The 288,358-nt window shown below is 38.1% G+C and overlaps 3 protein-coding genes across 14 annotated transcripts; 1 reads left to right on the top strand and 2 right to left on the bottom strand.

The window, feature by feature from the left end:
• Positions 1–97,772: 97,772 nt before the first annotated feature.
• LOC104912184 (uncharacterized) lies at positions 97,773–236,661 on the bottom strand. Of its 5 annotated transcripts, XR_014885041.1 has the most exons (12): positions 235,367–236,661; positions 218,784–218,829; positions 215,271–215,334; positions 213,613–213,660; positions 209,400–209,464; positions 208,214–208,337; positions 199,241–199,367; positions 176,315–178,796; positions 119,054–119,141; positions 116,296–116,444; positions 115,911–115,972; positions 97,773–112,171 (listed from the first exon to the last, which is right to left on the bottom strand). XR_014885041.1 is itself a non-coding variant. In XM_085230848.1 (11 exons), the coding sequence occupies exons 6-10, from the start codon at positions 208,234–208,236 to the stop codon at positions 115,931–115,933; spliced, it is 429 nt and encodes a 142-aa protein (XP_085086974.1). In that variant the 5' UTR covers positions 208,237–208,337; positions 209,400–209,464; positions 213,613–213,660; positions 215,271–215,334; positions 218,784–218,829; positions 232,796–233,166; the 3' UTR covers positions 97,773–112,171; positions 115,911–115,930. The 5 variants fall into 5 exon arrangements, 4 of the variants coding, with proteins under 4 accessions (XP_085086974.1, XP_085086975.1, XP_085086977.1 ...); XM_085230848.1 differs by lacking the exons at positions 176,315–178,796; positions 235,367–236,661 and adding an exon at positions 232,796–233,166; XM_085230849.1 differs by lacking the exons at positions 176,315–178,796; positions 235,367–236,661 and adding an exon at positions 232,796–233,166 and having other exon boundaries at positions 208,214–208,332.
• On the top strand, positions 233,279–240,050 carry LOC100541463 (tumor necrosis factor ligand superfamily member 10-like). Of its 2 annotated transcripts, XM_010715269.2 has the most exons (5): positions 233,281–233,600; positions 236,657–236,803; positions 237,103–237,139; positions 237,614–237,721; positions 238,009–240,050. In XM_010715269.2, the coding sequence occupies exons 1-5, from the start codon at positions 233,376–233,378 to the stop codon at positions 238,449–238,451; spliced, it is 960 nt and encodes a 319-aa protein (XP_010713571.2). In that variant the 5' UTR covers positions 233,281–233,375; the 3' UTR covers positions 238,452–240,050. The 2 variants fall into 2 exon arrangements, with proteins under 2 accessions (XP_085086973.1, XP_010713571.2); XM_085230847.1 differs by lacking the exon at positions 237,103–237,139 and having other exon boundaries at positions 233,279–233,600.
• A 6,644-nt stretch (positions 240,051–246,694) lies between these two features.
• On the bottom strand, positions 246,695–287,396 carry LOC100541308 (H(+)/Cl(-) exchange transporter 5). 7 transcript variants are annotated; one of them, XM_085230843.1, is made up of 15 exons: positions 287,314–287,396; positions 286,321–286,567; positions 285,238–285,617; positions 271,299–271,448; positions 260,543–260,694; positions 258,476–258,575; positions 256,935–257,119; positions 256,256–256,378; positions 255,501–255,707; positions 254,168–254,248; positions 252,733–253,275; positions 251,769–251,955; positions 250,600–250,998; positions 248,932–249,148; positions 246,695–247,973 (listed from the first exon to the last, which is right to left on the bottom strand). In XM_085230843.1, the coding sequence occupies exons 4-15, from the start codon at positions 271,429–271,431 to the stop codon at positions 247,883–247,885; spliced, it is 2,418 nt and encodes an 805-aa protein (XP_085086969.1). In that variant the 5' UTR covers positions 271,432–271,448; positions 285,238–285,617; positions 286,321–286,567; positions 287,314–287,396; the 3' UTR covers positions 246,695–247,882. The 7 variants fall into 7 exon arrangements, with proteins under 7 accessions (XP_085086969.1, XP_085086968.1, XP_019473749.1 ...); XM_085230842.1 differs by lacking the exon at positions 287,314–287,396 and adding an exon at positions 287,030–287,307; XM_019618204.3 differs by lacking the exon at positions 286,321–286,567 and having other exon boundaries at positions 287,314–287,345.
• Between the last annotated feature and the right edge of the window lie 962 nt (positions 287,397–288,358).

The following is a 288,358-nucleotide window of genomic DNA, read 5'->3' as shown; positions in this document are numbered from 1 at the left end:
TCCTTTGAATAAATCACCATCAGTAATAGATCCGCTTCCTTTAGCAAAATGACTTTTAGACTGTGTAGTAAAATAAAAGATAGAATGATATTGGGGTGTAACTTACCCTAACTCTCATTTAAGTAAAGTCAATATCTTGAATATCATCTTATACAAGCACTGCTACAAGTTTTTAATCACTTCCTTGCTTGATAGAAAAAAAGCAGAATCTCTGTACAGAGAGCTACTGTCAGAAATAGTAGCTGGAAGGCTGCATTAATAGAAATCACTGTTCCTTGATGACCATCTATTCTTCACTTCCCTCAGGATTTTGGAAAAGGTATTTTAGATTCATAGATGTGGCAGCTAAAAGGAGCAATTACCGTCATGTAGTCCAACTTGATGCCTCCCACAGGCCAAAGAACATCATCCAGGTGTTCCTACTTTGTACTCGTAATTGTCAAGCTATAATGTCTTTTACAACACTATCTACTTTTGTAAAGAGTTCAGATTATGGTGAGCTATCCAAAGAAACTAGATTAAAATTTGGACTTTATAATAGCCATTAATACGTATTTTTTATTCAATCCATTTGTGGGCAAGAGTCCTATTAGCTTGAGGTTCAAGGGTGGCCAGTTGTATTACTGAGAGAGGATTTATTTTTAAAGACATTACTCAAAGCATTTGATAAATTCGTAAGAAGTCATTATAAGGAATGCCCTGTAGTTTTACATGAGCACATCTATTTAAATCACAAAACAATTTTTGTTATGGAAATCCAAACGCTATTTTTCAGAAAATTGAAGAATTTTAAAGATTTTGCTTACATGTTTTAACTGTGGACATGAACTATAATGATACTTCCCTGTTCCTATTAGAAAATACAAAATCCCCTAGAAAATTTTCAGATAGCTTTGAAGACCCTGTCTCTAACTTCTCCCAAATATATATCATTAATACGTGCCTCAGTTTTGCTGTCTTCTGAAGAGGTATCACAAGATTTACCATACAGAGATAAGAAGGTATTCTTTTTCAGTGACTGGTAAATAACCAGCTATTTTAATTAAAGATATATTAAGAGTGTGGCAACATAATAAGAGTACTGCACATTTTCAGTATGGAAGCTTCATTTCCATTTATTTTCATCAATATATTCTCTACTAAAAAAATAATGCTCATTATGAAGTTGAACTCCCATTAGATAACAAGATATAATAGTGTTGAGTGAAACCGTAACTGTCTAAACTTTGAAAAAATCTAGGCATGACTTCCTATTGAAACACTGCAAAACACAGAAGGATTTGTTAATCTAGAAAAGAATGGTATTGTCATTTTGACAAAAATCACTGATAAAGTACGATTTTTTGAAAAAGCACCTTGACTAGTAACAACACACACACACACACACACACACACACACACACACACACACAGCTAAAATACTGATTCAAATGACCAGAAAGTCATTTTCTAACGTTTCAAATAAGAATAGGCTGTACTGTAAGGAATAGACAGTCTATGATTACTTTTTATTAAAATAAAACCTGTTTTTAATTCTTTTCAATATACACCATTGTAGGCACTGTGTTTATTTAAGTCATTTTTGAACTTTATCTTGTCTTCCTTTTCTGTAACTATATCTCAAGTGTCAACGTATTTGTGATTCTGGTACTGAGAAAATTCAAGATCAGCCTCAACAAGTGCTGCATAGTATAGGCATAAATGCATGCTTAAACACTTGCTATACAAATGCAAGATACATCAGAATCTTTTTTCGCATACAATTCTACCAGTTCAGTAACTGTCAAATAAAAATGAATAAACATTATAGCAAGTACAATGAGTTCAAGATGCAGGAATTAAAGACTCATATATATTTGAAATTAAACACAATCCAAAGTGTTTGCTTCAAAAGACTCTCTAAGGGAAAAAAAAATAAAACAAAGTAGGAATATTAATATCTTTAGGTCCTGATCTGAAGTCCATTGATGGAAAAACTCGTGCTAACTTCTTTCAAAGGCATTGGAATAGGCCCACATTTTTTTATCTTGAAGTCTCCAAGTAATATGTTTAAGTAGATCTGTGAGGCTGCAAATTTTCAGTGACAATCCAACAATCCAAAGAATAAAAATAGTGATGCTTTCAGAAGTGACAGTCAAGTAAACTGAACCATTCTGGATGTTCTTGAGAGAGACTTCTTAGATTTTTACTCGCAGTAAACCTCTCATCTGGTTTCACATGTAGCATCAGTATTCTGATTCCTGTCATCTGGTTTCACATGTAGCATCAGTATTCTGATTCCTGTCAAAGAAAATTCATAGGCTAAAGACCCATGAGATCTTGGCCTCAGAAGTCATGGGGAACTGTAGAATAGAATTTTTTCTCTTGCATAAATTTCTCAGCCACTGCTATTTCAAGGGTCAACTTGAGTATTCCCTGGCCAAAGTTCAGCAATATCTGTGTTACATGTTGTGGGTGGTCCTAGCTCGTAATGTTATCTCCTTCAATCTCATGACAGCTCAAGTAAGAAAAATGCTCCAAGCTTCTAGGCATTAACCATGTGTTTCACCTGCTGTGGGTCACCCACTGTAACCTTGAATGTAAAGATGTACTTCAAATGTTAGACTACTGATTCCCTTCCCTCCTTCTGAGATACATTCTCAGTTCACTGATATTCATAAATAATGAAAGAACCTCAGATGGTATAGTTAAAAGTGAATACTTAAGACATGGAAGTGTAAAGATAAAACATTAAGGAAAAAAAATGATATATGTTTAAATATTTGTGATATGCTTTATTTTGTAAGCTTATAAGGTTAAAAAAAAAATATATATGACTTGCATTTATAGCTATCCTTAGAACTTCTCCTGCAGGATTAGGCAGTGTGCATGCATTCCAACAGACACAAGCTTAGATAAGATGTTGTGAGATAAAAAAAAAAATAACATTCAGACACTGTTACCTGGTAAAAATTCAATAATTGGTTTGCATTTTTTAAACCAAGGAATCAATTTACACAAAAACTCTGTGGAATGAATCAAACAACTTCGTACAAATCTGATCGTGCCAATTTATGGTAAAATCCCATTTATACTGAAGCAATTTTTTTTTTTTTTCAGAGGGAACACTAATCAGCCTTCTACGCAGTTTTCATATTCTTTTCTTGAGTGAGACAAGACGAAAGTACACACAACCACATAAGAACTGCATGATTAACAGAATCATTAATTGTTTTACTAACGGGGAAACTTTGGCATCAAAGCATCTCAGAAAGTGAATATAGTCACTTCCTTTTCCAGTTTTCTCTGAAGTGACTTAGAATTTCTTTATAGAGTCATTGAATCATAGAATATTCTGAGTTGGAAAGGAATTCAGAAGAATCACAGAGTCCAACCACTTTCACACAAGACCACTCAAGTCCAAATCCCATAGCCCATCAACCCAAGGCTGCTCCATCCTACCTATTGCTGAAAACAATTGTGCCTTGTGGCATTTACAAATCAATAGATTCTGTAACTTCCTGCAGCATCAAGATGCAATGAAGAAAAAGCAGTACAAAGCAGCGTACTAAAAAGTGACAAAAAAAAATACAGTATGGGCCAAATTCTGCTTCCATGCATGGGTGCTGATTTCTAGCAAAGTTAATTTTTTGCACTTACTGAAGGAAAGTAAACCCAATAGTTCTGAGGAGTCTGCTTTTTCTTCTCACTTATGTTAAAAGCCAGCATCAGCTGAGAGAAGGACAAACCAATTTTATATTCAGTTAGAGTATCCTCCAATTTATGAGCTCTCAATGGTGAGGCTACATTTTTTTCCTTCAGTCATTCTCTTTCTTTTTATGCTCCTAATGCTCTATGAATTACAAGTATATTTACTTGTACACAGTATTAATTTTGCAGCAAACAACTGAGATATGCCATGCATTGAGTATAAAGTTCTGCCCTCTTTTTAGAACAAATTTCACTTCAGAGAAACTAAATAAATGGGAACACACAATTTAGACTTTGACTTAGATGATCTCATTTCACATAACAGACTGAAAAGCCTTACCGCTGTGCTAGCATATGTTCATTGCAATGAAGAGTCATATTCTAACCAGTAAATTAATGGAGTAAATCTCAAAAGCCAATTTGATTTTGTCAGTTCTCAGTTCTTCCATTCCCTAATTTTAACATATTTTTCTTTCAGTTACAGGGAAATGAATAAGGCATAATTTAAGCAAAATTTGAGTAAAGTTCTTACTTCAAAAAGTTTGTGTACCAGCTCAGTTCCATTCTGTACAACAGTGATTATCCTAATTTGTCCCACTGTGAAAGCTAGAATCAGGCCCTTTGTTTAAAAGCTTTGCTTTGTAATTAAGCAGTCACACACATGTAGCTAAAAGCAAGATCAGAATATTCTATGCTGAAACATATAATTGAAGCTCTGACTGGGTCATGTATTCAAAAGCCACCTTTTGTCTTTTATACATGTATTTTTAGATTTTTTTAGTATGCAAATATACAGATGTGCCCACATCATTGCACTCTGCTGAATGAGTTATGTCAGATTTAAGAACTACATCTTTGTTAATTACAATACTTAAAAGAAAATTGTAAAGCATGTTGCCATACAGTTAATATGTAGGTTTAAAGCTCATATTTGTACTAATGGAAGGAACTGGCTAAGTTACCAAGACCCATGTTTTCCCGTGAGGCAGCAAGACTGCTGCAAAGCCTGAATTGACCTTATATGTTGCTGGCATTTATGAGAGCAACAGAACAACATAAGTCAAATGATTTATTCCAGACACCTGGGTTCCATCCTTCCATGCAAGAATGAAAAACTAAACTACCAAGAACACTTTGTTGGAAAGGGCTCACTCTTATCATGACTATACAAATATTTGCTTAATAACATACGCACTGAGATTTTTACTCAACATTATCTACATATAGAAAAGCTTCTAGAAAATCATTTTGAACTGACAGAATATGGAAGATAAATGAATACAAATCAATGAAAGGCTTATTTAAATGAGCTTACCTTTTGGCTTTTGTATGTTTCCTTTATAGCATCAATAAAATTTTTAGATGTTTTGTTTCTTTTTTCTTCATAAATAAATGAGTAGATTACTGCAGCCTCAATTTCATTAGTATAAATTCAAACTAGTTCTACTTGCTTCATACAAACTTCAGATCAATTTATTAGATTTTGTAAACATAGAATTCTATGAGTTTCTGTGGAAATTATGCGTGAGAAGAAGTGAACAGATTATAATTTGTTGTCAGCCTATTTGAAGATGTTTTGTAAGAGCGGTTCTTTAAAGAGAAAACCTCAGAAAAATACTGACCTCCTTTACATTTTATCCTTTTTTTTTTCTTTTCCCACAAATTCTCTACAGTGTTTCTCTTACTTCCCCCACTGCTAAGTTCTGCCTGTATCCTCCCTTTTATTCCATGTTTTCAGCACCATTTTGTCAGCATTGCCACACAAGATTTCTTACTGCCGGTAGTTCACTCCTCAGCTTGCTGTGCTATCTGAAAGTGGCTTCCCTCTTTCTTTCCACCTCATTGACTCTGTAACTCATTTCTGAACATGCCCTTGCCTTATTTTTTTGCCTACAGATCTTACTTTCTCTTTTTCCCTCTAATATTCTCTTTTTAATTTGGCCAATATATTATTTACAACCACTCTGCATAGCACTCCAGGATGCAGCTACACAAAAATAAATAATATAATAAATATAGGTATGACTTTCACTGCTTGGAGGTGAAATATTTTGAAGTTAGCTGGAATTGTCCCTGAATGGCAGTTTCAAGTCCAAATGGAAAAAGCCCTCCTGCTTTTACTTAGTTTCAATGGGACATTATCTATTAAACTTAAGATTCCCTTTCTGTGAGCAGTCTGCCACATTTAGAATCCATCGCTGGAAATGAATGTGTACAAGGCATTAACTAATTTTAGTAAATTACTTTTCTTATTGACTATCATATCATCCTCCAGCTTCCTTAATGTGAATTTTTGAATCCAGCTCTTCCATTTTTAATTAAAATTAGATATTTGGACATAATATTCTTTCAGGGAAATATGCTGCTGTATTAAAGTTTGATAACTTTAAGCTGGGAAGGAGTGGAATGCGTTGACTGGAGTTTCAGTAAGCACTGGAATGTGATAACTAGCAAGAAAATCTCATGACGTTTTCTAGATGTGGTCATAAAGAATGCCAATTAGAATTGTTCTGGAGCTATAGGAATCAGAGGGAAAAGATTATGAAACTGCATGAACTCCGTCCTCTATTCTAACATAATTCCTTGAAGTCAAAGACATTAAGAGTTTACGTAGGCGTATTGGGCTTCAAAAGATCTCTTTATGTCACTGGAAAGATTGCCAACTGTTCTGTTATGCTGAAAAAGGAGACACTGTGGCACCTCTTCAAAATAAAATGTGCTTAGATTGATCTGGGCCACTGAGCATGTTCTGATCTTCCCAGGGTGCGAGACTTAACATTGAAACATACACACAGCAGAAGAGCTGCTAGTTTATGGAAGCTGCGATCTGTTTAGTATTCTGCTGCAAATATTAAATAGTTTTGATTTAGACTACTACACTCAAATCATGTATCGATCTCATTGACTAGCATATACACTTTACACATCTAAAGCAAAAGAAATAGAAAGGGTGACAAAGCAACTACTGAAAAAACTCTTTATAGAGACATAGAATTTATGTATTTACAGTTACTACCAACTCCTTTCCTTAGAGGAGAAGGATTAGGGATTGAGAAAAGTCTTTTATGAAACCAGTGAAAAATAATTGTCTAAATAAATATCTAAATATCTAAATCCTGCTTCTCTGTGAGGGGTGCCCTGAAATGAATGCCTCCTATTTTATTACGCTGGCCCACAGTGTCAGAGGTGGATGTTGGTCGTGTGCCAGTAGAGGCTGAACCTTCCCACCAATATCCCATTACATGTTGTTGCTGTGTGACAGATGGCAGTACAGGGCAGTCTGACAGAATGGTGTCTGACATGGAAGGGCATATGAAGCAAAGGGGTGGAATTTAATTCCTCTATGTGGAAAAAATAGCACCCACTGACCTTCATTGAATGTTGAATGTTTATGGAGGTCAAAGAGTGGAAGTAACACAAGTGAGGCAGTGGGTGATATGTTTCAGCAGTTTTGTCAGTGACAGTGGTCACCTCTGCTGGTGTAGATACAAGCTCTTGTTCATCACTGCTGAAATTGCACAACTAATGATGATGATGGTGAAAAATCATGCTTTGTATCTGAGAGTTTGCTCTATCAAATAGTGTTGTTGTGCTCTTTGTATCTGTCGTAGTTTCCATAGAAATAAATAGAAGGCATTATTTTAGAATGAGCTATATATTTTAGGGGATCAGAGCAGCAGACTGTAAATGGCACTAAATTTCATCTTCAAGTAGTTGAATATTAATGAAATAGATGCTGAGGAAGGAAGATTTCTATTTAGATGAAACACCCCTAGTTTCTTTTTACTAAATCAATTGGTACTATTAATAACACAGCTAAGGGACATTATATAAGAGTCTTTTTTAAAAATTACTTGTCATGGGAACTCACATTACACACAGACTTATTTTGCTTTCACTGAACGAGGTTGTTTTGTCAGCTAAGAAACATCTGCTTATAGCAGCAGCGATAAACACTGCCATCTCGTGCTGCCCACCTAGACAGTCAAAAATCAACTTCACAAAGGACAACAAAAGAGGAACTAACTTACATATTTCACCAAGAAAAGAGGAGCAAGAAAGGAGATATAGCTGAATCATAATTTATTTTCTGTACTGCTGTGGAGACAGTTCAGCTATTAGCATATTGTAGTGCAATGCTATGATGTCTGTCTCCAGTCAGCAAGCATGCTGCCTGCTCCCCATGAGGTACTACTGCCTTGCAGTGCAGTTTAAATAAAAGGCAGTATTGTCAAAACGTTATTATAAGCTTGTTGGTTTAATCGGCATAAATTGAGTTTCCTTTAGTGCTTTTAAAGAGTTGGTCAATTAAATTGTAAATCTAAGTTTTATTTAAGTAAGGGGTAGCAAACAACAGTGGCTGAATCAAGTGCCCTGCAGAATCCACAAACACATCAAGCCACCACGATGCTCTCTTTCTGCTCTTATCATACATATAAAATGTGATAATTTATAAGAAAAGCCGTATTATGGTTTAAAAGCCCAGAACAGAATTTAGCTTACAAGAAATTAAGTAATTAAGTCTGTAATTTTGGGGTGACCAAAAGCTTTCTAGAAAGACTAAGAGTAAGAATAAAGATATCCCAAAGAAGCTCCTGGGGGAGACTAACCATCTCCTCTTTCTCTCCTTGCGAGCTTTAAATGTCAACAGTAGCCTTTACTTTGATGGAAATTACAGTTATGTTATTCAAGGCAAACTTCAAAGTATTACAAGCATTTTAGTGATTGAGATCCACTCATTATTTTTAGAGAGATTGAGTATCCTAAAACAACAACATGTTGAAAGAAGGTGCAGGAAGGTCTGCCATATATTTCTTCTATTTCCTCCTAGTTGTTCTCCTCACAATTACATCATCAAAGATCAAATTTGACAATTGCAGATGTATTTCAAGAGTTAAGGCAAAGAAAAACAGGAGTCAGCCCAACTACTACTTTTTTTTTCTTTAGGAAGACAGACTATCCTTTGCCAGCATGCTACCGCTACTCCCCTGGAAAGTGGATGTCTTCATTTTCCAGTTTTTGTTTATCTGAATAGGAACAGTAAGGACACAATACTGAAGGGAACGCTAAGAAACATGAGAAGAGCAGGAAAAGGCCTGAAAACATGTATTAGGATGTGCCTTGACTTATCTTTTAGTTGCAATTATTAATTGAATAAATTAGAAAGATGTAAGAAAAACGATATCTATTCTGTCAGGAAATTTTACTCAGCTTGTTACCAAGAAATTAATCTCTTTTCTATTGTTGTTCTGACTCATATTAGACGGAGAGAATAGGTAAATTTTTATTTAATCCTACAACTTCTTTATCTATAGAGGAACAGTCTACAGCTGCTTTTCGAATCCACTGCTGTCTCGGTTTCTCGGGAGGTAACTCATGCCTATACAATGTCCATAGTGCCCACAGAAGTTCTTTTCCTCATATTTTTAAATCTACAGCACTTACTAAAGTGCTTTTCTGCATTCTTCCAGTTATCACTATTTAAAACCAAATCACTGTTGCTAATATTGTGGCAGTAATATAATAGAAGGAGACGTGGATATTTTCTCAGACAGTGCCCACATCTGCCAATTAATTTTCTTATATATCCCAGCCCATTAAGCTCTTAAAACAAATAGGGGAAGTGGAATTTTCAAAACAGCATATAAGGTGCTGAGCTCCTTTAAATCCCATAAACTGAAGATCTTAAGAAGACACACACAGAAAGGACTACATTTTATCAGCACAACTGAGCTGTAAGTCCCAGAAGGAATTCTTTTCCTCCTTTATTTTGTCTTCACTGAGCATTTTAAGGAAGTTTCTAAATTTTAATTCTTCCTATTTTTCCTTCAGAGTCCTCATTCAGAAATAGATGATACTTAGAAATACTTGTGGTTACTCTTCTGATTTGGAAGGGTGCTCTGTTACAAGCAAGTAATTCAAACCAATTTTAATAGCTGCTTTCTTTCTATCTGTTTACAATACATTCATCTGATACAGAGACATAAGTCACAAATATGTTGAGCATATAGTGGAATAGTTAGATGAAGAACACATGGAGGAATAGAAGAATGAGTGCTTACAGTCTCTTCTTAATCCTTTCTATTGCACCCAGGAGATCTGCATGTGCTGCTATTCCATATACAGGCACAGGACTGGGTACGCAGACAAGCCTTCCTTCAAAGAGACTTAGAAGCTGTCAGAAGGGAAAGCAGACAGGCAAAAGAGAAAATGTGGTAATTATGTTTACTGTCTGAAATTCAGAAGAAGCATCTATTAGCAACATAATATATGGAGCAGTCAAGAAAGGAGAAAAAGATGTCAGCATTTCTGTGTTTCTGCTAAAAAATCTGAGACATTTCATTCTGCAACAGTTATGGAATAAGATAAATGCCTGTAATGTTTAGGATCCATATGGAGCAGCAGTCACTAGCAGATGACCAAATGCATCTGACATAAACCTGTTTGCAGGTGCTACACAGCAATTTCTGAACCTCCCAGAACTGGGTGACCCAGACACATCCTCAAGTGCTCAGCTGAATTAACAGCATAAGGATCTGTTTTAAAGAAGAGTTCTCCCAAGCCGGTACTTCTTTTCTTGGTACATCTATCTTTATTGCAATGCTTCATACTATACAGTAGAGCAGCATTATGTCAGAACAGTGCAGTGAGATCACCCACAGAGACACAGATCAGGCAGGACTAGAGAAGGGTACAATGTTGTGGAGGCCAGAGTTGTGATCACTTGTGATTCTTAATCATCCAGGTATTTAAAAAAAAAAAACACCCTCTGTTTTGACACCAAGTAACTGAACAGTTCTTCAAAGAGGTGTGAGCTTAGAATGTTCCTGACAATGCCTCTGAAGAATAGTAATAACCTTTTCTTGGATCCAGTTCAATTCCTATAAGAAAAGTGATGACTTGGAGTTGCCATATAAAACAGTGTCACCATTTATAGCATCACTGAGATATGGGAGGATAAACATGATAACAGAAGAGAGCTAGTAAAATCAGAAGCATTTAAAAATGTTATGCTCTACAGCAGAATGGGCATTTTATAGCTTAGCTGTGATCTTAAAAAATGGTATGTTGTGTCCTTCGCACAATAGTTTTAGATATCACTTTGAAAGAATGTAAAAGAGGGGCATAGAAAGACAAACTGAAATTCCATCAAATCATCATAAGGTTCCACAATCTGCCATTGCAAAATCAGTAATTGTGCAAGAAAGAATTGTAAAGGAGCCAGACTGCATCTTCATAACATTTGTAGCAGTTTGTGTCAGTTCTCATTTAGGAAACCTTTTATATATACATGTAGAAAAACTACGAAACACTAATATTTCTTATTAAAATTATCTGCTACTGCTGGTCTGTTATAACCTTTTCCTTCAGCTAATTTGCTTGCTTTTAAATACCAGAAGAGACAAATGATCACAAACGACACTCAGAAAGTGAAGTCTCCTTTATATCAGAACATTGCAGTGAGCATCAGACATCAACTACTGTATGTTAGGCCATTCCTTGTTTAAAAAAAAAAAAAAAAAAAAAAAAAGAAAGGACAAACTTAACACTGTTGAAGAGGCATTTAATACAATAAAAAGTATCAGAAAGCAGCATTTGGACACTATAGGTAAATTTAACTCATTATCTGTAAATTATATACTTAATTCATAAGTTACAGAGTAGTATTATTAAAATGTCCACTTGGGACACAGATGTTTCATCTATAAAAGACTAAGTAGGTTATAGAAATAAAAGTCTTGTTAGAGGGCTAAGGTCTTAGTTTCTTTACTCAGGGTACAGAAAGAAGTGCACAAGTGATATTTCTAGAATTGTGAATGAAAAATTGTTTCACCTGAGTAGGTATTTCTGAATCTGCCATTAACTGATTGTTGGAATACCATCAGTTGATAAACCATTCAGCACTGAATGACTGCAGCTCAGAGAGAATCTGAGATCAGTGGGCATATCTGAACATTCCTTATGTCTCCAGCAGTAGGTTGAAAGATGCTAGATAAGTGCCAGCTGATCTGCATTGATTGTTTGGACTCTGGTATTTCATCATGAGTGAATGACCCTTTCCATTTCGAAACAGAAAGATTCCATGAGACTTTCCATTAAGTTCTGCTCAACATTAGTAAAAGAGGTGTACTTTTTATTTACACATGAATTTCTTTCATATACGTACATACGCTTGCATTTAGCAGGATATGGGAGACCATACTTGAACTCTTATAAATTAAACAGTAATTTTTTGCACAAGTTTAGTCAACATAGTCTAACTGCAGAACAAAATATAGCTCTATTAATGCAGTAAAGGTGAACAGCGTATCAGAGCTTCTGCCTTTTCAGCCTGCTTTCTTAAAAAGTAATTTTCTTGATAATACAGAATGGCAGTTATAATGTGGTACCACTTATTCATTGATTCAGGTGTGCCAGAGATTAAGCATGTATTCAAACAAGCCAGAGGCCACACAGTCAGATCCTCAGGCTCCCAAAGTGAAAAAAAGCTGCAAGTTCTACAGTAGGCATTTGCAGGGAAAATAAATAGAGAGATAAAGTGGCCTGCAGTTATAGGATGTTCTAACCCTAACATAATTTTTAGTATTTGGAAGTTTATAAGAATCTTCTCACTGTGTCTGTGTCACTGAGTAAGTTTTGGTTGAAGTGTCTTTGCATAGCCAGACAGTCAAGGAGGAGTCAATTTCTGGAGACACTATTTACCAATAGCTCCTTCTTCAGATATTCAGACTCTTATTTCCTTTAGCCCCAAACAATTTGCTTATGGCTTGCAAGTTAAAAGTCATTCTGCTAAAAACAAATGATTTTTATGTATATTTCCAAATGATCTTCAAAACATCAAGCACTGTCATGGATGCCTGAAGACAGAATGGTATCTTCATAAAAATGTAAATTATTCCAATTATAATAGCAATCAGAGTCACAGAGAGCTAGGGATTTCTCAATTATAGCTCTTGTGTGGCACTTAACACTCCCACAGAGGCACAGCAGAGAAAAACACAACAATTTAAATAATACGGATGTTCATTCCCTTTATAATTCCTAATGGCATGAATATTATTTAAAGACATTGAAACAAGTACCCTTCATTCTAAAGGAGTGTAAGTTGTAACTGAAGCTTTTGACTGGAGCTCATTTAAATACATTGCCATATATTTCTCAGAAGAATGTTACAAGTCAGACACAGATGTTGAAAATTTTTCCAATGTGACAGCAAGGTCCCAACCTCAATTACTCATTCAACAGCAGGAAAAATCACAATTATTTTTTTAAAGACAAAAACATTAGGCAAGATACCACTCAATTTCTATTTTTGAACAAACAATCCAGAGCTGCTAATTAAAGCTAGCATTGATCAGTAATAATGTTCGAGTTGAAAAATGATAGGCATTAAAAATTTCTGGATGCTGTTAACAAAAATTCTATTGCTCAGTGCTAAGTTTAGTTCCAACTATTTTTTGTTCTCTTATAGATTTTAAAAAAAAATTAATAGTGGAGTAAAATGAAGTAATGTTTATGTTAGCATGGTCTCCTCTGTCTCATACTTTGACATGCATAAATTGCAGTCATTCAAGTCAATGTTGCCTGAAGTTACCTATCAACTCCAAAAGTTCAGCTATGACTACAGGCAGTGGACTTTTCAAAAGCACTGCACATCTGAGAGAGATTTCTCTCTGTGTTTTGAAGATAAGCGCTTATATCCAAATACAACCATGCTGGTTTGGCCACGTTGCAGAATTAATAATAGTGCCACAGCAGCAGGAAATACTGACTACATATTTAAAAGATTAAAAATAGCAGCAATAGCTGCTTACATTTCTACTACATTATTCAGAGATTCTCTTTCTTAAGTTGGAGATTGCAGCCTCCCCCAGGGATGCTTCACTGTGGTCTCTGTAGTTAAAGACCATCTACGCCATAAAACCCCATGGGTTGCCATGAAACAAGGCACTGCACATGGTGTCAGAGCAGACACATGCCAATCCTGAGCAGAGTTAGCATTTCCTGGAAAACAGCCAGCAAAACACTGAAGCAACAGCTTTCCCTCTCGTCCCTACTTATGTTACTCTCCTTTTTTTAAGTGCTCTAAGGTATTATGAAATAGCAAGACGTAGCCTGACAGAGGCCTAGGTTGTATTAGGTCAGATCAGTACTGACAGAGATCAGGAATTTGGTGTTACTGGCACTTTGTTCCAAGTAGCTGATCTCATGTTGAGTATTGCCCTCTCAGTTCAGTGACCAGTCTGGTGGGCTGTCTGCTTTGTACGTGAAGACCACACTGCGTACATTTAGGTTTTGTGTGTTATAAACACTGCAATGCTTTTTTAAGGAAACTAAGAAGTTGATCTACTAGAAGGAAAATGGCATTCCTACAAAGTATACTTCTAGTTCAGCCTACTGGAATAACAGCTGATTGTTTTTAAAGTTGTGGTAAACTGTCAGACTATGATTTCAATGCAGCTTGCACCCAATTTAGGTGAATTGCTATATGTTTTTTTAATTAAATTATGAAGTCTGTGCTTCTCACATCTACCTGTACCCCACATTTACAGGGCAGCAAGAAGAGCAAAAACCATACTAGCAAAGGAGAAAGGGAAAGAGAGGACAGTTAAAGCTGTTATTAGAGCAAGGTTTATCTCTGCCTTTCAGACACAACCTTTATATTTAAAAAGTCTTGAATCTATTTTGGAAGACATATGGAGACAGGGAAAAGGAAAGAATATACTGCAAATTTCCCAGAATATTTATTACTTTTTATTATTATTACTATTATTTCTATAGTGCATTTCAGAGTCTTGGCAGAAAGTAAAGGTATTTGTGTTGTAATTAACAATGTTTTGTGGCTGCATCTTTCTCATACTTATTTATCCCCTTGGTTTCAATTCTTGCACTCTTTTCTACAATTCTCTGTAATAAATATTTCTGTTGGTCCTCTTATCAGAATTCTTCCAATCTTTTAGAACTGCAGTCTTTCCTATTCAGAAAGATGTTTAACAGTGAGGGATTGAAAAAAAACAAGGTTTCTTTATATCCCCAGTAACAGTGGGATATAATGGATATGACTTTTCCATTGCTTCTTTCTTCTACAGGATGTTATGCATTGTGTTGATCATTATGAATTATTGATCTCTTAGAGACAGGACAGTTAGCATTGGTAACATTTGTCTTTTTTGGTTTGCATTATTTTCTTTCCATTCTCTATTCTAGCTTGATCATTAAATAACTAATGCAATTGGAAACTATGGAAAAAGTTATAATGCAGAAGACATTGAACTGGAAAAGGTAAAGTAAGGACATCTCCTCTTGAAATTAAAAAAAAAAACATCTAGGAAAATCAGCTGATAATTTCAAGTTTGTTTTGTTTTTTTAAAATTATTTTCAAATAAACAGAATTGTAGGAGAATTTATTTTTAATGAATATTTCCCCAATTACACAATGTTTCCTTCTAAAAAGGAAGCTCCACTCTTCTGGAATGATAATTGAGGAGGAAGTACACAAAGATTAATGTGTGATAAAAAGGAAAAGAATAACTTGCACCTATAACTAGACCCAACATTCACAGATATGTTGTACCTGGAAGTGAATTACACTAATCATAACATTTGTGTGATTTATAAGCATCTATATGAATATATTTGAGGCTATATTTTAAAAATATAACTAAATAAAAACATTTTTCCCTTTCCTCCAGGAGAAATTTCAGTGAAGTACATCCTGTTATAGCTGAATGAGCTTTATCTTTCTTTTCATGTGCAGTGCACAGCTTTAAAAATGAGTAAAGATCCTGCATATTTTTTGGCAGAATTTGTCATACACAATTCTCTGATCAGTTCTCATACAGTTGGAAACATAAGCTCATTTCCAGAAGCCTGAACTATCATTTTTTCTACATTTTCTTTTGCCAGCATGGCTGTAAGCCTGATCTCTGTTCATCATTCCTTAGCCTGAAATCTTCATTAAAACATACAAACAAAAAAGGCAAAACTGAAAGAACATGGCAGTCTTTGAAAGGTATAATAAGCTGAGTTCAGAAAATGCTGTAAGGTACTCAATCCTCTGGCTGCAGTTTGAGACTCATATCCATTTTCCCCTCCCACAGGTATGTGCATCTTACCCCCTGGGGGTTGCATACATGGAATGAGATTCACAATCTGCTTCCAAGAAATGCAGTCTGTTCAATACTACATACAGAAGGCACTAAAATCCTATCCAGATTTCCTCCCTATCTAATGCTCATCCTCCCTCTTTATGATGGCATACCTTTTCCACCCTAACATCCATTTTACTTGATTAGCTATGAAATTTCTTTTATGAAGGCTGAATACAGCATCTGAGACAGTCATTCACACTGTGTGTACAAGACGCATGGATAGGCCATGAAACCTAGGACATTTTGTCCTTTATGTGTATTAGAACATACATCAGACATTTATGCACATGTGCTGAACCTATTCTGTCTATAACAAAAAAATCCCTAAGGCTAAGGATGGAAGAAATGCAAGGTATTGAACAAAATCCAGAAACAGAAATAGAGAAGAACATGAGAAAGAACATTTTGATGGTAATCCTTTGAGAATAAAACGGTCCCTTGGGATATAAGGAAAAGCATGTAAGTGATGGATATTTATTATATAAAAGTATTTAAAACCTTGGCTAGCAAGAAAAAAAAAGTCATATCTATGATCAGACTAATTTCTTAGATTTGTAGTGAAGAAAAATTGAGAAAGACCCCTGAAACCAACATACGTAATCCATTTGAGTATTGCTAATTATAATGAAACAATTTTAGTAGTAAGGTACTCTAATGAGAGATGACACGTTTCTTCGCCCTTTTCTGACCTCTACATCAGCAAAGATCCTCTTCAAGGTTTGCACTAGATTTGCTTTACAGATCATGGTTTCTAATGGCAGACAATTCCAGAAATGTATCATAGACAAGTCTACTGAAGACTATACCAGGGTCAACATTATGGACCCCGGTAGCTCAACATCTATCCAGTGATGCAGAGGAAACTTTCACTACAAGAAAGATTGCTGTTGCCATCAGCACTGCAGTTCTACTGCCTCTGTAAACTGAGATCCACAAGCACCTTTAAAATCATCCATTTAAAGGTTTTTGATGTAACTGTAGTTTATGGATCCAATTACCTTAGTCCAAAGCCTTCTCAAATAATTTGAGAAATGATTATCAGCCAGCTGTAAATGGCCAAAATTCCCAATTCAGGAAAAAACACTACAAAGATCCCTCTTAACCATAAAACTTCATATATAGGGATGTCATTACCCAGTCACAAAGTTAGGAGTGCCACAGCTATAAAATCCTGGTCATTCCCTTCACAGGTTGTTATGCTTTAAACTCTACTAACATCCGCAGAGACTTATTCTTATTAGGAAAAAGTAGCCCTGAGATGCAGTTGCAGTATTAAGTTTCAAGTACGCTTTATAACATTATTTTATAACGTTAAGTAACTTGCATATTTTCAGCCACACACTGCTGTGGTTTTGTCCTCAGGGTCGTTATCTTGAAATAATGGAACATTTCTTGCCTTAAAACCTGGAAAGTCCTGTATGACAAAAGTCTTACCCAGAGGAAGTGAACATTTCAGTATCAAATTTCTGCAATGTGCTTCAAGCAGCTTAAAGGTTGGTTGAAACCTTTTGAAAAAAAAAAAAAATAAATCAATGTATTAAAAAAGTTTACTATACAAAATAAGCAAAGTAAGCATGTCAAGTATTCAATACCAGTGGTTGTTTTTATTTTTTATTTTTTTTTTAGATTTTGAGGAAAACCATATGAGGTCTACTTGCTTTTGCACTATGCTTTAGGAAGGTTCAATTATCATATATATTCACTGCTTGATTACCTATCAGTGTAATGTGTCATCACAATATCTTGCTGTATAACATGGCAGTTAGATTCAAGAATGCCAAAGCATTTTCTTTCATGTTAAAATGCAGCTGTTTTGCTTTTTGAATGATCCAACCAGGTGGAATCTTCATATTATCTTCTTTATTTAAAATGAAGATAATAGAATATATGTTATAAAAAAGCATCAGCATTTCCAATGGTACCTGTTTATTTCAACAGTGCATTTTAGGAAGTGCTTTGGGTGTGGAGCAGGAAGGAATTTGAAAAAAATAAAATAAAATTGTACTGGATCTGATGAAAGTTAAACACTGTAAACTCAGAGATTAGAGTATACAAAATTGCTGGTTTCACAGCTACTAGGAGTCCTACAGGATTGCCCTAGCTCCCTGGAAGGAAGAAACATAAGGCAGCTATCCAAGTCATTTTGGAAGCTCAAAGCTTCCAGAAATGTCCTAGGATTCTGTTGAGCCTGGTAAAGCTGATAATCTCTATTTACAACAGATTTTACTAGCACATGATCTTCCTTTGTTAAGAAAAACCTAATGAAATGTTATGATTACACCCTAAGGTAAGTATGGAGGAAATAACTGTTCTGTCACAAGGACTGAGATACTTAGTGGTAGGTGCAGAGAAACAACTTAGTTGCCATGTACTGAAAATTTCAGGCTATTAGTGGTGAACATTACACTCTCAACAGGTGAAAAATTAGTTGACTCAAATTATTTATGAATAATCTGTGAGAGAGTAGCTACATCCTTCATTGCACTCCTTTAATCTTTAGAACTCAATTTCATTCAGTGCTGTGTTTATGCAGTTATCTTTTATATATTTTATATATATATATATATAATATGTTTACAGACTATATATATATATATATATATATATATATATATATATATATATAATGTTTACAGACTAGGATGACACATTAGATCATCCTGCCCTTCTTCCCATGTTCAAACATTCTGATGCAGTAGTTATACTCAAAACCTATTTCATTGTAATACTCCATGTTACTAAGGCATTAAAATGCATTCGACAGTATATATTTCAAAGACAGTTATTTTTGTCATAATATGTGTTAACACTTCTTGATATCGGAATTCATTTAATGACAGGATGTAACAGCTACCTCAATTCTTTCAAATTGATAGGACCCATAGATATGGGGTATTTCTCTCAATGGAGAGAAATACATTTAAAGCATCTTACTTATGCCTAAACAAAGCATTAAGTGTAATACAAACTTTTTGTTTGGTAGAAACTCCATCTATATCCATCAGCTACTGTGGGGATAGCCCCAAACCAAGTTGTATCAGCTGACTGCCAGCACTGCACATTGACAGGCCAATACTAATAGGTGTGACGTTCTTCAAGTCTTACGGAAATAATTGCCCTTAACATTTTACTCCATCACAAATACTGTTTAATCTAATCAATAAATGCAAGAGTAACTGTAGGAAAAGTAGGAAATGGAAAATGAAAACTAAGATTTCTGTCTCACTTCTCTGCACCTCACAGTCATGAATGAAAGACGGATTAAATAGACAAATATGCTTCTAACAGAATACAGAGTTGTGTATAAAACCTTTATTTCAATAGGCTTTGAATCAGACTCATATTTATGATGTAATATGCATTATTCCGGAGTCATTTAGGCAAAGATATACCCAGTTTTACAGAACACTCATTCCTTAAAAATGAGCACTTTACCTGCATTTTACCACCGTTTGAGAAAAATGCAAAGTGGGAAACCAGACACTCTACATCTATTAATAATGCTACAGGATTATTTATTTCTAACGCAAGTGCTGCATTTCTATAGCAAATTCAACTTACTGTGCTTAAAATATTTTTCTGAGTTTGTAATGCACACATAAAAATATAGATACAAACAGCTGTTTTGGAGTATCAAATGATACTTACAATATAAAATTAAATATGTTCATTAGCTCGGTAAGAACTGGTAGGAAAGGTACCCTGTAAAAGAGTGCACAGGACATAGGTCTAATCATCATTATTTCCAGAATATATTTCATTAAATTTTGCTTGACAGAGTGAGCATTTTGCTACGGATCACGTTATGATCATTTGTGTGTCTGTGGTCCAACACAACTCAGAAATTAAACACTTCATTAAGTTACAGGGCAAGATTCTCTCAGGATCAAATACTGAGGGTACATAACGTTGAATCATTTAGGTCAATTAGGTATCTGAGTGCTTGGCACCTAACTTCAGATTAAGGACTTAAAATGCCACAAATCAAACACCTTCAGATACTAAGCTAATTCCAAGTACTCCAGCAAACCTTGAAAACTTTGAAGATCATTAAAACTAGCAATAAATCAGAATTCATAAAAACAAATCCCACAGTTCTGATTTTTTTTTCACCTAAAAACCACCTCATCGTTTCTTTTCTCTAACATATACCTGTCTACCTGGCACTCAGATCCTGTTGAACTCCAGATTTGCTTTTCAAAAGAAGTCATGACCCTCAACTCTTTCAATTTGACTGGTTTTTGAAAAGGATATTTCAGTGGTGAAACTGAAACTTTTTCCCAAGTGGTTTCAAAACTAGTCTTTAGACTACTGTGAGAAGAGAACTTAGCATGAGCTGCCTAAAGAGTCACTATGAAATAAGTTGCTGGAAGAGTAAGTCAAATATTCACTTGAGATTATTAGGATTATGACACCATGAAAGGACATCTCCAAGATTATGAAACCTTTTGCACCATGATAAGAGTTTTCTTTTTGTGAGCCAGGATGATGATCAAAGTATTTCAACACGGTTTAAAAGACTTGATCAGGAAGCTGTAGCTAAAACTACCATAAAAGATAGTTTAACAAGGCTTAATCCTATATATTAATAAATTTAACTTGTGTCTATTGATGCCAACTCACATAGTAGTACATAAGGCTGGAACTAGACCTAGCTGAGTAGTAATTTTAACTTAAAATTGACTTTTCAAGAAGCCTTCACACTATGACACAGGATAAAAGCAGAACCTTGTGACGATATCTGTAAAAAGTCAAGAGATAGAATATTCCATTTAGTCAACAGGTTGAAGTAACAATGTCTGAAAGGCAAGAATGATACAGCAGTGATGTAAACTCAAGTATCCCATAGGACGTGGGCAACTCTAAGATCATGGCCCCAGTCAGCTCTCTCAAAATCCCACCCTGAATATCAAAATCCTTTCCAAGATGAACAGGGCATCTGCAAATACTTTTGAGGCTACCGTATTTAAGAGAAAGGTCACGAGGAGGGTAGGCCCAAATTAAAGAGAAATTCAAAGCAATCCAGTTGGATTTGCAAAGGGAACATGTCAAGAATAGCTTATGAGAGTATCCTTTTTCCATATCTAGAATGCTTTTACCCAAGGCCTGGTGAAAAAAATGGATATTTATAAAAAGAAAACTAGCTGTCAAAAATTGCTGCCAATTCCAGCTGAGAAGTCTCTGGGATACATAGACGTTTGTTCTGTGAAAATCATAAAATATCACAAGGGCTGCATATTTTGTGATGTGTGATAAGACCCTTTACAACTTATTTTGCAAGTTGAAGTAATTTATTTTTGTTATTAGATAATGTAAAAGTTTGTGATGCTGACTGAATTGTTTGTCATGAGAAAGGAATGGAACAGTTTTAATACAACTTGTAGCCAAGCTGACGCTCTGAACATGCACAATAGTTGCCAAGACAAAGCTCCACACCTTCATGATGAAGATTTTGACCCTTCATGACATGGGTTTTTTGAGTGTCTCTCTAATGACAGAGCAGTCAAAAAAGGACTTACTGAAAGATTCTGTATTTCACCCCTTCTGTATTTCATGACTGCCAATCCCAACTCTGACCTCAGATATAGCTGCAAAGCTATCCACAGCAGGTACTGAACTGAAGGCTACTGAACCAATGCCACAACTGCAGCTGGTATTTGGCATGCATTAAATGACAGATGGCTTTGATTACAAGCAACTACACAGAGCACTTTGAAAGAGAGACATATGCCAGTTTACTCTGCTTTGAATCTTGTTAAACACAAAAACTCTGGGGTTCAGGCATCCTACCCAGAACATACATTTAAATCAAACCCTTTACAAGTAAGAATTGTGAAAACTCAAAAGACCCTGTAGGACAAAAATAAAATTGCATCCCAGATCAAAGCAGTGCAGCAAGCCAAACATCTGAGATTATAAAATAAAAAGGATTAGACCAGATACCTTTTTTTTTTTCCTTCCTACAGCAGAAGACTTTGAGTAAAAATGTAATAGCAGATGTTGGTAGACAAATGAGTTTTATTTAATTTTTAACATACCAAAGCACATTAGCCATTTCATTTCTTGACTAACTATATTCCGCAATGCTACTTTTCCCAGAAAATCCTCACGTATCCTTTCCACATTTAAACAAATTCTTGGGAAAAAAAAACACTACTTCTAAACAAGGAATGCCCTACATTTATTTCATAATAAAGCACTCTTAGGCAGAAGACCTGAAGTATTTTTAAGCCATAGGGCTTGGAGGACTGGTCTTATATAAACTCCAAGAGGAAAAACACCAAAGACCATTACCTACTTGCTTTCTGCATTCAAAAATTATTTTACAGTCTGCCCTACATTTATGTAGTTAACAATTAGAATGTTACTCAAAAAAAAAAAAAAGGATTTTAGACATGCTCACAACTTTCAGAGCAGTGTTCTGAGCTTCAGACAGAAGATCAAAGAGTAAATTCAGAGTGGGCAACAATGGTCTGTACAATTTAAAATCAGTCACCATCCCATAGAGGATGGAACATAGGTGAGGAAGCATAAAAGGATTTATTGATGTTTATTTGCAGCAACCTATAAAACTGCTAGTGCATGGGAATCCTTTCTGAAGCACAATAGTAACATACCTCAACAGGAATATTTTACTATATATTAAATTTGCGAGAGATGATTGTTGTGTATAAATAGTAAACAAATTCTTCATTAGCACACAACATAATGTATACCCTTTACAATGTCATAATTCTAAGTATTCAAATATCAGAAGAAGATGGTGAAGTAAGTGGGTTAGTTACTCATTCCAGTGTGAGAACAGACTCCCAAACAGTGAACTTTCAATCATTTGCATGAGTAACTTAACTTTTAAGAACAGTCACAAGGAAGATGGTGAAACCACTGTGCATACTCCTACCCACGAGGTATGCAAGTATTTCCAGGCCCAAAGCTATGCTTATTATAGTGCTAAAGTGAAATATAGGTCACAAGAAGAGGAAGCATTTCTGTCAGCACTGGCGTTATGGGGACTCCCCTCACACTGAATTATTATATTACATATGGGATATGATCTCTTCTCCCAGGAAAATGCCAGACTTAATTCTACTGAAAATGAAGAATCTAGAAAATATTTTGAACAGATCAGAGAAGACCCTTTTCCTTTCTGTTTAATTATTCAAGCTGAAGGAATGCTAAAACCTTTTCTGTCTCCCTCTGATCCTTCCCAGGAGGAAATGTCACTCTATCTTTTTTGACAATGAATAACTGAAATCTCTTTATTTCCCTACAGTATTTTTTTTCTCTGTTTCTGTTCATTATAGGCAGGTTGTTAAGGTTGTTTAAGTTGTTACCAAGACAATTAGTGCAAAACACTTTCCTTCCTATCCATATGGTTCCTAACCCAATGATTCAGGCTGAAAATGAAGTATTTAGTATGTCACTGTCAGCAGCCTTTATGTGGTGCGATACTGCTAGCAGACAGTGTTGCTATGTTCTACAATTACTTATGCTATGCTTTAAGTATGTTGTCGCAGCCCAGAGTTGGACAAATTTCAAAGAGGAAAACTTTAAAACACAACAGCAGAGATATCCTTGGACAACTCACTTTCAACAATCATCTTTCTTTAGTTTGTCTGCATTTGGCAAAAATGTCTGCTCTACAATTACTTCGTAAACTTTCTCCTTTTCTACCTGCTGACACTTCCTGGAGAATATCTTCAGGTGTCCCTAATTAGCAGACTGCAATTTGTTGCTATAAAAACATGCCCTGTATTATCACTCTGCTCTTTCCCAATAGATTTTTGTCTCAGCCAGAACTGGCATAGATGCGTAGCTCTGTTTCTACATGCAGCTGTGAAAATCTAGCCTACTGTAATTTATTTTATTACCAGTGTATGGTCTTCTTAGAAGCAATCCTCTGCTTGCTCTATGTCAGCATGACTTAGACTATCAGAGTACAAAATTCTGGGTACACAGCCCAACTCCTTTCCTTTTCAGAGGTCAGATTATAGTCCTTATAGGGTCGACAGCTTTACTTAATGCTGTAGATATTCATGCTTTTAAATGCAGAGGTCTCAGGCTCCATAAACTCTTTGAGGGTTTTCAGGGTTACCCTCATCCAAAGCTTCCCTTGCAGATGCTCCACTTGGAAAAATTCTTCTGCAAAGTCTCATTGCAAATTCTCCCACTAGCACTGCATTCCAGAGTCTCCTTCTGAGATGCAGAAATGCCACCAAAAGGTTACACAAACATTATAGAATGAAATTACTCTGTTTAGAGATTCCACTGGTATCATGTCTTACTGTTTTCAATGCGACCATTCTGCACGGAAGGTGCAGATAGCATCCCCATGATCAGCAGATCTGCCTTTGATGATACAGGAGCCTCCATTGGTTATTTTTCAACACACAAAATGGTGTCCCTCCAGGGAAACATAAGAGATTTAATCTAGTCTTCTTTCTTTAGCATGAAATTGTGATTTTCTTTTCAGGAAGATTAAGCAGTATGGAATCTGTTGAAAATCTTTAATGCATGATGCTTGACAACCTGATGTGTTGTACTTATAGTTTACTTGATACGGCAATTTCATTGCAGCCTTTGCTACAAATTGACACGATCAGGATCACACTGGGAAAAACTATAAGACAACTGTGAAAGGGTATTTTTTTCCCCGCTAGACTTCACTTGAATTTACATTTACACTTTCAAACTGATAGTTAATCAGTGAAAATGAAAGTCTTATGAATCATCTTGAAAACATTTTCATGAAAAATAAAATAATAGAGTCAGAATTGTGCCAGGTAGTGAGCTAAGTTGCCAAAGCAACGAAACCAAGTGGGCAAAAGAAATGATCACTTACAGTGAAATTGGCAAATAGGAAGTTCTTTTCTCACTTCAGTATTTTAGTTGATATAGACTGTTGTTTGACGTGCAAAAATGTGAATATTTCATTTTCTGCATGTTAATTTGTAAATTTTTAATTAAATCTTTGCTATGCTAAACAATTTATTTTTATTTGAGTTTCTCTCATCTGAAAGTCTTTAAGAATATGTACTAAACAATTACAGCTGAAAATTTAAATGTCAGCATGAATAGCCATAGCTAAAGGTGCTTAAATACTGACCATCCTACCTGACCAGGCAGTTAAAATAACACAGGTCAGTTCAGCAGCGAACACTGGTGGACTACAGAGTTTATGGATACTAGGTTACTTTGTAAAATACAAATGGAAACATCGTTCAGTTGAGAGAAGGTTAAATGCTTGAGAACCATACTAAATGTATTGAACAAATTTTGTTTTTTCTCCCTGCTTTAGAGACTTGCAGTTACTTTGCTGTGAAGTAGGGTCACCAGGTGTGATCAAGATGCTAGGAAATTATCATGGCGCTTTCTGCCAGCTTACAATAAGCCACCAAATTAAATATAAAGTTTAAATGAAAAGGTCACAACTCCCAACTTCTTTTCATATAAGAAATGAAAACAAGCTATCTAACAAATGTAACCTCTAACGTGACATCAGACAAAAGGAAGGGAGTCAGATGGAGAGTGATTTAATTTTAGGACTTAATAGGGATCTATCATCAGTGACAACCTTCAAGAGATAAGAGAAACAGCTACTCATATTTTAATTTCAGCCCTAGCTCATTTATTTTACCAGTGCTACTTTGCCACTTCCATAATTTAAACCTCCTAATGCCCTCCTTCTGTTCTCCTGTATGACCCAAGAAAATTCAGCATACCCTCTTCCAACAGGAAATGGAACAACATGGCTTCAAGATAATCACAATAACTGACAAGAAGTTAGATATATTTCTATGTATAGGTATGGGCAGGTGAAGGGCTGCAAAGATGATTAAAGGTCTGAAGCAACTCCTTTATGAGGAAAGACTGAGAGATCTAGGGCTGTTCATGCTAAACAAAAAAGAGGTGTTTGGCCTAGCCCTCCACTGATAGATCGCCTTTAATACTCCACAACAGATTTCTCAATGTTCAGACCTACCACATTCATATATGCTTTTCTGGCTGACACTCTCCATCACCCTGTATCAGTTCAAGACCTGTCACCTGTAATGCTTGTGCTGAAATTTCACGTTTCATGTTTTAGCCAGTGTAGCCAGGACCCAAGCTCCTGTTCTTTCACTCACAGCTCACACATGGCTAGAATTCCATCCCTATATTAAAAAAAAAAGTTCCCAATGGAAATTCTTAGAAGTTTTTTGTTTTGAGAAGTTGGTCTCCTCACTGAAAAAACCTTAGGAAGATTGTTTGATATTTGTATTTGGTAGATTTTTCTTTTTTCTTTTTTTTTTTTTTTTTTCTTTCCAATCTGTGCCAAATATTAAGTCTGAGTTTAAGGAGATGTTATTTTTATTTCCTGTTGATAAAGTACTGTCAAGTGGGGTTTATGTCCAGCTTGATTTCTTGCTCAAAAGCAAAATGGGTCCCCAGATAGAATAATACCCACATACATAAATATTGTAATGAAATTAATAGCCTGTTGTGAATATGTGGATATAATTTATAATTAACAAAGTATATGAGGATGCTTCTTGCTTTTGAAGATCAAAGTCCCATGAATATGAGAAGAAAAAGTAAAATTAGAAGATGAAAAAAAATACAAAAAAAAAAAAAAAGCAAAGATGAGAAACACTTTGGGATGCAATCAATATGCAGTTTATCCCAACCTTCAGTTTACAAGAGGAATTCAGAAAGTGAGGTGACTTTCTGTGGAGATAGATCAAATACCCTTGAGATACACAGGTCAGAGGAAAAGGTTATAGCCTACTTCCTTATAAATAACTGATTCGGCAAACAACCAAGAATAGGGTTGCAGCAGATAAATGAGGCCATTATTTAACTTGCTAGTATAGAACATATGTTGATAAGAACAAAGCTCAGCGCAGCTTGTCTTTTAAGGCAGTTTGTGAGCCACTGAGGTCTTATATATTAAAAAAAAATCTGCATACACTTTCAAGGAGTTGTGCATGTTGTGCAGTAGAATGTAGCTACTGATCATCTGACAACAGTAATAGCAAGAATAAGGCACTGCTGAGAACACAGAGATCAGGTTGTCCATTGATCGAATCATAACACTCTGTCCATTCCTTAATCAAAAATGCTATGATAAACAAAGAAACAAACATAAACAAGCAGAAACAAAATACCTCTCAAATCACCCTGGGCCTTTAAACAGCTTAGCGTGTGTAGTAACTGTCCTTCTTTTGCCTTTACTTTCTTCTTATTTATTTATCTGAGGAAAGCTTGCCATAAAGATTAAGTACAGAGGAAGCAACATGCATTTTTAAACTGATCAATGTCAATGTTATTTCTCTCAGACACAATACAGCAGGATATTAATCACATAGATTAGGGTAAACCTACTTTATGGAGGGAATATGGTTATGAATTAAAAATATCTCCTGCTTGTCTCTACCAAAGTTCTGCAAGGCGCTGGACATTTCTGGAATTTGAATTATTGACAGAAATGATCGTGGATACACACACATACACACACACACACACACACAGATGCAGTGGATTTAGAAGTTTTTCTTTACCTTAGTTGCATTGAAAATGTAAAAATTACTGCATTTCACATAAGTTGATAACATTACATCAAAATTGCTAGTACAGAATAAATAGATCTAATCCTAGAACTAGTAACTATTCAATAAGTTACATGTCAAGGTTTTATGTTTTTTTGGTTTTCAATATTCCACATCATAACATCATGTAGTGCTCCAGGAGTTAAAGTGTTAATGCCCCAATTCCAACTACCTATTCCCCTATACGTTTACAGAAGTCACGGGATCTGGCCCTTCCAGGTGGGGCAGTCTCTCTTACTGCCTTGCAGTGGGTGCTGGAAGATGTTTTCCTGGCCATTCCAAGCTTTTCAGGTTTGACTTGGTCTCGGGAACTCTCTCTCTCCTATCCTATTTGATTTATTAGTCCCAATTTCAATTAGATTCTATTATATTGTGTTATCTTGCATTCCGATATCATAGTTAGTAAAATAAGTTTTCCTCCATAGATTGTTGCCACTTTTTGTTTGTTTGTTTGTTTGTTTGTTTGTTTTCCTTCCTTGAGCACTGCTCCCATCTCCCTATCCCTTTTCCTTTTCCCTTTCCTCTCCCATTTTGTGGGGCTGAGATGGGGGGCCCAGGGGCCTACTGCCCCCCCCCCCCCCCCATCACAGGCATAGATTGATCTAATTAACTCCATGATATTACATTATTCCTTGATCCTGGAATTCTCATCCAGCTTTCTCATCAAATCATCTATAAATTCAGTATCTCAAATTGCACAAAGCTGCTAGATACTGCTACATCCTTTTCAATTACTGATGCTGCATAAATCAGGCTCACTAAAAATCCATGAAGCAAGTAAGCAGTTTGAATGTGAATTCCCACAATAGCCAAGCAGTGTTTACTTGTAACTCATCTGCTATTTCACAAACACTACAGAGAATGCATGCAGCAAATTAAAGAAAGCAATAGATAGGAATATATCCTTTTCTTACCCAAAATGATTGTTTCAATAGATAGTCTGATATGAAGAAAAATTAGTCTGATTATACAGCAGATGGGAACATTTATTAGTCAGAAGAGACAGGCAGAGGAGAACATACCCTCTCTGATAAATGAGAAGGGAGAACTGACTTCAGTGGACATGGATGAGTTTGAGGTACTCAGTGAATTCTTTGCCTCAGTCTTCACTGACAGTCAGGCTTCCCATACCTCTCATGTTCCTCAACATCTAGATGGGAGTTGGGGCAGCAAAATCTGAGCAAAGCAAGTCAAGAGACTGAATGTGTACAAGTACATGCATCCCATGGTTCTGAAGGAACAGACTGATGTGGCTGCCAAGCCACTCTACATCATATTTGAAAAGTTGTGGCTCTCAGATGAAGTCTCCAGTGTCTGGAAAGGAGAGGAAACATCACTCCCATTTTTAAGAAAGGGAGAAAGGAAGACTAAGGGAACTACAGGATAGTAAGCCTCATGTCTGTGTCTAGGAAGATCATGGAGCAGGTCCTTCTGCTAGCTATGTTTAAGGAGCACATGAGATGAAGAGGTGATTTGAGACAGTTAGTATGGCTTCACCCAGGCAGATCATGCCTAACCAATCTGGTAGCCTTCTACAATGGAGCAATGGCATCAGTGTACAAAGGAAGGGCAACTGCTGTTATGTGGAGTTTTGCAAGCCCTTTGACACGGTCCCACACCACATTCTTATCTCTAATTTGGATTTTGAATATGGGTTTAAAGGCTGGAATAGCTAGTGGGCAAAGAACTGACTGGATGGTTGCAGCCAGAGGGTCGTGGTCAATGGCTCTAAGTCCCTGCGGAGGCCAGTCACAAGTGGGGATCAGTGTTTTTTTGACATCTTCGGTAAAGATGACTTGGACAGTGGAATTGAGTACACTCTCAGAAATTTCACAGACAACACCCAGGTGAGCAGTGCAGTTGATTACGACAAAAGGACAGTATGCCACCCAGAGGAACTTGGACAAACTTGAGAAGTGAACACACATGAGCCTAATGAGATTTAACATGGCCAAGAGCAAGGTGTTGCACCTGGGTCAGGGAAATTCCAGATGTGTACAGACTGCTAGAAGAACTCCTTGAGATCAACCCTGCCAAGAAAGACCTGAGGGTCCTGGTAGATGAAAGAAGTAACATGAGCCAGCAGTGCACACTTGCAGCCCAGAAGGCCAACAGTACTCCGGGCATCAACAGAGGGGTGACAGCAAGGCAAGAGGAGTGACTGTCCCTCTCTACTCATGAGGACCCATCTCAAGTACTCTGTTTAGGCCTGGGGCCCCCAGTACAAGAACGGTGCGGAGCTGTTTCAGCATGTTCATAAATGTGTTATTCCACTCAGTTTTGTAGAACCCACCTGGTGATTATACTTCTAATACATTAAATGATTATGACCTCATATAAATATGCTTGTAGTATCTTGCACAGATTGATCCTAATTGAATTGAATTGTTAGTACCTTATTAAATACTCTTTCTACTAAGATTAAGAGAGAGACTGATCAGAATTTCTTGTCATGATTGAATCTTAGTTTTGCTCTCCAACCCACACTATCTTTATTTCTTTTTCAAGAGAAATTCAGGATTTTGCTTCACAGTGAAAATTTAAAAGGCAGAAAGCTGAGGGAGGGTGCTTGTAGGATCATTTAATTGTGAAGGGTTTCATTTTGTGTCTACTCAAGTTTCCAGCTGTGAAACAGCGCAATCCTTATATGCCAGCACCCACAGCAGTATTTTAAGTTTATTTAAAATTGTTAACTTCTGAAAAATTGCTAACTGCTCAAAGATTTGTAAGGCCAGTACTCACAAAATGAGAAGATTTACTTTAATTGGACTTCCTATTAGTCTTATTTCTAAACTTTTTGAAGTAGTGTGCACATGCTTAGAACTTCTCCTTGCCATAAAAATCTATGGAGTTTTAGATTTGTTTTAATGAAAATTTAGACTTTCTAGTAAGAAGGCCCTGGGAACAGAGTTTTTAGAAAAGCCACCCAACATAATGCACAGTTGTGAGGAAGATATATGAATATAGCAACAATTGAACAGATACATTTTTTCCTGTACTATACGATTAAGAGAGCAGGTGAGAAATCCAAGGGACAATTTATAAAAAGTCATAGTACTTCAGATCTCTTGTACGTTTACTATGAACATAAGCAATTCCAACAGTTTTCCTAATTGACACAGAGCTTAATATGACTGTGGATAAAATACCCATATTTAGCAGAATGATCTGACATCTGCAGTTTTAACACATACTTGAAGTCAAACAATTTCATAAACAGAACTAGGATATTTCAATTTTAAATATGAGTACCTGTCATCTCAATGCTCGTTACCATCTTTCAGAATCACTGTAGTTTGATTTCACTACATGAATGTAAATATGTTGCATCTCTCTACTACTTACAGCCTTTTTGATTGCAGTCTATGCAACAACAAACTCTTTGCTTCTAAAGAGATGACTAAAGGGGATAAGACAGAGGTCTCAGATCCATACCAAGCACAGAGAAGGGTGAGTGAGACTTATTCATTCCTTTCTGCAGTTATGTGTTGTCAAGCAAACCCAGTGTATAATCAACAAGCATACAGAGCAGTGTGCTTAGGCTAGTATCTATAGATCGTATAGCTAGAAAGATATCACAGTAGAAAGTAATAATCAAAAATAAATGAAAATGCTCACCTGTGTCCTAGGCTCACAGAAAACTCCAGAGGGAGCAACCTCCAAGAAGAGATCCCTCCTTAGAGGCAATCAGCCCTTAAATGGTGTCTAGGAGAGGTGCAGCCAGGCTCCACTCTTTCCAGTCACACAGCTGAATTGCCCTCTCCTGTGCTCCTGAGGCTGACTCTTTGCTTCAAGTGAGCAATCAGACGATCAGGCTGTGATTCAATAGTTCCAGTACACCCAGCAATACTGATGTTCAGAACAGACAGCAGCTGTTGCCCTTCTGTATTGACTGGCAGATAACGAATAAACAGAAACAATACTAGGCTCAAGCAGTTGTTGATTACAGAGTAGCTGGAAATATGAAAGTATTAGAAGGGAGTATATTCTAGACCTGTTCTGATACTTTTCTTCATCCATCAGACAGGACACTGAGAGACAAGGGTCTTTATTCTGACACCTTTTGAGCTCAAAACAAGCTCTCAGAGAACAAATTACATATTTTCTCATTTCTCATCCAAACTCCAAACAGCTCGGTAAAACAAGAAGCTTACTCAGATTGAGCTTTGTGCTCAGACATGGTGCCTGGGAGTATTTACCCCATGCAGCTCTAAGCACCAGGAATACATACTGATAGGACAGAAGCGTTGGTTCTTTGTGTGCTGAATCAGCTCTACCTGGAGGCCAACTCTGGCTTGCACTCTCTGGGAAGAGCTGAGCTTGATCCTGTCTCCACATTTCAAAATGACAGCATGTGTTAGCCACTAAAGTAAACAGATTTATTATTCTAACTGTAACAACAAAGCAAAGTGGGGTGGCAGACAGGGAAGCAGGAGGCTTTTTCTCCCTCTCTCCTACTCAAGTTACTGGTTGCAACATGTTCCAGGGAGATTATCTGTATAATGGAACAGGACTGGTTGTTCTGTGCTTGGTGTAAACGTTGAAAGTTGCAAGACAACACAATCAGAGCATCATCATTTCTAAACTAGAAAGAAATTTCTGTATTGAAATTGTTAATTAAATTGCCTTTTTGTTCATGTGCAGTGGGATCCAATTCCAATGAATACCTTCCTTCCGTGGCTGTAATATCAAAGAATTAAGGGATTCAATACTGTGACTTGGCTAGCACTAAGGTGCCTTTCTTTTCTTATTCTTGTTTATCATGACCCTGCTCACTTACAGGTTGTTCAAGCTCCTCCCTCTGCAGTACGATCATAATAGGACATTCCAGGTGATACATTTTCATAGTTTCATAGTCTCACTTTACCTTGAAGATATTATGTCTGGGGAAGAATAATATCTGGGGAAAAACAAAACCAAACTCTAAAGCTGGTTTGAGATTTGCACAAACATTTAATAATTTTGCAACTATTTTTCTATCTCCTTTTATGTTCAATTTAAGTAAAGCTAACGAGAAAATATTTTCTTACTCACACAACTGGTAGAAAGGAAATAAATTATAACTGGTGGCTATGTAATTACTACTTAAGATGTGACATTTGCCTGGATGAGTACTATGATGTTATGAACTTTCTCTTGGATTAGCTTTCATGTTTTTACTTATGTACAATGTAATTGCCTGTCTAAGTGGGTTTAGTGCAAGTTTATTAAAAAAAAAAAAAATGTAAAGAGGAGATATGTAATTTATTTCATTTTCTGTTAATGAGCTTTACACAACAAACATTTGCAGCTGCAAAAAGAATATTTGCAATCCCTTTTCTTGAATACAAAACTAAAAAACAAACTCATCCACAGCTTTCCCAGATAGTAAATTTTCTTTTCAGCAAAGACTATTACTAGTCATAAGTATTCAGAACAAGATGCTATGTACAAAGAGAATAAGGCTGTAGATTAAACATAAATCACTTCCTTCTAGAAGTCATAGAATACATTCCAACGAAGCTGAGGAAAAAACCTGTTATGAAAAGCATTGCTGGGGTCCCAGTCCAGCACAACATTAAAGCACATAACTGTCTTTTCCACTTCATCTCCTCTCCAAATGGGAATGGTCACACACTTAGTGAAAAGTATAGGTGCCAATGATTTACTGAATCCAAGGTTTATAGAAGCAGCTATCAATAAGAAATAACCAGGTGGAAGAACAGAATTTTTCATTATATGAGATAAAAAAATATGTAGCATCCACTTATTGCAGAAATAAATAAATAACATATTATTATATCTATTGTGAAATAATTTGAGTGTGAGTAGTTCTCTTGCATGTTGTGTTTTCAGGCTGTTTGTTCATTTGAGCTGAAGCTGAAGAGTTACTACTTAAAATGCATTTTACAAGTGTTTCTAAATATATGTTAATTCTGTAGAAATTTTAGGGAACCTGTAGAATGGTCTGTCCATTTTTGGAATATACATCAGAAAATTTCAAGAAGGGTCTTCAGGGATTTCAGACTATAATGATCAGAAGCAAGTGTTTACATTCCTGCAAAACAAACTGTCTAAAATATTCTATTTCTTTCCTTTGCCTTCCTTACAGACATTCTCAGCCCTGTTTTGAATGTTACAATACAATCCTTACACTTTGCTCCCTCCACACCTTTTCTTTTAAATCCCTTGATTTTATATCTCCCTTTTTGAACTTGAGATCCTTAGCACACTGCGTGGTCTGATGGACTCTGAAAAACATCTTAAAAATCTAATAACAAGGCTTTCAGAGCTCTAAACCTAATTCTTGGTAGCAATTAAACAGGATAAACCCAACCTCAGAGACGGTAACTTCCATTTATGTACAGATTGTCTTTTATTTTTATAATACTCCAGAAAAATGTCTGAGCCCTATTTTGCTTGGATAATTGATAGTTTTTTCCACTGATACTGAGCCCAACTGAAATCTCACCTGACTAAAGATAACATTAAAAAAAGTTTTTGTTTTGGTTGATTTTGAATCAATTCAAACATTTGTGAAGCACAGTGGAAGAGAACAGTACTGTATGACTATTTAGTATTTCATACTGAAAACTGGGGGCTTAGGTAAGATGGCAGATTTTTAAAATAATATTCAACTTAGACAAAATTTAGCAAGTTACTATAGCAGTTATTATTTTATGGAAATATTTCTCTTCACTCATTTAATGCTTGAATATCTTCAAAGCCTCTTTCCAGAACATGGCTTGATCATATTCACACAGGCAAATTGCATTGGAAAGGTTGAAGCTCATATAAGATGTGGATTTTTTGCATGGTCTGTATTTTTGCCCACTCTGCTTGGTGAAACTGCAAACCTTCATTTTCCACTTTGGCACTGAACTGACTGGACAGCATGTGCTAACTCCTTTATGCGGTGAGTTTGAGCCTATTCTGAAGAACAGCCATAAAATATCCAGACAGAATCTGTCAGTCTTAAACTTAATGCAGACTGCAGGATTACTACCTTCTCCATTGTTATTAATCACCAGCACCAGAGCTATATGAGACATTCAAGCTCATTACAAACATGTTGCCTTTTAGTACTATTCACTCACTCTAAACATGTTTACTCTTGCATCATCTATTCTAACTGTACCTGGGTTGTTTAAGAAAATCCGATCAGAGGTCAGAATATCCCCTGTTGGAAGGGACCCATAAGGATCATCAGTCTGACTGCAGTGTTTGTTCAGACTTCAGAATACTAATGGAGATGGAGGCCATGGCTCAACACCACTAAAATGAAAGCTTTTGCACAGTCCTCAAACTGATAAGATCTAAATATTAAAAACAAGTGGAGAATGGGATATTGCAGAACTGAACAAGTATCTATGATGGCAGTGTTTTTTCCACCTGTTTTCTCTGTACATTGAGGCATGAGTTATATATTTAAAAGTTTTCAAAGACTTCAGAGATAATTAATGCTTTTAAATATATGCCCTATGATAATTACAAGTGTAGAGAGAACAGCAGTGAGTCTCTTCAGTTAAACATTAACTGTTTTTATTTTTGTAAAAATAGAATTAAAAAGGCATCCCTGAATCAAACACTAAATCTCAGAGAAGAGATCAAATACAACACCAAAACATACTTTAAGATGTGCAAATACCTCCCTTAAATTGGTATAAATATGTATTGAGTAATGATAAGGAAGCATTCACACATCCATCCTTCAAAGTTCTGAAGACAAAATTTGAAGTTTCAGATTTCTAACTAATATTTGTCATCTTCATGGAAAGGGGAAGACAAGTTCCTGAAAAGGACTTACGGTAAGATGCGGCTGCCTCAGTTTCCTTTCTTCTACTCCAGAGATCCCACCTTCCATTCCTATAGCCAAGGAATCTAGCAAGAAAAATGTTTTGATGCCATACCACCTGCATCCTCCTCAGCCCCCCTTGTATCTGCCATGAAAGATGCACCTGATCTTCCTCAAAGGCAGAAGGTCACTCCCTGAAGCTGCTTCCTGGGCACATGGTGAGAGTTACCCCAGATCACCATCTGCTGCCCTCCAGTTCTGAGCAATAAAGTTCCCTTACTGGTCTCAGATGATTGTGCTTTCTATAGAAAGCATTCTAGCGTCTGTGACATGCAGCTGTGCTAGCATGAAGAGAAAGGCAGGAGCAAAGGTCAGCTCCCAAATCTCCACTAACAGTATCGCTTATACAGTAAAATAGTAGAATATGAAGCCTAAGGAAAAGATATTGAATGGTTTAATCAGTTGTTTCCTGCTACTCCAGGCAGAGCAGTTGCAGAGGTCAATACAGTCCTATTCCAGACTGTTTAAGAATCCAAATGGTGTATTGAAATCAGACAGGTCACCCCTTCTTGATTACTTTTCCTAGAAAAGATCTCTGGTGTGAGCAAAGATCATAAAAAGGAAAGCTCACCAGAAACTGGCTGAACTTTTACACACACTTTACATATTCATGTTGGAAACCTGACATTTCATAAAAGGGTATATAAATCACAACCAGATCAAGTCAACCATAATTTAGGCTATAATAATTTCTGTATTTTATGCTTAAATATTATAGATATTTTAGATATCACTGAAGGAAATACTGAAACATGTCTGGGAAAACACAAGGACCTGTTTACAAACAACATACTGGGGTTCATCTCCTGCATGTTTGCTGGCAGTTAGCCCTATGACTCTATTTAAGATTAATAAGAAAGTTAGATTTCAACATATTACATGGGAAATTATCCACATAGACCTTATTCAGACTAATGAGCATTACAATGATAAATCTTCAGGGATGCATAAAAACACAAATAGCATTAGCTAAAATCTGCAAGAGTAAAGGAAAGGCAAGTTAAATTTTAAATACATAGTTAATCTCCTTAATTGTGAGTAAAATTGTTTGCTACCTCTGTATAATTAAAGAAGAAAGAATTAGAAAATAGACCAATAAATATTTCAGAGCTATTGTGACTTTCATTCCCTACTAGGATTTGTGAGCTAATTCCAACACTGCAATAAATCACGATACTCATAACTTCTCTGTTGTCCAAAATGCTATCTTGGCCTGTCTCTCTAGTGCCTGATGTCCTGGCAAAAGATGAAGCTCGTCATGCAATCGTTTCCTGTAGCAGTGGCTGAAATTCAAACTCAAATGCTCAGATTGGAAAAGTGCAGTTTTCTGGAAGGGAAAATTTCATGGAAAAGTTGTTCTGTTTGTCTTCGCTTTCCGCGTCTTTGACAAAAAATCTACTTACAGCAGCTACTGAAATCAGTCTCTTGGCTTATTATTTCTGACACCAATACTTTAACATTTAGGAGCAGCTCCAGAGCAATTACAGGTCCCCCAAACACCTTACACCCCTTTTGATTTTCCTGTACTATCCATTTACTTCTATTCCTCTATTGCTCATTGCCATAAATGTTGATACTTTTCTGTGTCAGTCTTTGTACTGTCTGCATAGCATCGAGTCCATTAGCAGTGGCTGGGAGCAGACATGATAGTAGATTAAGGTAGGAAATAAAAGGATCTATCTCCATGTTCTACTTCTTTACTATGATAGTTGCACAGTTATTTCAAATGAAGAAGATTTCACAGTCCGAACCACAAATTCATAAGCCGAAGTGTGAATGAAAAGATGGAATACACCAGTTCCAAGGCACACATCATAACTACTACTTCAAAGTCTAAAAATGACATTTATTCCTCTGATGAACTGAGAAAAAAGGAAGAAAAAACAAAACAACACAATGTCAACCTAAAAGCTGCTGACTAGCAGGGCTGTGCTTTCAGACTGAAACCAATATTCGTCCACGGCAGTAGAGAGAACTCTTCAATGCAGGCAGATTGAAAGAAATGTTTGTAATTCAAAGAAAATACAGTAAAAGAGTGAAGTTCTATGGTTAAGAAAACAGGACATTCTAAGGACAAATGGATGTTTTCAGTGACACCTAGGCATAGTGTTACTCTGAGCAGACTGGTTGCTTCCAGTTGAGATGCTCTGTGCACATGGTATTTGATGGCAAGCTAAGCACTGTGTGGGTGATTACCCAGCTTAACTAATTACACCCCACAGAGCACTTCACTACCATGGCTACACTGGTGTTCTTCCAACAGAGCTTCCAACAGAGCTTCCTGTGGAATCACTTCACAGGGCAATGCTGAGCATCCCCAGGGAATTTGCACCAAAACTGAGAATTCCTGTGGGCAGCCTTCCTCTTCACAATTAATGATCTGGTTGCTATCTGTAAGACTTTTGTCTAAGAGACACAGCATTCTTAGGAATTTAGCATTAATTTGTCACCATCTCACAATGACTATCTTTCTCTTAGTTGGAATTGTCTAATAAAAACATGAGTTAGGCCTTTCGAAGTCTAAAACTGACATCAAGCTATGATGCTATTATTTATTCTCATGAAATACTGAAAGAAAAGATGCATTATAAGTGTTTGATTATTTTGCCATTAAGACAAGCTTTGTAGAGACTCTTTATTATAAAATATTTCTTCTTACAGATGTATGTTCTCTGAAAGGGAGGAACAAGATGTCCGCCCATGCATCAGCAAGCTCAGAATGCCTCCTGTAGCAGTTTGAGACAATGTAAACATGCATTTATGGAATGAGTCTGATAGATTTTGGACACCTCTCATTCCAGAATCCATTAAAGATTTCTTTCTGTGTTTTAAACGCTCTGTATATGACCTGAATTTTCTGTTCTGATCTATATATTTCAAAAAATTCATTTCTTTTATTCAACTTATTTTCTGACTTGCTGCTTGCTCTAATACTTCCCCTCCTAAAATTAGTTCTCGCCGCCTGCACATTTTTTTCCATTCCCTTTCTGTTGTCTGATCTTGCAAATAAGTCGGTAATTGCGTGGAACTCAGTATGTCCACTGAAGGAGTAACTCATTTTAGATTCAGCTCCATCTGAATGGGAATGTTGTACAACTGGTAATGCATTGCAATATTATTCTAGGAGGATGTTTCTAATACAAAGTAACAATCCCAGCAGCGAGAAGGTCACATTGACTCTAGTATCTAAAACAACCTGAATGTTTAAATAATTAACAGCTGTTGAATAATTTGTTGGACAGAAGAATGGACACTCTTATCTGAAGTCAATCTTTATGCCATGCAAAAAATACACTGATATCTGTGACTCAGTTTCCCTTGCTATAAAAAGGATATAATTTTCCTCATATTATGGAACTGTTGTGATAAATAAGTATAAATAGAACAGTATATAAATTTGCTTTCATAAAGTGACATATAAATCTCTAAGATAAGGGGAGTAGGGCCAATTTCTGTAGTAAGCAGCTATTCAGGAAAGTCTTGGTTTTAGCTGAGATACATTAAAGACCTCCTTATTTTGCTATGTGTCTCTTCAGAAGCAAGGCTGACACCCACCTCGCTTTCAGTGAAAGAACTCATTCTCTAAGCAGGTTCAAAGGCAGAAGACAACAGGAGGCCCAAGAACCACTAGAGCCCTACAGCAAATGGAAACAGTGGGCAAAGACATAACGCTGTGTCCTGCACAGAATAGGAGACATAGAAAAAATATTTAGCATTCTTCTCCTGAGGCTTTTTTATTATTACTATTTTTCTAATACCAGTGTCAGAGTTAAGAAATAAATATCAGCTAAATAGCAGTAAGCTCAAATCTGCATTACTGCAGTGGAAACATCATTCAGATTTCAACTGCACAGTGCCATAGCTGCTGGGGTCTCTTTTATACCATTTATCAAAATCCAGTTGTCAAATGCTAAAACACCAACATGATGTATTCTAGAATAATCCATCTTATGTTTTAAAAAGCAAAAACCAAAGGGGATAATATACACCTGTCATTTCAAAATATTAAATGAAACAATGCTACTACTTACAAAAGAAAAAATGAAAAAGGAATGCTTCATTGCACTACTTCCCAATTAATGGTAAGAAAGGCTTGTAACACTGTAGTGGTTGTAGACATGTAACACATTCATGAGGTATATTCTTGTTGCTTACAGAGAAGTTCAGCCTTATTTTCTAAACTAAAATAGTGACTGCAAACTTTTCGAAACTTTTCATCTGTTTCCTAAACACTGAAATGTAAATGTTCATTATAACTTTTTAATCCAGTGAGGTGGCTCTCTAAGAAATTCCCATTTGCCTTCATAAAAGAGTATATTTAGAGATGCTTGCAATCCTCCCCGGAATTTGGAGCAAACTCTCCTGAAAAATCAAGTAATGTTTAAATTAGACACATTCCAGACACCAATTTTCTCCCGTCTTTACATAAACCTACCAACTAATCCTTTACTTCAGCAGGCGCAAAGCTGTAGTTAAAAGGCAAATTTGGTATTTAATAAGTTCAGTGCAGATCCTCTGTTATAAATGCGTCCTGTATTGTTATGCAAATTTCTAACGTTTTCTGTAGTTCAAGCATCTCCATTTTTTTTAAGGACATTAAAACATCCTCACACTGTATTTTACAAATGTTCTTGAGCTTGTTTCAAACACCCCCACACACATCTTATAACTCCCATTTTATATAACTTTAGAAACAGACCAGCACACCACTGAACTCCTTTATAAATACTGTGTGACATGATGTTATCCTGACTCAAATAGCATTCTACTTACACAGTGGAACCCTGCTCATTATAGCTTTTTTGACTTAAAATAATATAGTTTTTTTCAGTGACTATCCTTTCTGAATTTCCATTTTTTCTATAGCTTTGTGATATCTTTTCTTTGATTTCCCTGAGCAAATCAGTTTGATACTGTGCATTAGATTCATTTTTTTACCCTTTTACTTTGAAGCACTCCCAAGACCTCATTACCTTCTTATCCATTTCTGTACCAAAATTTATGTTGTTCAATGAAAGAAGGCAACAACTCAGCCTAATGCTGGTTCCCAGGACATACAAGTCTAATAATGATTGAATTGCAGGGTCTAAATACTCAATTATGCTCTCAATTCTCTTCATAGAATCATAGAATTGTTTGAGCTGGAAGGGACCCTTGAAAGCCAACACTCCCACTCCCCTGTAATGAACAGGAGCACCCAGAGCTCCATCAGGTGCTCAGAGCCCTGTCCAACTTGACCTTGAGTGTTCAGGAAGGGTGCACCCACCACCTCTCTGGACAGCCTGTGCCAGTGCCTCACCACCCTGACTCTAAGAAAATTCTTCATGTCCAATCTAAATTTCCCCTTGTCCTGTCACAATAGACCCTGCTAAAGAGTCTTTCTACTTTTTTCTTATAGCCTCCATTTAGATATTGAAAGGGAACTTCTCTAAGAACAGTGATATCCAGCAGAAGACTCATTTATATGAAATCAATTAACTTATACTGGAACTCAGAGGCTAGCCAGAAATGTCAGGCTAAGGACCAGACCTATTCTAATTTGAATTTGGTCCCTCAATTAATAAGCGACTTTTCAGTACCTAATCCTGGTGTGAAGTTCAGACTCCTCAATGAGGATCTGCAATGACTATAGATTGATCAGCCCAAGATGTGGTTCAAAAGCTTTGGTGTTCTGACATAGTGAAAGCATAGTGAATGATTGCTGTGGAACCAGGACTGGGATCTCAGAACCTCGGTACTACTCCCAGCAGCAGTTTCCTGGGCCCCACCAGGTCTTGCTCAGCTGGTGCTAAACCAGAGATGAAAGGCTATTAGTCATGAGGACTCACAACTCCTTCAGGTGTCTTCTACCTTAACTCCTGGTTCATGACAGCTAATTTAGTCAGACTGTGTCCTCATCAAAGGTCTCTCAGTATGTGATAGACAACAGACATTATCTTCAGAGGTCAGCAGCTCTTCTAGAGCTCAGCTCAGCTCAATACAAGCAATGTCAGATCTGTGCTTGCTCTGTGCAAAGCTGCTTAGGAAAAGGAGTGCAAAATAGGGCATGCAGGGTTCTATTCTCACATTTCAAATCATGTATTATCTCTGTTGTGTCTAGGTGGATTTGCTTGTTTGTTTTCTAAGCACAATTTTCCCAAATAATCAGAGTTGATTTATGAATTTCAGAAGAAAATTGCATCCATGAACAAAACTGATCTCCTAAAGAGTGTGGGCTCTACATTTTTAAATTTCTTTTAAATAAAGATTCCTCAAGGTTTCTTTCTTTAAGCACTGTCAGTACCACTCTCCTTTAAGTATTAGACATTCATCTCAGAGATAGGCCAATATGTTTGGTGTATAGAACAGTCCCAGTTATGCAAGTGTACCCTTTGAAATAGCTTGAATGGAGTCAGTGCTGTGAATCACCACTGGAAACCCAATTAGCTCAGGAGGCTACCTGACAGAATAGACATATTTAGAAAGAGAATATCACTTTTTCAATTAGAGATGGTTAACATTTTCAGCAAAGATTTTCTGCCACATGTAGAAAGGCATTTTGCTTCCAACCATCAGAACAAGGATTTTTTCAGAGATTTTAGAAAGGCAGAAGCAGTCTTTGTTATTTACTAGTACTCACAGTCGGTTAAACTTTCCATAATTCCCCTATTTGTTACAAAAACTTCTGGTTTCACAATATCTCTGCTTTAAACATTAACAAACTGTCAAAAAACAGCAAATATCTTCACTGATGTGATATTAGTATAGATAAAACCATTGTGGCTGAGATCTAGGCATAGGATCTACAGTTGAGTAATGATTAACACTGCAGACAGTAACTCGGGAGTCAGCCAACATCAAGGTTTAGAACAGCTTTTCAAAATGTGGTCAAGCATTAAGGCCAGAGTAGAATACTTTGAATTATTCACATACAGTATGATGAAATTTAATACAATCAGACTGGACTTTTGGGGTTTTTATCTATATATTCTTCTATATGAGCCAGCAGGGAAAAAGTCTTAGAAATGTCTTGATGGAAAATAACGAACAGTTTTTTTCTTCTAGCTAATGACAGCTTCAATATTTATGATTAACATTTAAAAGATGTACTTTTAAAATACTGTTTCATATGGGGATTTCAGGCTGGGTGCAGAATGTCTAAAAGTTTTGGTCCTATGGAACAGTAAGGAAAAAATTTAGAAACAGATAAGGAATCTATATCCATAGATTCACACTGCCTCAGCTCCCATCACCTCTAACATAGGATACATGCCTAAGTAAATGAAACCAAACTCTGTATAAACAAAGCCTAAGGAAGAAAAGCAAAGAATTATCAGCATTAACTTTATAATGCCATTGATATAGGGTCAATCCTGATAAGAAAATCATCTATAATGACGTAGAACTTTGGGCGCTTCCAAGTCTGTATGCCTCATCAACAGAAAAAAAAGACAAATTCATAGAAATTAATTTATTACAAGCAAGCTCCTACTGAGGTCAGTGAAAACTGCATGCCCACGTATCTTTAAGATACTAGAACAGAAGCTTAAGCTTCTGAATCATTTCACGTTAACAATTTATTTCTTCATCTCTAACCTGTAGGCCATTTAAATATTTTTAGTAGTCATAAGCACATCGCTCTTTACTAATTAACTCCAACTTCTTCTCCAGATCTTGCATTAACAAGCACTAGCTTCTTCAAGTACTGATTAAAATATAATATTTTGACAAGAATAAGCATAGCTACATTTTTGTTTAATTTTTTGCTAAACATCTCATATATAAATAAGCTAAAAATCAAATAACTTAGAGACTGCAGTTTTGAGATACCTCTAAATAATATTTCTAATCAAGAACACTATTTGAGTAAACAAATAACATGACATATTTTATTTTAGTGTATGAACAAGACTTGTAACAAGTTCTTTACAGTGTCTGAGTGGCACGCAAAAGAAGTTAACTTAATTGCAACGTTTGAAATATAGCCTACCCAAGAAATGAGCTTTGTAGCTTTGAAAAATGCCAATTACTATCATTGCCAACAAAAAAAAAAAAAAGGCCCAGTATATTAATATCGCTCCCATTTTCCTTATTCTGTTCTATTCATTTTCAACATATTCACTCTTCACAACAGAGGAAGCTCTGTTACCTCCAGAAGCTAGATGTACTGACTCAAAGCAAAAAAAGATGCCTAAAATTCACAAAAGTAATCTTCAGAACAGTTGCTAGTATTTATAGGCGCTCTGATTTTCAGACACACATACAAAAATATCTTAAATTTTCAAGAACTCATGCAACCTTTAGTGTGGTTGGTGTGGCAGTGGTGAGACACCTTTGTGACCCCACTGGGCTCCAAGAGCACCAGGATCATAGGGCTTTTGTCTTTTCTGCATGAGTGCACTTCCTGTCTTTCTACAGCAATTTCCTGATCATCATTTAAGAGTGAATTCTCTTTTAAGTAATGGATTGAGAGAATCAATCAATCATCATAAGGTATCATCTGGAAGAAAGTGGGTCTGTATCTATTCTACATGCTACACAAACATTCTTTGAATGTAAATTACGTAACCTTTAACCTTACATTCTACTTAACTAACAAAATCTCTCAGATTCAGAATTATAGCACCAAAGTCCAAGATTTAAGTAACAGTAACAACACAGTGCCTGGATTTAAGTCCTGCGCACCAAATTCCTTAGGATGTCTGTAGTTTTGGACCTGCCATAAGAACACCAACCACACGTCACAGTTGATTCTTTAACAAATGGCAGGTAATACATCAGTGTTTGTAACTTAAAAAAACGAAAAATTCTCCAAAATCAGGTTTACCATCTGGTAAGCCTAACTTGACAGGTTAACTGGTCACAGTGTCTTTTTTTGTTAGGTTCTAGTTTTACTTCCACAGTCAGAAAGATGTTCATCTTTAGATTTTTAAGAAGAGTATGAATATAGATTCAGTTTTTACTTTATCTTTCTAGAGAATAAGGTTAAGATTAAAGACTCTCAACTGTGTTTGTTTTTTTCCTAGATATCAGGTAACAAATTACAAGATACTTAAAATTTCTATGTCTCAAAATGTACAATTTCTTGATCAAGTTATAGGAACTAGTTGGAAGAGGTATGTGTATGTTTTTTTCTTGAAGTATCTATATAAATGACTCCTGACTCATATAGAAAGTTCACAACGCAAGATCTGCTACTGACTCTCCTGCTAAGCAGAGCTCAATCAAGGAAATCAGTCTTCAGTGCTTTTGCACCACGTGAGTTAGACAGAAGCCTCATTGGTTGAGACTCCCAGAGATTTAAGTGGAGCCTGGATGTTATTTTAGTAATTTGTGTGTGAGGGATAAAGAGACAGATACTTTGGAATAGCAGCCAGATAGGAGAGTGAATGTAGCAAAAATCTTAATAATGTGGTATTTCTGCTGAGCAGAGATGTTCTTGAGTTCTTATTAACATGAAGATATTCTCTACACTTTATACAGCATCAAAAAGATATAAGGTTAACATCCACTTAAGTTATGATTAGAAGTAGACTTATGAGGACATGCAAGCATTGACACCGTGTCAATTTTCAGCTTCCTTTCCTTAATACAGAGTGTATACCTTGGCTTAATTTTTTAAAGTTTTTTTCCAGTTAATTTCTTAAATTAACACTTAAAATTACTTTTCATATTTCAGGACTACTGCTGAATTCTCTATGTGGAAAAGAACAAGAACAAGAATCAAAGCTGTTGGTTATCCCAGGAAAAAGTAAAAGCTTTTCTATCTGCAGCTCATCCCCCTTCAAAATGTTCTTTATAAACATGCACTACACTTAGAATTAGATCTAAAATTTTCAGACACCAAATTTTAGGATGAGATTCATATCACCTAACTTCAGACTTCTGTGATGTAACCATCCATGTCTGATCTAATTATAGTCTCCTTTTATAGGTAAGGGAAAGAAAAATCACTTCTAAGACACATTTTTGATGAACTATTTTGGTAATCTATCTTTAGATAAGACAAAGCATTTCTGGAATTGCCCACTTCTACCCTACGCTCCATGACAGGATCTGTGATGCTTGCCTTGGATGTAGATATATGAAATATGAATCATTAGAATAAAATCTTTCATCAAGGAAATGCCTGTAAATTTTAGGCTACATCACAACAGTAGCTAGTCACATATAAAACACCAGCAGCTGTAACATGGTGATAAGATTTGTACAATCACAGTACTGTCTGTATTTTTCATAGAAACATATATTGTACTCCTCAAATTTGAAAAAAAAAAGTTCAGAAAAGCATATGGAGCAAAAATGAATAAGCATTTTTAATTTCAGACTCAGAGTTCATTAAATTGTTTACACTTAAAACAATTGTGATGTGAAAGAAAAAAAGCCTTGGAAAGAGGAAGGCCATTAGGGAGTCTCTTCAGTACATGAGGAAGACAATGAGTTCTTCTTTGCATTATTTTGCTTGGGAATTAATTTTAAAATACATCTGAATATCACTATAGGTATATCACTCAATTATTTTTTGTTGGTTGAGCCTAAACAATTTACAAATTTTTCAATTAATTCATTTCCAGCGGTGCATCTCAGTACACTGTGTTCTCCAATGGAAAGACCTACTGTCACATTTGAAAAGCACTCAGCAAGAAGACAGAGGGTGTTTAGAGCTAAGAAAGCCTGCCACACAAATAAAGTATCTTCTTTTCAATTTATCAGTGAGCAAGAAACACAAAATTAAGCCTATTTAAAGCAAACACTACTATTTGAGGGCATTTCATTCAGTAGGATTTCACATAGAACCATCAACGATTTAGCACAACTCTGGTAAACACAAATAAACCAGAACTGCCATTTTTCTTCCTCTATTTTACAGTCTTTACAAATATGAATTAAATGAATGGGAGGGGAGTTTAACAAAAAACTTCTGTTTAATCTCTGATTACGTAAAACCAGAATATTCAGCTCTCTTTTTCTTGAAAGGTCAGATGAAAATGTGAGGAATAAGCAAGTTTCTTAAGGAAAAGTTTTGAATATTCAAAGTGTAATTTGTTTAGAAAATTCAAGCTCGTATCCCAAAGAAAATCCATTCTGTCCTACATTTGGTATTAGTTGAGCTCTTATTCTGAAAAATCATTAAAATATGGCTGTTATGACTTGAAGATTTCTCTTATCTCACAATAGGAGATAGAGGAGGATTCACAGACAGCCTCGTCCCTATTTCCGCTTTTTGCAAGACAAGGAGCCATTGTACTACCTTACAGACTGTGAAAGGCCAGCAAGGGTGAGGCAGGAGGAAGAGACAAGGTTTCCCCTATTCACCTCCACCTTTCTTTCTCAACAAGAGAAGAGGATCACTGCAGAGGATCTCGACAGACGCTGTAAGGTTCAGGAGACTGCAAGGACACTCTAATTCTCCAGTAGTACCTGCAAACTACTGACCTATTTGAGATCTGACCTGATTGCCGGGTTCAGGGATAATGCATTTTTCTCCAAGTTAAATTTACTCAGCAAATGTTTCTCCTTCAGTTTTGTGTGAGTCATACACAATATCAACTGCACAACTTTTTTTCTTTAGAACTATCAAGCACATATTTAGATTTTAGTGTATCACTTAATATATTAGTATGTAATATCCATTGGTTGGAGATTATCATATAAACTACAAATGGTAAAAAGTATTTAAACTGTTTCTTTTAATTAATGAAATCTTAAACAATAATCACTTAATCTATTTTGAGCTCTCTGAGACAGTAATCAGGTTTACTTAATCTATATAATTGTCATGATCTTAATCGACTAATGGTTAGTAGGGACTTCTAAAACATTACATCAATAGCATTAAACAAAAAGACAGATTTCTAATGAGACTCATTGATTTGGTGGCTGATTTTTAATGATTTCAAAAAAAGCAAGCAATGTCTTATAGAAAATAATTATAACATTCCAACAAAGGCTTATTGCCTTGTCTGAGAAGTGCTCTATGTCACTTTCAGTCAGAAATACTTATTCACAGAAGTACTTCACTATTTTAATTCCACTATTGACAAATAAGTATATAATTAACATAGATATGGTTAAAAAAAAAGGCCCTGAAAAATACCAGAGAGACTGTTTCTTTTGGTTAAAACATCAAACAAGTTCTAATTGGCTTCATTCTGCAGTCCTGAGCCCATGAACATCCACAATCTGATGATGACAATGATGACAATCATTATGGATTCCTCATTAAAAAAATTTCCTTCCAATCTCTGCAGAAAGGACTGTGCAGAGGACAGCTCAACCAAATGTTTATCACCAAAAAGGTCAAAGGCAAAAACAAACACAAAGTAAGCCTTCTTCACCATGCACAAAACAGCAGTTTCCATATTTCTGCACCAACTTGTGAAATGACTTTGGACTAGCAGCTACACAACTTCCATAGAACCATAGAATCACAGAATGGCCTGGGTTGAAAAGGACAACAATGATCATCTAGGTTCAACCCCCTGCTATCTGCAGGGTTGCCAACCCCCAGACCAGGCTGCCCAGAGCCACATCCAGCCCAGCCTTGAATGCCTCCAGGGATGGGGCATCCACAGCCTCCTTGGGCAACTTGTTCCAGTGCGTCACCGCCCTCTGAGTGAAAAACTTCCTCCTAATATCTAACCTAAACCTCCCCTGTCTCAGTTTAAAACCCCTTGTCCTGTTACTATCCACCCTTGTAAACAGCCATTCCCCCTCTTGTTTATATGCTCTGTTCAAGTACTAGAAGGCCACAATGAGGTCTCCCTGAAGCCTTCTTAATTCTCCATTTAATATTCATTCTCACAGTCAAACACTCAAAATATCTCAAGTTCAATTTGCCTGGCGACAATCATCTTGAAACTTCTCAAATTTTAATTCCATGTTGACTTCGCCATTCACCATACAGTTAAAAAGCAGTATTGCACACAGACACTCATATTTACTGCATTTAGCCTTCTGGTTTAAGGCAAACTTGCACAGTGCTTTAAATTAGATAATTTTTTATAGCTACATATGTTGAAATTCCTTTGTTCTGCTATGACAAATCACTTGATGAAATGTCTTGTTTATATGATAACTAAAAATGATTAAATCAGTTTTCTTATTTAGATGAATTTAATCATCCCATTAACAATATTGAAATGTATACATTTGTCATCAATGACCCAATTTACCTCCACCATTTTCCAAGCAAATTCTTTAATCAGGTCTCAAAAAATTTTCTGCAGATAAGGACTTGACAACTAGACAGCTAACATCTTTTATTTTTTTTAAAGGCTCATGTCTAAGCCTCATAACCATTGATACAAAGCCACAAGAAGCTTTCAAACTTCATTCAAGTTGTTCTCCCTGGTCCAGCTTCTCATATGACCTTGCAAGTAGATATGCTATTTTTCCTCTTCCAATATATAGGAAGAAGAGAAGAAAAATAAATTCAGAATGTTGACATTTGAGAAGTGTTGACCAAATTCAACTAAAAAATGCTTGACCTCAAAGCTATAACAGTCACCAGCATAAAAGCAGGGAGTGCTATTTTTGATAAGCTGTTCTTTTATTTGGGGTAAAACATCAAAGAATCAGAGCATCTGAGGTTACTAAATATGCAGTAAAAAGGCAAGGTTAAACTTGCTGTCAAATTATAGTACAAAATATTGCACTCTGAGTTTTTAAATTTCTCACTGTTATTTCAAGTAGCTATTGCACTCTTCAGTTCCCTTTCTGGAGTACTGCTGTACACTACCAAAGAATTACCACTTCAGTAACAGTACACTTGATGTGGATTGAAATGATCCCTACAGCTCACAGTGAAAGCCACTACCATGAAGATCTGTGAGTGATTTCTTAGTACCAATACAACTTGACCTGGGGCAAGTCTAAACTCTGGCTAATCTAGAATATCACTTTAGCAACTTGATAAAATACTTTGAAAGTCCTTTCAGGTCACACCGTAAGTTGTTACTGCAAAAAACATTTTTCATCTACACAGAACTCCTGAATTGAAAGAGAGCAAAAGTGATGACAAAAATAGAAGCAGCAAAAACTGGGAAATAAATACACTCCCTGGCAAATGGATCAGCTTTACCTGGCTAATTAAACCATCATCAGCTTCAGCATGAGCGTGATCACTGAGATCCTATTTGGGCAGGACTCTCAAAATGTCTGAAAAGATAGTTGTGTTCCATTCCATTGATGCTCACCTGTCTGACTTTTAACAAACCTTCCATCTCCCTGTTTTAAATATTTCATAATATGCATTTCTTTCCCTGGAAATTGTAGATAGGATGTGATAAGATTTATTTTTTAGAGCACAATAGTAACCAGTCATGAAATTATACTGTTGTTAAGATAATACATTTTTCTTTAAACTTAATTCTCTCATTTCTCTACTATGTCCTGTTATACCAAACAACAATTAGCATGTTTTACATTTATCTAATTTTATGATAAAAGAAGATATATTGTACAATTTTTCATAGCACATATCTTCAGTGGGACAAGATCTTACTTTGGAATGTTCACTTTTACTGAGATTAATTCCCACAATTAATCTCAGTGAATTATATGTTTAATTAGGTGCCCATTCATTTTTTATGCCTACACTGAATCATAGTGCTAATCTTCAGGAAACTAAAAATGCATTGAATTAAACTATATGGTCATTAAAGTTGATATTGTGCATAAAAGTCAGTAATGAACCAGATGTATGTTTTAGTACAGGCAATAATATTCCCTGAATATTAGCATTAGGCAATGTCCTTCCTGATGGCATTTGTCACTCCAAAACCATGTAAAATAGGTATTTACTGTTGGTTGTAGTTCTGGTCCTCCACAAGATTTTACGATTGAAAGAATGTTTCTCATTTTGTTGCAACTCTTTTCAATGGCCTCAGAGAAAAAGAGATTAGCAGAAACAAGTAAAACATTGTCTTTTACAGAGCAGTTGTATGAGATGTCTAAACCATGATTTGAAGGGTAGAGGATGAAACACAAATGTTGACTTTATTTTAGACAAAATTTCAGTCTCAAAGAACACTGGATTATAATTGCTGTCACTTAGTCCACTTTCCAGAAAATATTCCAGTTAATAGGCTAACTTTAATTCTCTACAGAAGAAAGCAAAAATTTAACCAGCACAGCATGAGCAGTTTAGGTTAGGGTTGTGAAGAATAGGAACAGGCTGCCCAGAAAAGTACCTGAGTTGTCATCCCTGGCGTGTATTTAAATGATGCATAGATATGGTGCTTGGGGACATGGTTTAGCGGTAAATTTTGCACGCTAGGTTGATGGTTGGACTTGATGATCTTAGAAGTCTTTTCCAATGTAAATCTTTCATTTAAACACTTTGAAATGGCTTTGTTTTCCTGGTGATCTCTTTCCTTTAATACATGCGTATACAAAACTACCTAAAAACTCCACAATTTTTGGTCTTTAATTTCACAAAAACCTTTGCAACAGAAAGTGTTTTGTCTTGCAACTTGTCTCATTTAAAAATAAAACTGAAGAAGAAACTGAAAAGGCACAAATTGTGAACCTGTGAAAAAATTCCATTCAATTTATCTGAAGTTTTTAAAAATAACCAATTCACAATAACAGTGTGGTTTTGTTGATGAATGGGTTTATAGAAAAAGAGAACACCTAAAAGTTATTGAAACCATACTGAACTCTAAATTTGTCAGTTCATATGGGAAGGGGAGCTGCCCTTTACAGTCACTTCTGAATCCCTTTGGGCTTGTTCTTCAGATGGGAATTCCACTCATGTTTCACAGTTTCTAAGGTGTTTTTCCTTAACTGGTGTAGCCTGGGCCTGGATATTTCCATAGTAAATAAAAAGAGGATTAGCTTACACATCTTGAAGAATGTGACAGCACTTCTAGCCAACAAAGAGCATTTGAAACCATCTCACAAAGTGAGCTAGAAATGACTAAATTCTTCAGAAACAGACCACTGCCTGTCTGCTTTGGGATGCATAAAGCAACTTGAAGAAAACAGCTGCTGCATATGTTTTTACTTCTTCCCTGCCTGCCTGTAGGAGATGGTCTTTCAAACACAATGAAAATGAGAGAAAAATGGGCTTATTGCTGTGCTACTAAAACAACTAATATTATCTGGGAGACTTTAGGCTGCAAGCAGTTTTGTACATCCTCTTTGCTCTAACACTAGGGGAATTATAATTTATTTATTCTACAGTCAATAACTTAACCTGTAAGTTAAGTACAGGTTAAAGTAAATGTAAGAGAGCTGTGGTGCCTGATTTAAAAATTTGGTATTTAGAAATAAAACAGTACACTGATAACCTTGTTTCAAGCTGAACACTTTGAATAATCAATATTCAAGACTCATTCACGAATGTGATTTTGTATAATTGACATATTTCAATTTAATCTACTGTCATTTTTCTAAAAGCAAGATTTATTTAGTTTTGCAAATCACGAATTTCACACTGGACTAAACACAAACATCAGGCATAACTTTTCATTTATTTATTTGTATTACACCAGAAGCACTGCTTATGGCAGTTCCAGGGGACGCTCAGCAGCAGGAGTTGGGCTGCTAACTGTTTGCACACTTAGATCTGGGGCATGCCAGTCCCCATAGCAAAAAGATTTTCATTGAAGGGGTTTGCTATTGTTCTGTCCAGGAAATAACAGAAACGACTCCAGGTGGAATACATTTTTCATAGTGAAACCCCTCATCTGCACAGATTAAAACCAAAATTTATAAACTTGTGCTTATATATGTTTCTCTCAGAAGTCAAGGGGCTTATAATGCTGAAGGTAAAACTGGACTAGGAAGAGGTCTGCCCTGCAAGTGCAGGGCTATAAGCAATTTAAAAAAAATGGGCCACCTGAGTAACCAAAAGATGCTTTACACAGCAACCACACCAAGTGGTTGGCTCAAGGGCAATATTCCTCATTCAGAGTATCATGACATGGCTGTGCTACCTTTCAAACTTGGGCTCTTCTAGCTCAGCCTGGCATAAATGTCTTGCCTCACAAAGAACTTCAGCTTTCTGAAGATAAATAAGATGTGGATTTGGAAACATTACAGATAGATGGAGAAATAATATCCAGTAATAAATAAATATATCCTATATAATATATTTAAATATATCCCATTCAATATATTCAAATAGTTCATAAGCATAAGACATAGAGCAGGAAATATGAAAGCAAATTTATGTATATGGATATATCCTGGTGTGAGAAAAAAGAAAACAAAATATGTTACTGTGCAGAAAAATCCATAGGATTTTTTTTAACTAATATTAAAAGGCAAAAGAGGTTGAAAGTAGGAGCTAACAAATTTTATGAGAACAATTAATTAGAATGAAAAATCATGCACACTAGCTTACCATCTGCCATCAAGGGAACAAATTTACCTGATATTAATTTTGAAGATAAACACAGAGCTGAAATATCAGATTGCACATGGCAAACTTTGTGAACAAAATTATTCACATGCAAAACGAAAGAATATGGCCTACAGCGTTTAATCTAGCATCTTTCACACAGCTCCACTGTCTGGAAATGAAAAACAGAGCGCAATTTGTTAGAAATAGGTGTTTCATCCACACAGTGTATAGCTGCCAAATATTGCAGCTCCTTCAAACCTTTCTTTCATCAGCACCTGGTACAGGTATAGTGTGTTGCTCCACACAACTACACAGATAAAGAGATGGGGAAATTTAAAATATTCTGGATTGATGGGCGAGGCAATATTTGGCTACTTTGACCATATCTCTATTACGAATGAAAAACTGCCAGAGATAGAATACTTTTACATAATGAAGTACAGATGGCAAAGATGATAGATGAGAAAGACTCCACAGGCTATATTAAAGAGAATAAAAAATCTCCCCAAAACTCTAAACATATTATTGTTACTAGTTACAAGATATCAAATGGACTGGCAAAAATAGCAAGTCCAACAGATAAAAATCTTTATCTCTATTTATATTGATCTAAAATTCAAGTCTGCATAAAAATTAACTTAAATTAGTTAATTGGATAACTGAAATTCAGGATACACCACAGACAGCAACTATCTGATATTTATATTCAGGCTCAATAATATCTGAAATCATTAATCGTTAATTATTTGTCAATATCTTAAAATCATGACATCAGACATACTGGCAAAAATGCATACTGCCATTGTATAGCATTGATAAGGACTTGTTTTCAACCAACTCCTTCATACCATCTCTTTAAGTGATCTCTTTAGAGTGACTCTTTAAAACAAACTAACAAAAATAATGATGAATCAACCCCATGCCAGTCTACGTTTGCATTTAGGATGATATTTAAAGGACACGTATGGCAGGAAGAGAAAAAAGTATCAGATTAGCTGAGAAGAGGCCACATGAAGCTGCTTCCATCAGGTGATGATGAGAAAGTGCAGGGAAGCCATAGGTATCTGGAAAGCTGTAAATCTAATTGCATTCTTGTACTACAGATTTTATGATATCCCTTTATTTGAAATAAGAAAGAGGCCTGATTCTTGGTCACATTTAAATTCAAAGGAGCACTAATAGAGCACAAGTGTATTTGTTAAAGCAGACACATATTTATTAGAACAGGATACTAGCTTTAACTTATGCAGCCAGAATAAAGTTTGTGCATTAATTTTGGTTCGAGAGTGTCTAGCTGTTTTTTTTTTGTTGTTGTTGTTTGTTTGTTTGTTTGTCTGTGTGTTTGTTTTGGCATTTCCTTTTTTTCCCCCTCATAATCTCTTGTTTTAGGTCACTGAAATCGAATAAATGACATTTTACTACTGACTTAACAGAACAATTTTGCAATTTGAGTAATCTCAAAGACCATTTCATATTCTATAGATACTTATTTAGTATACCTTTACATTCCTGGAGGCAACAATTTTACTACTTCAGAGAAATTATCTTATGTGCTTAGTTCTAAATGGATATGATGTGTACCCCTAGATGAAGCATACCAGTAAATACTAATTCCTATGCATTCAAATAACGAATATGACTTTTCTTGTTTACCTCAGTCAGAGTTACACAAGTAAAAGCATCATTTCTTAGTCTGAACAATATGCTATTAAGCATAATGAAATTTTCAGTAACAATAATGCATAAATTCAGGCTAAAATTCAGAGGCTGTGTTAATTTCAAAACGAATTATACTTCTACTGAGATGTTGCAATTTCTTTGTTTTTATATTCCTTTTATTATTCCACACTGTTTATTTTTCTTTCATGCCTCCTTCAGTAAAACACCTTAAAACTGTACAATAAGATGACAGGCTCAATCCTATACTGTAAAAGGCAAAATGTGTGAAAATAATTTTTCCTTTCAAACATTGCTGCAAACTCTGTTTCTTTACTTCTTCAACATTTAGTATTGTTGAATCAGTAGCAGAAAACAGAAAGATAATCCCATAAAATTAGTTGCAAACTAAAAAATTCAGCTAAGACACATGAAAATTTTGTTCGTGGTGGCAGAAAATGCTACAGCAGCAATCTATACAAGGAAAACAAGTAGAAACATGGGAAAAGGATTATTTCTGGAAAAGGTGGACATAGTAATGCTGTTCTATTTTGGCTACCACAGTAAGCTAGCTGAAAATGACTTTTTTCAGTACAACGGCAAAAGCTTTATTGCTTAGAAAACAGTACTATTTTGAGTCCTAATATTTTATGCACAATGTTTTGCATGGAGATGGCAAGCTATTTTACTGTGATCCTGAATCAGCAAAAATATCTTGCAGATTTCCCAGCGCTTCAATGACACAGATTCACTGTGTCATATTCTGTTCCCATTTATGACAATATGAATATAGAGTAACTCTGCTTTGCAAAAGGTGGTGACAGTTAATATGCTTCATTAAGGAAGGATCCCAGCAAATTACTCTAAGTAAGCTGCATTAGCAATATGTTTTTAATTTCTCTATTTACTTATATTAATAGACAGGAATTTCCTGAACAGGACACAGAACTGCCAGTTGGACTCAGACAACAGTGCCAAATTCTTGTATCAAGCAGCAGAACTTCTACTGTGAGACATTTCTATGCATTATGATTTTTGTTTTCTGACAACACTGCGCTGGCCCTGGACATACACAGAAAAAACACATTTCTTCAGCTCCTGTGTTTTGGTCTAAAGAAATTTAGACTTCAAAATGTATATAATTCCCATCCACTCACATGCATATATTTATATGTATATTAAACAAGGACTCATAAGAAGTTGTACTGTAGTCATAAATATGGCACAAGCTCCCACAAACTGACAGCTTGACTGCTTCTCTCAGTTACAAATCCTTCAATGACTTTTAGCATCAAAGAGCTGTTCTTTCTTGCTGGGAATTTCACTTTCGTTACATGAGAAGAAGAACAAGAAAATCTCCTTTGGAAAGCCAGGTGGGGCCTCTAATGGGCTAACTGAAAAAATACTTAGATTTGTTCCTCTTTCTTCATCTTATTTGTCACCCTTTTTCTCTCCATACCAGCAGTGAAGGTGAAACAGTTCATGCTCTTGACAGTTCAGTTAACTGAATTAAAGACAACACTAATTTACTTCTGTAGTATTCAACTATGTAGACCAAATTTAAATGCCATAAATAGCTTCTACCATAACATTCAGAGCTATGTTCATTTATGCTATCCTTATATTATCCTTTTAATTCTGGAGAAACCAAGCTCTTTCAGACCAATACTAAATAATACACTTGGTGACCAGTAACTTCAGACCACATCTTTCCATCTTCAACTCAAAGTCATCTTAATTAAAAACAAACAACAAAAAAAAACCACCAACAAAAAATTTTGAACCCGCAGAACACTGTGTTGGCTTTTATTTAGCAGTGCCCAAATTTATTATTAATATAAAAAATATTTAATCTAAAATATTCATAATTAAAATATTAGCACAGTCCATTGCAGTTTATAAATGAGCTGATGCATTCAGCACACTGGACTTATTGCGCAGACAGCCTTCTGTTGCCTTATAGTCCAGCAGTGGCCCAAAGACCATAGGCTGAATAACACTTCTGAAGAAACTATATGAACGTCAAGCACCAGATTGATCTCTCTTACACATGCAAACACCCACACACTATCTGTCTCTATTTTTTTCTTGAAAATTAACTGTCAGTAAGATTATTTTTAGTTATTACGTTTATGTGCTATTGGCAGAATGATGATGAGCTCTGTTTCCTATGAGTTATGCACAGCTTCAGTGGACATGAACTATGGGGCAGCAACCAGAATCTGACAACTTTTTTCATTCCTTGAATACCATTTCATTGAACAGCACCCTCATTTCCTTCAGTGGAGGTACTCATTGAATTTAGAGTATCAGAAACTAACTCCTCCTAGCCAGGTAAGACTCTGGTGAATTAAGATGCTGTGTCATAGATTTGTTTGATGACTTGTGAGAAGCTACCAACCTGAATTCAAACATAAGGTTGCTTATGTAAGGGTCATCCATACATAAACAACACCCTCTGCTATCCATGCCTCATTAGCCCAGTCACACTGAAAACAAGAAGAGAAATAGCAGTTCTTCAAAAAGTTCTCTAAGTGGAAGCTCCTACTTCTAAGCAGATAAAGGAGTTTTTTATGTTTTTATTTTTGGTTTTGTTTTCCCAGCTAAAATCTGTTGCTATTATAAACACAAAAATCTGTATTTTAAGATTCTAGTGGCAAGATCAAGTGCATCTGAAATTCAGTTATTACTTAAACGTATTACTTATTTTAAATAATTACCTATCCACAACTGCAGGACTTTGAGCACTGCTTTTGAATTCACTGTAACTTGGAAATTATTCTTAAGGGATTTGGCTTCGGGAAGCACAAAATAACCTCAACTCCTCACAGCTCCCAACATTACGATACTATCAATTCCATCATCCAGGACTTTAGAGCCCAAATATCACAAGAAAGACATTCTCTGTCTTCTAATTTTCAAGACAGAGGAACCAGCAATGTAGAACATTAAGGTTGAAAAAGACTACTAAGATCATCATGTCTTGCCATTTACCCCTCACCACCACATCCACTACACAGAAGTCCTCAGTCAGAAGATTCCAGGTTGCCGTTCAGATCATGTAATTCAGACATTTATCAGAGATAGGGCACCAAGAATATCTGATTTCTGCATGGAAGTGTGCTGACTATCAATAGAAAAGCTTAGTGTTTGAGTATATCCAATTTCTACCAGGTGTAGGTGAGCAAAGTATTCTAGACAAACCTAGCACAAAGATTAATTTTTTGTCATTGTGAGACTGTGACAGAGTAGATGTTCCTCTGTTCCTTATATTAATTTTTAGTTTAACCTTCTTAACTGAGATGAGATTCATTGCATCAGCAACAGCTGAACTATTTAAAGTAAAGAGAGTTCCCTACAGACATCTAGCCAATGTATATCTCATGTCTAATCTACATCATCACGCACAGCTCTCCAATTTTTGGATCTTGTAAGTGAGCTTCCCAGAAGAATATATGCTCTAGAAAAATAATATACTTCAAAGCACATTAGACAAAAGATATTAATCCTGTAATACTTCCATTTTAAAAGTGTGACATTTGAACAAAGTATCTCAGGCTGCCTAATTATGTTTTCCTCCTCCTTCATGATATTTTCTAGATTACAGCTAATTGAAAAAAGTGATCTAATCATTTCTAAGCTATGCTGCTCAAAGTCATATTGATTATCAATATTATTAAGCTTCATTTATTATAATATTATTTCTAGCAAGGGTACCAAAATTGGAAGACATTGTTAATCTTGTGTAGACCTCAGCTGTTGAAAACAAGATGAGTTTGTTACTTACAATAAATGAAAATAAAGTTTTCTATTTCTCCTCTTTTTCAGAATTTCTTTCTTAGAAAAAATCCTTTATCTACTTAAACATTAAATTCCATCTCAAAATGTTCATCTGTCAGCCAGATACTTATTTATTTCATAAAACCATACAATAAAACAGTTCAATGCTATGCTAAACTGCCTGAGTTAGCTTAACTGGAACCACACAGTTAATGTGCCTGTTTTACAATGCAAGACTGATCATTTCAAGCACAAAGGGTAAATTTCTATGGCACTGTTCTGTGCACCCTGGACTATAAAGAAATGTGATGGTATCTTAGATTGCCTGACCTTAAAAGTAAATGACCTCAGATGATATTATTTTGGTAAATCTTTTTTTGGATGTCTGCTTTGCACATGTAGTCAGATATCATTGGATGCACCTTGCAAGACATCACAAAAGCTATCTTCTTTAATTGTTCATTATTTCCTATTCAAAAATTCGGTCAGAAACAAACAGGAAAGGTTTATTTAATGTCTGAATGTTGTATATTAGCTTAGAAGGAGAAAAGACTGTGAACATGCATAAGTGCAGTCATGTGGAGTGTAGGGAAACTGACAGCCACTGAAAAATAAAGAGCACTGATGGCCAGATAAACCTGATCACTCACAAATCAGGGCATTTCTTTTGGTCCGTCATCTCCCAAAAATCACAGCCTTCCTTCCCATTCAGTTTTAAAGAATTGTTTTTTTTCCTCCGGAAAGATAACTATGCCTCTATCTCTAACATGCTATTTCTCTTGGAATCTTCAGTATGCTGTAACCAATGAGCTACTCACTGCCTCCTGTTGAGGAATGAAACAGACTATGACCCTTATCAATTGCAATTTTCTTTTCAGTGACTGAAGAGACAAGGCAGGACAGCATGGCAAAGCCTTTATCCCTGCTACTTACTATCACCAGTCACTTCTTGATCTTTAGAAAATACTGTATTAAAGTTGCTTTACACTGGGTAACCTATGATACCTACTGTAGAGTTATACAAAAAAAGAAACATTTCTACATTTGAACTGAAGTACACAATCTCACAGTCTGATATTTCTGAAATATTGATTCTCCAGGAACAGCAATTTTAGAGATGGGACTTGAATAACTGATATTTATTTAACATTTATCTAATAAATAAGAATATCTATTCACAGGGACTTAAAAATATTAAAAATACTTCACTGTATACTTCTCATAGAGTTAAAATGTCTCAGACCCCAGGCTTATAATCTTTCTTAAGTACAAAATTTATACACTAAATTCACAGCACATAACTAACATTTCATAAACTGAAAAGTCTCAATGGCTTTCAGTGATTTTATCTATCAGCTGGTAGTCATTGGATGATGGGATAGATGAGCTGAAAAGCTTTTTTGTTCATGTATCTATTTGCCTCAAATAACAAAATGAGGCCATCATTAAAGAAATGTCTTCAATGCTTATTCAATTTATTCTTTCAAATTTAATTAAAAATTCTATGTATTAGTCCACATGCATAGGCATGTATTGTGAATAAGAACATGCAACAAAATAGATGTTTCTAGGGATTACAGTGACTAAGGCTGTAATGAGGCACTCTGCAAAGAGATTTGTTTTCTCTCTCATACACCTCACTCAAGCCTCAGTTGAGCCCTGCTCTGACACATCAAAATAGTTTGTGACAGTAATATATTTATTTAACTGTTGAGATGTAAGCAGTTCATCTGAAATCACTGAAGAAAAATTTATACTTACCTAGCTGTGAAACCAGCACTGATTCTATCTGGTCACTCTCAGGGTAACCCAAGAAACTCTCCATTGTACTCAGGGAGATTTTGTTTGGTATCTTTGATATCCCTTTTGCTGACAAACATGGCAAAAACTAGGATACCAACAGGTGAAGCATGGGTCAAAATGTGTTGTAAAACCAGTAATGGAAGGGAGGCAATAGCAAAAAAGATCTATAATCCCATGAACTGAATTGTTCCAAGTTCCCAGAAGGGAACATGGTGACAGCACACAATGAAGGTCACAAAAAGATGTATAATGAAGTAACGAGGGAAAATTTCAGAACAACTGAACCTTCTTCTCCACATTTTTTAGTATTATTTTCTCAAGGGAACATCTAGAACAAATAACCTGGTATGATTCATAAGTTCATCAAATATTAATAGCAAAGGGCTATATATTATAAAAAGAAAAGAGAGTTTTGTAGAAAAGGAATAAAGTTTCTAAACTAAAATGTTATTTCATAAATGCTAAGGAAGACAATATACAATATATGGGAAGGAGAGATTTTTTGCTCTTGGTGATGGCAGATATCACAGACAATTTTGGAGTAGCTGAATCTTATGCAACTGATAACTCATGTAATTTAACCAAGGAGAATATCAACAGGTTTACTTCACTTGCAATTCCAATTGGTAGAACATTCATATGGCTGGCAAGGAGTCTAGATGTCAACAATATTTCAGTCTTTTTTTTTTTGTGTTTGTGTGATTTCCCAAATTTCTGTCACATCACAACCAAACAAATTTCCCACTCAATATCAGTTTCTAGATGATAAAAGCCTACTAATCAGTACATATTTTACATTTTCCCTTGGCTTATTCACAGACTGAGATAAAGGCAATTCACTTTCTTCAGTGCCAAAATGCTTATCCCAGTATTTATCACAGAGTGATTTTTAATGACATGATTTTGATAATTAATTATTTGCATTAGAAAAGTGCCTAGTATGGTACATAAAATTAGGGCTATATTATGCTACATCATGCATAAACACATAAGAGAGAATCTCCGTTGAAAAGAATGATAATTTTAAGGCAGTTTTGAGACATTATTAACATACCTAAAGTGGTCTGAGATTCAGTGATAAGCCACATCTTAAAAGTGAGACGTAAAATTTAAATAACAACGTAACTATATAAAATCCTTTAATAAACAATGAAGGCTACTAGTAAGGGATGTGACAACTTTTCTCTTTCGCAGAACAAAGCTTTTCCCTCTGTGCTATTCCCATAAATCTTACTGTGGCATTCACGCACTTGAAGAATATCTTTCATCTAGGTTTCAACTCAAGATGTTTTATCAAAGTATATTCCTCTAGAAATATTTTAAATGTGATGCCTTATTCTTATTCTTTCAGAACAGCTAATCAATCGTTATTACGAAGCTTGGTAATGTGAAAATAAGCATAGCATTAGACTTCTGTTTCACTGCCTCATTGCCTTCATTTTAGAATACACATTACAATGATTTCTACAGAAAGATTTTTAAGGACTTTTTTTAGAATGAACTTACAGGAGCATCTCTACTTACAAGCATATCCACTCCCAATCTCTTGAACTTTTTTACTCCAATTATGGAGTTATGGTTATGGAGAGAGATTTATGTTTCTGTGGCAACAGAAAAAAGTTCACCAAATTTTAATTAATAAAACTCTACTGCCTTGTAAACAGACACCTTTTTCAGCTGAAACTTGCAGTTAGTTGATAGCTTTGATAGAGTCAAATGGTTTCTTAGAGCCACATTTTCTCCCAGAAGGGCACAAATTTCAGCAGATCTGCACTTACATCCTTAACTGGAAAAATAAATAAAAATAACATAAAACTCCAAAATTGCAGATCTCAGTATGTGATTTCTAGCCATGCCACAGGGACAAAATTAAAACATATTCTGATTATGATATGCCAATCCCTGGCTCATTTACATTTATGTTAACTCAATTTGAAGATTATGCAGGTACTTTCTTTTTTTTAAACTAAAGTCTCCTTTTTTTCTTAATAAAATGCAAAAAGTGCTAAGGGAACTGTAACAATTCATCACTCTGCAGTAAGTTTCCAGACATATTAATTCTATATCCAAGATAATCCTTTACCACGTGCAGCTCATTTTTCAGAAAACAGAGTTTTCATATAAGCAGCAGGTGTGCTACAAAAAGGGTCACCAAAGGACTTCTCTGAGCTCAGTTTCTTGTACGTATGGAGACCTACCAATATGAAATAACCAAAGCTTTAGGCACATGACACATAAAACCATCTATGTTGCAGGAGCATTAGGGTTATAAAGTCAAACACACACAAGTTAGAAAATGCTGTCTCCAAAGTAGCCTGCGTAACCTCACTTTGGCTTTCTTTTGCTTGAACAATCAGACACAGTAATGCTGAGGGCCAGAGAAAAGCCCATGAGGACAAAAAGAGATGCTGGATTCATGCTAAGGTTTGAGCAAGGCACGGTAAATATAGAGAGAACTACTCCAGGGTGGCCTGGGACTCTGGCCCAGCCTGCTGGAGGCTTCCGTCAAGACCACAGTCTTTTCCCCAGAGCAACTCAGCCTGCTCAGCAGCCAGCAATGCCCAATTAGGCAAAACGCTTCTCCTGCTTCCTGCCCTGTAACACCCAGAGCTGGGACATGGCACTGGCTCACAGCCTCCAGAGGACAAGCAGCACAGATGGGAAGATGCTGCAGCTGCTGGGGTCAGTGCCTTCCTGTTCCCCACTGGAGGAGCAGCAGCATGGGACCGCAGACACCTGGCCTTCAGGGCCAGCAGTGCTTCAGCTGCTACAGCTCAGCTCCCCATCAGAGAGAGGATGCTGCAAGAGAATGCTTCTGGCAGAAGCTGCTGCCTGAGAAAGGTGGCCAAGAAATAACTGAGCATGCATGCTGCTACGGAGGGGTTGTGAAGTGGAACACAGGACAGAGCTGAGTGCCAAGATCTTGCTTCAGTTCCAGAATATTTCCATGTGGATTTTTCTGAGGTTTGTGATCAAATTCCTCATAATTCATGCCTTACTTTTTTCTGTTTCCTAATCTGTATTCTTAGCCTCCAACTCTATTTTCTTAAGATTTCTTTTCAGCTGCCTGTATCCTTGATCTGTTGATTCTAGAAGAAAATCCACCCACTCACCAGCTTTCAGTTTTACCCTCTTCTGTTGTGCAAACTCTCTTTCCAGTCTCCTTTCCCACTGACACTGTTCTTCATGTTGCAAAAGGCAAGGAAGCATGCCCTATGCTGCTGATGCCTTGGGCTAGAGCAAGTTCTGTGTAGGCTGAGTGAAGGCAAGGCAGACTGATTTGTTTTTCATAGTGTAACAAATCTAAACTTTTTTTCCTAATGAAGAAAAGAGAAAGTACTTCTCCAACATCAGGTCAGCTTAAGCTTAATTTCAAGTGCATACAGCAAAGCAAGTAGATCCTAGCTTGCATTAATCTGTATATTTCTGGGAGAGAAAATATACATAGGTAATGCCAAAATAATACCTCCTATTTATTTCCATTGAAACTGCACCAGATACAAAGAGAGCACAGTAATACAATTTGATAGAGCAAATTCTCAGCTGCAAAACACTCTTTTTCATCACAGTCACCAACACTATTAGCCATGCATTTTCACCACATTTGTATGAGCATTCTGCGCTTGTACAAATCTACACCAGCTGCAAATCTGCACTGTCACTGTTGTCCCTGCTGAAATACAACACCCATTGCCTCATTGCACTCACATCCTTTGCCTCAAGCAGATACCTGACATTGCAATTTTCAGACTGTGTGACTTAACTAAAAAGCTAAGAAACTCTGACAGCAAGTTTTTGTAATAGGATGCATTGGGCAGCCATGTCTATGAGCACTACCAATAACATTAGTACATTACCCTGGTAGAGTTATGCATTTCAGGGAAAAAAAACTTTTCAGATACAGGCAACGTGTGAAGACCATCCTCTTAATAAACTACTGTCAGCTCTAAGACTACAAAGCCAATACAACCTGATTCCTTAGCTGTACGGGTGATTGTCTCCATGAAGCGTTACAGCCACATGCTAGATCTATTTCTAAATTAACTTACCTTATGATATTTTGTTTATAACCCCCCTTATTATCAAATAGTTATTTCAAAACATTACCCAAGGGCAACTAAAACTGGCAAAACAAAGAAGAAACATATGCTGACTTTGATGTTGCTGTTGTCCCTCTGGTTCCCATTAATACATTGGAGAAAAACATCTTTGAAAACTAAGCAGTGAGAGAGAGAGACGCACACACAGAGAAGATCATACTCTGAAGAAGCCAGAAGGCACCAGATAAAAGCCTGATAGAAAGTAGGTCAACTAATGATTCACAGCATCCAGTGCTCACAGAACCCTGCTAACAACAGCAGGGAAGATGCAAATGCAGAAGCTAATGTCAAAATCTTTAATATAGGAGAAATAGATATAATAGAAACTATTGGGTACACATGCATGTGGGCATTAAAATTAGATGTTGTGAACAGCTCTTCTTCTTAGGGTCTACTGGAAATTCAGGAGTCCAGACTCAAGCTCCCAGCTGCTTCTGGAGTGGGTGCATTTTGGTGATGCCAGGCCCATGAACACTCATATTTCCTATCACAAAGTCTCCCCTGTATGGCTTTCTCCCAGTTCTTGACCTTTCTCTTCCAAGTGTAATGAGTGAAAGTCGGTACTGCTTTCAGTGGTAGCAAATGTGATGATTAAATCTTCGACAAAAACAAAGCTCACCACTCGGTGTTCTATCAGTGACATAGGGTCACTCACTGGGAAAAAGCTTCCTCTTAGAAAACAGAAAATAAAGGATTAAGAAGACAACTCATTAGTTAAATAAACCTTCTGTGTTTAAAGACACCCTAAAACTGCTGGTAACAAGGATCCATGAAGTTTTCAATGGCAAAAACATACACTTTTATAAATGAAGCATCTTGCAGCCTGATTAATAAGCAATGAGCTTATTAAAATGCACAAGTGAGAATGCAGCAATTTCATTTTGGGATTCCAGTGCTGGAAAGTGAAATCTCATCAGCATAAACAAACGTGGCCTAAAAGTACAGAAGTCCTCAAACACTCTTCCACTCAGCAGTGCTGACATACAAGCTTGCGGATATTTTTCCCTTTTGCTTTTTTGTAACTACATAACAAGCTTGCGGCAGCTGCAGCAACTGCTTGGAAGCAACAAAAGAGTAATTTATTTTAGTTATGTTTTAATGTCTTTTGGCAGTTTGAAACCAGGAAGGTCAGCTCCCTTTGACCAGTTGGTTCTCCCAGGCCGCAGGCAAGGACTTACAGACCAAGTCTGAGAACTTTTGTGGTAGATATTATTGATTGCATGGTTCCCTTTACAGTGAGAGTGAAGTCTGTGACTTTTATTACTGAAACAGAAATTCTGTGCCAACTCATTCATTTTGGTTTTTTGACAGAGTATATATTTATATAAATTACAACCAACTCTAGAGCAATAAAGAGCTTTCATCAGAAAATCCTCTAATATTTAATTGAAATTCCAGAATTCCAAATCCTAATCGACTTTAGGTCAGAGAGTTTGTCTTTTGTAAAGCGCCTTCAGTTGACATCAGCTGAAACTTTGACCTGTTATCTCAGAGGTCAAGGCTCCTAAAACAATTATTCCATTTACAAAAGTGTGAATTTATGGCCAATTTTACTTTGACAGATTCTATAAACAGAACTAAAAGCTCTAACACAGAGCTCAAACCTGATTAATTTCTATAGTCAGAACCAGGCCCTAAATCTCCAAAAGCTTAAAATAAAAACTCAACAAAAATATTGTGTTATTTTAACCAAATATGAAACATTTAAGATACCCATTAATCCTACTAAACTAGGATCCAAAAGAATCAGAAGTACTTTTAGAACATTTTAATTTTTTGTTTGTTTTTTGTTGTTTTTTTTTTTACTTATTCATACAAAATTATATTGCTTTTTTTCTTTACAAAACAAGTCTTGAACAACCAAAACTTATCATTTTTTATCAGGCAAAAATGTTTCTGTTGATATCTCATATGCACAGGACCACCATTCCACCACTCTGTTTAAATTTGTTTTATAGAAGTATCTTTTTTTTCCTTCATTTTAATTCAGCAACAACATAAAATTGAGAAATTAAAAATTAATTTTGTACCAAGTTCTACTTAGATTAAGGTTACTAGAATATTCTTTTTGAAAATTTATTTCCTCAGGATTCAGTGGTCCAAATTAGTTGCTATTAATTAATTAATCTCCACTGATTTCAGTGTGCTTCTTCCAAAGAAGACTTTTTTTTTTTTTTAATTTCTTTAAAATGTTGGCATATGCCATTAAAAATTCTCAGCTTTTAGATTCATTCTATTTGCTTGAGGACTACTACCCAGTAGAGGAGAAAAACACCTCTGGCAAAAAAGCATATTTTTATTCCTACACTGAGAAAAAGATAAAGCAGTTTACTCATTTTGGTTCAAAGCAAATTTCAATCCAATCTTGGCTTCATATGTGATAGAAAGATTAAAATAAAACATATTGATGAACTTTCTGGTTAATTATCATGAATTTTAGCAGGAGAAATGTGTCAGCCCTCAATCAGAGATATTCTTTTCTCAAAATCCTTTTCACCCAGCTAGGTACAAATGTCACCATGACATGAATATATAATGCTTTCCTATATATTAGCACAACACTGGTGCATGGTATTTTACTAAGAAAGCTGTAAGGCATGGGCTGGTGTCTCCTTCAGCCTCAATAAGTGAGGCTACCACTCATTCCCTGAAAACTTTCATCACCCTAGAGCCACTCAGCTCCTATATAGGCTCCATCAGCAGCTGGAGGAAATAGCATGCACTGCTCTTCTTCATATGCTTTTATAAAATACAGCTGTGAACTGAGATGCTTTACAGAGTTAAGAATGATGCTTTGGTACTTAAAATCTACCTTCCACTCCAACAAGGGCTGTGCTTTCAACAGTGGTAGAAAAGTTTTTGATTGAACTATTACAGAAGGACAGTTATTAATGTCTGACCAGGAGAGGGATCCTCCTAGTCCCCCCTAGGAATGTGCTGAAAGCCAAGATCTTCTAGAAGTTAACCTGCTGGAAAAATTAGCAGCTATGGTCACTATGGTCACTACATTCCAGGTCTGTGATACTTTTCATAGAATCACAGAATCTTTGAGTTTGGAAACGACCTCTAAGATCATCCAGACCAACCATCCACCTACCACCAATATTTCCCACTAAGCCCCAGGTACCACAATTCCATGTTTCTTCAATATCTCCAGAGACAGCAATTCCACCACCTCCCTGGTATCCCATTCCAGTTCCTCACCACTCCTTCAAAGAACAAAATTTTCCTACTCATTAGCAAGGCTAATTGTCCCCACTATGTCATCTCATGTACATCACCAAGTCAACTTTCCTTCCTTACTCAAAACAGCCTCCCATTAGAGAGGCGTGGATGCTGCAGAGGAGAAGGAACCAAAGGTTCTGCAAAACTTCACATGTCCCTCTCGGATAGCAGGATCCCTGCCCCAACACTGCTGGGGACTGCGAAGCAGGACCAGCCCCAGAAGAGCACCACTACTTTTCCAGGACAGATGAAGCAACACACAGTTTGGTGTCCTCAGAAGGATTAAAGACTCCTTAACCTTTCTTAATCTTATACCTCTGATCCCAGTCCCTGCGTAGTGCTCTGCTGAATATTAATGTTTAGGATGATGTTATGCTGGCAGAACAGGAGAGGAGTTTGTTTAGGATAGCATTTGCAATCATTTTGAACATCAGCTTAACAGACTGATAATTAATTCTGGCACAGACCCAAGCTGCAAAAGGAATGCAAGGCAGAATTCAATTGGTACAGCTCCCCTATCATGGAATCACATATAGCATCGTAATTTTGTATACATCTATATAGTTCATTTCATTAGTATGAGCAGAGGATAAAAATTCTACATCTGTAAGTTGATCTTTCCAGTAGTATATTTTGTACAAGCTCAAGAAATTAAAGGGTGTGTAACAATCCTTCTTATCTTAACACAAAATAAATAAACACCATATTCACTAAATCTTTCAAGTAAACAAATATAAACCCTGAATTTGGGCTTATATGAGTATACAACAGACAAGCTAGATGTTCCCTGTGCACGCGTGGCATGCTGAGAATATGCCAGCTATACCTGCTGCATTAAATCCCTGATTGAACTACTAGTTGTATATATTTAAGAGCTGATTATAGAAATACAAAAATCTCCTGACATTTTTCTCTTCATCTGGTAGTTTAATTTTTCAGGGTTATAACCTTAGAAAAGCAGATAGATTATTAATCCAAAAAAGGAGGTACAGAACAACAGGATGTCTGCCTGTTGCTTTATACTACATGTTTGCTGCCATAGCACTATAAATTAGAAATATAATGCTACCAAGTCCCTTCGGTTCACACCTACTTTACAGTTACTTTACAAAGATGTACCGTCCTTTCATGCCATTTTAGGGCAGATAATACTCTAATCCTTTGTAAATATCTGACAAACTGCTGATTGCCCAAGGTAATGATGTAATTTCAACTTCATTTTTCTTTATGTTTTAATAGAGAATCAACAAAAATGTGTTTTTACAGTGTTTCTTTTCTCCTCATTATACACTATTTACATGGTTTCATTTTCTTAAAGGAAAGGACATTATCCTAATTGAAAAGAGTAGCAGATGGTCTGAGTCACATACGTGCAAACACTGTCTCTCTGTAACCATTTCCACAAGTTAAGAATTTGTTCAGTTATAAAAACAAAGAAACCAAGTACAGTATCAAATCTTCAACAGAGGTTGAATACAGAACACTTACCAGTCTCTACGTGTTGCCAAGTAAAAAAGAAAATTTAAAAAAAAAAACATCATTTCTATGACTCAAGAAAAAATGTTAAAAATTATGGTCTTGCTACATTCATCCTCCAAATTAAAGCAAGTTTTATTGTACCATGTTAAAAAAGAGACTCAAGTTTATAAAGCCCTACAGAAGAGATACAGAATTCTTAAGTCGTATAACAGTATTAAAATACTTGAAAATTGATTCCTTTGCATTTTAAGATACAGTATAAATGTCAAACTATTTTTGTGATATAAGAAAAGGAAACACATACAGATTTGGCTAAACCTTTACAAGTTGCAGCACAAAAAGTATCTGGCCTTCTACAAAACTGCTTTGGATCTACTTAAAGAGGATTAATGGATAATATTAGCACAGATATTAGGCTAGATCTAAACAATGCATTGCAATTCCCTAATATATGACAAGTATAACTAATTTGCACTATTATCAAGCACACTCAGGGAATCAGGCAGTTCTGAGCAATGTATTGGAAAAATCACGTAATCAGTACAGAAGAAAGAAGAGCAGACAACAAGAACAGATATGAGATTGGCTAATATGGACCTCGGAGCTGGGCTAGTACAGCAGTTCTTGTGTACATATTCTTAGGAGTTTGTATTTAGAACATCTGATGAAATTCACTCTCCTGTATGCCCTTCTTAATTACACATTTTAAAATACGGTGATTAAACAGAATGAACAAACTTTACCTAGTTCTTTAACCCAAACATTCAGGCCCTTCCAACAGATCTCTCTTGCACAAAACTCTCGGGAATTGTTGCTACCTATTCAGTCCATTTTACTATTGTTGGAATGTCTATGCAGAATTTTGTAGACAGATGGAAATTTACTTTCTGTGACATGAATCAGCCGGAACCTGTATATGAACCTGGCACAGCACTGAGGCCAAGTTCTGCTGAGAGGCGGCTGCACTGAGCTGGGCTCGCTGCCATGTTAGGGGGAGCCACAAGAACCCACGTCACTTCACAGGGTTTATGCTTACCTCCAAAAATACTATGCAGAGTTGTCAAACAATATATACAATCTGTGATTCTCCTGTAAACCTTTTCATGTATCTACTTGGGAGTGGGTAGATCACAAAAGAGTATATATATCAGTCACTCAGTCACTCTAAGGAAGTTAAACAAACGGAGTTTGGATCGTCCTAACCCACAGAGCCAAGTATCGATCTACACATTTCTCTCGCATCAAACCATAAAGCATTAATCAAATGTATTTCATTTGCAGATGTAACAGGAAATGGCAAACATCCCAACAAGTGAGTAAATGGATCATTTTATAACAATTTATTCTTTTCCTTGTAGACAGTGGAATAATCCCATTGCCCTGCATGGCATCGTATCGAGCTACTGTTGGAAAATATAATTGTGGGGGGAAAAAAAGAAAATCAAATCATTGGTGATTCTCTCTACTACTCCCTAAGAAAATAAGCTTTTCCCATTTCTTTTTTTTCTCCTTCCACACAGTACTTCAAATATTGAGTATTCTGGGACAGATGAAAGATGGTCATAAAGGGACCCTGAGCAGGGCTTGCTTGTATCCTTGACTGTCTGGTGTTCAGCACAAATTCACAAATTATAACTGCGTGTATTTTCATGTTATCAAAGCTGCACTGGCCAGACTGAAGAGGCCTGTACAGCCTCCTGAGAAAGCAGAAGTTACCTTACTTTGTGCAAGCATAGTATTCGCATCTTAATAGATATGGACTTGGCATTTAGATGTAATTTTGTACATTGAAATCTGAAGAATTACATCATTTTTATTCTTATTATTTATTCTTACTGCTTTACTCTATTCTCATGAAACCCCATTCACAATCTGCTTTTACAACAGCAGCCAGAGACTGTGTCTCTAAATAGAACTGGTTTTAGCTGGCTCTGCAGGTGGTGCTGCACCAAAGAACCATGCATTTCCTCCTAGTCCACTTGGACACCTGAGTGATGGAGGAAAGCACAAAGTTGGGAATCAGGTAGGGGTTATTTCCAGCTGAGCACCCTGTTGTGAGGCTGCCCCCCAGACTGGCACAACCTTGATCTAAAATCACCCAACTTCCTTGCAGTAGTCCCTCATTTTTTGTCTATACAGCTCAGGCACCTTTAACTATTTAGGGACAATTTTAGCTTCAATTCATACTTCCACATTCATTCACTTTTCATTCTGGTCACCTTGCCAAAAGCAGATTTTGTCAGGTGAACTAATTTCCATCACATTAGAGAGATTAACTTAGCTGATGTGAGTTGTACACAAAAGGCTCAAACGAGCACTTGTGTGCTTGTCAGACAAATACAGGCTTAAATTCTCCTTCACCTCCACTGGGTACAGGAGCAAGAGCCTGTCAGCCACGCACAGAACAATGGAGAGAAGCAATCAATTAAACTGCACACAGCTTGCAGCAAAATAAAGACACCAGAAGGTTAATATTTTTTACGCTATCTGATGCATAAATCAAACTCGCAGTTAAATTTCAGAATGGGGATTTTTTTCTTTAAGGGCTTATGAAAACTCCTTGCTTTCAGTGGCAGTGATGCAGTGAGGCTGCGGTTGGTGCTACAGCAAGCTGTCTCTTGTGCCCGATGATGCAAATATTCTCTTGAGCAGCACTTACAGAAGTCCAAGTCATTGAGTAACAATGAGGACAATGAACTCACTACTGCCTCCACTTGTATTCTTCTGGCTGCTCCCAGACTTCAAAAATAAAATGGTACAGCTGCACAGTACTTGTGTGCATTTCTATACCTTTCAGTTAAAACTGTGTAGACCGGGACACTTATTTTAAAAACACTATTCCGAGACCAAGCCAGTATGTTTTGTCTATTGTTTTAGTCTGGAAATACAAAATGTCCTAAATTATTCATTACAAATAAGATATTAACTATGTGGACAATGATACCTAGAACTGCATAAAGATACCTCAGCATGACTCTTTGGATTTTATGGGAATTTCAAGCTAATAACCAATTAGTGACAAAAGCTGTCTCATTTTACAACCATAGCTGAAAGCACCTGTTAAATCTACCATTTCCCAAGGTTTTGAAATTAATCCAGGTGAGATTCAGTAGTCTTTGTTTTACACTGTGATTTTATGTTCACACAATCTCCAAACTCAAACCCATGGATCTTGAAATCCATTGTATTCAAGAAAGAATAGGAGAAAATCAGCATCATCTTAGAGTTATATTCAGAATTTCTGTAACCAATATTACAAGAAGTGAAATGTTTTGTGAACATTTTTTTCTTTCTTTTTGCTCATATCCATCTGCGCTACTTTCAGCTTTGACAACTGATATGTAAGTGAGCCGGTTAAACTTTTCTATATTTCCAGATACTGATGTAGAAGGCATATGTGTTTAACCTTAAGGAACGGAAATTCTTAAAAAAGCAGAAGATAATGATCTCTGTACAGCTGACTACTATTAGCTTTTCTATCAATTCCAGCACTAAAATGGTGGCCAGGTGCAAAAATTGGCTAACCCCACAGGGAGAAAGCCAAGGGATGAACCTTGGAGAGTGATCATATCCGTTTTTGGGAAATTGCCATTACCGACATTGTCTAGTTGGCACAGAAGGCTCAGTTGGCTGGGCTCTCACCTGGGACCAATACTTTCTTCTGGAAAGGGATCTGATATTTCATCTACTCATCATTACAATCAGAGCTCCCCACTCAAGCACCACATGATGTTTACACCTGAAAATTAAGCTGTTACCTCTAATCATTTCAGTACCTGAAGCATCCTTTCAGAGCTTTTCAGAGAGCCATTTCCATTTCATGAGCCACGTTCCTGAGGATAAAGATGCCTACCAGGATACAGGCAGTGAAAATGGAAGATGAAGGCACTTCCACTTATTTAACTTCCATTTCTAAGGCAGGAATGAGAAGGAGAAAACTTCAACTTTGGATTTCTTAACACAATGCCTCTATAAACAAATTTATACCCATATTTGTAATCACTTTGCCGTTGTCCATGAAGAATCTACTCAGAGAAGTCTCTTCATAAAAAAAAATCTTCTTTTGTGCAAAAAATACTTTACTTCATCTCTTTTAATTTCAAATATATGTTTCTTTGTAACTTTCTTATTCCGAATTAGCTACTACAAAGTTTCTTCGAATTTGTTTAAAATTGCGCTCTACAATTAAATTCAACACAACCCAAAGGACACAGTTATGTCAGAATCAAGTCACCAATAATATAATAGAAATAAATGTTTTATATTTTCATTGTAATTTATTTTTTATCTACTATCTCATTTCAGTCTTCTTTTTAGTTTTCAGAATTCAGAGCAGCTGGTGAAACTACTTAATTCTATTCTATCCATCTAATCTATAGGGACCAAGTGGGGCACATAAGCAATTAGACATGCTTCTCACGAGTGGTTATTTCTTATCTGGAAGAGGTTTCTACTCACAATTTATTCCAAGTAATTTGTCATACACTTTTGCTCATGATTATATAATTGCAGTATGGCAATGCATTTTTTCTATAGAGAGATATTTTCCAAAATTTTATCTGAAATTTTGTTTGCAACTATCCTCACAAGGGAATGTTACTTCAAATGACAAAACCTACTATTCTTAAAGGACATCTTTAATTGCTACAATTGTGATAATTACATGAAGCATGCATAATGAAAATGAAAAGAAAAAAAAATGTGTGGAATGTAAACATGCTGGCATTTACAGCACTTAGACAGCAGGAATGGGTTAAAGCTCTGATTTATATCTTGTTCATATTGGAAACTATTTCTTTGGCTAAATTTACATTTCTGTAAAATACATCCAAACACAAATAAGATGAAAGTGTGCTTCAAATGGAGAGAGAAGCCACTGTATGTAGCTCTGAGTCCCTTTATTTTCCCTCCCCTGCTGGTGTGGCACCTTCTGAATCTTCATCTCTGAATGCTGCACAGTTGTTTCCTCTGACAGAAGTTTCATCTGTTGGGAGTTAAAACACTGATCCTTCAAAGAATTACACATGTTTAAATGGCCAGTCCTTGCCAACAGCAGGATTAGTCATTGTGCAAAGTTAAGCCTTTGCAAGTTTTTTTCAGATTTGAGGTATGAGGCCTGATAGTGGTTACCCAACACATCCAGCAGCACTGACTTCAGTGATTAATTCCATTACTCTTACTGGCACAGAGCATCCTGTAAGTTTCTACCAGCCTTGTGGACTTTATGCATGCTACCTTATACCCCACAGTGCAATCATCACCACTGCTGCTTTGAAAGCAATGGATTACCTTTGCATGGGACTCCTGCTAAGGCTGATATATAAAAAAGAGGAGGTAGGCTGTAAATCAGCTCTCATTTTCCAAAAGTCAAGGGAGATGGCTCAAAAACAGATTTCTTTTCATCATACAAGCTCCTATTGCATATCTGCTCCTCTGCAGAGAGCTAGAAGTGTGCTGGTGGGTGCAGTGCCCAGAGGGAGCAGAAAGGTTTTCTATCTTGAAGTTGTACCTGCCCCTCTATAATATAGCACACAACTGAGATCAGCTACCGATCATCTGAGTGACAATTGAACTATTTTGTGTGACTCTGCTAAAAACAATGAGAAGAAACAGCCCGCAACACAAAGTGGCAATCCTATACACAGCACTGAGAACTTAGCAGTTCCTATACACTATGGTTTTGGTTTTTACTTTCCTCCACCAACCTACTTAGCCAGGCCATTGTGATACACAAAGCGTATCACAGCATATGATTCCCATTCTATCCTAAAGAAACTTCTTAATTTTAGCTCAAACTATCCCTCCTACTCCAACTTTTATTTTTAATTTCCCTTTCATACTTGGAATATCTTCCTGCATATTTGTGTATTACCAAGAATTTTTCAACTATTTTCACATCAACTACTTAATCACATTTTGGCAGCTTGCTTTTTTTTTTTTCTTTAAAGCAGATACTCCTGCAGAATAGGAAAATCTCCATAAAGTCTGAAAACTGCAATTTAAATTTAGAATGAAAGATTTTCAGTTATTTCAGCTGCATATTGCTGAGTTTTATCACATTACTTGTCTATCAATTAACTTCTCCATCTACATGCTGCTCTCTGCTCTTAGATACTTCCAACAACAATGACTCAGGCTATACAGCCTGGTGATTTTCACTGGACTACAGAACAAATCTTGACTCCTCACCGAGGTTCACTGACTGTGGTTTTTCTTCCTATACTTGTTTTTTCTGTACTTTTAGGGAGAAAATTTGTTTGGAGGTTTTACTGTACTCCATATTCTCTCTCCTCCTCCCAGACCTGAACAGCTGTTAAGGTTTACTTGGAAATATGACATGATGGGAAAAGGTGCAGCAGTACAAAGTGTGCACCTATGACTACCCTGGACCCCTGAGTCCTCTCCTGCCCTCCACTGAGATATGGAGGCATTCCCATATATTCCAATCTCTCAGTTAAAATGAGAACATATTGCATTTCTAATGATTCACTCCTTTTTCCTTCTCCTTAATAAAACTGCAAAAGTCAGCCTGTGTTATTTCCATCTTGTTTTGCGTAACAGCCAAGGTGATTATTTAATTGTTTGCACCTGTTAGTTAAGAGTTCCTGTCTCATTCAGTTAATTAGACATATTTATAAGCTGATATAAAGCTTCACAAAGTTAGTTAGACCTTTTCAAGGGATTTCTATCAGCTGCCTAAAAAAAAGCAATTTCATATTGCACTTGTCCCTGCTTCCAAAACGTGTTGAAAAACGTTCAATTTCCTACTCTGCTCAGATTTAATATGCTTAGGATTTTGTTATGGGCATGAAAATCCCTAAATTTACACAAGGATTGCTGGAATCATATTACTTTCCTCTGTTTACACATATATTTTTTTAATGTTAATAATTATCATGTTGCCCTTCAGAATTATACCTGACTGTGACTGCAACAGATTAAACAGTGCTTGTTGACCTTTACTGTGATGGACCTTTTTGATAATTTAAAAAGTCCTCATACAACTTATTTTTCTTTGATATGAGAAGCACTCTGTTTCAGTATGCAAACTCCGTTTTGATCTTACGTCTTGTCTTTCTTCAATTCTGCCATTAAGTCTTGTGCTAAAAAAAAAAAAAATAAAAAAATAAAAAAAATTAGACCTCTCCACTTAGATGGTCACTCATTTAAGTGGTAACTCTCAAGAGAGAGCCCAGGATAAATCATGTCTAAAGTCTTAACTTGTACAAGAGGGAATTAAATGCAACTAGTTTGAGGGGAACAGCAAATACAGTGCACTAGTACCAGAATCTCTATTATAAACTGAGGTTTATAACAGATTAAGTTTCTTACCATTAAATGGCACAAGAACAACATAGAAAGAGACCAGGAGTTATTTTTTTTTAAAAAAGGAACACATAAAAAAGAAGGGAAGGGATCCAAGAGTTCTTAAATAAAACTTTACCTCTAATTGAAAGATGCTAAAGAAGATAAATACGTAAAAATACTTTCATATTTTATCTAAATTTTGCAAGGTAAAGCAAAGAGTAAAACAGCTTCTGATACCTTTACAACGCCCATATCCCCATCATTTCCTATAAAGTACCTTTAATGAAAAGAAATATGTAGGCACAGATTTCTCATAGAATTAGAGCTTTAGTAAAAGGCTTATAATTTCTAATTTTGTCACTGTTAAGGCTTAAGATACTTCAGTGCATGTAAGTCCCAGCAGTGACTTTTAATTGGGCTCTAATTCAACTCCCTAGTTAAGTGCTTTCCTGAAAGAAGGATTCTATGGGAGAGACTAAAGTAAGCCAGTGGTCTGGAAATTAGTATTCTGCTCACTGAGTACCTCGAGCAAACCTCGTTCTAGCGGTTAACAGAACTTCTGTGTTGCTCAGGAAATATATCATATATTAAATCTTTTAAATAAAGTCCAAATAGAGATACTGTTAGAAAGATTCTCTCTGCACTCTCCATCATCATAGGGTCCTCAACAAAGTTCTCCCTGAAGCCCACGTATATATAAATATTTCACAGAAAACATTTCAGCACACAGAGGACAGACAATACTATTTTTGGCGTACCACAAATAACGTCTTACAGCAATGAGAAATCAATAAATGTTTAAAACCTTTATTTTCTTCATGAATGAAAGTCAACTCAATTTTTTGTGTTTTTCTGCTCTTTTGTCCCAAGTCAGTGGCTTTGTGAGTGGGATAGGAATATGAATGCATTGATTTAGTGCAACAGTTGAGATGATCCCAGCAGCTGTGAAATTTAAATCTCTTCCTAGAGAAATTTAACAAATATATCAGATCTGTTTCCTGCAAATGGAAAGCAGTATTTATTATTTTTTTCTACAAGAATTCTAGGTAACACTTTTTAAAGCTGAAAAGTCATGTGAAATGAGACTGGTTAACTTCTTTGAATCTTATGAAACTATAGACATGCTCGTATTTTGAGATACATTCAGAACAATTCCTTTGATATTTATTGAGCCTAATCTCAATTTTTTGATATTTATCTAATCACTAATCTCGTTCAGTTTTCCAAAATCCCCTTTAAAATACTTCAAGTTCACGTTTCTGAAGTTGTCCTTAACATGAAGTTTCATTGCTACCTGATAAATGAGACACTGAAGTAGCTTCAAATCCTTTAAGTTTTGCTCTGCAGAACATAAGTGTAAATTGAGATACAAAACTCATCACCAAAACTCACAGCTTTCATCTTTTTTGGCACAAGTGGCAACACTTACGAGAACTAAAACAAAACAAACAAAAAAAAAATAGAGATTTATGAAAACAAAATAAGACCCATTCTAGATAGTAAGTGGTACATCGTTCAGTTTTTAACCACTCTTAAAACAGTTTCCATGGGAACAGAAATTTGGCACGAGGGCTGTTATGAAAAACTGTTAGGAGGCAGCTTCTACCAAGCCAGATGGTTAACATGTGACAGGGGAATATAACAAGAAGGAAAATAGGTTGTATAACCCCTTAAATCTTCTTAATGGGTGCAAATGGACCTAATCTCAGGGCTCATCTTCAAGGCGATGTCAGCACCAGTGCTATGAATGACAATATTATCAAATGCAAGTGGAAATATTTGTTATTAAATGGAGTATGTAAGGCTGCATACATCTTTCACCAATGATGTTGTGAATACAGAAAAAAGTTAGAGTGTGGATGTGGGTACCAAAATGTGACAATTGTTCCCAGACTGTTTCAATTAAGTGGGAGAAAAATATTTGATTTTTTTGGCTCCAGGACATACATAGCTAGAAACTAACTCCAAAGAGTCTCCTGAACAACTCTAGCCTGAAAAACAAAATGTTCTGTAATGATTTCAGTGAGGTGGCACATGGACACCCTACTGTAGCTTGTCACCTTTCAAGTGACATGCGATGTAAGTACTACAGTGATACTACAGTGACCCCACAGACCAAAAATCTATTTCACGTTCTACTGCAACTAAGATATCACTTGCCATTAATTAGCTTATTAATTTTCTCTACCTTGAATACCTCCTGACCTTTGAGCATCTTACAATAGCTACCACGTGCATTCCTCCCCATCTCCCATAGGAAGGGAATGTCTACTGCCCTTTCCTGCTAACAGGACAACAAAGCCCAAAGGCAGTGTGGTCAGATTCTCACAGATTACTTAGCTTAAGCACCTAACTCCCACTGAGTTAAATGCTACCATTTACATATATTGGTATATCTGAATCCATGAACCTACCAAAGAACAACAAGAAACTGGATTAACAATGTAAAACACAACTAACATTCTAAATGTCATGGGTCTCCTGCAGCTATTGTTTATTAGGCTTTGATGAAAATTGATATGCATCACCTTGGTGACAGATGCCTCTCAAATGAATTATTCTTCCAGCAATGAATGCAATGCAATTTCGGTTCTAGCAATTCAATGTAATAATGGAAAATATTGCAATTGGTGTTGTAGAAAGTCTTCCTCCTGATAACAATAATAATCAGTTACGGAAGTCACAAGAAGATTTACTATATGTCTAATCCAAAGATGATAACTGTAAGAAACAAAACCACACATGACACATTTCCCAAGCTTGTTGGGAAAGTATTACGGATCCTAATGTCCGTTGGTCACTCAGGGGCTAACTTGCATGAAAGACCTAAAGTGAAACAACAAATATGCTAGCAGAATATAAGAAACAGGAGCTGGAAAACATTTGAAAAAATATTGTAGATACATGATGCTATACTTAGTGCTGTTTGAAAGATCGTTGAAATCAGAGTAGCAGTGCAGTATTTTTCCAGTGATAGAACTTGCAAGATCTGTACCAAGTTGCATATTTCCTTTAGAAGAGCCAATGCAAAAATCCTTTCAAACAATATACTCACTCCTGCTCATTCAAAGGCTCCAACATATCCTCATAACATTATGTTGCTACTCAATATGAATTGCAGCAGATCCAAAATACTCTTTGGCCTGAGTGGAACCTGAAAATTTCATTAGGTTTTTTTTTTTGCTTTTTTTGTCCCAGTAGCTCCTATGGGAAAACTTGCTGACCTGTCAGACTGTTAAGATTGTGAAGGTCCCCTTTTGTGTCTTTAAAGTTTTGTATCAATCATCAATAGTTTATAATGATAATTCAGCTCAAACTTTAGACACAGTAAGGTTGCCACCACTCCACATCATTGTCTGTTATTCTGACTGATATTTCATTTTGGATTCATACTGACTGTTATTTGTCATGTTAGATAATTACATTTTTGTTCAGCCACCTGAGCAAAGCATGTCAGATGAGGAGGAAAATAAATATTCCAAAATCCTTTAATATCCCAGGTGGCCCAGAAAACAGTAAGAGGTATGGGCATACAAGCTCTGTAGTGTCGCAAATGCCCTTCTTTGTTATGAGTAAAACAGTTTGGACTCTTGTCAGACTAGATAGAATAAGACCTTATCAAATGAAATCTGTGTAGAGCACATGAGAAAACAGACCATTTTATATGCTGGCTTCAAAATTATGATCTGGTATAAATTAAAAAAAAATAGAGTCCAGATCTAATGATGGCCCTTCATAATCTATTTGATAGTCTAATACAAATTATTTCTCTGCTGTCTTAACTTTTGAAGACTGGGCTCTTCTCTGATGACTGTTTTACCATGTTTAAAAAATGGACAGTTAACCTCACTAAGCCAAAATGTCTTATTAATTTGAAAAATAACTACTGAAAGTTTTAGTAACAAATGTCTGAAGTCAGGTAGAAGAGCAGAACCTTGAATGTTCAGACTCTTCTTGCTAGAGTAAAATGCAAAGTTGAATGAGCACAGGAAATGCAAAGGACAGCAGATCACAGCATCTCACAAAACCTTTGGGCCTCACAAGAGCTACATGCAGATACCTTAGGATCTAAATTCCAAAACCCAAGTGGAGGGATCAGTCTTTTCTTTTCAAGTAAAGATAGTAGCAGGTGATGCCTGTGCTTATTTTCCATACATCAGCTTTCTGGCTGAGGCACAAAATCAGGAAGTGGGAAACATGGGCTCTTTTCCTCCTCAGATTGAGGGAAACAATATCTCTTTCTCTCAAGAGCCAGAAGAATGCCCTAATCATTAGACTGCACATGGATGCAGCAAGACAGTTTGCTCAGTACAAAACAGTACGTTGTTGCCATCTGCTTAAAAGGAGCACAGTCCCATGCGCAATATATTCCTACAGAAATGACCTTTTCTTGTCTGGGTTCAATGCCAGAGCTCACACGTATTTTAAAAAGCAGGAGGAGAAATGAACCACCACATGCTCCAATATTTCTTCTGAACAACAAAAAAAAGAGAAGTATGAGAGAGACGAAGTATGTAGAAAACCAGTCTGCTGAGTCTTCCGACGGGCTAGGTGTTAGGGAGTCGTAACTTCCCTTCACATTTGGGTTTCATTAAGGATATAATGTGCTTCATTACCATCCCTTTCAAAAAAAAAAAAAAAAAAACAACTAAATGTGGTGCAGCCCTTCAAGATAACACAAAGGAAATGTTTCACTATCACTTTTAAAAGAATACACTATGGGCCAAAACATCTGGTTTAAGTTGGCAAAACCAAAGACAATGGAGTTGTGCTGATCAACATTCTCTGCATATTTAAAGTTATGGGATAGTGGTTATGCAGAAAAAGAAAAGAAATGGCAATACAAAACAATGCTTTAAAAACATAAGGAATGAACATTGCAATACAGTATATTTTTGAGCATCCTTCACATAGTAGATATACCAGGTGCAGATGCACCAGGTCAGACGCATTCGTTATTCCATAGTAAAAAAGTCCTGCTTGAGAATTCTTTACATCATATTTAGGTATTGAGGAACTGACATCTTGTTGTTTTGTGGGGTTTTTTGTTAGCTCAGTAGAACAAAGATATAACATGCTAGCAAAAATCCAATGACAGACTAGTCTACTTGATAGTAGAGCTGGTGATTGCACTAATTAAATAAGAAAACAAAACCATAGAAAAATAAAACCGTTTATCTAGATATTAATTAAGAATGATTTCCAAAGACTCTCTTCCTTATTGAAATGTGCTATCTCATGCAGCATTGTGTACTTGCTTTGCAGCTTTCAAAGATGTCCACTCTGACAAGAAAAAATTGTTTTCAGCTCTTCATAAGAGTAGCTTTTAAAGAGCCCCTGGTATCTTTTGAAGGAAAGGTTGTACTGGCAGCAGCAGACAGGCAAAAAAACTCACTCCTAATTGAATACTCAGTTTTTGTACAAAACTCTCCCTCCCTCTTCTACTGAGAGGCATTCATGAAAATAATCTTTGTGTGTGAAATCTCAGCATAGGTATCTGGGATTGCAGATAACTTCCTGCTTATGCATGCATTCAAAAGCCTGAGAGCTTTCCATATATTTAAATGATGTTAAGCAGGAAAATAAAAAGGAAAAAAAAAAAGGTTATAAAAGAGCATTAGGTGGAGGCAACATGTTTTGTACAGCTGAAGCAACTTAAATTGATCACGCATCAGATAGGGATGTCTGCAAAATTCACAATTTCACATAAAGGTGGCTAAAATCATTTGTAGTAAATCCAGTTGGGAAATTAGCAAGCAACTACTCACCAGTCTATAAAAACAGCATAATATTGACTGTAATAAGCAAATACTCTGAAAAACTAAAACTAGATACTGAAGGGCTCATCTTCTGGGCTACGTATTTATATTTGATAATGACTTTCAATAATACATTTTTGGTGAAAACCTCCAGTGGCTTGCAGGCTTTCTGTAATATATTTCTACCCCAACAAAATTACTTTGGATTTCATTTGCATTTATTAATAATTTATTTTTCCCAAGCTGTATCTGTAAAATTTTAGACTAGAGAAAAGAATGATGGCGCAGAACAGTTGGCTAATAAAACAAAAGTCCTGTTCCCTTCTGGGAGCATGACAGGGCACAGAAAAGCTGCCCAGCTCCTTCTGCCTCCCAGGCAAAGCTTCCAGAACAACCCAATGTGACAGCCGCGCTTGGAGCTCCACTGCTGTGCACAGAGGGGTACCCAGCTGAGAGGCTGAGACAGCATCCTGCCATTTCTTAGAGAAAAAGGAGTACTACTGAGAAATGTATCCAGGCAAATGCTTTTCCTTCCTAAAAACAAGGAAAATGAATGCTGTAAGGAGGGTTTTGTGGTTTTTTATTATTATTATTATCATTATTATTATTTTTAATACCACAGCCTTTCAACCAGCCTGCATTATCTCAGCAGGATCACTAAGAAACCTGATATCAGCAGTCATTTCATATGCTAGCTAAAAAGAATCAGTATCCAAATAGCACCCACACAAGCTCAGAACTACAAAGCCAGATTGAAAGAAAACTCAGGCATGAACTGAAGTTCCTGTGACACCATCCAGCAGGAGAACAAGGAGAACAAGGACTATTTCACTTTTTCAAATACTCATTGCATATGCAGTAAAGTGTCTCTAAAAAATGAGATATTTCCTAATGAATTTCATCCTGTTCACATAGGTCCTCAGTGTTTTCAAGCCCCACATCAGGCCTGTTTCTGTGCCAGAAAATATTTGCCTTATCCCCCTGCATGATCTATCTTTCTTTTTGTAAGGCTTTGTAAAGTTGTAGTTTCTAAACTTTGTAAGTTTTAGACACTGAGAATATTACCAAAGATGAACTTGTCTGGGAAAGGTTACCTGGCTCCATCTATATACTAAAAGGACAAAAGAGAACATAACATCAGAGCTTTCTAGACTCCTTGTCCCATTCGGGAAAATCAGCCCCACCATGCAGCAGATTTTGATGGGTGTCTCAGCTCACTTCTGTCAGGGTAAAACATCTCCTAAGCAGGCATCTGTAGGGACAGCTTGGTGAACCCTTTTCTGTCTTCTGACCTTGTATCCTGCTAAAGATCTCTTCCTACAGTGAAGTTTTGAACATCATCTTTGTGAAGTTTGACAGGTCAGTAACCGTTTTTCCTAGGGAAACTCACCCACAGTGGGAAAACAAGGGCCAGGTACAAAAATTCAGTCTCTTACTGGCTCCCTTCCAGAAAGCATAATTAATATCTCTAATTAATCATATCAGAATCAGAGAATTGCTTGTGCTGGAAGGGACATTAAAGATCATTAAAGTTCCAACCACCTGACATGGGGAGGGCTGCCACCCATTAAATCAGGCACCGGATCAGGATAGCAACACTGGTAGATAACAATATGATTCAACCTGTTACGGGGACCTCTTTTATATATTATCCCTGTTGTGCTGCTACATCATTATTCGTACTTCAAGGTGTGTACAGTAACTGTTAGGTCACAGCCTGAACCAGTGATTGAGCAACTTGTGGAGGAGTGTAGCCAGCTTTGGTAGCCTAAGAAATAAATAAACCTGTGCAACCAGAAAGGCAGATCCAAGATCTCCACTCAAAGATCACATCCTTTGGAGTGCTTAGCAATCTGATCTTTCTAAAGGAGAAATTCCTTTTAATTACTAGATTGTGAACTCTACAACTCTATTGTTGTTAAGTGATCTGAAACTGGTTTAAAGCAGTTGTATCCGCTAACACTTATCCTTACAAGGTGACTAAACTGAGGTCCAGAGACATGACAAGCTGTATTTTAACAACCTTTTGAATGAGGAGCACTAGTGCACACTGATGCACACTAAACTCTGGAAGAATCTAAGCTTGGGGTCCAAAAGATTAAAACACAACATTTCTACAGAATGGAAAGGAAGGTGATTTTTTTTTCACTTTGATTAAAAAAAATAAAATAAAAATTAAAAAAATCAGGTATCTACTACCAGATTTCTATGGCTAAGAAGCTGACTAAAGAATACAATGCTAAAAACCCAGACTGATATTCAATCATTTTCAGTCTGGAGGCAGTTCACTGTAAGAAAAAAATCCATCAAACCCTGCTACCTGAAGCAATACTAAAGTGATTCTTCCTAACAAACAAATTAGCCACTTGCCAGAGAGATCCTTCGCTTATAGATAAAGGAAATGGGAATTCCTGTCCAAATACTGAAACTGAAATCAAATGGGGAAAAACTTCTCACTCCATTCTTATTCTTCATCAGAGAACTCAGCATATAAAGCAAGACTTCTCCTGGCTTTCTTTGGCATTGTTCCACTGCCTATTCTGCTGCACTGATAATAAAGAAAACTGTTAACATTGCAGTCATCTAAAATACATCATAAGAAGAATGTTCTGATGGTAAATACATATATACGCCAAAGATCTTTCTGAGCACAAAATTTAAAAATGATCTCCTGCCAGTTTCATATCTAGTCATAGATATCCACTGGGGGAATAGAAGGAATGGCACTAGAGAAACAAACGTGCAGTATTTTCTACTGACTTACTGTGTATTTGCAACATAGAACCCATTGAATCATAGAATAAAAACAAACTGATGAGCATTAGAAGCACTTCACAATACAGTCAATTTTTAACATGGACACACACGATCCTCAGCAAAAGGGTAAAAATGTGGATATTTCCTCCTTTTATTCTCTGTATGCTATGGAGAGGCGTTGTAGTTTAAATGCTGTATCAACTAAGGAGAGATTTTATATCAAGAGAAAAGGAAAGTAATAGACCCTACAGTTTCAAGGACTAAAGCCAATGAAATGTTAATGTCAATGTTTCCACCATACCTTATAATGGACTACAACCCAAAGCAAAAAGGACATGTACAAAAGTTGTAAGACAAAACACAAATCTATCCAGAGAAATATCTGATATTAGAAGAACACAGCACTAGACGAGCTATGAAGTTGATTGAATGATGTTATCTGAAACAAGGATTATCAAAAGGGGAAAGAAAATGAGGAAATACAGAGGAATGACCCATAATATCTATCTAGTTAAACCCTGATCCAATCAATCATCTCTGCTAAGATTACACATTGCTGGAGAGAAATTGGGCTGAAATGTTAATGATCTTATGATTTACATCCTACCAGAACCCTTCCACTTTCATCAGCAGTGTCAGAAATAGCACACAAGCTCCAAAGTTCAGAAAAAACAGGAGGAGGAGAAACGCAATCTCTTAAAAACCCTTTTCAAAAATCACGTTTTGTAACACGAGCTGCTGTTGTTTATTCCCGCAACAGTTGTAAAACAGGCCCTCTCCTGTTGAGTACATTTTAATAGCTGTTAAAGTGTTTCAAGGATGGCAAATGTATTGAGGTGATCATTTTAATTTGTCCCAGAATATTAAAAGCTGATTCTGGTAGTCAGCATGTAAAGGTTAGTCAATCAAATTAGCCAGAGGTTGTAAAATAGAACAATGTTGTTTTTAATTCTATTCAATCTACATATTCAGTCATTTCTAATTATCAATTAACTCTGACTTCAAGAACTGCAGAACTAACTCCAGAACTGTTCCAAAAGAGCTTCAGTAGGATAGCTTCTGAACTGGGGACACAAGCTCATTCACTCTGAAATCTTTCACAAGTTGTCTAGTAACTGTCAAAACTTAATTTTAAAGGAAAACATTTTAAAATATCAAAATGTGACTTTTTTTCTGAAAGGGAAAGTAATTATTGACATATCTGTGAAAGAAAAAGATATATATATATTTAATATATATACAAATTAGAGAAAGGCACGGGAGGGAGAGAACAAAGGAAAAGGAGAAGAAGAAAGAACATGATAAAAAGAAAGATGGGAGAAAAGTGCATCATAATGTGTATGGACAGAGAAGGAAATAAAGGGAAGAAAAAAGCATAGGACTGGATTAAAATATAGAGAAATTAGAAATAGAGAGTTAACAGCCAGAGAATGGAACAACTAATAACAAGGAGGAATAGAGAGTTATGTAATTTTTCCTTTCTGAATTTCCCTACTTGAATAGGAACATAATAGTCTTGAAACGCTAGAAAGTTCAACAAAATCAGTATCCCTATCATCACAGAAAAATATCTCTAATTTAATTTGCATTCTAATACGCTGAGATACCTTCTAAAATTTAGGAAATTGCTTTTGGTTGTTCTTAACTTTCTCAGGAGGGCAGTTGGTAAACATTCATTTCCCACAGATGCTGAAAATATCTAACTATCTTTTCCTACTCTTTTGATTCTTCACTAAAACAAATGAAGTCACTGAACCCAAAAATAACAATCCACATTTGGAAAGCAATCCCTCAGAGACTTTTCATCATTACAAGAAATTTAATGAATGAAGTTTTTGTGTGCAGCAGAAATGAAGCCAATGAGAAAGCCTGTGTCATTATAATTTGCCAGAGTCAGGAAGAAAGGCAGGAAATATACTTGAGGCTTTTTAGGTGGTGCTAATACACTAAGTAAAAATAAATAACTAAAAAGTTAGTTAGCAGTTTCGATCAGATGCATTAAAGAAAGAGAAACATCACTGCCATGTTCAAGAAGGGGAGAATGGAAGAACTGGGGAACTACAGACTGGTGTGCCCCACCTCTGTGCCTGGCAAGATCACGGAACAGACCCTCCTGAAAGTAAAGTTAAGGCACATGCGAGATGAGAAGGTTATCCAAGACAGCCAGCATGGCTTCAGATCGTTCAGATATGATCTCCGCATGGCAGTGTCCTTCTACAATGGAGAGATATGTCAGTGGACAAAGGAAAGGTAGCAGATGTCATCTACCTGCGCCTTTGACATGGTCCCACAACACATCCTTATCCCTGAATTGGAGAACAAATAAAGAATTTATTGGCTGGTTGCAGGTAGAAGATAGTTGTCAATGTCTTTATGTCCACTGATGGACAAGTGGTGCCCCCCAGGGGGCTGTCTTGGGAGCAATGCTCTGTAACATCTTTGATAAATCTAGATCAGGCAGTAGGATCGAGTACACTCTCAAAAAGTTTGCAGATGATGCTAAACTGAGCAGCACAGTTGACACCATAGAAGGAAGGGATGACATCCAAAGTGGCCTGAATAGGCTCAAAAAGTGAGACTACAAAAATCAAATGAGTTTCAATAAGGCCAAATGCAAGGTGCTTTTCTTAGGTCATGAAAATCCAGGGTATGCGTACAGACTGGGAAAAGTCAGAGAAAGCAGCCTTGTCAAGAAGGCTGAGGGTACCAGTGGATGAAAAGCTGGATAAGAGCCAGCAGGGTGTGAGCCAGAGAGCTGTGGGTGCCCCAACCCTGAAGGCGCCCAAGGCTAGGTTGGATGCAGCCCTGAGCAGGTTGATCTGATGGGGGGCAACCAGCCCATGGCAAGGGTTGGGACTGGATGGGCTTTAAGATTCTTTCCAACTCAAGCCATTTCACGATTCTCAGTTCAGTCCATGTTAATGAAAAAAGTCATTAAAATGGCAGAATGCATTTGATATACTATTTGATATACTACTACAGCAAGTATGGAAAAAGGTAAAAATAGTTTTGGAAGGTAAATTTAGGTTGAAGCAAGAAAACGTGACTTTGAGACAAAAACTATGAAAGCAAATCAAAGAATAATCAGTTGCTAGAAAGTAACAAGCCGACTCCACTAAAAATACTGGATCTTTAAGCTTCTGCATTAATCTGAAGTTTCCAACAGATCTGTCTATTAGAAAATGAGTATAAACAATGGCACAGCATTTATATATTCCCACCACATACTCACCTAGTCTATGGCTGTAATTTCATGTGTCCATTATTTCCCTTCTTAAAATTCTATTTATAATCATACGTTACACTAAATCTCTTTGATCTTCTCATTTAGCCTAAACTACTTCCACTTTTTATTCAGCATAAATAATATACTACCATGGTATGCATTTTTTGTAAAGGCATAAATATGTACACAGAGACTCCACTTTGAATGTACATGTAGAATGCATGCGTGCATGTGTAACTAAACACAAAATTGGAAAGTCTGAGTTTCTGTGTATTTATCTTCACATAAAAGCAGCTGTGCTCATTAAAAATAATCAGCTATTTGAAAATTACTAGTATTGTTCAACATAGCTAGAATAGTCTTTGAAGCATGCAAGAAGTGGGTGTAGATTGCACTTTGTAGTCAATTTACATACCAAAAATGACAGCATGAAACAAAATTGAATTAATCATTCTCTTCTAAATTAGGATTTATTATCCTTTTATACTCACCTGAGGAAGAGCACATATTAAATGTAATTGACTTGTTATTAGACAAATCAATAGTTTTTTTTCTTTACACCCCTCATTTCACTTTTAACTTGAATACACACACGTGTCAAACACCAAAATACCACAGTGAAACAAGCTCTGATGGAGAAAAGTAAAAATGCAGTAGGAGATCTTAGAAAACTGGCTATCCATGCATCAGTACTGGAGAATGTGCTCTGGACAGATTTTTAAGCAGCTATTCATTTACACTGTAATTGCATTAGACAAATTGCTCTAGTTCACATTGCAGGAGTAGAAGCATCAATTCTCCAGGTCCAAGCTGCTTTGCAGAGCAATAGCAGAGAGAAAAACAGCTTTTGTGTCATTTACCTAAATTCACCCACCACAAGCCTCTCTGCTCTTGATCGTTAATAAGCTGATCAATGACCACCTGGTGGAAGAAACTCCCTTTCAGATTTCCACACATCTGAGATGCAAGCAAAATTTCATATCTTGGTATAAAATGCAGAGGTGGCAATCATCCTAGCGTGCAACTTCTGAAAGGAAATACTAAGTGGGCAAAGCTACTGAAATGGTTACGGTTCTCGAAGGGTTTGTTCCTTGCTGGCTGCAGCCAGTGCCTAGCTGTGTTTGCATTCCTCCCTGGGAATACAGATTAGAGAAGGGAGAAGAGAGGAAAACAAAGCATGCACTTGAGGCACACTGTAAGGGGCCTTCCAGAAAAACACAGAACCAATTCACTTGTAGGTGTCAAGACAGCGTAATGCTACTGATCCATTTTCTCAACAGGGAATAGACCAAATGACTGTGTGTGGAACTGGAGTAAGAGAAAAAACCTCTGGCAACCTTTGCAGGAAAGGTCTGCAAGTCCCACACCCAGATATGGTGAGCCAGCCATACACTGTAGGAATGTACATAGATTGCTATGATCTGTCAATCTATGATGCTCCCACAGCTTGTCAGGCAAAATAGCGGCATTGGTTTAATGATAATTTCTCAGAACAGAAACAGATGTAACGTTTGTAGTATTAACTATACTTGTTAAATAAAGCTGAAAGCCAAAAGATTATTCTTTTGATATTGATAAATGCTGATTTCTGTATATGCAGCATATATTTCCAGGATCTTATGCAGCGTTGCCTGTTCTGAGGTTATCTTTCAACTGAAATTCCTTAACACATCATTTGTTAAAATGCATAATGAGAAGCAAATGCTTACTAGATTAGGCCTATGTCTGATTTTGCACAATATCTCTTTCAGTTTAGCCATTAAAACGGTTATAAAACAAGCAAAAAATATCTGACTGTTACATTGCAATTTAAAGGTACTTCTGTGCCATATGCTCATCAGATCAGCTTGTTAACTTCCTATAAACTTGTCACCTTGTCAATCCAGGTAGAATTCTGCAGCAAAACGTAGGCTCTCATGTAAATATTTGCAATGAATACAAATATGGAAATTTACATGTCAGTACAACCTGTGAATTTGCAGCTTGAAAGTCATGAGAAATCCAACACAATGACTGTCAAAGCAGAGGCAAGAGGAAACATTTAATTAGAACCCTTCCTGACTGACAGTGCTTAAATTATGATTTTTGAGTGATCTAGAATGTTCATGAAGGTTGTGGAAGTCCTTTTGCCTGCCCAGCTCTGGTGGAAGCCGGCAGGCAGAGGTGGCTAAAGTTTACCTTACAAAAGGCAAGCTAGCAAATATTAGGAAATAAAGATCTTGAACAATAAGAAACTGCTGAGCACTTAACTTTATAAAACTTCTACTTGAATTAAGGAAGTTGGGCTGAATTAAACGACCCTAAACGCTGCACTCATGCCTTGCAGGGAGTCTACATTTAGGAAATGATTCAAAGCTCTCAGAAGTGACTTATCAGTGCCTCTTGGTGTCTATTTCATCTCTACTGCAGTAGTCCACAGGGGCTCTAACAAAGACGCAGTCCCATCTTATTGCAAGTAACAACTTCTTCCTTTGAAAAATTTACACTGACAATAAGCTAGCGGTAGCGTCATCCTTGCTTAATTGTTGTTAGAACACTGTGAGCATTGCTAAATGGCTTCATAAAAGCTAAGGATTTTCCAAAACCATTTTAAAAAACCCCTAAAGATTTTTCTGCAAACAACTTTTTGAATGCATGAACTATCAAGCACTGACAAAACTTTTAATAAACAGATTCACAGGTCCACATATACTGGGCTGGCTTCAGTGTTCTGGGAAATTAAATGACTTCTAACCATTTTTCTTTTTTCATAGCACCATATTCAGTGCAATTACTTGTAAAATTATTAGTCTTGCCTTTATCTTTCTTGGGTTGCTTCTGTGACAAGTTCTTAACTATGATTTCAGCTTTTAATAGCTTTTATTTGATTATGCTGACACAAAAATAAACTGTTAATAATTCCTCCTCTATCAGGACTTAAATTAGGAGGAGCAGCTGGTGGGATCAAATCAGCCTGAGCACATCCCTAAAGCAGCTGACCCCACTCTGTTCCTACACCTCCATACTGATGTTCATATTAACAGTGGGAAGCCACCAGCACACAGCAACACTGGCTTGGGGTTTTCCTGCTTCTCACCAGTGGAGGCTTACACATGCATGGAAGTGCTTGGAGCAGGAACAAATTTCAAAAAGTCTCCTCTCTCACTCTGTTGTTCAAATAATACACACAAATGACAAAACTTTCAGGCTTCATTCAGTTCACGACTGCTCATCGACAAGTATGACAATTTAGATAATTTTGCGGTAGATTATAGGGGTTTTTGGGGGGCCAAACTTGACTACCACCTTTGAAGTAAGGAAACATATAGAGAACTGCAAGAAGAAAAACTTGTATATTCATATTTCATGAAGTATACGATCCCTTCACATTTCAATCAGTTTATGCGATGCAAATGTAATGTTACCACATTTTGGAATGGAGATACATCTACTATTTAAAAATGCAGAAGGGTCTGTGGATAGGAGATAAGTAACTTCTGACAGGAGTCTCACAGTTGCCCTAATTTTAGACCTATCTCTAAAACAACAATACTAGTAATACTTCTTGTATGGTCTAGATTTTATATAACATAACCAGAAGATCAAAATAATAACCCAGAAAATAGCATGAGTATTATTTTTCTTCCATTTGTATTGTATTTAATGATTCTGCCACATGCCGAAGGATACTGTTAATTATTTATTTTACTTTTGAGTTAATTGCTAAATCACTTACATGCTCTTTGAAAGGACTAATCTAGTGAGGCTGCCTCTAAACAGTAGTTAAAACAGCTCTCTGTGTGAAGTCCATGTAGTACAGTGACAAAATGCAATAGCAGATATTTCAGTGCACAGCAGGATTAGAGTGACAGAAATCCAAAATCAAACTGAAAGATCCTAACTGACATAGCATTACTGCACCAATCTGAGTAGGTTTGTTTACTGGTTTAACTGCTGGATGTATAATTTCTATAATTAGAGCCTGACCGGCTAAGCAACATTGCAATGCAGCTGCAACACCCTAAAGAAATTTTAGACAGGCTATTAAAGAATGATTTATGAAGCAGGCTTTTGTTCAACCAAGTGATTATAATTTAATAGCACTGCCTACTTAGTGTTGAAGTGGACATAACCAAGCTAAGAAGCAACAAATAAACAACAAAAGGAAAGCATTATGCTATCTCCTGTGCCAGACCTATGTAAAATAGTGGCACAGTAAAGCAGTGGCATGATAAAGGGACCAAAAAATATCTGCCTTGCATTTTAGGCTACTTCTCACCCAAAATATGCTGAACTGCTGAAACATTATTTTTCAATTTCAATAAAGAAAAGCTGCAATATACTGCTGAGCAGTAGCATGGAATTGCTTCTGGAGGCTAAGGGAGAAAGGATACCCCTTTTGAAGGGGCAATTCAACTTTAAATACCTTTTTAATGGATTTAGGAAAAACGAAGGATAGGGAAAACTAAAAGAGGAAAAATACTTAGAGCATCTTAGAGCTGATGGTATTTTTTTCTCCCTATGCAAACATTCTTAAAAAGCAATATCCTGTCAGTTGTCAGACAAGTCTGTAAACTGATTCCCATTAACCTTAATGAGAGCTGGATTGTGTCTGCAGGTGTTGTTTGACCATTAGTACACATTTCTTTTGGGAAGAAAACTCATACATGCTCTCGTAACAATGAGTTATTGCAAGTTCATTTAGCATGACATTGGTGGCAGTGCTGTTTTAAAATAACTTTTCACTCTGCAGGAGAGCCATGATGAGTGTCAAATAAGTATATAGATTCAACATAAGTATATCCTGCTTGTCAGCAGATGGATTAGAAGTACAGATTTTAATTGAAATAGAATATACATTATTGTAAATGAACTGCAGCACTTGCACTTTCAGAGTGTTCTCTGAGCAAGTACTCAGTAATACCCTCAAGAGGAAGGTCTATGCTAAGGTATATTCAGAAGCCATTGGAACAGCCCCAAAAAACAGTACTTTGCAGTTATGAGCAGATACCTGGACCACTCCAGTTCTCTACAGCACAATATAGATTGTCCCTGGAGTGCCAGAAATGAAACAAAAGATACACAAAATTGGCAAGCAACACTGGGAAATTCAGGGTATTGAAGTTATATTATATATTTTACATATTATATCACATGTTTATATATATTTTATGACAAATATACTAGTTGGTTAATCTTAGCATTTGTCTCAGAATTCTCTCATTTCTTGTGCATAATGCAGGCTTTTGGGAAGGATTGAACATGATTAGCCAAGCTGGGCTAAGGAAATTATTCTGTACTTCACAAAATTGAAGGGAATTAGGGGAGTAAAGAGAAGCTAGCACTATTTGTGGTGACAGAGATAATGAAGTGTGACATTTGTGATGTGAAGATGCATGAAAACTGCACAGGCAAATAAAGGCTTGATAAGACTGTCTTGATGAACACGTTAAGCAGAATTAGAGAGTGCCCTAAAGGGGAATCTGACTCGTGAATTTCATCAGGGAGAGACAGAGAGGAGATGACGTGTTCAGAAATGCCAAAGTTGAGAGAATGATGCCAGTATCCAAAGAGAAGATGAAAGTAAGAGCATCTGAATAGAGCAAAACAAAATGCAAAAAAAAAAAGAAACAGCAGTAATGTTAGGACACACAGAGAACTTGAAGAAGAGAAGGACACTGGTTTGAAACATTTGCAGAAGTTAAGAATTTGGATGATTGAAAGAAAACAACAGTGGATTCTGGTCTAGTTTCAGGAAAAAAGTGTGGAAAATAAAGTTTATGCATGGAGCAAAGACTGGAAAAGTAAAGGCAGTCAAACTAAAGTGGGGAAAGAAGGAATATATAAGCAACAGTTTTATCTGGCTCATACTTCACATAACATACAATAAGCAAATATCAGATCCATGCTTCTTCTTGCCTCTAGCATCAGCAGATGTTGCTATCCCACAGGTCTGAGCCTGAGATGACAGCTCCTGTAGGAATCATTTCAGAACACAGCAGAAGGGTAATTCACAGACTGTTGCTCTATTCCCAAACGTAGTGCTTTATATCAGAAATATTTCTAGGAGGAAGTTCATAACAGAGAACTCAGAGTACACCACTCTCTCTGTAGGGAAAAAGGGATTCTACATTCAGGTAGCTAAATAGGTCAATACTTTAGAGGTAAAGTAAAATATGTTATGGTTTAGGAAGGTAATGCCATTGTTCTGAGTGTGCAGATGAAAGACATAACTCCTTTTAGGGATCTTAAAGGGTGAATAGTCTCATCATAGAAACTTCTGATTAATTGACTTTTGGAATTGTAGATCTATTTCTCAAAATACCTTTGAGACATTCACTATTTTATCTCGTTTCGTAAATGGGCAATTTCTCACAGCATTGTTATTCTTTCAAATTAATCATGTAATTACTGCTGTCCTTTTGATTTCCTCAACTTCAAATGAGAGACAATTACTCCTGTTCTCAAAGCCTTTGAATATCTCTTTTAACATAAATTAAACTCCTCAGTTATACAAAACTCAACACTTCAAGCAAAAAATATGGTTTCACACTATGTGAATGAAGAAAAAACATCTGTGCTGATATTGATAGACACTCATTGTGTAACCACAAGCTCACATATCACAGAAAAAACTACAGAAAAAGCCTAGTAAAAAAAAAAATAGCCTTATTACTATAAGTTTTACAGGCAGGAAAATTTAAAAAGAGAATGCTCATCTGAGATATCTTGCTGCTTCATCACCGGATTTTTAACCTTTGATGTATCAGACATCAACTTGTATTACATCAATTTTTATTTGAGATAACACTAAAAATGACTGAAATGAAACACTGAGGAAAGCACTAGAATTTTCAGAATGCCAGCGTAAATTGATTCGCTATTCTATATACATAAATACTTTGTGATAGACCTGGGTCTTTTTTATAACAACTTCTTGTCCCTTCATAAACATGTAATTTCTTAATCTTATTGACAAGCCTGTGAATGCCCAGGACTCTTTTAGCTCCACATACAGCATTGATTTGTCCAGAAAATATGTATGAGACAGGAAAAAATGTCTGAAATTATTTCTGTGTCAAAACAAGAGTCACAATGCAGCTGATGTTACACCAAGGTAGTGCAGTACCGTGCCTATGTTTAGTAAGAAAGTCATACATCAGAATGTTATTTATGTACACTAATTTCTGATCTATGTACATGCACTAGGAGGATGTCTCCTGGTACAATCAACCAGCAGACAAAGATGTCCTTGCTGTACTCAGAGCTTAGGCAACTGCTTCAGGAACACATTAATGTTTAAATATTAAGGTGTGAATACCCACTCCAATGAACCAAGCTCCTCCATCAGGTGAAGATGCTGAAGGAAGAAAATGGCACAGAGCTCTCACTGTGTAAAGCTCTTTTGAAGGCTCCGTGGTTTCATTAGTATAAGTTGGGAACAGAACTTCAGAACGGCTCTTATCTGTATTTTTTTTTAAGGGACTCCTAGTGAATGTAGAGAGACTTCAGATAATGCCTCAAATCTGTGAACAAACAACAAAATAAAATAAAAAACTCCTTTTCATCAAAAAAAATATGCATCAGGTAAAACCACTTTGAAGGCTTCTCTATAAAGCTTGCTGGAACTTGCAAATGCCAGACTACATTAAAGACAAACGTTAAGACAATTAGCCCCATAAAAAATAATTTTTGTTTTATTTCATTTTGAAATAATTCTCTCAACAAAAGCAAAAAAAAAAAAAGAAATTTACATAATGAAAGATGTGAATATCTACAAAAATAAACCACAGAAGGATGGGATTTTTTCTTCTTTTAAATCTTCGCAGTAGAGATAGACCCAACGCTACCTTGTGTAACCCCCTCACAGTGTCTGAGGCAGACAACATTAGGATTGTTTTCTGTAGTCACTACAGCAGCCCTTAGACATTCCCAGCAGTGCCATGACAGGGCCAGAGAGATCATTTTTAATGAGTGTACAACCAGAAATGCTTTGCATGATCTACGTCTTATAATTGCTCTCTTTCCCAGAGAACAGAACAAAGTTTTATGGCGCACAGTAGGGGACTGAAAAGATTCTCTTTAGAAAACTTGTAATGTAAATACATGACAACAAGGCCTTTGAAACTCATTCAAACATTTGCCTTACACAGTAACATTTCTGCTTCAGTTACAGAAATAGACTTGATGACTTTTTAAAAGGATTTTTTTTAAAAGCCTCTGATATCCCTTCATTTAGAAAAAAGTCCCACATGTGCAATCCCATGGATGAAATGACACAACAGTGTGTATAAACTACGCTCATTAAACCAGATGAACAATTATTAAGGAATTCACTGTCCTCTGAGTTCTGTTAAATTATTCTAGCTTTGAAAGCACAAATGTAGAGGTGAAGTGTTGTCAACAGCTTGTATGCATACACAGATACCATAACAAGCATGCTTAGATTTTCCACTCTTACTTTAATCTCTTAGGCTGTCCTTTAGGGTCTAGTGACTGAAAGATCCTGTTCCACCTAGTTGGCCCATAGTACCACAGTGACACTCGTTCAGAGAACAACTCCAAAGAAAATAATACAGAGCTGGTTCCTCCAGAGATGATGCAGCCAGTTTAAATTAACTCTGAAATCTCTGCTTAATCATCTTTGAAAGAGACACCAAGTAATTTACCACTTTTTTCCTGCCATATACAAGGGAGAAAAAAAAAAAAAAAAAAAAAAAAAACAGATCCACAAAAACAAAGAATGAGCCATAGATTTGTCTGGGACAATGACCGGTTAAATAATCTGATTTTCCAGGAGTACGGTGCTGGTACATGAATAATTTAAGTAAGGATACACTTTGATCTCAGTGATCGTATGGGTTATTCTTTGATTCTGTACATGGCTCCAACTGCTGAACATGTTTCAAGACAATTTATTCTACTTATTTTTTCTTTTTATCCTAAGGTGTTTCAGCTATTATTAACAGATGATCAACTCTCCTTCATTGTATTTGTGCAGTTAGGATCCACTCTGATCAAGTGGTATTCGGTCCAAAAGGATATCAAAACAGAATAGCTAAAGCATAGATTATTAAAAAACTGATAAAACACAGTTTCCCAAAGATTAAAATGAAGAGGTATTTGTCCTAAAAAAAAAAAAAAAAAAAAGAAAAAAAGGGGGTAGGGGGTGATAAAGTATTTTTTATGCAGTGCAGGGAGTACAATCTGACTTGTAAAACTGGGCTTTTATTTCCTCTAGTTAAAAAGCTTGTCTAGTCCTAAATTCATGTTTCACTTTAGAAAAATCTCTTTGTCAAAGACTGAGTACAAAAATACAAGATTTTTGAGACATTCATGTTTCAGTGATAATCCTTTAAGTAACTAGGTTGCTCTTGTGGATTTCGTTGAGTCTAAATAAGGCTCGTTAACAGTAATCCACATTATCTTGTTACAGATTAGAACTTCATTATTTTCAGACTAGGTTGTCAAATCATTTTAGACATAATGTAAATGTATTTGTAAATGTATTTCTTCATTAAATCTATATCATTTTACTTCAGTTGCATTAATTCTTTCAAAGTTATATATTGCTTCACTTATGAGATTAGTGACATTGATTTCAGTGGCTTAAGCCAGAAAAATGCCCACGCTTAATGGAACAATTGTGTAAATCCCACTCTGCTCATAAAGCATATAACAATTGTGAAGACATTTTCCCCCCAACCCCTCCTGTTCCACCCGTTCTTTTTTCCCCCATATTTAGGTAAATGAATTAGTTTCCTTCATCTTCAAATAAATGCATGTGTAGTCTCTGACCCTTCTTCAAGTCTAATTTCATCTATCCTTTTTTCTTAATTTGTTTCAAACTGAACTTTACTTGACCCTAGCTCTACTGTGATTGAAGCCTCTATAAACTGAGTATGATGTTTAATTTCATTTTATCCTAAACTGTTTATTCCTGCAAAGAAGTCTTAAGTTAATGTTACAGACGTGACATGTTATCTTCCAGGCCAGTAGCTTGTTGCGAATGATTCTGAACACTGAGTGGGGATGCAAGAACAGGTGGCAACTGAGATGCTATAATATCAAGGAGAAATAAATTCTTACATTTCATGCATTATACTATTGGGAATGAGTACCATCTAGGCCTCTACAACTTTATGCATCCACAACACACCAAGAGATTTGCAAAACCTTAATTTTATTCACCACCAAATCCATTTGAGAGGCTTCAGAGCCAGCAGAACAGGAGCTGGAATGAAGAATTTCAGTATCTTGAATCACACCAAGAATCTACACTTTTTGAGTATGCATTTCCAGAAGATATTTGAAAGTAAACAGTACAATAAATACCACTCCTTCAATTTAACTTTGATTTCATGAGAAAAACGCACCAATGAGACAGCACAGATTTTAATATTAGTCCCCACATTCCCCTGTTTGCAGTCTGTATTATGTACTTGCAAAGAAAATGGAAAAAAAATAGAAAAGGCAAGTTATGTATCAGTGATAAAGATTCTTTGTGGTCTCCAAACACTTGATTAATCCTTTCCCTACCAACATAAGCCACCTTATGATTCTATTAATTAATTTTCTACAGTAGTCATGCTAAGAAATGGTGATCCAGTCTCTCGCCAGCTTGCCTCCAGGAAGACACTGGAAAACCTCAAGATACTTTAACATAACTTTATGTTCTACCTATAGGAATTCCTTTCAATTACTTATAAAGAACATGTAACAACTTGAATAAATCATTCTTATAATGAAAAAAAATCTGGAAGATCACGTGTTATTAAGCCTTACAATGATAGATCACTATTGCTTATGCTTTATTCTGGGCATCAATGTAGTCACAATGATGAGCGAATTCCTGTGTATCTTAGGGTAAACACATGGACTATAATTCTGCAAGTAAGTATCCTAGTAGTCCAAGTTAGTCCAGGCTAACTTCTCTGGATTGATGCATCATCTTTGTTCAACATTGTCCACGTGCAGAATTGATTATAAAATGTTCCCTACTTAAAAAATAAATACTCTTCTAGCTTGATTAAAAAAATAAATCTGCTAATGTATAAACACTCGGCCCTTTGGTACTAGGTTAAGGAAAACTTTTGATACTGACTATAGGAATTCTTTTATGAAATTATTTCTTCATATTTTCTTGGAAATAAGTAATATCTAGTGAAATAAATTCCCATCAAATCCATAAAAAATTAACTGGATTTAAGTAGGAATTGAGTGTTCAACATTTTTTAAGATGATAAAGAAAAAGCTATATAAAACATGACAAACATATACACGAAACTAGTAGTAATATGAGTAATTATTCAAAGTTATAAAAGTACAATAAAAAAATGAAATACTTGCTAGGGATAAATGAATGCACTGGAGCAGCTAGAATTTCTCTACTTCCTTAGTCTAAGAGCTGAGTAGCTTTAAAAGCAAAGGCATTTTGGCAATGTTATCCATCCCTCTGCAGGAAGACTTAGCCATGTTATATAGATGACTTCGATAGAGTGAGGTAAGGAAGTAGGGTATGTTATGTAATTGAAACATGCATTGTTAAATAAATATTACAATGTGTAACCTTGTACAATGTTTATTTCAACAGAACTTATTTGACAAAAGAGTTACTGGTATTGACAGAATCAATTTCACAATATTTCTGTAATCTGTTGGTTTGTGCAGTTTTTATTCACTGAAGATTGGTTAAGAATTAAGATGGCAATGGCAGACAGGAAATTAACATTTTGCTTGTTAAAGACTCAAAAATTTTGCTTCAGTGCATCAAGTAATTGAAGGTATGAATTTAAAAACTTTTAATGGAATTGATGTACAAGTATTTCTGTCCTTACATAATTATGGAAGAGAAGTGACAGCTTCTAGGCAATAAATCTGCTTAACTACTAATCAAAAGACACTTCTTTCCAAACAAACAAAAAAGAACATTAGTATTTCTGTATTTCATTGATAACTGCCAAATTAACACAAACATTAAATTAAAATCCAGTAGCTCATTCAAAGTGTCTTCCTACTATACAGACACTTACAAAATATCCAATAAAGCCTGTTTATCATTTTTAGGAGTGCTAATTTAACTAGCAATATTCTAGTTTGAAAACACTGATGAAAAAAATATTATCATGAGTACCTTTCTTACACACTTCTTGGATTTTTACACTCAGCCTGTTACAAAGTAACATTACTGGTTATGACAAGGAAAGATTTTTCTTGGATAAATGCAGCTTCTTGCCATGGTATCCTCTCAATAACTATTCTGTTGGAGAACATCTGGGGTCATTCCTCCATATGAAAATGTATGAAGAATACCCGTGGTTCCTTGCAAGTCTAATTTGCAGTTATAGTTTGCTCTTAGCCAGGTAAACCAGACTGCTTGTGGGGATACTCTGGTCCCAAATCTTTGCATTTTAAAATGCAAGCAACAGAAAATTAAAGCACCTCCTCATCTTTTCAAATATCATGGAAATGTATTCAAATTTTGATAAAAACAGAACTTGAAAAGTCACAGTAAATATGAACCCCAGGAAAGTGACAGGGAAGGGAGGAAAAATAATGTAACAGGAAAAAACACATTTCCAACGAATATTCAAAAATATTCTGCCATACTTGCTTGCTCTTAACAAGCCAGAGAATGAACCCCTCCTAGGCAACATACAGCACTCACAAAGACTTCCATACCTTCAATGATGTTGTGACATCACTGCTTCCAATGGCGAAGAAGTTCATAACTATCAGTGCCAGTGGAAGACTTGCTTCCAGCACCATTCATAACCTACTCTAAACCATGAAGCTTAACAAGCATCTCTACAAGGTTTAATTATTCCATCTTCCATTGTTTTCTATAGTTTTATTAAGCAATTATGCAACGCAATTTAAAACCTGTCTTAGTGTACTACACTAGGACTAATAAAATAAGCATACTACGCTGTGGCGATAAGCTTCTCATAGGGTCATCTGTGGACGCTGAGTGATGAAAGAAAAGCTCTTGGCCTCTCCTTATGCTCACAACCATTGCATACCTTAGGTTGTATATACACATACACACACACACCCCTAAATACATAAAACAAATGAACAAAAAGAACTAACTACTGTTATTTCTTCTGACAACTGATGGAAGTTGTGATTATTATTAATATGGTGGGACTGACATAGCCTCCAGTGCTGAAGGACCAGATCTCTACAGACAGGTGTAGATCTCACAGTCTATTGGAAATAGCAGGAGAAAACATATGTATGACAGTGGGATTGAGGTATTGCGTTACTGACTAACTAAAGCAGTTCACTTCAAAGCATCCTAAAAAATTTACTCTTAACTTTGTCTCTTTTTAAAATTATTTAAATAAATATTTCTCTTCTAAGATGTGCTGCTATCATGGATGAACTACTGTGCTGATACAATACTCCAACTCCTGGTTTTGATATTGACAAACATTATACCTTTCTGAATCTCAGTTTTTCCATAAGAAAAACTTATGTCCTGTAAGTCTTTCTGAGATACATTCATGAAAATGCTATACCTCCAGACAGATGATAAATATTAATAAATCAATACAATCCCATTTCAATTTTGTATAGTACTTCTTGCCAGTACCCAGAAGATATAGTCTTGATACTATTGCAATACATACAAGTGTTTCTCACAATAATCTTCTCAGAGTTATTTCTGGTAAAGTAACTACTTCTATCTAAAAGAAAGGATTATTTAGTACTAAAGCAATTATTTTAAGATTACGTATGTATTTCAAAGTATCCAACAGACAGTTAAGATTTAGGGTTCTTAGATGTTGTATTTTATGTTTTGTCACATAAAAGCATAATACCTATTTATTTCCAACTTGTTTTTATGCTGACTGTATACACGTGTTACTAGTCTGGCAAAAATCTATTGGTAATTTTGTTTTGTTGGGGCTTTTCTGTTTGTTTTTGTTTTTCAAACCAATTTATCATTAAGGAATTTGCACAGGAAGCACTGAAGAGACTCTTGCTTTTAGAGCTACAGACAATAGTGGAATTAACCTAATGACTAGAGATACATCACTGTTAAAGATAAATACCCGAGTTATATTAATAAATGCACTCCATTTGTCAAGTATAAAATAGATACTGATAGAATAATGATGAAACTGCCCAACTCTTCCACAAACAAATGAGCCAGTCATATATTCAAACTAAAGTATTTCATAAAAGGTTAAGTCACCTAACAGTTTATGCCTGAAAAGAAGGAAAGATACTTCCCTATCCAAAGGGAACAAGAACAGTGATAACCTGAGCAGGTGCCGAAGACTGCCTTGACTTATTTGTCTTTTTGTATCCATTTATCACAACATTCTTCTGTTATTCAAGTACTGTGCAGTTCTCTGGTAGACACAAGGCAGCTGTTATTCTGGCCAATGTGGTAGAAGCATATTTCCTTGTTCAGTAATGATCAGAACCACCAGCCAGCACAAACAACTCTCCCCGAGTTGCAGGAACTCAGGGAAAACCAATTCAAATATTAAAGTAGCCCTTTAAAAACAATTTTGATTAAAGAAAGCATGACCCGAGTGTTTGGGAACTGAGGAGAAATACTAACTCCAACCTCAGAATAACTATAGAAAGTAATCCATAAGTTTTCAAAAGGAAATGGTATAACATTGCTACAGTCAGATCTATGCATAGCTGTAGAGCCTGGTCAATGTATAGCTTAATAGTGTAAAAAAAAAAAACAAAAACTGTGTCTGAGTATATACTTTTAATTTATGTATACATACGCATACATACAGACAGATCCGTACGACATCTGGACAGAGGCCAAGGGTGACGCAAGCATCATTGCATGTGCTCAGGTAGCAACATCTAAAAAGTCTCACTTTGCACTGAAATTTGTTCCAAGTGATGAAAAATAGCTATATGCTACTTAGGAAAGTGCTAATTCAGTTACATAGACTCATTATATTTGCCAGCAATATACCCTCTGAAATACTAAAACATTTTAAGTGAGTATATTTCACAAGAATCTGAATATATTATGTACTAGCTGAGCCAGATTAATTTACTGGCAAATGTAAAACAATGAACTCCAGCATAAAAACAATAAACAATAACACTGTTAGATATGCACTCTACTTTGGATTTAACAGTGCAGCAGCTCTATGTTAATAAATATACTGAAGCATGCTTGCTTTAAATATCAAAGACCAATTAAAATTAGTAGTCATATCACAAAATGAAATGCACTTATGATGAAATAAACTACTAAAAAAATCACAGGAAAATAAATAGGAACCACCATGTTATCTGCAAAACTCCAAGCAACAAGATCTTCCTGACAGTCTTATATTTCTGTTCAGTTTATTTCTGAGATGCAATCTCTTCTTTTAGGAGAGGATAAGAACAACTACATTTATTCCAAGATTAGTAAGATTCTTGCTAACTGCTTCGAGTAGTAAATTAGTATCAAAGGAACTGTCACAGAGCTTTACCTAACTCAGTTCATAAGACTTTTAGCCAGTCAAATTTTTTAGTTAATCCCACATATCAGATCCCATTTCCAAATCTGCCATCTTGAAGTTCTGGGATAACATAGGATTACAAGACATTTATTTAAAGTGAAAATTAATTTGCAGATGTCCATTCCATTTCAAAGGACTTCCTTCATATTATCACTAATCCAAAATATAGTTTGTCTCCTATAGCACTGTTTGCTTCTCCTTTCTATTTAAGAAAGTAGGAGTGCTGAGTCCAGGCCTAGGGCCCCCAAGCACAACAAGGATGCAGAGCTGTTGGAGCAGGTCCAAAGGAAGGCCATGAAAACAATCAGAACGCTGGAACACTTCTCTCATTCAGAAAGGCAGAGGGAGCTGCACTTGTTCAGCCTGAAGAATAGGCTCTGAAAAGACCTCATTGTGGCCTTCCAGGACTAGCAGGGAGCTTATAAACAGGAGGGGCAATCAACATTTACATGAGCAAATAGTGACTGGACAAGGGCAAATGGTTTTAAACTAAAAGAAGATTCAGATTACATATTAGAAGAATTTTTTATTATTATTTTTTTTTTTTACTCAGTGTGCTTCTTGAACAAGAACTCTTGACCTTTGCTCATTGAGTAGCTAAAACATATCCCTGAACCTCCCTGATCTTGACTATTCTTGCTTGGCCATATATCACAGTAATTATGGAATGTCTTTGTCTCTGCTCTCTTGCACTCCCTCCCAAGATCTCACCTGACCTAGCCTTAGCTTTATACTTCTCTTTAACAACATAAAGTAAACCAAACCAAAACAATAACAATGCCCTTCAATAGAAAAATTTAATTTTACTTTTGTATAGAAAACGTGAAACATGCTAAAAGAGGAATAAACTTTAACTGAAATGTTTTAATCACAAGTCCTGGCATTTTCATTAATTGGGGTACTTAAAATTGAAGTTGATAATACATTGATGGTAAACATGGATATTAGTGACCTCAAAGAAAAATCTTTTGTCAATATCCACAGGTACCAACAGAATCCTCAAGAGGAAGAAAGGTAACTAATATTTGGTAAACAGTCAGATAAAGTTCACCTAGCTGTCCTAGACTCCTGTACTTATTTTCTGTTTTATTATTTTTGTTTCTTTCTTTGCCTAAGTTCTAAAATTAAATGTTGTTAATGCAAAGAGAACCAAAGGGGCTTTTTCTTTAAAGTGTAGAAGTTAATCTGTTTTCTTTTTTGTAGAAAAGAGAAAAACTTACTACTTTACAGATATTCAATATAAAAATAAAATTTGAATTTATTGAATTGAAAGCAATTTCAAAAGGTTTTCCTCCTTTTAAAATAGTAGATATTTTACTATATTAATGTTAGTTATATTTTTCACATTCTCAAAAGCCAACTGAACATGGTCATCTTATCTAAGCCTTCTTGAATCTGCTGCCTAGGACCATGAAAGCTTCCATCCAACCTCAACCATTCTGTGGTTCTGTTATTCACAAAGTACAGCAAGGACAGAATAAGTATTGTTAGAGCCAAGAAATGCCCAAGAGGAAAATGAATTGATGTGGATTAAGGTCACGCATCCCTAATTCTAGTTTTACCCTGTCTGCAGTCAACTTGTAAATCACTTCTAAAAGAAAAATTCAGAACCAAAGATTTTCCTTAAAGTTGAGTTAAAAGAGCAAGGAGAATATTGTTACTTATGAGCATTCCCAATGGCAAAATAATAATACTAATTAAAAAAAATCAGATAATGTTCCAAGTTAGATAATTATTCAGAGTCAATGCATTACTCAAATTTTGAGACAGCACAAAAAAATAAAATTCACAAGACTTCCAAATGGGCCTTGAAAAAAAATTCTTGTCAACACTTTTCATGGGCATAGGAAAGGGCTTTGACAAAGTTCTAGAACACGTGCAACTGTGACCAGACCTCCAAATCCCAAATAGTCACCATGGTATATCCTCGTCAGCAGTGTCCAATTCCAGACAGCACTACTTTAAAATAAAAAGGCTTTACTATCATTAGCTTTGAAGCATCTTTGTGACCAACACTTTTGCTATCAGAAGAGCAAAAAAGGAAAAACATAAGTGAGTAAAAATACAAGTGTGTGAGCAAGAAAAAGCGTTTACTGAGATATAAAAAAAAAAAAAAGGAAGAAAGACGACTGAGACAAACCAGAACCAATAACCAACATACCAGTCCTAGCAGACTTCACAACAGTAAGAAAAAGATGCCTGCTGCAAATCCTCTGAGAGACAGAGATGGAGAAAAAGGCAGTGAAGCTGGCAAAGATGTCTGATTATAGTAGAAGAATAGCTAAAGTGCCTATTAATGCTATATAGCTTGAGTCTCTCAGGTAGAGACTCTGAGTCATATCTGCAAAAAGTAAATTCTCTCCAGAGCTATCCAAGATGCAAGCCACTGCAAAGAGCTAAGTCATAGCCTCTCAACAACAGCTTTTACTTTCCATTTTGTAAAAGTAGTTTTTATTGTCTCAAAGAAAGATCATTGACCATGACAGCAACAGGAAAAGATAACACTGAATTTTACCACCTGTTCACTTCTACTGCTGGAATGAGTACACAGGATCTCAATGAACGATGTGTTTATTTAATGGTTCCTTATAAAACAGTTTCCTTGTGTCCAAGAGGAAAAGGGTTGAAATTCAATAGTCTTTAATAAAAGTAAGTGGTCTCAAAACGTTTAAGCTCTAGTAATATTATGCTTGGGATGAGGCAATGTTGTCTACTCAATGAAGAAAGCAAATATGTTGTGTCCATCTTTCAATCCTTCTTACATTAAAGGCTCATTGGAGCTACCAGCCCTGATCTGGTGTCGTACAGAACTACCACCTAAGAACATGTCAGTAACAGATTCCTGTTCATAGCAGAAAATTAGAATGTTGAGCTGTGATTACAATAGGGAGCATCAAGGACACTGATGTTGACAACTATCCCAACTTCTTATTTCAATGTGACAAACTACTGAAGTCATTTTCTGCTACAGAAACTGCCCTTAGTATCTGTGCAGCACAAACTCAGATTTCTCTTAGAAAAAACAAAAACATTTTCTTCTAGTTGCTAACAATGTATTAAATTGTAATATGGCACATAACTACACATTAAAACTATAATTTACTGGGCATCTTAACGCAATCATAATGAAACAGGAAAAATGTCACAAAGAGTCTTCTATCCATACCTTACTCTGATACACCCTAGTATACTGATAATTTCACAGATCATATTGACATAACATACACATCCTTTGTTTGATAATAGTGGATTCTGGTGCCAGAAGTTTCAGAGTTAGCTTAGCTATTTTTTTCATTATTTTTGGGGGGAGCAATTTGAATCTTTTTTTTTTCCTTCAGTCTAGACATTAACTCTGAATGTTTGAGACTGCTGTTTGGGAAACGAATCTAATTATTGTTAAATCTCAGTATACAAGGTCATTAACCCAAATGAAACAACCAGACTACCAATGATTTATAAGTAGTCTTTGTATATGGCACAATTAGAAATGCCTGGAATAAGAAGCTTCTTTTAATTATTTCACTTAGTTTTTATTTGCACTTACAGATATATAAACATAAGTATTCTCCTTAGAAAAGGAATAAGACACCATTACTAAAGCAGACAGTGTACGTATTATCATTAGAGGGATGTATTTGAACATTTACCTTCAACAGAGCAAGCTGGAGTTTTAAAGTAAATTGATTATATGTGCATTCTCACATAGGTTTATAGTGTTGACAGTATTTTAATGGAAGTTTTCACTTTACGTTCACATTGGATTTATACACCCCTAATTGCTATCATGCTCTATTTTATTGTTCTACAATAATTTTCTTACAAATGCAAAAAAAGGAGCTACTCTCAATTAACAGCTGTCGAGAATCCAGAATCACTTTATTCTTTCGAAAGAAGTTAATCATATTGTCTCTATTTGCTTGGCATTTCACCTTCCCCTGAAATCTGTTCTCACAATTGTGTGAAGGTTTTTATCCAAGAGTAGCTGTGTCCTGTAATTCATTACACAATACTCCTCATGTTGTGTGCATAATGCATGTGAAAGGAAAAATTTTTTTTTTAAGAAATTAAAGATCGATGTTTAAAACACACAGATTTCTGTAGCATTACTTTGCATAAGTAGTGTTTCAGAGCAAGACGCACTGTACATTTGTTCTTACAAAGTCTTCATTAAAGCACTGTAATCAACGTATAAAGTTATCAACATCATGATGTGCCTCAACATAAACGTTTTAAATTTAGCCAGTGAGTTATACACAATGAATAATTCAAGTCTGTTCATATGCACAGTACTATATAAAATTTAGGCATTTAAGTATTCGCCTCGTTTGATTTGGATGCCTGTAATCTAATACAATTTCCTTTCTCAGCACACTCTGAAATCTATTCTTCAGAGAACGACAGGGAGGGTTCTTAAAAATAAGTTAGAGTTTTATATAAACCTGCTCATTTCTATCAGACTCTAAAAATAATTATTTTAAGTTATTATTTCATTTATATTTATTAGCAGTGGGCAGATACCAGAAGTATGTGGGGACTTAAGGGAACTCCAAAAGTGAGAATAAACATCTGCTATAATTTGCAGTGGGAAAATAGAAATAGCAAAAGCAGTCTATATACTAAGTCACTTCTAAGAGCAGAAACATAGCCTCTAGGTAACTTGGAGATGACTGCCCTTGTTAGAAAACATCATAATTCATCCTTTAGTACTTAGAATGGACACAAAATGTTCTCTTTGCTAAGAGAAGCAAGGAAAAAAATACATTAATAATAACATTAGCAACCATTAATCCTAATCACTAACCACTCTACAAGCAAGATACTTAATTTCTCTCCATGTGACCAAAAGATAAACATGCACAGAAATGAAGACAGAAATTAAAAATGCTTCTTTGTATCTACTAATGAAAAAAGTGGAGCAGTGAATTACCATAGGAAGTAGTCTTTAGTACTTTAAACGATTTAAAAACTCCATGAGCAAGCATGAAACAAAGACACTGCAAGATCTACTTTAGGTTAAATATGATGACTCTCTAAGGCACTAAATGATTGGATAGCATTCCTTATCTATGTTTCTCTATCCTGTTATTTTTTAAATCTCTATTGTCACAATGCAACCATACATTATTAATATCAGTTAATGTAACTACACTTCAAAAAATAATACAAAATACCTCTTTGAACCTTGCTCACCGTTTTAAGGGAATTACTTTTTGTAATCCTCTCTTTGCTTTTGCATTCCCTTTGGGCTGCTTTCTGTGAACACATTTTCAACATTTCTGCCATGAATGGTGATATTCAATGCTTTCTTTTTGTTGGATTTTTGTTTGTTTGTTTGTTTTCTAAAAGCAACATCATTCATAAACTTTTGCTGTGGAAAAAAAATTACACACAGCATTCAGCTAAACTCTCAAGTACATCTCCTGGCCTAAAACTAATGCCATTAAAAAAAAATAGCTTATTTGGTAGAATATCTCATGAGAAAGAACAAAGAAAGATAAAGATCAACACTTCTCTCCACTTCAAACAGACTTAAGTCTTACTCAAGTCTTGTTTTCCCCTAGGCAGTTACTCCCCACTTCTGAAGAGCAGTGTCTGAGTGCAAAGCATAGTGAGGAAAGGTGAGCAAAGGTTAATTCCTTCCTCAAAGCAATGTGGAAATGTGGAAATTCCACAAACTCACCCAATCAAACAGAATGCACATGACTGACATAGTGAGTCACAAATAAGAAAACATAGATTGTCGTCATACTAATGACCTTGCAATAGAAAAATCAAAGAAAAGAAATATACCCATTATTTGCTTCTGGAAGTTCAACAAGTCAAGCAGAAAGGAAAGTCCAAGCTTAAATATATCATTAGCTACCCAGAACACATAGCAGACATGAAAGGATGTAATTTGAAATGCGAACATATTGCAAAAATGTCTTGAAAATAGTATTAAATATCAGCTCAAATTGATACTCTGAGAATTAAGTCTTTTCTGCAAGAAACAGGCATCCCAATTGTATGATGCTCATCCCATCAGCAAATATTCACTGGCATTGTTTACTATGTACAACTAATTAATGTGATGTGCAATAATCACTGCTTACATTTACACAGTTAGATACTATTTTGAAAATGAGCTCCAAAAAGATTGCCACCAGCAGCAGCAACCTTTTTGGATGACTGGCTATCTTTATAAGTTTATTTCATTTCAAAATAGCTGTAGTTGAGAGTTACGTGTCTAGGAGAATGAACTGTTTTTCAAATTGAAGTACATTTTGAAGATTACCTACATTCTTTAAAAAAAAAAAAAATCTGGAGAGAACAGGTGCTTTTTCTGAGATAACAGCTACATTTATTAAGCATGCCATTACACTTCACCTGCAGAAAGACCATTTTACAGCAACCAAAGGGGGAAAAAAAGATCTCAGCACTGGGAAAGTTATGCTGCACCAGTCAATTTTTTAGACAAGCCCCAAAGACATCATGATCTCCAGGAAGATTTTTACTGAGCATGGAGTCATATATCACCACTGTATTTTCTGGCTACCCTTCAGTGAACCTGTACACAGATTCCTTGTCCTCTTCAGTAAAGCCTTGATATGGACTCATAAATATCACTATCAGATTTCAAAGCTGCTCTTATTCCAGAAAAAGAAAATTAACACCATTTGTAAATGAGAGTATCTCCAGTAGACAATTTATGACATAACAACAGTAGTTTACGATATGGTAACAGATACACTAAATCTCATGAAAATACTACAGAGAGTAACTGGATTATACAAAAGGATATTTTTTGCTTAAAGAAAAGTGGGTAATGATCCAGAAACTACAGAGATAGTTTACAATAATTGACTTAACATGCAAGAAGTCAGAGAAGCATAGTGATCTTCCACAAAACTAAACATCTGCATTATTTTAAAGCAGATTCAATTATATATGACATTTTTGGAGGAGTATCCAAAATATGTTTCAGCAGTGTACAGTCCAGTTTAGCTTATTTATCAGGCTCACAATCTTCAAAATTTCAGTAAGAAAACAAAAGGACAGAGTTCTGAGTCATGCAAGCTTCTGATAACTACAGAAGATTTACTTCCAAGTCCAGAAGAAACAGACAAAAGTATAAACAGCATTAGCTTCATGTATTTTTGCTGTCTACAGACTTGCCCATTTCTGCAAGACTGAATCAGAAGTTGTGAGATGGAAACTGAACAAGACTCAAGACAAGAGCTATATGGTAGCTCAGCACAACTCAAATCACATCTATGATTTCCAGCAGTGTACAGTCAACAAATATACAATAACAGCACGGTGGCGTGATTAGGCTGGTATTTTACGGGTTGCAAAACTAGAAGGATTATCACGGTGGAAAGGGATAATCAAAAATAAATGAAAATTCTCACCTGTGTCCTAGGCTCACAGAAAAACTTCAAAAGCAGCAATGACCAGAAAGAGATCCTTCCTTGCTGTCAGTCAGCCCTTAAATAGGGTTTTGGAGATGTGGAGCCAGGCTCTACCCCTTCCAGTCACACAGGTGAATTGCCTTCACCTGTGCTCCCACAGATGACTTAGTACGTGCCTCAGGTGATCAATCAGTGGTTCAGGCCATGATTAACAGTTCCCATACAAGTAGTTACTAAGGTATTCTTTGATTTGAGATGAATCTTTGAGATATAAAGTCCAACAGCATCTTTTATACAGTGAAAGGAAAACAGGGAATACTAAGTTTTATTTATCTTTTGTATTCATAGCAGCATCTCAGTCATTATATCTCAAATAATTATAGCTTTGGGTTAAGACAGCATACTGTGAAGTGTTTTTTTCAATGTACACAAACCAGAAGGAGCTAACAAAGCTGGAAGATCTTAACGCTCTGAAGATATTATTTTATTCCCTAAGATAATTCTATTATAATCCTGTTCTGTTACTTTGCAGTACATTAAGAATGGACAGTGAGGTGGGTTGAGAACTGGCTGACTGGCAAAGCACAGCGGGTCGTCGTTGATGGTGCAGAGTCTGGCTGGAGACCTGTAACCAGTGGTGTCCCCCAGGGGTCTGTGCTGGGTCCGGTCTTGTTCAACATCTTCATCAATGACCTTGATGAGGGGATAGTGGCCACCCTCAGCAAGTTTGCTGATGATATGAAGTCGGGAGGATTGGTTAACACGCTTGAAGGCTGTGCTGCCATTCAGTGAGACCTGGACAGGCTGGAGAGCTGGGCAGTAAGAAACCGGATGAGGTTCGACAAAAGCAAGTGTAGGGTCTTACACCTAGGGAGGAATAATTGCATGCACCAATACAGGCTGGGGAATGAGCTGCTGGAGAGGAGCTCTGCAGAGAGGGACCTGGGCGTCCTGGTGGACGACAGGTTGGCCATGAGCCAGCAGTGTGCCCTTGTGGCCAAGAAGGCCAATGGCATTCTGGGGTGCATTAAGAAGAGCGTGTCCAGCAGGTCGAGGGAGGTGATCCTCCCCCTCTACTCTGCCCTGGTAAGGCCTCATCTGGAATACTGTGTCCAGTTCTGGGCTCCCCAGTACAAAAAAGACAGGGATCTCTTGGAAAGAGTCCAGCGGAGGGCCACAAAGATGGTGAAGGGCCTGGAGCATCTCCCCTATGAAGAAAGGCTAAGTGAACTGGGTCTGTTTAGCCTTGAGAAAAGACGACTGAGAGGGGACCTGATCCAGGTTTATAAATATCTGAGGTGTGGCGGCCATAGCGGTGAGGCCAGTCTCTTTTCAGTGGTACGTGGAGACAGGACGAGGGGAAACGGACATCAGCTGCAGCATAGGAAGTTTCGCACGAATGTGCGTAAGAACTTCTTCACGGTGAGGTGACGGAGCACTGGAACAGGCTGCCCAGGGAGGTTGTGGAGTCTCCTTCTCTGGAGATATTCAAGTCTCGCCTGGACGCCTACCTGTGCGACCTGGTGTAGAGAACCAGGGGAGTTGGTCTCAATGATCTCTAGAGGTCCCTTCCAACCCCTACAATTCTGTGATTCTGTGAATTAACTATTCATCGCTGAAAGAAAAAAAAAAAAAAAAAAAAAAGGGAAAGTTAGCCACTGACTTGGGTACATTTTCATGCAACAAATTGGATCATAACACTGATTCTTTTGCAACAAAGACTCCATTTATAGATATTTCTATATCTTAACCTGCACTATATACTCAGATAATTCCCATGAAGGGAAAGATACTAATTCATTCAAATGAAGTGAGTAAACTCAACATGGGTCTTCAACATCCTGGGGAATGCAGGAAGTGTCAGCTGTGAAAGAATGGAACATGGCAACCCAGCAATTACATTACTCTCACCTGCTACAGTGTTAGTGGGACTCCACTACTACACTGCTTCCCCATCTTTTATTAATTTTACTTTTGCTTCAAATTTACGTTATTCTTATTTCAGAAAAACAATATTCAGCAACTGGACCAAAGTGAAAAAAAAAAAAAAAAAAAACCTCAGGTCCATTCAAAAAGTGCTTCTTTACATACTTTGACTTCTAAAACTATATTGCCAAGGTCCTTTGTAAAACAGTATGTAATATCAAAATTTTACTGAGCAATTTAACCATAACTTTTCCCTCTTGCACAAAAAGAAAAAAAAAAAAAAAGATTTTCAACATACTTAGTTAAAATCAGAGGAAATTATTACCACAAAATTAGGAAATAAGCCATTTTCTGAACAAGGACCACATTTACTGGAAAGAAATTTCACCTCTTTAACATATGAATGAAAAATGCTATCTGAATGTAGGCAGTTGTTTTAAATTATCCTTGGAAGCAGGCAAGAAAGATCTGAGTTTTACCTGAATTTTCTTAAAATGATAAAAATATTTAAATTCTTTAGGAACAGAACTGCACAGTAGACCTCTTTTTTCCTGAAGGACACAGTAATTTTCCCCCCCATGAGACGCCATATTTCTTTGCTTGTTGTTTGTTTTCTTGTTTTGCGAAATGGATTTAAGAGATCTCTTCTGCCTATGTACACCCTGGGAAAATAACTGTTGAGCTAACCTATGTTGTGGGAGTTTTTTATTTTTTTTTTTATTTTATTTTATTTAGGTTTTGCAGGAATACTTTACTCACATGAAAGGGAAAACCTATTTCACAATCAGTCTGAGAGCTTTTTTCATTCATTATTTTCTGCATAATTTACTTTTATCATGTGGATATCTGGGGTTTGTGGTTTTCAGCGCTTCTCATCCTCCTGACCTGTTTTGTCTTGTGTTGTTATATTCCTTTGGAATATATATCTCAATGCTGCCAAGGACTGCTCAGGTGCGGTATCAGAAAACTAGCTGACACAGAAGATTAATATAGAAGAACATCTGAACTGCTATTGCATACCAAACAAAATTCCCTGCCCTCCTTTCGTCACTAATTCCAAGGCACAAAAACTCTTTTACTTATGCACATTTTAATCTGATATAAATGCCTCCTTTTTCTTTCCTTCAAGTGATCTGCTTCAGTAGGTCTTACTTGTATTCTTACAGTAGCCATGAATGCTTTTCTTCTAATCTATCTTTTCACAATTCATTCCCTTAAAATATTTTCCTCCAGCCACTTATTTTAATTCCACTTTGTATTTCTTGTTCTGACCTAATTTACCTGTGACAAAAGAGCTCCCAGTTAGACAAGGGAGAAATAATAATTACTAAAGTCTGCAATGGAAGTTACTTAGAGGAATATTCCCTTCTGTTATGGTACTTTTCTCATCAGTAGAAAGAAGTAAAGCTCAGATGAGATTGGAGTAGTAAATTGTTCTTACATGTTTTTTATTAAAATTATGTCAATACCAGAATATCGACCTAGTGATACCAGAGCTTGTATTACTTAGCTTAGAGATTGATTAAAAAGGAAGTTTTATGATCCATCATTTCCACTCAGGGCCTTCATACACATCTCTAACATTCTCTCAATTTTCATGAAGTTTCTTTTTATTTAGACATATTTCTTACTCTAACTGGTTTATTTCTCTTAGTTAGTACTCAAGAGATCCTCATGTAAAATTAGAATTTTAATGAATACAGAGAAAAAATAAGCTTTTCCGGGTTATTTAGTTGTGCTCTAGAAACATTTTCTATCCCTCCAGAGAAAGTTTTATCCCTCTTAGTTTGTTCACTCTCTCTGTTTCTCAAGGTCATGCTATAAAATGTAATATCCATTAAGAAATAACAAACAAACTAATTATATGAAAGTTGTTGGGAATGTTTTTGGACGAAGGCAACCAGTTTTGGAAAGTGTAACTTAACTGCAAAAATTACTTCACATACATTTAATGATGCTATTCACCATTCACAGCTAGTGGAGCTCTGCAATGCTTGATGTATCCCAAGATAGTCTCCTATAAATTTTTACCAGACAAGTTTGAAATCAGAAATGTCTCCAGTGAGAGATTAACCCCTGTACTCATCCCTCTATTCTTTGCAACATTTCTGAATTTCAAAAACAGTCCAAAGTTTAAATGTCCCAATGTGAATATCTGGCCTAGTTACAAATTCTATTCCTCATTAGTCTCTTTGTATTATCACCACTTAATCTCTAATCTAATTAATTTATTTTGTGGTCTGTTCTTACTGTTTTCAACTCTTTTCAAATCTCATTTCAGAGTGTCCAATGCGAAAACTTTTAGGCTAAGCAAAAATCACACTGTTCATCCATATCATACACAATTTTCCCTATTTGCTAATACTTTATGTTCCCCAGCAATTCATGTTATTTTCTTTCACTATCTTCTTCTCATTTACATAGAGCATCTCTGGTTGTTAATATGCTTATGTATATGTATATGGAGTTTTCAGTTTTCATCCTCTAATTTTTAGTGAATAAAAGAAATTTTTAAATTTTAGCTACAGAAAGACACATCCATTTCTAGTACCTGAGTCTTCTGTTGAAAAGGGCAAGCTGTTACACTTCCAAGAAATCAATGCAGCTGACACATTAAAATACACACCTAGCAATTTTAAGCAGTTTTGCTGACTTAACCTGGTTTAAAATCAGCCATTAGATGAGTTCACTATGATTTATAGTTGAAAGTCAGAGACGTAGCAACAAATTATATTAACATCACTAAAAGTAAATTAATACTGGAAAAATAGGGATTGCAGAGCAGCAAAATCTTTCCGATAACAAAGAATCACAGGTATTAGGACAATTACATTCAAAGGAGACATGTAAGCACTGAAATATTTAGCATCAGTGTCACATTATAAGAAAAAAGTTAAGCAGTCAACAAAGAATCAGGAACCCACTAGAAATCCTTGTAGCCTATCAGGCTCACTGATATTTAAAATACTTGCATTCTGTCTTGTTAGGATTAGTGAATTGTGATTAAGGCAAAAAAAAAAAAAAAAAGAATATTTATCTTGTCAGATCGATGGCTGAAAGTACCAGTAGCTGGATTAAGCCTGTGTGCGTTTTAGGCCAATTTATGAATTGAGGAATGTAATTATTCTCCCAAATATTTATCTTAGCTAAAGTACGATATAGACAGCAGCAAATAACACTGCAGAACTATCAAACGGGAGTTTCCTCAGGAAATCCCAGGAAAATTGAGCAAAATGGAGAATAGAGAAGGGTAACCTGATACTCGAAGAATAAAACTAGAAAATTTGTACATTCAGATACAAAGATGAAAACAATTCCTGCAAGGCAGTGATATTTAAGCATGTAAAAAAAAAGAAAAAGATCTACACAGGAAGGCTAGAAAACTTGATGTGCTCACAAAAGTACAATTTAAAATGAAACAGACTTACACTTCAATTTTCTTTTCTCATCAGCAACATCCTTCCATCTCAGGGAGAGTAATTAAGGTACTCTGTTACAGATTCACACAAATGAATTTAAATAATGCTTTTTAATCATGGAGGAGCCTATGCAGAACATTCAACTGAAAGTGTCCATTGGGTTAAGTAGATCAATTTAGCTCTAGTAACAGTTCTAGATAAAACTATTTAGCAATACTAAGAAATATGATTTATTTAAGGTAATCATACAGCACTTCTATTCTTTATGATCCACCAATCTAATTGTCTCTCAGAAGAAATTTGATGAGAAGTTTGTTAATCTATTTTGAATCCCTTTCCCAGAATATTCATGCTTTGGTTTGGGGCTAGAGGAGTACAGAGAAAGTTTGCATACCTGTCCTGGTCTCTTAGTCCTTCCAAACACCCAAGTCCAGCCATTGTTACTGATCACATGTGGACCAACATTGTTCTTTGACTTGCCATATGGCAGATCTATGTTAGTTAACTGATTTTGTCTTGTACAGAACAGTGCTACAATACTTGCTATTTAAAGAGATAAAAAGAAAGGAACAAGTTGTTACAGGAGGCCCCATGTTTACCTGGTTTTTTTAGATGCTGTTTCATTTACATGGCAAGAGTATCCAAAGTTTATCTCAGCTTCTCCAAAGCTCTGAGATAGGCTAAGAATAATATTTATTCTGAGGCTGCAAGACAGTGAAACACACTGATCCGAGAATAAACATCATTTAACTACCACATATTTTTAATAGTAATCTTCAAGACTTCATTTTTCTTTGTTTTCAAAATTTAAGAGAATTTCAGTTGCAAGAATGGAAAAAATGGAAAACTGCAAGACTCAAGAATATAGTGACTATAGAAATTTACCCAAGTTAAAAAAAAGTCAACACATTTGGATTCATTCCAAGAAGAAAAAATATGCAGTACCTAGACCTCAAGGCACCTAAAAATGAAGAGTGCTCTGCTCTTGAGTCCAGTTCAGCTACACCTAGTTCCATATTAAACCACATTCACAATATTTTGTGTAAGAATAAGTTAAGAGATGCTATTCCCCCACTTTTACTACAAGTTTTATGCCAAACTCAAGCACTTGTTCAAACAATGTCATAATTCACTTCTGGGTGTACCCTCTCCATCAAAACTTTCCTTCAGCAGGTGAACAAAAAAAAACACAAATATGACTGAAAGCTTCTTAGAAATTCAAACAAATTTTGACAGAAACTTCCTTTCCAAAATATTTTTGGATATTTTCCCAGCTCTAGTATGTAGTCATAATTTAAGCTATTGTTATTTTCTGTACCTTCTTTTCCCAATATTTAAACTATATGGAGAATCAGAAGTTACTGCAAAGAAACACAGAAATATCACCTATATAAGAACTGTGAAGTGTTGTTTTCTTGCCCTCTGCACTGTGCAACACACATTTATGCCTGTGTTTTCCTCCCTAATAGTCATCACAGCAAAGAATTACCAAGCATATTTTGTGGTTTGATTACTAAAATTTAACAAAATTTTAGTTTTTCAGTGCTCATGTCTGAATATAATATATATGTATATATGTGTAATATATATCATCCTTTTCAGGATATCATATCTGGCTGCTCAATAAAGTGACTGAGATGAGTAATTTCAGCCTGCAACACTTCAGTGTATTAACCACAGGTAAATATCTGTATGTCTGCCATCCCTGCTTCCTCAAGTTTTCTTCACTTACACATTCCCATCTGACCACTACATCTCCTTGTGCATTGAGTCATCTTGCGTGTGCTTCTTTTTTCTCATTTTATAAGACATAGCATTTATCTTCACTGTGTTTTTCTAATTTGTCTTCCACGAATTTGGAGAAAACTTGGTTTTCAGCAAGTAAGATCAGAGCTGTAGTTTCCACGCAAGGGGAAACATGTTAGTTTGCCCAACTCATCACAGTTTCAGTTAACCCCAGAACAGCAACTGCCTCACAACCGCACTTGAATGCTATGAGACCATTCACACAATCAGACACTAACATTTAAGATCTAAAGAAGACACAGTTCTACTTTTTCTATGTTTTTCTACTTTCTAGAGCATAAATACTGGCTTTCAAAATGTACTGCTCTTCCACGGTCAGCTTGCTGTGATGCTCTTTCTGTTGAAGCCTGTTCTCTCTGTGGCATGGATTATAACAGGATTTTGCAAGACCTGCTGTTGTTAGCCAAAGGAAACTGCATTCTGCATAAGAAATGTAGGCCAGCCAGGAAAAGCGGGAGAAAGGAGGGCATGACACACCTACACAACTCCCAAGAGGCACTTTGGTGCCTCAACATTAGGCAGACACTAATTAAGTTCAGATAGATCCATGATTAAATGTTGCTCAATTTGTTTCATTTGTTATGATTTGACTCAAAATAAAATACATTATTTACATCTCATCAAAAGGGAAAACAAGGAATTTCATTTTAACATCCATGTGGCCTTTCCATTGCAGGAGGGGAAAATCAGGAAAATTCCATTGCAAATTCATTGAACTTTGTTACAATTCATAACAATTTAAATCAAAAACACATTCAAGAATATCACTTTCTCATCTTTACTTAAGATAAAACTTCACATAAAACATGAGACTGTATTTTTCTACGTACTAGATTTGAATAGACAAATCCAGATTGTTCTAGAGAACTCAGAGAATCCAATTCAGTTTTCAACTCTCTGAAGGTTATCAAATCGTTTATTTACTTTTAGGTCCCAGATCTTGGAATCATAAAGTTATGGCACAAAGATGTATTTCTCTTTTCTTTTTCTTTTTTTAATATATTCAGAGTGTATTTTCTAACCTTTAACATAATTTCTATGCTTTGGGGTTTTTTTGTTTGTTTTTTTTTGTTTGTTTGTTTGTTTTGTTTTGTTCCCTCTCAACATAGTAAAAAGAAGTCACCTACTCTTTTATGCAAAACACCTGTGCAATTACATAAAAATTATTCTAGTAGACACCCAAATACACTTAAACACTGTTCTCAAGACCTCTGTGCTAATAAATCTGTACAGTATGCCCAGATGTCTTATACTATTAGCATAAACCACAATACATGTATATTTTCTAGTTAAAATAAACTCATTTGTTCTATACTTAAAAGTTGTAGTTATACTGTTGTGCTTACCAGATTGAAATTCAAAGTACTTGACAAGTTGAGAACTTTTGAGATCTTCAGAAGTTGCATATCCAATGTCTGAGGAGGCAGAATTTATCTTAATAAAAAAAAAAATAACATACATGTATGATGCTGGTTTTGATGAGAAAAAAAAAGAACAAGAACTAAATATAGGGCAGTGCAAGCTGGTTAAGTACATAACCCCCAGTACATAAATAAGTAAAATAAACAGTGAGGAGCTTTAAGTGTACTAAAAGTATTCTGGTCAGTGCTATAAGTCATCATCTACTTACCAGAGTATTATACATGTTCGATCAGTATACCACATATCACAAACACAGAAGTAATAATTTTTTTCAGAACTAAAGATTATGAACCTAAGGAAAATACAAGAATGCGATCTGAATGAAACTGCCACCAATGAGATATACAAAAATCTCTGCTCAGGCTGTTGTGACTGGAGATGAGGAACAGCTAAAAATGAAAGGAAGCAACAGGGGAAACATCCCACACTGACTACTGAGTGGGGATGGCACATTTTCCAGAACAGCTATGCTTGCAAAAGTATGCTTCCTTTGAAGGCTGTACTGGTTAATTGTGCTCTACAGATTCAAAAATCTGAAGCAAAAGTTCATAGTGCAGAAATGGAGTTAGAAGTGCTGTAGAAACCATACGTTTGTCTTAATGTCGGTGCGTATCTGGGAAGAAGGAACATTGACCTTTGCAACAAATAGAGCAGGGACAAGATTGTAATTTAGGAAGAACTAGATCCAAATAGCTGACCATTTAACAAGGCTTAGGCAGTAAAGAAATCATTGATAGAAGTTGGAGCTTTCCTTTTTTTTTTTCTCCCCCTCAATGTATGGATTTAAAGTATGTCACCAGAAGATAATATGTTGCTTTAAAAGTCAGAGCATTCTAACAGTTGAAGGTATATTTCTGTATTCAAATCAAATCTGCCTAAAGGGAATAGATGTTTTCATAGTTCTGTTTTCTTTCAGAAAAATATTATACATGCCATGTGGTGATGCTAACAAATCTGCATTTGTTTCCAAAGTTCTTCTCATGTTTAATCAATTCACGATAAGGCCATCAAAATTCTTTCTTTTATACGTTTGATGATAGCTTATTTCTTAAACATTTATTTTTATATTCTGGAAAAATAGAGTGCATCATATTATCCTGTCATACTCAATGATACCAAACTTCTATGAGCTTGTGAGGAACGAGCTAAGTAATGACAGTACTTTGGGGTCTAGTAAAGTAAAAGTAACTTGTTAAAAATTACATCTTAAATTGGCTCTGAGCAGCAGTATCATCTGCAGCATGGTTACCAATCTTCATATTTTCCCATTAAGATCTGCCATATGTCTAGAATATCTATTTAATAGAAAACTGTAATTATTTTACCTAATTAACTGATACGTTAAATCAAAGGCCGACTCTACAAAGTAAGTTAAAACATAGCAATTATGGATTGTGATGCTTATTTTTATTCTTACAATTGTCAATGGAGTTTCTCCCTGACTATGATTATTACAAACTGATTAACTTTCTTTTTATAATTTAAATCTTTCTAAAATGTGTAAATATATGCTAGTATTTACAGGTTTTGAAATTACAGCTGAAGGAATTCATTTTTCCTTTATTTATTGAAAGCAATCACAATTAACTCAGCCCCATCAATGCTTCATATGGCCCCAAACGGTACATGTGATGATAAAAAAATATATCCCTCAGTGTCTATTGCTCATCTATTTTTCAGACTATCTTTATTGAAAAACAATCTTCAGACTTAACCACATGTTCTTTCCATGACTTGCAGTTTGTATATTTGCCCAGCAATCTAAACAAATCTAGCTCTGAACAGCAGCATTGAACAGTTCAGACAACTGTGTTAAGGCAAATCAGCAAATATTATCTTCCTCTGTTAGGTTTTCTGGCAAAAAAAAAAAAAAAAAAAGAGTACAAATATATAAGCCATTCTTGTAAAATTAAATGTCATTTGTACCATATAAGCTCTGGAGTGTCTTCCTGTTATCGCTCCCTTGAAAACTAAGCTAAACACATTACTCAGTGGGGCAAATATTATCATTTTTACCACTTCCCTTCAAAAGGAATCAGAAACTCTCTATTCTTTGACTTTTAAGCCTTTTTAAATACATAAGTAGCTCTCAAATTGCTAGCATTGGGGTCATATTTTCAAAGGAGGTTAGCTCTTATTTTAGAACTTAAAAAAAAAAAATCAGCAGATTATCAAGTAAGCTCAACTTGTTGTCATTAAGCATTTTAAGAGTAAGAGGGAGAAGGAACATGGATGTCTTGAGCAGTTTTTCAAAGTCTGACCCTTTAATTTTCTCTCTAATGACTGTTGGAAAGTCTGATTCTAATTTCAGGTTTTATGTAATTAAATCACTAGGTATTCGAGCCTTAATTTTACTATTAAGAAACACAGTATCAGCTGTGGGTTGTGATCCATCAGCAATCTCACACATCATAAACAGGACAGAGATTATGCTAAAATGTGTTTGTGTTTAATATTTGCTAATATTGCTGTAGCTATCATACGTATGTATGTTAGTATGTAATGATCATGTCTACAGAGCACCATTCCCACTCCAAACTGGATTTTCAGTTGTCCTTCCAAGGTCAGATTTTGACTGAAATCCCTGTATTTGGGCTGTCCACTGTATCTTTCTACTACATACAAGTAGCCAAAATCTGTTTCCAATTCAATGATTCTCTTGATATCTGGTTTGAGAGCAAACCTCCATCAATACATGTGAAACAAAAAGATTAAAAATGCTTATGAAACTTATGAAAAGTTACCTTAAGTAAAAATTCTGACCAACAGCAACTGTAAACAATTTACCATGTGGCATATGATTCAGCAGTTCTTAATAAAGCAAGAAAATTTAAGGCATGGCAACATGACTAGAAACATAGCACTTCTCACCGAAAAATCTTGGTTTTGCACAATATGCTGTTATACATGTAGCAAGGCCCAGAAAAGGTGAATAGGGAACTGTGTGATGCAGATTCTGAAAAATAAGGTACTTAAATAATAAACTAAAATATTATCATTTGGTTAAGCGTCAACTTAAACTACCGTCTCCCTGTCCTATATTTTCCTATATTCTGCCTACATGACTCTATTACAAATATCTATTCTCTAAGGTTTGGATTTCTCCACAAGCTGGATTTTTTCCAGTTGCTGATATGGAAGCTGCAGTGAAAGGATGCATAAAGAAAATATTTCTTTGTCCCTAATTCAATTCATGAGATGTGTGGTAGAGTACTTTCTTCAGGTCATGATATCTTGCTGATTTATGGTAACTGGTAGTTACCACAAGGAGAAGTGTAGGAATTGTTCTACAGCTTTTTAAAGTACTGCTCCTGATCAGTACCTTTCATTAGATATTTGGTCAACTAGTGACTACCAGCTAACATTTATTTAAAGCGACTCAGAGATAAGAGAGGGAGGTTCATTCAGCTAGGACTGAATGAACAATCATACTTTAAACCAATTTTTTTAATAGTATCGTGTCACAATAATTCTGTTTTCAATTGTCTTAATGACACACCATTTTTATATACAATACAAAAATATGTACCATTAAGTGTCTACAGGTTACACTTGCTCACTTATAAAGACTGTTATCAACTATTATCAAATCATTACAGAGATAGTAAAGTCAATTTACTTTACCTACGCTAGCATAAGAATTAGTATTTTAACAGTATTTTATCAAATTCAAGTTTCATACACAAATGTGTGTTTTTTCCTTAATCTCATACCATTGTACTGAATCTTCAGTACTAAAAATATCCCAAGTAACGTGCTCAAATTAAAGGTCATCTACTGAATTGCCATTCCACCAGTTTGCTTCTGCATTTTATTTCCCTGCAACAATTAAAAATGGTCCTTAAGTAAATCTTTTAAAATTGATAATGAGTTTGCTTAGTTATGTTTTTATTAAAAAAAAAACAAACAGAAAACATTATTTGTTCTTAAACTTGAAATCACTCTAAATTATATCAAACTACAAAAAATATCAGAAGAATATCTAGTATTTACAGATTTTAGTTAGCTTAAGCGGAAAATATTGCAAGATATCTATCCTAGAAAGACTAGAGATTAACTATACTTAAACACCAAGAACAGGACCAATAATCATCCCACCAGCCATGTGGTTAGATGCTGGGAATGCAGAACAGTGAAAACTACCAAGTAAGCTAAGTCACCCAAATCTTGAGTTTCTTCCTGCAGTGTTAACCATGAGTTCCACTGATAAACTTTTTAGGCAGGTAACACCAAACACTGTACTCTAAACACAACCTCAAAACTCTTTCTTTTGATATCTATAATCTAAACATAAAGTATGCACTTCTAGAGTATACTTCATTTCATTTCCAGCAGTATAGAGATAATGTGTTCAAGACTTTCTGAAGTGATTAATGATAAATAATATCTTGTAAACCAAATTGCTCCAGATAGCTCATTCAGTTGAACTTAGAGATTGTTAAGAGATTAGCCCTGGGGCAGTTTCTTATTTCTCCCTCTGCTGAAGGTTTTATTAGAACATGCAGAATAGGTAACACATCTTCCCCAAACCATGATAGTCATAGAACTATTATATACTAATGCCACTAAAATTTAATTAATGATCCTTAATCAAGTATCAGCCAATCAACATGAAAATACAGAATATCCCTCTTTAGATTACGCCCTTACATTTTGATTTTCAAAGGTTCTAAATTTTTTTTAGACTCTACATACCTCACGATATGGCATAAGACTGCTATCTAGAGAAAGGCACCCAGAACCATAACCCTTAGAAATTCTAGACAAGAGTCACCTATAAGCTTCACTATCCTAAGGAATAATAATCTTCAGTAGCAAAAAATTTAAAGTAATATACTCTAATGAATACTAGCAAAAAAGAATCAACACTCTCAACTATGAAAATGTTAATATTGCAACCCTTGAAGAATTTAAGTCTCATTTGTATGGCAAAAGTGAAGTTGGAGGCTCTGAAACACTAATCAGTTGTATTAAAAATGAAAGAAAATATCAGACATGGGAAATGATCGTAATTAAAATTTGAACACATACAAACACAACAGCTCCAACATTACTAAATGGAAATCAAACAATGGTATCTGGTGTTAGGGGACCGAATAATAAGCCACAATTTAATCACCCCATCTGTTGTTGTAAAGTACATATTTCAAAGTATTACATGAATTCCAGGTATTAGAGAGTTAATTACCTTGTAAAGGATGCAAATTTTGCTGGTCGCACACCAGAGGTCAGAAATCCTATTTTTCTAAAAACACTTCTGTGGATTTTCTTTTTGCTTTCATTCTGCATAGACTGAATTCTGAAATCAACAGACTGGAAAGGAGTCTGGGTTAATTTGGTTTCCCTTTAAAATTATGCTTTAGAATTCTATTCTAGAATTCTAATTCTGTATTTTATCCATTTGACCTGATTTCATGCCCTACAACAGTAATAGTTATTAGTATTACCAACATCAATAAGTCACAATGCATTGTTTGAAGAAGTTTATCATCCGTACATTATTTTCAAATGCACAACAGAGTCATGCTGCCTGTGGGAACTAAGACCATCATATATTGAGTCTAACCAATATTCTCTACATTGTCAAAATATGTGACAGAGTCTATTATTAAGCTATGCTTAAACATCACATTGTACTGTTAGCCTAGCATTTCACTGTCCGTAATCTACTTCTCATTCATTACCATGTATAATCATATGCTTTAGGAAGTAATCCCAAAGATCTTAAAGTCCATTACAGGGAAACACATAGATTCCATAATAAGAACATATCTTAATATTTGCACTTAGAGATTTGCTAAAAACCACCAAGGTAAGCTGAGTAATCGTAACTTAGTCACCAAAAGTCTACGAACACCTTAACGAGTCTTTTCTTTCTTACTGTCAATATGAGCATTCTCTCAATTAGTAAAACAGTATGAATTTGAAATAAAGTTCGGACATTCAATTCATACTTCTATAGTTTCTACCTGTCTTTTTCCAAAATCCTGATTCATATCACTGAAATATTATCTATTTCTTCCCTCTGCTTCTGCATTTTTGTTATTATCTGGTTAACACAAGGGAACTAGAAACTGCAAATGCAGCGCTGGCCTCTCTGAATAGGGACCAAAGATTTCCATAGCAACTCGATCCAGCTACACCTCCTTGGTAACCAATTTAACATTATATTTACCTTCCTTAATGCTTCAGGGCTGAACACTGGTCTATTTGCTAGTTTCAGAAATCTTCTAATGAACAGGCACATTTCTGTTTTGCGTAATATCCAGTGAAACCTCTTCTATGGCACAGAGTTAGCATTTCAATCAGTCCTCAAGCTGTCTCAAAATAAAATCCAGCAGGAGAAGAAAAAGCAATCCACAGAACAGTCAAGCAGTTTTATTAGTGACCAAGGTGTTTAAAAATCATTTTATTTTAATATTTCAGCTTGAGTCTAGTCTTCTGAGCAAGGAAAGAATATCTCAATCTCTAGACTGGTTGAGATCCTTCCTAAATGCATTAAGTATATCCATCTTCTGATGAGAAATAACAGTAAGTGCGTTGTGTAATCGACACACCAGACCCCACCATTTTCAAATTTCATATCCGCTCTTTTAATTGTGGCATCCAACATTCACTTCATTCAATCTTTCTGCTAGCACCCATTACAGTCCTACTGATTAAACTGTGACAAACTACTCACAGAAGTCACAGCTTCTTCATTTTCCATGATATAATTAAAAACAAATAGAAATATTAGAAATATTTCCCCTTAATTAAAGAGTAAATTATTAGATTTTATTTGACTAAGTATTATTTTCCTGGTCCTAGCTGTAACTACAGCACAAAAAGCACAACTTCAAAAGAAAAGAATGTACAGTTGAATGTATAAGAGACAGAAACATAGAATCTTTTGAGTTGGAAGAGACCCTTAAAGGTCTTCTAGTCCAACTCGCTTGCAATGAACAGGGACAGCTACAGCTCAGTCAGGTGCTCAGAGCCCCATCCAGTCTGACTTTGAATGTACTGAAGGAGAAAGTATCTACTACCTCCCTCAAGGCAACCTGAGCCAGTGCCTCACCATGTCCAATCTAAACCATCCTTCTTTTAATTTGAAACCATTTCCCATAGTCCCATCGCAGCAGACCCCGCTAAAGAACCTGTCGTCCCCTTTTTGCTTATATCCCCCTTTAGCTACTGAAAGGCCACTCTTAAGTCTTCCTCTCTTCTCCAGGTTAAACAGCCTCAGCTCTCTCAGCCTGTCCTCATAGGGGAGGTGTTCCAATCTTTGGACCACACTCTATTCCTTCCTTGATGTAGAGGGCAATGCCTACTCATTCATCTGTTCTTTCTGAACAGCGTGTTGCCATTGATGGCCACATTCCAGCTGTGGAAATCATCCCACCAAGTTACAGCGCATATATATGTATGTGCAGTTTTAATGACTGGAAGAGCAAGAACTTTAGGGATACACATTTTTGAGAAACACAGCGTGAAGTAGTTCAAAAAATTGATTTTTCTGATAAGGTCTTGAATAAATTAGTGTTAGGATTGCAATAAGTCAGTACAAAATGGACTGCTATAAAACAATGAGTTGTATAGCAATCACTTCTTTAGCATATCTTATACACACCATATGGTGTTATCAGCATTTCTGCACTAAAGTACTTGAGGAACAGCACATATATGCCTACTATATGGCCACACACATGCAGAATTTTAATATAGTGACCCTTTTCTGGCTATTTTCAACAGAAAAGAATTGATGACAAGGGCTCTTTGCAAAACACTGCACAGTAAGGAAATTGCAATAATTTTGCACTGTAGTTGGAAGTAGAGAACATACAGAATTCTCAAAGCATAGTGAAAGTAAAATTCATTCTACAGGAGTTTGACTTCAGAAAATCTAGTCTAAAGATGTATCATAAACCCTGCAATCATGCAGTCCTTGTATGATCAAAGCCTGTGTTTTCAGTTTAGCACAACACGTAGCAATAAGCAGCACACTAATTCTTGTATTTCTGAAGGATCTGGTTCAAAGTTTGCTGGCAAACCAGCTAAGAGGTAGCTACCTAGCAGATCTGAAAGAAGATAGAGAAATGCTGGCAATGTAGAAAGGAATGATATTTCAGGGCTGAGGTTCCTGGGATAGCAAGAAATTGTCAGAATAAAATTATAGACAAATAGCATTTGAGAAAAAGGAAAACTCAAAAAAATTAGGCAGCAAATCTGAACACTGCAAAGGCAGAACTGAAGAATATGATTTAAAAATGCACAAAGAATGTCTGAAAAAAATGTTCCACCCAAAACTCATTGAACACAATAGGAAGGCTTTCAAAAATGGTTTGATGAGGCTTGTAATCCCAAATGACCACATTCAGTATCATTGCTTGACCAGCACATCAAAAAACAGCAAGCACTGCTTAAAAAGTGACTTAATAAAGTCTATTCTGAGATGAAGATGGCACTGTTCCTTTGAAGATAGAGTCATTAAAGGATGAAGCATGCAAACTGTCAGTACCAGTCCTCTGAAGTTCAACTATAATCTCCTTACTATTTCACACTCAGATTCTGAAAGCTCTTGTGAAAACAGGAAGCAAAACTGATGCAAACAGCTTCACCTGTACCTTACCTGCACAATTAGCATTACCCCAAAATTTTGTTTATGTGTGGGCATGTTCACACACATATGCCTGATTCTAACATCATCTAAGTTTTTTATTTGAATAAACACTGGAATCCAGTGTAATTTCCACCTTATATTAGCTTTTCTTTCCCCCCCCCCTTCCCCCCCCCCCATCTCCAATTACTGGCTTCTTGCCACACACTGATTTATTATTATTATTATTTTTTTTTGAAATTTCTCTGCTCAATTGAGGACAGTTAGGCAACGCTATCCAACCTTTTACTGAACCTGTAAGGGAAGAATTTCTTCAGCACAGGCTACTTATTTTCTTGGAGCAAAGTGAAGGCTTTCTTTATCCAAAAAAATCAATGAATCTTATTGTGGAACATGATCAGTTACAATAAATTCTGAAGTAATTACAAGTACATAATATATACTAAAATTGTGCATACAAGTACACTCATATACAATATCTTGAATTAGATATTAGAGATACTGAATGAGGCCTTCTTGTCTGAGTGCAGAAAACTACCCAGAATTGTATGCTAGGGTTCAACTTTCATGTTCAGAAGAGGAATGCATTTGTACTTATAGCTGGAGTTAGTTATAAAGATTTCTCTGCTTCTTTATAAGGAAAGCTAAATAATGTAAATATAGCAGTGTCTTAAGTAGAACCAAGTGTTACAGTTTTCCAATATCCATAAATGGAAAACAAGCAAATACAGTGCAGATTTCAGAGGTGTTTCACCTGACCAAGGACTGGACAGTTAAGTACAAATTCATTTTCAGGAGAGATATATTGCATACCATCTCATCATGCTATACTCTGCAGATGACTGCAATCAAATCAGCAAGCAGTTCCAGGAATAGTGCCAACCTACTATGAAAAAAGGCATCAGAGTCCATCCTTCAGAGGCACAGAACACATTCAGTTTACATTTATTTCATGACCTGATAGCAGCCATGCCATTCACACATTTTTCCAGTCTGAAAAGAATTCAAATTATGGGAATAAAAGAATAAAAGTGGTCTAAATTGATTTTGATGAAAAACAGTAAGAAAACAGGAAATTTCAGGCAGGATCTGCTTGAAACCATGTTAAGTTCTCAGTGTAGCTTTATGTATCTATCTATCTATCTATATACAGATAGATAGCTTTCAAAACAGTCCTCTTAAACACTCCTAAAAACTCATTAAAATGTTTTTTTTTAAAAAAAGCTTTTGACGTTGGACTTTACTGATGGAGTAGCAGCCCTGATCAAGCTGATCATAGCCAACGAGACTTAAGGGCAGCAAAACTATGCATTTGTTACATATGAATAGATAAATCAAATTATACAAACAAAATCTAATGGCACAAAGCAGAACTGACACTACTCAAAACCAAGTTTCAGAGGAGATACAGGAGAATACCTAAGAGTCTTGTTCACACCCTCATGGGAAAACATTTAACAGATTAAAACAATGAGGCCAGAACAAGTCATGCATCAGCATGTGTTCAGGTGAAATGAACAGATATCAAATTAGTACTTCATTATTATCCATTTAAGACACTTGAGATTCTCTCCAGCCAGTTATCTCCTACAACACCAACCTACAGCATAGGCTGAATTTTTCAACTTCCTGCCAGAAATCGTTACTGAAATGAAGAAAGGGGGACACCTAGGGTCGTGTTCAATGAAGGACAGCAAGCAAGGGGTTGTTCTAGCTAAACACTGAAATCACTGGGAAGCAAAAACAAGAAATTAATGAAAAGAATGCCTATAGCTCATTCTAGTTTGCTGGATGTTAGTTACTACCTCTTTCCTCTAATAAGAAAAGTAAAATGCTTAATGTTCATTGTGATGTGGCCACAGAGCTGCCAGAGAAAACAGAACATGAGATGTCTGTGTGAAAAATAGCAACCACCCTCGTACAAATGATATTCTGAATCCAAGGAAGAAGAAAACCTTTCTAATCTTGTACTTGTGTGTCAGGTAGCTGCATTTCTTGCTTCAGTAAACCCATGGTGCAAAGAAACAAAGCGCTGCTATGACAGCAGAAGCAAAGAGCCTCTTCAAGACTGATACCTCGACAAGACAAAATATTCCTGTGCTGAATTGAAGAGTGCAATCTCTACTGATGTGCAACAGTAACATACTTCAAGTACAGTGTTTCAGTATGTAAGCAGCTACTTTTCCACAGGAGCCATACATTGGTTTCAACATAACCACTGATTGCAGAGATGCACTGCCAGAAGTAAAATAGGAGCAGTTCAATTTCTCATGGCAAGTGTTAAAATATATTGATGCTCCTTGTTCTCACATTTAACAGCTCCAAAGCATTGCTCTATGGACTAAAGTCCTGAAGCAAACAAGCAAAAGCAAAGTAAATATGTAAATAGGTTAAAAATTCATCTGCTTTGACATTAAATTTAGACATAAATTGCAACATTCAGAATAAGAGTGTGGGTTCATAGATATAAAATTGGAAGGAAATAAAAACTATCTAGCTTTAGAAATCAAATACACATCCTGTACTTTACTAAGAGGAAAAAAAATGGCATTTAAAATTAGTATTTGTTGTCTTCCAAATCACTAATGAGAATTTGAAAATTAAGCCATTCCTACATTCTCCTTAAATTATAATCTCGTTAGCAGAGACATATTTCTGAAGTTCCCAGTCTCACAAATACATCTGTTTAGAACCCTATTTATTGCAACAGTCCTATTGAAAATAGTTCTACGTTTGTGTTTAAAGTTAACCATTTCCATACACTTTTTCAGGATTGAGAGCAAGTACATTCTTCCATGTTCACAATTCAATGGCTTTGCATTATGGCTTACAGAGAAGGACTATGGAACACTTCTTGGAAGTGGAATAAAGAATAGATACTGACTCACTCAAGTAAATATTAAATGAAACAAACATTGAAGTCCTCAGTCAGTTTTAAATATTCTATCTTGCTACTAGGATAAGCCATTACTGACATCACTTACTGGAAGTGATCCCAAGCAACAAAGTTTCCCTAAAGTTTCTATCAAAGCAAATTACTAACAGCAGTAAAGTTACATGATGTATGGATACCACGGAATAAAATGCAACAAGTGAGATAGCAAATGAAAATGAAGTTGTTAAAAGAAACCGCAAACCACAAATCCCAATTCCTTACCTATATATATATAGAAAAGGACTCAATGTCCCTTTACAAAAATGAAAAAAGCTGTTCTCATTCTCAGGGCTGTGGGTTTTAAAATCAGAAGAGCCTGAAATTGACCTCGTTTCAGCTGAAGTCTAAGCTACACAAGTCCATATCTGGAAAGAAACACTTGCTACAGATTGAGATTTCTTAACAGTTTTTCTATGCACTTCTAAATTCTGCTGACATTGTTATATTTCATATTTTGGATCCTTAATACATTTTGAAAATGTAGAACAATGGACAGATACAGTGTGGTTATTTACAGCAGTGACATACACAGGAATTTGAGAACTGGAACAGTGATGATAATATTCTTAAAGCCCAGTAAAGGACAAAACTGTTTCTTCAAAAGATTTTGGTGGAAACTGAGGCAATTATGAGCAGCAAAAATAAATTCCATGAGGAAGAGACTGATACTTATTGACAACTACATATTAATATTGATAACATAAGAACAAAGCTTTGTTTTTCAGAAGCAAAGCTTAAAAATGAAGTTCAACTAGCTAAAATAAGTATCTCTACCCCTACAGTGGAGTTTAAGTTGCACTACCAATGCATTTTCCAGTCTGAATGCTACACAGGATTCAGCTCTTCAGTGGAAATCATATAAATTAAGATAACACCTTATAGTGCCATCTACTGCTAACTTTTCTTAGCTACTAATTATTCTAATTTATATGCAATCAGTAATGTTTCAGTAAAAAAGCCTTAGGAAATATAATTCAAAAGTGAAGAAAGATGGTATACCATGGTTAATTATATAGTGTAACACAAATTATTGTCAAATCAATAGCTACACGGATTAGATGAAATTAATCCAAGAAGGCAATTATCAAACTTGGATAAAGCACAAATGGTTTAATCTTCTTTCTTTACATTCCTCCTCCCCCCTCCTTATTCTTATTTTCTCTTCCTGCAGTTTAATTTTGAGGAATCACACATCTTACTGCATGTATGTGCACACTAAGGGCAATCTTTAGAGATGAGGTTCTTCACAGTAACGGTGCTTGGGGTGAAGTATTGTAGCAGACCTGAGAGTGCACTTCACCATTAAAATAGGAGAAATTTAGGCTGGAGGTTAAGCATGAATCTTGGGGCAAATATTTGCTTCATACTAAAGTCCAGCATTTTGGGGATAGGAAGGGCAGTGTGCTATGGTTCTGGTAAGGGTTACACAATTCCAAATGAACTGGAAAATTAATGACATTTTTGTTTCATAAGAGAGAAAAAATAATTTCAAAACACAGAAGTAAAACAAGTGTCCAGAGACCCAGAGAAATTACACACCTCACAAAGGTGGAGCTCAATATTCTTTAGAATATTTAGGAGACACCACTCCTAAATCAATAGAAAAGTAGAGTGGGAGATGAAGATGGCACTGAAGAAAAACAAGCCATCTTTCAAAGTTGCTACAGAATCTTCTTTTTTTATATATATATAATTATCATCTGCTAATTTTAATGCCTTATTTAATACAAGTTATAATGTAATTTGAGACACGCCTAAAGTACTTTGTGCATTTTCTGATGTTGTGACAACAGAAAACCTCCAGAACAAGATTTTGTTTGTGTTTTAGTAACATTTAGATATATGTTTTTAATTCGACTCCTTAGAAAACATGCAACTCATAGATCCACTTCTAGACTCTCCTGCTGGCAATATTACATATAGTGTCTTCTTAGTATCTTCATCCATATTCCTGTACAGAACTGAAATAAACAAAGTTTTGCATAACTATATCTCAGAGAACTTTCAAATTCTTAGCGTTCGGTGTATTACTCAAAAATTTACATGCAATAAAAAAAAGCATCTCATTCATATTCCAAGAAAAGCAGATAGCCAAAGTGGAGAGGAACCTCAAAATTGTGAGGTTTTTCAACATCAAAGCTAAGTTTCACATAAAGAAAACTAAATTTGGTGTCATGTTTATACACCTACATCCACTGGAAGTTACAATTTGACAAAAATTCATCTACAAAAACCAAACCAACTGTATTTGAAGTATATTAATTTTCATATGCATTCAGCTGCCAGGCACTCGATCTGAGACTCATCATTCTCTCCTATAAGTACATTTTATTACTTCATTGAAAGGTTACAAAGATCATTTCCAAAATATACTGATTTGATATTCACCTAGTCTTCATCAGCCACAAGAACTGTTTTGCCCCTGAAGCTGACAATTGGAACATTAAAAACCTGGCAACATCAGCATCATTTTCTTCTGGGATGTTTTACCACTGCTATTCCTGTCAACTTATGAATTTCATCATTGCCAAAGTGCAAATTATTAAATGAATGATTACCATGTTAGATAGCAACTCTTGGCACATTTATATATTTATCATTTGCTTTATGAATACCCCCAGTACTGTCACAGAAAATATAAAACAAAATTAAAAGAGAGGCTATGATTGCTATTTTGATAATGAGAGGTAATTTTACAGATTCATTAGGGCTACCGAATAACAATTAATCCATCACTAGCCAATCGTCATAGCTTTGTTTTCTGTAGGGTTTTATGCCTTTAATGCTCTGATAATTCATGCACCAGATTGCCAGTATTGTCAGCATTAATAATGGGTTTGGGTGCTAAATATAATCTCTCCCATTGAAAGGAAATGCTAATATTGCTCATTTCAGGAACTGGATACTTGCAGAACTGGATTTTCCAGTTGACCCTTTAGGAATGAATAGCATCGAGTTTCAGATTTTGTGACAGTTCCCTAGTATATCATCCTTCACAAAACAATCCCAGTGAAGATTTTGTGCATCTCCCTGAATGCATCCAGTAAGCAAACATATTCTTGCTTGTTCAAATATTCATCACACATCAGCTCACTGTCTGCTCAAGAAGCCTTATAAAACTTCACTGCTGCCAAACAAAAAGCCTTGGAATGTTAATGTAATTTTAATAACTGGAAAGCACTTATTTGGCAAAATAGATTTTATTCTTACAAAAAAAAAAAAAGCAAACAAAATAAAACACTTTGATAACTACTCAGCTGAGAAGCATTTATGATATCTACAGATGGTCATAAAAACTGGAGAGCTGCTGCCCTTCAATAACCACTAAACTATGGATCAAAGAGCTCATCTAAACAGAACAGCACTCAGATTCCAGATCTGCTTATCCTCGCATTCAGCAGTAGGTTTCAGTCCATGAGCCAAACAGCACTTTGGGAATGGTCTCTCCATCTTTCTACTGGTCTGATTTAACTTTATGTAAGTAAGGATTAACTGCATCAGAGGCAGACAGAGGCTTTCCACAGCCCTTACAAGTGCTATAACTACTGAGCTATGAAATCAGGACTTCTTTCCTGCTCTCCAGCAAAATAATTATTTAACTATTTCAGCAGTAAAACAATTCAAATGAAAGAAATGAAGAAACAAAAAATTAAATCAGCACCACAGTAGTTGGGTCTCTCAAAAGGATTGTACAGTCCCCGCTGGAAGCCACTACTTTCTCTCTGGCTGTTCCAATGAAGAGTACAGAAATTGAACCCCAGACTTGCTGTTTGAAATTCTTATTACTCAACTGAATAAAGCAACTTGTATGTTCACCAGAATAAAAGAAAGAGAACAAATAGCTATACTTGTACTACCTTGTAGGCAATCTACAGTAGTTATGTCACTGTGACCTCTAGAAATGCCTCAGGTATCCTCACTACCTTTCACAAAATATAATTGAGATCTGCCAACACCGAACAACAATGGAGGCCTGCAGCTTGCTCTCTTAGAGCCACAGCAGAATGAACCTTCCAAGATAACAGCTAAATTCTTATGTGGTGTGACACCATGACATCACAGGACATTCAGTCCCTACAAGGTGCCACTGCTCTTTTCCTCTTCTCCCTGCCAACCCATTCTCAAAAGTCAGCCTTCAGCTCTTACAAGTACACTAGTAACTAGAAAAGTAATCTACTCGCAACACCAGCTAGAGTTAAGTTTCCTTCTGATGAGTGATAGAACTGGAAAATAGATTTCAAACAAAACAACATTGCTTTTCACTTCCTTGCACTGATGCACTACACATTTGTGTATTTATATAATTGTGGTGTTGGGATAACAGTTTATTTTAATCTGACAATGTTTTCATTATAGAATTGAAAAGGACAAAGCCTTAAACAGAATTAAGTAGCGCTCTTGCAAAGCAGCATGTGCAGAATGACACTCATTTATGCTTTCTTGTGACAGGGGTTTCTTCATTTAGATATGCTGCATGAAAAATGGATCTTCTGCTCCTGTTAAAATTAAACATTACTGATGCACGTGTTTCTCCTGGAGTCTCTTTTTGATAGACATCTATTGCACTGAATCACTTTTTCTAATCAAGTCTTGCATAACTAAATGTTGACAACAGAAGAATATTTCAGATAAGTATTTTTAGCTGAAACCAGACTGTAGGGGAGAACTCATTTAATCTAATTAACTTGGTAAAGCTGCTTTAAAAATACACCTTGCCTGGTCTATAGTACTAATCATATATGAATAAACCTATGTACCAAAGCTGTTTTACTGCTTCATGTTGACTGTCACATGACAGAGCACACACTGACTGCACGTCATTCATATGAAAATAAAATTGACATTTAACCTTGATGAAGTCCATGGAGCTCATTAACATTCTTAAAAGGCAGCTAGTGAGGTGCCCTTTCTGCTTTTAACAGCTGATGAAACCAAACCTGAATTTAAGAGGGATGTGCAAGGCAAAAAATTTTATATAGGTACGTATATACACTGTATCTATATAAAAATGCTATACGAAATATATACGTGTGTATATCAAATTCTTCTGCCTGCAAACATATACATGCACAAACACACGTACAGTAAGGAATACAATTGCTATGCTAATTCTTTCACATAAATGCAAGATTGATCCAAAACAGACAACAACTTAAGGAAGTATATTGAATGGAAATAATGTTATTCCTCTGAATCATGGTTAGCTCTAGTTTAACCAGTACCTGGTATGCATGTATCACAACTAAGTGTCCACAAAAGAAAACAAAACTTGGAACCATATTCACAGTTACACGTGCTTACTAATGCAATGAAGGGTGATGTGAGTCAAATAAGAGCGAAAATTCTCTATTGCAACAGAGGGTAAGGATTTCACGGATTCCTCCCTCCCCTCTGCAAGCACATTGGGCAACCTCGCTATTATCCTTCATCTTCATTTCTAAACATGCTATTATTACTTTTTATCCCTCCATTGAGAATATCATGAATTTTCAAATATCCCTCTTCAGAGGAAAACAGAAAAATTTACATGTTCTCTAATTTTTAATTGATTCTTTTACATAAGTCCTCCTCTGTTTGTGAAGTTATTAGACTATAAAGAACAAATTCCACGTCTTGTTTTTCAAAATATGTGTAAATACATATTTTTTGGTCAAAATTTATTTTAACAATAAACCTTGAATTTAATAAAATACTTTTATGGAAGCAGACCTATGCAGATGCAACTGTCCTCTTCATGGCAGATCAAGGATGCATCCCTTCAAAAGTGCATTTGCTTGGGGTTATTATCACTGATTGATGAAGGTAAGCTTCGGTCATAGAGGGCAAGATTGTACAGATGCATCAGCCAGCAGTAACTGGTTGTAATAAGAAAAAGATGAGTGTGTGATTTATTCAACCACAATAGGGGATCCTAGGAGGCCTCTCAAGGAATTGATTACAGGGTGAAGTTGCATGCTGAGCATTGTTTCTGATCCTGCATGAAGCATGTAGTCATTATTTTATTGATTAGATAAATAACTGTTATCTCTTATTATCATCTTGCAATTTTGCAGTATAAATATGAGCTTGCACTGTAAAAATGTTCACAGAGAAAGCATGTAAAAATACAGAGAAGGACAAAAGATAAGTCAACTCTGAGATGCATTGTTTATACATACTGCTGTTAACTTCAGAGAAACAGTCACTAGCATCCCACTTCAAAAGCAAAGCAGTCACTATATGAGCATGACATGCTTCTACATTGCAGAACTAAAATAATACACTCATTCACAGTGAATAGTATACAACATGGATTTACTCTTCTAGCAGAGGGGAAATACTGACACTACATACTATCTATGTTGGCTCAAAACCTCTACATGACCAATCTGCAAATAATAGTTTCCAAGATTCATACTTGCCAAATCAACATCCTGTTACTTTGTCTGCAAAGTAAATTTCAGTTTTTACAGAAAAAAATAATTAGCATTTAATGCAGTTCCCATGTACTACAAAAAATAGTAAAACATACTCAATTAAAAAATGTTATAATTTTGCTAAAGATGGACATAACTTTTACTTCAAACTCTTGCTTTTATTCATTTCTCCCCTTTTACTAAAACTGCAAATATTTGTTAAGGTCTGACATCTCTATAGGGTTGGTAAAATTCATAGATAATTTAAAAGACAAAGAGGAATTAATTCAAAATAGAAAATAGGAAACTACGTCAAAGCTAAGCATTCTTTTGTGATTCTGTGATTATAACAACTTTGAGTAGAGATACAGCAGATCAAACCAAAGCCATGGTTTTGAAGTGCTGGAATATATTCTACAACAAAAGCTTTTTCCTGGCTTGGGCATTTAAAAATCTGTAAGCTGCAACAAGGTCTAAGACATTTTAATGAAATTTTAATATTGAGGGTTTTTCTTCAGAAGAACATAAGACAAAATCGTCAAACCATAGGACTCTTCTTCTACAAGTAGAGAAATAGCAAGACTTCTAGCAGTATGCAATTAAGCTACTTTGTGCTTCTCATACTACCAACTATGCCCTCTGAATCATTTTCTGTGAGCATTAGTAGATATGAATACTAAAACAGAAAAGTCTCCAGCACATAAAATCCTGATTCTATAGAGATAAAATGCAGGAGGAGCATCTTAAATGAAAGTAAAACAAAACCCACTGTCTACAACCAGATTATAAACCAGTTATTCTAAGAGAACTTAAAGCCAATCTCTTTTGCATTCAGATCTAGGATTCCTGTAAAGAATTTTGCACTATGCATCCCCAATGCTTCTATAGTGATGTATCATATACCATAAAAATGAGTATCACAGAGCATTCCTATTAGAGAGTCCATTTGGTGAGCATGGAAAACTAGAAAGGCTGACTGACTTTGTTGAAAAGAGGAAGTTAGAAATCGCATTCTGTAACAAATTAATATTGCATTACCATGAAGCTGAAAAGGGATGTTTATGTGCACTTAAAATTTTCATAATGAAACAGCCTACGAATCCACATGAATAAATGGTCAGAGCCAAATAAGATGTGTGAAATGAATAGTTAAATAATGCACTAACTGTTCTGGCTATAAGAGTAACAAAACCCAAAACATAAGCTTGAGAGACATTCAGTGCTGTAACTTTTGGTCCACTCAATTTCCTTTTAAAGATAGTTGGAGAAGATAGCCCAGAGCTACCCATCACCCTAACTGTTCTTGGCACGTAACAGCAGGTACAAATCACAGATTTAAGAGTGCCAAAGAGTCAGATTTTGTTTATACGTTAGTCAAACTGTTTCCTCCCTTCTTTTTCATTCTTGAATAAGAAAGCTATTACATTTAGAGAATAAATAGCACCCCAGAAAATACTCAAACATTGGGATGTCACAAAGACTCTTCAGATAGAAATAGAATTGTTTAGTTTAAGGTTATTTTGTTAGCAATAACAAGGCCAGATCCTGCCATCCGTTATCTGTCTCAACACTGCTGGCAACTGGAAGCATGATTAAGCAGAAAATTAGAGGTAAACAAAGTATCAGTTGAAGCTGCCCTTAAAACAAAAGTGGGAAATATCTTTCATGTTTGGATCTACATTTCCTAACTCAATTCAGTATTATTAACTGATATTTTAAAATAATAATGCATGTTTTAATCACCATTCCATCCACTTTCTTTGTTTTTGAGTTATTTTATTTTGCGAATTTTAGCATTTACTCCTCTGAAACATGGCAAGTGCAGTAGAATCTCGATAAATTATTTACATTTTCAAAGACCAAAAGCTTATTAAAATTTGCCCAGAAGAGTACATTTGTGTTTTGCTCTGAAGCTGAAAATGTAAATTAACATCTTCTGGCCTGATTCTTTTTTCATTTTGTCGGTATTATTCTAAGTTAGAATCGTGCAAATGATAAAAAAGACCTCAGCAAATAATCCCTTTAACGCCTTCAGAGCTTTCCACTGAACTTTAATTTTCAGTTACTGCAAGAGAAAAAACACTGCAGATGCTCAATTATCAATAACAAGGAAGAGGTCTCAATAGTAGAAATTCCTGCTTTATGATTTCAAAGTATAGAGCTAGCATGTACATGGGGAACTTCTTTAACCTGATGGTTAACAGGGCACAGAGGAGGCAGACAAAACACAAAGGCGTACCCATTGATCTTGACACTCCTGCACTGAAGAAAGCAAAGAACATACTGCTAAGGTCCATTTATTGATGGCAGACAAATGTCAGCAGTAACTGATTTAACTAAAGCATGTTTGCCTCCTTTTTTATAAGAATTTTTCACAAAACTTCCACAGAGGAAGATTCCAAAGAAATTTTGGGATATACTAAAACAAAGTTCCTATGAATTATTTGCCTTCTAAATGTCTGTTAGTTTCCTAGCTCCTCAAAGAACATTAGATTTCATCACACTGTATTCCTCCACAAATGCACATATCTAACAACAGTTAAGGTGATATTATTAGCGGAGCCATAACAAGTGAGAAAAGTTTTACTTAGAACAAAACATTTTACATATACTATAATAAACAGTTGTGACAGAGATAAAATTATAATTTAAATGGCAGTGCTTGTTCACATCTGCTCTGTGACAGCACAAACATTTGCATAGTGACAAGATAAAGTGATGTGGGGTAAAATAACTTATTTTCAAGGTGGCCTTAAGTTTCAGTAAGTTTCTGGTCAGCTCACTAAGCATACACTTAGACTGGCATAACAAGTGTGGCTGTGTGAGAAAAGATATGACAAAATTTAATCAGGTTCTGGTGTTTAATGAAGACACCCCAAGCATAAGTACCACCCCAAGTCAATAGAAGAGTCCTTCCCACTCCATAGCTGATATTTAAATGAAATGTAAGATTTGGAGTTTTCAGGGAATAGAGGGACTTGAAATCCAATAGCTGACGACAACCCCAGGTCTTATGAACATTAATTACTTAATTACTTTGTGATATATTACAGAAATCATTAGTGTGGAACCATGTTCTTACAAACTTGTTGCAAAATTCTATCAGTTTAGTCACTGTGAGAAAAGCTGTTTCCCAACAGTTTTAATTCAGTATTATAACTCCAGTTACCATCCCTGACAAAAAATATATATGTACTTGAGGAAAGAAGTGGAAGAAAATGCTAAAATGATAATATATATATACATACACACACACGCACATCTATCTTAGGCATGTGCACATATATATATAGATGAACAAGAAAGACTGATGCAGCATTAATCTTATCAAAAAAGTGCTCTTATTAAATTAGCTCCAAGGAATTGTATAGATATCAGATTTACTGTGCTCTGATTTTATTTTCTAATCCCTGAAACGTATATACTTGTCTCAACATTGTTTGCTTTTGGTTTCAGATCCAGCATGCCATAGTAAGTTCTACGCTCAAAAACCAAAAAAAAAAAAAAGTAAACATGCACTTCTGTACAAATATTTAGACAAAAGTTTTGGAGATAAAAACGTGGATTATAAGCTCTTTAAAACTCATACTGTTAGCAGAGAATTGTAGTATTGCCAGAAGTAGAATGTGAAGGCTAAATAAGCAAAATAAAGGATGGTAGTGAGGGAATTAAGGTGAAGAAATGTGAATAGAGAAGGACTTGTCTACATGGAAACAGTCTCCACATTTAAAACACAAAGTGAAATTAGGGAAAATAAACATTAGCATGGAACAACCTATTATACAGGCAATGCAAGGTAAGAATAATACCTACTGAAAAAGAACTGATCTGGCTTCTGACAAGACACAGAGTCATCATTAAAACAGTGAGAGCTTACTGGGTCCAGATAGCAAAATGAGCATGCAAAATTCATTTTCCCCCAGCCCACTTAATAAATCTTTTCACATAGACACCTGCAGTCTAGAATCAGATGGCCAGTACAGTCAGTGCAGTTCAGATCAATATAAGACAGTGATTCAAAGTGATGGAACTGTCTATAAATGGTTTCAAAATGAAAAGTCAAAGTTACAAGGCAAGAAAGAAATCCCAACAATCTGGCAGATAGAAATGAGATTCTAGAAGGAAATTCAGTATTGAAAGAACAAAGTACCTAAACTCTAGAAAACAGCATTGTGCACGCAAAAGAATCACAAGAATCCATCATGTCCATTTACTGATCCACAGCTTTCTGTCAGTAATACTTCACCTGAAGAATCAGACCAGCAGTTGAGAATTTCTGGTTACATCCCCATCGCTTCTACAAGCCATATAATTTTAGTAAATATAATGGGAAGAAACTTCTGTTCTCTTCTCTTATCACCCTGTGAACAGACTTAGCTGCTCAAATTAGCCCATTCGTTAACTGGAAGGAGAATGCAATAAAACATCTAATGTGTACTGTAAGTTCACTGATGTAATTGAATAAGAGATTGTGTAAGAATAAGGACAGCAAGGCCTCTAAATTATCCAGACCAAATACTGACCACCATCCAAGCATGACATGTTTATTCTCCCTCTCATACATCCCACACCTGAACATATTCAACTCTTCCAACCTGAGTGAATAAGTTTTTGTTAACCGGTAAACATAACATAAAAGAAAGCAAAAATAGCTTGTCTAGCAGACTATAAGAATAATCAACAATAACCCAAAGGTAGAAGTCAATATCTTAAAACTGTCATATGATGTGGGTAGGTAATATCTAATTCCTGGGGCTTAAAAAAATAGAGGCAACTCTCAGGTGCTTAGTAGAACATGAGTTCTTATATCCAAATGAGTGGATGCAAGAAGAGAACAAATCTGTCAACTCTAGAAAAAGAGTGTTGAATGAAATACACTGTAAGAATGTACTACGAATTTTAACTGATCTGAACTATGATTTGTAAACAGCCTGGAAGTCTACAGTTTAATTAGCATTAGCATAGGAGACTACATGAGAAGTAGCAGCACAGCATTAGCAGAGTAACAAAGACAGAGTTCATGAACCAAATCCCAGATCCTTGAAGGAAAATACTGTTTAGATCCATCCTAGGGAAGGGTAAGTGCCAGAAAAATAAAGGGAAGGAAGACTAAGTATGAAAAGTTTACTGCAGGTTCCTGAACAGGACTAAGTTGGTGGAAATAGAATGTTTTTGGTGCTTCAATTTGAACAATGCAAATTGTTGGTTGTGTTTCAAGAACAAAATACAAGTGATATTCAAGTGGAGAATGTGGAAGAGGTAGTGATTTTATGCAGATAAACGTTGCTGATGGAGTGCAGAAAGTCCACAATGAGGAGTAGGGCAGGAAAGACATAAGATAGGCAAGTACAAGAATACAAACAACTGTGGAAAACCAAAATAGTTTATGGTTTATGTTTCAATTCCTGCCTTGTGTCTATACTATCACTATCTTACAGTTATAGTTTGAAGCTGATTTATTTTCTTCACATCGTATTATGGTGCTACACAGAGTTCAATGAGCTATAGAATGTTCCAGATGAATACAATATTACATGAATACATGAATTACATGAAAAAGTAGTCTTCACTTTATACAAAAGAAAGAATAAATCTTCTGTTGTCAGGAAAATATTTTGCTAAACCGGAAGCAGTAGATAATGGCCTTTTGCACAGAGTAGATCTAAGGAAAGTAGTTTATACATTCTGATGTGTGCTGCATATGCATTAAAGATGATTCATAGTCAAGAAGCACAAAGAGTACGAAGGCTAGAAGCAATACCAAAAACCAGCAGAGCTGCTGTTCATTGCCATCATGACAAAATTTTTCTTTTATTTTATTATAGAGGGGCAGGGATTTCAGTGTAGAAGCACTTGCTATCATGTCATACTGTCCAGGGTGACCAAGCATCCTCAAACAATGGGTGCAATGCAGATCAAATCAGCTCAGTAAAGAACTGTTAGTGTGTTTGACCTTTTGAGAACAAGGAGCTGAAGTCATTCATTTTACTGCATTACTGCTAGCAAGAGTCTGACAGGGGAGTACAGACTTTTCTATTCCAAAGTGGCATTACCTACATACCTGCATAAACAGAGTCAGCCTAGGATAAAGTCATAATATTAAACAGGGGACAAAAAAGTAATTCAGCAGTTCTTTTGTCAGGAGAGGATTTTTCATACTCTCGTCTATGCAACACCACAGCATGATTAAATCAGTTACTTCTGGTATTCAGAATGACTCCTCATTGTGTCACCTGTTCAGTCAGCAGTCATCAAAAGCCTGGGTTAGAAGCATCCTTGCTTTTCAAAGATGGATACAAGCACAAATGATCCTTACTAGCTGGGTTTTACTACTAGTAGGTTTCCCTGCTCTCCAAAGGTGAAGGAAACATATACTTGAACTGCCAGTACTTTTGTACTTTTTTCTTTTTAACCATCCTACATATCTGTGACCTCCCCACCCCACTCTGTGCCTTTTAGCAGAGAAAGTCTTTTAATATCTCATCACTCTTTGGCTAAATGTCAGAGCACAAGTACGTTGATATTGTATCTCAACTCTTTAGGGACACTTTCCAGCTCACTGTTTATGCACAATCTGCTGGGAACATTACTGATGTTCAGAAATGAATACATTGCATAGAGGAGTGTATGTAAATCTAATGATGAACATGCATCATGCACTAAAAAAGTACAGGGTATTAAAATATACATCGTGCACAAAGAAAAGCAGATACATTACTACAGAGATCATTCAGTGATGCATTGCAATATAACAGAAATTTATTTTCTAAGCATCCAGCAGCGCTCTACACTTAATACATTACACTTAAGGTAAAACATAAAGATTGTCTTAGAAACCAGAGGAGAGCCACTGCTCAGAGGCCTTAAGCAGAAAGCTACATTCTCTTTGGTCTTAAAATGATTGAGCCCTGAAACAACTGCTTTAATCTCAAGTGCTAGAAGTGAGACTTCAGCTTGCTAAACCAAAAAGCATCCGTACACTATGCCACACAGCGATCTCTAAACTAATACAAAAGAAGCGCACTCTAGGGCAGAGGTGGTATTTGCTCCATTAGCATCACTCTGCACTGTGTTAAGTACAACTCTACACCACTTTGAACAAAAATAGATTACTGTATTATCTCTCAAAAATACAGAATCACCTTTCTCAGCACTCACCTTCCATATTTGCCATTCATCCTTATACCACAGACACATCTAATAAGAGATAAATCCTGTGATCCTTTTGACAGTGGGTCCAACCCACAGGTACAGGTGGCAGCATCCCAAGCCAAACCAAATCAAAAGTTGTCACAAGGATAACACAGATAATCTAATTTCAAAATCTCTGGTCTTTTGAGCTGTACTAGGATAGCTTCCAATTTTACATCTCTCCAGAAATCGGTACAACTGACAACCAGTCCAACAGCATCACTATCACCTATATACACGTTTACTTCAACACCCCACTTCTTTCCTAACCTCTGTCAAATCTTACCACATTATCAGAACACTCACCGCACTCAATATCCCCACACAACTGCAATACATATTCATATCCCTCAACTCTGAGTTCTCCACAGATAATTTTTTTCACCTTAACAATCCACTAGAATTGCTATTCAGAATAAAAGTCAGACAACTCTCATTTATGATCTCTGCCATAACTCATTGTATCTACAAGAGTTTAGATTGAAAAGCAGCACTGTGCCAATTTTTCTTCCTTTCCCCAGAAGCACAAGTATTTCCCCAAAAGGCATCCCATGACTTTCCCACAAAAAATTTTACTCTCTCCCCCATATCATTGGTTCTAACTGTAAGCTTCTCTTTTCCCCTACTAAGAGATGACTGCCAACCTCAAAAAGCAATGTTCTGAAAACAATAGACCAAAGTATTTCCTATTTAATTGTGTAAAAAACACCAGAGAGTTAGCGCAAGTAGGATCCTAAAATGTTCTGTTCAGTTTCTTTACACAATCCTACAATATTACAGAGGAGAAAATAACCATACAGTTGGACTTCAGGAATTAGCACATTTAGATAACTGATGCCACAATCAAATCTCATTCTTACTTTCAGCAAGATAATTTTTGATGGGGTGTTTTTTTCTTCCCTCCTGCATTTACATGCCCTGGTTTTAACAAGGACAGAATTGATTTTCCTCATAGCATCCAGTGTGATGATGTGTTTTGGCTTTAAGAGAAATATAATGTTGATAGCACACCAATGTTTAGTTGTTGCTGAGCAGTGCTCCAGAGCCAAGGATGTTTTAGTATTTAGCTTCTCACACTGAGCTGACAGTGAGGGCTGGGGAGGGACCAGGAGCTTGGATGGGACAGCTGACCTAAGCTAGCCAAAGGGATGTCCCATACCATATGACATCATGTTAAAAAACAAAACAAAAAAAAACCTTTGAAAACTCGTGGGAAATTGGCCAGAGGGCAGCTGCTGCTTGGGGCCTTGCTGGGCACTGGCCAGCAGGTGGTGAGCAACTGCATTGTGCATCTATTTTTTTTGTAAATATGTATATAAGTACACTAAATTCTCTCCCCCATGCCACTGGGAGGACAGAGGTAGAGACCAAAAGGCTGTGTGATGCTGAGCTGCCCCCTGGGATAAACCACCACACAAGAGTAGCCTTTTCTTTTTTTTTCTTCCTGAAAATTGGTGTGGTGCTCCTATATCAATAAAAGAAGAAAGATGTCTTTGGCGGGTACATTAAACAGTCTCTAGACAACATTCTGGGGAAGAATAGCCCAGAACCAGCTCACATCTGAATGCTGAAAGGGAAACAGACTGATACTTTAGCTGAGGAAATGTAATTCTTGTCTGAGAAAATGAAAGCATTTTCAAGAGGCAAATGGGTAAGGTTCAGAAAGAAAACAGTGAATATCAACAATCCTTCAAAACAAGTGCTAAAACTGTGCTGAGCTTCCTTGGGAATGGCCTTTGACACTAAAGTATCTAACAAGAGAATTTGCAGCAATATTCAAAGCAGTAATACCTCCATTTTTCAATGGTAACTTGTTCAGGAAAACCAACATAATTTACCATCTAAGATAAGATAGCTGACCGTTGTTCCAAATGTTACATTTCCATAATGTTTGGTCACAAGCAAGAGCCAAAGATAAGCAACATAAAATCAAGTTGTACTGATGTCCAGCACAGCTTAGTGGTGTATTCCTCTCCTACTCATCTCCCCCCTCTTTGTTTATTTCTTAGTGCAAACTGCGACAGAGAGTGACATTCAAATATAATATCCTCATTGACAAACATCATCTGCTATTAGACAGGTTATCTTTTAAGGTTATGTAAGTAAACATCATTGTATTATTTTAAGTAATTAAGCATAGATAGGAACTTACTATTTTTGCTTTTTATTTAATCACATAAAAATTATGTCTGCTGTCTGCTTTGAATATTAACAATAAAACAGAGATACAACATGAGCACGTAAGTCAAAATATTTTCCTGAGCCAAAAATATCTCACTTAGTGGCGTTTCAATTCTATTACTATATTCCATAGCCAATATAAACAAGCTGGAACAGAAAAGTAACAGCAAAACAGAGTGATCAAGTCATTACATACCCAGGACTTAATATGCCCTCAAGGCAGTCCAATCATTCAACACTTCTCTACAACCATTTAGCAAAAGTAGCAAGAAACAATAATGGAATAAAGTACTGAAAGATGATTTATCAATCCTTTAGATTACAAGTTAATTATAAACTGCTAGTAGATTAACAAATGCTTTAAGACTTCCTGTTAATACCATAGATAGTATACTTTATGCATGCATATATCCACACACACACATATGAAGGATAGCTATAGGCATTGTTGAGTTAAGACATGGCACAGCTCATCCTTTTAACTAACAGCCTGTTCATACTAACGGAAATCACTATATTAAATCTCTCAATCATCAATTAATAACTTAAAAATACAATCTCATTTTAGAGTACGTGTTTCAGAGTCTAACGGGAGAGCTGTAGCATCACTGAATACCCAGATTTATTGATAACCCACAATTTAAAAACAGAGAGCCTATAAACAATACACAAAATACACCTAGTACAACATATGGTCATGAGTGCAGACAGCTGCCATGAGTAACAGGACAAATCACTTCCTTCACACAGAAATCCTTGCTCTAATGTGGCAGATTTATCAGCAGTTTTGAAATAAGAACATATACTGGCACAAAATTTTGCAGTAAAAGCATAATTCAAAACATCTGAGGTAGAATTATGGGATTTTATTGCTAGTACATAATCCCATACAAGCACACCAAGTACATACTTTCTTTAAAACTAAAGCTAATTTAACAAGAGAATCAAAGAGAGCATATTTGATTCAACAGAGATATTTTCAGGAGCAGTGCTATCATAGCCACAATGGTCTGAAGATACAGGCAAAGCAAAGTTAGAAACAAAAGATAACATTTTATTAGATTAAGCGGTTTATTTGAAAAAATATAACTGTCTCACCTTGTTCCATCAAGAAGAATATAAAACACACATTTGAAAGTTAAATCATAGCTCAGATTAAGCAGGCTAAATTCAATCACATTTTAATCATGCAACCATTTCTTTTTCACAGTTCCACAAGCAATGTGTTACCTTTTCCATTCTTTCTTACTGTGGAAGGAAACCACCTTGAAATAATCTTTTCACTCTATTATGGTCCTCCAAGACTACTGTTAGCAACAGCTACTGCTTTCAGATAAAATAGAGATCTTATCCAGTGAGAACCAAAACAGATTTCTCATTTTTCACTCAGCTTTCAAACTTCAAGCTTTTGTTTCAAATCTGAAGATATCTTGTGGAACCAAGAAGCCTGACTGTTCTGTTTCAACTATTTTGATTTGCCTAAAAAAATAAATGATATTGTACTGCTATTGTACATATACATGCTTAGTAAATACACTTGACACTGAAGGCCTAAAATAAATCTTGTTTTAAGTCTAAATTAAATATTTTTAATATACCATTACTATAATTTTCTAAATGTTGCATGAATCAAATTAGCAATACATCAGAGAATGGCTCTGAAGAACTCAGATCAAGCCTCCCTCTTCAAGTCTTTTTCTATTGTGATCTGTAAAACCACCCTTAATGCATTCAATGTGCGTTATTTGATAGAAGAGTTTTTCTTATCCATTAAGAAAAAAGAAGCATCAGACTTAAGACTTCAGCAAGAAAGACTTATGTTTAAAAGTAGAAAAGGTTTTCTAATTGTAAGAATAGCAAAGCAGTATATTATACTCCTTCAAGTATTATGAAATCTCCATTGCTGGCATAGTTAGGAACAAATTAGCAATCACTTGACATGAATAGGCATAGCTTGTTCTGCACTGAAAAGGTGAGTTGGGCTAATCAGCTTTGTCCAGGTCCCTTGGCATCGCTGCTGTTTATTTCTGTACCAGGACTTACTGCTTCAGACCCACTTGCTCATTGACTTCACATATGTAATTTGAAAGCAGACGCTAGATAAAGTCTGAAAAATTATTCAGACCATTCCCAAGTTGAACAGAGAAGGAAAATGCTGCTACAGGACTGTGCCCAACAGTGGAAGAAACCCTGGACAGCAAGAAGAATGCAGTTTTTGTATTTATTTTTCACTAAAACTTAAAAAAAAAGAAAATCTGCCAGTCCCTTAAACAGACAAAAAGGGTATAATTATAATCTTCAACTGCTTTTATATCATGCAGGATGTCATCTGTCACACTCCAAGCAATCCTTCACATAAATTAATTCTACATTAAATAAGCATTCAGAATGGAGCAAGTCCAACCAAAAGTTGGCTACTTTTCCACATGAGATGGGAGGCTTGGAAATATTAATAGATGGCTTTTATGACAAACCTCTTCACAGCTGTTTAACTGTATTTTCTATGACTGTAATTAAACTGATCAGCAGCAGATACATTAACTAGTATACAGTAGACCCAAGTCCTTACCACTATTAATAAAAATCACTATAATGACACAGAAGGTAGAATTAAGTGATAACAGGGCTGTCATACAAGTATTTAGACTGCAGACCAACTGGAAAGATCATTAACTCAGGATATAATTTGTCCTTACAAACTGGGAGAAAAAAAATCAGTGGAAAAATCAAGATTACTGTGCCAGATTTTTTTTCCTCTAGTTTAGAGATTCATTACATCAGTAGAAATTTAAAAGGACTTGGGAGAAGCAAGATATAGATACAACACTGATGGCTGGCAGTAAGACAAAGAGGGGCTCCCAAGGTCCCACCAAGTCTAGAACATGGCTAGAAACAGCCTTTGACAGCTGAGTTATGGGAAAGAAACAAAATATTAAGATCATGCTGTTTATATCCCCTAAATTTACACTGCAACCACAGGCAACACTGTTCAGTTTTCCTTACATGTCCTTGTGATATCTTTTAAAAAAAGTACATTGGAGAATCTGGTTCCCAAATTATGTGACAAATTATCTACAATGGAATTACTTAATTATCTAAATGAGGTCAGACACAAATGAATGTTAAGTACCTCTTCTTCACTTAAAGCTTCTGAATGCCAGTAGGTCATTTTAACGTTATAATCTTTTGCTTTAGAATAATAAATTAATACTTGGACTTAAAGACCATTTGCACTAGTCTACTGAAATTGCATTGCAGTGTTATATTACTTAATGCTTTAAGGCTCCAGAAATTAAGCAAATCCTGTTATCAAAACCAGCACTCAAATCTTGTGCAGATACTGGTGATACATCATTAGTCAACTTAATGAAGCATAATAAAAAGATTTAAATCAATATCCTGAAAAACAGAACAAATATCTCAAAAACTTTTTCATGCAGCAGTTAAATCTGTTTGAAGTTTGCTTTAGAATACACAGACATTTGCAGAAAGTTACATATTTGCCAGCCGCTGTGCAATTCCACTGTGTTACTGCAGAGACAGTTAAAAAAACCCAGTAAGAATAATAGCACAATAACAGTTGTCAAAAGAGAAAGGTGTTTGGGATGGTTAAAATAAAGATTCTCATAACTATTAATTGTACAAAAGACTGAATAGGTCTTTAGAGTAGGTGAGGCTGTGCCTTATAAAAAAAATAGACATACAGAATTGCTACAAACGCTGAATTTTTGAGAGTCCTTTCTCCTTCCAAATCCAGTATTAAGTAGATGAGAACTGCAAGGCAAATCCATCATTATTACCAATTTCTCTAATAAACCAGAGCATTCATAGAACAAGATATCGCAGGCAAATTATAGGCCATATGAAACTGCATATTTGAAGTCAAAACAAAGTAAAAATCTGTGCTGAGGTCAGCTACTTGTTAGTAAAGCAGAGCATCGAACGTCTGAATCAGTGTAATTGCACTGAGCGAGATAAAAGAAAACTGCATGCACTAAGAGAATCATGCTCTAATTTACACAGGTCCCCTTATCTTATTTCCACCAAAGAAAACAGCAAATTTTCATCAGCTTCAGCGGGATTGCTGCTGGTCTTAAAATTATCTTGGTATATACATCTTAGGACCTCTGTTTTCTACCTTTTATTCTACCTGGTTGATGAGAGGTAACCTCACAGGCGCATCATTAGAGCTAGCTACTCTTCAGTAATTTTGAATGAAGGCATTTTATTCTATTACCACCTTTTCTGAAGAAAATGAACGCCACTTCAAAGTTATTAAAGGTGAATTTCTCAGCTTTTCTGAAACTTGATAGTATGACAGGGTAAATACTGAGTTAATTGTGACAGGTGACAGATACATTTAATACCATGCACTTAAGAAAATCAAGTAGTTTCGAGATGAGTGGGGACTTCATGGAAGTAGACTACTGCTTTAAGAGACAAATATATATAAAAATCTATATATATTTTAAGCAGAACCAACTTGCAGTCCCTTATGCTCCAGAATGGAGGTTTGCACTTGGGGGACCTTTCCCAGAGAGACAGAGAACACAACAAAAGCCACGAAGAGAGGGAGTTCAGCCTTGAGCAGGAAGCATAGAACCCCTGATCAGAAGTGGCCCTGACACAGCACGTACAGAGCCAGAAGAGACAGTACAATCCACCTACACAAAGGCAACTTCCAGGGAGCATGGCAACCAAAACAGGCAAACAGGGCACAGCATGGCAGTTGGCACAACAGTTCGTGCAGGAATGGGGGTAGGCAGCCCTCTTTAGCTCTGCTAGGAGCAGAACAGACCATTGGACTAAGTGGCAAAAGGGTCTATAGCTACTGTAAAGCATTTTATCACAATATAGGAGAATTTCTAGGACTTTTCAGTGTTAGAAAATGCATCACACCTTACTCTGAAGAGAGGGAAGCCAAAGTGAGAAGTCAGCCTAAGAATGTATTAATGCATCCCACTTTCATTCTCTATTTGTTTTTAAGTTCCTCTTACTGGGAGGTGTAGGAGTGTGAATGTATGACAAAAAAAACCACTGGTCAAATAATTACAGTAGCCAAGACACATGCCAAAGGAAAAGGAAGGAATATTTTTCTGATTACCAACAAAAGTCCCTAGGTTGAATTCATACATATACTACAGTATAAACAATTAACTAATCACTCTTCACACTCACCTGCCATCCAGAAGTACCAACATATGCAATATCCAAAGATTCACATCATAAACTTAGTTTTCTTTTTTCAGCAATTCCCTATTGTGTCAGGGAGAGCTTTCTATTAAGCTTACCTTCTCTATCTTTAAAAAACTGTAAATACTCATGTCTAATAATATAATTTGGAGCAATGTTAAAAACCCAGTTCCCAGTTTTCCTTACAAAAGTAGTTGTGAACATCCATTTTAATTTGCTCTCAAATAACCCTTCAAATTAAATAGTAGCTTTTGTCATTCAGGTTTATGCCCTGCTCCCTCTCTCGGGTATTCAAGGGTGGTTATCAATATTCCTGCTTCCTTTAAAATACCTTCATTGACATATCCCAAATTCATGCTAACCTTTCCCTCACTGCATTACACTGGAGGCTCATCTAACCACCAGCCGTATCTGTCACCCTCTGGCACCCGAGAATTGCATTAGACACTTCAAATGAAGGTCAGTTCCCTTGGGTCACATTACATGATTTTTGGTTTTAAGGCACATCCTTTCCGATAACAAACGTAGGAAAAAATCAAAACATATTTCTAATAAGGATCAACTCAGATGGTTTAACATTAGTCTGTGTACAGCTTGCAGTCCATCATTTTGACACATAAGCCAAAAAAAGGGAAAGATGATTACAAGCAAACAAGTCCACTCCCTCATCTCTTTTCCACCCTTTTGTACACACAAAGTGAATAACCTGTTACATCTATTATCCAGCCATCAACAATAGGGCAGTACAACAGCAGCTTAGATTTACAGTACAGTTGCAATCCAAACTGTTTAAAGCAATCAAACAGGAGGATGCAGCAAGAGCTAACAGCAATTTCACTTCTATTCATGTCCCCTCTAACAGAAATGATTGTTCCCATAGAACATTTTCCAACAAATATTCCGAAACTAAGACTAAAAACAAGGAGGAAACTTACCAGGATACCTATTTCAAAACTCTTTGTTTTCTATGCTTTATTGAGCAGCAGAGAAAAAAAAAGGGATATAGGGATAAATTATTTAAAAATATTTGAGAGCTTCCAGCAGCAATCATTTAAGCTGCTACTGACAGTGATAGTAAACAAAGCAACATGCAAAATCCTTAATTTCGCTGTTCACTTTCAAGAAAGGGTTCAGTAGGGACATAAATCTGGAGCAAGCCTGTAATACTGAATAACTGTTTCTGCAATACTCTTTTAATGGTTGGGCATTACCTAATCTTTTTCATCACTCTCTGCCTGTATTTTGCATTCCAAAAGACATTGATTCCACAAGTACAAAGTGATGCATACACTAAACCTAGAACTAACTGAATGAGGACTTGAAGGCAGGGAGAACAAGGTTCTTTCCCTCCTACTCCTATGCATGCAAAAGCTCTAAGATAAAACTGATCTGCTGAAAACTAAAAGGTAGATTAAGTTTTGGGAAGAAGTTACATTCAGAAAAAATGACTACTAAGTACATTTTGCCCATTAGAAACTCAAGCTAAAACTCAGGCTGTATATCCTAAATTCAGACTCAGTCTTACTATAGACTGTGTGCTGAGAACAAACTTCCACTACTCTTGCTTTATGCTTCCTTTCACCATTCCTCTACAGTCAAACCTTCAGGTTCCAGTAGACAACTTAAACCAATAGTGCAAGCAGGTGAAGGTTACTAATAGCTGGTAAGCCTTGATACATACTCAGAAATATCACTCAGATAGTTACAGAAGGTATATCACCTTTACCTATCCATAAATATCTGTGGTTCTGAATCCACATTGCCACCCAGCAAATGAAATCAGCTGAAAGGTATCTTCCCATAGCACATACTACCAGTAAGAGTGATGCTGCTTGACTAGGGCAAAATGGGTAGGAGCGTACCTAAAACTTCATTTTGCCACTATGCATTTTCCTTGTGAAAAATGATTTTTTTGTTATTTTTCCTTCTAAAATACAGAAAGCCAAAATCGGGTATTGGTGTTTTGGCTTTTTTCTTTTTTGTTGTTAAATCATTTGTCACTGTTTTTGGAGAAATCATACTTAAATACCATATGCACCAAAAAGTTTTAAAGCCTATATTCCTAGTATCTCATGCAAGCATACAAAATCTGCTCAAAATAGATCACCCTTTCCTTTATCTTCTTGCACGTGTGGATAGCTGACTGATGAAGTATAAAGGAGAGAAGTAATTGTTCCATTGGCTGCTTTTTGTGAGCAGATGGCTGTTCAGATTCTTCTGGTTAACTTGAAAAAAAAGGAATATAAATTCAAACTGCATAAATATAATTACAATGCAAAAACCTATTTTCAAAAAATACATGCATGGAACAATAGTTGCATCTATAGAAGTGTTGATTCTAACTGTCTGAATAACTAATGCATAGCAGAAGGAAAAACAAAGGGGAACATTAGAGTCGCAGCACTGTCACCAGCAAAGCGGTTGGAGTATTTCTCTTCCAATAGAGCTGGCATCTGTGGGGTAAGCTGTCTTTTCAGCAGTTCTGCCTTGTAAAGGCTAGCAAATCTGATTAACAGTAGCTGGTTCACAGCTCAGTTACAGCAAGCTAGAGAGAGGACTAGTCCAATACAGCCTGGAAAGGGAATGTGCTCACTCCATGGAGAACAGGACAACTCTTGCTAGTGAGTTCTATAGTCCTCCTTGTGGCACCATTAAGCATGGCTAAGTGCACATCTGTAATGAAGAATCTTACTGCACTTACCTGCAAATGAAATACTGTTCAACATAAATAGCCTAAAAATTGTTATACAGGAATTACATGAACAACATACAGTAAATATGATAAAAGTATAATATAACCCCTTGACACTAATCTTATAGACTTGAGGAAGATACTTGAACAAGATTACATGTTTAGAAAACAGAGACGATGCCTCGTTTACAAAGAATTCATAGGCAGAGCACTTGCGAGACTTTAACATGAGTCAAGTTTTATAAATAAAAAAGAAATAGTAATGAAATATTTGTTCATCACTATTTTTTAAAGTAAGAAAAAAAAAACAACACTACTATGTTCCTCTAAAACGGCTACTGAATTGCTTTTGTCTCCATAAAAGACCACTGAGATTAAGGGCCAGGCCATACTGAAGCCATTTATTAAAAATAGTCTTCAGATACAACAGTAGTTACTGCTTCAAACACAGAGGAAATGCAATTAAAGCACTAAAGTTTAAATAATATGACATATTACTTCGGAGCAGTAGTGGGAAAGCAATTTGTTCTGAACTCTTCAGCAAGTAGGTTTTCAACACATTCAGCAACTGCATTCAACAGAAATTAACCTTTGCCATCGAAACATTCTGCTTTCACACAATTATACTAATAGAGCTGCTTAAGCTACATGAATTTACACTTGAAGTATTAAAAGCTAAGTATTCTGCTCAGTAGAAGTTATACTGAATTTCTTTTATGCATAAGTCCTCAATATTTGCATACCCACCTGTGTGACAAAATCAACATAACACAATCCCTATTTCCATTTCCTTCTGAGCATTTGGCTGCCTCTAAAACTAGCACTCCAGAAATTTTTTTTAGGTTTATAACACAGGAAAGCATTAGGACTAATAATAATAATATACCTTAAAAAATAATAAACAAAACACAAATAAATATAGAACACTAGAAAATTCCCTCTAGGTCTCTTCCTCATGTAGAGCACTCAAATCAGAGAATCTTTACCTTACAGAAAAGCAGGACTCTTGCCTTACACCACACATATAATTAAGTAGCAATAAGCTAAAGTACATACGATGAAATCTACTTTCTAAAAGCAAAATGCTGAATATATTCTGGTTCTGTTTTTTGGGTTTTTTTCCTAAGCAATAAACATTTGAAAGCAGGTAAAAGTAGTCAATCGTGTAGATTTAGGTCCATCCTATTTGTGGTGCAATATTAGAGAATTACTTCAGCAAAGAGGTAAAACTTAGAGGTAAGGTTCTAACTGCATCTGCTCAATAAGGCTCAGTAAGAATTTGCTACACCCCCTTCTGAGACTGACAAAGCTAAGCAGGGAACACAGCCGGGTGAAACTAGCATAAACTAGCATATTGGGGACCAGGGGCAGGGTGGAACAATGATGAGTAAGGATCCTTACAGGTTCATCAACCATGACTCGATACAGTTTGCACTGGGTCAACACATTGAGTTTTTCTCATGTTTGCCTTGCTTTCACAATCAGGTGGAACTTGGCTTGTCTTCCATGGGGTCTGTGCAAATATTCCTCCTCAGGCTGAGGCATGCTGCCTAATACTTGGATCCCTCATTAGCCTCTTTAACAACAAAACACAATGATACACATAGTATATATGATAAATGGATGTAATATCTTTTTCCTCCAAGTTTTCTCAGGGAGCCATGTAGCTTTCAACTCCACAGAACTACCACCATATCGGACATACCAACTGCGCTACAGAACTTTACTTTGTAGAAATGAAGGGTTTTTCCTTTTTGCACATGTGCATTCATGCTATGCATCTGAAAAGCAATCTCCATCTAATGGTTCAAATTACATGTTTGTTTTTTTTAATAGAATGAGGTATTCATTAAACACTTCCACGGTACTAATGAAAAACTAACCATTTTGCTTTACAATTTTTAATGTCTTTTTTTTTTTTTTTTTTGCTATTAGGTTTTGACCATTGTGAAACTATTAATATTGATTTTGTAATTAAACACTCAAAACTCAAGCTGTGAGCTTGAGAAACGGCGTTCCACAGTTTGTAGTGCGCTATAGACAAAGGGGGGACAAAGAAAAGCAAGTAAGGCTTTATTTTAATGGAACATTTCACAAAGATGACAAGGCACATCTTCTCATCTCCTGCATGGATTTCTGCCAACCTGTCACAGTTCCAAATAAAGACATCTTTCATGCTCCAAAGTCTTGAGCCTTGTCCATTAGTCTCGACACAAAAATTTAGCATCTCAAGGTTTGACTTACTGACAAGCTTTTATTTTATTTTAAGACAAAAATATCAGGCACATCTCAGTGACCATGATGGCCTCTGTATTCAAAGTTTGTATTAAAAAGGACAGAGACCAGGTGTGGAAAATGTCAGTGCAAGATGGAAGTTACGAGCATGTCAACAAGAGGAGACATAACAAAGTTTTACAACCTGGACTATAATGGTTATTACCATACATAGCTGTAATAAAAATGGGGCTGATACTCAACATCACAGCTCTGTATGACAGGGCTGCCTGCTTCTAGAAAGATGAACTGGTGCGAAAAAAAGCTTTAAGTTCTATTGGAAAAAAATAACAAAAACAAACAAACAAAGAAAACCAACATAATACACATGTATGATACAGGGAACTATGTAGTATTCATTTCTTCATTTTCATTTATCTTGCCTGCAGCTGCTAAATCTAAAGTTCATTTACTTCTTTGGAAACTGTCAGCTTTCAGGACAACTGAGATGATGTACAAGTGTATGGCACCTGTGAAATCAGTTAATTTTTATGGATCTTTAGATTAGTCGGGAAAAAAATATGCTAGCAAAAGTTCTTCTCAGTTGTACAGCCCTGAGCCAGGGATAGAGTTATTAATTATGCTAAACTGATTAGCTTAGTGGTCAGGCATACACTAATGAAGAACAAACAGATGCTAAGAGGCAGGCAGTTCTGTTTGGGTATCAGAGGAAAGTCCCTGACTACTAAGACTCGTGTGAAAAGAATTTTCACAAACACCACTATTTAGTATTCCAGCCAATACTACAACATACTTTTATAATTATGATACTTCATACCTGTTGCTTTAGCCGTGTCACCTTATCTTCTCACAGAGTCACATAGTGCTTCGCTGCAAATATCCACTTAGCTGTATACTTTAAGGTGATGCTATCTAATCACTGTGAGTGGACACCAAATATTCAAATGCACAGACTACATTTGCTCTGATTAAAGCCTGTGATTTTTTTCACTGGCAATCTGGCCCTGCATCATAAAGCTTTTACCACAGGAGTGTATGGAGATAAATGTTAACCAGTACAAAGTAAAAGAATATATGATTATTTATTTCGTTGCCTTGCTAAAGAAATGGTTTATATGCCTTTATGACTTTGATACTCAGTTGTAATATCAACCAAAAGTTAATGCTCCATGGGATAAAGATCATGTCTTCGTTCATTATGAAGAAAGAGAGAGCTTGCATTCAGTCAAACATTGAGAGTCAATGAAAAAAATTACTAATAAATTAGCCAATATAGAGGTCTGGACTAATGTAAATGTATAGAAAACTAGAAAAATTGTAAAAGGCAATGAAAGAGTAGACAAGAAATAAAGTAAAAGAGCAGAAGTTTGAAATGTAACTACCAAGGTAAGTAAAACCAAGACAATTTCATCAGTGCTTGTTTAATGTATGAAAGTGGAGGGAAGGTAGAAAAGAGGCTAAGAAGATACTGTTTCTTATTGTTTTTTTAACTTTACAAATGCCATACATACAAAACTGTACTAAGAGACAATAACCAAATGGAGCAAGAGAATTTTCTATTGAAAAATCTCATTTGATTGATTGTTCTGCAGTTAATTAAATGCTGTTCATTAAATACTGTTCATTAAATCCAGATTTAGATTTAATGGTAAATCCAGCTCTGAACCTTAGCTGATGATGGTTGTGTTTTGCTATATGCACTCCACATATTGCATAAATATATGCCTATAACATTTGTAAAAGAAAAGTAATGCAATATATTCTTGATGAATCTACCAAAAAAAAAAAAATCCATTTTTTGGTAACTACTAATATATCATGAGATCAGTATCTTCATCAGATAATTCTGATCAGAAAAGATGTCAAAACACCAAGAACTGAGTTCACCAAGCAAGGCTACTGAAGGTTGTTTCATTTTAATGTTTTAAACACAATGTTTTAAAGCGCATTTTCTAGAACCTACAAAAAACTATATTTGTCAAAACAAAAAAAACTTTCAAATTCCAAAATTTTTGTAATATTCTTTTTCTGCTCCCAACATTTTAAGCATTTTCTTTGTGTCATACAAAAATCTTTCAAAGCAGTGGTTGAGAGTAAAATCCATTGTGTGAGAGAATGACATATAAAAGTAGCTTACAATACTTCAAATTATTTACTATAAAAAGTACAAAAGTGTATTACCAAGCAAAGCAGTACATTCAGCCTTACTACTGCTCAGATTCAGTGGTACCATTACATACCTGAACAATCAATATGATCAATGTCCTGTAAGCAGGAAGGGAAATAACATCAATATTTACTGATTGTAGTGAAATTCTGTAATTTTAATATATAGGACCAAACCTGAAGAGCAATACTTGATGATAATGAAGTCAACAGTACATGAGAACATCATATATTATCAAAACAGGGACTTTGCAGTACCAATGATCTTAGTGAAATATTTTGTGCAGTTCACTTATTCTTTCTGCTGCATTTATTATCTTGGTTTATTTTCATGAGGAGATAGGGAAATAAATTTTTTTAAAGTTAAAGAAATTATATGGAAAAAGGAGCAAAAACCAAAAACTAAAATCAACAACCTACAAAAAAACAGAGCTCTGAGAAAATTTTTCTACATTTCCAGGAAAACAGGCAGTTAGTGGTATAGATTTACCCCCTATCCTCAGGACAAGAACTCAGAGCACCTCAGCCCAACATGGGTAATGCATTTTTGTCACTTGCCATGACATAGCTGGCTCTTGGCCCATGAATCATGATCAGGATGCAATAGAGCACTGCCTGGTTGGCAGTTTTACAGCTATGGACATTTGATGCTATTGCTGCAAGTTTTTCTTAAAAATTCAAAGTTCAAGGAGGCAACAGCAGTTGGCAAAAGCAGAATGCTTTAGTATGTGACCAAAATAACAGATGGTAACAGGAAAAGCATCATATACTGTGCATTTCTTCATGCACAGTTCTGGCAATTAAAAGAAAACAATAATTTAGAGCCTCCAGGATTCTGAAAAAAAAAGACATTTAAAAAGAACACCACTACAGCTTTCAGTGGGAAGCAGTTTTTAGATCATAAAAGAAAATGCTACATGTGAAATAATAATCTTACACTCTGAATCAGTTTCCATCTTCATGGAAGGAAATGCATGAAGGAAAACAGATAATAATAATACTAGTGATATTACCTATCTTGTCGAAGTTATACATTTTAGGTTGAAGAAATGTTAGTTATAGTAAAACTTGAAAACAGTGATATTCATCATTCACATTATTAATGTACTCCATGTGTAGTAGAGTGCTCCAATCAAGTAGAATTTAGGAGATGGTAAGAAGGGAAATGTTTTCCTGCTTTCCCCTAAAATACCTGCAATTTTTTTTCGCATATTTTTTTAACACAGATTTAAGAGAATTAATTTTTCAATTATTTTTTTATTCCAATGTATGATAGTTTGTGTCTGGGACTTGATAGGAAAGAAAGCCAGAAAAATCACAAATTGTATATGTCATACTTCCAGTGTATGACAGGACACTGACATCATTGAATGCTTCTAAACTGAACTGGATTCAAAACTGACTGAATTGTTCAGTGACCAGAGAGCAGGCTATTAAGGATGGACACAAAAGAGCAGCAACAATTGCTTTGGTATAATGACCTAGCAGCCTTCCCCCTACATTAATTAAGGATCTGAAAGATTACATGTTTATTGAGACCTCTATGGTCCCAGTAAAATAGATTATGAATGAGCAGAAATATTTTCCATAAGTATGCCCTATTGTGCAGTATCTCTAAACATCAAAAATCATTTATGATTTATTACATACGACTAATAGACATTTTATGGACACCTGACAGTCTAGGCTTTCATGTACCAAGAAGAGTCACCAAAAGCTATAAAAATACATCAAAAATGAGATGTCAGCTTTTTTAGGGGAGACAGGATGTAATGGGAAATCTCATAGCAGAACATCTGAATGCATTAGCAATCACTACTAGATCAAACCAAAACTGGGCCCTCCGTTCTATGATTTAGGATGGCTGTGATTCTACACACTGGCAAGGGTGCCTCCACCTCTCCTGCTAGTTCACAGTGAAAGCATATTGAAGCAGTTTAGAAATGTTTTTTCTGCTGCCTGATTTGTTCCTCAGAGAGACAGGATTTCAGTCTGTGTTGGCATCTTTCAGAGAATGTACTGTATTCATTCCCTGCATAACCTGGCCTTGAAAGGAGCTGCAGTTTGCTGGAAACACTTCCTAGAATCAGTTAAGTGGCTGGCATTCATCTTCTTTAAATTAAAGCAAAAGTAATCAAGGCAAATTCAAACCAGCTCTGCCTGCCAAGGAATTTCAGACAGTTGGCATCTCTAAAAGAATCCAAATGGGCTACAGTGATGGCAGAACTTTGACTGGAACCCAAACAAGTTTTATAGCAATAAGGATATGTAGATAAGACACAGCTGAAGAATAACTAAAGAATGTCACTCTTCAGGTCACAGGCAGCAGTTTCATAGTATGACATGAACTAAAATTACATACTTTCCACAGAATCTTTACAGACGCCAGGAAAGGGATTGCACAAAGATCAAGGGAGAATTGCAGTCCTTATCACAAACTTTTAGACAGAAAATTGACTCTTCTTAAGCCATGTTTATTCCTCCTTTGTTACATCCTTTCTTACCATCCTATTACTTTTTCCTTAAAAATATCAGCATGTAAAAGTTAACATAGAGACAGGTGCACCATTACTCAGATTTCTCTATTTTGTCCTTATCAATGTAGGGCATGCTCATAGAATCATAAAATCATTTCAGTCGGAAAGGACCCTTAAAGGCCATCACTCCAATCCCCCTGTAATGAGCAGGGACACCCAGAGCTCCATCCAGCCTGACCTTGAGTGCCTCCAGGAATGGGGCACCACCACCTCTGGGCAACCTGTGCCAGTGCCTCACCACCCTGATTGTAAAAACCTTCTTCCTTTTTATCCAATCCAAATATTCTCTCTTTTAGTATGAAACCAATTCCGCTTGTCCTATCACAGCAGACACTGGTAAAGAGTCTGTTACGTTACTCCCAGTTGGATTATTCCTTAATCTGATTGTGCGTAAACATGTAATGACTTCCTTTTGCAGGATTTTCTATACATACTTTCATGTTTATGTTACAGGGGAGTTTAAGTTATGCCTGAGTTATTAAATATACAGATCACATATACTTTGTAAGGACTCTGCATTTGACATTCCTCTTTTGAATGACCACATATATAAAAATGTGTGTCAATTTTCGTAGCTATGGATTTTAAAACAGGCTAACACAATTAATTCTCTAATACCTTCTTGGGGTATCACTGAAAGTGCTTATGCAGCATTTAGTGTCTCCAGTAAGTATTGCATCAGCCATAGAACTTCTGTAAACAGTACTTGTAGAAATAAGATGATGAAGCAGAGATACTTCCAATTTCAATAGCTTCAGGTTTACCCCTATTATGATATATAGCTATTGCATGCAATAAACAAGCAGAAAGCATGATTAACTTTTCGGCTTGCATAATGTAAGACACAGCTATTTGCAGAAAACCATGCTGGCTACTGAGCAGATCTATTTTCTTTTACAGCTGGAACTGGTGATGGATGTTGGTGTCTTGAAAAACAAGGCTAGAAAACTAGATTCACAGTTCTCCAGCTGAGGAAGTTTATTATCTGGCTCTGACATAACGAAAAGGAATTGCAGGCTAAACAAAATATATTTTAAAACCTGTAGTAGAATATATGTATTTACGTTGGTCTGAAATAGGGTCATTAGATTTATCCCTGCTTCCCAATGGCCAATAAGCAATACATTAACTATGTTCCATGAAAGATATTTCTCATATAAATTCACACATATACTGGCAAATCAAAAAGAATGGCTAAACTCACCTGATACACATGAAATGTAAACATCCCATTGTCTAATGCATTAAGTCACTTTTATGTGTGATTTAGAACAACACAGTTTATATCAACAGGAGTTTTATTCTAAAATCAAAATCAATGTAGTTTTATCCCCTGGACATATCTTTAAGCCTTAGTTTCCTTACCTTATGTTTCCTAAGCAAGCTTTAAAAGAAAAGTCCAATAACTCAGACCTTCCAGCATCATGAGCAATGTGACAGACATCCTTTCTCTTCATTGAACTACTCTAAACCCACAGACAAACATCACTGGAAATAGAGCAAAGTTCTTCAGAGTACGCGCTTATCTTCACTTTATCCTCCCTTGCTAAATTAACCTTTTTCACAAAGACATACATACTTGTTTTATGATCTTTGGAATATTCTGATTCCAAATTTTGCTTGCTTTGGCTGGAAATAACAGAATTTCATAAATAAATCAGGGATAAGGAAAGGCCACGAATTGAAAGAAAAAGGTTTCGTTTATTTCCTGCTCATACCATAGGTTACCAATGCTAAATTATTTTCAAAATCTCAATTTTCCAAATTCAGTAACTGAAAACTTCAATATTTTTTTTTCCTCAAGCATGTATTTTTAAACAAACTAAAATAGTAATTTATGTCCTACAACTTTTACTGGGTCACCATACTAACATGTATGCTATGACACCAAAACATTTTGAAAAGTATCACTTCGCTATAACAATATGAGTTAAAAGTTAATCAAAACTCTAAGCTCTTTGGAACACATCTGATTCCTAGTCATAGGGGAACTCAGCAAAATGCCCCTTAAAGCAGTCTTCCCACACTGACCTGTAGAAATGACACTCTCACTCTTTTGTCATCTGCCCAGAATTTCCTGAATTTGTCCTGGGTTGGTCAACAGGTAAAGCTACAGATTCTCCCTTAAATTCACAGGTCCATGGCTGTTGCAAATAAACTGTTCCTCTTATTTTTCAAAATTCACTGTGCCCATTCACCAAAACATTTTTTTATGATCTGGAATTTTATTTTATTTTTTTTATTTAACTACTGAGTCACTGTAGATTTGTTGAAATTGACATTTTGAACAAATTCTACTTTAGGAAATTTAGATTTGCCAATGCCACGTATGTGGGAAATACTTCAGAAAAGGACATGGAATGCTGATCAAAACCAAGATATCAGTTGCTTCAACTATGCAGTGATTTTATGCAGTTACACCATTTTACATTCTGGTGGGAACAAGGAAAATCTTATAAATCAGCTTGATTCTGACAGTGACCATCTTAAACTTTGAAACATGAGACTGAAATTCTGTATTTTATAATGTTAGTGTCACAAGTAGAACATTTTAGTCCAAGGACTGCTTGAAGATATTCAGCTGCATACTACGCGGATTTTTTTCTTACATTTTTCCTAGACAATAAAATCTCCTTCCAAAATTACCTCCTGCTGAATATTTTTATTTGAAAAAAAACACGTATGGCAAATTATTAATTTAATTCCACAGGAAACTGGCTTGATAAACCTGCTCTTTTGAGAGTGTTTGCTGTGAGTCATCATATCAAGTTGTGTCCCTTCGTTAATTTTCTTTATTAAAGTAATTGTATGCAACTACTACACTCAGAACTGATTAGAAATCAATGTGATTAGAAATCAAAGTGTATAAAATGGCTCGCTTAACTTTTTATTCTGTACTTAGGGGGTTTAACATTCTATTTTATTTACCTAATTGCAGTAGTTTTCTTATATTTTCTCTCAAACTCTGATAACTCAGCTAAAAACATTTATGGAGTATTTTTAATATTCCTAAAACCCGACAATAATTAAGAAGCATTCTCCTAACTTACTGTGCATTTGTATAGCTACTTAGTCTTGAACTTTTAGAAGCAGCTCCAGTCCATTTGCTTCATTTACATATGTATGTATACCACATGACTTATAGAGCAGTAGGTTATGATTTTCCAATTCCCTGAAATGAACAATCGCTCATAATAAAACCAAAGTCCTCATATGAAAACCATGCCCCAGTGTTCAAGGAATTCAAAGAAGTAAATCTTGCTGTTTCACAAAAATGGCTGCAGTGCCCTAATCATGGTATTTTATGACTGAGGCCTTGAACTATCAAAGTTCTTAAGTATGTACTTAACTTTTAATTCAATAGAGGTGTTCACCTGTTTGAAATACTTAAATGCTTTGATGAATTGTGAACAAGCAATGAAAAAAGAGACAATAAAACGTACTTATGTGATAAATACTCTGAAGCTTATTTCAGTAAGTTATTCTATCCACTATCTTTGCAGTTGCAACCATCAGAGGCTGCAAGTGAAGTCAAAGCACTTAAATCTGCTTCCTCTTCTTCCCTCTCTTCCCTTCCCCAGGGACAGGCAAATCTGTCCTGTCTCTCACTGTGCAGAGCCAGCCATCTATCTTGAGACATCTATGCTCACTTCACCTGTTCTGTGAAACACCTGAGAGAACAAATGATTAAGAATGAAATGTGAAGTTCTGGCCCTCTTACAATGCTTCAGTGTAGTTAATCATGACACAGGGAAAAGTTACCATAACACTCTAACTAGAACACCTGTCTAATTAAACCAAAATTCCCAGATAGCTTTTCTAAACAAACAGCAGAATACAAAAGTATTTCATAAATTCCCTCAGAATTGTACCCTTCTCCTAAGAATAAACTCTCCATCTGTAATGAACTCTGCCTTTATTTGTGTTCCTCTCTCTTTTCTTTCATTTTCTACATTCATTTGAAACTATTCCATTTATCAAAAAAATTTACTAGTGTTCAAAATAAATAGGCTTGATTTTATCTCTTTCATCTTGATTTTGGCTTTCGTTTTGCCTTACCTACTTTATTCTCATGTGTCACTTTAGATTAATTTGTTATGCTAAGTACTTGCCAAATAAATAATGAGCTTTCAAATGAGCCCATATGTAATAAGGCAAGGATTCAATTAATCCTAACACCATTAACATTTTACTACTGTATCAGAGCCCTGGCTGCAAACACCTTTAGGATTTCCAAGAGTTTCAGTATCTTACTTTTGAACTGCTAAGACATTAGCATCTAATGATCTGTAATAATGACAGAGAGGGCAAACAGACATCCTATATGTCCCGTATTTCAGTTCCAAACCACCAGAAAATTATCAGAGAGTTCCTGTCAACTGCTAAAAGCTACCATTATGAAGAGAAGAAAGATAATCAAGAGTCCAAAATTAAGTGAAGAAGGATTTTTTTTTCTTTTCTTAAGCAATAAATGCCTTTAAGTTAATTTTGTTTCCTATCCATTTTGGTGATTCTATGATTCTAATTGTCCTTAAAACCAATAGTTGCATGAAAGCTTCAGGTCAAGTTATTAGGTGCAGGCAGGGCCTCAGTGTGTGGAAAACTGCATGAATTATACATACTCTACTTTCTGCAGAGATGATAGACCAAGAAGGAGACAGAAGTACAAGCAAATGAAGTCATATCACACAACTAGCCAATGTAGAAAAATGGTTCATGTCTCCTACTCCCAGCCCCTGAAGGTGGCTTTGCCACAGTGTGAATGTTAGATATTAGGAGGAAGTTTTTCACACAAAGGGTGGTGAGGCACTGGAACAAGTTGCCCAAGGAGGTTGTGGATGCCCCATCCCTGGAGGCATTCAAGGCCAGGCTGGCAGGCTGGATGTGGCTCTGGGCAGCCTGGTCTGGTGGTTGCACTGGTGCACTTAGCAGGGGGGTTGAGACCAGGTTATCATTGTGGTCCTTTTCAACCCAGGCCATTCTGTGATTCTATGATTCTGTGATTCTATGATCAGGGCTATGATAGTTTGAGGCATACTTATACTCATTTTTCAAAATGTAGCCTATCTTCTGGGTTGGACTTCTTATCATGTCAGGATTTAAAATATTCCAAAATCATTCACAATTTCCTTTGAGAATTCTATCACCAACAGCTAAGTGGGATATTATTTGTTTGAACAAAAAAATAAGTAGCTTCAAGGATTTGAATTTTTCCAGTTTTTTTGAAAGCCAGTTTTTTTCTACAGTCATTTTCCTTTAAAGTGCAAGACCAAGGAGTAAAACCTGTTATTTGCTTGTATTTCACAATTTATATCCAAAATTACAACTTCTCCCAATTCTAACTAAATTATTAGGTATGGAGGTAATGGAGTAGATGCTTAGTCCATCAAGTCCAGTCTTTTGCAGTTCCTGAAAGCAAGCAATAATCTAGAAGGATCAATAGCAACCTCCCCTTGCACAATATATTTTCAGCATTTTGAAAATAGTAAAAACCATGTACACAAAACACACAACTGTAAGGGAAATGCCAACATTGCAGGTCTTACAAGTAGGACGAATATTATGAAATACTTTGAGGTCACATTACCATTAATCACTAAAAAGTAGTCATTAAATTCTGGAGATCTGGAACTGACAATGTAAAAAAAAAAAAAACGTTCTGTACAGTAGTATAGCTCCAACCCTACAATTTTAATGAATGCCTGCACCTAGGCAGATCCCAGGACCTAAAAGTGGTGAAAAGTCTCTCAAAGAGGCTGTAGTGACTTCTGGCACTGAACACCAACATTTTGTCATGACAGCAGTGAGGCTCAGGTGACACAGCCCTACTCCAAGGCATGTGCTCTATTATCTGCTTTCATAGAGGGATGGAACAATATTGCCCAGCAGACCAGTATCACTGTTTACCCATCATGTCAAATGGGGATAACGATCCTAGTAGAAAGACGACAGCTCTTTAAAGATCTCTGAGCAGCTGTACATTTCAGGTCTTTTATAAACTGTTTTTAACTCTGCCAAATAAACAAAGAGCTGTATGAGAGTACAGGATTATCACTATTGATCTTGGTACTGTGAAATTGGGTCACAAATCATGCTGCTGACAAAACCTAGAGAACAGTGAGGTTTGGCTACACCATCTAAAGTTTAATTCTTTCTTATTTGGGCATTACATTACTTTTCTGCCAAAATGCTACCTAAAAACAAGATGTATGCAGATCATTACATTTAGACCTTAGGTTTGAATGGTCTTCAACTCACATATATGTTGCAGTAGATGTTTTTCCCCGTTTCTCTCTTCCCAAAAAGTTTTCCTTGGTTGTGTAGTTGGATTGTTTTCTGTAGGTTTGAGTGCTGAGAAAATGGGATTATACTTGCAAATGTCACTTTACTGATAGTTGCATGTACACAGTACTGGCCAGAATACAGCCCTTGGCACTAACAACCTGACATCAAGGGAATGATATTTCCATTTGCAGTAAAAGAGTTAATGGGAAAAATCCATGTTAGGGGCAGTCATCTGAGTTCAAAGACTGTGAGGTGGTTTGGGGGCCAAATTGTATTTCTGCACAGGAAACAAAATGCTTTTCATATAATTTCAAAATATGATACTTGTTATTTTCCAGAAAACCCGAAGTGGCAGTGCAAGTAAATTTCAATACATTCATTAACAAGCAAACTAAGTCTTCAAGTTAGTTTGTTAAATATAATTATCCATAATTCAGTCATTTCTTTTTATTAGCCATTTTATATTCCTGTAGTAATTATAGCCAAGTATATTTACATGTGGATTGGCAATGGAAGAAGTGCTCTTCGCACAACAGTTGTCACAGAAAAGTGGACTTTAGAGAAACTGGCTCTATGTGATTGCCACTGACTACTCTTGGAAAGTTTTCAGAGAATAAACCAATTACTTTAACACTCATAGATCTGTCCAAGCAAAAAAAAATAGCTATGCTGTGAAAGAGGTGAGCAAATAAAATGTAAAACATAGGAGAAACCCTAGTAAACAAGAGTGGGAGATTTTGATTACTTGGTACTGGAGTGGAATACATTAAGAAGATATAAGACTAGATACAGGTGGATTTGTTACAAGACTGCTTTGAAACTACATAGGTTATGTGTGAGTACCTAGAAGAAAGACGCAAATAGTACTGTTATATCTGAGAAGTATGCAAAGAAATTATAAGCTATAAGAGTAGAGAAAGACCTAAAGAACAGCTATTTCCATTTCAGTAAGAGTCAATCTCTCAAGCTTGTTCAATTACAGTCAATACTTAATCATATTAATCCCCCACTAACATTAAGAAGTTTTACCTGAACAGAAGAGAAACCAGGAACAAATATTGGACAAAGATATCTTATGCCATCTGACCAAAAAAAAAAAAAAGAAAAGCACAGGCATATGGGAAGAATCCACAGAAATGAAGAGTTTATACTAAAATATCAGTGCACAAAATATATTTAAAATAAGTCACAGACCTGGGGGTTGAAACCAGGTAAGGCTGTGGCAGGAAATCCCCTTCTGCAAGAAACTCTCAAGTGGAAATTGCCAGTAGAAATGTAGGAGATCTACACATCTCATAATTACTAATTTATTATCATTAGTAATGTACCTGTCACATCATCAAAGACACTTAACAAGAAATGGAAAAGTCCCATTAAGGAACACTGGAGAGTAGACTTGACAGCTAGGGGGAACGAAAGAAAAAAAAAAAGGAAAAAGAAAACTGCACTTCATAATCCTGATTTTATGTGTGTCAGACACTGCAGCAGACATCTCTTAAGACAACAGAGGTGACAGTTCTACCTGCAGTCCCCCCAGCATTCCCGGACGCAGGCCTATAGGCAGGTGTCGTTTGTGGGGAGCTGGAGCAGGGCCTGCACGCCACGCATGCTGCATTTCTCACTGCATGGCCACCATGGGGAAAGGCTGAGAGGCAGCCATGGCACCTCTTGCCCTACAGTCACTGAAGCAGCGCGAGCACAGCCCAGACCCCCAGTGTCACCAGCTGAGGATCATGAAGACAGGACTAGGAGCGGAGGCAAGGTGAGGCATGTGAACATAGGCTTCCATGGCCAGAGGCTTTAGTTTTGTGTGTAATAAATAAATAAATACCTCATATAGGAGTGTGTACCAGAAGAAATATAATGAGAAAGCTGAGCTTTCTTTCAAAGGAGTTATTTTTACAGCAATGCTACACAAACATACATCAGCTGACCAGATGTGCTTTAAATGAATATTCTTCCTCTTGCACGCTTTGTATAAGTAGTTATATTTAAATATCAGGAATGCTATAAGTAACTGAAATATAAATCATGAAGTTCTCTTGATGACTAGATGCCTTAGTTAAAAGAAGTCAGAAGTGACATGAGAATGTTGTGTCTACAACACATGATTTCTGTATTTCACTGAGACATGATTTGAACGAAATGAAGAAATATGGAACTTCAGTATGTTTATAATAAGTAAAGGAGTGGGTAACTGTTATTAGTGCCCAGTAAACAGGGGGCTTCATCTTACCTAACTGGAATATCAAAAATCTAAAAGAGAGTCAGCCAAAAGTATCTGTCCCTTTTCTTACAGATAAGTGAGACAAATAAATACCCTCAGCACATTACTTATCCCATTTATATTTTACATTATGTCTATGCTAATTTAATGAAAGGTGCCACTCCAGGGAGCATTGCTTTTCATTCTGCACTTCTATCAGGCTTATGCTACTACTGTCTTTTCTCCCCTGTCTCTTGCATTTGTCTGACAGCATGATAAGCTGATTCAGGAAACTAAGGCAGTACAAAACTAATACTTCACAGAAAGTAAAAATAATTTTCTCCAGTTTAATATGCAAATATTAACATCTCTATTTTGACTTATGCAGATATCTACAATGGCTTTTCTGCTTTTCTTGAATGATAGAAGGCAGAAATTTAGGTGATTTACCTAAGATAGCATATTTTGTTTTGTGTTAGAACAGTCAAATCACAGCATATTTCAAAGCTGAAAGGTTTGAAGTATAGTTCAAGAAAACTAACAGAATTTTAAAAGAGAAGCAAGATGTGAGCTTTCTGTACATATATATTTTCCATTGGGAAGTCAGAATTCTAAAATTTTGTCACTAGGTTTGACAGTAAACAAATTGGATAATAGTGGAAGACAAATATCAGAAGTTGGGATGTTACCCTTAAATAGCATATCTTGATTTATTTTCCAGAATAAATGCCTTGTATGACATAATGAACTGGAGATTTATTTCTTAGTGACTGAGAATCAAAACAAATGTTGGAGGTCATATTTAGAGTTTTTTTTCAGTCATTATACAGTCATAAAAGTTAATAGTCCTTGCTGTTTGTCTGAGTTCAACATTAAATTCCAAGATGAGTTGAGAGAATTTGTTAATTATTATATATTACTGTAAGAGTACAAATGAAACTACTTGGAAATTACAGTGGTTTGTTGTTTTCTAGTTTTTGGGTCTATTTTTGAAGAGAGTAGTAGAGAAGTTTGATAGGTCACTGAAAGCTGATCTGTCAAAACTTCGCCTTTTTGACAGTAACTGTCTTGTTGGATAGAATTTTAATGGAAAAGATTTCAAGGTCTCAGAAAGGAATTGATTCCTGTTCTTATTGCAGAGAGGATAAAGTCACTTGACTTAAAGTAACACCCAGCAGTGTGAGAGATTTGGGATTTAATATCTCTTTGCTTGATTTGTAGTATGGGTGGAATCTCTCCCTGTTTTCTTCTATGCTGAGATTATATACAATCACCATCAGGTTGTGGGCTATTTCATCTGGTACTATTTTCTATAAAGCTTTCATTAAAATACTTGAGAAAGACCTGGGTTTCTCCCAGTATAGATCTTAAAGAAATTACATAGATTTTAACAATCTTTTTAACGGATGATTGTTAACGTTAGTGGGAGATAGTTTTCTCATCTCACAAATTTTCTTGAATTGGTACAGGTAAAGAAAGTACCTGTCTTTCAACAATATTAGAGTTTTATTACAGCACATTCCTAGTCACCATCCATCCATCTCTGTCTATGCATAGGGTCTGAATCAGAGGTCAGAAATTTCTGTGACTAGATACAATAAGAAGATGAGAAGTGACACTAATACTTCTATTCTTGCATAGATTAATTTGCCTGCTCAACCAAGACACAGGAGAAGCCTCAGCCAAGACATGAATAATTTCTCTCTCTACCTCTAGAGACTCAAACACCTATCTCCAAATTTTCTGGCCAAGTCTACAATACCATGAAGTTATTTGAGGCTGCCTGCATCCAATATTGAAGATGTTTTAACTCTAAGAAAATTGTCAGGATTTCTTTAGAGAAATGTGTATATGGTGAGAGAAAGTATGGAACTAGAGTATATATGTTTTACATGAAATATGTTCTCATAGGTTATTTTCTTATTTTACATTAAACAGTGGCTTACTGCCTTATGCAGCAGCGATTTTCTCTACAAAATTTCTGCTTGATTTCAGCTTCACAGGTTGATTAGATAATGAAGGTCTCCTACAGCTGAGACTCAAATCTGAGGGACGTATCATGGCCCCTTATTCAGAATTACAAATTTTCATGATTGTGTTTAAGTCTTCTGTACAATCTGGTTTTAAAGCCTTTTGCATGACCTTAGGTAGGAAGAATGGCAACATGTCAGTAGACTATCTAGCAGATTGGACAGAGGAATGCCTCTTCTGCCCTTGCATTGAGGAGCACCCCTGAAACTACCATTGTGTTTCTCAGCCTTGTAATATACATTGAACTGAACCTTTCTGCACTTTAACATACATCCTTTCAGCAACTGAATTTACAGTGCAAATACAATTCTAAGAGAGCAGTTGTTCTGGCTTCATTTTCATTACCAACAACTTCATGGATAAAAGAGGACAGATATGCCGAGCCCATTAGTGTTCTAGTAAAAATGCATTAGATTTCCACCTGAAGCAGATTCTATTCCCTACATTCAATATATATATATTTTTATAATGTTCATACTCAAGGCAACCTGGGATATTATTGATCATAGGAACAGCAACTAATGCTTCTGAGAAAGATACAACACTGGAGAAAATCAAAATTAAAGTATGCTTAAATACAGGGTCATGGCAGTAGAGGAAATGGAAGATTAACTAGATGACTTTAATACATTCTCCTGTTTATTCAGAAAGTCCTGAAACTCAGGGACTGTTGAAATCCTGATTATCTCATGTGTTGAGGAGAAAACTTTTGATAACTTGATGATCTTTGGGGAAGGCTGACTAATCGTGTGATATCTTTTGCAATTCACCAGCTGCTGGAAATAAGACAATACAAGACAACAACATCAAGCTATTGTAGTATCTTACATTTTTACTTATTGAGTCACTGAAAATTAGAGAGAAATAGGATATCATAAAATCAGTTAGATAATACACATTGAAAGAGACCCTAAGGAAGGTGAGAGAATGGAAAAATAGAAAGACCAAAAGTACCTTATTTTTTTCCTAAAATTAGTTTTCCAATCTGAAAGTGTTTATAGATTACCTTGGGAAATTAGAAGATCTGAAATAATGTTAACTTTAATTAAGAATAAAAGGAAAAAAAAGAATAAGGGTAATCATGAAATAAATAACCAGTAGAAAGCTCTAGGTGTTAATGTGCAGCTGAGATCAGAATATTCATAATTTATAATCAACATCAAAAGAAGGAAAGATTAAGAGCTCATCTTCAGAGAAGAGTTAGAATTCTGTACAGTTAATAGTATTTTCTTCATGTGGATGACTTTGTCAGAGAATACAATAAGCTGATCCATTAGACAGACCTATTCAATGTAAATCCACTTAATATTAGTACCTAAAAGGTTTAAAGCACTTTAGCGGTCATCACGCACAGAGCTATTGTTAAAAGACAGAACTAAGTTTGCCCTGCCTAGTGCTGACATGAAGCACAGGAGCCAGGAATATGAAAAGAATGGATAGATGGCCTTTAATGCATATATGAGTATGATAGTACAGTCGACACGTGTTCGACTGTTGCTGTCAAAAAAAAATAAGCCTCATTCTGCAAAATGCTCAACAGCCTAGAAAGCCATTCCAGCAACTGCATTTTAGATCCTTAGAAACTGATGGGAGGTACTGATATGAAAACAGTAAATATGAGCAAACAGCAAAAGGTCCACACTTGCATTCAAGATAGCCTTTCAGATCTGCAAGGTCAGAAACTGTATACCTATAAGAAGCTCCTAGGTTATCAGAGCCATCTTTGACTCACCTTTAGCAAGGCTGATTTTCATCTCTTTAAAATGATGTTTCTCCCAATTAACTGCTGAAATACACCTCCAAATATCTAACTTTTATCGGCATGCTCGTACAAAAACTGAGTCCCATAGATTTGGAACTGATGCACTAAGCCAATTTACATGTTTCTCTGATCCCATATTTTGAAGATAGTGTATAAGTAAACATATGGTGAACAATATTTGTCTGGATTTGTGCTATTGAATATAGCCCAAAGGCACTGCTTACCACTTAGTAAAAGCATCCTGCCTATAGAGCAAATAGAAAAGAGCCGGACCAACGAAACTACTTGTAACATGCACTATAAACTAAATTGGTTCTGCAAAGACAGGATGCATCTACATGCATTTGAAGGGGTTGCAGACATCCTCGTGAAAATACAGAACATTTTAGTAAGTAAAAATACATTTTTAAAGTATCTAACAAGCAGGGTTTTTTTGTTTATTGGAAGCTGGGTTCAGCTTCTTATTACAAAGTAAGGGAAACAAATATTCAGACAAAATATGCTCGGCTCACCAATATTAACCCAAATTGAATACCAATTAGAAAATTTCTATCAAGACAAATTTTCCCATAAAATTCCATTTCATTTATCTCAAAACATTTCTTTTAACATTCTAGTTTTCATTGTTTCTGAGAGTTTGAGGCTTGTATTCCTGACACTATTCATCGTGGAACCAAGAGTGCTGACAGGTGTTATATTTCTTACGTGATCTAAGGAAGAGACAGCTGATAATCTTTACCACAAAGAATATCTACCTTCCCTGACTACAAGCTAATTTCTTTTACATCTAGTTTTTGGATGAATTTCTTAGGACAATTGCAATTTATCTTCTCCAGGAAGGTTCATATACATCATATTTTAAAAATAAAGACCTTCTTCCAAATGAGATTTCATCACCAATATAAACTCCCAGCAGTGCCCAGTGACAGGGCAAGAGACAATGAGCAGAAGCAAAATAAAGAAAATTCCATTTAAACATGAGAAATACTTTCTCCTTCCTACATGTCATGGACTTTTTTCTCTCTCAGAATGAATAAACATTGCATTCATCAGCCTTGAATTCATCAGACTTGCATTCAGTTTCTGTCTGTTTTAGCTCTGGTTTCACTTGGTAGTACTGCTGCTTGGTGAAAAATGGTTATTTAAACAATTTATTTCCATGCCTTAGATTCCAACCTCCCATTTCCTCCCCTCTCTTTCATATAGTACACTGCACTTGTTTCCAGATTTTACCTTGTTGGTTTTATATCTTCTTCTAACATAAGACCATAATGAAACATAATCCTTGATGCTTCAGATAGTACTATTTTCCCATTCCATCCATTAAAAAATTATACAAATATCCTGGAAAAGACTATTGCTTTTTGATTTGTTGCTTTTTTGTTTTGCTCATTTGTAATTAGTGATTGCAAGCAAAGTATCATCTTTTCCCTTTATGTTATATTCAGCAGTTTTTAAAGAGTACTTTTTAAAATGAATCATGAAACTTTAGACCAATGCATTATTTCTTAGAAAGATGGTATAGTTAGGAATTAAATATGTAGGAAAATAAAACAACCACAAGCCTAACTTTCTGTAGTATGATATTCTTCTCTAGTCCATAGAAATCTTTTTATTGACTATACTGTTTTGTTTGGATCTTGGGTCAAGAAAAAATTGGGAATATCTTTCTGGAGAAGCAGCTACAACACCTGCACATCAGCAAAGGCAACAAAGTGGCCAGCATTTTTTTTTTCTTTCTTTCTATTAGCTTCATTTTATAGCCTTTATCTAAGTATACATTTCAAGAAACAGCTTTAGTATTCTGTGTTAGAGCTAGAAAGTTTTTGAGAATCTGTTGATTCTTCAATAATGCTTTAGCAGCACATAGCTGTCACAGTACACTATTAACATCTTCAGGAACACTGACATAAAGCCCAAGTCATAAAAACTAAAAGCTCATTTTTTCCCCCCAAAGACTTCAGGAAGGTGCTGCAATGCAGTAGTCTCTTTGATTTTGTGGAGCAAATTATGCTTAACTAAAATATTTTATTTTACTCCTCAGTTTCATGTTGGGCATCTCTCAAGTGTACTTAAGAATGCCAGAATAAGATTCATTTTCATGTAGAGCTCTGATTTAAGAGTAAAACCTGAAGGAGAGTCACATGTTCCATATCACCTTCTGTTTCATTCCATTCCACGTGTAAAATATATTAAGGTCATCAGGTAATTGAAGGGCACAGAAATTTCAAGCTATTAGCACAAACAACAAACACTTATGAATGTTAAAATTCTTCTGCATTTCCCAGCAGGTTTTGGATTTTTTTTTTTTATTTTTTATTTTTTCTAACCTCCAGTTTGATAAGGAGGTATCAGACTTTCAGTGACAATATAGAAGTCAATAGGAGGCACAATCATTAGGCTGCAGACAGGCTCTTGACAAGAAAATACTGGGCATCTTTACAAGGTTGTTCTAATTCCTTGCACAATAGGGAAACATCAAAAAGTAGGTACAAGACAGAAAAGCTTACATTGCTCCATCAATGAAAACATAACAGAGACCAAGAATAAAAGCATATACTTCAACAAAAGAATCTATAGAGGATTTTACGTAGAAAAATAGCTACTTACGCTCAGATTAAGAGTTTTGCTAAATATTGGCATAAAGCCTGTTACTTTCTTTCACTGTCATTTGTAAATAAGTCCTAAAATCATCACTGAAATGATTAATCTACTCAAAAGCATTATAGACAAGTAGCTTTGTAAAAAGAGCAGCTACACCACCACCAATCACTCACCAGCATTTTGCTCTCCACAAGTTTCCTTGGCCTGTGTGGGAGACAAGAATGATGAATTTGGGATGAAGAATCACACAGTTGGTGTTTCTGAAAACTTTTCCATTTTCTTCTCAAAGGAGATCTTACCTCTCTCAGTTCCCACTAGCAAGGAGCCCTCTTGAACTGGAGATTTGCTACTAGCTCTTTCTTTGATCCCTCTCCTAAAAATGTTTTTTATTACAACCATAAAGATTCCTTCAGTTTAACCTCTTGAGAAAGAAACATGTTGCAAATCTTGTAACTGTCTGGAAGGCATTATAGGTCAGATGCTGACTCCCAGCTCTCTGGTGCATTAAACCTCAAATACATTTTTCAATTTTAAGGAAATTCAACAGCCCGCCCTGTTCTACCTCTCAAAACTTCCTGGCGCACCATACTTGTGATTGAGGTATCAGCTTTTATTCCTTGTTTTTTGTTTTTTTTGGGGTTTTTTTTTTTGTTTTTTTTTGTTTTGTTTTTTTTTTTGTTGTTGTTTTTTTGTGGAGTTTTGGTATTTTTCTCTCATACACAGGAACGGATTCTCCAAGTGCAGAAAGTCATCTAAAAATGCACATCACAATGCATCTTTAAAACTGTTGGTGTATTGAATGTACCTGGTTGGTTGTGCTTCTCACACTGTTGTCTGTTACTGCAGTAGGGATGTATGAGTACTGCTCCAAAAGTAATGCCTCGTATTTTATTCTGTTAGTCCATGACATCAGAAATGGATGTTGGTGGTATGGCAGTAGTGGTTGAATCTTCCCAACAGTATTCCATTACATTTTGTTGCTGTGGAACAGATGGCAGCAGAGGGGCAGTCCAACATGGAAGTTTGTACAAACAAAGGTGTATCACTGAATTCCTCCAACTGGAAAAGAATGGCAGCCACCAACATTCATCACCCAAACAGTGGGTATGAGCACAGTGAGGCAGGGGTGGTGTGTTTCAGCAATGTGAAAGACAAGTTGTGCTCCAGCCAGCCATGCAGATTCTCACAAGCATAGCACGCAGGCTCTTGTTCATCACTGTTAAAACAGCACAGCTAAGGGCAATGACTGTGTCGAATAACTGTTTTCTAGCTGAGAATCTGCTCTGTCAAATAGTGTTTTTCTCCTTGTATCTATATTTGTTTCCATGGAAACAAATAGGAGGCAATACTTTCAGAGCAGTCTTTGATATACTTACGTTAGACATTGATCAAATACTCACTGAAACCATTTTTGGGATTACTACGACTTTGTTGGTTCTGAATTATGTTACATTCACAATGAAACTATTCTCCAGTTAAAGTAGCAAGGAGCAGCTGGAGTCTCTGATTTTGTCAGACTTGTTCAATGGCCTGAAATTTTCCAAACAGAAGCTAATAATCATAGTTTTATTTTCAAAGGCGCATTAGATTAGAAAAGAGCAACTGTTCTCATATTATTAGGGCAATATTCTAGTATTATTTAGGAGACTTTTAGTTTTGCTGCATAATGTCTCATCTTACAGAAAAACATGACCATATATAGCCAAGTATACAAACTATGCTATAAAAGTATTTTGCCCCGTTATTCATGTTATATCTACCTCACAGAATGTTTTTGAAAGATATAAGGGTGAATTTCCTCTTTCTTTTCTTTTTTTTTTAAATGAAGAAAATACAGCCACTAAAATATCTCCTTAGAGTTTATTCAGGTGAATTGAGTGCTGAAGCATTCTGAAGTTACACTTCAGTTATACAAAGATTAAGTCAACTATGTTGACTTCTGCTTCAAACAAATTTTAAGATGACAAAATATGGCTAGGCCCCCATGCTCAGTAAATCGCTGTATGGATCTTTGTGCATTTTTTGCATCACCTCAGTTAAACAGTTCTCTGTTCCCATTATTAGTTTTCAAAATCAGCATATTTACCATGTACATTCGTAAACCTTCCTGTATTGTCTTCTATATGTAGCATGCCATCAATTTTTCTATCAAGACCATCAGAACCATCAATTTTTAGAACTGCAACTCATTCTGGAGTATTATTTGAAAGCATTACGTTTTTACGTAGCTCATAGGTAAACTAGAGAATTGAGGTTGATAGTTTCCAAACTGATCTAATAAGAAACAGGGTATCTTTTCTCTCTGAAATGGCAGGTGGACAACAACTAATTTTCTCAAATAAGGGTTAGGGTTACAGAAGTGTCATAAATAGTTTCAAAAATGATTTTTTTCTCCCATTTATGTAGTCATTAGGTAAAGTTTGCCTCTTGGATGGGTTAGGATAAAGTATTGAAAAAAGTAGAAATTGGAAGATTTGTTGAAGAATTATAAAGCCTCTAGGTCATGAAAGCAAGAGTAAAATGTTATTACTTCAAATATTATTGCTTCAAATCTTACCTCTACTCCTGCTCAGTCAGTTAATGAAAAGAAATGGAATCATTCAGCACTAAGAACTGTTAATACTTGACATCGTTTCAAACAAAAAATGGTTTGCACTGTGAGGAGACAAAAGTGAAATGTGAATGTCATGCAATAGGAAATTATAATTCATTGATAGCAAAGAGGTGTGAAACTCCTTAGCAGTAACTACTTCATTCATGGATAAAGATTATGTTTTGCTATGTTTTGCACACTTAAAAGGCAAAAACAGATCACTTATTCCTCAAAGGACAAGTAGAAAATATATACAGTCAGAGTCGGAGGAATGATAATAAACTTTTGTAGCCCTCACTGGTGGGCATCGTAAATATTTTTGAAGTCCAAACTTTTGGGTTAAGTTATTCCTAAAGGAGATAAAAGATGAAGAATGAAAGGAAATGTCATAGCTAAAGATTTAATAATAAGTCATCACTAGACGGGCAGGGCATAAAATCCAAATGAACTCTTGTCACTCAGAAACATATATATACACACAATCAAATTTACACCTATAGCTTTGGAACTACATGTATTTCTTCTTAGTAAAAATTCAGAAAGTCTGTTATTAAGTAAAGAGAAGAAAAGACAGTATTGGTATGGTACACTGATTATCCACTTAGTAGCAATTATTCATGTATTTTAACAGCTTAAAAATATTTTTAACCTCCAGGAGGTGAGTTCATATAGCAAACTTTTACTCTAAAATGACTTCTACATAAGAAGTGCTCCACTCTGTATAGGATTTTTAAACTGTGGAAACCATCAGATCCAAAAAAAAAAAAAAAAAAAAGATATGCTTGAACTCTCTGGTTTCATTTTGACCACTTAAAATGCTGTCAGAAAATATGAATTTCCCAGCATGTCTCAGAGTTCCTTATGCGGAGCCAAAAGAATGACAATAAGTCACATCATCATGAAAATGGATTGGCCTCTTCTATCTGTAGGTGAAGAGGGCATTCTTGCAGGAAACACTTTTAGACATCCATTTCTTAAATGAAGATTGACTTCTGAATTCTACTTCACCTGAATGCAAAACTGATCTTTCTGTTTAGCCCAGCTCAGAGCAGGATGTTGGGCCACGCAACCTCCAGCTCCGAATGTCCTGTGATTTTGATACATGGAAAAGCAAAGTCAGCTTAAGAATTTGTGTTATATCCCTCTACAGTCTTGCAATTGTGCATCTGTTCCCTGCATCAGATTTTTTATGAATTACACATCTATCTTTTGAAGATCGTTTCTCCATCACCAGTGCAACGATTATGCTAATCAAAACAGCACCTACACAGGATATTTAATATCTCTCCAAGTGCAGAAACAGCATTCAGCCTGCTAATGAAGGATAAATTGAATGTTACCCCGAGGATATAATTATCCACAGAGTAAAGGGCACAGGATTAATATTTCTGCCTTTAATCTTGCTTCTCCAAATGATTTTCTGGTAATGAGTACAGCACGTGGAAGTCTGTCTGTCCTGGATGCTCAATAGATGTTGCTGCCATACTGACTGGCATGCTTTTTTATGAATGTAGAGTACAGAAAGTTTAAGTAATCTAAATCCTCATGCCTTGAACAGGAGAATCAGGCTCTCTGACTCAGAATTATGATAACCTTATGTTCAGTAGTATCAGATACTAAAAATCTACACATAAACAAGTTAAACATCTCAGTTACATCCCATATGCAAGTGATCCAATTAATTCATGATAAATATATTTCCCCCTAGAGATTCTGGGGCTTGAATACCTCCTTTTAAATTTAACTGTTATAGAATTTAGTCTTTTTTTTTTTTTTTTTTTTTTTTTTTTTTTTTTTTTAGGAAGCTAGAAAGCAACTGTAGAATTTTTTTCCTTATCAATGCATTTTAAATGGTCATATGAGATGCTTTATACAGGAAAGCAAGTAGCTCAGATGATTTACTAACCTGGAGCTAATACTCCTTTTAATGCATATTAACCAGAAATCTTCTTACGCTGTCTCCCACTGCACATCATAGTAAAAACCTGACTTTTTTTTTTATTATCCCTCAGCAAAAATTTAAACAATGGCACAGAGTTTTACAGAACTCAGCACCTTTACAAAGATTAAAATTGCTATTCGAAATTTAAAGCCAATAGCTCTAAAGCTTCTTATATACGGCAACCTTAAAAAAAAAAAGCTGAAATAAAATTCCAGTAGAAAAGTACCTCATACTAAAAATGTTTCTTTAATAACTTCATCAGAAGACAAGTACCTAAAACAAGGTCCTATCTAGGGAACAGAAAGTAGCTAACGATTAATCTGATTACTTAAACTTCAAATAGCAAGGGGGAACAGAATTAGTCACACACAAAGAAGCTGAATTTGGATCCATTTTAGAAAGCAGGACAGAACTCCAATGTATTCAGACAGAGAAAACAGTGTCCATGATGCCTAGTTTTAAGAAAAATCTTGTAAATTAGCTGAAGCCAGTTTTAGCCATTGTTAACTCTAACTTCCACCCTTGCTTGCATTCATTACTAGTAAGGCAAAGCAAGATCAACGTCCATTGTGGAGTAGAAAGAAAAAAAATCTATGTCAAAACAGAGAAGAATGCTATATAAATAGCATAGTTAATGATGTCATTGTGCACAGCTTTTTTGCACCAGTTAAGTGGTCAGTGATGGAATGGGTGAATCTGGCTTTTAAGACTGGATCAGTGCTGACAGCCATTTTCTCTGCTATTCTGCCTGTGGTGGAGATGTGAGGAGAACTGTTAATGAGTAATTGTGAAGGATAAGACCAAGCTATTAGAATGCCTGAGAAATAAGAGAAGAGAAATCAGTGCTCAGGAAAGCAACTGTTTTTTGTTTTTTTTTCCCTTTGTTGTTCCTATGTCATGAACCTGTGCTTTATGATCCAATTAGCTTTGTTGGGCTTTTTGTTACAATCGTTATTCCACTTTCCAGGGAGACTCTCCAATTTTCTGCCTGAGAACTACAGTCCTGAAACTTTACAAGTCAGCAAAAGTACATTCTTAGTTGTTTTAATGAAACTGTAAAAAAAGCTTCCACTGATCAGCTGCTTGTCTTGACGTGGTTCTTTGCAGTGAAGTGTCCTATAGAACAGGGAAATTTGAAAGTATGAAAATACTTTTGCTAGAATTGAATATAGATTACATTATTTTTACATATTAGTAGTATTTGGTCTGCATGTTTTTTTCTAAATTAATTGTTATACTATGACATATCATGTTACATTCAAACCCTGTATCCTGAAGCTTTTCCTATTCTTTTCCTACTGCTGCCCAGTTATTCAAGAGAGTACTTAGATCTATCAGTCTCAGCAGAGATCACTGCTGTACAAACCGCACCCTCTATTTATATCCTCAACTATTATAAATTTAGTTTTGCTTACTTTCATACATTTTTGCTTTAGTAAAGTGCTAAAAATCTTGAAGTATTTTTTAAATGTCCAGATTCGTAGTGATCTCAGAATTGAAGTATTGGCATTTACAGTGGCTTATACTAACCATCACCACCACCCCTGCACTGAGAAATCTTTTGCTATTTAGATCTCATTTGCTGTAGGTAATGGCTGGAGAAATGAGCAGCCCTCTCAAATTCTGGGTTCCACACTGCTCTGAGCACAGCAGCAAGCAGACTATCATGGTTTAAGAAACCAGGATTCCCCTTGCCCTCCTGACTGATTCTGAAATTCTTGACAAGCTCTGAAGTGACTTCAAAGTGGTCAATGCAGAGCACCCAAATGCTGCTGTAAGCTTTGCATGAACAGAATGCTAACACGGGTTTTTAGTATCCTGAAGCTGCATGACTTGTTATTGATCAAAAACACATCAATTCCAGTTTTCCAGTTTTCCACAGAGCAACAAGAGTTCCCATGTTGTGGTGATGTTTTTCTTGTGACTTCCAATCTATACACAAGTAAAAAAAAAAAAGAAACATTACTAGACATTGATAGGTGAACACGTTAATGACATGGAAGTTATCTGTTCCTTGTTTCTACAAATTCACAGATCTGAGTTCCTAAGTGCAAAGAATAACAAACAAAGAAAACAGGTTAGAGGTGTATCTTCCAATAGAGAAACTGACTTTAAGAAACCTAGTTTATGGTCAACTGCTTATTAATATGAACCTTGGAAGAGAAACCTTATTTCTTACATTATTTCAACTGCAATAAGAAAATTGGGATATTTTCTTCTCACCTGCAAAACTGCATTCAGGCAACTTTTTGCAAAAGAACTTTTGAGAAAAAAAAAAAAAAAAAAAGAAAATCTCTTGTGGCTTTGAAGTCACAGCTTTCTTCCTGTAACACCTCAAACTAAATGTAATGCCCATACTAAAATACCAAAACCCCTTTTATTCCCCCCCATGGTGCTACTAATTTATATTGCCCTGAAAAATTGTCTGATTTAAACTGAAACTAAGTGGAAGAGTATAAACTAGTTTCTTTCACTTGATGGGAGCTGAAATTTCTGAAGACTAAAACAAGCATAAATTCAGGAAATGTCAAGGAGTAGATAAGAAGGGACAAAGTGTCAAAAAGAAAGACAAAAAAAAGGCTCCATTGCTAAAATATTCTACACAGATATCAAAAGTTTAATGGACTTTAGAGGCAGCGTAGATAGATTGCTCCCTTATTTGGAGTATCTGTTTTCAGGGATGTATATAAGTAAGATGAACAATAGCTGCTCTGTTGGATTATATTGAAGGGCAAATAGCTAATGAAGTAGCTTTTTTTGTTGTTTTTGTTTATTTTTTGTTAATGTGAATTCACATCAACGCTGTACAGACAGAACTTTAAGGTTATTCTTATTCCATTTTATCATTTTTAAGTAAAATTCATTTGTAGTTCATGTTTACAGTAAGCTAATGTTAAAATTTTCAAAAGCCCTTTAAGTGTTTACTCATAGACCAAAGGTTCCATGTGTTTTCCTTCACGAAAACTATTGTGTGGTATTCAGTTTAAGCTGAATGAATTTTTTTTAAATAGTATGATCTGTCCCAAAATATTACTATTTATTAAATTAATTTCTTCCTTATTAAATCATTTTTCTCCTATGCTTTCTTCTTTGATTTATGATTCATATCTTCCAGCTTTGGAAGTCTAATTCAAACTCCATGAAATTTACTGGAGTTTAAGTTGTGAGAAATATAAGCAAGACTGTTTTTCTACTCTGTTCCAGCTGTGTACTTCTCATGCTTATTTTCTCTTCAGGTCTGAGCATTTAATAGGATTTCTGTCTATTTGCCATGCTGCTTTTTCTGCCATTTCTTATTTCCTTTCCTGGCTCCTGATCAGACTCCAAACCACCAACCATTTAACACCTTCTAAACAAATAATTACATTTACAAGGGTCCAGAACTCCTGCGTACTAAGATTCATTTTACTCAATCTGAGTTTCTGTAAGGTGAGGGAAAAAAATGTCTTTCTTGAAAATCAATTAGAAGAAAAAACACACTGCCAAAAGCTGTTTTGCACCTTCAGAACTATACGTCAAAATAGCTGCTTAAACATCAGTCAGGCTCATCTGCATTTATTCTTATTCTACTATCCCTAAAAATACTTTTTGTTTGCCAGTATTACTTCAGGTACCACAAAAGTGGCTGGATCAGTAACATCAGTCAGCTTCCCAGATACCTGCACACGTTCATTCTAGTTGTTGTTTGTTCTTTGGGTAGGTTTTTTTTTTTTTTTTTTTTTTTTCCGGTCATTCCTCTTCCCTAAAAATAATGTTAGTATTCCTGATCAGTGAGTGAAACCAATTTCTTCTACTGTTGTGGTTCTATTCTCCACTGTCCATGGTAGTTCACTGAGTTAGTGTGCTTTGGAAACTGCTTATGTCCCTCTTCTGGATTTCAGAAGTTTCCAGAAAACTACTGGAATTAACTACTAATGACTCCAAAGGTAGGCATTAGAATTTCATTTGAATGGAATTTCTTGTGGTTTGTTCTCTCTGTATTTGAAATCACATCTGACATTTCTTTTTGCAAATCTGCAAGAGCAAGAGAGCAGAAATGAGCAGAACGTGAAAAATGCGAGACACTGAACTCTCAGAAAAAAAAACAAACAATAAAACAGAAGTGATTGCTGACTGCCACTAGTGAACAAATAGCATTTTTATTAGAACTATTTTTAATTAATATGAAAAAATGTTAGTGGAAGGCAGTCCCTGACCACCAGTATTTCTAGCATTTAACTGTTAGACAAGATATTTGTAATGAATTACTCTCTAAAAGTATTAATTTAGGACCCAAAGGAAAACCACTGTGACAAAATATAACAGAAGATCATACCTCACAAATAGGTGAAAGGTGTGGCCCCTACATGAATACTGTAACATCAAAATCAGAGCTTTGAACACTCTTATCCAAAGATGTAGAGGCCAATAGGAGCATAAAGCTAAATCTGAAGAGAAATACCTAACCTCTAGTTTACCATTTCCCTTAGAGATTAGTTGATGTATCAACAACTGAATCCACCTACATGGATGTAACTGGGAGCATCAACACTGAATACCATTTGTTCTTCAGAACATCTGCCTGTAAGTGTGTATTTATAAAAACATTCACTAAAAACCATGCTATCTCGTTGGTATCTCATGATAAAAAGTACCAAAACACTTGCATCACAGTAAGACCAGTTCAGCAAAGGAAATGTGATGGATCCTTTGCAGTGCTTTACTGACTGCATAAAAAAGAAGCAATTGGGAGTTTGTCCTTTGCACAGGTTCACAGGACAAAAAAAGAATTGCTCTGAGTCTACTCATAGGTAGTACACACAGTAATGTTTATAATACAGTGCTACCAACTTAACTCTTAGTCCTGCAAACTTTTTGTTACTAATAATGTACAATAAAGGGTACAGTTGAGAAAGTGTGACTAAAACATATAGCTTTATAAGTATTTGAAGTGTTACACTTCCCTCCTATTTTATCATACAGCTCTTAATTAAAATAGTCTATCAGAAATGCTAGCTCGATATAGCCTTTGCCTTAACAGAAATAACATCTCATTTGTCAATCAGTAATAACTAAAGGTTTCCACCACAAATTTCATCGAAGAAAATGCAGCGAACAGCACATCACTCCTATCTGCAGATTGCCCTTTCAATCAAATGCTTTCAGAAATAAACTCACAATGACAGGTCTTCTGTTCCAGATCCTCAAATCTGATTAAGGTTTTACACGTTACTTCAATTTGAAAGGAAAAACAAAGAAAACATAACAATATTCAGAAGCTACAATAAACTACCAATATTTGGCCAAAATAAATAATATATTAGGAACAGAGAGAGTTTATCCAGTTAAAAAAAAAAAAATCCATGTATGGAATGAAATCATTGCTTCCAAATTAGATGCTTTGTATTTAAGCATTGAACCAAGGTACAGACTCTAAACTTCTTACTTGACACGATGCTAATAACTCCATGGAAGCTGTAATGCATCTGCTACTAATTGATTCTAGAAAGGTATCCCAGATGTTCCTTGCTTTGAGCATTTTGGGAAGCTACACGGTAGAATGTTTGACAAGACTGAAGATTAACCACTCACAAAGTTATGCCACTGAAGCACATTGGCCTATGCTATGAGTAAACTTTCTGGGGAAAAATAGATGCTGAAAACATATTGATATATTACATTCTGTCATGTGTTCAAGCAGATTTTTTTAAAAATAGGATGTTCCTGTCTTAAATCCTACAACTACACTGAGTTTTTTTTATTTGCATAGATAAACTAATTCTGGTTTGCTGAAGTCAGGCTGCTTCTACCAAATGCCATAGCTGAAAGCCTTTAAATAGATTTTATAGCCTTTAACAAGCCCTGCAGGCCTCACGGCTCAGTCAATAAGGATGGGATCTATGATGATATATAGCGAGTTACAGAGCCTAGGCTAGGAAAATTACATTTTGAAATCAGATCTTGCCAGTAGATTTCTACAATTGATTATTGTTTAACTTTGTTATCTCCCTATATATATATAAAAATGATACCTTACTGGCTACACTCAGGCGTTAATATTACCTTCAGAAGTGCAATTTCAAAGGTGGTTTTGAGTGTTCTTTGAAAGATGTGGGGTTTTCACTGTCAAAACATTTTTGAAACATTCAGCAGTGAAGAAATTCCCAAAACTTCTTCTGTGGGAATTCACTGAGCGTTGTTTAATACCCTTATTGCTGCAATCTGCATGGTGTTGGAAGAAATAATAGAGTTGGAAAAATAAGAATACCAGCTCTGCACTGGTCTGTTTGTGATTAGAACACCAAGACTCATTTTCTTGTTGTAGGATCTTACATAAAAGCCACAGAGGCTCTGGGCAGCTATTAAGCCCTCTGTGCATTGCACGCTCAAATCTGGCAAGCAAATTTCAAGGTGCGAAGCACAAAACCACTCACTGGTACAGTCCAAAGCAGCACCTCTTTACTTAGTTACTCTAGGTTTTGTAAGATCTCTTTCATGGAATATAACAAACAATAGGTACATGAGATACAACATAGCTTAGGAACATATCTCCTGACTTTTGAAAATCAAAACCTGTGTTTTCGTTTTGTCATTTTTTTTCTTTAATTCATACAGACATAGCACATTCTGAAGCACATTTCTTAAAACCCATGATTTAAAAGGAGATAAAATGTTCTTTTAGGGTTATTCATTCTTACTGACCTTGTTTCTTCTTACAAAGTGAGTCAGCCCATTCCTTCTCCTGATCTCTCTCCTAACCTGATACTGGGAGATCTGAACATTCAAGACAAAACAACTATAAGATGGTACTTGTTTATAAATTAATTGAAAAATTTAGAACTAAATTACTATTTCAATGTCTGGAAACTATCATTTGCTACATCCACCCTTAAAATGATCTGCTAAAATAAACATATGGCTTCGCTAATCCACTGCAGTAGCTCTTCTGCAGAGAGCAGCTCTCTCATCAGTGATGCTAAAGTAATTTTCAAACCTCTGTACAATTACTAAGAACATAATAGCTATTGCCATTACCCACATCTCTCCACTACAACTTTAGGATACTTTGAATACAAACACATTGAATGAAACAGGATACTTAAAATTTAAGAGTCCTCAAAGAAAGGGACTATGTGAATGTGACTATATGAATGCAAAGCATTGTTATTAAACAGTAGCAACTGGGTTGCAGGCCATTTACCTAGTCAGTCACTAATCCTGGAGAAATCCCATGCTGAAATTCTCATTACAAGTACAATACAAAAGCAAAGGATAAATCCAGTAGCTATATTGACTTTTTAGTGGATGATAATGCTGGTGTTTTATTGGATGCTATGATTACGGTGTACGTTACTCAGTCCATTCTCAATGTAATTGAAGTAATAGACAGTAAATGAGGGAAAGGGACATCACATAAGTTTTAAATCCAAACATGACAAACACTTTTAGCCCCCATGTCTCAAGAAGAGCTACTCAAAAAGAGATTCTCTCACCGAGGATATATTTCATCTCAATAGCTGTTCCCTGTTAGGAAAGCAACGTCCTCAAAGGAGATCTCAGAACATATTAGCGTAATCTTCTATCTTTTTTGCCTATATTTAAAAATGATAAAGGAAGAACTTTTCACCTGCTAATTCTCACTTGCATAAAAAGGAGTTCAATTTCAAGCCATTCTGTGTGTTAGTGACAGCAAGATCTTCCGAATTAGTTCAGCCTTTTAATAAAGGTTTTGACAGGACCTTTTTTAGAGCCTCTGTCATTGACAGCAGGGAATTTTTCCTGGCAATTTGCTTGACCTAAATACAGTTCAACTGAGAAATCATATGTTTTTTCCCCAATAAGAGTCCCTTACATGCATTTTTTTTTTTCTCTTTTTTAAAGTTTAGCACTGAAGGCTCAGAAAAGAAGTTCATACAGAGTTGGTCACTGTACTTACTGCACACAAGCACAGGGCAACTTCCCATGTTAAAAAGCAGAAAAAGGCAATAAAATCCAGAAATTACTCAGCTGCATGCATAGAAGTATATAATTTGTATTATTAAATCCTTGTTTCTAGCCAAAGTAGTTGAGGCATATGTAGAGATTTGTACTGTAATTTAAAAATATTTCAGTAGAGGCTGCTTTATGAAGGAACATCACATCCAGGGAAAATTTCGGTGCAATTGTATTGAGCTGTTTCAAGGATTACTTTTAGCGTAACTAAGTAAGTGTGTAATTTGTGTTAGGTATCAAAGAATAGCCACATTAATCCCAATAAACTTTATTACTTTTCAAGTTTGACTGACAAACGAAGCTTTCACTATTTAAAGCCTACACAAAATTCAATGTCATAGATTATAGAATATGATACTTTATTATGAGCTTGTTGACTATAATAATTGCTGCATTTTCTGCTGAGAATTATGTTTTTTTAAGATTTTCTCAGGAGCCCCATTGACAGCATTTCAAGGCCAGCGGTGTCAACAGTGATGGGATACAATAAGTTTCAATTTAATGTATTCCTTTTGTTAACTCCCTTGGTACTTTACACTTGAACGGATATGACAGATCTTCTGGCAACATTTATGTGAATAGAAGATACATTAAATAATATGTAACATTTCAAACCTCCTTGGGTCAGTTTCCATGGAGACCAAAGAAATCTACTAGAAATTAAAACACAGAGGATCTGAATTTATGGGATGGAAATATTTGATATAGTATTTTGAATTCCTACCTCCTGAAACAAGATTTCATCTGCTTGGTTAATTAGGCCAACGTGCATTCCATATACATTATTTTGTGAAGAATTAAGGAGGTAAAATAAATTTTTTTAAAAGGAATGGTATGTTTTTTAATACTATCTACTAGAATGATTAAATTCTCTGAACAACTACCAAATAATCAGGCTTAACATATGGACTTCTGTTGGAAACCAGAAGCGATGAGATCCAGTTCTCACAAGCAGCTCAGCTGATATGGAACAGGAGCACCACCACATTGCTGCACAGACTGCAGCTGAAGAATTAGTAATGGCAGCTCTTCATTGGTGGCCTTACCTACTGGATATATTTAGATGTGTAACATCCTTCTTTTGGTCCTTCATTTGTTCTGGACACTTTGCACCTAGCACAGGGCAGAATCTTCAATTAGGGCAGGACAATACTGCACCAATTTAAATCAGGATCCCCTAAAAGCCCAGAAACAATGCCCTAAAAATGAAAGGAAGGAAAGGAAAAAAAGGCATTGCCTGACACTCATGAAACAATGGTATTAACTACTGAAATGAATACACTTTTAGACAGTGTTCTTTGTTTAGAATTGATGAATGCATGATTAGACTGCCGTGCAGCAAATTGCCTTAGAGAGGGAAATAGCTCCCAGGAGCAGACTTCCCAACTTGTTGGCCAGCTTCTAAAAATGCAAATACCCAGAGCAATCTCTTACATTAAGTCTGCATTTGTGTTACTTGAAGTCATATGTAGCTGTCAGAAATTGCTTATCACCAGTAGTGGAGCTGCTTATATCAATATTTAAATACTTTCAAACCATTTTAAGTAACAAATACAGGATTGTCCAAAAGATACGTGAGGAAAACAACAAGAAAAAGTGAAGGAATAAATACCATTAATTGTTAACTTCAGAGGCAAAATGTACCTTCTACTTTTTTTGCCATGATACATTGTTATAATAGCTGGTCCACATTGTAATCATCAGCATTTGGAATTATGGTCAAGAAATTAAATAAAGGAAAACTGATAATCCTAATTACAGCCATTTGTTTCATTTTTGAGAGATTCCAGCAAGAAAAAAAAAAAGAAAAAAGCTAGTCAACTATAAAGACAGATGGGAAAGAGACCTTTTAAAGGTTAACATTATAAAAATCTTAGCTCTGAATTATCTAAGTGGATCAGACATATGTACTTTATCTGAGAGAATTAAAAAATATAAATAAAAGCACTTGATATTTGGAACAAAATAATGAACTACGCTGCTAAAATAAAGCAAACAGTACTAGTAGCTGGAGATGAGAGATCACTCAGTGTGGCTTCTAATTAAATTTCAGGCAAATTCAGAAAGTGGATATGAGTATAGGAACCATTTTATGGCAATATAACATTGATATAATCTCTATTTGGTCAATTAGGAATAAATTATATTTGGTTCTTTTGCCTTCAAGTTGCTTTTTAGATTATAAAAGCTTGAGCTCAATTGAAGAGTTCTAGATCAAAGCAGCCAGCATGTGGTCTCCTCCACCCAGAACTCAGTTCTTTTCTTCAGTCTATGTAGACTATCACTCTTCTTCACATATCTTTTTAGAAATTATGCTTTCTTCAGAATGGAATTTTAGAAATCATGAATTTAAGTGGGTTTTGGATTATATACCACCCTAACTAACTAACATATTCAATAATCTTAGGATACTGCCAGAAAAAAAAAAAAAAAAAAAATCGCTACTATCGCATACTCAACTAAATATATTTTATTTAAAATCACATGCAGTAAGTTAAAATATCTTATGAGGTGTACCCAAAAGAATAAGAATAAATATTGATTTCTGAGTGTAATCTTAAGATTCCAAAAAATTCAGAGCCTTCATGTGATGTTTATATCATATTTGCAAGCTCTCTTCCACAATTATTAAAACTGTAAACTCGTACCTCCTCAGCTTGATTTTACTTAAAGAAGTGAGAATTGAGTTATCAAATCATTTGTCTGCAAATGCCACCAGAGGCCATGAGGAAAAGGAGACAAATATCACAAAAGTTTGGACAAAAGCATTACTAGCAGTGTTACCTAAGTCTTTTTTAGTGAACCCAAAAAGCATTAGTAGGAACTTCAACTGGCTGCATGTAAGTCAAACTAGTCATCATTTTTCTTTAAGATGGTTTTCTTTCCTGTTCTTTAGACTACCAAAACAGAGTCACAATATAAATATCTACAAGTATGTTTCATTGCAGCCTGAAGATTAAGCATCATCTCATCCTTTTGTAATGGTGGATGGTGAACAAGGAATTCTTGTTGTAAGTGTTAATTTTCTTCATAAAGTAATGGTTTTATTCACCAAGAAAGTTCTTGTTCAGGAAACAACCCTGGAATTTTGAAGAAATGGTTAGCCATGGAAGTGTTGGCCAGATATTGTAAAAAAAAAAATTCCAGATGTGTCTGATTTTCTGATATTCCAGATTCCGGAGAAATTACAGGACAGGCAGCTGAAGGAAAACACGATGCTTCAATAGCTCAAATAGTTTCCATTTTTTTATTCCTTCAAAGAAGGATATGGCATATCATTCCAATTCCTAACACAAAAGGTATTGATTTTTATCTGATAAGATATGCATAAAACTGACTATATTTCTATTTAGTAGATGAACGGGTTGCAGGGGAAAAAAAATTAAAATATTAGAAGGAGAACTTGTTCTAGTCTAGCAAAACATGTCATAAGTTCAGAGGCCTTGTCTGCCTTACACAAAGCAACTGTTCTCTCACTGAAAAGCGTCTGGCTGCAGATGACATTAGAGATATTTTGTGTTTTTAATAGAACAGTTCTCCATAAAAAGTGCTGCTTTACTGCAGTTGAAGGATGCTGCAGAAATATGTTTTTGTAAATGTGATACAGAAATAAAGTGCATTAGTTTCAAATGTACTGAGCTTGAAATATCTTACAGTGCTCAAACCACTGTTCCTAAGTCAAGGAAATTTCTACTGCTTAAAACAAACACTTTCTCCTTGTCTGTGGACAAAATTTATGTTAAAATGTCAGTGTTTCCTACAAATATTAAACTGATAGTCAACCAACTCTCTTCAAAGTAAAATCCAGACCAGTTCCACTTGTACTGGCAGTCTCATAGGACATTTCATTACTTTATGTATAAGAGACTTGAAGCTGTATGCTTTTCCTTGTACTACTAATAAAGAAGCTGTTTTATCCTTACACTTCACCATCAATAGGGCATGACATTACTGGCATATTACTGACGTTAATCCACTGCATACGTTTTCCAGATAGTAAACTAATAAAAGACCCTGACCCAGCAGATCTCTTTATGATTTTATTGCACCCTCAAAAGAGAGCAGATGATTCAGGCTGCTGAAATCCTTCCATTCCTTAACTACAGTGTCATCCTTAAGAGAATAACATGTTTTCTTTGTTTTGAGAGACAGAGATATCTTCCTAGATGAGTGATGCAAAACTAATATGAACATCATTTTTCCTCAACACCTTTATAAATATCTTGCTTTTGATGATGAATATATAATTAATGTATCTTTTCCTCATTTAAAAAAAAAAAAAGAAAGAAAAGCAAATAAATGACCCAGAGGTTATAGTACAATAGCAAAGATGGCAATGGCTGAATACCCAGATAACAAAAGCAGGAGCTATAGTTGAGCTGTTCATGAAGTTACTGGACAGTCTGTGATGCCACCTTGCCTGGTCATTTTGTCTCATTTGAATGTTGGTTTTATGTCTGCAGTGGAAAGAAAGTCTTCAGAAGATACTGACAAATTGTAATGATTTTCTGGATTTTTGTTTTGTCGTACACTAAAGAATTCACATGGGAAATAGGGACAGAATTTTGTGTTTGATAGCATCAAACAGAAGGCAATAATGGAGATTCTGGAGGAGAAAATCATATTGTACAAGAGACAAGTTAAGCATCTTGTCACGACCCTTTTAAAATGCTCTTGGAGACTTGGAAGCCATCAAGACCAGGATCAGAGCAAGGACAAAAAGATACATACTTTTTCTACAGGATGTAAGGAATATATTTTCTGAGATTTATGAGTTGAGATCATGTGTTCATATGTCTTCAGGAAGGAGTGGAAGTTGGAGAATTAAATCACGTTGTCTCTTTGCAATAGACAGTCAAAGGTTCAGGCAAGTAGCAACACGGCACATAGACATTTTTTGTATCTGTCCTATCCCTCTTTTGGTCCCATTTGTCTCTTTTAGTTTCATTTCATGTTCCTCCTCTTTGAAATACACCATTTCCATAGTAACCAGTGTCATCAGTTCAGGCAACAATAGGCTACCCTGTGACAAGAGTGCTAAGAAGTCAGCTTGTTGAATGGATTTTAAGTACATAAAGTGTCTTCTGAACTTAGCATTATAATGCTTTTCATCTTAGCTTCACGCTATTTCTCAGGAAGCATTTTAATATTTAAAAAGTAACAATGTAAAAACCTCAATATAATACTGCACATCATTCAAGAAGTTTTGGAAACTATGAACATCCTGTAAGGGTTTTAAAATAAACTAAGAATCAAAGAAAATAATCAAGGATGTAAGATAATCCTCAGTGAAGGCAAACACTGAAGAAAAATTATGAATGTTTGTTGGCTCATTAATAATTGCTCTCTCCTCTTGTGAGGCTTTGAAACCACCCTAGATTTGTCTGTTTCTAAAGCCACATATGTAGAAATCAAATAATACTCTAATTTGAATACACTTGAATGCAAAGTAAGGGAAATTTTGCCTTTTTTTTTTTTTTTTTAAGATGAGCCCCAGTACCACTTAATCAAGTATTCTATGACTTCAATGTTTAAAAAAATTATTAGTAAAAACTGAAAAAAAAAACATTTAGTAGGATAATGCTATGTATTTATTATTGTTCTGTAGCTATTAAAATAATTTCTGAAAATAACACTGAGATAGTTCTACATGTGCATAGGAATCCTGAAATAACAGTTTCAGCATATGTTGAATTGTACTGTGTAGTTATAATATACAAAATTCTTTCTTACCACTCATTTTTCTTTATCACCAGAAATTACAGGCATTTATTCATCTATAGGGCCAAAGGATCTTCAGTATACAACAAAACATTGATATGCACTACACCACATGGTGAGAGAGAATGTTTAACACCGTGGCTTTCTAGTGAACAACCAGTGAAAGGTTCCTGTTGTGCACATGATTTTATTTTGCTTCCATCCCAACTGTTTTCTCCTTTCCACCCACTGCCATCTGCACCTGAATTTAAAATTCTGTAGTTCTGTCTGTTCTAGGGGTTTATATTTAGATATCATCAGCTAAATCCGAAGGCAAAGGCATCCCAGTTGCACTATTACTGGTACTAACCTCTGAGAATAGTTTCTGGAAATGCCAAGTAATAATAGGGATGCTAAAGGAAATACCAGGGCATCTTTCCTTATACATGCATTTGTGTATACTTGCAAAGATTTTATAGGTCTTAGAATACTTTTGAGGCATAGGGAATAATATTCCAGTACAGTTTTATGCGTGAAGAACCCAAAGTGCAATCACAGCTAACGATGCTCCAGATCATTCTGCAACTAAGGGACAGAACAGGGAATTGTTTCCATGAAAGCAGATTGTTTGCTACGAATGTTCTACCATCGCTGTTGCAGTAACAAACTTCTTACAGTAAATACCACAATAAGATGCTAAAATCTGAATGCCTGTTTTTACAAAGTGATTCATAAGTCTGCTAGAATTCTCAGCATGAACATTTTAATGACTCATTCATGTACTAAGAGCAGCCTAGTGAAAACTATACTGAGTTTGGAGAACTTAGAGTGATTTCACATCAGCTACTGAGATATCGTTGTATGCTATGAGTACTTGGTGACTATAATTACATGCATCTGAGTCAGGTTTAAATCTGCATTATGTGTCCCTCAAAACTGAAAATCCCTTTGAAGTGTACAGACTCCTCTTCAGGCCCTCAGGGCATAGAAGATTAATTAGATTAATAAATTTAAATTCTTACTTTCAATCATCTTCATCCTTTGACTTCTAATGAACTTTCCAGACATTAAAATGTGTTTGTCTCTTGAACCACCTAAAATGCAAGTTTTAGTTCTCCAAACTGCATGACCATTCCCACCTAGAATGCCAAGACTTCACGGGATGGATAGGTTGGTGTTTTGTGTTTTTTTTTAAATCATGCCTTCTGAAGTTTTGTTCTGGGTAGCCTGAATATATTTGATCACACTAAAACCAGCATTGTGTCAGTTCTAGTCTTGGCAGAATCAAGGATCTACATCTTTCTTACCTCAGCCATACAAGGCAATTAAATCTGTAGACTTGCTCAGAGGGTGAGTTATAGACAAGCTTGTGCAAAACGCAGGAAAAGAGAGAGAAAATACTGTCTTGCTTAATGCCTTGAGTGTTCAGCTACAGATTAGAAGAACTGTATTCTAGTTCTCCTTCAAGTATTTATTTCAGTAAAAATAAAATAAAACTTCTGTAACTGCCTAAATTCAAGAGATCAAACTGTAACGTTAATCTAAGAAACTGTAGGCAATAAAATATAAAAGGTTAAGTGGTGCTTATAAAGTTTAAAGCAATATATTTACCAGCATTAATCATTTTAATCTTCACACAGGCAATACCAAATAATTCTGATTTGTACACTTGGCAGTGTACAAATCCTAATTAGGGAGAAGTCCTACCAATAAAGAATCGCCAGAACTCTTTGGAATCATTTCTGATAACCTTAATACAGCTGCCCTGCTCACAAAGAAGCAAAACCACTTCTGACAAGTCCTTGGCAATAGCAGGCAAAGTACTTGCAGGTAGAGCAGATAGTTAGATACAGAAAGAAGAGCTGAACTCACCCATGTGCTGAAGGACCTCTCTGGGTATAAAGCACACCCACTCAGCACGCAACATACATCCAAGAGATGCTGTCTTTTCAGTGGCTGGCCCTTATATGAGCTTGGGGGGGCCTCACCCTGGGTCCACCCCTTCTAGTCACATGGAAAACACAGGTGCAAGCAGTTTGCCTGTGCTCCCTGGCCAGACACACCAGACACACCTTCACCAGGTGCTCAATCACCATTTCAAGCCCCAGCCTAATAGATCCCCCACAACAGCCCAGCTGCTTCTACTGAAATAGGACATTAAGAGTGTTTGGGAAGAGGGCATCTGAATTCAGTTACCTTGTGGAATGATTAGCTTTCCTAAGAACTCATTGTGTTTCCTCTTTTGTATCTCAGTTGATTGTATGTCAAGCCACAAGTAAGCTAAGATAACAATGTTATCATATCTGAATTAAATAGAGGAGTTATTTATGTCTGGGTACTATTAATATACTTAAATGAGAAAATGTGGGCTGTATTTGCCAGACCCATGATAGCTTTTGTTTCAGTGAGGATTTCTGTTCGAACTGTATGAATTAAGATCCTGTATTCACAAAGAATACCTAACACTGCAAACACAGAAATTATCTGGGAAGAAATAGACTCTCCTAAAACTGAATTACTTGCATCACTATACAATGACTGCGGTGTTTCCAAAAATCAAACCTACAAATGAGTACATTTGGTATCCCCCCTGTAGCATTCTCATACAAATTCCAGTGCTTTAACTTGGAAAGATACTTTTGGGTACCAGTGCAGCAATGGAAATACTTCATAGTTGAGTCTACCGCTGTTTTCTTGTTTTCAAATTCACACAAGTAATGAATGTTATGCAATGCTCTTCTTGCGGTTCATTTACAATGGAAGTTAATTATATTGCTTAATTCATAAGTAAGAAAAGCTTCGATAATTTGCTAATGACAGCATGGTATATAACAATTCAGTACAGCATGACATTAATACCTTAGTACTATGATCTTCATAATGCAGTGGAGTTTTGATAGCTAACTCATGATCTGACTTGTTTTCCATCTTTTTGATAGTCACAACTGGAAAGTGCTCTATGGCACTACTGTCATTTTGGAAGACGTTGTACATATCTCTGCAGCATCTTCTCAGTTAGGGTACTGACCTATCATTTGTGCTCCAAGGAGCTGCTGTAACATAAATAGTCCACAGTTTGTTCAGTCTGGGATAAGACTTGTCCAAATGCTCACCTGTAGTTGGTTGTTGAATTTAAGCAGCACTTCGGTGTTTTGAGCTGGCAATCCAAACATCTTTTAGAAAAAAAACACTCTATGGTATAATCAACAATCTCCACTGCAGCATCATTAAAGAAGTATTGTAGCATAAAGAGGAGACTAAAATACATTGTTTGGTGAATGAGAATTCTAACTGCTTTATGCAGCTAATGCTATTTTTACTTATTTTGCTATTGCAATGTCAGAATTCCTCACGGTCTTATACATTCTCTTAACACATCCATGTCTGTCTTTACATTTTGAGCAGGATCTGAGTTACAGAGATTCAAGCCCAAAGAATCAATCATCTCAGAGATATTTACTGTCTTATCAATGTCTCAAAGTACTGCCTAACTATCCAGCAGCATATCGTTATCATTATCATTCAGTAATTAATTTTTATCAGTGCTCCGTATTTCAGACTTCTTCCCTTAAAAAAATCTGACAGGTAGAAGCAAGTGAAACAATTCTTTCTGTGACTTGTTGCTATTCAATATGTTAAACAAGATGGGGATGTAACAGTCCTTAGAAGATTTTGCTCAGAATTCCCAATATGAATATTTTTATCTTTGTCTTTTATGAAATACTAACAAATCAACACAGAAGAGTCTGAGGAGATACATCTTTTATAGACTGGCTGATACAAACCAACACAACCAACACTGAAATTATTTGGCAAAAGAAGCAGTTCTATGTGTATAGCTGAGTCCAAAGATTCTTTATCCTTTTCTTTTTCAGAAATACTGTAAATCAGCTGTAGTCATGAGTGGTTCTTTTTTTTTTTTTTTTTTTAATACTTTAAGCCAATGTACAAAAAAAAAAAAAAAAAGCACAAAACTGATGTATGGTATTAATATGCCTTTGAACTAAGCTGTTCCCTACTGAGACAAGAAGACAGTAACACTGAAAGAGAAGAAAACAGAATGATATTTCTACTCTGGGAAACCCAGCTGAGATTCTGCTAAACAAAAGGAGAAGAAAAGGGTTTCTGAGAGAATTCCACACTTGTGAATAGCCTGACAGCTAAATTATTAGGTCAGTTCTATCAACCTGCCCATTACAATTCTAATTTATATTTCCTGCAGAACACAGTACAGAAAAAGAAAAAACAATCAGTTATTCTCACTGGTGCTAGACTCTGTTGGCCTTTTCATTAATTGTTTTTCAAGACTAGGCATGTCACTGCTGCAGTTAGGGTCAAATAGATAGCAAAATAAGCATAGAATTGGGATGGAAAACTCTTTTTATTTGTTTTCTGTTCATTTAGTTTTGGCAGCTTTAGTGAGATGAAAGCAGCTAAAAAGAACAAACATGCATAACTGACAGCCTATGAATGAATGCTGCAAGACAAATCAAAAATAACTTTGATGCAATGACGTGCTTATTAGTGAAGCTCTGTAGCACTTCCTTGTTTAAAAGTATGTAGGTGGCTCCAAAAGTAATGCCTCCTACTTATTTCCACAGAAAATACAACAGATACAAAGAGCACAATAACACTGTTTGATAGAACAAATTCTCAGAACAAAACATTATTTTTTAGCAGTCACCACCATCAGTTGTGCATGTTCACCAGCGATGAACAACAGCCTGCATGCCACACTCATAACAATTTGCACCAGCAGAGGTAACCCACTGCTGCTGTCACCTCTGCTAAAACACAGCACCCACCTCTTCACTGTGCTCACATCCACTGTTTGGTCTCCAAAAATGTTCAGCAAGCATGTCAATGGATGCATGGAGGAATTCAGTACTATACCTTTGCTTCATACAAACTTCCTTTTAAAAACTGAAGGGCTGCTCTCAGGTGTTCCTGAGCCTTCTCTTCCCTAGGTTGCTCTGTCGCAGCTCTCTCAGCCTGTTCTCGCAGGGGAGGTGTTCCATCCCTTGGAATAGGGAAAAACATAGGTACAGGTGTTAATCCTCAAAATGCTGAAGATCAGGGCCTCTGAGAATCAAACAAAACATTACTGAAGTCTGTTTGCAGTGAAAAATCCAAGCTTAGTGTATGAAGCAGAACTGGGAAAGAGCGAAGTAACGAGGTGGATTTTTTTTGTTGCTGTTTTGTTTTGAGTTTGTATTATTTATTTATTTTTCCTTAGGGAGTGAAAAGGGAGCAGAGATTATTTTGAAGAGTTCAGTCACTGAATTTGAATTTGAAATTTGAATGATTTCTGTAAATGAATAATGTTGGAAGTCACTAGTTTCCCATTCATACCAAGTACTCGGAAAATATTGACTGACAAAGAAAATATAAATCAAACATTTCCTATATGTGATATGTATAATGTGATATTAAAAAAAAAAAAAAAAAACACCTGTGGAATCTTTGAAATGTCAAAACAATGTGCACTCAGAGATAAAAAGGGAATTTACTTTTGCATTCCAGATACTGATGAAATAAAGTGATGTAGTGATACATTAGGAAGAAATGTAATTCATGTCATGTATTTTTAAGGCTGCAATTAGGCTGCAGTTGTGAGACTTCACAGTCATCTCACAAGAGCTGTGAAATTAATTTTCATGGGGATATGTGACTGTGTGATGCTGAACCACTATTATTCTTGTCTCTGGATCTAAGCTGCTGGTTTGTGTTTCTTTGGCTGGTCCCTGAGAATATACCAGCAGCCTGGGAGGGCCAAAGACACCAAGAAATTGAAGTTATCTCTCTGGGATTGCAGTCACACAAAAAAATTGAATGTGTATTATTTTTACTTTTATACAAATCCTGAACAAACATGACCTGAATTTTACAGCAATATATACCCATTCTAAAAGCAGCAGGAGGTTTTTGAAGCCCATTTGTACAAAATATATTTTGCAGCATGCCAAGGGAGAGGAACAGAGAGGAAAACAGGTGGGGAGAATTTTTCTGCTCCTCCTGTCAGCTTGGTGAATCTATTCTGTTTTTCCAGCTTGCAAAACATATTTCCCCAAAATGGCTCTGTTCTCCCCTCTTGAAAACATTAGATTTTTCTCTGCTTTATTGATCTGTCTTAAGATATCAAGTGCAAATTTATAACAAATTCATTACATCAAACCAATACCAAGTAAATATCACTAATGTATTTCTGGAGATATTTTCCATGATGTATTTTCTTTTAACAAAATTACATCCCTTTCATTTCATTTTGGATGGTCCTGTATGGAGTCAGGATTAGGACTCATCAATCCCTGTGTGTCTCTTCCATCTCAGGATATTCTACTGTTTAATAAAATGTTCCTTTGCAATTGTTTACTGATATACACTTAGAATGTGGGCATCCAAACTCTATTCCCAAAGCTTTGCTTACGGTTCAGCTTTGGACTGAAATGAGAAACAAATCCAGAATGCCAGAGTAAAATTATTCACATAAAATTATTTCTTGGATGTTCAGTGCAGACATGAAAACTTTGTGGATGATAAAACACTTCCCTGTAGTTTGAGAGTGACTTGAAATTAGAGATAAAATTTAATTCTGGGGCAAGTTGCTAAGCTGAAATCTCCTCTACAGCAATCAAGGAAACTGAAGCAAAGGGAAAATGTTGGGACAAATATTTTTAACTACAGAAAATATTTTCAAGACAATGTCTGTATTACTTTGCATCAAAGATGACAGACTTAAGTAATGATCGAAAGGGCATGTAATTTTACATGCAAATGTGTTGAAATGACCACGAGCTACATTCCAGTGGGCATTATTTAGGACAAATGCAGACCTTCTGTCATTTACATTTAAATTTAAAGTATGGTCCACAGTCTTCCACTTTTGTATTTGGAACTGCACTCAGATTCCCTCATTTTGAAGACAAAAGGGTTACTGTTTCCAAGCTATACATCTGTAACCCAGAAAGTCTTATAAGCCTCTCCTTTAGAATAGTCAGAGGTAAAAATTACTCTTATGGTACAAGCTCTGCATAATCCCTGAGTAAAAGAGCTCGGGTTCGTTTTTCTCTTCTCACTCTCTTCTGGAAAAAAGGAGGGAGTGTCTAGAGACAGAAATTATCCTGGATTAAGGGCTCCAGAGTGGTTCTGCTAAACAAAACGGTAACAAGGTTGATTCATTCTGGAAAGGCATGCCAGCAAGAGGTAACAGAAGGAAATTCTTCCTTCCCTCCTGACAACAACAGCCTGCAAAATTCATATGGTTCTTAATATGAAAGGCAGCATGGCTGTGAGTAAAAAAAAATTCTTGTTTGAATGAAACTCAGCAATTCAATAATGATGTGGCATCCCCAGAATGGAAAGCAGTAAAAGCTGAATAGGAGAAATTTAGGCTGCTCTACAGAAGAGACTTAAAATATGCTGACCAGTACATGATCCTCATTTGCAACTATGTTTCATCAAGAGCCAAAGCAGACTGATGAAATACTGTTCTCAGACACAAAAATTAAGATCTCCTCCTTGCAAATAAAACACAGCACTGAAAAAATATTGAATTATTTAATTATATTTTTCCCCCTTTATTGTGATATTCTGGACAAATTTATATGTGGCTCACTGCAGAACCATGGAAGAGTACAATGCTCACTCACACTGCAGATGCTAGAAATTAGTGAGGTTTTTCCATTTAGTACAAATATATTTCATTTCTTTTTGGACAGGTTTTGTTTATGTGAAGAGCCTAAAAAAGGAAGTTCAGATGCACACTGAATTTTTTAAATTTTGGGGACATTTTGTATGGAGGATTTTAGTCTATTCTGTTAAGGGTGCATTTCCTAAATCTACAAGTCTTTAAGTAGAAGTATTTGCCTACTGAAGCAGAATATATGAAATTCCAGTAGATGAAAATAGCTGTTAGCCTAAATTTATTCATGTCCCTTACTATTTTCTAGAGCTCAAACTCTATATCATACATATTTGGCTATATATTTGTGTATTAGTTGCTTTACCAAACTGTGAAGCACTGAAATTCAGCTGTCTGGTGTTTTGCTTTGTTTTTGCTTGTTTACACTGGGAAAGAGAAGGAAGTAGGGTACTAATAAAGGTGGAATCCATGTGCTACAGGAGCAGGACACTTGCCAACCCACCACTTCTTAAAAGAAAACAAATGATATATTTGTGCAGGGTAAAAATTGCTTCTTTTTTTCTAATACTCAGAGCTGAATTCTCTCCTCAAAAATGCAGAGAAATGATCTTTGCAGTACAGTCGATGACAGAACTCCTATTCCACTTTCTAAAACACTGGATGAGCATCAGGGTGCAGTGCTGCTTAGGAGTACCGACTTCATAACAGCTGAAGCTGTTTCTCACCCAGAGATGTTTCATTCTTTCATTTTAAAAAATTGTCTCTTTCATGCAAGCACATAATCACTTATGGGGTGGGAAAAACAAACAAATAAATAAACAAGGAAGGCAGTGGTAAAAGCTCTGTTTATTTGTTTGTTAGTGCCTGGGTGGTTAAGTTACAGGTGATCAGGAGTTATGAGGAAGAACTGAATGGAAATTCACTTCCTGACCATTTTAAAATACAGAACAGCAGAACAACTGGGAGTGGGCTGGGTGGGTAAGGAAACTATGGCTTTCTTCATTAATAATAACCAATATGATCTCTGTTTTTCCATACTTATATCTCTTCTCTCCAAGTTGTTTCTGTATCTATCCTTCAAAATGGTTTAATTAATGATTTTAAATAACTATTGTAACTCCTAGCAAATATGATGAATATTCTTCCACTTAATTGTCTATTTTAAGTGCATGTAAGTTTGAAATGGAAATAATTTCTGGCCTGTTTTCTACTTGCTAGCCATTCACTACAAGTGGGATATACATCAAATGGTCTGAGTTCAACCAGGTTAAACACTGGATTTTGTTGCATTAATTTATGTATGTAACATAGAATAATTCAGATTTCTGGCACTGCCTGTTACACATTTTAATACTCTGTTTTGTTGTGGGTTTTTTTGTTTGTTTGTTTGTTTTTTTTTGTTTTTTGTGAATAATCTCTAGGATCTGTTTAAAATTCCTACTTTTGCTACCGTTGCCTGTGCACAGCAGCAGCACTTCAGGCTTTGATAGCAGGTGGAATAAGATGACATGAAGAATTGGCTGAGAGTGGGAAAAACTAAGAGAATCACTTCTCTAACTGATGCTCTACCATTGCAGATGTTATAGTCAGTGCATTTTTTCAGATACCATCCTGTAAAACTCACATTTAACTAAAATTATTTCTCATTGATGGGAGCTGGAAGGGTTAGATGAAGTTAATGGAAAGACTTAAGATTTCCTCACCCAATAAAAAATCAGAGAAATATTGTGTCCTTTTCCAATAGCCTTGGTAAGAAAGTCCATCTGTAGTTTTACTGCTGCAGTGTGGCCAAAGTTGGGATTCCTTCCTGCTGACTCTGTCTTCACTAATATGTATATTTCCTTTCTCCTTTCACAATTTACCATTGCATGTATTCTTGCAACATTATCTTTCTTCCACTGCTTCACCACTAAATTTATGTTTCTTTCTTTTTATGGCTACTTACTGACCTCTATTATTGCATTTTGTTCTCCTTTGCTTCCAGAATTAGGTCTTTTCCAATCATGACCTAAAAATAAGAAGCTAAACATAAAAACTATTCAGATACCACAGCTGTCCTGTATTACTGACAATATTTTTGTCCAGGACAATGCTATTCTAATGTAAGAGGTTAAAGTTACAGTGCTAGAATATCAAAACTTCCGCTCCCTCTGAAATACTTTTTAAAATTGAAGTACATGTTCTTAATGAAAAAAACAATGCAGACTATACTTGATGGAGTTTGCCCTGCAGAGGGCATTGTATGCAGGAAGAAGCAAATCTAGGACAACTGTGTGGGCAGTTTCGAATAGCACAGGTGTTTTTAGTAGCTCCTAACTTGTCAATTTTCCAATAACATATAAATATGATATTTAAACGTCATTAGGACAATTTGCTGCCCAATTTGTTTTCAGTTTTAAAATATTCTAAAATTATGATGAAGTAGTTCTACATGAAAAAGTGCAGAATCCAACACTATCTTTCAAGTGAAAAGTTTTCCTGTAGTGTTCTTTGTTATCCTAAGTGAAATTTTGAACTTTTTATCTTAAGTGCAGCAACTTAAGAAGTGACTCACAGTTCAATTCCTTCATGTTTAAACAGCAGCTTATTATACCTGTTATCAGTTTAGGATCCCTGTAGCATGTGCAGTTGCCATTAAGATCAAGATATACATGTGTCCCTACCTGAAAACTGATGGTCTTTCAGTTGTGTGTCTCAGTGAAGTTGCATTCAAGGTCAAGAAACATCTCAAGAAGTAAAGCTTTGGCCATGTTCCATGGAGGAAACTTGAGTCCATATTCAGTTGATTAAGTTCCTAAACCACACCCATCTTCCCCTGAGATTTCTTAATGCACTTATCATTTGCTATGTCTTAAAAGATATTCTCACTCAGCAGCTGCTGTAGGCTGTCTCCCACCCTACTCCAGTTTTTAAAATCAGAGTTTTCTATCAGAACTTCTTCTTCTCTCCATAAATAAGATGCTTTAGAAAAAGTAAGTGTAGATTCCAACTGTTTATGTATATTTTGTAACTCAAAATAATATCTATGGATGGGTATTTCCATAGGGAATACTTCCTAACTTCTTTTATATCAGAAATATTTCAGATTTATATTTTAAATAAACGTGATTTGAAAGAAGCCAGATTACCTCATTGAGGTCTACTTCATAAAGGAATTTATCACAGAATCATAGAATCATTAAGGTTGGAAAAGATCACTAAGATCATTCAATCCAACCATCAGTCCATCCCCACCATGCCCTCTAACCATGTGTCTCAGTGCCACACTTAGCATTTTCTTGAAAACCTCTATGTCTTTACACGCAACAGCAGAGGGATTATAACAACAAACTATTACAAATCACAAGATCAACTTCTTGCATTTCATTTTCTCTTGCAGAAATGTGTGATGTGAACAGAATTTAATCTCTTGTTTTATAATTATGACCAACTGGAAGACACAGGCCGTTATCAAACTTCTGAAAAAACACCAGGTAACTTATGAGGTTGCAGTCTTGAATTTCACTCAGCATGTTGATAAGAATTCATTTCCTAATGAAATCAACAGAAATCAGTGTAATTTCTGGTGGAACCAAGAGGATGTCTTCCCATGCATTTCAGTGGAAGTTAGATTAATGACAACAGATGTGGCTGCAAAGCATGATGCTGTCTTACAGCCATATGATTCTAGCAGTTCACTGAATAACTCAATTAAATTGCATAAATGGTCATGTTGTGATTATTTCTGTATTATTTCCATAATTGCATTTTGGGTATTTAAAAGGTTATTTTTAGCCCTATTAATAAGCAATGTGTGTCACTTAGGAGTAATGACCACATTATTTATGCTAAAAACATATGAAATGTTCTTCATGTGAGGAAGTTACGTTTCTGAGGGGTATCAGCACAACCTTCAGCTATGTAAATGAATGAGCAACTTCAAAACAAAATGAGTCACTTAAGTCTAAAAAAGGGACAGTGGATATATGTAATGCATACAGACACAAAGTATGATGAAAATGTGACTTTTATCTTAAAACATTTGTTAGTAGCTGGCCTACCTTATTTTGCATAGTGTTAGCATATATGCTCAGCCATGTACTAATATAAAATAATAGCATATTTTCATATATACATACATTTTATATGTGTATTCATGAACACACCCTTAAAAAGACTGTGTGAATGGGAATCTGTGCAACACGCAAATGCATGTGTAGCTTTTTGCTAACTGAAAGATAAGAAATATGAGGAATTTTTTTAAAAACTTAATAAGTAAACACAGATTTTTCTAAATTATGTGCTTAAATCTCACTGAAAATAATAGAGATTTAAGCATCTAATGTATTTTGAGAAGTTGTCTGGATTCTTATATTTTCATGTGCTGTTAATTACTGGCTGCTTAAAATGACCTCTCCTCATACCTTAAGGTATATGAAGTAGAACACACTTTATACAGTGCATTTCAATTGCAAATAAATGCATTTACTGCATGGCAGTGCTGTTATACTTCCCCTGTTTCATAAACAAGTGCTGTCCATTGATCTAATAAGTCATCCTGAATTTTAACCAGCTTAAGATAAAAGGCAAAAAGCTTTCACTTACAGCCATTAAAAAAAACCTGGCTTGAAATGTATCGTTATTGCGTTGGGAGGTCATGAGGGAAACTTATGCCTAATCTGATATTATCAAATGATCACTTTAACTGAGTCTGACTTGCTGATGCTGCCAGTCAGTTGTTCTATCTTCCCCCATTGCACCCACCTAAGGTTCTCTCCTCTTTCCAATGCCTGAGCACGCACGTTTCAGTGTGATAAAATCTTCTGTCATGACTGATCATGATTTCAGCCTTTGCTTACACAGACTTCACAAAAGAATAAATGCATGTAGCTCATTAGTAGTTCTTGACTGAAACCAGAGAAGATGATACTCAAATGACTTTGGATAAAGTGCTTTATCTTCAAGATCTGCCAAGAGATGTTGTAATACTTATCAGCAATACTTTGGTACTAAGTTTGTGTATCAGCTACTAATAAAAGGAATTAACAGATGATAGCCCAACAAAGTGCAACTGACTAACCGTACTGAGCAGCTAAGCAAAAATGATGACAATGAAACAGTGCAGATAACATGATTTGGTCAGCAGCTCCACAATGCTGTAAACACAGGTAAAAACAGGTAAAAAACATGGAAACTGCAACATCCAGTCTACCATGCATGGAGAAATGCTATGCTTATACTGAATACCTGGTACCCAGACAAAAGTATTTAAATTGAAAATAATAACAAATGATTTAAAGAGCAAGGAAAAAACTCCAAAAGGAGATGCTATTACTCTAGCTTTCTAACAAGCCCATTATCTTCGTAAAAACCAGTCGCTGAAGACTCTGGAGATTGTCTTAAATAAATAAGTGCAAATGTCTAGTCATTAATTAGTTGCCTAGTTTCAAACCCAACTAAGCAGTGTTCTAATGTGCATTATAGCTTTCTGGTTCTAATTGAAAGCCAGAATGGGTAAACAATGAAATCACGTTTGTCAAGTGCCTATTTCCTGGTAATGAAGAAATATGGTAATTGTAGAAGCAAAAGGACTGTTTATCAAGATGTTCCACTGACAAGTGTTTTCCCCTTAGTCCTTGTTACCATAAAACACCAGCAGCACTGGCAACAGTAGGGAAGACTTCCCTCCTGAGACCAACAAGTCAGTGTTTCACAAAGTCTTATTGAATGAGAGATGACTGAAAAAACACGGTAGACTGAGATCTCAGAGAAATTGTTTGAGAGGCTGAAAAAGAAAAACAGTAGTGGAAGAAAAGTAGCATTTGAGATATGTTAATAAATAAATAAATATTTGAATAAACAAGTAATAAATTTGATATATGTTAATACTTCCTAATAAGCAAAGGCATATTTAAAACTCCTCTGAGCTTGCTGCAGTTCTGGACAATGCTGTCAGACATAAGGTCTGATTTCTGTGTGGTCCTACGTGACACCAGCAGCTAGATTTTATGATCTGTGTGGGTCCCCTCCAACTCGGGATGTTCTATGATTCTATTTTGGAATTTTGACAAGATCCTGTTTCTTTAAGAACAAGGCCCTGTATTAATTTTTCAATTAATTTGCTAATAGTGGAACAACATCTGTTGCTCTTGTTTCATCTTCAGTCTCAGGAAAAGTATTTGGTTTGCAGCTCTCTGGAAAGGTAGAAAATGGATTGCCATTTTATGTTTCTTAATAAATCCTACCTTAGTTTTTTTCCTTTTGTCATATAATCATGGAGATCATGAATTCAGCTGATGTATTATTCCATTCTTCTTCTTCCATACATCTTCATTGTTTTGTATCCAGAGAAGATTTATCCCTGCTGTTCTGGAAGAACAAAAGCCAGTCTACTTTTGTTTGTAAACACACTTGATTATTCAACAGCAGTACTGATGATACTAGCAGAATCAAGCACACCTTGGGAATAGCACTTTTTACTTAATTACAGCAGTACGATCATCTGGGAAAACTCCATTTTTAATACACTTCTAGAAGTCCTATGCATGTAACAAATACTTAGGTATTTGGTAACATCACAGTGCAAATAGAGTATACAATGTGGAAGAACAAGTATGCAAGCACCAAAGCATATAGAAAGGAAGGTGTAAAACAATCCACCAAAATAAGCTATGACACCAAAGCAGTGGAATACCTCATATTTTTTATCAAAATATGAACAGTTAATTCCTGAGACTGACAATTCACAGAATAAAGCAAAATAATCCCCTACGATAAGTAACAACCAAGAATCAGGGAACCATAGCTATTGTTAGGATTTGTACTTTTTTAAAAATGCCCTATACAATATTTTTCCTTAAAAATTTTTCTTTTTTTTTTTTTTTTTTAACCTTAAGCACATTTATTTACTTAGGGCAGATCAACTGTACATGGAGCATGCTGAGTTCTTCCAGAAATCTCAGGAAAACTATGTACAGTGACACATTTTCAAGAAGGCTAACCATCCAAAAGCATCCTCCACATCGAGGAGTAGCTCTTCCAAAGCTGGATTTGTATATCCAGATGCCTGGATGACCTTTAGGCTCCTCAAAAATAGAAATCAATCACTTTTAAACAGAACCATTGACTTTCTTGTTACTGTGTCCAAGTTGCATGAGCTGAAGTGGTCAGGCAGTGGGACTGGACAACCTTTGAAGGTTCTTTTCCAGCTATTCTACTCAAATCCCAGTCTTCAAAGAGCTAAATCAGCAGCAGCTCGCTGTATCCGTATTAAGAAAAATGAAGCCATTACTGCCTTTCTTACATTCCCTACCAAAGTTTTTGAAATATTTTCACGAACAAGAACAAAGAAATTTAAAAGTAATCATTCATGTAGGCTTCTATGTGATGAACCATGATCTTGCTCTTCCTTTAAAGCACTTGTCGACACACCTGAGCCACGCTGCCGCTCCCACAGAAAGTAGTTCCTCACCTCAGTGGTTCTGCATGTATCTTGCCTAAATGGAGTGAGTAAAGGAAATAAAAATCTTTACTGTGACATTTAAAGAAAGTATCACAAGTTGTCCCTCAAAAAAAAAAAAAAAAAAATGCTGCTTTTTTTAAATACATATTTTAAAATAATTTTCTATGGGGGGAATAACTTTCCAGATTGGAACTTCTAATTTTGACCAGACCCTTTCTCAAGACCTTGGTATTGCAGTGTATTAGTTTACAAACAAAATCTGACAACTTATGAAAATCCCACTCTGAAAAAGAACCTTTTCAGAACGTGACTTTATGACTTTAGTCACTTTATGTGACTACGTACCTCTGACGTATAATTCTACTCAGTCCCATCCTATCTTGGAAGATATTTTATTATACATACATATAATTATTAAAATATTTATATAACTGAAAAAATACGCAAGTAGCGTTCATTAATATTATTGCCTACATTAGCATTGTCTTTCCTTGATAGCAAAAGGGTTTCTTTAGGCTGGTTTTATCATCTTTATTTTGTGTACCTTTTGTACTGTGCTGAAGGCTGGCAGTATGTTTGATCCATGTGGTATGGCTTCAGGATATATAAAGCAATGAGCATATGTAGTGCAGTGTTACCAGCATGAAATTAAAGCCATGTGGAAGCTGCTTGTTTAGTGAAAAAAAAAAAATAAAAGAGTTTTTTAATAAACAATTTCGTATGTGTGTATATATGTGTGCTCATGAGTGTGCATGATGGTAATTTCTGTATATGAGCATGCATACACAGAAATTAGCACGGCCTAATTAAAATCTGGTTAGAAAGGATTTAAATGGGGGATTAGGTTCCTTGGGATAGTAGCCAGCATGTGAGATGCTTAGCACTCTGATAATACTGGTGATAAAATCAAGCTCTCAAAGAGATTACAGTCAAAACATCTCAGTGCTTTGATAGTTTTCCTAGGTTGTTCTGCAATTTGCAGGATTCATAATAAACCATTGTCTGGATATGGCAGCAAGTCAAGGGAGAAAAGAATCCTGAATGTCATGATTTGTACTGCAGGAATGCCTAGAGACTGTGATTAGGAATAGTGTCCTTTATACTACCAGCTCTGCTTACCTATATGAACCCTCTGAGCTTATGGTATGAGTCAGTGCACAAAAAAATAAAAAGAAGAGTAAGTAAAAATTGAAAGGGTTAGGAATTGGGAAAAAATAAAAATATGTTCCTATAGAGGATCTCTAGTCAGTTGCAGAATTTATTTATTTTTTTTTTTCCATAATACCACTATTGTAGCAAAGCAAAATGTTGTGGAAAAAAAAAAAAAAAATTGTTCTTAACCAGTATGCTTGGAAGAAATAATTTAATTCTTGATTCTGCTACAGTCTCCCTACCTTCCTGTTAGATTTTACATGACAGAGAATTTGAATTAGAGTTAGAAGGAAATGTAGCTAAATATCATGTGAGAAGTAAAAATGACATTCAGAATGTCATATTCTTCCAGAGTCAGATAGTAAAGAATTATGAATACTTTGAAGTAGTTGCTTATGAGTGCTAAGTCTATTTAATCATTCTTCAATGGATGAATCAAAATTTGTGGTGTGTGATATTATTAGCAAAACTGGATTTGCAAATGGAAAACCAAACACTGTGGGAGAAAAGTTATAGGCAAAGACATAAATGAAAAATAACAAAGACAAGAAGACTGATAATCCAACATTAATTATAAGTGTGGTGACTGCAAATTAATTGTATTTAATACAATTTTTTTTGTTGTTTCCATTTATGTCTAAGAAAAAAAGTTCCACAACTCCATTATTAATGTTTTCTCCAGACTGAAAGATATTAGAGTTCTAAAAAGTGAAGGGATTCAGCAATGGTCCCTTGAGACCAAGGAGAAGGGACTTAGTCATTTATAGAAGAGAGATTATATAATATAAAATTAAAATCTGGTAAAGTCATTGGGAATCTTTCATCTCAAAGCATACATTTATAATTTGCTTCCACATAGCAAAGATAAAATTCAGAAATATTATCCAAGTTGATAAAAATAACTGTTGGGAATAGTTGTCAAGCAGACAAATGATTCTGCTGAAGAAGACACAAGTTATTTCCACACTACATTCTCTACTGAGAGAAACAATGAAGTACTAAAGTGTGGTATAAAATAGAAAATCACAGCATTCTTGTCTCAGAAAGTTTACTCTCATTTCACGGATTCCCAGGGAGTTCTAAGGAGAAATATAACTTTGGAAACCCATGAGTAAGGTCAGAAAAACAAGAACAACTTCTTTGTGTCCTCTAGAGTAGAATCAAATACATGATTCTTAGCATAGTTTTGCTGGAACATTTGGGAATCTGTCATTTCTACCTCTGACTTGACAACAAGGCTGTTTTGGAACAAGTGAAGTGGTTTGTCCAGACCCTGAGAAATAAGCTGAGACTCCAGATACCTAAAGTTTACAATTCCTTAATAGTCAGAATTATTGCAGCTATGGACAACCATCTGATTTTGAAAATCAAACTTCAAACTTCTTCAAAATGGCAATTACAATCCTAGATCTTGTTACCGGAGTGAAGGGATGTATCAAAGAGGAAGCAAACTTTTAAGTCAAATAAGATGATTTGAAGCTCATTTCACAACACCTGCTAGTGAGATTTAAGTTAAACTGCTACCTCAAATCAGAACTTTAGTTATCATTGATTTACTATTTTGTTTAGCCAATGTGAAGTAAGAACCACGGTGAAATAATCATGCCTTGAGTATTTGCCTTTTCCCCTTTTTGACAGTGAAGCAATACTCTTAGTCTTAATCAAGGGATGCTACAGATACTTCACAAACCAAACTCAGTACTAAGAGGCTATTTCAGAGACTCCCTTCCTTGTTCCTTCTTCACTGCCTAAGAGCAGATAACCAGTTATGGAGTAGCACTGAATGTTGGTGGAAGCTTATTACAGATTCCCTTTCTGTGTACTTCAAAGAGTATCATCAGGTCCTGGGATACTTCAGAATGGGTTCAATTTATAAACTCATTGTTGCAAGTTCAAGAGTTCAGTTTAGCTTTGAATAGTAAAAATTCAATGAGTTCATCTAAAAATCATCTGTTGCCATAGCAATGCCTTGGGAAATGTCTCTTGCTGTAAAGGATTTCCCACCTGAACTTTTATTACATTGTGGAGTTCTATCATTTGTGATGCACCTGTTTACCTTGAGGGATCAGGAAAAAACTGGTAAACTCTGTTGGACAGAGCTGGGAAGAAAATTAGTGTCCAATAAAATGATGCACTGCCAATTTACACAATACCTTATTGTGCACTATCTTTCCAAACCAAGAAATTTTTGGATGCTATGTTGATACTAATTCAACAATTTCAGAGACTAATTTCTCCCACCGCTGTAACGGGTGACCAATTGAGTCTCCTTTAACGATGTCAGAGGTTCCACTCCTTGCTTTTTGGCACACAGGTGTCATAGATGATGGCTTCATTGACTTAATAGCTTTTGCAAGGTTCTTGTTCTTTTAGATCAATTTGGTGTTTACTCTGATCTTGGAATGAGTTTCTCCCTGTGAGTTCTCTCTGTGAGCTGAAACACGCTCTGCTCATTTCACCAAATGTCTCTGGCACCATCACAGAAAGTGTTGTTCTCATATTCATATGACTTGTCTCATCCTCACATGACTTGTCTCTTCACTGTGGAGATGGGTTCTTTCTCCTCCTCTAGTTAGATGATGTTAATACATTTTCTGAACATAACCATCTGCACCCCGAAGGTGCTTTGAGTTGCAGTAGTAGTAGTTACTGTGAATAGGCACCAGAACATCACATTGGAGTGCCTTGGCTAAAGCTAAAAACTCCATGGTTTCCTATCCTCTTTCATTTCAGTATAAGGGTTGCTTTGCATTTGCCATTTCCTACAAATGTGCCCTTAGATAGTTTGCATTACTTATCCAATGCATGGTGCAGAAACTTGACATGTGCTCACCCACAGCCACAGCAGTAATTTTGATGGCATCCCGTCACGGTTATTCTGCCATAAATAAATGTCAGCAACAACCATTATGGTGAGATCTGTGTTACTTAATTTTAAAGCAGATAGCAGTGATTTTTGTGCAGTGGTTCTTTCCTTATGGGAATATTGCAAATGGAAGGGAGAAGTATGTCAATTTCTTTTGTACTCACTTGAAGTCAGTCATGAGAAGTTTATACAGAAATGCGCCATTCCAGAGCCTAGAGAAATGAAACCATGATGTGACATAACAGTTCATTATCAAAACCACATAATAAAGGGTAAGGAAACTATGATCTTCCACTCCAACTATAGTCTTCTACATCTCCAGCTAAATGAATAATAATTTGATTCTAAAGCCATTGGATTAGCCATTGAGATTTCCATTGCACTAAATGAAAACTACTGGCATTTAGACATATCTTGTAAGAGAGAGTAGAACTACTTTAAGTTCTACATTGTGGATTTACAATATACAATTAACATCATTTATAACATTTCCCTCTTAGAAGGATATTACATTGATTTACGTGTTCTATAACTTTATTCTGGGCATCAGAAATAAGAATGACCCATTAGGTCACCTAAGTCTACAGTTCTGCTGGTGCAGGTTTTATATCAGGATCACTTCTCACATCACTGAACTGCAGCCACTTTGGTTGTCATTAGGCAATTAATCTGCCATACATCTGCCCATCATATCACTACTCTTTAAAAGAGCAAATTAAAGTAAGGGAAAATTGGTATGTCCTTGGAAATTACCTCTACCTTTGACAGTCTGATGGTCAGATAACCTGCTGAGCAAAGTCCCTTTATAATTGCTTTCATGAACTTGATATGAGCCAAGAATCCGGCCAAGAAAATTTAGGGGGTTATAAACAAATCAGATGTCATACGTACAAGAAGAAAATGAAAGGAAGTTCCTTTCTGCAACAAAAGTGGGTTTTGCCTTGTTCCCTTTTACACTAATACATTCAATTCTGATTCCAAAAAGAAATTACTAAACTTGATACAAGCTTTAATGAATGAATATTAAAGTCATTAATCCCTTTTTCATCATTTTCATTAATCCCACATTTTCTCTTCACAATATGCAACAGCAAAAATTTTTTGATCCTATTTACATTTATTCTGAAATACTGTGGGAAAAAATGGGATGTTCTGTAAAGAATTACTATTAGGAAATGCCATCATCGGTAATACAGTGATTACTTTTCATATGGAGAATTTTCATTTAGTGAGTTGAAAACAGGCTGAAGGGGCTAGTAGCAATCCAGTCCTAATTAACATCTTCATTAACGATCCAAGTGATGGGGCAGAGTTTACCTTCAGCAAGGTTGCAGATGACACAACCTTGCCATGCTTCTCCATGGGAGAAGCAGCTGATATATCAGAGGGTGCTGCTGCCATCCAGAGGGACCTTGACAGGCTGCAGAAATGGGCTGAGCGGAACCCCGTACAGTTAGCTCTACAAACCCACTTAGGTGGAAAACATCTTGGCAGAATCTAAGGGATGGTAGTGCACACCAAGTTACATATCAGCCAGCAGTATGCCCTGGCTGCAAAGGAGGCTAACTTTGCAGTATCCATTCTGCAAAGTACTGGCAGCAGTTTGAAGGAGCTGCTCTCTCCACTCTACTCAGCAAATGTTAGGCCACACCTGGATGCTATTTCCAGTGCTGGGCTCCCCAGTATAAGAGAGCCATGCCATGCTGGGGAGAGTCCAACGAAGGGCCACAAGAAGATTTCCTCTCCAACTAGGAAAGGCTGAGAGAGTTGGATTGTCCAGCTTAGGGAAGAGGTTGTGTGTATTATTAATGTGAGTACATACGTGAATAGAGCGTGCCAAGAAGAGGGAGACAGACAAGAGTGCTTCTCGCTCCCAGTGCTGCTCTCTGACAAGATAAGATACATCAGGCACAAACTGAAACACAAGAAGCTTTATCTGAACATCAAGAAACACTTTTTTACTATGAGAGTGATCAAGCACTGGCAGTGGGTTTGGATGAGATGATCTCCAGAAGTCCTTTCCAATTTCAACCGTTCTGTGATTCTGCAAATGCCAAGGTTTGTTAGAGAGAGCTAAAGAAACTAGGCAGAACATGACCACAGATGATAATGAAGAATATTCTGTCTTGAGAGTCACTTAGAAAACTAATTTGACTGCACACAGTGCCTATGCTCTCTAAGTATAAACCATACATGAATACATTTGCATTTCAAAAATTCAAGAAATTGTATTCTTCTCTGATACAGCTTGGCACTAGATCTTCTTCAGCATCTCTACCTGTCCTTTTTTTGTTCCTCCACTAGCTGAAATAAGAGGCAAAAAAGGTACTTCTTGTGCTTACCATAAAGCTTTTCACTGCACTGAAAGAAAGGCACTGCATCTTTCTGCTCCTGCTTAGTTGTAGCACAAAAATGTTCAGCTTGCTAATGCTCCTGTGTAAATTACAGCACACTGCTTTCATACTTGCAGAACCTTCTGCAGTGACTTTATTTCTTAGACATAGAACTTGCTTCTTTTAAAACCCAGTTAAGGAAATCATACTATTGCATGGAACATAACAATAATGCTTCTTAGAATTAAAAATACACTCCTGTATTTTTATATGCAAATCTATTTTACTGCTGATCTCTTAAAAAATGGCTCCTGAAATCTACCATTTTTTTTCCTGTTTAACAGACCATACGTTTGATTTTATTTTTTTGTTATAGCAACAGAATATTAAAGGTCTACGTACGGTACAACATTACACAGAACTCACATGGGAACATTTTTAATTCACACAACATGCTTTTGATCTGTACGTGATCACTGGCCATTTGTCTGGGATTGCTGGACATCCACAGTTCTCTCAGAACTATTTACTGCTCTGAGTATTTTATGGATCATTCAGGACTCCTGGGCAAATGACCAAAGGCCTCTAATCCCATCTGGCAGCATTTCTGGGTGGAAGAATAGGGCATGTTAGAAGCTCATCTAGCCACAAAATTCCTAAATAAAGTGGAGCAGAAGTTGAAGAAAATGTTTTCCAAGATTATTAGTCCCTGTTCCTTAAAAAGCTGAGCCTTCTGTCAGGCCTTATAAACAGTATGTTATACATATCTAATGTAGATACAAGAGAAAGCAGAACACAGGTTATTGTCTGTCTAATTTGAACTTGCATCTTAGTAATAAAATGTGAATCCTGGTGGGGAATTAAGAGCTTGTTTTGTTAAAGCATTATCACTTGAGCATTCTGATATAAGAATTTCTCTAATATTCAATAATAGAAACCATAATTTCTCTGTAATTATTTACCGATTTTTTTTTTCACTTTAGAACCAAGGATAATTTTTTTCTAATTTTGATGTTTTTAACTGATAAATGCCAAGAACTCTGAAAAGAAAATGTGACAAATGATAGCTTTCATGAGGAAGATATTGTGTGGAAAAATATTATAAATATATTTAAATATATATAAATATAATATAAAGTATATGTTAAGAGTGACATAAGTTCAATCTTATTTTTTCCTGTCATTTTTAGCAATTCTGTTGATTTTGTTAAACAATATACAAATCTACCTGGACTGTTGCTCTAAAATGACCAAAATAACTTTTTTACCTAACTTTGTCTGAAGATATAACGAAGTCTGTCATGAAACAATATTCTTTGGTAGGTATGAGCACACGTGGAAGATCTCAAAGGGACATTACTGCCCATGACCCATTGCAGAAAAATAATTACAAACCCTTGGCTCAGGTCTCTCCTCCCTCACTCCTCCCTTCATACATTCACCTCCAGCAGCAAATTCTTAAATGTTCCATTGATGACAATCCTGTCCAATTAACATGTGCATTTATCTAGAGAACAAGTTCTCGTCCTCAAATACTGTGAAAGGAGCTTTGACAGGAGATTTTCCTTCCTACAGATGGTAATAACATTGCTCACACATTTCCCTTTCAGACTTCAATGGGAACCATCAGTTAATAAATCTCATTTTTAGACTAATGAATTCATATTGTCAGGAACAGCTCCAAGGGGCACAGGTAATAAGATCATCTGAACAGGAAAACTTCTGGAAACAACCCAAAAAAGTGTTTTGTAATCAGACCTAGAAGAAATACCTAACTTGTTTCATGATTTTACACACCAGGCTTTATGGAAAAAGCCTAATTCTGTATACCATGAAAACAGTGATACTAGTGCCATGTTAAAAAAGTTGCTTGAAGTAGAACAGACATTTCACAAGGGATTGTCAGAATGTAAGAGCTAGTCACAACAAGGTACACTGCAGCTGTAGATGTAAAAGTTTTCTGGGTAAATTGCTGAGCTTTGATTCCTAGTTGTAAGGCATGTCAGTACTTTGTGACTCTTCATTTTCTATTACAATCACACTTCAGGGGGATGTTTGTTGGTTCTCCCACAGCTACACATTACTTTTAAAGATCACATCACCTATAGGTTAAATGGATTGTATTTCTCCATGCTTTTGACAACATATTATTTTCATGCCTAGAAGAACAAGCTGACACAGTTAATCTAGACACGATGTAATACTTTCATTTCATAAAGTTGGAACATTATTAGAAGAAAGTACCAAGGTGATACCTCGTGGCATTGTGGTCAAGAGGGGAAACAGTTAGTGAGAAAAACAATTCAGTGTAGCTTTGGGCCTTTGACTGATCAAGGCAGACCATGTAAAGTGTACTGTTTGCCTTGAGCTTGTATCACTCCTGCCCTTTCATCAAGGCTGGAAACTAGACCGTGTGCCATACTGCTGCACAGAGCATGTTGGCTCTGAACTCAAGTGGGAGGGAGAAAGACTTATGTATGAAATGGAAGACTTTGTGATTTAGAAGCTTATATCAGACTAATAGAGAAAAACAGCACAAAAACCTCTTTTTATGCTAAACTCTTCTAATTTTTGTTACAAACATGCCAAAACAGCTGCATTGTGGAGATAGGTACATTGCACTGGCAACAGAACGACCCAAATAGATCTATTAGCTGTCACACAAGAAACTAAACAATTTTCTTACACTAGTGATTAGGAAACTGCCTGCACCCTCATCTAAGAATTACAACATTTTTAATCAAAAAGGATTAAAATAAAAACATGTTTTTCAACAGCCGATTAATAACTTGAAGAAAATATGACATCTTTGAGCAATCACTGAACCTTTTACAACTTATACAAATTATTTTACAAAGTAAAAAAAATATAGAATATTCACATTCCACTTTTTCTGTTTTGAAAGTGCTAAAAATCAACTGTTCTCAGTAATTCCTAATTTACACATGAGAGAAATTAAAATTTGTGATCCTAGACATTCTTCCAAAAAAATGTTACATTACCCAGTGTTATGCAGGTCTCTCCAAAAGTTGTGCCTTCTATTTATTCCTGTGAAAATGAAAACAGATAGAAAGAAGACAATAACACTGTTTGATAAAGCCAATTCTCAGCACAAAACACCCTTTTCCAACATAGCCACCACCATTAGCTATGCATTTTCACCAGTGATGAACAAGAGCCTTCATTCCACACTCATAAAAGCCTGCAACAGCTGTTCGTAGTCATCTAGAACATTGCTTTTCTTTCAAATCACTGTCATCTCTGCTGAAACACACCAGCCACCACACCTCCATGCTCACATCCACTCTTTGTTCTCCATAAACATTCAGCAAGCATTGATGAAAATCAATTGACGACATTTTTTCAACATGGAGGAATTCAATTCCACCCCTTTGCTTCATACACATTTCCATATCAGACATCATTTTGTCAGACTGCCCCTGTGCTGCCATCTGTCACATGACAACAAAAGGAAACAGAATACTGGTGTTAAGGCTCAACCTTCCCATCCACCAAAATTCACCTTTGATGTCATTGGTCAATATAATAAAATAGGAGGCATTACTTTTGGAGCAGCTCTCACATAAAGAAGTTGCTTTTTTATACAGCCAGCCTGTTATCTGAGCATACATCTATTTACATGCTTACGTGGGCCTTGCTGGTGAAGTATCCAACTACAATTAGCAATGAGTTTTATTCTCCAGACGCCTACACAGGTCATAGATCTATCATACACTGTAAGGATAAGGTCAGCAGAATGCGTGCTTACTCAAAGCTAAACAGGTTTGCAGCAAATGAAAGTAAGGAATAAAAATTTCCATGTTAAGTCTCATCTTTTAAATACTAGAGAGTCTTACTTCAAGACTCCTCGTTGCAAAGTACAATTATATCTCCTGAAGATTTATGAGATTCTTCAAAGAGCATTCGCATGGTGATTAGAGAGCAGTAACTCTAAACATATTAAAACTGCCTTCTAAGGACATTAGGCTCATAATGAATGTCTTTCTTTTATTTCAATAAGCTACAAATACAATGCAGTAACATATTTGCTTTCCGGTGATTTGAGATGATCTTGTTTCTCTATGCAGAATTTAGTGATCCCATCTCAATCAAACTAGAATATGAGGTTAAAAGGATATGAAGTCAGTATCTATACAGAGATGTGGATGACAGCAAAGAATCTTTGGTAGAAAAACTTCCTAAAGAGTGAATACTAAATGTATGGAAAGCCAATGAATTATGTTAATAAACTGCTGAGGAGCATCCTGGCATAAGAAACCCTACAGAGAAATACTGCTTCCCATGTAACACACTGGAATCTGATACTGTATGACACAAAAAGTAGCCTCGAAGGAATACTGCATTCTAAATATATTCCTGACACCAATGCACAACCACTTCAATCTGTAAATTTAGAAACTTCTTTTTTTCTGTGCTAGAGGACATCATTGTGCTTGAATGGGAATTGAAGTCACTTCTGATGTTTCAATTCATGTATACAGTTTTTTGGTACTACAACCTAGTAATACACTTTTTTCTTTTTTATCTTTTATGTTTTATTGTTTATAGTAGCTTCATATTTGCATTTTGTATTTTCACTTGGAACAATCAAAACCAATAAGAAAAATCTTGTATCTGAATTTCATTTCCTCTTCTCACCTATTAATATTCATGTTTCATGCCATGCACAACCACTAAAGATAAAATCCTCTTGGCTATGTGCAGTGAGAGCTAGAGAAAGATCGAGGAAGATTCCCTTCATGGGATTTTGCTTGGGTCATACAGAAGGGCAAAGTTAAGGATGCAGCAGCATAGCTTTTTGGCAGGAATTCTATTCTAAATCATGTCAAATGCTATTCAAATAGAAAATGTCTCGATATTGCTATTGCTAATTAAAGAAAGGTTGTTTGCTGACAATCATCTGATCAAGGAGAAAAATAAACAGGACTGGAAGGAGTAAAGGAGCTATTTAGGGAGCTCTGTGCTTAGGGAAATAATGCTGGCTCTTAGGTAATGCAGGACCAGCACCTCAGCAAAGGCTGGGGGAGGAGGAGGGGAAGCCACAGGGGGGGGGTGGAAAGGACAGCCAAAGGGAATGGCCACTGTGCTCAGCACAGCTGCAGTCACTGAGTGAGCTGAAACATCTGCATCACATGGATGTGCGGGCAGAAGAAGGACGTATATCACTCTTTTCTACTTTATTCTGCCCTCCCTGATAACTATGTTGTCTATTATAAAACTGAATTATTCAGAAGTGTAGTCAAATAAATCTTTGCCATGTTCAGGGTGGTTTGGGGTTTTTTTTTTTTGTTGTTTTTTTTTTTTTTTTTGGTTGGTTGGTTTGCTTGCTGTTGTTGTTTTTTTGTTGCTTGGTTGGTTGGGTTTTGTTGTTGTTGCTTTGGGGTTTTTTTGTTTGCTTTGCTTTGTTTTCGTTTTTAACGCAATAGCTCTTAAGCCCCTGGAGAGTTAGTAGATCTAGACTTGCAGGTAAAGTCTGCACAGGTTCACTGCAAAGGTCACCGAGTCATAGAATCATTTAGATTGGAAAAGACTCTTAAGGTCATCAAGTCCAACCATCAACCTAACACTGCCAAGTCCACCACTAAGCCATGTCCCTAACCACCACATCCACACAGCTCTTAAATACCTCCGCAGACCAGGGCCGGTTTTATTTCAAAAGAAACATGCTCATTTCATATAGAATCGTCTGTTAGAGATATGAAATGGCTGCTTCTTTTTTCTTTATTATTGGCATTACACTGTGCCCACAGGGTTCCTTTAATTTATGCACTGTATGTGTGTGTGTTAAGCAATGCAGAAAATAGGACTCCCTTGAAGTACCAAAAGAGAACTTTCATATAGGAAAATCAGAACAGTTTGGAGAATCAGAACAAATGTTTAGCCAGTTTTTTAGATTAATAGCAGGTTATCTCTTATCTTACACGCATAAAGACCCACAATAAAGGACTATAATTCACATTCTGGACTTCTAATCGACTTGGTAAAGCCAGCATTTTGCCTGCAGTTTTTCTGTTTGTATTTAAAGTGTGAGAGGAGGCATTTGTTATTGCCTATTGCCCCCTACAGAAAATCACGAAGATAACAGTAAATTAAGTGAAGAAGGAGAATATGTGTCTGTACTGCAGACCATCATAAGCCCAACTTTTACTGATGCAGAAGTTTCTGAGCCTGAAAATAAAGTCACCTATTTTAGTGAATTTTTAGCTTAATTACTTTTAAATTCAGTGGGGATCATATAAAAAGCAGCAAGCAAAACCAAAGGTAACTAAAGCAAAGCAAAAAATCACACCAATTTTCAGTCTAGCGGTGGCAAGAAATCTTGAATGCTGTCATTTTTCTCCAAGTCTTTTCCTCCACTGCAAATACAAAATATTAAATCATCTTTTCTGCTTCTTATGAGATCTATGCAAACCAATATCCATCAGCGTTTTATTCTAACACAAAGGAGAGTTAAACTTAACTTGCTTGACAGGAAAAAATATTGAGCGGAGAGAAACTTATTTATCAGAGAGATGCCTTTAAAAACAGATCTTCTAAACTCGAATGGATATAGGGGAATGAATTAAGTGTGAGAATAAAGGCACACACACACATGCACTTACACAGAAAAGCAGAAGTTTTCTCCTGCAGTTTCAAAGGAAACTGCACAACTACTTCAGAAAATAATGATCTCCTAATGAAATAAGCATCTATCAGTAATTATAAGTTAATAGTTCAGTGTGAAATGTCATGTACAGAAAAAACTTCAGCAAGCGAAGATTAATTGTTACCTTTGCTTTTTAAAAGGCTAGGGTTGCAAATGTTCTACACAATGATTGGATTAAAATGTGAGTGCTAATTCTATTTCAATTTGCATGAATGGTTCCGCAATTAGGTAACTGCTCCTTCATAGTCACCGCTCTGGGGTCACTCATAGGATGCTAAGAGTCATCTTACAGTTCTGGAAGTTTTGTCTGCCTTTCAGGGAACTGTGTCACAGCTCTGGACTTGCACTGCACTCTGAGGTGTGAGAGAAATTTCTCAAAGTGGAGACAGTTTATTCCCATGTGAAATGTACTAAAATGTGCTAAAATGTGCTAAAATTACCTACATCAGTCAGCCTATACTCAGGAAGCAGCTGCAGCTATGAAGATATGTCCTTCTGAACCAAAAATCCAAAATGAGTATATGGTCTAATAAGCAAGAAGAGATTTCCTGTGTTGTTCTTTGACAAGTCTAATGCAGAATATCTCAGAACAGTCTCCAAAGCAAACAGCTGCCAGGAGAGCTCAGGAAGCCACCTATCTGCTTCTGGACTGCAGATCACTTAGTCACCAGATGATGCTTTAGTACAGCAGCAAAGACCTCATGTTATTGAAGTCTTACTAGTGACATTTTGCATAACAGACATTTTTTTTCCAGTATTTCCAGGATATATTTATTATAATAACGAATTCTTATCACAATGGTTAGTATAACTGGTTAGGATTTTTCACTGTTACTCCATTTTTTGTCATAAACACACTTTTGCCAAGGCAATAACTTTCTGTGGAAATGTACTGCCTTAATATCTTCATGGAGAATTTTTAGATTAAAGGTACAACATTCATGTTAAAGAGGAAGGGCTTACTTTGCCCAGGCGTTTTCCTATTTGAGCAACTGCACAGGACATGAGAGATTCAAATTCAGATATGAGAGATTCAAATTCAGATCCTGCACTGACCAGAGAACCTTTGGTCAACTGCCTATGAAAAAACTGATAAATTTCTTGCCTGGGGAAGAAAAGAAATGAAGGCAATAGAAAACAGGTTGCTCAGGTCTTTCTGTATCCAAGATAAATTTACTCATTAGAGTTTTGCCACAGAAATGACATTTTCTGAATTGGGGAAATAAGGAAATCAGTCAAACTCCCAGAACTACATCAGACAGTTCCACTTAAATCTTCAAAAAGCTTTTATAAATGCTTTTGAGGAAGCAGACTTGCTTTGCAAAGGAAAATCATTGTGGTCTGGGCACTACTAACATCCAGACAACATTTCACAAGCATTGGTCTAACTTCTCAAAATGCTTCTGACTCAACTAAACTTCCTCTTCAGAGGGGTTTCTTTCACTATGTCATTTTTTGGTTGGATATCTGTTAGGAAAATGTACCATTAGATCTGTGGCCTTCAAAGTGAGCTTTATCTCAAGCTACTTCTTTTCTTTCTGTGAGACTAATGTCAGATTCTCATTACAATAAGTGCTTAGACATATATACATATGCCTTTACATATACATGTACATAGCACATGTACACATGCACATACATACAGAGTGTGTCTGTTTTATATAAATATATATATAAAATCTACATTTGTAGATATAAAATCTCATTACATGACAAAGTAAAAGGCCAAACTTGTGGAAAATATTAGTGCACATCTTATCAGCTGGTATTATTGCATCTCACTTCCCTAGGTAAGTATGGGTTTTATTTGTTATCCTAAAGATTGAAATTTAAGAACTGCATGTTGGATGTTGATCAGAATTTTCCCAATATTCTTAGCAAATGCCCCGAAATAGATGGGACGTGGCGGTGAGAGATCCATCAGCCCAGAACTCGTTTCATGGTAATAAGAGTAATAATGAACTCAAATACAGTTTGAATTCTAAAAACACTGAGCTGATGGAAATTGGCTATTCCAAAAAGCCATCAGTGTGAGGTAACTGGAGAGGGAAAGTTCCTCCTGAAAGGCATTTTTTTTTTTTTTTTTGTTCTTATTTTGAGAGATTTATTTTTTTAATCTTCATTTGTTTTCATATTATTTCCTCTTTCTGCTTTCATCTTTCAAAGCATCAATTCTCAGAAAATAAATGAGTACCTAACAAATGTAATATTCTTTAAATCACAGCTACGTGTATAAACTCTAAAACACAATTACAAATCATGTATCTCATCCCATTTCCTTAACCTTGAGTTTAGTATCTTCAGAAACAGAAGACTTTAAGCCATGACTCTTCTGAACCATTTTAACACTGTGAAAATTTCTAATAATTGCAATGATTACTTAGAAAGCAGAAAGCACTCAAGTTATCAATGTTTTCTTTAGAGATTATTTTTCTTCGCAGAGGACATTGCCAGGATTTTATGTACTCACTTCACAGGTTATGTTAGCGTAAATAATCGTCATAATCAAAAATATGTTGCTCTCTGCAGTTACTGAGGTTTAATTGGGCCGTAACTGTACAACTCAGGCAGAGATGGCGATAGAATATGAATGCATAAGGTAGAGCGTGTGCACTAAAGACAGAAAACAGTTCTATCAGCCTTAGTTTAAAAGAGCACATACATACAATAAGTTTTGCCTCTGAGGAAACGGAATGGATAAAACAGCCCACATAAGCATACTTGGCTCCTCTGAATGTGCTTACATTTTCCAGCTGTTCAGCAAAAAAATATCACAGGTAGAAGCAGAGAAAAGCACCAGAATAAGTCACAACCAGATTATTCTTTTAAATCACTCTTAGTAAGTTACTCATTCCTAGTACTGGCTGTGACCATGCACAATCTCTGTTGCTGTGATACAATTTATGTTCCTTCAAAACTGAAGAAGTGTTACTCTGTGCTCTGTATTCTATCTGTACTCTATGCAGTGTTCTGTGCAGACCCAAAGAAAGCACAATCCTGTGTGCTAAAAGTTTGATGAAACAACATCAAAGAATTGTTTGCTTCTTTGTTGTTTCCACATTACTCTGTCAAAGTAGTCCATCTGTTTATGAGCCTTCGGATAGCAGTAGGGTATCAACTTACCTATCTGAATGCTTATGACATAATTTTATCACCTCCATTTTAATTCTATCTAGACTTCAAATACCAAATGTGAGTTTCCTTACATCACTGTCACCATCAGACAGATACTGCTGAATCACAGAAGTTGTTCCAATTTAGGAGAGAGAACAGATCCCCTTTGAAAGCATACATCAATTTGGAGAATGATGACCCAGAACACGTATGGGAAATACCTACAAATATTTAGTGTTTCTACCACAGTGCAAGGGCTCCTTAAATGGGAAAAAATTATTGTCAGGTCTCGGGTGAGACAGTGAAGAATCCATCACTTCAAAAATTTACTAATTGCTTATAAGGAAGGAGAATGAATAGCTGTTCTTGAAAGTCCCACCCTTGAAACAATCTAAAATCAAAAGAATGTTGTCTACGTTGGAGCCCTATTTATACAGTACGTGATTTCCTGTCTGGAATATTATGTTGGAGTGACCCTATTGTTAGCAAATGACAAATGCAGATTGCTGAAATGTTATTTGGGAGTGGGGTCGAGGGGGGGGAGTTAAAGAAACATTTGAGAAAATACAAGTAGGAAATTAATTCTTCTATTTTATGTTCTTGATAATTTCTTGCTCACTTGGAAATAATCAGTAAGTTAAAATGTGGCACCTGACTACTAAAAACTATTTCAGAGTCATTTATCTCATCCAACATTCATTGGCATTTCAAATCACATTAGAAAATAAATACTTATAGTTAGTATTTTCAGCATATACCCCTCAAATAGAGCACACGATCACAGGAAAGATTAGCCAGCATCTCTTATTCTGAACTGTGCTAAGGAGGATTATGCTTAGTTCCACTGGGACCTGCATCTCTCTGGGAGGATGCATTTCAGTACTTCTATTGACATGTATAAGATAAAGGGTACGGGTGGAAACCTTGCCAGCAGGAGGCAGGAAATACTGCCCTCACTGCCCTGCAATGGAGACGACAACCTCCTGTGGCTCTGACCGCAACATTGTGCTATCGGGCTCTGCCACTAGAGGGAGCATGGAGACCGGCTGTCAGACACGGCCCGCTCGGATGCGGAAGACCGGCGAGGAGGAGGAACTGGGCCGGCCTTCCTTCCTTCCTTCCTTGCTTCCCACCAGGGGCTGGGGATGCTGCCAGCTCCAGGACCCAGCCCGACGGCAGCACTGCTGCCAGGCCTTCTGCATGGGCCAGGAAGGGGCAGGCAGGTGGCATCCTGATATCTTGTGTGAGTCTCCAGTTGGCCCTGGCCGTGGCAAGGGACTTCTGGAGCAGTCACGAGGAAGTTCGGGGTCTTTATACATAGCATCCTTGTCTTTGTGCTGTCTAGATGGAAAAAGCCATCTGACCCACTGCCAGGGCACAGCAAGGGTTGGCTGCTCCTCTGCCCAGGCTTGGAGGTGCAGTTTTACCCTAGGCAGGGTAAGCAGGCAGAGCCAGGGCTGTTTGCTAGATCTGCATAACTACAAGTTCAGATAATCAGGAAAACTCACGATCTGCTCTCCCCATTCCACAGAAACTCAGCTGCCTGCCGAGCATCACAGAAACAGCCTTTCCTAGACCTGCAGCTCTGAAGGAAAAGGGACTGGGGGTGCTTTGGTCAGACTGGAAAATGAAACCACCCACTATGTCTCCTAGCACACAGCTTGATGCCACGAAATCGGAACCTCAAAACATACAACCACCCTTCCCTCCACCACAAGATATGTTCCTTTCACGTAGAGATCTTCATGGATGTAATCCTATACAGAAGGAAGACAAGGGCAGCAGCAGACAAGGGCTGCCCAAATGCCTTCTGCTGTGCTGTTCCTGGGTTTCACTTCCTACTCTGAAAGCAAGAGCAGAGACAGCTGTGCTGAATGAGAACTAGGAAAGTAGGATGTGGAGGTGGTGGACAGGAAGCACAGCTGGCCCACATGGGCAGCTGATGCTCCAAGACCTCAGCTGGGTGTTGCATGGCTGGGCTCAGGCTGTCCTATTTTTTCTTTTCTTTTCTTTTTATGCTCTGCTTTGCCAGGATGTTGCAAAACCCAGAGCTTCCTTTTATTCTCTGCAGCCCAGAAACAGACAGGCGTAACATCCCAGTGTTCCAGTTTAGAGGAGACAGCAGCCATCCTAAGATAGAAACATCTTTCCTTGACGTGCAAAGATGGATCCTATAGCTGAATCAGGGAGAGTTACACTGTGTGAGAGGAGAAGCTGAGCTGAGCCAACCCAGACCCTGCCAGTTTGCAGGAAACTACACAAACCAGCTTTCTATCACAGCTTCCAGAAATTGAGGTTTCAAATAAACTGGCCAGAACAGGCGAAGTGCACCCAGTGATTTCCAGAAGGATGTTTCTACAAAAATACTTCTAGATCATGAGTACACCCTGCCCCTTGAGCTGCCTTGACAAGAAGGGAGGGACCTTTGGCAGCTCCATGGGTAGTGGATGTACATGAGCCTCCTCTCAAGGAGCTCAATAGTTCTGGGGATAGGGAGGGGAGAAGGCTGAAAAAGCCCTGAGCCAGCAGGAAATCTGCGGTGGGAAGTTCTGAGTCAGCTCCAACCACTGAAATTTGTCCCCCTCGCAGCCTCCATATGGTTTGCGTGATTCCCTAGAACACAACAAAGGGTCTGTGTGCCTTGCAGAGAAAGCATACGCTGTGCATGTCTGTGTCTGTGTGTGCTGGAAAGAGGAGCACAGAGATCTTGGGGTTTTGCTCTCTCTGAGGTCAGTCCAATGCTGACTCAGGTGCCCTTAGGACAAAACTAAAAAGCAAGTGTCCATTAGATAAACTGCCAGAACTGTGGTATGAACACTGCCACACTCTTTTCAACATGGGCAGCAAAGGACTTTATATGCACTATAAAAAAAAACCTTCCACAGGCCTTACTGACAGCATCAGCTGTGTGTGATCTGAACAACTAGGCAGACACAGCTCTCCTGCACACCCTGTAGGACCACTTCTGAAATGGACTTGCATTGTTCTGCCCCACTGCTCCCTCCCCAGGAGCTGAGACTCCCTTTCCAGAAGGACATTTGGGATATGGCTGAGGAAGTGTTTCTCTACATGTCTCTCATAAACACAGATCCCTCCATCATGAAAACTTTTGGGGTTGGCTGGGGAAATTTTCTGCTGGTTCACCTGTGGTCTCAGGCAGATTGGGACTGCCAATCCCAGAGAGGGACTGGGTGCAGAGAGACTGCTGCATCACCACTTTGGCATTGTCAGCCAGCATTTGGGCGCTGAGTCAAGTGGTTTGGGTGCTGAGTCAAGTGGTTTGGGTGCTGAGTCATGTCTGCTCAAGTTGCCCCTTCCTGGGCCCGCTGGCACAGGGAACCTCTGTGCAGCCCCATGGTACGTGTGCCTCCTTTAGTGCCTGCAGCTGCCAGAGCCTGAACAGCCAGGCCAGCTAAACCATGCCCTCCCACACTCACTCTTGTGGCCCCCTGGGAGGGCAAAGGGGCACCATCAGCCCCAAGCTAAAACACTTCAATCTCTTCCATTCTGAATTGAGGCTTTATTTTTTTCCAAGAGCATCTGCTGCATTGGCCATTTCCTCTGACATTTCCTCAGTAATGTCCCTGTGACCCAAAAAACCCCCAGCACAAACCCTGCCTGTGGGCTGTGTGCCTGCTCTTAGTAAGCCCACAGCCACATCACCAAGGGATAAACCCCAAAGTGTCCTTCTCCTACCCCTTCCCCTCCTCCTGTTTATCTGTCTCTAAGGCACAGGTGAAATTTGGGCAAGTTAAATGCACTGTAAAATCTCTGGTATTCTGGGTGGAGGAGATAAGAGGCCTGGCTTTAATCATCTCTTTGTTCAAGCAGCAGCAGGTCTGCCGCAGCCATCTCCAGCTCTTTTTGCCCATGCCGGGTGGAGGAATGGCAATTTCTGCTTGGAAACATGGCAAAGGAAAACACCACTTCTTGAAAAGCCTGAAACTGATTGTAGGAGTGGGGACCAGCATCCCAGCATTTCCCTGTTGGCATCTGTTCCTTTGCACTATTTCTATATAATGAGCACCCTGAGAGCAATCCTGCTATTTGTGTGTTTTCTCGGAGCCTTTAATCTGCATCCAAATCAGCCTTCCCCCCTTTGTCTGAATGCACTCAGTCAGGGTATGTCCGTGCAGCATCCCATAAGATGGACATACACCAGAGCATTGCCCAAGCTAAGCGTCTTCCTGCCAGGGATCTCAAGCACATGGGCAACCACACAGGTCCTCTGAAAACCTATGTTGAGCAGAGGGAAACTGAGGCACAGAAGGGCTGAGACACATCACTGCCAGTCCAGTTTCCCAGGTTCCTGCTACAAGGTAAAATAGCATGCTGCCACAAGGATAAGGTGAACCACTGTGTCTTTTCTGGGCTGGTCTCCACCATCCCAGCAGAGGTTCTTCCTGAGGGTAGAACTGAGCCTGACACAGATGTGGATTCTCAACATAGTTGAGGCAGACTGGTCAGGAAGATGAGCTGATTCAGTGCATCAGCTGGAAGTACTAGGCTTCCTATTGAGCCTTGGGAGTACAATCTGGTGCAGAAGAAGATTTTTCGCATAAGGCTTGGCAGAGGAACTGATCAATTCAAATCGAAAGACAAATGTTTGAGAGAGCATACCAGAAAGGTTAGCAAAGACCTTTCTGAGCTGTGTGCGCTGATTTCACATCCCGGGGGGGCTGCTGTTTCCTGACTAAAGATCATGTAGCCAACACATGTTAGAAATCAAGCCAGCGAGAACAAGGCTGTGGCTTGCCTTAAAGGAACAGTCTCACAAAACTGAGAACTGGATCTGAATCTCTGCTCCAGAAGGTACAAACCAGGAAGGAATGAATGCCCTGGCTAACCCAGCTCAAGAGGGATCCAGTATAGACTAACCGAGTGGATCCTGATTGTACTATCACCTCCATAAAACCTGGGAAAATCACATTACTAAATTGCACATTCAGCCATTATCCCTGAAGCAAAGCCAAAGAGAATCTAAGTTGCAGACTGCAAAATTCACACAGCTCACATCCCTGTGCAGGCAGTATCTGCCTAGTTTCCCCTATTCTAGCACTTTGGTGATGATGCAAGGCCCCAGCAAAACACTCTCTCCCACTTTCCTGAACTGGTTCTGCATCACTGAGTGCTGAGGAAACAACTTTCCGGGCTTGGCTGGCCCAATTCTTCTAGTGCATGGACCAGGAAATATTAGAAGTGAAAAACAACTCCCCAGCCAGTCTCAGGAGGCATTTTTTATCTGGCTCCCACCCAATTTTCTTTTTGCAGTCCAAGTGCTGGTCCTGCCCTCACTCAGTCTTGGCTGCTTTGCAAACCTCCCATCTCCACAGAACGGAGATCAGCTCCGAGCTACTGAGCGCTTGCAGCTCCAGGCGTCCTGCTGCTCACCAGCAGAGCCCAGGTGGGCCCTTTCCCCACCGTATGGAGAAGCAGGTGGACCAGGAGCACAGCACATGGATGAGTGCTAGCCACACTGCTTCTGCACATGCATCCACGATTCCAAATTGCAAATGCATTTGGCTCCTCTAGCCCATGTCCACCACCAGTTACTGATCCGTTTCTCATCTTCCACTTCCCAACACATGCCAGGGCAGGACAGTGCCATACCAGCACCTGAGCAGAGCAGCAGCCTCTCAAGGGCACCGTGTCATGCATGGAGCCAATGGAAACCACCCAGTGACTTGACAGATGCTTTTGGCTGGAAGATCCCCCAGTCTCAGTAGTATTTTTCCTGATACAACATGGAGGGAGAAGGGACACCATTTCCTCCCCACATCCCTACAACACAGAGCACCAGGAATTCAGCAACCATTTCCCACAGAAAGAGTGGATGCTGGGAAAGGGTGGTAGAGATCTTTGCACAGAAAATGAGTGATTAAATCAGTGATCTGAAAACATTTGTACTGAGCTTGCATTATTCAAGGCTCAGCAAACACTTTTATAAAAGCAATAAAAGCAGATAAGGTGACTAGTTACCCACTTCTCCATGTCTGAGAAACCATAACTACTACTCATGTGACTGCTCTGTGTGCAGTACATATCAGAACCCCAGAGAAGCCTGACATACCTGGCCACTGCTGAAGGAATTCTGCAAATGCATGCACACTTAAGGCTTGAGGCTATGAAAGCTCTGAGATTATGAACCCACCATCAACACCATGGGAAAGCAAACATGGATGGGGGGAGACCTGCAAAGGAAACCCTCTCAAAACTACTCCTGGGATACATGCCCTGCAACTCAGTCCATAGAGATCAGGAGATATGATGAGGGACACTCCAAATGTGGCCAGGAGCTCCAGTGCTCCACAAACAAGCTCCAGTGCCCCATTTGTACACGGAAAGAAGAATGCACAAGCAAAGTAGGACTGCAAGGATGTTCAAGCTAGTTCAAGCTCCTGCCCTGGCAACTGAGGGAAAGGACAACTCCTGTACCCCCTAGCTGATCCCAAGGCAATTATGGAGCTGCTGCTTCACTCCCAGGCATGCAAAGGAACCAGAGCATCCGCGATGACTTGTAAAAAGAGATAATGGAACTGCTCCTTTGTTTTAAATAAGTGGTAGCTGTGAATGGTTCCCTCCTCCTGTATCCCAACCAGCAGCTCCCTGGGGGAAATCTGTCTGCAGAAAGCCAGAGCTTTCAAGATTCAGTGGAAGATACAGTGCCATTTTTGGCAGGCAGGATGTAAAATGGGACAAGTTCCTTTCCTGAGCAAAAAAAAAAAAAAAAAAAACACCATTCATGGTGTGAGAGCACTGAAGAAGCGAGGCACTGGTGTGCTGGCTCTCCCCAGCAGCAATCCTCGCTCCGGAGGTGTGGGGCTCCTCTCCCCTGCTGTGGCTGCATCACTGGCTGTGGCCCTGCCTCCATCAGAGGCCACACCAGGGCCCCCTCCTGCTCACAGTCAGCTCCCTATTTTGCTATAGATCATAAAGTTTACCCCAGGGTACCACTTGGGGTTACTGGAGCTGTCTGTGGGTTTGGCCTGGGGCCAGCCCACAGTTTTCGCACATCCCATCCTTAGAGAAGAGACAGGGGCTCTGGGAGAACTATAGCATTTGTGTATGAAGATCTCACTTCCATTTGCAGGGGTAAAAACACTACAGGCCACAGTCACCTGAGCAGAAAGCAGCAACTGGCAGTCATTAGGCAGCAGCCCTCCTCCAGGTTTTCTGTTTGCTTTCCAAACAACTCAACATCCCCACTTCAGAAGGACAGGGAACATTGCTCACCAGCAGAGCACAGCCTTGGGGTCAGCAGTCAGCAATCGGAGAACAACCAAACGCTGCTTCCAGCCAGGTACTTCTCCAGCACCCGGGTCCAGGATGGTTTCTTAGCGGTGGGCAGTGTGGGATGAGCCCCTGGGAAAGGCTCCACAGCAATCAATACCTTTCTGCAAACATTTGCCTTTGGGTAACCCGCTGACCCCTGGCAGACGTGGTCTGCATCACCCAAATAACTGGTCCACCCAACCCCGAGACCTCCCGTTCCCAGCCAAAGCAGCGCTGGGATTCTCCACCGCCTGCAGCAGGACGTCCCCGAGCCCTGCACCTCCACCGCCCTGCCAGCCTCGTGCGGCTCACAAAGGACACTGAGCCCCATTCTCGCAGCGCACGAACACCCACCGCCCCTCTCCTGCCGCGCAGGGGGGAGGTGCGGGACAGACCCCACCCCCGAGGCCACGCTCGACCCAAAGCCCGAGGACCACCCCCACTCCCACTCGGGGCCGCCTCCATCCGTGTCCCCGCCCCTCTCCGGTCCGTCCCGCCGGAGCTGCGGACACTTCGGAGCGGGGGGAGCGACGGCCCGGCCATGGCCCCGCAGCAGCCCAGCGCCGGGCAGTACCTGCGCTCCGATAGCGGCGGCTCGGCCACCCGCATGCTGGGGGACGGCCCGGCCGCCGATCCCGGGGGGTTGCGGGAGAGGCGGCGGCGGTGCGGGCCGCTGTGGGGCAGCGTGGCCGTCATGGCCATCCTCGCCCTGCAGATCGCCTCCACCACCGGGCTCTTTGTCTACTTCACCATGGCCATCTCCAAGGTGAGCGCGGGGCCCCGAGGGCGGCTGGGCGAGGGCAGCTCCCGGCGTGGGACGGCGCTCGGCGCTGGGGAACCGGGCTCCTCCGCGGATCCCGCTGTGCGCAAGGCGAGCCTTGTCGCGAGCTGCGGGTCCCGGTGGAGCTGCTCCCTGCCCGCGGGTAACCTGAGGATGCGGGTCCGGGCTGGGGCCGGGGAAAGGGCTGCACGGGCGCCCTTTGGTCCTTGTGCCCTGCCCTGCGCTTCTCATCCCACGTACGCTCCAGGACCGCTGCAGCCTTCTTTCTCTCTTTGTGAGGCTGGGGGACCCCACACCTGGAGCTCTCGGGCTCCTGGTCCTATTGAATGGCGCCCAGTAGCTGTGCTGGGGTGCAGCCTCTCCAGCTTGCCCTCGGCATCGCACCTGCCAAGCTGTTCCTGATCTCAGCTCCCATGGACCAGGTGTTGTAGCCAAATCCTGCCATTGACAGCTGCAACACTGCTGCCCGATGGGCATCAGCAGCCAGAGAACTTCACAGGGCCCCCTGACCACCCTCACACAGTCACTGCTCTTGCAACAACAAACTGCAGAGGATGGCCCCGCATACACACACTGCTGCTCCTGTTGTGGCAGATCCACAGCGGTCCCCCAGCAGCGGAAGGGTCAAACACCAAACAGGAGAGATGGAAAACCAAAGGACTACCAGGCAGCTCTGATGAGGGAGGGCCCATCAGTAGAAGGGCACGGGAATGCCAAGCTTTGCACAAAACCACAGCAGAGGTGAGAAATTGGACAAAGCCCCATCCCTGGGTGCAGGAGGAACAGTCTGTCTGCTGACTGCTTCAGCATCCTTCAGAGCGTACTCCAGCCTCCACATTTTCTTTCCTCCCCTGGATCTCCTGTGGCACCTACTACAAGGGATTTACATGAGAGGCATCAGCAGGAGAACGGAAATGTGGGCAGACAGAGCCTCAGGGAAGGGCTGAAGGAAGAAGGCAGTTTACACTGATTTACATCTTTGGAATAACTTTTGGAGTCTCTCACTGGATCCCAACATGGGAACAGTTCTGCTGAGGTAGCACTCAGAACTCAGCATCCCGAGGGCACCAAATCGCTTGCCTTGGCCAACCTCCCTCACCCATGCACCCGTGCACACATGCACGCACAGTCTGCCCTCCCGTTTTACAGAAGTTTCTCCTATTTTTCAATTAATTTAAGGGGAGACAGACAAGGTAGGGACTGCAATTATCCTGTACAGTGAGAGGTGCTGGTGGCACATGCAGCCTATTACAGAGAGCCTTAATCAAGGCAATTAACAGAGCCAGGCAATTGGTAGTGGCCAGAGGGGTATGGTTGCAGTGCTCATTGTTATGCTGGGACTGTCACCGCATTACCAGGGCTGACCCTGATTTTATGTGCCTACACCACAGTTAGTGCTGCTGGCAGCACAAAGGAGCTGGCTGCAGGCACTGGCTCTGCCCAAGCATGCATTGTGTTAGAGAGTTTCGTTCAAGCAGCCTCATCACTTGGGGATTTACAACAGGCACTGTGCTTCCACACACTCAGACAAGCATGTCTTTGCAAGGCTGGCAGCTCTGCCACCTAAAGCCACCCCAGGTGAACCCCTTCGAGGGCTGTGCTTACCCTCCTGCTGTGCCTGCACCACAGCACTTCTCTGAGATCAGCACTGCAACCCATTTCCCACCCACTGTGCTCCTGGTAAATCCAGCCCAATAGCACACACACACACAAAGTGAGAGAAAAAAAGAAGACTTTTTATCTCAACTCACATAGTTTTTGTGCTGATTCCAGAATCTCCACTGATCGAGGTCAGGAGGCAGGCAGAAGTCTGGTGCAAGCTGCAGACTGACTGGGGGAAGCACAGGATGCTGGTGGGACTGACAGAGCGATCAAGGGCTGCTGAGTTGGCTCCCGTGCTCTGGGAATCACCCAGGTGGTGCAGGCAGGCTGGTCCGGGTGCCTGCACTGGTTCCCAGCTCCCAGTGATGATTTCAGGGCAGCTGTCCTATCTGGGCCCTGGTTTTCCCACAGCATCAGTGACCCCACAGCCAGCTGTGTCCATCATCCAGGCAGCAGCTGTGCAGAATTGGGCCAGGTCAGCCTGAAGACATGCTGGCAAGGCATAGTTCACTATGCAGCAGCCCACATCACATGGAAGGAAGGTTTCCTTTCCACAGCCACAATCCAGCACAGACTGCAAAGTGTTTGATCTCTGTCTGGGATGATGCAGTACTTGGGGTCTGGTCTCCAGCCAGTATTGCTTGGTCCTGGGAGAGAAGAGATGTGTGAGAGCTTAGTTTACAACAGGATCAACAGCAGTAAATTACAGAGCCTCATCACCATATAGCAGCCATGGAACAGGCTGCTGCATGCTTCCAGCGTGGAGCTGCTGCTCTTACCTCTCTGCACAGCCCCAGAATAGGCCAAAGGTACGTGGAGCCAAGCACTGCAGGGCAACCCCTTCCCCAGAGTCTGTGAATATCTTCTTCACAGCTAAGGCTGGATTATGCTTGCCTCCCCAAGGTTGGAGCAGGAGAGGTGGAGGAGATGGAGAAAGAGAAATTTCAGTGCCTCTCCTTTACCTGGTGCTCTGCAGCTTGCAAGAGTCTGTGTCTTCCTTTTATGCTCAGCACTGAGATTCAATGAAAGGGGCTGTCACATTTCTATAACCGCTGATATGAGCAAGGTTTTGCCAGCCATGGGGATCATAGGAGGACAAGATGAGATTCAACCCATTCAATTCACAGAACAGGTTTTGGACAGAGCTTGGGACACACTCAGCCTTCTGCCAACTGATTCCTTCCCAGAAGAGCAGCTTCAGTCCACATTTGTGTCCTGATGGTCCCGCCCATCCCACCACCAGCTTTGTGCCCAGAGAAGTGCTGGGTTATGCTCTATTCCATGGTGTCTGTGGGCATACTGACACAGGAAGAGCCAGACCACAGGCAGCTGACCTGGGCATGCACCCTGCAGGGATCCCCACTACGCCCAGCCAAGTCGTGTGCGCTGCCTCACTCTGCTCTGTGCAGTCTGTGAACATCCAGGTGTTTCCATTCCAGCTCAAAGCTCAGTCACAGGGCAGCTCGGAGGAACTGAGGTGTCTGCAGCTTATCAATCAGCAGCAGGAAGGCTCCAACTTGGAAGAGCTGATCAGCAACCAGTCTTGCCTCAAGCTGGCCAACACCATCAAAGCCTATGTGGCCACGGTGAGCCTGGGGCTGCTGGCTGTAGGGCTGGGGAGGGTGGGACACATGAAAGAAGAGCTCCCATTTGCCTGCCTGCCTCAGTTTCCCCATCTACTTCACCGGTGGGTGGCAGAGGCTCAATCCATGCAGGACTGCACAAGGGGCTGCATGCCAAACCCTCTGCACAGAGGAGATGGTAGAGTCCAGAGGCGTGGCATGAAAGAACATATCGAAAGCTTGGAAGGATGAGAGGAGCTGGGGGCAGGGAACAGCCTTTGCATCTTTAAACCATGGGATTGTTTTCTTCTCTAATGGTTCAGGTGACAGAGAACGTTATCAGCAGAAGCGTGGTGAATGGTGAGTGCATCCCTCAGCACCGGGGCAGGAGTTGGGGTTCCGCTCACGGGGAACCTTTGCTGCATGGTGTTACGGGTTTCTGAGCTGCACCGCGGGCTGGCCATGTCCACGTGCAACGGCTCAGCATGGGGCCAGGGGTGCCAGCAGGTCAAGGGTGATCGGCCGCTCCCAGGGCAAACTCCATCCGGCACAGCACTGTGAGCTGGGGTGGGAAGGCAGACTGCCCCACCAGGGTTGGAGGGATGTTATATCTGCTGGATTGGAGACTGTGGAACCCATCTACCCAGGAAGCAGCACAGAGCTGTTAGATAATAATTGACTACACAGTCGCCCCAAGTGAACTCCCCTTGTGTAGGGGCAGTGGGGCATTCTCCTGCCTTGTTCTCTCTGGTTGCTAAGTAAGGATATGCCAGCATTGGTCTGTGGGTCCCTGCGCCCTCTGCCTCCTAAATCCATTTGTCCCTTTCTTTGCAGAGGCCCAGAGGAGCTACTTCAACAGCTCAGAGGGGCAGGTTGCTACCAAAACACTCGGCAAACCCTCAGCACATCTCACCCTACGCCCACAGAGTCCAGCCCAGGACGGTGAGCCAGGAGAGGCCAGCAGGGTGCTGGGGGGGCTTCTGGGGTGGGGGCGGGGAAAAGATCATAGAATCATAGATCTCCCCCAGAGATGTCCACCTGAGAGCTGAGTGTGGGAGGTTGCAATTTCTGGCAGATGGAAAGATGTTTGTCCTTTCCAGTGCAAGACCACTCTCCCCACCCCACCTCCAAGCTGGATGGCTGTAGGAGCACGATAGGGCCATCCCTATTGGCCCTGAATTGGTGCCCTCAATGCAGTACGCTCCTTAATGACCCTGCCTTCTCCTCAGGAAGCTCCAGACGCTTTGGGAACCTCTCACAGTCCTGCCGCCACGCCATCACTCGCTGGGAGGACAGCACCATCCACTCACACCTGCAGAACATCACGTACCGGGACGGCCGGCTGCGGGTCAACCAGGCAGGCAAGTACTACGTCTACTCCCAGATCTACTTCCGCTACTCCCGCGATGGGGCCGGTGCCCGTGTCTCAGTGCCTCAGGTTGTGCAGTGCATCAACTGGAAGACCTCCTACAGCCAGCCCATCCTTCTGCTCAAAGGAGTGGGCACCAAATGCTGGGCACCCGAGGCAGAATATGGCCTCCACGCTCTCTACCAGGGGGGACTGTTCGAGCTCAAGGCCGGTGATGAGCTCTTCGTCTCTGTCTCCTCACTGGCCATTGACTACAACGATGAAGCAGCCAGCTATTTTGGGGCCTTCCGGCTCGACCTGTGACAGCCTCCTCATCCTCACACCTTCCCTCTGCTCTTGCTGGATTGACTCTTCTGCATGGCCTAGGGCAGAAGCAATTTGAGCTGCCACTGTGTGCAGCTCCCCTCATGCTGTTGCCTTCCTCTGTGTGAGACAGCAGCTGAATGGCCAGTGGTTCAGCTGGGCCTGGCATAGTGTAATTCCCTGCATCTGCTGTGCCTGGTGGGAGTCAGCTGAAGCTGGGCAAGTTGGCACAGGGAACACAGAGCAGAACACACTTCTACCAAGAGCCACACCACCAGGGTGCCTTGTAACCACTTGCTGTGCAACCGTGTGCCCCCACGCCAGCAAGGCAGAAGCACAGAGGCCACAATTTCAGACTAATCCTTCTCATGGCAGGACCACCTCCCTGCAAGTCTGAATCCAGATTTGGCACATGCAGGCAGCAAATCATAGCCAGCCACGCTGCCAAGCTCCTGGATCTTGAGCTGGAAGTGCTGGCGCAGAACTCAAGGTTAGCAAAGAGCAGTGGTATGAGGAGCATGGCTGCAGGGCTGCCCACCACCCCACAGACAAGTAGCCTGCAGGCACAGACAGATCCAACACCAGCTTCCAGGAGTAATCAAGGAGTTTTCAGTTCAGATCAGTTAGAAACCTGGGTCTGTGCCAGCAGTCAGCTTCTCAAGAGGCAAAGAGCAGGGCCATAATGCTACAATAATTACCAGCACAAGCAGCTGCACTCAGGCACGTGGCAGAGATGCACTCCTCGCCCAGGTTAGATGCAGCATCAACAGAGCCCAGCATGTGGCACATCCACAGCAGCATCTTCTCCCTGGAGCAAGCTGGGGAGCTGCAGACCTGCAAGACTGGCACCTTGGTCTGGTTCTTAGCAGGCTGGAACAAACAGCAGCACATACAGCACTCCAGGTGCTTCTCTGTGGCTCACACAAACCCCTGACGGCGAAGAAAGGACACTGAACTACGGCACCAGCTGTGCCCAGGGTGCAGTGTGGTCCTCAGCAACTTTTCATGAGTCTCATGTGACAGCAATGACAATGCAGAAAAGGGGTGCCCCAGTCCCTTGGTGCTGAGCAGGGCCAGCATCCGCATGCTGGGGATGAGCTGGGCCATCTTGTGGGGCAGCTCATGTGCACAGGAGGACCACCAAGATGAGGAGCTTGACATCTCGCCTCCCTTTGCTTCTGACCTAGCATCCCTTATATTTGGGGTTTTGTTTCTCCCAGCACTGTTGGGCATCAGAGCCGCTCTTTGCTCACGGTGGTTGTCACCCTCCAAGATTGCTGCTGAGGCCACGCTTCAGCTCAGGCAGTAGTGGCAGAGGACCCAGGACGAAACCAAATCCCTGTTGCTAAACCTCCAGGACACATCAGACACAAAAGACAGGTTCAAGCAGAGCAGAGCATGATAAAGCTGGCTGGGCCCATGGACACTGTGTGGACATAGACCATTTTTGTAATTACTTGTATACTCTGTATCATATTATGAATGTTGACCTACAGGGACAGGCCAGCAGCACAAGCTGCCACGAAGGACACAAACACCCCTCCTGCCAGCACAGTTCTGGGGTGTCTCAGTGCTGCTTTCAATAAATCCTGTACTCCAGCTCTGGCCTTGCACCTCTGTGCAGCAGCCTCAAGGTGGGTATTTAGCCCTGTACCACTGCGTAGTAATGCTACTGGTCCAACCAGACAGCATGACGTCCAGGCCAGCACACCCACCTGCTCTGTGCTAGCACACTGCAAAGCACTCAAGTGCTGTGCAGCCCCTCGCTGCAGAGCAGCCGTATCTGTTCTCCTACTGCGTTTCTTGCTATAGCACACAGCCCAGCAGAGGCTTTCTGCAGGCAGAGCGTGGCACAGACTGGGCACAGAAGGTTGGTTTGCCCACTGCAGCCTGCAGAGTTGTGCTCCCAGCCCTGTTCCCTGCACAGCGCCTGCAGCAAGGCACCAGGAGTAGTGGAGCAGTTCAGTGCTGAGCGAGAGCTGCGAGTGCCAAGGGCGCCTGAGGGAACAGGTGTGTGTGATTCCCAGCAGCTCCAGCCTTGCAACTTGCAAACAGCAAAGGCTGCAGGCAGCAGCGGGGTCTTGTCTCATCTTGCATCACCAATGATTCCATAGCCCAGGCTAAGGTCATGCCAAGGCAGCTGCGCCCTCTCCCCGTGAACGCCCCAGGCTTTCCCAGAGAGACACACCTCTGCTTCCAAGCCTGATGCATTCCCTGCCAGGGCCGGGTGCAGCTCCTGCTGCAGCCCTGCATGCTGGCTAAGCCCAACTGGCCCAGTTCAGTCCCCACCCCACTGAGCCCAAGACCAGCAGCTCTCCCTCCCCACAGTGCTGGGAAAGGGAAGGGCTCAGACATGTGGTGCAGGAAGCACACTGTTCCCATCAACAGCTGTCCAGAAGAAGCAGGAGTCAGAGCCTTGGGAGGCTAACTACATCCCTCCCAGCTGCCTAGGGGAGCCCTCATTCTGCTCCTCTTTGCTTTTGGGTTGCTGAGCCAGCTCAAGGCCTCCAGGGCCTAGGATGGCTCAGGCCGACCTAGTCCAAGCCCCATGGAGCTGAAATGCACTTGTTCCCCTTCTTGCCAAGGCTGGGCAGGAGCTGCTCCTTGCTCCTGCTGTCCACTCCCCATCTTCCCTGGCCTAAGCTTTCTCTGCATCATCAGCTGGGGCTGGGATCCAGTGTGGAATGAGCCAGGGCACTCCCATGCCTCCCTACATCAGGAACCTGATCTCTCCCTCCCCCCCCTCCCCCACAAACAGAAGATGTTTACCTCCCTCTCCCTATCCTGCCAGGCCAAGGAAAAGGCAAGCTCTTACTGCAACTCCTGCTCCAGTGAGACTGGTTAAAAAAAAACAACTCCCCAGCAGCACGCTGTAGTCTGGTAACCTATGCTTCCCTCCACCACCCTGCCTGCTCTGCATCACCTGGCTCCTAATGCACTGTTCCCTGCCTGATAGCTCTGCTCTGCACCCAGCACCCTCCACACCCCAGCATGTCCCTTTCCCCTCTGCTGTGCAATTCCAGTCCCTGATGCCTGTCCAGGCAGGGCTCAGAGGGGTGCAGCCCTGCTCCAGCCCCAGCAACCCCTCCCTGGCGCTGTGCAGGAGGCGAGGCTTGGCGGTGCCGCATCTTAGTCATGTTTTGCTCTTGCCCAACACAAACAAAACACTGAGGCCTGCAGTCCAGCTGGGTTATGCATAAGACTGTTATGCGAAGATCCCCAAACACAGCAGCCCTCATTGCATCATTCAGTCTAGTTGGTTTCTGGTGCTAGTTAAAAGCCCTTCCTTCAAAAAGTATCTTGTTTCTTGCAGTTCTCATCTTTGCACCAGCTTGGTGAGCAGCAGCAGCAATCAGCCTTCCAGGGCTCTGCCAGGAAACAGAGCAGGTACTTCAAAGGTTGTCTCTGAAACATAGCTGAGCTTTCCCCCAGCACAGAGGGGCAGCTAGAGCTAGATTACTGTTTTTCATGCAGCATCCAGGAGCTGACAGCACTCCAGGTAAACCTTCCTGTTGCATGACCTTGGACAGCCAAGTGCCAAGTGAGGCAAGCGGCTGCTGCAGTGTCCTGCAGGAGAGATGCTTTTGTAGAAGATAAACTGCAAGGCCAGCTGGCAGCCTCCCCAGAGTGGCAAGAGCCAGGCAGTGCCAGGCAATGAGAGAAACTGGTCAGGAGAAAACAGGTAACTGGCACAATAGGGTGTAGCTTGGCTCTGGTCTGGGACTGTCAAGGTCTCTGCTCTGTAACACCTATAGCTCTGCAGCTTTTCTGGTTCTTGTGTGCGCACTCCACGGGGCTCAACCATAGGGACAGAGTTGGAAGCACCTCCCAGAAATGGAGCTGCTGCCAATAGTACCACTGAAGCTGTTGGGTAGACCAGGCCTGCAGCCACACACTGCAGGAGACCAGGATCTGATGGAGAAGTCCCCACGCTGCTTTACTTCCACAGGGCTCTGGGCTGTCTCACTGCCTTTGCCAGTACTGACAGCCCCGAGCTCAGGGAGCAGGGACGTGGGCGAGCTGTTTCAGCTGTCTCTGGAAAAGCAACAGCATGATTGCACAGGTGCTCCAGCCTTCCCTTCACATATTACAGTCATGGAAAGCTGCAGCAGCCATCAGCAGCATGGTCCCATGGACCCTCTCTACTTCTCAGTCCACCAGAGTGATGTTATCAGCAAGCATTTGTTCTCACCAGATCTCATCTGCTTCAGGGCCTATTCCTGATGCCACCGTCAACACCAGCCAAAGACCGTGACTGACCCCGTGTCACCGATTTACACCAAAAATCCTATACATGCCTGCATACACTGCATGTCTGGATAAACACACACACAGATCATTTGCCACCTAGCAGCACATACGTAATACCATCTGCACCATTACTCATCTGCTTGCCTGTAGCAGTGTTACTTTGCCCAGCAGTGATTTCCTCCTGCAGACAGGGGCAATGTTGGGCAGGTGCCGGCTGCGTGCCTGCCTGCGCCTCCATGGGGAAACCACAGCTGCTGGGAAAAGGATCGCTGCTAAACCTCAGTGCCAGCAGCCCGATTATAAAAGTACTCCAGTAATGGAAAAGAAATGTGCCTTTCCCACTCCAAAGGCAGAAGGACTAACACAGACACTCTTCACAAGTGCCACTTCAGGTTTCTGCCGTCACAGCACAGAACTGCACGGAAAAACCACTGCACCTCAAACTGAAGCATTCCTTGAAAACACTCCAAAAACATGCATTGAGTAAACCCACCACTACACCAGCACAGACCCCTTCCCCCACCACAACCCCCTGCACCACAGCCCTGTGGGCAGTCTGCCAATTGGCATTTCAGAAGCCTCTCCTGCCTTTTCTGATGCTTTAAGAAATATGAAGGGACAGAATGACAGCTCTAATAACATGTTCAGGATGACCTTAATTCTCATGGCCTCACTGTGTTTATTTGATCTGGACACATATTCCTTCCTTGTAGCTGCTGCCAAAGTAAGGTCTTATCTTTGCTGTCTTGAAGCTCTGCTCCCAGTTCACTGTGTGGCTGCACAGACAGCTCAGACAAACTTGCCAGACGGACCAGGACCTTTGTAAAGGTAGCTTCATTGCCCTTTGTCTCTAAATAAGTTCTGGGGCTGAAATTGCTATTATTTCTTTTCTGGTGATACTGATCAGTTCATCGCTACATCTAAGTCCTTTGTTCCATTCCAAACAAAATCTGCTTTTACTTTCAAGTCCCAAGCCCAGAACGAGTTCTGAGGTAAGGAGGAAATCAATGCTAAAAAACATGCCAACACCCCAGGAAATCATTTCTTGGAACACTGTAAATAAAGTGCATAAAGAGAAAGCACATGCAGGAGGTTATGAGGTTACAGCCCTGCTATCACACAAACCCAGGCACAGGAATCCCACAGCTCCTCCTACATTCCTTGCCCACCTCCCTGTGCATCCCAGGCACAGTTCTGCTCTCACAAAGAGGGGCTCATCACTGTGAATCTGCTAAGCCTTTGCAAGAGACAAATGAAGCACAGCAAACCTATTTCCTTCAGTGAGGCAGATTCAAGTAGCTGGAGGAAGAATGAAGAAAGAAATGAAGAAAGGCTAAGTGAACCGGGTCTGTTTAGCCTTGAGAAAAAACGACTGAGAGGGGACCTGATCCAGGTTTATAAATATCTGAGGTGTGGCGGCCATAGCGGTGAGGCCAGTCTCTTTTCAGTGGTACGTGGAGACAGGACGAGGGGAAACGGACATAAGCTGCAGCATAGGAAGTTTCACACGAATGTGCGTAAGAACTTCTTCACGGTGAGGTGATGGAGCACTGGAACAGGCTGCCCAGGGAGGTTGTGGAGTCTCCTTCTCTGGAGATATTCAAGTCTCGCCTGGACGCCTACCTGTGCGACCTGGTGTAGGGAACCTGCTTTGGCAGGGGGGTTGGTCTCGATGATCTCTAGAGGTCCCTTCCAACCCCTACAATTCTGTGATTCTGTGTGATTCTGTGAGGAAGCAGGGAGCTCTTTAAACCAGTCCTGTTTACAGGAAAACAGCATCGCGTTTCTTGCTTAGCTGCTGAACTTACAGGCTTGGTTTCATTTATCAAGGATTTATAAAACCACTTATCAAATCCCTCCCTGAACTGCCTCCTGCTATGACCTGAATAATGAACCGTTTCCTGGAAAGAAACTCTAGGGCTCCTCCTGGAGTCTTCTCTGAAAACAATACAAAGCAAGAACTGCACAGGGCAAAACCCTTCCCAGCCCCTACAACTTCCCTGGGCAGGGAAACCTAATTCCAAGCCAGAATGATTATGATCAACATAGAAAATGCTTCAGCTCAATAAGACTGAGCATAATTTCTGCCCTGCACAGAATTTCTGATGAAAGTTTAACTTCTTTTGGTAGGAACTTAAGTGATGAGACACTCCATTAAATAAAAGCTGGCACCAAACAGCCAGGAGCCTCTTTAACAGGCACTTTACCAAGGAATCAGCCCCAGTACAGAGTTATACCCCCATCCCAGCAAAACCCCCCATGAGCCCTGTCTTCTGGCATCACTGCTGACCTAATGGAATAATACTGACCATGCAGTTTTGCTGCAAGTTTCCATGTAGAAAACCACACCTCAGAGAGAGGTCTGGAGCTGGAATGAGTATTTTCATTACATTGACACAATTTCCATTGGTCTTTATGAGTCAGTAGGCTTTCTCTGAGAGTAGGCTACAAAAGGGCTAAGCTTCTATTTTCACCTGGCTCCCATGCATCAGACACCTGTTCTTTAAACTGTGTATTCACAGGAAACGATGCACGAGTGGAAAAGTATGCTCAGGCAAGAAGCAGCTTCTCTCTTCTCCAAAGCCAGCAAAACAAGGCCTCTCACCATTGCAAAACCATTTTATTTGCCCACCTTCTTCATGTTTGGTTTGGCCTCATGAGGACTTGGCTTCGCTAAAACGCAGCTCTTCCAGGCTTTCCCAGTGATTCAGTGTGTTTTCCCTACCTCTCACCTTCCTGGGCACGATTTTTTCAGGTCAACCTCCTCTGGGCAGCTCCCCATGCCAGGAAGCCATGTGACAAGCAAACTGATGGCTCTTTGTCCCCACTCCACCCAAATCATCACCTTCAGAAATCCTGGAATGAATTCCTTCTGCAGTTTATCAGGCAATCCTGTCTTCCCCGGGCTCAGCTGACAGCTCGGAGGAACTACCTGCACACAGGAGAGCATAGCTGGAGAACCAAGCATGGCTCAGCTCTGGCCAGCAGTGGTCTCTTGTGGAGTCAGCTCTTATATAATGTGCCACAGCTCCTGGTCTGCTCACAGCAGCCTCTCTGCTACCAAAACCTTACCACAAGCCCAACAAACTGGTCTGATGCCAATGTGATGTTTGCATTTCAAATGCTCCCAGCCTCCCAGGACAGCTGGGCTGTGTGGTCAGCTCTGACAGCCTGTGCTCGCTGCCCTGCCAGCTTCCACAACAGCTTCTCCTGGGATGGGAATGGGGATTAAGGCACCAGGCAGCTGTGACACTCCAGCCCACAACTGGGATTTCCTGTCAGCACCTCCTCTGCCCGCCTGGCACACGGGACTAAGCTACAGCTGCCTTCCAACAAGTAGTTCCTCCTTTCCCCTCCCTGATTAGGAGACTCAGCACAGTGACCAAGTCCAGCATCACATGCTAATAGCTGTTAGAGAAATAGGCTGGCTTCTATTTCAAGTACAGATGAGTACTTTGTTTATATCTAAGTAAGTTTAAGGCTGAGAATGTTGCCAGCCACTTGCAGCCAGAAGTCCCACCTGCCCACCAAACAGCATTACCCTGTGCAGCATCAGTAGCCTCACAATGACAACCCATCACCTCCTGCCACCACACCTCAGCCTCACCCTGTAGCCCCAGCCTGGGCTGAGCAGCTGGCATTAGGGCCTCTAGGGCTGAGGCTGTGCAAAGCATAACACCTGCTTATGTCTGTCCATCAGGAAGCACATTCAGATTCCTCACAGCACTTAACCCCTGGCCAGTACCAAACAGCTCAGCTCCTGCCAGATGCACTGACAGCGGTGAGCTCCATTTTCACTTACAAGCCTCAGCCACAGATAGTGAAGTCTGCTACAGACAGAATCCATTATGAATATAATAATCTTCAAAGGCATTTATATACCTTCAAAATTCCAGTAAACTGTCACCACCTTATTAACAGAAAATGAATTTGAACAAAGATTTGAGAAGCACAGACTTGGAATAGAGCAACTCAGGAACAAGTTACATTGCTGATAGTGGTCAGGAAAGGTTTTTATTGCATAGTTGTTGGTAAAATGAGACACCGAGCGGTGAACATACATAAAGTGGCAGTGTTCTCCATCCTAGAGCCAGGATCCAAGCCTGAGTTTGGTGCGGGGCTGAGGAAAGGAGCAGGGAACAGAAAATGCATCCACGTAAACATCCCAGGCCCAGGAGTCTCCATTAAGACATCCTCAGCAACATAAGACACTGCTGATTAAGGAAGAGGTCAATTGTGCAACATCTAATATGATCAAAGTTTACTTGGAAGTGCAGTAAAGCCAGGGCTTTAGGATTCAGTCTTTGCAATTTTAATTACATGCTCAAGAGAAATCAAGAAGAAATCCTTAGGCATATATCAAAAGAGAGATGATGACAAGAATACAACTACTAACTCCTCCTGCTGCCTCCTCTAGATTCTCCTAGCAAGCCAGCATCGGAGAATAATTAAATACATTCACAGAAGATTAATCAAAATAAACTTCTTCCCAATCAGAAACCAAACCCAATTTCAAGAAGATTGGTCACCTGGAGATTTGTGTTTTTTTTTTTTCCTTCTTTCAGTGAAATATCATCAGCAAGCCAATAGAGATTACTGAGCTCTAATTAAACTCTTGTATGGCGTTAGTTACAGAGCCACCTGATCATTTTACAAGGGTGTTTTTCAGCACTTTTTGTTTGTTTGGGTGTCCTTGTTCTTTCTTTTATTTTACCAGGTTCTTAATTTCACTAAGTAACTAATTGGGAATACACTGCCCCTGAGTTACAACTGTATCGTTCTGCCACCACCTGAATACTGTGTGCAAAATCATCCTCCTTCAAAGTTCCAGAAGGTATAAACCTTGTCTTCCCCTATCCACATTAGTAATAAGAGTTCAAATAAAATAATAAGAAGATATATAATTCTGTAGCATTTTGCTTTTACTCCTTCATGGAATCTTTCCAATGCAACTTCACAAAAGCAATGTAAATAGTCTTTTTTTTTCTTCTAAAAAGAAGATTATTTTTCCACAGACTACGTAGTGCAATTGGTTATCATGTAGAAAAAAAAAACTCTTCAGCTCCATGGAAGGAAATGCTGAAAATAGTTCCAAGGTCTCAATAAAAATAGGAAAGAATATCCAGAATCTTCTATAAAGTATCTTTTGTGTTTAACACACAATACCTACTAGTCTGCCTTTAATTGAAGAGTATAGAATCTGGGTCCTGGTTAGCCAGCTGTGCAATGTGCTTTAGTACATCCTTCTTGGTAATGATCCCAAGCAGTTTCCTAAAAAAAATGAAAACATTTTAATGCATCAGCACCCAAGGAATTCTTGCTCTTGCATAACTTCTCCTACGGCAACATATTGCAGTAGCTGAAGTACTTATGTGGATCCAATACTGAAACTTCATGCAAAATATGGTACTTGTCAGCCCCACAGACACTCCACCAAGACATGCTAATCATTTTTATTAACACCTACCTGTCTTCTCCAAACAGATGGACCTGAACATCTAGGATGGCATTTTAAGTGTTGTTTCTCTCAGCAGCTCAGTTTCCAAAGCAAAGCTCATGACAGGAACTAAGACAACTTCTGTTGGGAAGTGTTGCTTAACAATGCTATTTTCTGTCAGAAACTGGAAAGAACAACTTGTCCAACTGCACCACAGCGAGGGACAGGGAGAGAACTCCTCTTTAGTTTGGCTCTTCAAGGAGCAGATAGCTTGTTTTAATTCTTTGCTCTTATTCCTTCCCACCTTGCCAAGCACACTGCTTAAGAATTGATACCACAGTGATTTCAAGAGATAACATGATACACGTGACCAGATTTGTAACAAAAGGCTGAGAGCTTTTCATTAATTTTAGGTATATCAAACCCATTGCCATTCAGAGCTGTGTCTGACCATTTCACTAGCTCACAGAATTTATGTTACTGTTTCAACTGAAAGAGGTTCAAGGGTTTACAACTGTTTTTTTCCAGACTGCATTTGCCTAAAGGGATGCTTATCTCTACGCAGTAGAGGCCTCTGTTCTCTTGAATAAGAGGTTCTGACTCAGATCTGGAAGTTTAATCACTGAATGGTTTGAGCTGGAAGGGACCTTTAAAGATCATCTAGATCCAAACCCAATGAACTCTTACACTCCTGCATGGAGTTTTCATGCCACAGTTGAGCAGAACAGCTCAATGACCTTAACAAATCCAGCATGACCCATTGGGACCTCAGGCCCAGGGCTACCTTCTTACCCATTGTGAGTAACGAGGCACTGGCGCAATCCAAGCTTGCGAAATATATCCACAACAATTTCCATAGGTGTTTGGTCTGTCACTGTGAAAGGACTGAGGTCCAGGATGCTCCTGAGTTTCAGCATAGAGGGGGAGCTTGGAGGCAGTGGAGGAGAGTGGTCAGTGAAATAAATAATTGAAGTGCTAACAATTCCATCCTGCTTCTTCCGGGCATTTTCTGAAAGAAGAAATATTTGATTAAATATCATGCCTCTTTTCCTTTTCTAAATTGAAGAGCATACCTTTTTCTCTTTGCCACACTGAGATGCCTTAGAGGTCCATTTAAGTTACTCAAGACCCATACCTAGTGACCCAAATGGTGACATGATTCCATCCTCCTTTCTATTCTCTAAGAACTTCAAAGCCTTACCATAATGGTAAGCTCAGCACACCAAGTTACAGTGCTTTGCTTAATGTCAAGCCTGTGTATTTCAGCATTTTGCTCCAGCCAAAAGGACACAAACTTTTAGAGACAGCATATTTTCACCTCCAGAAATAGTAACTGCTACATGTGATTTCCATTCAGAGGATATGCACAGTGATAACTGTTGTACAAATGCAAGTTTTGGACATCTTTAACTCACCAGTTTAAGAACAGGTAAATAAAGTGATTTGTCCTTTTACCAGTCACTGCTGTGGGTCCCAGCAGGGTAGCTAAAGAAGTATTTTTATATGCATAACCTAATGGCTCAGACTCCACGCTCCCTAACCAGAGTCAAGACTAGAAAAAAAAAAAGCCATCAACATGGTGTTAAGAACTTGATACCACCCAGATATTCACACTAGTGCATTATTGTCTACTCCTGCTATTTGGACAATTTGGATGTCTGCTGTAATGCTGCTTCAATCTGATATTTACATTCCAAGACTCACTGGGCAGGGAATAACTTGGCATCCAAAACACCAGACTTGATATTCAAAGCAGGCTGTCAAAAGCATCCCACAGAAATTATTGTTTTTTTTTAAAGGATTCCCAAGAGATTCAGAATAACACAAGCCCAAGAATTCATGGTCATACCACAAAACAGCCTGACAAAAGAAAAGAAATGTCCATAATTATATGTCACTGCTCTTTTTCTGTATTTTATTCCACTTGGTTATAAGCATTTGGCCATATACGTATCAGAAGAGCAATACCTGCATGCTCCAAAACAATGTGCTGTATGTCCTAAAACTGAGATTGAGAACTTACCTTAAAAGAACACACAGGGTTGAGTCACAGCTGTAGACAACTTATTACAAGAAGTATTCTATCTCTGCCATAGTATATAGCCAGCTCAGGACCAAAACTTCTCACCGTCCATACAACAGACATCAAGCCTGTGTTACAACAGTGCATTAAACCACACACTGGAGAACACACCACAGAGCTCAAGACACTTCATGCTTACAAGGTTTATGAATTCAGCACAGCCATACTAACTGCACTGGTCAAGCCATGCTGTCCTTCACACTCAATGCATACAAACCCCACAATGCTGGGAGATGGAGATAAAGGCTTGTGTAAGTACAGCCACCATCACTACTGACTCAAATTTGTGAAGTAAATTAAGTGTTAGTGCTACTTGAAGGCCTCTAACTGCACTCTGCACCATTTATCTGTAGAGCATCTTGCTTCCCCGCACATACCAATTGAAATGATGAGGTCTCTCCTGAGGACAAATCCAACAAGCCTTTGGGACTCCCGCGACACCACCACTGGATAGCCACTGTATGTGGTTTCATTGATTATGGTCTCAATGTCTTCTACTGTCATGCTGTCCTGAGTGATGACAGTCAGAGGAGGATCATTCCTCCGTGGCCTCATTACATCCATTGCAAGTGTCTTGTGTGAGAACTCTTCCTTGGCTTCCAGGAAAGGATAGCCATTGAGGCGTATATGGGCATCGTAAATGCCCTCCCGCCCAATAGCATCTGCCACCCACTTGCTGGTCATGGCTGCTGCCATCAGAGGAACTATGTATTCCAGTCCACCAGTGAGCTCAAACATAATGACCACTAGTGACACAGTCATTCGGGTCACTCCACCTACAAAAAGAACACAGAAAAAACAGAAGACATTAACATAGTTAATGGAGATTTACAGCCAGGAAAGCTGTCCTGACATTTACTACAGCTGTCCTCCAAAGATGACATTAATTTCAATTGAAGCAACAGGACATACCCCAGTGTCACATGTCCTTTGATTGCGTATCATCTGAATTACAGAGCTCTGTGAACAATGTGGTTTATCTGTTCTAAACTTACTTCTTAAGACTATATAATATGTCAAAACATTTCCTAGTGCCAATTTGCTGTTACTTAACATGAAATTTAGCTAGCTGCAAAATAGTCTGGTCATGATGTAAAACGGCCTTACAAATAACAACCATAAAGAGATTCATGAAATGATCTCTATGACAAGCTATACACAAAGGTCAAGTGGTATCCTGACATCCTCTGCTTGCTATCATTAATTTTCCTAACAGCAAGGCTTCCCTATATGGAAATCTCAAGCCCCTGGCCAGTCTCACTTGTTCTAGCTACACATTCAGGAGATTCCCCACTGAAGTTTATCATGTCCAATGATAAGACTTATGCTAGTAAAAGAATGCAAACAGGATGAGAAACATATTAGATGCTATACTATGACATTACCTGCTCTTGAGATTGAGCCAGTTTTTTGTCTGCTTTTCCTGTTGTTTTCTGTTTTTAAACACAGACTACAAGAACATCATCAGCATTTCACTACTACACATTCAGATAAGCAAGCAAGATTCAAACTTGCACTAGGACTTCAGGAAACATCTCTTGCTTACCTAGACATGCTGCAGCCCCAACCATTGCATATAGGCCAGGAGTGATACAGTCAGCTCCTTGACTGCACCAGCCACTGAAGATGATCCAGTCATGGTGGTAAAATGCCAACTGCTCCATTGCTACCCCTAGCAACCTGCCTGCTATAGCACCGACTGCCATGCTTGGGATGAAAAGACCCGAAGGGACCTATGAAAAAACACATCAGGAAATATGGCATTTCTCAGAGAAACAGTGTTCAAAGACTAGTGACAGTCAGAAGTTTAAATCAAGACTGATTTAGAGGTTATACTAAAGTTAAAATTGGTATGGATGTCATGCTCCATCACTTCTGCCTGTCCAGCACCAAAAGAGTGGTGAGAGAACGCCTCCTTGTGTCCTTGAACTGAACAAGCAACAGCACTGAGAGTGCCAAATGCTGTCCTTACTGAAACAATACGTGTTCTAAGACCTCTGTAACAGAATTTGAATGTACATCTTTCTGAGCAGGAGAAACAGCCATACATCAGTTTAGCGTGAAATAGAGTGGGCTAAAACACCACCAACACTCCCTTATGCCTTTCCAACTACATGAGTACTTATTTATGGAATTCACAGGACTTTCCCACTCTGCTGGCTTCGTGTCATTTTGCAATTAGGAAAGAAGGGATATAGGGGAAGTATCAAAAAGGCTTAAGGAGAGACAATTTAGAAGTAGACGGTGTTTGGAACACAGGTTATGAACCTATGACCCAGCAGCTTGGTCTAATGGTCACACACAGGATAGAAGGTTTCTATTGCCCTCAGTTACTAACAACAGAACAAATAACTGCAGTCTATCACCCTTCAAAAAGCACAGGTGTTTTTTTCCCCCTTTTAACAGGGCTTGGGGAAAAAAAAGTCAATTTACTGGGCAAGTGAAAAAAGCTCTAAGGAGCAGAGTTTCTGCACAGGATGAGAAGAACATCTTTTACAGCTAATTCTCACCTTCATGCCAAAGGTGAAGATTGTGATGAAGACTTTCATTATAAGGGCCAAAGCTAGCTGCCACATGGCTGTGTAAACTCCCGGGCCAGCAGCTCGATCTGGCAGGTCATCCCCTTTGGTGCTGTTGAAGTCATTCACATACTCGCAGAGCTTGGAAGAGTCCAAAATCCCACAGTCATTGAAGAGTTCAGAGATCAGCTCACTGGTGCTCATTCTGGTGTACTCATTCGGGAAGGCCAGGATGGCTGTGATGGCAGTCACTACAAACACCTCGAGCACGGGGTATTTACCAAGCTTGGTTGTCTTCCGTCGCCTGCACCAGGCAATGTTGCTGCGAATGAAGAAAGCTCCCCAAAGCCCACCAAAAATTCCCAGAAGGATGAATGGCACAAGCTCCAGAAGATGCCATGGCATGTGGAACTCCACGTAGAAGAGAACCAGGCGGCTGTTCCCAAAAGGATTGATGGAGCGCAGAGTAAACGCAGCTACCAGAGCAGCAAAGAAGGAACGCCACAGCGTCTTGAGAGGAAAATAGTAACTGACCTAAAAAGGAAAAACAAAGCAGATTCTGTGACTTGACACGACACTGATTGTTGCCCAGTAACAAAACCACTATTGCATGAACTACAAAGCAAGGACTGAGACTGGTGTTCACTGGATACAGACCCCCTCCTTCAGCTGAGCACCCCAGATTTGATTTTGAGCTCCCTTCTACACAGATCACAACAACCAGGATGTACCTTGGTCTGCACACATTTTCAGTGTAGCAAAGGCTCTCTATGATCCATTAAACAGAGACAACTTACTCAAAAATGTTACTACAAATTCAGCTATAAGCTATAAGCTGACTTTGGAGGAGTATTTGTCTGGCATGCTTGCAAGGTCCAGAAGTGCTAAGCAATTGTGTTTGCCATAGCAGCTACCACAACTATTGCTCAGCTGAGCAAAGCCATCCCATTCTTTCTCTTAGTTAAACCCTGAAGACAGAAGTGATGATCCATTTCATGTCTGAATCAAAAGAATACAAATCAAAACTTCATTGGTAAGAAAAGGAGTTTGATGAGGCAAGATAAGTTTGTTGTGAGGCAGCCTGTGGCAGAGCTGACAACAGAATATGGACATACAGAAAACACGAGAGGCTGTAGCTGTGAGCAGTGTTGGTGAGCATAGACAGGTTGGAGAAATCTAGTAGGTTTACTGCAAAGCTAGAGAAATACATAATCCAAAATAAGTTCTCCAGCACCCATAAGAATTACCTGAATCCCCAGTAAAGTTTAGGTTGATTGGCAGACTTAAAATATACCACAAGTCAGTATTCAACAGGGTTTCCTTTCCACACCCAAGTAGTTATGAGTGGACTGTATTTTCAAACCAGGAGGGTCAGTTCTTGCAATAAAACGGCTCATGAAGAGCTAATAGAAAATGCTGATGTTACCTCTTCCAGACTAAAGAGCACTCCTCCAATCGGTGCACCAAAAGCTACAGACACACCAGCAGCTGCAGCTGCTGATAAAACCTGTGAGGAAAAACTCAACTCAGTCACACATTTTCAATTTCCCCATCAAAAACTTCCCACTTTTTTGTTAGATGTCTTTACTTAAGAAAAAAAAAAGTACAAATAAATCTGCAATCACTACAGAATAAGCTTGTCAGATCTTCTTTAAAGATGAGAGGGAAAAAATGGAGTGAGCTAACTCCTGTAATTCCAAAGTAGCTAAGAGAAAACCAGAAACAATTAGCATTTAAGCAATTCAACTCCTAAATCAGCAGAACCAACATCAACTGCAATTACCATATTCTGTTTCACCTGGTTTCACCTCACATAAAGCTTTAGTTAAACAAAACTATCTTTAATAGTTTTATGTCCTCCTTATATCTTTGAGGGAGTAAACAGTTCTTCCCAAATTAGTGTTGTCCACAGATTTTCTTAGTGCATCCTCATATCCTGCACCCATGTCACTGATGAAAACATTGAAGAGCCTTGGTCTGCAGAGCCCCCTAATGACGGCCACCAGCTCTAATTCCACTTACTATGATCCCTTCATCCTGACTCCTCGGTCAATTGTTCACCCATCACATTATGTTTTTGTTGAGCTGTATGCTGTATATTTAGTCCAGAAGGACACTGTGAGAAACAGTATGAAAAGTTTTGCTGAAACCCAGAAGTATGACATCAGTTGGCTTCCCCTGGTCAACTAGATGGGTAACCTTGCCCTAAAAGGAGAATAAGTTTGTTAACCAGTGGCCAGTGACTGCACTATCTTTTAGGGTTTTTTTTTTTGTTGTTGTTGTTGTTTTGTTTTTGTTTTTCTTTAACTCACAGAGTTAAAGATCTTCTCCATAATTTTGCCAGGAACCAAAGTGAGACCTTCAATTAGCACTGTCATCTTTGTTGCCCTTCTTGAAAACAAGGAAAACATTTGCCATCCCAGTCAACTGACACTTCTCCACAATCCCAAGATGACTGGAAAGTAATTGAGAGGTCTTGCAGTGAATATCAATCAGCATTTTGAGTACAGTGAGGTGAATCCCATCAGTTCCCATAGACTTATATGCATCCAGCTGCAGCAGCAAATCTCACATAAGGTCAGAGCTGGCTGAATTTATCATTACTGCAGTCACAATCATCCAACTCAGAGCTCCAGTGGTCCCAAAGCCCATTATCAGCATTGAAGACAGAGGCAAAGAAAGCATTAAACATTTCTGCTCTGTCTACATCCCTACTACAGTCTCACCGATCTTGATGAAATATCACTGCATCACTTTACCTCTCTTCGCTTCGCTTCATTCTTCCTGTATTTGGTGAAGAGATGGCACAGGATGTTTCCACAGCAGCAGGCAACGTGCACCAGGGGGCCCTCTTTTCCCAGGCTCAGGCCAGAGGACACCGCCAACACTAAGGTAACGGTTTTGATGATCAGCGTCCACTTGCCCAGGTAGCCTCTAATGATGAAACCACTTAAGATAGTTTTGATCTGGAAGTCAAGCACACAGAGCTCTACAGGCTTTCATTCAAGCGCTGGCCAGAGCTCCCAATTTGATAGGCAGCACCAGTCCTGCCCTAGCTTTCCACTATAGTTATCAGAGTCCCTCCCTCCCCGATATCAAAGGTAACATAGTCAGTAAAAATCTCTCTACATGCAAAGACAGAAATAGCCCTTTTAGCCTTTCCTTCAGGGCTGCTTTTCCTAGCAAAAAATAAGCTGATGCTGCTTTTCTGTCTGCCACGAACAGCACACTTTTGTTTGTACCACCTATAGTAAATTTTGGCATTTACTTTCAGTAAATTTTATTATTTTTTAAAGAGATCATATGGAGACTTAGAACCAGACATGTTTCAGTGACAAAGTTTGGGAAAAAGCATATATACTAGAGACATATGGTGACTTGATTTAAGTACAGTCTCATAGCAGGCAAATGTAATCTTTCAATTACTCCACCTTAAAAACAAACAAAAATCCAACACATCAAACACATACCAAAAAAAACAACAACAAAAACCCACACCTTCACTCTCACTCACCTCTGGGATTCCTGAGCCACAGGCATAAGGAGCAAAGCCCTTCACAAGTAACACAGCAAGAAGGGAGAATAACAAAGCCCAGATAACATACATGAAGTAGTTGAGAATATATGCAAAAGCCCCCTGAAATGCAGAGAAAGTTAACCAAACTCAATTAAGCTTACATCAAACCAGGGCACTGAAGCAAGCACACAGAAATAGCAGGTAACCTCAAATACAGTTATCATCAGATCAAAAGGAATTGCAGGAAGTCTGCAGTTCCAAGGACAAGTTGCATATGCTGAATTAGAGGACTGTGAGCCAACCGTATTTCCAAAAGCCATTATATGAAATGGCAAACAAGGTACGCAAACACTGTCCCAGTCAAGCTGGCTGCTCTACTTGATAGTGCTGCTAGAAACACAAGATTTGAGTTTGCCTGGCAGTCCTTTAAAATGGTCATGGAAAAAACATCCTCCAAGCAGCAAGTTTCAAACAACTAAAGCCATGCACTTGTCAATGTTTTGATGCCCCAATAAGGACAACATGTAACTTGCTTACTGAAAAACCCCAGAATTCAATGTTAAACCAGTGAAAAACCCAGTTTGCACTTCTAAAACATACATACAGACCATACCAAGACAATGCAGGCTGGGAAATGGAATATTCAGCACTGAAACTATTTCTAGGTGCACATTACCTCTCCATGGCCAATAATAAGCTGCGACCAGCTCATCCACTCAGGACATTTGTCTCTGTCTGTAAAGGTTGTGTTGGACTTCCAGCAGCAGTGCTCGTGGTTAAACCAGAAGCCTGCTAAACACACTCCTTCTTTCAAGTCTGTCATCCAGTGGGCAGAAATGTCTATTAGACCTGCTAAGGAACCTAGTTCAGAAAAAATGAAAATTTAATAGTAAGCATCTGAGGCGAACTCAGGTATCTGAAAGTCTGTTTTGTTTTACTCTGCCTCTACTTTGACTTACCTACCATTAAATAGAGCAGCACTGTTATTTTTGCCTATAATTATCTTTTATTCTATTATTACTATTTACAGAGCTAAAGGAAGGATTTGCTTAAGTCTACATTGAAAAGAAGGTCACAAAACAAAGAACAGCTAACAATATTTCCAAGGTTAACCACAGCAAACTCCAGTAAAAATCACTCTAAGATGCACTAGAAACTAATTATTCTCAATTACATGGAATTAAATATAGCATGAAAATTAGTTGGAGGGATTGGATTTATCGTGTTTCAGGAGAACATAAAACATGTCGCTGGTCTCCAGCACAAGAGCTGAGATCCACAAGTTATAGTAACAGCGCTAAGACTGGACAAGGAATAACTCTGAATTTGAAGAGAACATTTCCAAACCCAATTAAAAACAAAAAAAAAAAAAAGAGAAAAAAAAACAGAGTCAGTAAAGAAAGTAATTTTTATATTATAAGAGGAAGCTTCAAGTAATTTTCTGGTTTTCTATTAAGAATAACTCCTACAGCATCCTCAAGGCAAAAAGCGTAATCATCTCAGTTCTCAGGTAAAATGCCACATCAACACAGAGGCCATGAATGCAGACCTCTGATCTGTAGCAGTAAATCCTAGTATAGGCTCCAGAGGTAACATTTGGCATATCTTCCAGTTAATGAAAAACTCGCTAGCAGCTTTTCTATGTAAATATTAACAGAAGATTTAATATCATCCCTCATGTTGAAGGTTTAGCTGCCTTGTACCAAGATCTGCATCCAGCTGATCTACTTCTTGTACTCTTGGGTACAAAGTTTCCTTCTGAACTAATTTAAAAGGGTTCGGTCAGTCAGCTGCTGAAAGAAACCTGACTTCCCAAGAAACATCTCTCACCTTTTATTCTCAAGAAGAATGAGGAGGGAAAAAAAGAATGTTGTTAACATTCCTTGGCATCAGCCTCTCCAGTGTTAATAAAAAGCATTCAAAGATTATTTACATCCTAACACTTCCCTCTGATCCAGTCTATGGAGTGATGTACCAGCAGCAAATGAAGAACAGTGCCCAGGACAACTTTCAGTCCGAGTTTTGTTATCTTGGCATTAACACAAATAGGACCTCAGAGCATTTAGAAATAATTCTCCTTAAATTGCGAAGCAGTAGCAGAGAAACAAGCATCAGTGCAGTCCCTCAGCCCTTGTTTCTGGGACAAAACTTCCTGTTCTAATAATATATCAGAGTTGATGCAAAGAATCAATGTTTAAAATTAAGGTTTGTTCTTACCTGCCAACAACCCAATGAACAGCATCAACAACCAGCCAGAAAAGGCATCACTCACGCTGTGTATCAGGGCCCATGTTGACTCTTTACTTTTGCTGGTAATCTAGAAGAAAAGGTTATCAAATAAGAAAAAAACAATCTGTTGAGACACTGATGTATTTTGGTGTAAGCGCTCTGAGATGCACATAGTGACACTGTTAGTGAAGGTGTCCCTACCATTCAAAACAAAAGCTATCACAATATATTCTGTTTTGAGGGGAAAGAGGAAAAATATCAGCTAGTGGCTGCATTTGTAGCTGGTACAGGGCAACACGGCCCTGATTAGGACACAAACAAGAACAGATAAAGGATACTTCCACTTATCCTGGTGTGAATACAAATATTCACGTAACACTTTCCCCTTAAATGTCTTCTGCATAAAAAGCAAACAAAATTCATCTCTTGGCCTTTAGAAACTGTTACTTGTTAGCAATATCAAGTTACCAGTAGCTTGATGCCACAGGCAAATCAGAATGCTTATGGAGCCCTCCGAGCACTTTGCCCCCAGCAATTTATCTGTTCTGCCCTGTGGTATTGATACACCAACTGAGAAAGCAGTTGTTGTCACCAACTTTTTTGTGGTTTCCAGTTGCTCCCTCAATATCTGTAAGGAGTAGCAGTATTATCTATTAGCAGGCTGAAAACCAACAGAGTTTGGAAATGACTTATGAGGTCTAGAAGTAACGTGCACTGATCACTCTTGAAAGCTGGACTCGGAGCTGTCCTCAGACCCCAGATGCCACAGTACAGCGAGTTCCCCACAGGCTCTGGCTGGGTCTGCCTGCAATAGACAGGGATGGCTGCAGCCTGCCAGCCCTGTCAGTCTGACTGTGCCTGACAGCAGCACAAAGAGGCAAGCAACAGCTACTGAGTGCCCACTGTCCTGGCTCCTTTCACAACACGAGCATTCCAGTACACCATCATTATTCCCAGATGAAAAGGCACATTGAGGAAAACAACAAATCCTCGCTAAAATGAGAAAGAATCCTTTCTTTCTCAATGATTTTCCTTCTTTTTTTCCTCTAGATTCTGTCTTTCAAATGCTGCACTGTTCATCAGCATCACGGCTACTGAATGAAGGTGAGGATTGAAGTAATAGACAAAACTACTGCCCTGATAAAGGTCAGCAGTATTTTCTAGCTTTACCCAATTTCAATTTCTTGAAATTCCTTATCTACATGTCTTTCTGTAAATAGGAAATAGATTGTCCTGTTACAAACTCACATACATCGTTTTTGCATGTCTGCGTGTGTGTGTGTACGTGTGAAAAGATGTTGGGGTTTGTACTCACAATGCATAGAAAGGAACATTTAGGGGGGTGAGCAGCAAGTACTGGGCATGGAGCCTCTTAGTTGGGTGTGTACTTGCACAAGCAATGACATTACATTGTATTCCCACACACAGAGCAGCAAGGATTGAGTTCGGCTTGTGCACTGTTCTTATTTAAATCACAAGCTGCTTTGTAAGGCGCAAAAATAAAACATTACAGAATATTCTGGCAAGTAAAAGACAAGTTTAGTTCAGTCACCGTTCTCCAAGAACTCCACCGGCAAGGTCTTCTCATGAACCAGGAGCATGTTGGGGACAATGGTACTTTATTTAAAACATCCCTTACTTTCTAAGCAGATCCCTTTCATTGCTGACAGCAGTGAAGTCCCAGAAGCAGAATTTGTTCCAGCTTTTTCAACCATGCAGCACAAATTTCAGTAGGAAAAGCATCATTCAGAAGAGTATCCCATTTCTTTATCAATAAGCACTGTGTATAACAGGATCATGGGTGCTTACGTTCTTCCATATAATCCACGTAATAGTAATATAATTCTTCCAAATAATGCATACACCTTCCACGAGTAGAACTATAGGTTTTGCTATGCTTCAGAATTGAGCAAATTTGATATGGTATAAGGAAACCCTCTACCCTAGATATTCCTCTTGCAAATGGCTCCTTGGTAACATCATCAGAACTAAGTTTAGTTCCAAGCAAGTTAATTCTTCTGTCTTAAGTGCTAAGGAGTAGTAAAAAAATGTTACCTCTCTGTGCCTGTCCCGGTCCCTGGACTTCTCTCGCACCCAATCTATAGTGTTAAAATCTTCATAGGTCCCCACACCGGGAAGTGGTTCCTCCAGAAAATCCATCATTTTGCTTGCACCGTTCATCCCTCCTCCATTATATGAAGTAAAGCCTGGTGGGAAAGTAAGGGGGAAAATTGAGCATCTCTTAGTTTTCCCTCTTTTCAGGAAAAACTTAAAAAAAAAAAAAATTCATCAAAATACTGACTTAGGTCAAACTATAGAAAGTTGGAGGAATTAATCAGTTTATCAGCTATTCCATTAGCTAAGTGCTACCAATATTTGTACACACTTCTCCAGCTCCAGCATTTCATATGGACAAGGGCTCTTTCCTGGAAAGATCTGCTGAGGAAGCACTAAAGTAAACTAGCATCTAGATTTAACTTTTCCCTAAATCCAGGGTATATCATGGCTGTATTCTGTCGCTTGAGGAAAGTGAGAGGAGAAACTGAATATTTAAAATCTCCAGCAGAACTGAAGGGAGCCCTGGGTGATCCAGAGCAAGACTAAAGCAGCAATCAAACCAGGACTACAAATGGGAGTGGGGAGAAGCAAATGGCCATCTGCCGCCCAGACATCACTTGAGTAGCACACACAAAGCAGAGAGAAAGCAGTTAAAGCTTGAGAAAAGCCATGCCTTCCTTCCCCTACTACCTAAGGAGTTTGCAGTCTCTCTTCAGGTCCAATGAATCCTGTCAATGACAAATCACTTGACCTTCTGTCTCCTCTGCTCCAGCCCATGGAAGACGATGCTGAATTGGGATGTTCCCAAACTTTTGGTGACAAGACAGTCTCTTCTCAGTTGGGAGTGCAGACCAAGAGATTGAGGAGGGCAATGTAAGCATAATGTGGAAAGCTAATCACTTGCATTGTGACAAGGGTCGACCTAGTTCTTCTGAAGGCATGCAAAAGCCGTGCAGAGTAAATCACTGCTTCAAAGCAGAACTCCTAAGCATCATTCCCCTAGTTCCAACATCCTCTGCCACAAAAAAAAAAAAAAAATTAGTCCTGGACTCTATCACAAAAAGGAGATTCAGCCCAGTAGACTAGGGTCGCCTTTGTATCCAGAAGCCAGGCCCCTGCCTCCTTTCCAGCCCATCCCTTTGTTGCGTGCTTCCTTCTCCCTAAGGCATCATATGCACGGGCCAAAGACCACCCACACCACGCGCTCTAGGAGCTTCCCTCTCATGTACAGCAGCTAGAAGTGTCAGCAAGCTGAGCAACAACCCCTGGACCACCACTATGGCTTCCATCACAGATCACTCCCTGACGTTCTTGGTAGAGGTGGTCAACCAGTGCTGTCTAACAGGCTCTACTGGCCAAATCAAAAGGACATTTCAGTCAGTGGGAACAGAGACCTTCAGTTGAAACAGGTAATGACGAATGCCTACTAAGTCAGATACAGGACCAATTTCATTGCCATGCGAGGTTGTGGATGACAGGAGAGCTCTGTCATGCTAAAAGCTGCAAGGATACACCAGCACACTTGATCAAGGCAAGACAGGCCTGCAGCAAGGGTGATGGCAGAGGAGGGAGGAGGTGAACTGTCCAAGAGCATTGGGGTCAGGGGAGTAAGGAGAAAAGAAATCTTGCCCAGCATCCTGTCTTCCCCATTGCCCTGCCAAAGCAAAATGCCACTCAGAAGAAAAGCAGCAGAACAGAGCTGCCCTTAGAGCTTCCCAGCAGAAGCCCTAGACCCCAGTGGGTTTCACTGCCCTGGAAAATGCAGTTAAAATTCTTCCAACCTGGAAACATTCACACATCCATTCCTGATTTCACTTGCTCCTAAAACAAAATATTGACATCCGCCTAACGAAACTTTAGAAACTCTATTAATGTCACACTTAGTGCTTGTTCCTTTAAAACTGTGTTTTTCTTAAAGCCCTATTCAAGCAGTTTGAAGGTGATGAAATGCATGGGTAAGTGGGGAAAACTAAACAAAAGCCTTTCAAGGTTTACCTAAGGAAATCAAGGAGTCTTCTCAACAGATTAACCTTTTTTATGCAATTCAGTCCAAGTTTCATTCCTTTGCTTGAGCAAGTACTGAGGCCTTTGCTCCAAGTCAATACCTACAAAATCCTTCAGTATCCTCCATGTAATTTTCTTACAAAACCAGATACTAAAAGGGCAAGAAACACTGGAGATGAAAAGTACTCTGCAGTATTTTTTCCACTGTACAAAACTGTCCACAGAAGATACAAACAATGCTACTCCACATACCAAATACTAATTTTAACACTCCCTTAAGAAGCCTTTCATGCTTCTTCCATTCCCAAGGCCTCTCTATACGGCCCTAACACTCCTCCTGAGACCTCCTAAGCTTTACTGTAGCTTGCTGCAGTGCTATTTGCTTTTTCATTTTTAAAAGCTAAAACCACAGTAAAAGAAAATCACCATTTCAAAAGTATGCAAACCAGAAAGTCCAGCTTGGAACCAAGAGCTGACAAATCCCTTCTTTGCACGACTTCAGCTCTTCTGATCAGCAGCCTTCACTCATTGACAGTTATGATTCAAACCATGCTCAAGTGAGGAGTGCCTTTTGTTTTAAGAAAATTGAAGACAGAGCAGTAAATTCTTTACATTGAGCCTAGATGATGATGAACACACAATCAGGAGATATCTGTTACCCACTAAGTTGCAGAGGCATCTTTGGCATGCTTGGTCACCACTCTTTTCCTTGATATCTTTACAAATCATAAGCCAGAAGGAACCCCCTCACTACCTTCTATTCACAACCCTTCCCAAAGCAAAGCCTCTCCCCCATTCAGTTTAAGACATGGAAGACAAAGGATGCACCAGCTGAATGGGAAGTAGAGCAGAATCCATCTGACCACCTCTTCTTTTGCACCTGTGACCCACCTCTGTCCTCTGTGCACAGGAAGACAGCACACCAGTGACACCCTCCCACTGCACTCCATTCCTGGAGGGACACAGATCAATGTACCACGCACAAACCTCAGTTCTGAAAACTTTTTTGAAATAGGTTTGTACAACATGCTGCTGTTCAGGAAATAAGAGAAGGGTGCTGCCAGCCAGATAACGTGCACATTGAGCAATCTCACTAAGTGCTTGCCGGCCAGCAGCAAACCAAAGGCAGTTCAGATAAGCTATGAGAAGGTAGCAACACATTGAGGTCCTCTGTAGCCCATTTCTCATCTGAGCTGGAAACCCCTGCCTTAAATAACAAATCATTCACTTGGCAGTCCAGAGCACACCAAGTGCCGCTTAAGCCCTCTGTGTTCTGCAGAGCAAGCAGTGGCTCACACAGTCCTAGTAAAGCAGTCAGGCATGTTCTAGTCCACAATGCGTGTTCCTCCTCTTCCAATACACTGCTACAAAATGAGCTACAAAAGGGCATACACATGCAGACCTTGGGTAAAGAAGCTAGTTTTTCAGACTTGCACAGGTGAGCAAATCTGGTCATAGTTCTGTAGTTCTGTAAGGCACTGAAGGTTTACAGTTCAGAGGAAAATAATAATTAAAAAAGTTTAAATTAAATCCGGGTCAAAACTTAAAGGCAGTGGAGAATTAGTGTTAAAACTCCCAGAAAAATTGGTAATGCTTAGTATTTAATCCACTGTATTTAAATTACACATACCACCATGCAGGAAATGTCATTGGGTTGGGAGAACTTGAAATGACTGCTCACTACCCTGTCATCTAAAAGAAAGAGAGGTAAAAAACAGACTATGATGCCTTTCACAGCCCGCTTCCAGATTTGCATAGCAACCTCTTAACAGAGAAAAAGCCTCAGGAAAAGATTGGTCACATAGCATACTTGAGTAGTACCACAAAATAACCTACTTCAGAAAGAATAGAGGAAAAAAGCCTTCCTACATTATTTGGAAAATAATACAATTATACACACATATACGTGTATATATATATATAAAGTGAAGTTCTCCAGAAATCTTCCCAACCAGTGCAGTTCACAGACCACAAATACAACCTACCCAACTTGCACTGTAAAGAAAATGGGATACTTGTCACATGCCTTGAGGAAGTATCTGTCTTCAATAACATTTTTGCAGTCAGCTGGATATCTTGGACATACGCAAACTGGTGTCAATGCTTTCAAAGACTTCCTCATTCAAGTATGCCCAATGGAGATCCTAAGTACTATTCAACTATCCAACAAATCTGACGGACCAAAACCTCCTCAACAACTCATGAAAATAGCACATTAAAACAATCTTCTGAACTCAAATCCTGTGTCTTCTGAACAGTAGACAATCAGGTTCACCATGTGCAGCAAACAGATACCTGCAACTCATCCCATGGGCCATCACGTAAACCCACATAGGTGAGTTGCTTCTATGGGGCATCGACAAAGTCAACAACAGCTTACATAAATCTCACTTCATAGAAATATTAAGATCGGAAAAGACCACTAGGATCATCTATTCCAGTCATCAACCCATCACCACCACGCCCACTATGTCCCTAAACTGAAATGATGCCTGTGGCTGTAGCAGAACTGCAATGAGAGTAGGGCAGGGTTTGGTCCAACACCTCAGCTCAATGCCAACAGCCATCCACGAACATGTTAGTACTTCAAAGACCACCCCACATCTACATTGGCCTCTCTGTGGTGTATTCTCCCTGTCCTCACCACCTTGCTCACCTTTGTCCAGCTCCCACTTAATGGACCACCTTTTACATTACAGTGGACTTTTAATATTAGCTCTATGACAACATCTACTTATCTGGAAAAGTGAACTATTATGGTAGTTTGAAACTGATGGCAACTGATGCTACTCTGAGAAGCATTTTCTACAAAAAGATGACACTGGCATCAAACTCTACTCACTCTTCTGAAATAACTGCACAGGCCAATGACTTTTAGCTGTCCTGGGAACATCCTCCCAGCACAGAGCTACCACAGAGCAACACAGACAAGACCTCAAAGGCAAAAAGTCAGTAAACAGCACTTGCCAGCAACCAAAAGGGGCTGCAGTAACCAAATCCTGAAGGTCTACCTGCTATTCCAGGCCAGAAGACTTACAGGTATCAGCATATATAGTATCACCAATACCACCAATATTCAGAAACTGCACCGGGAATCTCTATGAAGAGGGTTTCATACTACAAAATCAGAACCCCAAAGTATTTGAGCAATACGTGGCAATTTCACAGCTGTGCAAGCGGGTAAGCTGCCCATTTGACAAAAGATAATGAGAAAATGTCCTTATATTTCTTCCCAAGAATAATACTGAACTATAAAATGGCTGACAGCCATAAATATTTATCAAGATCATATTTCCTGCCTCAGCTCATTGCAAATGAAGAATCCTAGGATATCCATAAAGGAATAAAGGACGGAAATGTGCTCAGTAATGCTTCGTCAAAACAAAATGAAGATGATCCTGTAGTTCTCCACAATTCCAAATGCATCTTTAAATCAGTACTTAATACGCACAGACAGTAAGTTAAAATGCACCCCTTATTTTTTTCAAACACTTTTTTTTTTTTTAAGCTTTTTGATCACCTCTTTTCTCCCAAATGGTTAATGCTCCATTTTTTATATTCTTCCTGACTTAAGGAAAAAAAAAAAAAAAGAAAAAGAAAAAAAGAAAAAGAAAAAAGGCAGTGCTTGTTGAAGTTATAGGCATCTGTCATTTGCAGTACAGGAACCCTAGAGGGTTTATTAATCAGCAGGCCAGCACGGCAAGACAGCAGCGCCAGCACCTGGGAGAGGGGACTCCCTCCCTCTAGACTGCTTCCCCTGCTGCTGCAAATCTGGAAAGAGAGAGGATTTTACAAACAAAAGGAAGACCTGCAGCAAGCAATCATCGCACAGCACAAAGCCCACAGACCACCCTGGCCGCTCATCCTCCGTAACCAGCCTTTCATCCAAGGAAGAGGAACGAGAGCAGCCCCAGAGCCACGACCAGCAGCCTGCTGCTCGCTGCCTGACCGCCCGCAACGTGCATCCACGGACGGCCGCGTCCCCCGTTCAGGTTCTCCGCAAGCAGTCTCCTCACCCTCACTTAGGCGTCCCTTTTCCTGCAGAAGCTCCTTCGCGAGCCCATCGCACAGCAGCGGGAGTCAAAGGAAAACGGGCGCTGCTCCTTCTAGGGCAGCGCTCGCTGCATATCCTTTCCCTTTGGATTCAGGTGAAGACCAACCCTGGGCGCGCTGGGCTCTCCTGCACTCTGAGCATGTCGTCAGCAGCGACGGTCACATGAGCCCTCCACCTCCTGCAAGGGGCAGGGGCAGAGCGGCACGGGGAAGCAAGGGCACAGGGAGCCGGCTGTCTGCACCGAGCGCAGCTCCTGACCCGCGGTGCCGGGGCCTCAGCCCGAGGCAGGCACGGCTCCTCAGGCAGCGCTCAGGACGTTTTCCTGGCAGAGCGCGTTCCCCAGCACTGAAATGCGCCCGGCTGCCGTGCTGCAGAGCCAGCACGCAGATGGCTGAAGCTGACTGCGCAGGGGCTTTAAGATGGAGAGTAACTTGTTTCTAGTGCTATGTGCTTACAAAAGCACTGGAAGTTAAACAGGTTTAAAGCTGTATAATGAGAACTTCGGGGTCTCCTTCTGCTAAATCTGCATTTAGCAATGCAGATTCCTGACAGCAGTGAGTCAGCCATCGACTGACTGCAAAAGCCTTTCTTTTCCCACTTAGGTGACATCTCACTTGCTAACTGGCTAGTGGCAATGCTTTTTGTTTACTGCCTCCCAGTAGGCAGGCAATGAATTTATCTGTTGCCCTCAAGTAATACACCAGTGTGCTTTTCACAACCCCTCCAGAGCCTCATTAGCACCCTTTATCTTGCCACTCTATGCACATAAGAGCTCAAAGGGGCAACTGATTAAGTTCTTCTGGTTCCAGCTTACCAATGGTAGCTTGTCATTTGTACCTGTTCTCACAAGTCTGAAACATTACACCTTAGCAAAGGTTGACTGGTCCCGTCCTTGTGCTGGCTGGCAGCTCAGCAGGGCATTCTGCTGCTCTGGCAACCGTAGCTGTCCAATGTGGAGGTCAAGGATGGATGCAGCTGAAGAAAGTGTGCCTGAGTGACAAAAGTGCTGCCAGCTGAGGCAACACCGGCAGCAACACGAGGACTTCCTGGTTTGAATGGCTGACAATATCACCTACACCAGATGTACTCAGGGCTATGGTTTCCAACTGTTCTTCTCGCATACCTGTGTACTAGCTGCCTGACTACTTATCATCCTGTGACACCTTAGTTGTTGCTGCTATTCTAATTCTCAATTCTTCCCTTTAGAGCTCAAAAGAAAAAAAGCAAGCCTCCTTGAATCCTACAACAAAATAAAATGTTCAAAAGGATGGAAAGTCTTTTAAGTTTTCCTTCAAAAGAAATGAGGAACACAGATCTGCTTTCATCATACTACATTTTAAAGTACGTCCAGAAGCCACTGTGATATTCAAGCATTACACCTGGCTCCTGCACACCCAGGGGCTGCCTCCCCACTGCAATCAGCTGACAAAGAGTCAACTAAGAAAAGCACAAAATAAGATGGCATCATTGCCAAACTTACACTCAATCTTAAACTGCTATTCAGAGGAAATAATTTGTATCTTAAACAGTTTTGAAAAGGTCTATCGAGGTAATGCAGTACAACTCACCTTGATAACAAACAACAGACGGCAATATCTAAGTAAGGAGACAAATTATTTGCAAAGATATCTGTTCCAATAGTGCTTCCGTTAAGAAACCTGGCTTTGTATATCTTCTATTTCTTTTGAAATGGAAGAGGACCACAGATACAATAATCTAGCTGACTATGTATTTGGTGATCCATGAAGCTTTTTACAGAACCTTCTTTAGAGGGTCTTAAACTCTCTAGGAATAACAGGGAAAGTTCTCTCACAGAAGAGCAGCTGGCTGAAGACATCGTATCTTAAAGGCTAAATTCATTGGTTTTCCGAACAGAAGGAAAGCAACAGTGGAATCCCATTCATTTCTGTTTGCACTGGAGTATGCAACAGATTTGTAAGTCATCCAAGAAAGTAGTGGTAACCAGCACCTTTTCAGTTGGCTTTGAAGGGCTATGGCTGGACTACCGTCAACAAAGCAAGGTATGGGGTGGAGGGATATGAGAAGACAGCTGTAGACAATGTGAAGCTCCAAGTTGGTATGTCTGAAGAATTCAAGTGTCTGTGGATAATTCTCTGCCTCAACACTCAACAATCAATTAATAAGGAAATAGCTTTTTATAAATTCCATAAAATAAAAAAATAGAAAAAGATTTGCTACTGTACAAATGCATCTTGAATACCCTGTGTAATGGTATCAGAAGTTAAAGAAGCAGCAGGCAGGATTCTGGTTTTAAACAGCTTCACTAAAAAAAAGCCTCCAACCACACATCAGATAGCAAACACAGCACACCAGAAACACAAGCCTCAACTAGAGACGTGCAGAAGATTACCACAAGACAAACATCAGTTGGCACATATCCAGCTGCTGCAGTACAGCTTGTGCCACTGCTCCACCGGCACGACAGGCTGCACACCTGACACACTGCTGTCAGCAACCATGTTCTGAATTCAGGAGGGGAAATTCCATAGAGAGAACTGAAATCAGTGTTTAGGGAAAACTATTTCCCCTTTTAAATTTCCCCTTTTCCTCCAGTTTCAAAACCCACAAAAAGTTATGCTTCTTGCAAACAGAAGCTGAAACTGCTTCTCTCCATAACCAAGTTTACTAAATTGATAAGGAGCAGACAAACAGCTGTTCTGCTGCCACACCACAGTCTCCTTCAGCACTGTCCTCATCAGCTTTATTCCAGCTTGCACATTTCAGTGGGACAGACCTCACCTCTGAAAGGACCAAAGACAGCTGTGCTCAAACAGACATCCACTTCACTGATTGCTGACACCAAGTTGGGTTTTTTTTGATAGAAGCAATTGTAGCCTTCAAATTCACTTAGCAGAGATGGAAAAAATCTTATTTAAATAAGGAGGGAAACAACTGAGTAGTGTTTTGGGAAAGCAGCAAAACATTTACATAAACTATGGTATCTATCACTGTTTTGAAATTAAGAATAGAACAGCAATTTCCTTGCAAGAAGTTAAAGAAAGAATTTAGCTCATTATCTAAATATCAAACATGAACTCCTTTAACTTCAGACATTTGATATCCAAAAAACTATGGAAAAAGCAGTTTGCAAGAGCAAGTAATAAAACCATGAACTTACAATTCCATTAACAACACGTATAAAGCAATTATTTCCTATGTATCTAATTTTGCATGCAACTAACATGTTCAGAAGAAACTCCAGCCACAAGTTATTATTACAAGCTTTAGATGAGGAGTTTTGAAGTGAACTCCCAAGGATGTTCATTTATAAAACTGATGCTCATCACTGTGTCAGGTTGGAACAAGGACACTGCCTAATATCTGTAACAGAGCTCATCTGTCAAGACTAGCCATTGTCCCTTCCATTAGCTGGAGTCAGCATAACTCACAAAATAGCATATGTCTTGTACACATTCCCTTCACACACAAAGAAGCACTTATCACTCAGAGCTGATGCAAGCACAACAATAACACACTAATTGTTCCCATGTTTGAGCCTTAAAATGGTAAAAGGGACTGACTACAAACTCCTTATGGTATTTCCAGGGAAGAGTGGGTTCAGCTACTGGCAAGTGACAAGCACCTGAGGAAGTCTGCCCTTCATCTCAGGGCAGATCACACAGTGAAGGAGTAAAACAGAAGGATTACTTTTTAATTTTTGCCCTAGGATAAATAGGAACAGGGGAAGAAGATGATAAAAGGTTTATGGGAAGTCATAGAGACTTGCAGTCTGCTGTTCGAATTCAATACTTCTGCTTTAAAACAAACTTATGATTGGAAAAATTTGACTTTGTCTTGAGTTATTTAGTTCAGCGATACAATGCAGATTAATATCTCCCCTACTAATTTCACAAATCCACACTCTGCTTAGACAGGAATAAGTAGCTACAGATCTTTCCTTTACAGACAAGTGGTGGTAAAGGAAGACAAGCTGTTCATGCTGCTCAGCATCAAACCCCCTTCCTCTCTTGAAGATTTTCCTATCCACAGCAGCAAGGCCAAGGACCTCTAAATTGTAGGCAAGGAAAAAGGGAAGCGGAAAGGGCAGTCTCTATTCATACCACAGACTCCTAGGAATCTCTCAGTGCTGTCATCTCCACCTTTCACATCTACAATAAAGATACTTCCCCCATAGCATGCCAGCTCTTCCCTACAACAGCTATTTCTGGAAATTCTAGAAAGGACTACTCAGAAACATAAAAAACAAAGTGGTAAGACAGGATATGCTGCATTTAATATGAAGATGATCACGTAGATGGTTAATAGAGCAATTTTCCTCCCTGCCATACTACTGGATACCAGTACTGAAGCAGCTCAGATGCTGGAAAAAAAACATGCAGTGCTTCTCCATTACACTGAAATCATTCACATGCTTCTTGCAATTGCCATTTAGTTTGAGGTTATTTTTTGCTTTGTAGACAACACACTTCCCATCAATCACTGTTAAAAAAGCAACACTGGAAGCCAAGTGTAACACATGAACAATTGTTTGGCCATTCTGCAAAAGACTATTCACAGTTATAACGCAGTGCAGAATACTGCAAACTGTGATGGTGCCATGAAAGGCTTGTCTTTCACACTAAGCAGAGACCACAGAAATCCACAGAGAAAATATTAACAAGGAGTCCTATCAAAAGACAATATAAAAAAAAGAGGATAGATGCACGGTATTACCTCCCATCTCTCTGTCGAGTGGTGGATCATCATCTGCCATAGAGAAGTCCAGAGATGCTCCTGCTATTTCTAGCATATCTTCATCACTAGTGCTGCTTTGGAAACTCCCTCGTCGATAGCCTTTCTGATCCATGGCCAGAGCTTCCAAACCTGGGAGCAAATGGAAAGGTTTAAGAGTAGAAATGTTTTTAGAGTAGAAAAGTGAAGACATTTTAGAAACAAATTGGACAAAGTGTCCATTTTGTCCCAAAAAAACAGGAGGCAGCATGGCTCTTCCCATCAGAAGGGAAGACAGACAGCAGTATTGGAACACCTGTGGTCTTGAAAAGTAACACGTTTAGAAAATTTTACACACCCATTTGCATAGTCCCAATACCAAAGCACAGCAGCCCTTCTGCTGGGACCACGCTTGCCTCCCAGACAGCCTGCGCAAGCACACCAACTCTCCAGCTTTGAAGGATGGCAGCACACATGATAGACCCAACATACAGGAGGAAAGGATCCAAAACAGAGCCACAGTGACTTTTTTTTTCCTCTGTTTCACTTTCCACGGTACCCTTATATTTACTGCTAAACTGATGTGCAAAATCCCCACCAGAGGACAGAACCTCACCACACAGCTGTGTGACACTGCACAGACATGCCAAGCTCACTTGCCTCCTGCAGTCACTTCTCCCTCCTTTTTTGAGGTGTACACAAATTATTAAAACAGCTCAAGTGAATAATGATTTTTTTAGTTACCTGAATACAAAACTTCAAAATTCCATTCACTGATGGAAACGTGCTACTAAACTTCATAAATGTTCTTAATCAAGCGTCCCTAACCCATTGCTTGACCTGGCCATCTCGAGGAGATGCCGGCAGCAGGCTATGACACAAAACCTGTCCTCTGCCCAGAGAAGTGCGGATGCCCCATATCTGGAAGTGCTTTTAAGGCCAGGCTGGATGGGGCCCTGGGCAGCCTGACCTGGTGCATGATTTAGTTGGGCTGAAATCCTTCCCAGAGAAGGGGGTTGAAGCTAGATGACCTTCGAGGTCCCTTCCAAAACAAGCCATTCTGTGATTCTGCAACTGCCTAGGATGGCAGGGAAACTGTGAGAGCACAAGAAGATCTAAGCATTTAATAATAGCATAAGTTGGGAGAAAAATAATATAATCAGGACTCGGCCTCAAAAATAGCCCATGGAACACAAAAATAGAAAGCTTTGCATCCCAATGAGATGATAGGCCATGTTCACTTTTCTCTTGTATACACATGAGAGAATTAGAGAGGAACCAAATATGCAGCTCAGCCTTATTTCAGGAAGGGAAAAAGGCAGCATGTGCAAACAGTCTGAATTACACAGTCTGCAAAAAGCACTTCCTATTAACAAAAAAGCACCACTCCAAAAAAAACGTTGGCACTGCACAGCAAAGTGACACACTGAGCTCTTTACTGAGCCTTATGCTGTAGAAAACAGCGTTGCTTAACTTTTAAGCCCTGTTTATTCACTAAACTGGTGCAGAACACACTAGTAAAGAAAGTGCTGAGCACTTGCTGCTGGGAACTTGTTGTCCAGGAAGGCACATGAGCTGCTGGACTCTGCTCTGCCAGAACCAATGCTTTTTACACATTCCAAAAGCACAAAGTCAAACCAGGTTAAACCTCAATCAGTGTGCACACAAAACTAATGGTGCTTTTTTTTTTTTTTTTTTTTTTTTTTTTTTTTTTTTTGAGCTCAAAGCTATTATTTGCCAGCTAACAATAAAGTCAGGTTTCACTGAGTGCTCTGCTGTCCCTCAGCTTATCTGCTCCCAGGAAGCACAGCTGCCTGCAGCAGAGGGGGCAGGGCCAGCAAGACATCCCAGCAGAGAGCTAAGAAACTGTGCTTGTGCATCACAGGGCTAACACACACCAGAACAGTCTAATAGGTATCTTCTAATAAGACTGCACGTAAGCTTATGTGTGAATGGAGGGTTAAAAGAGGTCTGTATTCATATATTTCCCCTGCACTGAAAGCATGAATACCCAGCCCTGCTAAAGCTGCCTCCCTTAGCAGACAAGAGGCACACAGCTGCCAGCACACACTGCCTGTTCCAAAGGGAGGAAACTGGAGCAGTGTCAGCTGCTGCTCTCTCCTCTTTATCCCTACCTTTGCTCTCAATCACAACAAAACCAAAAAGCAAACCACTCTCCAGTGCTGGCACATACGGGGTAAACATCTAGCGTTTATACAGCTGGAAAAGGACACAGAAGATAACTCAATGACCCACTTCTTTCACAAGTCCTTAATCAGTCTTGAGAGATACAGCTTTAAACTACTTTTTTTTTTTTTTAAACAATAATATCCCTTCTATGAGCAAGCAATACTTTGCCATGCTAAATCGCACACACAAAAACACAGCAACTGTTCTCATGCTTATCTCATGATTAATGTATCACAATACTTAGACAGCTGCTGCTTTTTTCCTATCAGACCACGCAGCAGGGTGCTGGCATGGTCTGCACGCTCTCTAGGACCCTCCCATGGCAATCATACATACCAAAGGGCTGCGGGCGCTCCCAACGCTCCAGTGGGTGCCAAGCCATCCTTCTGGAGATGCTCCCGTTATCCTCTTCTACTTTTTATCAGCCTGACATTTTTTTCCATCTCAATAAGGCAAAGGGAAGCAATGAAACAGAACCTGAAGAAGCCAGCCCTGTGATGCCTGGACGTGACTCAGCGACAGCAATCAGGAAGCCCAGAGTACCCCATTGCCATTCTGGCTGAAAAAACCCGCCCCTAGTTTCTGTTACAATGTTGGCTCCGTTGCTTGCAACACTTAAATCAGCATCAGATACTGCAGGATTTTCTCCCCATTCCATGCTTTGACACCATCTCCTGTACCCTGCAGACCTGTTCTCCTCCTTGTCAGACCCCGTCTTGGTGCTCTCTCAGCTCTGAAACTACTTCCCCTTCCCTTCCCACACACACCAGCCCAGAGATACAGAAGGGCTACTAAGCTAAGCAGGGGGCCTGGAGCAGCTCTTCAGGAATGCAAACCTGAGGCTTTCGAAGTTGGAACATGCTAAAAGTTTCCAAAACACTATTTTCTCCTCATCTGATACAAGGCTTAGCTCCAGCTCCACCACCAGCACAAAGACATTATGCTCTTTAAAAAGAGCATGGAGTAATTCTGATCAGCTGCTTCCATGAGTCATTCTTCCTGTGGGGAAGGAGCAAGCTTACCACCTAGCGGCTACTTTAATTTGAGAAACCAAGGGCCAGACCACAAGGCTACTCTTTTTCAGAGATTAGCAAATCAAAACCGAGCTTTAAAGTTCACGGCAATTCTTCTTCCCCTGTCCCGCTTTGGTGTTTCATCCCAAGCCCCATGTTCTCACCACAGCATCCCTCTACACAACTAAAAAACCACAGCAGAGGACAAGAGGAGTCAGCAGCTTCAGTGCAGAGGAGCCTACACCATAAGAAGAACACAAACGCATTGGTTGACTCAGTAAATTGTTCTGGACTTCAGCATACCACAGTCCATGAAACGTAAAGCTGGGAGTCCCAGGTTCCCACATGCAGGCTGTGAGTTACAAGAGGAAGCGAGCACAGCTTGCAGGGAGCACTGCTGGGTCACCCCCAGAGACCAGGCAGCACCAACCCAGCCCTCCCAGGCTGCCCAGCAGAGCCTCAGCTCCACTGGGATGGAGCATGCACTGACTGCATGCTTTTCAGACAGAGGAAAGGGGTGGGTGTTTTTTTTTTTCTTTCCAATTTTAACAAAAGATCAAAAGAAAATTTTTGATCTTAACAAACTAATTGTAATTTCTTCTTTAAAAGCTAAAGACCAAAAGAGCATGCATACAGAAGACCTCCATGTGTGCTTCTCACCCAGTTACTTGGGGTCCAGCTGCTAAGGAAAGATGTTGCCAGGTGAGAGCTGCAGCACAACAGATTGCTGCTGTAACACAGCTTCAGAAGTTCATAGGAAGATTTGAACTAAGCAGCTTTGTGACCTGCTGCAGCAGCAACGCAAATATTGTACAGAAAGGGCACAGAAGTGTCACATGCACCCCAATAAAAAAGCAGAACATATCTGTTACAGCAGGGTGCTGCTATAGCAGGCTGCTCCCTGTGAAACCCTCCGGCTCCCAGAAGATATCAAGAGGATTTTACCACCACAGTATAAAGCACAAACATCACGAACACAAGGGGAGCTCTCCTCTTTGGAATTTTTCCTGGCAGAAGCAGCACCCCTTGAGTCCTAAAACGTTTGCCCTCATCTGAAAACAAATGTTCAGTTCCAACACCAGTGCAACCTGTGGAAAGTGCAAACCCTGGAAAGTATTATTTTGTTGCTTTCTAAAAAACTGACAATTTTTCTAAGTCAATCCTCCAATTCTTTGTGCTGTCCAAAGTGACTGCTATCAGTTCCCCTTCTGCAGACCTGAAGCGACCAGCTGTTGAGCTGATGACTGACAGGAGTTTTAAAGCCATGCTCTATATCCCTCCAGGTGCAGTATATGGCACACAAAGATCTTCAGGGATAAATGAAATGCTATTTCAGTACATAAAACATTTTATTAGCAATGCCACGGTTTCACAAGCAGCACATAAATCATTTAACAGAAGGGTTTAACAGTTCAGTGAAGATTATCAACATGCCTTTCATCACTGTAAAAGTAAGTATATGGTTGCAGAATTATGTATTTACCTATATTGACTTCTCGCTGTCCCACTGCCTGCTTTTAATCTGAAGAGCAGACAACTGCTTTTCCCTTGAGCATTTGCCCACCTTTCTTCAAGTGGGGTAGAGAAAGGGCTCTGGGGCTGTTCTGGGATCCACGGCTCAAAGCAACACTGCACGCTCTTCACAAACCAGGTCAGTTGCTGCCCTCACTGCTGTTTGAGCAATAGCAAACAATGGGCAAACTGTTGTACAGCGAAACCAGCCTGAAACAATAGCTTGTTTTAAAGAAACTGGGAAATCGACCAACACAACCCAAACACAAATGCTTAGAGCTGAATTGATTTAGCATTTTTATGTGGTCCTTTTGTTTGTTTTTAAACGTACTCACACAAGCCCCAGGGAGATGAGCAGTAAGCCACAACAGGATATTCTATGCTATGATCTGACATTGTTAGCACAAGATAACGTTCACGTCAAGCTTTACCAGGTAATGCTAGATAGAAAGCAACACAGAAATCCTGCCATATTTCAGGTTTCCCCTACACTTTTGTAAATTGAGCCAACACATGCACCACGTTAACAGCGTAACTGCCATCCAGGCAGTTTATTTACTGACAAGCACACAGAGACTAACAGCTATGTCTTTAAGTCTGCATTTGTCTCATCTCTTCTTGAATTATTCATCGTTCCACTTAAACCACTCAGCCCATCACGCGGAAAACTCAACTGCAGGCAAATCTCAATCCAACTCCTGAGTTCCTGTACTTCTTTTCTGAATAAAACTCTTGCTTCTGCAAGTGTTCAGAATAATATATGGCTGTCAGGAAAGCTATCTTTAAAAGCAAAATGCTTTGACATTTCACTGACTAGATCAAAAATCCCCTGTCACCCACTAATGCAGGTGACAACAACCAAGAGCTTCCAAGCACACACATGAAACCAGAACTCTGATCCAGTTCAAGACTGGTGTCAGTCTTCCAAAAGCAATTTGCAAAAAGAAAAGTTATTTCGTATAAATTCAGCTCAAGGCAATGGTAGCAATATATTATTAGAAACATTTTCTTCACTGCTTCCTCTCAGCTATCTGCTGCATCAATTGGCCTATCCAGGAAACCTCATTCTCCCTCCCTCTTCCGGCGCATGCTCGAGTTCTTTGAAATATTAATCACACTGGGCACAGTTTTAAGGAATTGTGCTAAAACAATTCCAAGGCACGTTTAAAAGTCAATGATCTTACTGGAACTGCTAGTTATTAGGTTGCTAAACCAAGCCCCGTTTTGGACTTGTAGCAAATTTATGTCGAAAACTTCTTAAAAGTGATGCAAGACAGCAATTGGGTAAGTTTGTGTGCAGAGAGGAGTTCTCATCAAAACGAAAGCGCACAGAAGTGATGAACATAACCACAGGAAGAACTAATGCTGGCCACTGATCTATAAACAATATTCAGGTTTCCTACAAATGCTGCAGGAAGCAGGTTTCTAAACAGACACCAACGGGCTAAGTCAGCTCCCCACCACACACGGAGCCTCTCCTACTTTCAGGGCTTCCCCAGCTGCGGGGAATTCAGAAGCAGGAGTTCTACAAGTGTTCACAGGACAAAAGCAGATGATATTTCCAAGAGACAGCATGTTCCCGGCACTGGCTTACATCACCTTGCACCACTTACCAAAAGCTGAGAACACAGTTATTCCTAATAATTATTCATAAGTGAACACAGCTCTGAAACCTCTCACTGATAAAGCTGTAAATTACAATTTGAACACTTTTTTTGATGCTGTCATTATTTCTACAGTTAACTATACCTAGAAACTGGGTTCCCCTAAGGATGGGGCTGCTGTAAGCACCAACAAATGCAAACAGGTGCGTTGAAGGATGGCAAAAGGACAAGAGGCAAAGGGCACAAACAGGAAGATCTGAACACCAGAAAACACTTTTTTCACTGTGCAGGTGACAGAGCACTAGCATAGGCTGCCCGGAGAGGGGGGTAAGTCTCCTTCCCAGAGATATACAACACCTGCCTGAACGTGGTGCTAGGCACCCTGCTCTGGGTGTCACTGCTGGAGCAGGAGTTAAGCCTGATGGCCTCCAGAGTGTCCTTTCCACCCCAACCAGTGAAGGGTTCTGTGGAAAGCCACATTTGCTGCTGTACTGGAGATGCAGAGCAAGGCCTGTCCCACGTGCAGATACCTGTGAAATACTGTGACAAGATGAACACAACTGGACAAACCCCAACTTCACCCAGAACAGACATGCTCTGTCCTCAGTGTTGGATTTCTTCCTGTTTGAACAGGAAGAAACATTTATGACAGCTTAAATGGCCTGCCTACTTAGAGATACAGACCGCACCTTGAATTTCCCAACAGCTACTCCTGTTTCCAGAGCTATGCATGCTGCTTCCAACCCACTGACACACCTCTGTGCTGCAATCCATCCAGCTTCCATGGCAGGAAGTGATTCAGGGAAAAGAACACACTATAGAGTAAACGTAGGTCCCATACAACTGCCACTCATGTTTCCAAAAGTTATTATAATTGGCATCTGCCTTGTGATGCTAACCGTAGGCCCATGACAGCTCCTGGACCTAGGCTCTCTTCCTGTTCAGACACCCACCTTTCCCTAATCGGTTCACTTTGAGTACATAATCCTCTTGAGTATTACCCATTTGAGGGTGGCTTCTCTTCCTTGTAGGAGGCCACAAGTGCCCACCGACTCCAAAGGCAATAATTTTTCAGATATCATTATCCAGAAATGGCACCTTCAGGGTTAACTTCATATTTCCCAGCTGTCCAGTCAAAGTACAACACAGGTCATCGTGACAGCATGGGTCCAGACCAAAGCAGTCTGACCGGTATATTTGCTGTGATCACAGCACTGTGAGCACAGCCAGTGCTTCTCTTCAGGTGCTCTTATTTTTGTAGGATGCTTCCCACAGGAAGCGATCTGGAGGTGTATTTATGAAGAAAAAAAAAAAAAAGGTTCCTTAAGTGAGCAAATGGGAGAAAAAATGTCTGGTTTCTGAGAAAATAAGTTTCTCGTAGTTTTTCCCATCTTTCTGCCCTTCAATTGAATAAAGTGGGATCTAAAATGAGTCTTCCTTCTGCGTAAGGGCCAGCTGAGCCTTAGCTCCAACAGTGCTGCCCCAGACCAGCAGCGCAGCCTCTACACACGTATCCACTTGTTTCTTTATAAGCACTTCCAGCTCAATTTTCCAGCCAATGTTTTGATAAAAAGTAGCCTAACCTGAACTGAAAATCAGGCCATCCCTAGGTTAGTAAGCCTTCATGAGCACTCAGATTTCCCTAATTTAGCCTTCCCAAGGCAAATCAGAAGAGCGTGATTAACACATGATCCCCAGCAAGAATTCAGATAAGTGCGGGTGTTTTGCATCACAAAGACTGCCTCAGCATTAAGAACAGATCAGATGCGATTTTCATCATGAAAACATCAAAATCTTGGATGAGGCTCTGCAGTTCTTCCTGCCAAAACCTCCAGCGAAGCTGGATCATAAACAAAGCTGTTCCCACAGCCAAGTCCTTTACCAGGAGAGCTCTGGGAAGCAGAACAGTCTCAAAGGCTCTCATTAATGAGGTAGGCTCCCTCCCCCCTTCCCTGGCAACTGGTTCCAATCTCAGATTGGCAAAGGACTATGTTGAAGTAGCTATGGCCAAAGTCCATTCTAAGGAAAAGCAATGGGGAGTCAAGGGGTGCACAGGGCAATGCTCACGTGTCTGAAGGCTGCAGATGTCCCCCCACATCTCCCCACAGCAATGAACTTGGGCAGCAGCTCTGGGCTCTACACTGCACCCACGGTGCCAAGCCAGGTACCGAGGCAGGCACTGAGCTTTAGCCTGCACCAGACTGCTACAGCCACAGCACGCTCACATCACAGCTCTCTGCCTTACACTTTCGCTTCTCTCTTCTGCTGTATCTGTCTGACACCGCACAGCACTTCATTACTTTGATCTGATCTGCTTATCCAGATCAAACTAAGCACAATGCATCCAGCACTAAATCAAGTGAGAAGTTAGTTGGATGCAAGATAAGATCTTAACAGATCTAAAAGGCATGCAATACAGCATGAAAAACAGCAGGACTAGCCAAATACAGTTACTATAAAAAGCATTATTTTCCCATATTATTGTATGAAAACACAGAGGATACATGTCAGTCTTGTCTAAACCTAAGTTCAAAGGCTCCATTCTGTTTCTGAAAAGAATTTGCCCGTATTGCAAGGGACAGGTCCCAAGAACTGCTCTAGCAAGAGGCCATATCATCTCTCTCATTCCCAAAGCTTACCATTGTTTTGACCCCCAGACTGCACAGACCTGCCCCGTAGACTGTTCACCTCATAGGACAAACAAGAACATAAGACATTAAAGATGCAGACCTTTTCCTACTTCCTGAGTGAAGTAAGTTACTACGGCCACAGAGCTAATGCTCTGCAAATTCACTTTTTATGTTGTGCACATATCTCCTTATAGTCCCACACTATTCAGACCACAATCACTAAGTGTGCAAGCAGCACAACTACAGGGCATCTTTACTTTTGATGACATAGTTACAGCAGTGTAATTATCACACTATTTTTCTATCTGTTGCATTTATTCCAGTTATTCTAATAGAATTCTAAAAGAATGAGAATTCAAAATTATGGAGCTGAAGTCTTCCATAATGGAAACAGCTGATGCTCAAAACTTTGTCAGACAAAAAAGCCAAATAACCACAAACAAAATACTAGTACAGCCTTAAATTCAAACAGAATAAACTGCTGTCAGGTAAGAAGTACTCTCAGGAGACCGCACTTCTTGCTTAGCAATATTAAAAAAAGCTCAAATTACTGAACTATGAGCTACAAAAGTCTGAAGAGGTAATTTTCAGAGGCACAAAGAAACCATAAAACACTCAGTTTGCACAAAATTTTCAGTGAGATGAAAATACTTAACTTCCCCTTGCAATTATGAGGAGGTCATGGGAGCAGCAGAATGCTGGCAAAACCTACTGCTAAATCTTCCTGGGAAGGTTGGGGTTAATGACTCAAAGAGATGCTGCCCAATTGCAACAAAAATTGCAACTGGCACATACTGAATGCTATTCAGCAGTAAAGCCCTGAGTGCTGTGTGCACCAGTTACTTTTCAAACACCTCCATCTGTATGAGATCCACCTGGACTTCTCAGTGAATATGATGCAATGGATTTTGTACATTTTTCTCAAAGCAGTGAATCTCATTCTGAATGTAAACACTTTGTTCAGACTGACTGGCTATTCGATCCTAACTATAAAAACATTCTTGCATAGTCACAAGATGTTAAAAAAATAAACTTCCTGAAGAGGGAGGATAAAATTGCTATTTTGGAAGCAGTGAAATACAATCTGACAGTTTTTAAACCCATTTGACTGAAACAGAACAAGCTGGCACACAAACACCAGGGTAGCCAAGGGCATGCTCGCTGACCGAAATACATAAGCAGGACTCACTGCTTATTTCTACAAGTGTTTCAGTCCCCCACTAAACAAGGATGCACATTCAATAGTTCACCCTTCACTCTCCACCAATAGAGCACAGCTGTCGGGTCACATGAGGAGTTGCAGCATTTCAGTGCATTAGCATCCTGCAGCTATACAGAGCTTCAGCTCCCTTAAAATACAACAACATTTCCATACTATCCCAAAGTTCATTTCCTTTAAAAAGTAAAGCAACTAGTGCTGAAGTAAGCTGCCTAACCCTCTACTTGATCTCCAGCAAGTTTCTCAGGAAGAGCACTTAGCAGTCTGATGGCTCTGACAACCAGGCTACTGGTGGAACACTGACCTTAACCACCACAGTTAGCACAGCCAACACATGGGTTTCAAATCCTATTGCAACACTTGCTGAATACTTTCCACGCTGTTTGCTATAAAATGTTCTGGAACATCTAAACGCACATACGTTCCATCAGAAACTTTTCATTTGTTGTTACACAGCACTTCAGAGATCATTGACATGATACAAACAAAGGACCTTCCCTTTATGGACGTGGTTCTTATAGTCTCAAAGAAGAGTATAAACAAACTGCCACTTGCCACAGCAGTACACCTTCTTATTTAAAACACTTTAAAAATAGATACTGTAGTAGATGTTATTTTTAAAAAAGGCAACTTACATACCCTCTGTAGATATCACTACAGTACTTAAATTTCTTGAGAATTTTTTGCTGAAATCAAAAATCCATGAAGAAGCGAAAGGACTACTAACATCAAAGTCAGTGACAGAAAGAAGGAATGAACAAACTTCTTTCCCCTCATCTAACCCTTCTCCCAATCTCCCATACGTTGCCTCTCTCAGACCAAAGGGCTTATCTGAGTATCCTCATTTTCCCTAAGTGTTTTACCCATGCATGCCTACAGCGTTCCTTCTTCTGAAGAAAAAAGTACATCTGCTACACAAGCAAGTAAAAAGTTCAGTCGATTGCCTGCTGAATTTCAATTGAAAGGGAGCCACATAGAGACAGAGGCAGCTTCCACGGCAGATTGCTCTATGCTGGAAAACTACAGATTTTGCCCTACAGTACACCCACTTCTTTCTTCTCAGGTAAGAACAGAGTGTTGTAAAAGCCACCTTCCCTGCAGGCAGTCTCATCAACTCCTCAACAAGACAAACTCATCACTGTCGAGGAAATCCTTGATGGCTTCATTCCAAGCATGCAGGGACAGGCATCACATACACTACCATGCAAGACATAGCTATACAGAAAAGCAACAACTACAGAATACTGCCAGCATCACCACAAGCCCTGAAATAAGCTATCTGAATGCCACTTCACAGTATCCAAGTGTTTTCCTCAAAAGGCAAGTACTAAAACTTTGGTTAACAGCTTAACAGTAATGGGCATATGACACTGCAGAAGACTAAATTATCTGCTTTACTGCTGCTCATATTAATTATCCATCCATCTACCCACAGTTACACCAACTGCTGTGTTACTCTGTGTCACGCAGCAGGCACACCAAGGTCCTGGGGAAGCTCCCTCACTTGCTTTGCCAATGAATGTTGTCCAAACTGTTTAGGAAACGGATGGTATCCACATACTTCCATTCTCAAGGGACTCATTCAGAAAATTATCTTCCTAAACCATGGCTTGCTGTGCTTCAGAAACAAGTGCACACGAAGCTATGCTGCATAATCAAAAAGCTAAGTTATTTCAGAATCATAAGAAACATGATGGGAAATGCATATAAATACTCATCTAATACTCATATAAATACACATGCATCTAATGTTAAATTCTGCACTCAGGCACTAAGACTTGAATTCCAGCTCCTGGACAAACCAGCTGGATCAGTTTAGGAACAGCACGATGGCAGTATCAGCCAGCCTCAGTTCTTTGCTCCTTACGCACTTGGTGTGGAATGCAGCCCTCAAGCACAGCCTAAGTGGCAGGCAGTCCTTTACAGGGGCACCTCGCATTGTCACACTTCATCCACTTCAGCTCGTGCAGAACATCCAAATGAAGCTGTCCAAAAAGGACAGGAAAGGGAAGCTCTAGGTACACTGGGTATTCACCATATCCCATGGATTCACTGTATCCCTACATAAACATGTTAAAGATTATCAGTTCTGGATGGCAGAAGTTTTGCTGTCTTTCATCATTAGAAACTGCTGGGGACACTGCTGGTGTTACCTTCTGTATAACTCTTGTACCATGAATGGAGCAAGAAAACTATGCAACACAGCAGAAGGAAGGAAATAATACAGATGCTGGGGAGTCCCGCACACAGGTTGAAGCAGCTGTAGGACAGAAGTGCAGAAGCAACAGATGAGCCTTGAGAACCCACAGAGCTGATGAACAAACGCCCCCAGACCAGAGAGAAGAATGCCACCATCATTCCTGATTGTACAGCATACAGAACAATCAGACAACCAGCTTTCTAATTTGCCAAGAGATCTAAAGCTAAAGGAATTATACATCACTAACACTATTGTTTCTCAGCCAGAATATTTCCCAAAGTACTGGGTGTTGCTGCTACATTTCTTATTTGATGACTGGCTTTATGGCTTGTTTTTTCGAACAACCCCCTCCTCCCTATGCAGCAGAACTAGATCAAATCTCAAAGAGCCAAGCAGTGCTGGAGAGCTATTGAAGGAAAATATTTAGATGAAAAGAAAATCTTGCCTTACAGCTCTAGCCAGTAATTGCACAGCCCCAGTTCTGAAATGCAAGCCAACAAAATCATACAGCAACAGAAAAAATAAGTTCTGTTGTAAAAGCGAAGAAATATGAGAAAATAAAAGCATGTCTGCACAGTACAACTTTCCAACAACCTCCTAAAAACGTAACAGGAAGAAAGAAAATTGAGTTTTGATATTTTAGAGCCTATGGTGCTTTTCTAACTTCTGCAGCTTTCTGGTAGCTTAAGATGATTCAAGATCCACAGAAAAACTGAATGAAATCAGCCATTATGTTTTCAAACGTATATGGAGGGTTGAGAAGGTGCAATCTCATACTTGTGATTAGGTGTACCTCCCAACCATTTCAGCTTTTGGAGAAAACTAGTTCTTAACAAAATCCCAGAGATATTAAAAAAAAAAAAAAAAAAGCCAAGAAATCCACACAACAACAAACCACCACACCAAAAACAATATAAAAAACATCCAGAAGAGACAAATCCAAAACTCAGATATATTAGAGCAACCAATTGCTAGGTCTTAAACCAAAACACTTTACACCTATCACTATGGAAGATGGCAGAAAACTATCTTAGAAAGGGACACTTCAGCAAGACTCAAGTTCTGGCAGGCAAGATATCAATTAGGCTGTTGCACTGCAACTAAAATCAACTCTTTATTTTATAGAGCTATTGTTTAAATAGCATTTTTAAAGAAACAAACAAAAAATCCTGTACTTGTTTAAGTTCTTCTAGGAACAAATGGAGTCAGAAGTGCAGTGAACTACTCCAGCAACACATCTCTGCTGCCCCCCACACACCAGTACCAGCAGCCCAGTCCCACAGCCACCCCCATCTGCCAGGTCAGGAGATCCATTTGGCCAAAAGTACAACTGAACAAGAAGCATCCTGAAAATTAGGAAATCCTGATGATCATTAGCATTTTGCAAACACCTGCTTTGCACAAGTACAGAAATAAATATTTCATTTCATTCTGCTTACAAAGAAAATTGAGGAATACGTTTCAAAATTAATGAAGGCTTTAAAACTTGGACAAATTAAAGTTAACATCATCCAGAAGCTGGTTATACTTACTGTATTAAAAGATTGCCAAATTCTGGCTGACAGATTTCTCACCTGTCTATTCCCAGAGGCTTCCTCAGACTGGATTTTTCTTTGAGCACCCAAACAAATTGAGACGGACGCCACACATGCTCATTTGCATTTCCAGTAGAATCAGAAGTGGAAAGAGGCTGTTCTTCTCTAGCACCAAGCAGCACTCTGTTCTCGGACTACTGATCACTCTCCTCTGTAAATATCTGCTGGAAAGTTCACATCACAGCAAGCTGTTTGATCCAACAGTTACTTCAAGTTTTCTGTTCTGAGCAACAGCATTCATCCACAGGAGAGGCCAATTGAAACTAAGAGAAGAACATTTATTCAGCAAAGAGCTTCAGTATCTTCTCCCAGGGCTCAGTTACTCCTTGCTTCGCTCAGACACTTCTTGGAACTGTACGCTGGAAAAGAAAAAACAACTTGCTCAGACAAGTAAACACAGATGGGACACATGCTCTCTAGCACATGATAAACTGCTGAGTTTATACTCTCTGCTTCAGGGCTACACAATCATAATACAGAAAGCCCTTCTAAGGCACCAAACTAACGTCGAGTTTCATCAGGACCACCACTGCACGTATAGAGAGAATTGAGACATTTTCCTATTTTGTGTATCTCTTGAACTTTCACAGAGCCAGTTTTGGCAAGAGTTCCTGCTTTTCACCTCCAAATCCAACACTGACACCGTATAGACTGAAGACCAATTTACTGTTAGCTGACATAAGCATTAAGCCCATGCTAGAGAGATAACATGGTGGGGCAAGAAAAATCACCAGACATAAAAATAAAACAAAAAAACAAAAACAAACAAAAAAAAAACAGCTTTTGGATTATAAATATATTTTGAAAACTTCATGTTTTTCAACCTGGAATACAATGCAACAACAAAAGAGTCAATTTTCATTTCCTGTCATACTAAAAAATGTTTATAGGTTAGGACATAACACTGTTCTCCCATGGAGCAGAGTTCATTCACAAAACTGGTTTTCGTATTTCTCCTGAGAAGAAACAAACCATGACAACAGCAGAGCCAATACACAACCTGACCTAGCAGATGGCCAAAGCACAATAAGGAACATTGCCATTATTTTGGTTTAAACTTGCCTCTCTATTCGCTGTGTCCTCTCAGAGAATGGAGCAGAATCCTCCCACTGCTGAGGTCCAAGCGCAAGATGCCCCACTTACATATGCAGCTCACTGCCCTGGAGACTGACACTGGCTTCTCCTCCCCTACACTTCAGGTCACTGAGAAAAGCAGAGGCTTGCAGGATTCCTGCTTCATCAGCAGAACTATCAGCAGCACTTTGAATAACACACAGCCTTCTGAGCTTTCCTTGAACTGTTTTATTTCCTAGCAGACAAAATAGAAAAAAAATAATAATAACAAGCAGCAATTCACCTCCTCCTCCCTTTCCTCCCCACGTGATAGATATTCAGTCACACACCAACACGCCTGACTAATGACCGTGAGCGCATCCTCATTATTTTAAGCTGTTTACTCCCGTTGTCAGTGAGGGGACTGGTAATCCTCTCTACCACACGAACCACTTCACCTTGTCAAAACAAATGGCAGGAAAACAGAGTGTGTGGCTGCACGCTTGGCTCTAAACAACCCCCGCCGAGCCCCAGCGCCCCGAGCCGCCGGTGCGCAGGCACGGCACGGCACGCAGCGGAGCGCCGGACAGGCTCAGCCCGCAGCAGCGGCTCCCGGCACCGCGCAGCGCTGCCCGAGGGAAGCACAGCCGCTCCCACCCACAGCCTGCCGCTTCCAAACGCACTGCTGTGAGGCACGCAGACGCAGCGAAGCACAGACCTCTGTGCTCAGGCTGCAGGGCGTCGGGGAGCCACCTCAACTTCTGTAACCGACACAAACACCGGGGCTGCAGCCGGCTCTAGCGGCCTCCTCAGGGCTTGCAGCTCCCGTTCCAGCCGCTCCGCTGACAACCAACTGCTTCGAGAGCCAGCCGGTAGCCTTAAGAGCAACTTCCATGGATGAATACTTTACAACCCGCAGCACAGCGGCCCCGCAGCCGCCCTCTATCGCCACAGCTCCCAGCCCGGGGCTGCCCAGGCCCTCAGCACCGCCCCAACACCCACCTCCTCGGGCGCTCCGCGCGACGGGAGGCTCCACCCGCGGCGCTGCCGTGTGACGTCACAAACTCCCCCCCCCCTTCCGGTCCGCGCGCTCCGCCATGTCCAGCCGGAACGGGTGGCCCGGGAGGCGGGGCTCTCAGGGCGGGTACTCTGGGAGGCGCCATCTTAGGTGTGGGCGGCCGGATGGGGAGGCGCCATCTTGAGTGTGGGCGACCGCGTGGGGAAGCGTCGGAAGCCCTTTCCCTTTAGATCCATTAAGTATTTATAAAGGATGTTAGCCCTTTCTGTGCCCAAAGGATCCCCAGACTCGTGTCTTAGCTCTTTCAGCTAGCAGTTCGAAATGGTGATTCGTGGCTGGGATTCGAATGTTGGATGTTGGGATGTCTGCACTCTGGATTGCTCCCCAGCAGTCACGAGTGCTGTTGCACAGGATGCCCTATGCCCAGCAGCCCTCATCTCTTCTAGACGTGGAAGGGGTACTGAGCTGAGGGAGTGTCTGGACAATGCTCTCAGACATATGGTCCAATTTTTGTGTGGTCCTGCATGGAGCCAGGAGTCAGGTTCACTGATCCCTGTGGGACCCCTCCAACTCGTGATATTCTGCGATTCTCTCCCCACCCTGACCCTGTCAGGTAGTCATCTCAGGGCTCTGGGGGATAAAACCCAATTTCCTTTCAGCTCGGAGTTCCCAGAGAATGGCTGGACACATCTCCCAGCATGGCTCTGCAGCCAGCAGGCAGGGCCACAGGAATAGAGATCCTGCCTGGAGGTCCAGACAGGGACCCCAGATCTCCAGGCTGTTTCAGTGCCATGAGAATGGGAGGCTCCTGCCTCTCTTGACAAGTCCTGGGGCTGTGCCTTCTCCATACTCCTCTCCTTTCCTGTCTCTGAGAGCTGAGTGCTGTGATGTAGTGGCACTTTCTTACTCGCTGACGGCTGCTGTGTAGGATGTGCAGCACCAGACTTTTCTGCGATTTTCCCACCAGCCCCTCATCCTCAGCATATTAGCACCCTTAACACCACTAAGGCCTTTGGAGCAGCAGCTTGG

The sequence above is a fragment of the Meleagris gallopavo genome, chromosome 9, assembly GCF_905368555.1.
Source record: "Meleagris gallopavo chromosome 9, MGAL_WU_HG_1.1, whole genome shotgun sequence".
In the NCBI taxonomy this organism is placed as follows: Eukaryota; Metazoa; Chordata; class Aves; order Galliformes; family Phasianidae; genus Meleagris; species Meleagris gallopavo.
Note: the sequence above shows the minus strand (reverse complement) of the source record. Positions and strands in the feature narration are given on the sequence as shown.

Coding starts and splice junctions, on each gene's coding strand:
- LOC104912184 (XM_085230848.1), bottom strand. CDS start 208,236: ATGACAAAAGGAAAAAAACTAAG. Junction 119,142..199,240: donor GAAGTTTGTATGAAGCAAAG/GTATAGTACTGA, acceptor TTTTTTATTAAG/ATAAATTCTGCCTCCTCAGA. Junction 115,973..116,295: donor GGACTAAGAGACCAGGACAG/GTATGCAAACTT, acceptor AATCTGTAACAG/AGTACCTTAATTACTCTCCC.
- LOC100541463 (XM_085230847.1), top strand. CDS start 233,376: ATGGCCCCGCAGCAGCCCAGCGCCGGGCAGTACCTGCGCTCCGATAGC. Junction 236,804..237,613: donor TCAAAGCCTATGTGGCCACG/GTGAGCCTGGGG, acceptor CTTTCTTTGCAG/AGGCCCAGAGGAGCTACTTC. Junction 237,722..238,008: donor ACAGAGTCCAGCCCAGGACG/GTGAGCCAGGAG, acceptor CCTTCTCCTCAG/GAAGCTCCAGACGCTTTGGG.
- LOC100541308 (XM_010715264.4), bottom strand. CDS start 273,867: ATGGCTTGGCACCCACTGGAGCGTTGGGAGCGCCCGCAGCCCTTTG. Junction 249,149..250,599: donor AGACCTCATCATTTCAATTG/GTATGTGCGGGG, acceptor TTCTTCTTTCAG/AAAATGCCCGGAAGAAGCAG. Junction 247,974..248,931: donor TGCCTCGTTACTCACAATGG/GTAAGAAGGTAG, acceptor CATTTTTTTTAG/GAAACTGCTTGGGATCATTA.